The following is a 288358-nucleotide window of genomic DNA, read 5'->3' as shown; positions in this document are numbered from 1 at the left end:
TTACAGCGTAAGTTTTCACAGCACAGCTTTGTGACATTAATGGTTCCTTAATCGTTTGTATAGCACTTTCTAATATGTCAGACACACGCGCCATTGTCCGCGCTGTACTACACACGAACAATCGCAGGGGCACTCTTGACTCTAGCCCGCAACACAGTCTTTACCGAGCGGGTTACTCACCTACACGCCCAATATCTTTCCTATCACCATATGACGGGCGCCATATCCGTCTACCGGTTTGTCCTAACACACGAAATACATACATACTGTTATTAGCTGCAGTCCTCGGGGGCCCGGCTTCGATTCCCGGTACTGTCTGAAATTTAAGAATGGCAGGAGGGCTGGTACGTGGTTAAAATGGCATATGCAACTTACCTCCATTGGGATGTGCCTAAAAGAGCTGCACCACCTCGGATTGAGGACACGAGTTCACTTCACTGACATACCTGTACGTATTCTGGAACGCAAGACAATTACTGACGTAAATATTGCTTATACCTAAACTATTTGTACCGAGCAAGTATCCCTCCGTTGACCTGGGACAAAGGTCCTAAAGAAGGTCGGCGATCCCAGTTGTTGTCTCCTCATCAAGGTCGTCGTGAATCGAATCCCGGAATGCGTGTGGGAAAGTTCTGTCTTTGAGGTCTGTATTCTGCGTAAATTTGGAGTGTCCGTGGCCATGATGACGATACTTGCTGTTTGCCTGGCATTCGAGAGATACTAGGTTCGAATCGCACTGTCGGCAGCCCAACATCTGGTTTCCCATTCTCAAACCAGGCAAATGCTGGGGTTGAAAGTTAAGGCTACGGCGAATCCCTTCCTACTCCTAGCCATTTCTTATCCCATCGTCACCATAAGACCTATCTGCGTCGGAGTGACGTAAAGCAAATTGTAGTAAAAGTTACATATTTCTTCATATTCTATTCGTGTATATTGTACCCGTGCAAAAGTATAAATGAAGATTTGTTTTATTTCACGTAAATTTTTCATGCATGGGTTCGGACAGGCCGTCCCGTTGCGGGCCAAATACGGAAATGGGTCGAGCGGTCTAGGACACCTGAGTTACGTCACAGCGGAGAGCACGTCATGGAACGAAAGGTAGAGAAGGGGGCGAGAGAATACTAGAATAATCTTTATCTTACAAGGAAGGACGAATCACATTAAAGGATCATCTTTAACCAATAGGAATCGTAAACTGTAGATTACTTCACGTTTTTACTTGTACGTTAATCGAGAGAGGACATCCTCCTTCAGTGGGATCATCGAAGAGATAAGTAGAGAACGTCGAAGATATAAGTCGAGACGAACATTATATTAGTCACGCGGAACGTTGAAGGAAAACCTTCAGTTGAATTTGAACAGTGTGAGAACACAGTATTCTTATTAGATCCCTACTGTCGCATATTCTAGTAGAAATGTCAAGATGCAACGTGATCGACGGGATAGGTCTGGAAACTTCGACTACTTTCTACCTCGATTGCGAGATGTTCCCAACGAGTTCGTATTTGGTCTTCGAATTCGAAAATTATTACACGATTTGACGAAAACTATTTCATTGCCGAATATATTCGGAACAGTTAAGCCGTCAACCAAAGAACATTTCTCAGATTGGAAGTGTGAAAACATATGATAGAGATTACAACAGGGTGACAGCTCGATTATTTAACGACGTGTCGAGCCATTGTAAAACACGTAAGCTAAAGATCGACAAGAAGTAGATGCAGTACATTATTTAATACTACGTGAGAAATAGGACAGCGAATCTTGTACATCGTTGCACCAGTTAAGTATTATTGTGCACAAATTAGTGAAATAAAACGGGTGGAATTTCAGCCTGACTTCTAAGCCGAGGTTGTGTAAGCCAGCACAATGAACCTGTACGTCTACGATCCGCCGTAATCGAGAAGGCACCTGTATTTACATCTACGTTCCAGAAGCAGTGGTCTACATCGAAACCATGAGTACCCATCTGGCAATATTCCTCCTTTCTGTAGATTCTTCGTAAGATTTTATTCTTGAGTAATTAATTTCTGCTATCAGTTCTTTCATTATAATGTTGGTAGAGTAGAGCCTGTATTGCATTGATTCATTGACTCATTGATGGTGTATGTGAATTGTTTAAGATCTTCGAATATTTGTCACTGGTATATTGAGGCCATAATGATAATCATGAAAATAATAATAATAATGGAGTATCTTGTTAATAATCAAGATGGAAATAATACAATTTAGTAACCGACCTTAAAACAATGATCTAACTAAAGTATTTATATATATTGAGATGTATTCTGAATGTAAAATCTGACCATACATGGATCTCATTCATTTATCAGCCACACAGTCTATTTCTTCGGAATGTTGTAATTGAGAATAAGAATCATGGAAGTAAGTAATGATTGGGACAGAGGATTTAATAATGTTGCTGAAACATAGACGTTTATGTGAGTGATAGTTGAGAGTATTGACAGCGTAGTGATCGCTAGGGTACACGTTGGTCTTGGTGACAGTCATAGCCATAGTTATTATCTTTCGGAATAATAATAATGTAATAACTCAACAACAGAATTTAATGTGATGCGATGATTTAGAAATGATTCCATGAGTTCGAGTATGTGTATTCTCCAAAGTATTCCTGGTGGTATTACACTGCTATTCATTGCTATGAGTCTTGTATGTTATTACTGTAGGGTCTTCTACAGATTCCGAGAGTTCGAGATAATAATAATAATAATAATAATAATAATAATAATAATAATAATAATAATAATAATAATAATAACAATAATAATAATAATAATAATAACCCATACGGTGATAAATCTATTTCCATAAACTCGAGGGGATTATATGGTCACGTGATATTTTGCACCAGTGTATTTTATGTTCTGAGATTTATTTTTGCGGAATTCTATGTGTACTCTCGTTGTGATGATTCTGATATGGCTGAATTTAGAATGTTTTGTTTTGTTGAATGCGATTGTGCTCTATTTCTCAGTTAATGATTAATTTAGTTAATAGATTGGTGATTAAACGGAGGAATACAATCAAACGAGATCTGAGAAGGAAGAGAATAAGCCAAAGAATTTGAATGGAAACAATAAATTTATAAAGGAAAATCTCATATGTAAGAATTTGAATCCAAAATTATAGGAACCTTATATGAAACAATTTAAGTGGAATCAAAAATTATGGTAAGGTGTTATGTGAGGATTTGACCATTAAAAATAAGAGGAAATGTAACGATCTGTAAATGCAAGAATCGAAGAGCTATTAAGAAACCTAAATGATTAATTATTAATTCATGAGTAAAATATAGAAGGCAAGAGTATATTTTTAGGACCCAACTTTTTAGAAATTGAGCCATGAGAATAATTAATTATAATATCAGTTAATTTATTGGAATGAAAAAATTAAATTGCGTAGGGCCTAAATCACTTAAAGAATACAGAGTAGGATTAAATGGTATCGTAAATATGAGAATAGGGGTAAAACGTTACCAATAATTAACTAGGAACAAGAGAGGCTAAGCTAGGATATAAAATAAGCATAATTAAGGAGCTTATTTAAATCCTAATCATTTAAATCCTTGCTGATTTAACAATTTTGTAAAAATGTACAGTAATAATAATAATCATAGTGTGGGATAGGAATTAAAAGAGAAGTTTCGATTAAATAAATAAACAAATAAAAAGTGATATAAGTTAATTAATCATTAATTAAATTAACAGCAAAATGGTTGAGATTATACCTCAAGAAGTGAACTACGTACTTGGAAAGAGTAGAGTGCTCAATTTCATGAGCAAATGGATATGTTTTGGATACCCTATTATCCTATTGTAATACGCACTTTCACTAATGTCAGTTTTATTTTCGTTGATGTTACAGTCATATTGAATCGACATTGACACCAGAAGAAGCATTTGAGAATAATGAACACGAGAAATATTCAAATTGTAATTTAACGAAACCAAGACGTACATTTTGTAAATAAGATTTTTTATATACATTGGAATGAGTCCAGAGGTGTACTCATATTGTTTTTTCTGCTGATGTCCAGACTGTTGCTATTAATAAATGTTTACTGGTATTTTGTTACGTACCCCATTGTCCCAGTGCTACCTATCCTGTCACCTATTCCCTGCGAAAAAGAAAATTTTAGTAGAACTGTCCTGGTATAGCAAAATCGGCCCTGTGAACTTTCCACCCGTGGGACTCTCGCTCTACTGACTGAACGACCCCAGGAAAGGGGACAATATGTCTACAATTGTCTGTACACCTGTCGGTTTACTCCAAAAATTGTAAAAGTTGTTATTGGTGGTATAAACCTATCCTTTCTTCTGTGCCTCTTTAGCAACTAATATATCTACTTCTTCACAAGTAGTTTTACGTCGCATTACCTGAGAAAGTTTTATGGTGACGTTGGGATAGGGAAGCGGGCGTGGCCTTAACTGAGGTCCACCCCGATAAACCATCTCCATGACGGCGATCGCACCACCTCCGGAATGCAAGCTTACAGCTACGAGGTCTTACCGCGGAGGCAGCACCTTTCTATTCACACATCTACGATATTTGATCAAAAGTATCCGCATACCTCAATCAAACTGAAGACAGAGATTGCTGGTAGCATACTCTCTAATAATCGACATTAATATGACGCTGGACATCCTTTTACCTTTACACAGCCCTGACTAGGTCCACCAGGTGTGCGAACGTTTCCAATGGAATGCCATCCCATTCTTCACGAAGAGCAATATTCAGATTACATGTTGATGTTGGGTGGTGGGGTCTGATACCAGGTCGTCGTTCTAACTAGGTGTTCTGTTGGGTTTAGGTCTGGACCCTCAAGGAGGCCACTGATTTACAGGTCCCGTTTAATGATGGAGCGTTAAAATGTTAGTATAAACAATGATAATCACGGAACTGATTTTCCAAGGTGGGCAGTATGAAAGCATTCAAAATTGTGTTGATATCCTTCTACCTTCTGCATTAACAGTGCCATGAGTCCATGTCATAACGACACTTCACTGTTCGTATAAACATTATCCATACCCAGATCTTCCCATCAAATTTCCATAATTTATAACGTACCCAAATCATCCTGTGAAAAAACAAGTAAGATAAGAAATAGATTATTGAGTGCCGAACATAGGAAACTATTGAGAAAAGGGGATGAGCAGTCTATTCTAAGGTGGATTATCAAGCAGTGGGAAGACGGGGGTGAGTTGAACAGGTATCTATGTGAGGGAAAAAAGTCGTTTGAAAGCAAGATGAAAGAGGGAGCGTAATAGGGTGGATACGGGGGTATGTGTTTGGAATGGGGATGTGAGTTTATGAGAATCTCGTTTAATAATTCGATGATATTCAGTGGAAGGAGATTGTATGATAAATTTAATGGTGAGTGGAGTACTGGTGATGGGTATATAGTTGAGTTGGTGGAGTTGGGTAAATGATGTGTTATTTTGCAACGATAGGGGCCATATTGTTTGTGATATGGCAGGGTGGAACGTAATTGCTGACTATCGTTGTTCTGGAATTGAAAGGCAGCGCGACAGAGAACAATGAATTCGACACAAGTTGGTGAGTGTACAAGGACACATGATGAGTGTGCTGAAACGAGAAGTCGGTGACTCCTGCAGCAAAACGATCTTGTATCTGATATATCTAGTATGTAAGGAAGGGAAGGGCTAGATTAGTCTTATTTATGGTAGTTAATGAGTATTTAGTTCAGGTAGCCAAATAGTATATAGATCTTCAGTTTATTATTGTTAGTAGAATATTATTATTATTATTATTATTATTATTATTATTATTATTATTATTATTATTATTATTATTATTATTATTATTATTATTATTATTATTATTATTATTATTATTATTATTATTCTACTTTAGATTGGACATGTGCAGTTTTGTCACAATTTATGTACAGTAAGTGATAGTAAGGAGTAGTTGATTAGGGCGAGCAGGACATTCCCGGAAGAGTAGGGGGTAGGACGGGCCTACCCCTTAAAAATAAAAGAGAGATATATGCTGAACGAGGAGGAGAGGGGCAGCGTACACTAGGAGAGCACTTACAGCCTCACAAGGTCAACGCTAATGGAATGGTGAGAAAGCTGCGCTGTCATGTGGTAGGGATGGTTGGGAGCGTCTTACGGGCCCCACGGATAGGGACGGATATATGGGAGGGTGGTCTTTTACTCACCAGGGATGATGACATGGCCGGACAGCTGTAGTAGTAGGACGATAGCTTATTTTTAAATTTTTTGGTTATTTGTTTATTTATTTTATTTAGTTTACATCCAGCGGGGTCGATGGCCGTGGCATCTGGGGACTGAGGATGACTGCTGTGGTGATCCTCCGTACAGTGTGTCACGTTTCCGGAGTATCTGATGGACCTCATGACATGCCCTAATAGTCTCGTGTTGTTGTTTTTCTTTGTTCCTATTTCCTGTTTTTGTAAGTTGCTTTATATTGTGAGCATGTATTTGGGGCTGAACGCCTGCTATGTTCAAGAATAAATACAATACCCAAAACATCACTCCACCTGTTTCCACTGTTCTAGTGTTCAGTAGCGCCACTCTTTACACCACGCAAGGCGACGCATTTTAATACGAGGGGAAGTATTCAGTTTAACCCTCAATTGACCTTGTGTGATCCCAGGGACCTGTGACGTTCGGTTATATCTTTGTAACCCCACCGTCGCCATAAGACCTATCTGTGTCTGTGCGACGTTAAACAAATTGTAAAAAGAACCTACAGTCGCACCAGTCAGACTATGATGTACGTGCGATGGGTAAGTGGACCGTGGGACCACACGAGATCAGTTATGTAACTTTTTTATATTTGTACGTATTTTAGTTTTTATTTTTAGTTAAACGTGATATTATGGGGCATTCCAAAGGTGACCGCTGCTGGATAAGTGTACGATCCACGGATTTCGAGAATGTTGTTGCTGACTGACTGCAAGTGGAAGAAGAAATCCAACAAAATGCGCGCAGACTCCAAAGAGCAGCATGCTTCCGAAGAAGAGTTTTCAGACCAAGATGATGAAGATTACATGCCCAGCGATCCCGAAACAGCTACTGAGGTGAGAACATCAGAAAATGAACGCACAGAGCGCGAAGATGGCGAAGAACACAACCAAAGGGAACAGTGTTTTTAATACGGCAAGAATAGATTTGAGTGGGCTCAGGCTGAAGCAACTAGATCCCGACAATATAAATCGGAGGGAAAATTGGATCGCAAGAAATAGAAATTTTGGTCAGCCTGTCCGGCGAAGAATAGATCTAAATCAGCTTACCTCTTAAAAGTGTAAGCTACCAATCTGCTTACTGCACAGCAAGAAAGTTTGCAGTACCTGGGTCAGTGAACAAAATTAAGGCATACTGATCCCTTGCAGGATTCTTTTCTCTGTGTTTGATATCATTTTAGGTTTTACAGTCGTTTATATCATTCATTTTTTTGTCAAAATGCGTTACTTTACGATGCCAAACATGAAAATTCGCATTTTTTCCTAAAGCAAACACTGAAACGTCACAATTTTAGTAGTATTTTGCTGATGTGGTAAATGGAAATGGAGTATGGTTTTTAGCGCCGGGAGTGTCCGAGGACATGTTCGGCTCGTCTGGTGCAGGTCTTTCGATTTGATACCCGTAGGCGACCTGCGCGTCGTGATGAGGATGAAGACAACACACACACCCAGCCCCGTGCCAGCGAAATTAACCAATGATGGTTAAAATTCCCGACCCTGCCGGGAATCGAACCCGGGACCCCTGTGACCAAAGGCCAGCACGCTGGACTGCTCATACTTGACCTACCCATCGCTCTGAGTATTACTGACCTCATACCGGTACGATGATTGTTGTTGGTTACTCGTTACAGGACTCTCCAGCGTTCATCCATCACTTGGACAATTTATCAATTTAATACCTATTTATTGCGTTTGGAAATGAAATGCAAACATAAGATAATAAATTCGACGTTGAGCACCTGGAATTGTCCATAATTTCTCCAGAATTTCGACTAAAGTTGCTATTGTAGTTAATATGTCTGTCTCCTCAGAGTAATTAGAAAATTAATGATGGAAACACAGTGATCAGCTGAATGTTCCAGTGCAAACAGCGAGTGTGATGCTCAAGCAGATCGGTTGCAGACCGCACAATGGAAGTGAACTGGAGCGTACTGCCGCAAGGGAGACAATAACAGGACCACCTGGTCGTACACAGGACACACACTGTGAATACATCGAGCATTATGGAACACTGTTAGCGTTCTGAGACCTAGAAATGTCCTTGGTTATCCTTTTAGGAGTTTAGGGCCTCACTTTTTTGCATTTGTTTCATAATTAGGGCCATAAAATTAATACACGTAGTTCATATTGTGGATGGACGTCTCTGGACTCAAGGACGAACGAGATGGCCACAAGCGTCGCCGGGAGGTAAGTTGTTGTTTGTCCAAGCCTTGTCCCGTTTCTCTACGGTCGCGTATGAGGTGAGATGAATCTGTCGTAGCGGGTTTTTATGGCCGGATGCCCTTCCTGACGTTAATCCCATCCGAGGAGTGTATGAGATGAAATGAACAAACAACTGCAAGTAAGTGTGAGCACCGGGCAATATTAGAGATGAGACGTATTTCACTTCAACTCCTGCTTCCGGTAATGAAGCGACTACGTTGAATAGAGCTGCTATAGATTTAACATTTGTAACTTAGATTAGGTTAGAAGGGGAGACGTCATTACATGACCTTGCACTGCTTCCCCCACTTTAGTCTCCCGCGTTCATTGATAAATGTTGTGAATTTACTAAGGAAGATCACTTAAATAAATAAAGTTAGTGTTAACTTTTCACGTTCACAGAGCTTTTATGTAATATCTAACACAAGAAAGGTTCAGATGTCCGTTTAGTCTGCGATGATGAGTGACCTAATCACTTCTCCATTTCAGTTTTCTTCACCTCATATGATGCATTTATCTGCTTCCAATTGGCTCTCTTATGTCAGCTTTTGTATACTTTCATTCTCCCGTTGATCTCCAGTAGTTTGAATGACTGCATTCTTTGACGTTTTCCTTCCATAGGTTCTGGTTCAGGCCCTGCGAGTCCTCCTTGGCCAACGTGTCAGCCCTTTCATTGGCTTATGTCGCCGCAAGCACGTGTTTCGTCACTCTCGTGAGTGTGTCTAGGACTCCGGAGCCGCTTAACTGCCCCATATACATGGTAGCATGTTAAAATGTACAACTGCTAGTTTCTTCAGTTTGCTGAAACTTATTTTGTAAAATAAAATTATAAACTACATAAAAAGAAAACATATGAGAACAGTATTGTACTTGAAAAGAAACGACTTAATTAAAATAGAATGACATATTTCATTCTTGAAAGAAAATCTTCAAAGTCTATAAAATCACACTCAAAATATTTAGTATTTATGTTTACTTCTGTTCATATCCTTAAAGACCTAGAATTTGGGGGGGGGGCACGGGGGAAATTAAATAATACTAGGCTAAATATCGAATTTGTAGTACAAGGACGAGACAAAGCTAAATTTCAGCTCCTTGTCGCAAAGAACAAAACTTGGTAAGCGCTTCGGGGCCGAAACCATGTCTTAAGGCCCTAAAACAAACCATTATGGATATATTGGCATCATAGTACCCCTGCTCTAGGAATCGGATAAAGAAATGAACTGCTGTAACCATTGCAACATCAGCTCCAGTATGCTTACAGCAGCGAGATTATCTACAATATATCACAAAAACCTAACATGTTACAGACTTGAAAATTTGTATTTGGAATCTCATTTGAAAACAAAAGAACACAAATTTTGTTTTTCAGAAATCCACTTAAGTGGTGAGGGGGGGGGGTGAAAAGAAGTGAGGAAGGAGTTGAATTCTCTTTATGAGAATACTTATATCTTAAAAATTAAGATGTTACAGACGTGAAAATCGGTATTTGGATTATCCTTTAGAAATAAAGAAGCCCTTTGTTTTTCGTCTTAAAACAGGACTGTTTCTCATATGTAGAGTTCCATGTCGCATGTTCCAGTAGTCTGGTCATCTTAGCCCCAAAAGGCAATGTCACAAGCGTGCTTTACAAAGAGGTTCTGCGGTAAATGAAATGCAATTTTTCGGTGAGTTCATATACTTTGTGCAGTACCGAGGAACAATTAATTTTCTTCAACTTACCAAATCCTTGCGAGCGAAGCCGTGGGTAACAGCTAGTAAACTATATAGGGGTTCTTAAAAAGCATTTAATGGGGTGCATATTATACTTGTGATGTTCCATTATGTCATCTTCCACTTATGTCAACTGTTTTTGAGCTGTACTTGCAGTGATGTGGAAATTTAATTTTCCTTGTCCTATATAAGTGCGTTGCAGTCTGTTACTTGACATTTGAGTTCATTCAAATTACGCTCCTATTTTCATTGTTATTATTAATATAACAGTATGAATACACTACAGTGGAGGTGTGCGTAAACACGACACACAAACATTCCTACATTACAGTACGGTGAGGTTACCTTTCCTTTACTCGGACGCAAGAATACAACGAAACCTGTTCTGATGCACTGCGACTGAGAGGTGCGACCAATCTTTAGAGGAATACTGGACAGGAAGAGGTAACGACGATGTTTTGCTGATATATTGACTCACCTCGATTGCAAGGTCGTGACAAAACAGTACTTCTGGATCAAGGAGAACTAAGTCCAACTGAGAGAAAAATTAAAAGTTTGGGCATCAAGAACTGAAAATGGAAACTTTGAAATCCTTCCACTGAATATTTTACTTTTTTTGCCATATGGAAAACTACTCTTTTGATACAACGCCATTTTCAAAGTTGGCGTCGAATCACTTAAAATCAGTTGCAGTCAGATCATTATATTCCTCATGAAGACAATGTTGGTTTGAATTCGGTGTTTAATCCTCTTTGTGAACAAATTGTAGAAAAGGCTGCACTGATTTCTGATCTTCAAGACCAGCTCATTGAGTTATCTTGTAATAGACATTTACAACTGCGCTTTAGCAGTGAATAACTGGACATGTTCTGACGTCAGGACGGATCAGAGTATCCTGGATTGATATCAGCCCCTTCGCCACTTCGTACCTCTGCGACCTTGGGTTTTCTAGAATTTTTAAGTATAAAGCGCAAAGCAAGAAATAGACTGCGTCTTGAAAGATGCTCCCATAATTGGTGTTACAAACTCTGAACCGCACATTACGAAACTACTTCAAGCAAAAGAAGGTCAAGTTTTACAATATTATAGGTATAATGTTGTCTTCTGTTGACTCAGGTGTCCTAGACGTTAGCGTTTATCTCTGCTTAACATTATATTAATTTCTTGGCATTTAAAGTGATGTTTAATATTTTACAATTTAAAATTCTTTATTCCCTGTGTTCAATAGTATGTTCCAGGGAAATAACAACAATAACATATATTAAAATCCACCTGGGCCGGCGACTCACTTGTTGAACAATAATAATGTTATTTGCTTTACGTCCCACTAACTACTTTTACGGTTTTCGGAGACGCCTAGGTGCCGGAATTTAGTCCCGCAGCAGTTCTTTAACGTGCCAGTAAATCTACCGACACGAGGCTGACGTATTTGAGCACCTTCAAATACTACCGGACTGAACCAGGATCGAACCTGCCAAGTTGGGGTCAGAAGGCCAGTGCCTCACTTGTTGAGAATCGCTAATTTACTGCATGGACTTTCTGACCTAACAAAGGTGGTATTTCGGTTGCACCAAACCGATCGCAATGGGACTTTCTAGGATGGTCAATTAAGATAATGGTAGTAGTAACTTGGCTCTCATTTCAATGCTGGATATATTTTCATATCTGGAGTTTTAAAACATTTCTTTGAATTCACAACGTTAACTAAACAATCGATTCACAATGATTGAGAATGTGCACTTATTTACTGCAGAAAATATCGTGAGTTAAGTAAATCAATCTATCGGCAAACACAACAAATCAATTAATATTATTTAACTGTGTTTGATTTATGAAACTGTTAAATGTTTTATTCTTATATGAATACAGAAAATTAAATTTTGTTGAGTATCATTGGATCATTTTTCTTTTTTACATAAACGATCCTAACGACCGTGCGCACCTGCTCGCGTGAAGAAGCACAACGCGCCCTCTTAAGGGTTAATAAAGGAGTAGTTCACAACACTGGTCTAGAATATTACGTCGGAGGAAAATACTGCACGACTAAGAAAATCCAAGACGATCTGTGGAGCAAAATTAACCATTCATGTTTCAGACAATTCTGCTCTTCGCCTTATACAAGTGCTTGGTTTTACGTTTAAGAAGCGTACGCTGGACAAACGTCTAACAGAACATTACCGCTTCAAGGGCCAAGTTTTTGTAAAATGAATTTATTTTATACTGCGAACAACATGTCTAAAGCTTAGTTGGACGAAACTTACAATAATAATTTGTTAAGACAAATATAAGATGAGCAAGGTACACTTCCCCTTCCCTCTCAGTTGAACAGAGTTGTCGCCTACAGCATTCCCTTCACTCCCCTACATGGCAACCACAACCGGAGCAAGTGAACTGGCTTCAGTCCAAAGGTAGTCGCTGGAGACAACGGACGGTTAGCAGCTTAAGTAGAGGAAACTTTCTCATAGTTACCAACGTGACAGTGGAGGACTACTGCAGTGCAATTAGAACTTATGTCAGTTGTTCATAACATCACCACTATTCACAATCTATGACAAGTTCACGCAACGTAAACAATATTGTACATATTTTACGCATTGTTTAAAGTGATTTGGTATAGTCTGAGCGAAACATGTCATTCTTTGTTTATTAACGTGTGTAGTGTACACCGCTGACTCCTGTCTATGCGGTGCTTATATGAGCAAACTTTGACACACAAAAACAGCTACTACAAATATGACTGGGTGTCTAACTTTGGTATGGCTGAAGTCGTTGTACTAAATCTCAATCAGATCGGAGACTTAGAGTTGGAAGGGTTTCCTTCTGCGTCCCGCAGGGAACATACATTAAGCAGAATTATATCAACATCCAGGACTCGAGAGGAAACCCACTGGTCGATGTAGTCGACAATCACCGGTAAAGCAGATGTCATGGAGTGGCTGTTACGTCTTCTCCCGCTGAAGTTACAGAACTGGCCAGCATGAAATCAGACCAGTGAGCAAAGATTTGAAATTCAGCAATATATGTGACAATAGCACTACACGTGCGGAATATGGTGATATAGTTTTTAAAATCAAACATGGATGTGCCTACCGCTAAAAATACAAAAACTAACTGACAGTTAGGATGGCACTAAGTTACTAAGGCCAGAAATCACTTGGCATCTGCCCAGTATTTTCAAAGTTGGGTTATCTTTTAGCAGGCCTCCTTCATCACATATCGTACTAGAATGGTTAAATAAAGAAACAAACAATATTTTCTTTCTCACAGGCAAATCTGAAGGAATAATACACATCTGGTACATAGTCCAGTCTTCATAATGCTTGACATTATTAAACCGTGATTCTGCGGTTTATCCTCATCATTCGCCATACTAGGACACCTCCTTGAAGCCTCTAGAAACAAACAGCCAGCTTTGTAGCGAGAAGTCATTCACTGACAATACTTAATGTACCGGGCGGTACACCTCCACGCTGCGAATTCAAATATTGCGCCAGTTGAAACCTCTCTACAGGAGAAACTCTGAACTTTAAAATCTGTATTAAATCAAAGGTTTCTCGGAAGATGTCTCTACTGTAAATTTTGAAGTGTTCTGAACTATGTCTATTTCGATTTGTATTTGTTTGCTCTGAAGCAAGAAGTGTGGACATTCTCTTCTAGATGGCACTACTTAAGAACTATACTTGTGCACCCTAGTGCGAAGTGAAGGAACTGGTTTTTTTTTTGGTTTTTTTTTTAGAAATTTGGTATTCATAAGTTTTTTCTTTGTTAAATTTATTTCATTCATTTTTGGGGTTGGCAGTATAACCCTTCTCTTTCCACCAGTTTTGAATTTAACCAATCAGTAATTTCTGTAAGTAATTTTCCTCCAGTCATAGCTTTCTTCCTCAGGTTTCTACCAATAAAGTTGAAGAGGTGTGCCTTTTCATTCTTGAAAGGTCTCGAATTTTCCACGAGGGTATAAAAACTGCTGATTTTCTTGTCTCGGGACCACTTCAGTAACATATTTCGCAGTGTGTGAATATATATAGCAGGGGGCGGGAAGCGCCTCTTTCTCCAAGCAGCAGTTCATCTACAAGGTAATGGCCTGTTAACATCTTCATTTCTTGCTAGCTCAGCAGTTTAACTCTCGGGGAAGGTTCGAAACCTTTAGTATGTAAACTACCCTTTTAAAATGCAAATTCCTTTCTGTCTATCTATAAATTACCAATCTGTAAAGCGGGGGTAGAGAGTGCTTCACCCTCTCGAACTCCCCTTCATTTTGATTTTGAGGTGACTATGTTTTCGTAACCATTTTTCTCTTCCTTCTTAAAGTCTTAAACTTATTAGCCGACTAGTCACCTCCCTAGTATGGGATTAGCCCCTGTATAACTGGCCGGGTGCCACCTAGGTTTTAAGATGTTTCATGTAGGAGTGCAAGCTACGCCTCCAGTTAATTTGGTTTTTTGGGTCATTTAATTAACCCAGAGTTTTTTTTCTTCATGTGAAGGCCCTGTAGTTTGGGTACAAGATACCCCTGTTTCACTGTATGTGTGCCTTAAGGGCAGTCAGGAATGAAGGTTGTTGTAGCCTTTGATAGGCTTGTAAAATTGAGAGCGGGTCTACTCTTTTCCTCTTAACATTGTAATTAGGAGCAAGTGCTCCTCGTACTTAGGGGTTTTCTGCCCTTTAGCTATTGTGGTGGTGAGCGGAGAGCTCAGAAATTAATCTTGGGGCTCGAAGCCCAAATCTTGTAACAATTGTAATTTCTTAACTTGTTTTCCTGCTACTTGGTACCTGTTACTCTGTTGTTTTTAAAAAATATATAACCTTTGTTAAAGTTTTAAATTAACTTTAATTTTGTAAGTTGAGACCTATTCCAGCCCGCACCTTCTTTCACCTCTAACTATCACGGATAACTCCGTAACACTTAATACTAAGCTATGTTACATAGGGTGTTAACAATTATAGAATTAACAGAAATTGGCATATTTTGAAGGTTGTCTGAGAACAAACTTATTAGTAAAACTGGCAACTCATAGTACTAGGCCTACGTGACGTGATCATAGCCGCAAGGTGGCCACTTAGACCGGACTTCCAGTTTAAAAAGTAATTGCATTGGTGGGGATTCGATCCGAGGCTATCTTGGTGAGAAGTACCCTAAACGCAACCTGCACATCTGTGAGAATGGGCCTCATCCAAGATGAATTATGGTGAAGACGATGCAAACACGGACACGAATTAACCAATGAAAGTTAAAATCTCCCACCCGACCCCGAATCAATCTCGGGACCCCTTAGGGACAAAACCTAGTATGCTATGGAACCGGATAATTTGCTGATAATTATTGTGATTTAGAAAAAACGATAAGAGACAAATCAAAATAGCACTTGATGAAGGAGATTGGAAGATTGGACAAGGAATAAGAATCAGAAGACAGTGGTGATTATCCTAGTGATCATTGTGTCAAATGAAAATATAACAAGGTGACCTTCTACATCTTCTTGGCCTTTAAACTGTTACTTGGGGTCGGCAAAAATAAACCATGGTGAGTATAGGAAGTAGCCCAGGTTCGATTTCCGGGATCTTTCCTTTGAGCACAGCTCCTGCGCCATGTTATATGGTTGGGAGTTATATGGTATTCCCGGTAGACACGTTGGACAGTCCGTGCAGATACACCGACAAATCGGGAAAATTCATTCACTGTACAGTCATGGGCACGTACATACGCGATAGCCCAATTTTGCTTGGAGCCACCTTAATGCGCTGTTCCCATACACACCACTTCGCTGTCATGGTCATATACGAGTATCAGAGGTAAAGGGTCACATGACAGTACTACACCATCCACATCGCTCCAAAGCAACCAGTCCGCTCGTTCGAGAGAGTATTTTGTCCGGTGTGATTATTAGTAGTAGTAAATGTTAATTTTAGCATAAAATATTAATTCATTACTGTATGAAGTTTTCTAACAGGATAAACAACTAAACAAACATAAACCATGGTGCATATCGTCGTTACATTTTGAAAACCTGCTGTGTGATAATATTTCAGGTTAGAGCTCACGAGAAAGGCTCAGTATTGTATGAACTGTGATACATGTGCTGCGGGTCAATATTTTCCCCTCAACATTGTCGCGTAGCGATACTTCGAGACGCAATGAGGATAGAGGGAGCAGCTGCTTGCGAGTTCTCGCAAGTCCGAGGATTTTAACTCTGACTAAGGAGTGGAGGGCAGGGAAACCAGAACCGGTCAGTAGGATTGAAGCTGGCACCACGCACTCCAATATCTGCAGGACATTTAACTGGGTAGCATCCCTCTGGGCGGATCAAGATGTTTTTTACCACGGGTCCTTTAAAGCAGTCACATATTAAAACTCAGCAGCGTATTCTCTTTTCGTATACAGAGAATGTAACAGTTAAATGTATATATCGTTGAAAGAACTGTGTTGTTCAATGACCACGCGGGAAAACGAGCATGTTCCGTCATTAAGATGAGGAAATGAATCAGGAGTGTAATGAAAACAAATAACAACGGAAATAAAATCAAAAGTTTTGAGTCATTGCGATATGAGTGTTAAACACTAATAAAAATATATCATCAAGTTTAGCTTTGGTTAGCAGAATCCAGTTAGATTCTCAACTCTACGAATGATAATAACACAATTACTCTTCTTCCCCTGGTCACATAAAACACCGTCTTTAACTTAGCTAGAAAAGAACACCTCTCCACTGAGATCGCAACTGATTAGTCAAAAGCCGTTCTTTCAGTGTCAGCTTGTTGAAACAGAAACTGTGAGAAAGAATTTCAGACCATCAAACTGAATTTATGATATAAAGAAATGATAAAACACGAGAATGAAAATGAACTATAAAGGTTTCGACCAGCTGGTACCACACTAGCCGTCAGCAGCTCTTAATTCTCTCTCTCACATTCCGTATAATCACAGAAAGACACTATTATTATTATTATTATTATTATTATTATTATTATTATTATTATTATTATTATTGGTGGTAATGGTTTGACCTGGAACCTCATTGTTTAAGCATCTTCCTCTTTTAAGTCGCATTCTGTTCCTCCCAGTTCGTGCAGCTTTATTTGTTATTATTATTCTCTTCCCGTTATGCCCTTCTTTTGTAGGCCTAAGTTTTTAAAAATATTGATGTTTTCTTATTTTTGTCGTTCTTTCCTTATTTTCCTTTCATTTTTATTTAAGTACCACACACACACACACAGAGCCCTGAGCCAGTGGAAACAGCCAATTAAAGTTAAAATCCCCGACCCGGCCAGGAATCGAACTCGGGGCCCCGTGAACCGAAGGCCAGCACGCTAACAACTGAACCGCGGCTGGAGACCATGTGCCAATTTAATTCCTCAGCGTCTTCCTTTCTTGCCAACACTCCTTTCAATCTTTCGCTGTGTTTTAACTTTCTCTCCCCAGATCACTTTACACCAGTTTTCTTTTCCATTTTGGCTCGGAATCCTCCCATATTTAGCACTTAATTTTTCAAAATACACTTTTCCCTTATTTCTTCTTCTCTTATATTATTACGTGTTAAATATTTCTTGACTTCTTGTATCCAAGTTGTTGTTGACTTTAATCCTAAGGGCATTTGAACATCTCCTTTACTAATCTGTTTTCATCCGTCCTAAAAACAAGCCCAAACCGTATCTTTTTTTCTTATTGTTTCCACCATGTTTTCTATGTTCTGATAATTTCCACAATTCTGTACTTTTCATTAGACTCAGGATTTTTCTCTTCCTAATATTTCAAGCTTACCTAATCTGTAATCAAATACTCGACATTGGCACGTTAATAGAGATTCCAGTGTTATCATTGTTGTAACATGGGTCCGTAGTGGTAGGCAACACCTTAAACGGCTGTGTAAGCTGAAGTCTAGTGAAGAAGTCCTGAACTTCCAGAAGACCACATGATTTTTCAAGTTTGTTAACAGATGTCACTACTTTGGTTTCGGAGTGCCACGTAGAAACTTGGAATGAACTCTCTTTAGAGGAGTATTGCAACTGTTACGGGTTGGCACATTTGATCTGTATTGTGATTTCAAATCAGTCAATCAAACATCGTTCAGCTCTTCTCTATACTTGGATATATCATGTGAACTTACTTGCGGTCGCGACGGGAAGATACAGCATTTCCCTCTAACACGAGGCGCGTTTACCTTATTTTAAGGTAGGTTTTCCTTAATTTAACTTAATTTTGTAAAATGTAGGTTTCCAGGCGTTCTTGCCAGAACGGGTGCTATTTCTTAAGGATGTACGAGTGTTTTTTCATTATTCATTTTCCATTATTGCGACACATAGATTTTTCAAAATTTAATTTTTTCCTCCTTGCTTTCGGTTATGAACGTAACCCCCACCTGTTAGTCCCAGTGTAGTATGTCTTATCCCCTGTGTCATCGGGCTTTCTGCCCTATTAGGTTTTATTGCAAATCATGTCACGGGATTACTTGAGTGGGTTCAGCATCCCAGTCTATTTTTGTTCTCATCGTTTTTTATTGATATTTAAGTCATTCTTAGCCGTCTAGTATGAGCTTCTGCTCATGTTACTTTGGGATCTCTCTCATCCATGTGCTGTGTTGTTGCTTCCCTCTGAATTATGAGCAGCGAGTGTCAAATGGTGTAAAAGCTGATAGGGTATTAAGATTCTTCAATTTCCTTTTTCGAACGTACTAAATGGTACCTTGATATGGATACAAAGACCCTTTCGGTCTTTAAGGTTGGGCGTTCGATTTCCTTTGAGAGTTTAAAAATTAAATCTTGGAAGCTCATACCTCTTAAGCTACAAACGAAAGATGGTCTTACCATGCTAAGGACTAATAGTTCTCCCCGATAATTACGAAGCTCTTATGCTTGACTTGTTAAATCCTTTACAGTTATTTATTCCCAATGTTAAACGCTGTTGTTGTTGAAAAAAGAAAACAACAACAAAATATTTTGGAAATACATTCAAAATATATTTTTTGTGTGTGGTCAATTTGTCCATTCTGTCGTTTCTTGCTCTGCACTGCACTTGTGTCCTTAACAATATTTTATTATTATTACTGTTGTCCGTTTCACCCACTTTGAGGGACGATAGATCAATCGACGATTAGTGAGTCGTGTTTTCCTGTCCTCCCAGTACTTTTTCATCCTTTCAGATCTTGTCTTCCTCTCTTCTTCAGAAATTCTGTATAGTCGTTTGGGATTCACCCTGTCCAGCAACCTCTTTATTTTATCTTTGGTTATTTCCTTCGCGGATCCATCTACAAGCATCTCTTCTGTAATTTGGAACTCTCGTAGGTCCTTCTCAGTTTCCTTAAACCAGTTCGGCTCGGTTTTCTTATTGCGGAAAGATTCTTTTAGTTATCCTTTTCGGGTTCATTCTTAATTTGTGGCAATAGAAATGAATTCTCCTTTTCGTTATTGTGTCAATACTTTCTGTTTTCCTATACACGGTTTCATTGCTCATGTGTGAAAGTTTGTTATGGAATTTGCGGCCTAGAATTTTTCGTAGTATTTTCCTTTCCTTGATCTCCAACTTTTCCATTGGACCATATGTAGTTATAGACAGTATTTCTGAAGCATAAAGGGCTTCAGGCTTGACTACTTTATTGTAATGTAAGACCTTGGAATTCCAGGAGAGGGATGTTTTTGTTATAGGTGTCTTTCGTAAGCTGGAAGGCTGTTTCTAGTTTTGTTCAACAAGATTCTATTGCTTTCTTCTCAAGAAAATTCCAACTGATCCATTCACCAAGGTATTTGAAATCCCTGACGATCTCTATTTTTTGTTCCTCCACTTTCAATATTTTGGAGGATTCTTAATGTTGGTTATTATTTTGGTCGCCTTTGAAAAGAGACAAAGGTGGAGAGCGAACCACACTTAGTGTCGAGATTACAGCGCTATTCCCACTTCACTTCACTGTAGGGCAAATGTTGATGTGATTACATAAATCTCTGACTCTTCTTCGTGGCCCTGGGTTCGGTTCCAGTACAGGTTGAAGTATTTTAATTCTTTGGATCGGGGACTGAGGGTTTGCATTCTCATACACAACACTGAACACTGTCCTTTATCACAGTAACACGCAGATACCACTAGGGTTACCAAATTCCCCGCTTTTGTCGGTTAGCAGCGCGTTTTAAAACTCTACTTGTTTCCAGGGAGCATTTGAAACTGGGAAACTAGAACCGATTATTGTTGGTGGTTTTCAATTAAATTCAGAGCCTGGTTAGAGAGCTTCGCTATTTCAGTCGTCGTTTATTCATAGTTTTGGAATGCAGTGAAGATACCGTTGGACAACTTTAACTACAAATTTCAGGAAGATTGCGAGACTGAATTTCTAACATTGTGGGAAGAGGGTTTGCACAACACTGAACACTGTCCTTTACCACAATAACACGCAGATACCACTAGGGTTACCAAACAGATAGATGTTGTATTTTCATGACCAAACATTCAGGAGATAAATATCACATACTTTCGAAAATTGTGTTGATATGTTCACAACTCAGGCGTGGAAATGGTTCTTTCATTCGTTAAAATATTCATTGGACAGTCACCATCTTCAGAGTGTCTCCTACAATTATAAAGGTGTTACTTACTCTCAATTCTATTAAAGCATCAAATTTGAAACTGAGTTTCTTCGAGTGTGGTGAGAAATTTATTTCCCTCTGAAAGTAGTCCGGCTTCGTGGCTAAATTGTTAGAATGCTGGTCTTTGGTCACAAGGGTCTGGGGTTCGATTCCCGGTAAGATCGGGAAATTTAACCATAGTTGCTTAATTCCGCTGGCACAGCAGCTTGGTGTATGTGACGTCTTGATCATCACGATGTGCAAGTCACCTACGGGAGTCAATTCAAAAGACATGCACCTGGCGTCCCGAAGTTGTCCTCGGAGACTCCCGGCACTAAAAGCCATACGCCATTTCATTTCTCTAAAAGTTCCCACAATATTAGAAATTCAGTCTCGTAATCTTCCTGAAAGTTGTACTTAAAGTTGTCCTACGGTTTCTTTATTTCATTCCAAAATCAATAATAAACAACTACTAAAATATCGAAGCTCTAATGTTTATACTTACATCATTAGAGTAAAGGATGTTTACAAAAACGGGTTTTTTTCTCGAATATGGCAACCCTAGATGCCATCCACTCTCGCATAGAGTTTCCACTGCAAGGGATGAACCAGGCTAGCAAAAGCCACAGCCTTACAGAATGAATCACTTTCTTTCAAGAATTTATATCACATAAGTTGACAACTGAACATTAACGTTAGATGTGCTCATTTCATTGGATTGTGACGGGCAATGTGATTGGAGAGACAAATACACCGCTAGCGAAATTTGATTTAGCAGAGAGAGGGTAAAAATCGAACTGTCGATACGACTCGTCATCTGACGTAATCACCCACGAAAGACGCTCTTACAAACACAATAAGATATAGAATAACAAGTATGGTAACTGGATTCACAAATGTAATAATAATAATAATAATAATAATAATAATAATAATAATAATAATAATAATAACAATCTGTCTATATAAATAATGCTTAACGACCGTGTGTCTGTACATTGATTATTTTGGCGAAATATCCGTACAGTTATATTTTTCAGGTGTAATAATGACCATCTGCATATTTTTAAGCTTTGGCGTCTGTTTGTTTGTTTGTCTGTCTTTCTATAACTTGAAAACTACTGCTTATATTTCCACCAAACTTCATACTTAGAATCCACCTGTCCTTGGGTAGGTTTTAGGGCAAATATTCATTCTAAATCCCTGAACTGACTGGGGGTTTATATGAAACAGAAACCGTGATTTTGCACTCTCTCGGAATATACACAACCAAACTTAATGGAAATCTACCTGCCTTAATGGAAATGAGTTTCTAAACCTTTTTCCTCATGTGCATCATTTCGATAGCAGGATTAATAAGGGAGATATTAACGGGCCGTTTCTCGGTACAAGTCCCACCGGACTAAACGCAAGAGCAGGTGCGTGTAAAGCGTATTTCTTACAACTTGAAAACTACTGAAGATATTTGTATATTTAGCATCCACCTGTCCAAGGGTAGGTTTTAAAGTCAATACCATTTCAAATTCCCGGAATGGCCTGGGGTTTTATAGGGAACCGTAATAGTGACTTTACTCTCCCGCAATATATACAGTACAAGACCAACCTGACTGGAAATCGACCAAACTTGATGGAAATCCAATTCTATTTTTTTTCTCATGTGCATTTTCAAACAGGAGGATTAATAAGGGAGATATCATGAAAGGTCGGTTTCTCAGACTAAGTCCAGCGGACATAGCCCAAAAGGTGTTATACGTGGAGCATATTCCTTATCTATCTGTTGTTTATCCAACCCTTGTCCCGTTTCCCGTCGGGTATGAGGTGAGATGAATCTGTCGTGGCGGGTTTTTATGACCGGATGCCCTTCCTGACGTCAACCTCATCAGAGGAGTTAAAGAGATTAAATGAATGACGTGATATATGATAGTAGAGAGAGTGTGAAACGCAGTGCCGGCACATAGCCTACTCCTATCGAATAGCACCAGGGTCTGCTCAAGGCTTAACTTCTCCATCCGACGGAAGAATCTAAATCAACGGTGTCATATGCCCCCACTCCATATGAGCACTGCGAAGAGGTTTGAAATTTAATCCAGGATGTTGGCACGCAATCTAGTGATTCGAAATTGTATACCACCACCTCCCCTACCCTACCGGCTAACATTCTGATAGTAAAAATGTTTTCGCGCAACAGAACTCGAACCGCCTAACCTCGGTGTCAGACCGTTTACACTTCAGCGCCTTAACGATCATGGCCACCATATCTATATGAATCAAATCGTAACGACCATGTGTCTGTGCATTGACGATTTTGGCGAAAATTTCCTACAGCTTTCCGTTTAAGGGGTAATAATGAACATCTGCATATTTTAAACTATAGTTTCCTGAGAGTCATAAATTTTACCCCCCTCGCCCAGAATCAAAATTGCCTCACAATCTGCCTCACGAGCTGGAAAATTGAAATTAAGCAAAATTATACGTTTTAGCCGGTAACCTATGGAAAACTTCCAAGATCATTAAATTTTTCACTTTTTATGCCGAAGAATATCGAAATATGGAGGCAATTTAATGACGGTGCAGACCTTCGTTTCGAGGTATTTCCCGTTTAAACGGTAAGTGCTATCACAAAACGGATGGTACAATCTTCGTTCAATTTGCACTGATCTACAACTTTGGTCCTGTCATATTTTGTCGTCTCTCTCTCTCCCTTATAGGGTAGATTTGGCTGTATGTTTCGTTTGTTCGTAAATTTTGTGCTGTTTACACAAATATCACATAGTTTGACACACTTACAGGAAAGATAGAGTCATCGAATTTGCACGCACATTCACACGACCAATGTCTATTAGTGAACCAAATTTCATGATTCTAGCTTTCACATAAGTATGTCAAAAATAATGTAAAATGATAAAAATGTACCCAAACTTTACCTCATTCAAATATTGTAACTCAATCTAACCCATAAATATGGGATATACGAGTAAATCTTTAAGACCAAACATGTAGAGGTTCAAATCCCACTGTCTGCAGCACGGAAGCTGGTTTTCCGTGGTTTCCCATTTTCACGCCAGGTAAATGCTGGGGCTGTGCCTTAATTAAAGCCACGGCCACTTCCTTCCCATTCCTAGGCCTTTCCTGTCCCATTGTCGCCATAAGACCTATCTGTGTCGGTGCGACGTTAAGCAAAATAGCAAACATGTAGAGCGATGAAAGGGACGTCTGAGGGTGCAAACTGTTTGTTGGTATGATGTACCATTTAGGAGCAGTAAATCTCGAAATGAAGGTTTGCACTTACAAACGTGCCCAGGCTTATCTGTCATCTATGTAAATATAATCGTAACGACCGTGTGTGTGTACATTGACTATTTTGACGGAATTTCCATACAGTTATCCGTTTCAAGTGTAATAATGACCATCTGCATATTTCTTAGCTTTGGTGTCTGTTTGTTTGATTGTATGAGTTCTTATAACTGGAAAACTATTCAATATATTTCTACCAAACTTGACATTTAGAATCCACCTGTCCTTGAATAGGTTTTAAGGCCAGTACTATTCCTGAATACCTACATTTTGTGGGGGTTTATACGAAACAGAAACCATGATCTTGCACTCCCTCAAAATATGCACATCCGAAATTAATGGAAATCTACAATCCTTGATGGAAATCCATATCTAAAACTTTTTCCTCATGTACATTTTTTCGACAGGAGGATTAATAAGTGAGGTATCATGAACAGTCGGTTTTGCAAGTTAAGTCCAGCGGACATAGCCCAAAAAATATTGTACGTGGAGCAGATTCCTTATCCATCTATATAAATAAAATCGTAACGACTGTGTGTGTCTGTACATTGACTGTTTTGATGAAATTTTCGTACAGCTACCCGTTTGAGGGGTAATAATGACCAAGTGCATATTTTTGGAGTAGTTTCCTGAAAGTCCTGACTCCCCCCCCCCCACCCAAAATCCAGATTGCGGAATAATCTTCCAGACGAGCAAGAGAATTGAAATTTGGCAAAATTATACGTTTTAGCCTGTAACGGACGGAAAACTTCCAAGATCTTTAAATTTTTCACTTTTTATCCCCGAAAAATATCAAAATATGGAGGCAATTTTAATGATGGTGCAGACCTTCGTTTCGAGGTATTTCTTGAAATAAACGGAAGTCCTATCACATAACGGATGACACAATCTCCGTTCAATTTGGAATAATCTTCAACCTTGGTCTTATTACTTTTTTCGTATCTGTATCCCTTATACGTTAGATTCGTCTCTATTTCTCGATTTTAAGTAAATTTGGACTTTTTACATGCATAATTCATACTTTCAATCACTTACAGGAAAGATAGGACCATCGAACTCTACACGAACATTGGCCCACCAAATACGCATATGTGAGCCAAATGCTATGTCACATAATTATCCGACAAGTAATGCAATGTGAGATAATCTTACACAAATTTCACCCTATTCAACGTCTCTAACTCAATCTGACCCATGAATAGATGAGATGCGAGAATATATCATAGTACCAGGCATTTAGGCCGCTAAATACTGCGTCTTATGTTACAATCCTTTGTCGATATGGCGTACCGTTTAGCAGCAGTTAAACTGTAAATGAAGGTCTGCAATATTGTAAACATGCGTATGCTTTCGTTTGTTGATGTATATATATTCATTTATGTCGTTTTGTAGCGATCGAGAAAGGGTGTGTCTGCTATTGTAATCAGTACTCCCCACACCGACTTTGACTGGCAGTAGGAATGGGGTCCTTTTCCAACTCCTGTGTAACTGGGATTAGTAAGGAGGGCCTGCCATTTTCATAAATAATTCACTTCTCGATTTGACTTGCAGAAGACAAGGGAGCGTGCAATTTTGTTCATTACTCCCCTACCCAATTGTGTTTGGCTGTAGGCCAGGGTGCCCGCCATCATAAACAAATGTATCAATCTAAAATGTGAGTAGCATTAGGCATAGTGGCCTGCTGTTTTCATGGAAACTCACCAATTCTGTGTGACTGGCAGTAAGCTGGCTGGCAGCAGGAAAAAGAGCCTGTCATTATAATGATATCTGCACAACTCAATTTTAACTGGTAGTAGGGAAATTTCCTGCCATTATAATAAAAACTCCTCAACTGTAATCCGTCTGGAAGTAGGAAAGGGGGCCTGCCACCCCAAATCGATTGTGACCGCGCAATAGGCAATGGGGCCTGCAATTATATTATAAACTTCCCAACTCGATTGTGAATGGCAGTAGCCAAGTGAGCCTGCCGTTATCATCACAAGTCCGCAACCTACACTTTACATTGGAAACAACGTATGGGGACCTCCCCAAGCTATATCTCGGATAACGCTAAGAGACACGCAATTTTTAAACAATCTTATTTACTGAACGTACAGTATTCACAATGTAGAACACCGTAGCGAAGCACGGGTACATTTGCTAGTAATAACAATCATAATAATGGTGTGTGCAGGTCTCTCGAGTTAACACAGTATAGGCGACCTGTGCGCCTGTGACAATGGGGCCCTTCCTAGGATGTACTGTATTCTAGTGTCGAAAGCGACAGAAACATCCACTCTCTGAACAGAAGAAATTAACTATTGAAAATTAAAATCGTCGCTCCTGCCGGGAATCGAACCTGGAACGCCTTAACCATTTAGTGATGGAGCTGGACATAATTCGCATCGTCACCACAAGAGCTGTATGTGTCGGTGCGACGTAAAGCAAGTGCACTCGTTTATCAAATGATGATCAAAGAGAGTAGCACACAAATCACACATGACGAGTGATAGCACTAAGGTCGTAACGTCACAGCTTTTGGTTGATAGCTGTTTCCCAGTTCATTTTATCAGATAAAGCCGAGTTGTATCACCAGAAATGTTATACATGTCAACATCAAGGTCGTAGGTTACCAAGATTCTTTCTTGTCTCTTTAAAAATCCATCCACCGCACAATCCACCACTGAGTCCCTGGGCACTATGTTTTGGTTTAGGAACACCGTACTCATGTTGTGACACTGTGTGTCTGCTGCAGCTGCACGGATCGATGAGGTCGTGTTCCATGAGGTTCACATCAGACCTAACATGTAGATTATGTAAATTCATAACACCACCTCATGTGAGACCCACTTCACCAGGCCACAAACATGTCATTCAGCAAATCTGGTCCGTTGTTGTTCTTGTAAAACAGAAGTACAATTCCTATAGAGAATGGAAGTAAAATGTTAGATTATTTTTCTGATCGAATATTTTAAGTTTGCCAAATGAAGAGAATAGCTCATAAATGTTGATATAAATATATTTACTAAATATCTCACAAATGTTGATATAAATATATTTACAAAATAGTTATCCCTACAAGTATGAGCGAGATTGAAGAGCAGGTTATGTACACTATAGGAAGTGTTACTACCAAATAATTCATTATGCAGGTGAAAATTTGATCTTGAAGGACCTTTGGCAATCTATATAATAAGTGATGAAAAACGTTTCCGTTTGTCTTGAATGGGGATGCCAATCAGGCAAAATCGCCGTGAGAATTACGGCACTCAATCCACCGATTAAGATGTGCGAGTGTTAAGACAGCGTGAAGAAGTCCATAACCGCCTGCTGCGACAGCAAGCGTCGACACTTCAAGGCGTATTTGAGGGACCGAAAGCGTGATAATCGCATGTGGAGAGATGCCCGCTTGTTGTTGTCCGTAATGGATGAAGCTCTCCTTCCACATCGACCGGCGTCTTGTGTCGAAACGCGACCTGCACGGAACTTGGTGCACCATTCCACAACGGTGGTTTTCGACAGACATGCTGCCCCATACACAGTCTCATTCTCTGATGCATGTCCACTGGTGTCTGTCCTTCGGCAGCCAGGAACAAAATAACAGCACGTTGGTCCTGTTTGGACACATTTGTAATAACGTCCCCGTAGTTCACGTGGCCGCCTCAGCACGACAGGACTGCCTACATGACCGTGCTTGAATCGCGCTACGTCGCATGTCCACGCCCTCACCGCGTCACAAACGAACAGGAAGTAGTCCTCTTATCAATGACATCCATCTTCTGCTTTAGACTATATAATGTAAGGAAGAACCTTTCTTTTAAACAACAACGTCAGTTGGTTGCGAGATCGAAAGGAACATGTGGGTCCCGGGAGCTTGCCCGGCTCCAGTGTCCTGGCCTTTGGTTCAAGGGACTATGGGTTCCATTCTCGGCCGGGTCGAGTATGTTAACCCAATTGGTTATTTCCACTGTCTCGGGGGCTGTGTGTGTGTGCGTGTGTGTCGTCCTTGAATAGGAAATGAAAACAAGGAAAAAATGAGAAAAATACGAAAATATCAGCAAAATTTCTTTAAAAAAGATGCAATTCGTTGTGTAAATGTGTCTCGTGATTGTCTTTCTTTTATTTTATTTATTACTCCAGCAGGCCTCTCTGGCGGCCACACGCTATCCAGCCATGTGCAGGAACATAATTAGTGGCTGGAGAGCTGCCGCACGGATTCCTCAAGTCTGATATCAGAGCTACTAATATCGACTGCAGAAGATGGGTACCAGAGAGGTTAACATCAAAGATAATCAAGTCGCCTGCTTCTATAACTTTGTACCAAATCAGCTCCATAATTGTCTGAATACGAACATCCCCAGGCTGGACTACGAACGTTAAAATCACCACGTATTAAGGAAGGTGAAGCTAACTATTCAAAATGGCATTCCATACTTCCAAGTTTATTTTTACAATTTGTTTTACGTCGCACCGACACAGATAGGTCTTTTGGTGACGATAGGATAGGACAGGGCTAGGAGTGAGAAGGAAGCGACCGTGACCTTCATTAAGGTACAGCACCAGCATTCGCCTGGTGAGAAAATGGAAAACCACTCAGAACGACCTTCAAGGTTGGCGACAGTGGGGCTCGAACACACTATCTCCCGGATGCAAGACCAGAGCTGCACGCCCGTAACCGCACTGCTTTCCATACTTGCGATGGGCATGTGTATGTGGTGCACGATATAGTGAGAGACACATGAATTCTAAATGTGGGTAACATCGTAGAAGGAAGGTTGCAGGACAGAGTTACTCTCAGAACGATCACTTCGAAGCAAACTGTAGTTGATTTACTGGCGGGAACCATGTCTCAGAAATTACTTCTATAGACACATTCCGTTCGAGGAGTGCTAGCTCGACAAGTTCCTTGTTGACCACATTCAAATTCGTAACATTTTAGCACCAAAGAAATTAAAATGGTAAAAAAGTCTCACTTCAGCAACAACCCTTGGCAGATGAAAAGTGTGAAGACAAGACCAAGTATAACAGACGTGTTTTAACAGGTACAGGTCGTGACTGGTGAGCACCAACCTGCAGAGTGCGTGGAGGAGAAGGTCGCAAGTCACAGATCGTTTCAAAAACAAGTGGAATGATTTATTCAAACAGTTTTTCACGTTGTGATGGAGACGACCTTATTCTATGATGGTGGTTATCAGACCTATAGGAAGGTGATGCGGATTGTATGCTCTTAGACGAGGAGATGGGAAGTGTGGATATGAAGTAGGTGGGGGGATAGATGCCAGGCTATTATTATACGAGATTCCCGGAAATGGGGAATGTAGCTCCGATGCCTTGAAGTACTCTGTCATCGTGCACAGTAAAAGGCTATTGGTGCAAACAGAGGGAATTGTGTTAGATCTGTAGAAGGAGGTACTGTCAGAATAACCTCGATTGTGCTCGTAACCTGTGTGAACCGTAAGCTGCTATCTGTAGCGCAGTGAGGCAGCGAACGACATTGCAGACATCCACGTCCGAAACACGAACATTTTTGACAGGCTGCACGTATGGTTGTGCCGAATATCACCACATGAGATGGCAAACGCTGAGATGGAAACGAGATCAAACACACTGGAAATGGTACTTTGCTATGGTGATTGGTGAGACTCACGTTAATTAACTGTTTCCACGGAAACGACTGGAAAATCACTCAGAAGTTCAGCCCGTTTTCCTTCATGTAATATTGTTTCTATTAAAGAATAACACCATACTTATGCCCGGGGACGTACTGTACGCTACGAGATCCGTGTCCTTAACAACAGCTGATGTCATCAGCAAATTAGCCGATTCATCCACTTTAGTTTCAATTCTCGCAGCCTATCCACGTAATATTTAAAACGTAATTCTTGGACGTTGGATTATTGACATAAAACGTTTTGCTTATTGCCTTACGATACATGTTTTCTACTCTACTTGTTAATCTCCGCTCTCCACAAGTACTCTACGTAAGAAGGGCCTACATCACTACGACTACACACCGAGCAGAACGGCCTTCGGCTTAACAGCGGCTAGTTTTACAGCCTTGCAGCTCCGCATTCGGAAGATGGAGGGACTGGTCTCCACCATCCGCTGTCTTGAGAATTGTTTTCCGTGGTTTCTCCTAAATTAAGACGGTTTCTGGGACAGTTCCTTTCATATACCAGGACCGCCACCTTCTCCGCACCTAAATCACCGCTTCAAATCTCCTTGACCTTCTACGAAGCCAGCCGTAAAAGTACGACTATACCTGTCCCGTTTGGTGTCTTGCTGGGGTGGGGTTCAAATGATAGAGACGTGCTTCTTGTTCCCTTTTCCTGTCATAAACCTCGAGTATCGACATGTTATTCTGGAATATTGGAATCTAGTATTGCACTACCTGATGTATCACAAGATCCAGACATATCGACTTCTTCTGTTCGTCACACGCGGCAGATTGGAATGTCTTGTTTCAACGTCAGCGATATGAGAAAGATGTATTAACGGAGGCTCGATATTACCTGCATAGTTCACTTGTTGTTGTTGTTTTTGTTGTTGTTGTTGTTGTTGTTATACATGTACACTGAACTGCAAAATTAATAGATCACTTGAATGTTCAAAGGAAAAAGAATAGTAAATTGTAAAATATTGGTTCATTTATTTTCATTAAAAAATTATCTAAGTAACTAAGGATAGCAATAACAGACTGATAACATTACTTAGATATTTTTTTCATGAAAATAATCAATGTAAATAATAAAACAAATGTTTGACGACTTAAAAGGTTTTTCCTTTGAAAAATTAAGTCATCCATTAATTTTGCCGATCAGTGTAGTTGATGATGATTAATCAGGTCCGATCAAGGTGCTGTAGCAGTTCGATGGTGTTGACTGTTGTGGTAGCAGGATTGAAGAGCCCTATCTGGGGTAAATAACGTGCTTGAACCTCCATGCCAGTGCGTGATTTAAATAAACCTTCCTATAGTGCTACTTTCGAAAGAATGAACGTGACATATTTGGCAGCGGGCTTACTGTCTGAGTATTTGACATCTATCGCTCCGTCCGACTCGTTGGCTAAATGGTTAGCGTGCTGACCTTTATTCCAGAGGGTACCGGGTTCGATTCCCGGCCGGGTCTAGGATTTTCGCCTTCATTGGTTAATTCCAAGGGATCGGGGACTTCGAGTTTTTGCTGTCCCCAACATCCCTGCAACTCACACACCACCCATAACACTATCCTTCACCACAATAACACGCAGTTAGCAACACATGGCAGATGCCGCCCACCCTCATCGGAGGGTCTGCCTTAAAAGGGCTGATCCCCACTACAAATGGCCACACGAATTTTTTAAAAAATCTACCGCCCCACGTTGCTAGTGTATTCAACATGACCGAGGTAAAAAAATCCTCAGTCCTTTAGGCAAGCAACTCAATGTTGAAAACATCCTAGGGACATGAGCTACGAAGTAATGAAGTATGGAATAGGGCACACTGTTTATTTATTCCTAAAAATTACAAACCTTTCCTTAATGATCGTTATCCGGCCGATTAGATTAGCAGCTTGCCGTTTCCTACCACTACGAGCGCTAATGTACATTCTGTGTGGATATTTTTCAAAAATCAAAAACTGCCTGAGAGTACTGAACACATTACAGAAAGAGTTAATTTCCCAAGGATTTGACCAAACAAGAGAAGGAGCCAAGAAACAAGCGAGTGTAGGCTGTTTTGGGATGGGAAGTGATTTTCGAAACTTTTCTTTTTTAAGCTGGATAGAGCGATGCAAGACTCACAATTTGAAATATTTTCGGGCCCGTTGGCCGTTCAACTTTCGGCACAATTGACGAAATTGCTTAATTTCACGTGCTTCGTAATATGGTGAGGGGAAGGCTACTTTGTCGGCAAATAAATGTTTCCGATTGGTTAGGGGAAGTTCCATTGAGGTTCGACCCTAGGATTGGCTGAGTTCTGTGTAAAGAAGGAAATGGATCGAGAGGTAATTTTAGACCTTGCGGCGAATGAAGTGGTCCACTGCAAGCGACGACGACGCTGATGATGCGAAGAACAGAAGTTATATACAAGGAATCAAATGCTTGCCAAGTGATTGAGATTTTACTTCACTGGTGAATAATGAACCTCAAAAATTATGAACGTGTTTCGAAGACCATTTGTTTTTGTCAAAGTATTTATAAATTTATTTCATTTTGGCAAAGCAGAAGGTGATGGACAAAGTATAAGCATGCGAAAACTATTTCTGAAATAGGTTAATGTTATCAAGGACCGTGTTAAAGTAACTACGACTTTGCGAGTTGATATGTGTGAAAGTATGTATAATTCATAAGAACTGAATCACTTATTTCAGAAAGGCCTTATGTCCATTTTTTTTCACTTTTCATAAACGAGTTCTCCAAGGGTGAGACCACCATTGACTGCAGGAACATTCTGTGTTTTAGTATAATGCCGGCAGGTGAGTGTTCCTATGTCCAGGAAAAAAGGCAGTTCTGCACTCAATAAATTGTAGACTCAATAGCGTAGCCAACTAATCACGTGAATTACTTTCCAGTTTCAAGGAAATTAAAACAAACTTCTAGTCTCTTTGGCTTAACAAATTGTTGTTCAACTTGGTCCATATTGTGAAAATGAGACAACAGGAGAGTGAGTTAGTTTTGCAAGAAGGTAGGTATTACGCATCCTTGTACATAAAACGAAATATGATAAATTATTGGAAAGTAAAAGGGTAACAACATCATAACCACCTTGTAACTATCACAATAAGTGTTTTAAGTCAAGATGACCAGCTGTCAAGTATTAGCCTCTTCTTGAATTTCACTACGAAATGTCAGCAAGATCTTTACTTGTAAGGTCCCTCCGTGGGTTGGAGTTGTAGATTAACAGCCACGGTATCCCCTGCCTGTCTTAAGAGGAGAAGGATCAAAGCGACCACGGGGCCCCTCAGCTGAGTCCTGGCATTGCTTCCACTTACTTGTGCCACGCTCCTATCCGACGTCCCTTGGTCAAGTCTTGTTTTTTTCGACCCCGGCGATATTGAGAGTCTTTCATTTAAACGCCGTTCCTGGCCCTTATCTTCCTTTGGTCGATACCTTCATGTTTCGAAGTGTCGTATCCCTTCGATTTTTTCTATCTCATTAGTGTTATAAAATGTTGTGAGCTCGATAAATTCATGAAGCAGGATGCTACCCCACTTAAACATAGTCCAAGCGAAGATGTCTCCTCTAACGTGTTAGCGACCACCGGTGGATTGTATAGTCCTAGCCGTTTGAGCACAAGGAGGACCACAACTCAGAATATGTCCGAGATGCCCACTCCCATTCCATAGCAACTGGTATCCCGACTCTCAGGACCACTTAGTAGGCCACTCAGCCGTTGCCCATGGTTCACGAACTAGGACGTGACTACAGTAACCCATACCATGAAAATAGGTGCAATGAGTATGGTATAAAAATTAGCCTTTCGAAGGCTAAATTGATGTCAGTACGTAAGAAATTCAACAGAATTGAATGTCAGATTGGTGATAAAAAGCTAGAACAGGTAGATAATTACAAGTATTTAGGTTGTGTGTGTTTCTCCCAGGATAGTAATATAGTAAGTGAGATTTAATTCATGTGTAGTAAAGCTAATGCAGTGAGCACGCAGTTGCGATCAGCAGTATTCTGTAAGAAGGAAGTCAGCTCCTGGACGAAACTATCTTTACATTGGTCTGTTTTCAAACAAACTTTGCTTTACAGGAGGGAAAGCTGGGTGGATTGAGGATTATTTTATCCATAAGTTAGAAGTACCCTAACAGACATGAAACTAGCGAGAATGATTGCTGGTACAAACATGTGGTAACAATGGCAGGAGGGTACTCGGAATTAGGAGATAAAGGCTAATTTAGGAATGAACTCGATAGATTCGCATAAACCGGCTTCGGTTGTGGGGTTATGTGACGCGAATGGAGGAGGATAGGTTACCTAGAATAATAATGGACTCTGTTATGGAAGGTAAGAGAAGTAGAGGTAGACCAAGACGACGATGGTTAGATTCAGTTTCTAACGATTTAAAGATAAGAGGTATAGAACTAAATGTGGCCATAGCACTAGTTGCAAATATAGGATTGTAGCGACGTTCAGTAAATTCACGAAGGCTTGCAAAATTAACGCTGAAAGGCATAAGAGTCTATAATGATAATCTATGTATGTATGTATGTATGTATGTATATGTATGTATGTATGTATGTATGTATGTATGTATTGTACCGGTTACGACCTGCACACGCGTATTTTTTGATAATTAATTGTATTCAATCATCACGCAAGATATTCAGAGCGAACTTGGTTTGTTTACGTTCGGAGGAACGAGCAGGCGAGCCGAGGACAGCTGTGTGTGTGACGTAGCTGCAGGGGCAGGATAGACTACCCGCCTGACGCGCCAAGTGTAGCCTGCCTGACCTGGTATGTTCTGGATATGAACGTCACACCTTCACGAACATTCGATTGAAAAATGTTCAAAACATCTCTAATAATTATCGCTGCGACTTGAGCGAAACGTCATTTTGAAGAGAATAACATAAAAGTCTCAAATTGTGAATCTCAAGGAAGTCCTTCGAGGGATTCGTGAGATAACCAGCCTCAAGGAATCACGTTATATGATGACGTGGAAGCCCCCAAACCGAATATAAGGAGAGCTCACTTTAGCCAGATCAGACAGTCATAGCTGAGAGTTCAGCCTGACTCTCAACGCTGCCCTGTTCGTCGAAGTGCTGACAGAGGCTATCTTCGAATATTTAAAGTCTTCATGTGGGACTTAAATTTTCACAGTCGTGTTGAACTTATCAATTGTGCGCGTGTGAACTCTAACGTATAACAAAGTCTTTATAATGGACATTGAGTCTATCAGTCAAGTTGAACTTGTAATTTTTGCGAGTGATGAAGAACAAATTATTCAAAGTCTTTATTTGAACTTATAAATTGTGTGTGTGTGTGGGAACTCTGATTATGACAAGTCATGTATAGGATTTAAGTGACAACAGTTCAATTGAACTTATGTTCCGTGCGCTTGTAGAAACTTCTCGATATAACTTACTTTCGTTCTTGTAGAACTGAGTTCATTACCACGTTGCCTGTGTGAAACTTAATCTCCGAACCAATATTAATTTAAATGTGACACTACTGCAATATTCTAGGAACTGTGATATTTTTCTTTACATTTCAGTCAGCATAATTTCTTTAATAGACACGAGTATTTACGAAAGTGTTCGAACTTTCCCATGAATATTACTGCAAATGATTACCATGATAAAAATATAATCGAGGGTTGCGACACAAGTGTTTCACTGTGAATCCAAAGTGTGTTTTTAACTAATTCAAATAGAACTGTGTATTATTCTTCTGAACAGTGTGGAAATTATTTGTGTGTGACTAACAGCAGTATCTTTGATAAACTCTCGAACAGTCACCTATTTTATTCAATGTCAAGTGCGCCTAAAAACGAACTGTGCTTTTCATTTGAACCTTATTTCTTCGTCAAAGTGTTTAGTACTATTGCATGACTGACAGCAGTGTCTCTCATAAACTCTAGAGCAGTCGTGCATTTCTTTCAATGTCAAGTGCTAATTTATTTAGTGGAAAATCACCACGAACTGTGCCAAGTGCGTGAACAATTTTCAGTTTCATTATTTCTATTCATGAACTGTGCTTTATTTTCTTCCAATTTCGATGCTAATCGCATCTACATCTTTAGTGAACTTTTAAATTCTATCTACAAGATTAAGAGTGAATTCGACGGTATATCCCAACGATATTAAATGAAACAGTGCTGTTAAACCAAGGTGTCGGGGGACTGTGTAAATCTGGACACTCGTATAAGTTATGTGACGAGTGATTACCCCGCAAAATCGTCGGAGAACGTCGTAGAACGTCGGAGATCGTCCAGAACGTCGAATGTTCGAGACTCAAACCCATATCAAACCGACTTGTGTGTTCCGGCCCTATCTCAACAAAGTATTGGCTATTTCCAGAACGTGTTCCACCCCCGTTCAGCCTGGTGAACTGGGAGCACGCATCATTAAAAGGCGATGTTGAAGACAGCGACTGTCAACAGTAAGGTGATGTGCACTTTGATATGCATTTCCTGAATTAAAAACTATTATTCAATCTAATTAAAATTTTTATTGTAGATAGGACCCTGCCTCCTGTGCCAAGCCCTAGCTAATAACCACCCAGTATTGCCCTGCGGACTACTTCATGCTAACTTTCAAGTTAAATCATAAAGTCGGGCTCTTTTACTTGTACAGTATGTATGTATGTATGTATGTATGTATGTATGTATGTATGTATGTATGTATGTATTAGTGTTATATAGAGGACGGTTGTCTAGTTGTGTTTCCTCTTAAAACAATAATCACCACCACCATAGATGCTGGTCGTGTTGAACGTCACAGACCTAGACGAGACAAGAGCCCAAAGAATCACCATGATAAATGGGTCCATACATTTCGATTGTATTTCCCAGGAGCTTCTTGTGAACATGTTTGTGTTTTTCTTTGAAGGAGCTTGTCCCAAGGACCACATTCCATTAAAAACAATTAAACGGTAGATATAAAAAATCGCTTCCTGGATTATGCACGAGGAACACGTTCTAATTTTTAGAATGAGATATTTGCCAGTGGTCAACAGAAAGAAGATTACACTAACGTGTAAGAAAATGCACATTCAGTTCATTTCCGAAAGTCTTATTCGTATTTTTATGTTTTTTGTTTTTTTTTCAGATTGTGTACCGTACCTTGCTCATTACTGCTTACTGTGTGTAACATAAATACCTGTAGTTAAGTTGAATACGTCTTGCCAAGAAATACTGAAGTATTCAGAAAGACCCTAAGTTCAAGGACTTTAATTTAATACTGTAACGTCTTTATGAATTCATATTCGTTAAATTTTTCAACCTATCAATTAATAACGATATCTTCAGGATCCCAACAGTAAACAAAGCGCAAATCATTGCGGTGGCTTAATAAAGTTGCTTTATTTCTTTTTCTCAAAAATAGGTGAGATGGACATACGCAATTAATAAAGTTACGTAGTATGCGGGTAATACGTAGCTACGCAGGGAACAAAATAATGGATATTCAGTGCTGTATATCCTGTCTGATGAGTATAGTTGCACCCTTCAACTCGTAGACTGTTTTCCGCTTTTAAGTTTTGTAATACGTCAATGGCAGTAGAAACGTATACCAATGTAGTTTGCATAGTTCTAATCTTTAAATAATTATTCATGTAAACATTGATGCATTTCTAAATTTACTGATGTACAATGCGAAGATTGCGCCTGAGTTGTTTTCCACGGTATTTACTGTACGCGACATTGTTTACGCTGACGCAGCTCGGCTAATTCCAAGTTCCCGCCAAATGTATCACGTTCATGCTTTCGAAATGAACACTATGGTTGCACAGAAATTACTAGGTTAATCGCCTCTCACTAACACACGGTTCAGAACGGTCAAGCACACAACGCACACGGGACATTGTCTCGGCTCAATTCACACACCGAATCGCGTGCAGCCTCGAAAATTCAAATTCCATTTCCTTGGAATTCCCGCCATGGGTCAGCTCGGTAAAGACACCGTGACAGCGTTAGATGAGCTTTCAGTCCTCTGCAGTTGTCCTGTTAGAAACCTGAGAGGAGTATGAAACCTCGGCACAGACGCTGAGTGATGTTGGTGGTGATTATTGTTTTAAGAGGGCAACCGTCCTCTACATAACACTAATCAGAGAGAATGGAAGGGATCCGACACTTGGAAACGTGAAGGTATCGACCAAAAGAAGACAAGGGCCAGGAAGGGCGTGAAAATTAAAGACTCCCTAGCCCTCGCAAACCTAATAGCGGCGTGGTCGGAAAAGAACAAGAGTTGACCAAGGGTGATCGGATAGTATAGATGAAAGTGAGGAGCCTGGCACAAGTAAGTGGAAGCAATGTTAGGACTCAGCTAAGGGGCCCAGTGATCACCTTGGGCCCCTTTTAGTCGTCTCCTAAGACAGGCAAGGGATACCGTGGCTGTTATGCTACGACAGGGAGTCGATGTACGCTGATCAGAGTTAGTAAGTAATTGAATTACTTGTAACGACAACTTTCTTAGTCATTTTACTAGTAATTTCCTCGTTGAAATAAAATTGTATTCATTACATGTTATTAATCACTACATTCCAGTAAGCGATTCACATCCCATCGAGAGTTTAGTAACTTTGGAGGTCTGGCACGCTCAAGGCATCATGCCAGAAAAGTGCCAAGCAGTGATGTTCACACGAAAAAACAGACGCACACAGAAACCCGGCAATATCAAACCACTGGCACTAGTTAACAAACAAGTAAAATGACAAGAAAAAGATAAATATCTAGGGGTAATCCTGCACCATGTCACAGGTATAAGGCGAAAAGTACAAATAAGACTTGTCAAATTATACCCAATACTGAACAGTAAGGTAGCTGTCAACATGTATAAAGCCTTACTCAGCCCCAGCATAGGACTACACGGCCAAAACCAACCTTAAATGCCTACGGGCAGCGGCGAGGCTCCCTCAGCACCCTAACAAACACTCGCTGTATGAGACACCAACTTAGGAAGCAAATGCTGGGAATGTACAAAAAGGCGCGGGGTAACAGTGTTATTGTTTGATTCATCAGTCCATAGACTGGTTTGATGCAGCGCTCCAAGCCACCCTATCCTGTGCTAACCTTTTAATTTCTACGTAACTACTGCATCCTACATCGGCTCTAATCTGCCTGTCATGTTCATACCTTGGTCGACCCCTACCGTTCTTACCACCTACACTTCCTTCAAAAACCAACTGAACAAGTCCTGGGTGTCTTAAGATGTGTCCTATCATTCTATATCTTCTTCTCGTCAAATTTAGCCAAATTGATCTCCTCTCACCAATTCGATTCAGTATCTCTTCATTCGTGATTCGATCTATCCATCTCACCTACAGCATTCTTCTGTAACACCACATTTCAAAAGCTTCTATTTTCTTTCTTCCTGAGCTAGTTATCGTCCATGTTTCACTTCCATACAACGCCACGCTCCACACGAAAGTCTTCAAAAACATCTTTCTGATTCCGATATCAATGAAATGAGCAAATTTCTTTTCTTAAGTAAGCTCTTCCTTGCTTGTGCTAGTCTGCATTTTATGTCCTCCTTACTTCTGCCATCGTTAGTTATTTTACTATCCAAGTAACAACATTCATCTACTTCCTTTAAGACTTAATTTCCTAATTTAATATTTCCAGCATCAACTGCCTTCGTTCGACTGCACCCCATTACTTTTGTTTTGGACTTATTTATTTTCATCTTGTAGTCCTTACCCAAGACTTCGGCCATACCATTCAGCAGCTTCTCGAGATCTTCTGCAGTCTCAGATAAAATAACAATATCATCGGCAAATCTCAAGGTTTTGATTTCCTCTCCTTGGATTGTGATTCCCTTTCCAAATTCCTCTTTGATTTCCTTTACTGTCTGTTCTATGTAAACATTGAAAAGGAGGGGGGGACAAGCTGCAGCCTTGCCTCACTCCTTTCTGGTTTGCTGCTTCTTTTTCAAAGCCCTCGATTCTTATCACAGATGGTAGATAATTCTTCGTTCTCAGTATGTGATCCCAATCACCTTCAGAATCTTAAATAGCTTGGTCCAATCAACGTTATTTTGATTCGATCCTGTAAGATCAGACGTAAAGTCAGGATTGTTTCACGTGTTCCTACATTTCTTCTGAAGCTAAGTTGATCTTCTCCCAACTCAGTTTCAACTTGATTTTTCATTCTTCTGTAAATAATACGTGTTAAAAGTTTGCAGGCATGAGATACTAAACTAATGGTGCGATAGTTTTCCCACCTGCCAGCACCGGCTTTCTTGGGAATAAGTATAACAACATTCTGCCGAAAATCGGAGGGGACTTCTGCCTCATACATCTTATACACTAAATGGAATAGCCTTGCCATGCTGGTTTCTCCTAAGGCAGTCAGTAATTCAGAGGGAATGTCATCAATTCCAGGTGCCTTGTTCCTATTTAGGTCGCTCACAGCTCTGTCAAACTCTGACCTCAAAATTGGGTCTCCCATTTCATCAGCATCAACAGCCTCTTCTTGTTCCAGAACCAAATTATCTACATCTTCACCTTGATACAACTGTTGGATATGTTCCTGGCATCTTTCTGCTTTGCCTTCTATCCATCTGCCGAATACTGGATACTGGCCGCATTTAAGCGACTGCAGCAATCAAGCTCGGTAAATGCTATCTTACATGTAACTGAAAGCTATAATGGGAAGGTTACATAATATTGGTGAAAATCCATATTTACCTGATTCACTAAGATGCCCCACCGCGGATGAGAAGAAGGAAAACCAAGTGTACACGGTACCAACTTTGGTTGGGCCAACAAGACGGACAGCAAGAAGACGCTACCGGTAGAATGCTGTAATTAGGATAACACTATAATAACACTGCTTAACGTGAGCCGACTGGATCCCTCGCTCCGCTCCTTATTCCGGCCTTGTCAATCGCTTGTGAAGCGCGGCATAGAGCTGTAACTGGAAAGTTTCACCATAATGCCGCTGGTGCGCTGGCCTCCTAGTCACTGACAGAAAGCTGTATACCGCAAATTACCACATTTTCAGTTTTATTTGTATTGTTTTGCAGTCGTAAATGTTGGCAAAGTGTTCGCAATGAGGTGCTTGTTGGCTTAATATTGAGAGCTGATAGTTATGCACTGTGAGTTTATTTTGTTATTGTGTAGGTGAAGATCATATGTTTTAAATTGTGTTTACAAAACTTGAATTTTGTGATATTATTCTCCACCTCTGTGTTCTTCGAGCAGAAATTTTCTGCAAACAAAAAGAAATGTAATGAGTGGCTACATCGACTGGGTTCCCCCTAGTCAGTCCCACTATCGCTTCTCTTCCATACATGCCAGCTAATGTACGTACCTACGCCCAAGCGGCAAGGAATCCTGCCCGCGGAGTGCGATTCTCTCCTCCGCCACATCACCCGAACCGAATTTCTATATCATCAAACTGACCAATATTGATGTTGTTAAATCAAATCCTCGACACATTTTCTAACTGATAGCCAAATTTACCCCGAATCTATCCGAATTTCACTTGGAACTCCAGAGGACCCGTGAAGGGTATAACATCAAAACCATTCGACCATTCTACAATCATTTTATTTCCAACATCGGAGCCCGTTAACTTGGTACGCATTGCAAGGCTACCAACGTTACTCAGCAGCGACCAGCGCATCGCACCGAGCCACATTCTCGACCAGCCCCTATCCTCTCCGTAGTTGCCTACGGGGTGGAACGAGAGTACCCGGATGACGAAATAGCGGCCCAATTACAACTGGAGGGTCACCAAATCTACAGGGTAGTGAGAATTCGCAACGCCGAGAGACCAACGTCGCTCGTCCGGATCCTCTCCAGGGATGTGGCCACACTGGACGCAGATCTCCGTGACGGCGCCATGATTTATGCACGTCGTCAACTCAACTCATCCGGTGTGCAATGACCATCCACCACAAGGTATGTGAGGAACATGTCACCCACAAGTCCAGCCCTAAATGTGCCAATTGCACCCTTCCTCATCCTGCTTTCAGTTATAAGGCCAAACCCACTCCTGACACTTCCAAACCTGAAACCGTCGTGCCCATTACCCCTGCCTCTACCTCTACCTTACCCCCTCCTAGTTCTGAAAATATCATTCGTTTTCTGACGATGGTACTTCAGAATATCCTTCCTGTCCTCACATCCTCGCCCAAGTTCAATACTCAATACCCATGTGGATGTGGCGAACTCAGGGAAAAGGATGCATTTTGCGTTCTTTCCCCTGAGTGCGTCTCACTTCATTCGGTGAAACGTTGCGGATTTACTATACAAAACTCCGCTCTCTTACCGTTAATCGTCCGGTTTTTGACCTTTCCCTTCCTAAATATACCCCAGATATATTTGTTCTTAATGAGACTTTTTTAACCCTCCTTCATCGCCCGCACTTCAAAAACTACAATTTCTATCGAGGTGATCGTTCTTCTGAAACGCGCGGCGGCGTCGCTATTGGCGTCCGCCACTCGTTTAAAGTTCAACAACATGTTTTGCCTTTTCCTTATCATTACACCGAATATCTTTTTCTTGAAATCTTTGCCCCTTCTAAATCTTTCATTGTTGCAAATTTGTATTTAACGTCTCATTCACATATTGCTTTCAACTTTATTATATCTCGATTCTCAATTTCCTGATTACATTCTTGCTGCGTATATCAATATTGATTCCTATTCGCCTCAACAGTCTGCGGAATTTAAGGATCTCTATGGGGTATGTTTATTCCTTTCTCCTTCCACACCTTACCTTCCCATAACGCCACTCCTGATATCCTACTCCTTTCCCCTCCTTGGCAACCTCACATACCATTCAACAATGTCTTCCTGTTGGCAGCGACCATGCTGCAGCTCACATCACTCTTCCCGGTATCCCTATCCATCACCGCCATGCTTTCTCTCGACCTCCACCCACTCGTCGGTTTTCCCATACTAACTGGGATAATTATCGCCAAACTATCACTGAACTTCTTCAAGATGCGTTTGCACCTATGTCTATTCCTTCTCTTCAATCTCCTATCGATAAAATTGAACATGCTATTATTGCTGTTGACAATTTACATATTCCTCGCCATTCCTATCATCCCACCAAACCTCCCATCCCTCCTAAAGCTCTCCATCTACTCCGTTTAGCGCACGACTATTACAATGCATATACGCGGACTAAAGACCCGACCACTTTACTCCAGCACAGACACACTTTATGTCACGCTCGATCATATATCAAAGCAATCAAATGTAAAACATGGACACAACATTGCACTGACTTAGTCGACATGCACGAACCTCGACAATTTTGGACTACCTTTCGCCACCTTACTAAAACGACTAAACCTTTCCCTCAATACCCGATCCTTCACCCTCCTCATCAGCCTGTCACAGACAAAGATAAAGCTGACTTATTTGCGGACTATTACTTCCGATTCTTCTCCCCTCCCGCTAACTCTAATGTCCTCTATCCCGACGAACCCACCATAAATAGGTATGCACGCTCCGACCTTCCGGAACTCCAACCCTCCTTCTTGCATTTCGCTCAAGTTGACCATACCCATCCTCTCAATTACCCCATCACCCCTCAGGAAATAAGTCAGTTTCTTTAAAACCGTAAAAATACCTCAACCGGCTCCGATCGTATCACCTGTCTCCTCATCCAAGGGCTCTATACCAGTGCCTTCCCCGAATATTGGGGTAAGACAAATATCCTCCCTTTTCTCAAACCTCACAAACCCCCTTTCGACCTTCATTCTTACCGTCCTATTTCTCTTATTTCCGTCTTATCGAAAAATTTTGAAATTTTTCACCTCTCTGCCTCCCTTCATACATACCTTTGCCCTCGAAAAACAGCAGCCCTGGTGTACCTGGATGTCAACAGGGCCTTTGACTCTGTTTGGCACCCGGGTTTACTTTATAAACTTCGTCATCTTCCCCTCCCTGTCACTATTCTTCGGTTCATTCATAACTTCCTCAAATGTCATACAGCTCGCATTATTATTCATGGCACTCCCTCCTACACCTTCCATATGACCGCGGGCATCCTACAGGGCTCTCCGCTCTCTCCCCTCCTATGATATCCCTCATCCTGACCCTCCGTTACGTCTTTATCAGTATGCCGACGATTTAGCTATCCTTTCCCTCACTCCCACTATTACTACTCTCACCCGTAAACTTCAACATTATCTGAATACCCTGGCACCTTGCCGTAAACCCAGTTCATCGTTTTCCGTAAGAAATCCCGCCTTTGTCGCCCTCGTAACCGTGTTTTCCTAACCATGTATAATATTCGCCTCACTGAAACCAACTCTCTTAAATACCTTGGTATTAAGTTTCAAAATAATTTGCACTGGAAGTATCATCTTACGGATGTTTATCAACGGTTCCTTCAATGCCTTCGAGCCCACCGTACCCTCATTGGTGGTACGTGGGGTCTCAAAACTTCTCATACCCTTGACCTCTACAAATCCTTTATTCGTCCTGTTGTTACCTATGCTTCCCTGACTTGGCTAACGGCTCTCCCTCAACAGTATACGCGACTTCTGACATTAGACAGACATGCACTGCGCATTGCTTTCCATTTTCCATATGATTCCCATACTCCCGATGTCAATCTCCAATATTCCCTTCCCACCATTCTCCACCACATCTATGACCTCCGTCTCAACTATCTTACCACTACCTTACCTATAACAACCCTATTGTTTCTGAAGCTCTTACCCTCTCCCCGCTTGCCACTGCCATTCTTCATAACACTCGCACTCCTGACACATCATATCTTTTTCCTTCTTCTGATACGTAGCTTCCACGTTTCTACCACTGTCTCTACTCATCCTCCAGTCTCTCTTCCCTCCCTCTCATAACATCTTGGGTGCTATGTTCCTGGAGGCGGTGGTGCCATCCAACAGTTCATAGCGATCAAGGCACTACAAGTGCCATCTACATTTCATTTCTGCTTCTCGCATGCAGTACCTTTTCTCATAATCTTTATCCATGTTAGCTATTTCGATTGTACTTTCATGTTCCTTCTTTATTTCGCTTTTGTAATCTCCTTTGTCTTTACCTTTGTCATATTTTGCTTGAATGTCATTTCCGTCCCTACAAGAAGGTCTCTCCTTTAGTCGTTGTTTCCTCCTCATACTTCCTTTTTCGATTTTCCCCACTGCGACACCCTCTGTATATTGTTCTTGACATTACATGACTTGTTATGTTGTCGCATTCTCATGAATTACAGCGAATGTGGCACTTCTCTTCTCTTGTTCTTACTCTGATTGGTTGTTTTCTTGTTACATTCGTGTTATTCGTATCCCTACTTGTTTGTTTCATGTCTTGTTTTGCTTATTCACTTATGTAATTTACTTTATAAAACAGATTGTTTTCTTTTTCTTACAATTCTACGAACAGTTAATTCTGTGTATTGAAGTGATGTCCCAAGGACTTCTGGACGGATAACCTCAGTGTTTTCTACTACTCAGTGTAAAAGTGTCAAGTGTTTCAGTGTCCTTATAACTTATAGCGACATTCTTGGACTACTAGGCCTATATACACCCACAGAAGCTCGTTAATGTGTCGTTTACTTGTACACTGTTTCATTTTCATTTTCTTGTATCTATGTATCACTATGCTACTGTATCAATTTTTCTGGAAATAAACGGGGATAGCGGGGGCCTAACTATGGCGGGTGCGATGTGGGCACATTCTGCGGCCCGTCATGTTTGTTCTCTGTGACCTCTGCGCCACTTCAAACCTACCTCTCTTACGTATGTACTACACACACTTTTGAGAAATAGTTTTTCTCCTATACTATTTCTTGTTTCAATAGGCCAAAGACCTTCCCGTTTAGCTGGCGGCCCGCCCATACACCATCATGATGTTGGGAATGAAATAACTTTGTGAAGAAGAAGAAGGCTGTACCTTAATTCAGGCCACGGCCGCTTCCTTCCCATTCCTAGGCCTTTCCTATCGCTTCGTCGCCATAAGACCTATCTGTGTCAGTGCGACGTAAAACAAATAGCAAAAAAGAAAAGAAAATAGAACGTTAAAATTACTACCACAAAAGTAACTTATTGATTAAACAATATTTTTGAGATTGCTGAAGAATTCGAGAAATTCTGGGCAGTAAATACAACTCTTCTCTTTTCAGACTCGCCTCACATTTATTTTTCACTTTGAGATAAAGGAATCTTCTTCTTCTCCTTCTTCTTCTCCCTCTTCTTCTTCTTCTTCTTCTTAATCTGTTTAGCCTCCAGGGTCTGTTTTTCCCTCGGACTCAGCGAGGGATCCCACCTCTACCGCCTCAAGGGCAGTGTCCTGGAACTTCAGACTTTGGGTCGGCTATACAACTGGGGAGAATGACCAGTACCTCGCCCAGGCGGCCTCACCTGCTATGCTGAACAGGGGCCTTGTGGATGGATGGGATGGCTGGAAGGGATATGCAAGGAAGAGGGAAAGAAGCGGCCGTGGCCTTAAGTTAGGTACCATCCCGGCATTTGCCTGGAGGAGAAGTGGGAAACCACGGAAAACCACTTTCAGGATGGCTGAGGTGGGAATCGAACCCACCTCTACTCAGTTGACCTCCCGAGGCTGAGTGGACCCCGTTCCAGCCCTCGTACCACTTTTCAAATTTCGTGGCAGAGCCAGAAATCGAACCCGGACCTCCGGGGGTGGCACTACACCACAGAGGCGGACGATAAAGGAATCAACCACGCAGTTACTAATTTTACACCGTCTGTGAAATTAAAATAATCCGGGAAATGATTGTGGGACCCTTTCGGGCTACATATTTCCTAGTGGTTTATACTGCCGTGAGGGCAATTAATTAACTGTCAAAAGTGGTAACGTGTTATTACACTCACGTGTGGAAGCAACAATGACAGATAAATATTATAATTTATGCCTTTGTTTTGATATACTGGCCTATAATTGGTTTTTGTGAAATGTAGTGCGTTATATACACACACACGCACACCATCCAGTTACATGACGCCTCAAATAACCAGTAACGCAACGTCCCTGCACGTCTTCATTAGCGTTGAAACAAGAATTTTTCGTCATCTTTGAAGCTTGCTTAATTTATAGTGTTAAACTGTTAGATCTTGTTCTCATCTTCGTCTCTTTATATTTTCTCTCCTGTTTCTCCTTTAATTTTATGGATCTACTGTATGAAAGAAGTAGGCCTTGAAACTCTGGCGAGATTTCTGCATGAGATAAGTCCGTTCATGCCTCAGATATGAAAGATTATTAGTTTATAGTTCTGAAAATAATTGGGAATTTATTTTGGATGTGTCTGGTTTAGAAGCAAGCTGCACGGATGTATCCCATTTTGAAACAATATAAATACTTCTTAAGAAGTATCATTGTCAAAAGATGAACATTTAGGTATTAATGTAAAATATATGTTTTAGAATAGTCAAGATGAAAGTTTTAAACATTTCTTGGCCAACACAACCAAACAGCAACTTCACACAGAATCTTGCTGAGTAGCATCTTCAGCAGTTTCCGTATCAGTTATTTGGACAAAGTTCTTGTAACACGACAACGACTCCAGTGAGAACCAATCAGGATCAAAATGTTTTTCGAAGAATGCTGAAACATCAGGGACTTTCAGTGGAGAGATACCTTAACACCTGTTGCTATCAGAGTACCTTTTGCAGACAGTCCTGTAGCATCCTAAGTTAACCCTGTAATGGACTTCTCCCTTGTTAAGAACAAGGGCATCATTTCCATTGAAGTTTCTTTTAAAGAAAAATATTTTGCAGGGATTAAATTGAAAGTGCCATTGAGCAGGTGCGCGATCAACACCAGCTGGATGGGAGAAGGTGTATCTGGTATCTGGTATTGCAAGTGAAGTAGTAACTTCGCTGGTTTTGAAACTAACCCCCCCTTGTTGTATCTCAATATGAACTGTTCTGGGCTGTATTTAAGTGATTGAGCCATTTTAATACCCTCGTCATCGTATTATATTTAAATTCCACGTTGGGTTTGTTTAAATATTGTATAGGTTTAGGAGTCATATTCTGTGGATTTATAATTCACATTTTATTTTGCTTAGTCTTAGAATTCACATCTGTTATTCAGTTATTTTTATTCTTTAAAGTATCCCGTTTATAATAACAGACACATGTTTTCAAATATTTCATTTTGAGACTCTTCCCTTCTCCTTCTCAGCTACAAAACCTTCGTCCGACTTCCTGTTACCTATGGCCTCACCACCTGGGCAGCCACAGCCCACTCTCTCCTCTGCATTGAACGCCGTACCGTACGCCATGCCCTCTGGCTTGCCACTTCGTTTCCATACCTCCGACTTGTATGATATTAGAATGTATTGGTATATTGTCTGACGTGCCACAGAAGTCATGTTCGCGAGTCACCTGGTGGCACGCGTGTCATAGGCTCGCCATCCCTGCTCTAAGGTGTGTGCTCAGCCTAATGACGTCAGTTGAGGAGCTGCTTGAAACCTATCGCGGAACTTCTGACTATAACATCACCTTGACCTCACGGCACAAAGAGCCAGGGTGTCATCATCAACAATCTTCTCCACTCTTCTCTATTTTTCAGACGTCCAAACGTTGAACATCCATCGCCTTTTATCAGTCGGGAAACATATTGTTGATAAGGTCTTCTCCTGTATAGTCCTAGTAGTTTTCACCAAGCTTCTGTGCCGCGGTGTGCTTCCCCTTCGTCTCTTTGCTGCTGGAAAAAGGTCTTCGTAACGATTAGAGTATTCCTTTAGATGATAATATCTCTAATAGTCCACATTTACCAACATTCAGCAGCTCACATTCTGCTTACAAGTCTCCGGGATAGTTTGAACCTCATCTTCATCATGTGGCCATGATGGTAAAGACGTCAAGTGTCACAATGGTTAGCCGTAAGGGAAACAATAACAATTAAAAATTACTTACGTCGTCAGCCTGGAGGCAGCTTGGATCCTCGAATAGCATAAACAAAGATTATGCGGCAGCGCCTTTATGAGGAGTGAGGTAGTTTGCCATCGCTTTCCTCACTGCGCCAGAAAGTGCTATTACATCACGCTCAACCCAATGAGTAAATTTCTTGTAGCATCGAGACGCATTACAGTCTGTACCAAATGGGAAGTGTTTTGGCCTTGACCTTCAACTCAGAATTGTCCAACCACCGGGCTACTGTGTGAACCCACCCACGGAATGCCTTGCGTTCTACGGGAAATTTCAGTGCGTTAAATATCATTTCTGTCAGGCTGAAATAGTCTTACCTCATCAAAACGACTCCACTGAAACATTTTCTCATTTGAAACGGACTGTGGTCGAGCTCTGATCTCGGCCTGTGCAGTGTATCATGATAATGACAACGCAGTTGCACAGAGATAACCGAAAGTGTGGTTGTTGTTACTTACTGTTGGCTGAACATTGTAAATGCAACACCATCCAATAGAGACGATCTTCTGTAATAATTTATCGAAATTGATATATAGCTGAATATTCAGAACCACTGCGAATGATAAAGCACCGGAGTAAGGAAAGAAGTCCACACATTTTACCACGGGGCGACCTGAGGTTCAGATAGTGTGGTTTATATCGGTGATGCATCACGTTTGGGATTTTAGTTTGCGCGCCCGAGGTATCGTACTGTCGGCTTTATGGAGTCCGGCGAGTGAGTTTATCGAGTATCTTAGTCCCGCAGGAAGGATATTGGAACACAGATATTTCAGTTCACCAGCGGTCGATATAACCTAGGTGGCCTGCTCCGTGGAGACTTTAAACTACACTCCTTGGCAGTGTTTATCAAATCGCAGTCAGGCTGTCCTCTGCCCTCTTGGGGAAAACTGTCGAACTTATTTCCAAAGCAAGAAACTTTTATCTTCTAGTAGCATTGCAGTCTCACCAAGTTACGTGTTGATTAATGTACTGCCACATCTAATTTTGGTGTTCGGATATCGAAATTGAGTTAAAATAACAAGAAGAAGAACAAGAATGGTGTGTGACCTGGTGCAGGGCTTTCGTTTTGACGCCGTATAGACAATCTGCCCTGCCTATGATTAATTCTAATGCCGAAGACAGCCCCCGAGGTAGAGGAATTAACTAATCAAAGTTAAAATCCACGACCCGATCGGAACCCCTTGGACCAAGTGTGCTCGTAACACGTTTGCTGCTGGTCCTTTAGACCCTTGCACCACCAAGGAGTTATAACAGAGCAAGAGTCAATTACTTGGTTAATACATATACTGTATATATAATTCGCTGGGGCCATCAAGGACCACGTTAAGTCTTGTTGCATTTGACACTGAACTTGGCCTTCTTTAGAGTCCAAATTTCCTTCATTCTTTGTAAGTGGGCCTGCTTACGCTCCTCTGTCCAAGGGGCACCGTGTCTTCTCATCGGTTGCACGTCTTGGTTTAGCCCGTTCGTCAATATTTTCTTGCGGAAGAGATCTCTGTTAAAGGCGTCTTCAGCTGAGATGTGTAGCATTTGCAGGTCTTCTTTGGTATTTCTAAACCAGGGAATTGTGGTTTTGGGGTTTGAAACAAAAAAGTGAAAGATTTCTTTAGTTAACTTTCTTCTGTCCATTCTTTTCAGACGACCGTAAAATCGTGCCCGTCTTTTTCTGATTGTGTCGGTAATTTTCTCTATTTTGCTGTAGACTTCCTTGTTGGATCTCTTTTGATGGATTCCATTTCTGTACTTTGATCCCAAAATTCCTCTCACAATTTTGCGTTCTCTTTTCTCCAGTTCTTCAAGTAGTCCTTTGTTGACATTTAGAGACAGGGTTTCGGCTGCATATAGAACTACTGGCTTCAGAACTGTTTCATAGTGACGTATCTTGGTGTTTTGGGAAAGGCATTTTTGTTGTAGATTGTGCGGGATGTTTGGTAGGCTATTTCCAGTTTGCGTACTCGCTCCTGAAGTGCTTCTTTTTCCAGTCCATTTTTCATGAAGATCTCACCCAGGTATTTGAATTTGTCTACTCAGGTGATGTCCCCGTATTTTGTATGGAGTTTTGGTGGAGCCTCTTTGATGTTAGTAATTACTTCTGTTTTCTCAAACGATATCTGAAAACCAGTTTGTTCGGCAATTTCCTGTAAAATTTCAACTTGAGCTCTAGCGGTTTCTATGTCGGTTGAGAGAACAGCAATATCATCGGCAAATGCTAAGCAGTCTGTTGCGATCCTCTTGGATTTGGTTCCTATTCTCAATGGACTGTAGTTGGTTTTCTGTAATCTCACCCGCCAGGTTCTGATGAACTTTTCAAGAACACAGTTGAAGAGTATCGGGGATAGCCCATCACCTTGTCGGACTCCTGTTTTGATGTCAAAGGAATGCGAGAGACATCCGTGGAACTTCACCTTGGATTTTGTATCGGTCAGGGTGGCTCTAATTAATGCCAGCAGTTTCAAATCAACTCCAAATTCATTTAAGATGTTTAGCAGGACTTCCCGGTCAATGGAGTCGTACGCTTTCTTAAAGTCCACAAAGACAGACACATACTGCTTGGACTTTGGTGTACAATATCTGATGATCATTTTGAGATTTTGGATCTGTTCAGCTGTTGAGCGACCTTTCTGAATCCTCCTTGGTATTCACCTATTTGATGTTCGACTTGTGCTTCCAAACGCTCCAGGATGGCAAGTGATAGAATTTTGTAAGTCACGGGTAGCAAAGATATGCCTCTGTAGTTGTTGATGTTCTTCATGCTGCCTTTTTTGTGTAATGGATGGATCAAAGCTATTTTCCAATCTTCGGGTAGGGTCTCCTTGTTCCAAATTTCTTCTATTTGCTTTTGCAAGATATCAAGTGATTCTTCTGGGGCAAATTTCCATAGTTCTGCTACTACTGAGTCTTCCCCCGGCGCTTTGTTATTTTTGAGACGGGCAATGTGGCGCTTGATTTCATCTCTGTCGGGTGGTCTGGAATCTGGGTACCTGAGTAAGGGTTCCTTGGTCTCAATGGCGCTTTGCGGTTTAGAGCAATTAAGTAAATTCTTGAAGTAATCTGCCAGAATGCTGCAATTTTCTTCATTTGACGTCGCCAGTGTGCCGTCCGTTCGCTCAAAGCATAGAGATGGTGGTTTATAGCCAGTGAGTTTGTGTTCGAAGGCTCTGTAGTACTCTCTGCTTTCATTCTTCCTAAAGTTTTGTTCTATCTTTTCAATGAGAGATTTTTCGTATTTACGTTTCTGAGTTCTGAACACCCTAGCTGCTTGGGCACGTTGGGTTTTGTAGGTTTCCCAATCATTTTCTGATTTCGTAGAGTTGTACTGTTTCCACGCATTGAGTCTTTCTTGGAGGACTGATTCGCAGGTACTATTCCACCAGGCATGCTTTTTGCTTCTCTTGATTTCTGCAACGTCTTTGGCGGCCTCAACAAGGAGACTTTTGGCGTTGTTAAAGTCACAGTCATTGTCGAAGCGTGTGATCTGTTTGGTTGTCTTCCTTGTGTTTGCGGGAATTGGTTTGAATTTGATAAGAGACATATAGTGATCTGAGGCCACATTGATGCCTTTCTTTACCTTGACATTCATAATCTCAGGGCTGTTTCTCCTGGAGATCGCAACATTATCAATTTGGAACTCTCCGAGAGCTTGGACGGGAGAACGCCAAGTCATTTGCTTTCTGGGTAGATGGCGAAAGTGGGTCGATATGACCTGCAGGTTGTGATTTTCGCAAATGGTCACCAGTCTTTTGCCGTTGGGATTGGTTCTTTTGTGAGCAGGGTAATTTCCTATAACTTTCCTGTACTTCTGCTCACGACCTAGTTGGGCATTGAAGTCACCCAAAAGAAGCTTGACATGGTGTTTGGGGATTTTGTTCAATTTTTCATCCAGTAGGTCCCAGAAATTATCAACTTCGTCTGGATCAGACTTGTTCTTATCGTTTGTAGCAGCATGTGCGTTAACTAGGGCGTAGGTTTTGTTCGCGCATTTAATTGTGAGTATAGACAATCTGTCATTCACAGGTTCGAATTTTGCAACCGATTTAAGGATCTTGGTTCTAACAGCAAACGCGGTTCCAAGCATCACAGCTCCATTGAGGATTCCTCTTTGCGCTTTGCTCTTGAAAAATCGGTAGCCTTCAGATTAAAAAAATCTCTTCATCTGGGTACCTTGTTTCCTGTAGGGCCACTATGGATATCGGATTTTCGTGAAGAGCTTTGGTGAGGGTTTTCAGCTTGCCAGTTTGTGTAAGTGAATTTATGTTGAAAGTTGCTAGAAAGGTTTTAGATTTTGGCCTGAGTTTTTGACTCTTCGGAGTACACCGAGACGCTCCGACTCGTCTCTTGCATGATGTCGAGTCTCCCCCAGAATCCGAACGAGACTCGTGCGCCGTGGCGTTCACGACGAGGGATTTATCCGAAGATTTACCCCCTGGGGTATGTTTCTTGAAATGTTGTGCCATCATGCTTTTTGACTTGACTTTGCTTTGGACGGGTACCCATCCTTTTACAACTCGGGTTGTTAGCCCTAGAGGTTGCCTCAAGATGTTTTCTGGCTTCTGGTCATTTACCAATCTTCGCCGTAACCCTGGCAAGGGACCAGTTTTTTTTTCACGGTGGTATTTTATTTCCCTACTACCCTCTGACTCTGCTGGCGGCAGAGCCAGCGAGCTTCCCCAATTCCAATGGGACGCGCCCGATGGAGGTAACCGGTAAATCCCCTATTTTTAAATGTTAAATTAACGTCAGGTACAGGCGCGAGTCACGGCCGGCTCTTATGGGCCTACGAGGAGTGAACACACACATATTCCTCGTGCAACATTATAACGTAATTTATTTTGTATTTTGGAAGAAAAAAAGGATGCGGCTTTTTTTGCCCGTCAGTTATTAAAATAACTCTGTTTCATAAGTACGTGCAATCGCAGAGAGGAAGCGCAGCTATCTCTTTGTTGCCTTCTTCTGAGTTGCTCTGGTCCATGTAACACGCTGCGAATGCCAATCGCCGGCAACTTACCACTGTTAAAGACAAGTCACCTGTTCTCGTACTGTACAGCAGTTGTTCCTGACGATTTTGATGCTGTGGTGTGCTGCGATACATCACGGCATGACTTGTACTGATACAGAAATTCCCTGTTATTGTTATATGTGCTTTGTTCTGTAATACAGCTGTTGTTTCTTTCTTTCTTTCTCTCTTTCTTAATCTCTTTACCCTCCAGGATCGGTTTCTCCGTCGGACTCAGCGAAGGGATCCCACCTATACCGCCTCAAGGGCAGTGTCCTGGAGCTTCAGACTCTGGGTCGGGCATACAACTGAGGAGAAGGACCAGTACCTAGCCCAGGTGGCCTCACCTGCAATGCTGAACAGGGGCCTTGTGGAAGAATGGGAAGATTGGAAAGGACAGGCAAGGAAGAGGGAGGAAGCGGCCGTGGCATTAAGTTCGGTACCATCAAGGCATTTGCCTGGAGGAAAAGTGGGAAAACACGGAAAACCACTTCGAGGATGGCTGAGATGGCAATCGAACCCACCTCTACTCACTGGATCTCCCGAGGCTGAGTGGAACCCGTTCCAGCCCTCATACCACTTTTCAAATTTCGTGGCAGAGCCAGGAATCGAACCCGGGTCTCGGAGGGACAGAGGCGACCCGTTTTATTTTTACCACTTCTTTTTACAAATTTTTTCATAAGCGCATTTAACTTTTGCCATTCTTTTCGTGGGGCGATACGACGGCATAGTAGTGTCCGGCGTTGCCTGCACCCTGCAAAAATAATCTGTTTATTTTTCCCCCAGTTTGCCTTCAGCTTCAATACTGAGATTTTATATGTACACTAGTTTCACCCTCGGTTGTTAGAAACCTAAATAAGTTCCCCCTAATTCACCTGTCTCCTTGGGTTCCTAAAATACTTTCCAGCTTAGTTTATTCCCCCTTTTAACTTGAACTTAAGTACTGACTTCCACAAATTTATGTGCCGCCGTTTTCCCGTGATGCTGTTGAACACAGCCGCTCCCGTAGTATGAATCTGAAATGTTTCTACACCTGTCCCGTTGCGTAGAACTCGTTCGACATTGCTGATAGCATTGCAGTTTGCGCAAGGGGCAGCCTGGGTGCTGGGTTAGAAGTGTGCTCGCTTCGGCCCGAGGACGTTGGTTCGATCCCCCGTCAGGGAGACAAAAATTTTAACAAGCGATATTTGTTCTTCCGGAGGTTCTATGACTCACGGGTTTCTTCAGCTGTCACCAGAAATGAGTAGCTGTTCATTCCTTGAGGCAAAGACGGCCGGACGTAGAGAACCACTGTACCCCAGCAAGCGCTGAGGCTACGGATACCTTCCAAATGCCTTTATGCTACTATTAAAATGTTTTCATTCCTCCCCTGAAGGGGGAGGCGGGTCTCCTAGACGGTAACGCCGTCTCTCAGGCCAGGAGATTTCTTACGGTGAAGGAGATGCCCAGAGAAGGTGAGAGTGTTGGCGGCCGTGGCCTATACTAGGAAATGTCCCGGCATTCGCCTTAGTGTAGGAGAATGGAAAACCACGGAAAATCATAAAATCATTATCAGGACAGCCGACGGTTGAGGCCAGCCGTGAGGTGCTGCCCTGTCCTGTCTCCCAAATCCAGAGGCGTAGAGCTACCTCCTCTGCTCGCTTGGCCGGTCAGAGTGCAAACCGTTTGGACCACGGACCAGCCGTGGCTACGTATAAGCCGAGACCCACTCTGCATCTACCGACCTGGCTTTATGGCCTGTACAGAGATGACTGATGGGTCTGCTCGGCGGATATCTAAAGACCTGGGTGGATTTGCATACCGCATTTAAGTTCCTCAGCGTCTAATAGGAAGGGATGAGCCAGCCCTTCACTTATCAAGACAGATGACCAACCTATTCCCAGATTACATGAGAAGATAACGTCATTGTAGTGTCCTTGCAGCAACATTTGTTCATCAACATTTTTCAATGAACTTCAGAAACGATACGAACAATGTGTGGCACGTGGTGGTACACATACGGTACCAATATTTCAGTGACGTTACTTTTGCCGAATACGGTACATGGGATGAGTTTTGTGAAATTTATTAAGGGAATGAAGTCCTTAGAAAGGTTGTTGCAGTTTGCAAAACTATCTCGATAAGCGTTCATAATCTTTCTAGTGTTTAATTTAAATCTGTGACAAAGCCGTTCAGTTTCAGTTTCTAATAAAATGCAATGCAGGAGCGAACCTCCACTGCCTCACGTATTCTACGTCTCCATGTAATATTAAAGATATCTGGTGGGGCACTTAGTGACATTTGACAAACTTAAATTAACTCAGCCTCAGGACCAGTCCAGTAGAAATCATCTTTCGTTTATAGATAGCAGGACAATCCGAATGTGAAAATTATTATACAGGCCACCAAGATCATCGGTTCTTAACCTTTGCGAAATTAATAACTGGTTTGATAGAAGGCAGTTCGAGTTCAGGAAAGATTATTCCACTGAAGTTCAACATGTAGGATTCCAGGAAGATTTAGCAGATATCTTGGATTCAGGAGGTCAAATGGACTGTATCGCTATTGACCTGTCTAAGGCATTTGATAGGATGAATCAAGGTAGACTACTGGTAAACATGAGTGCATTTGGACTAGACAAAATAGTGACTAAATGGGTTGATATACGTGTTTCTAGAAAATATATCTTAGAGAATTAGAGTAGGCGAAGCTTTATCTGACCCTGTAATAATTAAGAGGGGAATTCCTCAAGGCAGTATTATTGGACCTGTATACGAGGGCAGATCAGAAAATAAGTTGCACTTCCCAGTTATGGCCATTTATTACACCACCTATACAACAGCAACACGACTATAACGACATACACTGTAACGTCACTTTTCCACATAGTTTCTGAGAAACTCCAAACATTTCTTCGAACGCACGACCAACTTGTCGATGCCGGATGCATGGAAATTTCCTCCAGCGTTCTGCAACCACTCGGGGACAGCGGCCTTCACCTCCTCATCGGTCTGGAAACGTCGACCACCGAGCTACATTTTGAGCTTACCGAACAGATGAAAGTCACATGGCGCTAGGTCGGGACTGTAGGGTGGATGTTGCCAGACCTCCCACTTGAAACGCTGCAGCAGTTCTCTCGTTTGGCGGGCCTTGTGAGGTGTTGCGTTATCGTGCAACAAAAACACAGGCGCTCAATTTCCCCCAGCGCTTCTCTTTAATCGCTTTACGTAACCGGAGCAACGTTTGACAATACGACGCCGCGTTGATCGTCGTTCCTTTCGGCATGAATTCCACGTGCAGCAAACCCTCCATGTCAAAGAACACTGTCGCCATAACCTTACCGCCTGAAGGTTGAACCTTGGCCTTCTTTCGTTGTGGTGATGAGGGGCGCACCCATTCCATTGATGTTCGCTTCGTTCCGGGGGTGAAGTGGTGGACCCACGTTTGGTCGCCTGTGACGATTCGCCGCAGAAACCCGTTGCCGTCTGCGGCATAGCGTTGCAAAAATGCCAGGGAGGATTGGAAACGTTGTCCCTTGTGCTCATCGGTGAGAAGACGTGGGACCCATCTTTGACACAGCTTACGATATCCAAGGTCCTCGTGAACAATGGCGAACACACTACCATACGACATGTTCAGCTGCGTCGCGATTTCTCTCAGTTTAATGCGCCGGTTCTGTCTAATGATCGCATTCACACTGTTGACCTTTGCACGGTTCCTGGACGTTGCGGGTCTGCCTTCGCGATGGTTGTCCGTGATATCCGTGAGTCCGGCTTCGAATTGCTGACACCACTTTACGATACCTTGCCGGGAAATGTCCCGCTCCCCATACAGCACTAATTTCACGATGAATGTCCGCGCAATTCTTCCTTTTGGCCCATAGGAATCGGATTGTCGCACGCATCTCATATTTGGATTGAACGTCCAGTTGACGCGCCATTGCATTTGGCCGCTATTCACACAATACTAGACGAGACACCACAGCGACCTGCCTAACAGACGTGTGGGCAGTGTCTGTCCCTTTATCCGCTGTGCCCACGTTTGCGACACACAGCGCGCTGCAGCGGCACGTTAGTGCAACTAACCTTTTGATCCACCTACGTATATAAATGATATGATTGAAGAAGTTGAATGAGAGATAAGGCTTTTTGCGGATGAAGTTATTGTGGATAGAGTAATAAATAAGTTGCATGATTGTCAGCAACTGCAAAATGTCCTCGATAATGTTGTGAGATGGACGATAGTCAACGGTGTGATATTAAACGGGGTTAAAAGACAGGTTGTGCATGTCATAAATAGGAAAAGGCATGTCAGTTTTAATTATTGCGTTGATGGGGTGAAAGTTCCTTATGGGAATCATTGTAAGTACCTAGGTGTTAATATAAGGAAAGATCTTCATTGTGGTAATCACATAAATGGGATTGCACATAGTTATGAGGATATTTACGGGTTGTAGTAAGGATGTAAAGGAGAGGGCATATAAGACCCCAAATAGAGTATGGTTCCACTGTATGGGACGCTCACCAGGATTGCTTGATTCAAGAACTGGAAAAAACCAAAGCTGGATTTGTTCTGGGAGAATTCCAACAAAAGAGTTGCGTTACAAAAATGTTGCAAAGTTTGGGCTGGGAAGACTTGGGAGAAAAGAGACGAGCTGCTCGACTAAGTGGTCTGTTCCGAGTTGTCAGCGGAGAGATGGTGTGGAATGGCATTAGTAGATGATTAAATTTGAGTGGTGTCTTTGAAAGTAGGATGGATCACAATATGAAGATAAAGTTGGAATCAAAGAGGAAAAAATTGGAGCAATTACTCGTTTATAGGAAGGGGAGTTAAGGATTGGAAACGGGAGATGTTCAATAAATTTCCAATTTCTTTGCACTAATTTAAGAAAAGGCTAGGAAAACAACACAGATAGGGAATCTGCCACCTGGGCGACTGCCCTAAATGCACATCAGTAGTGACTGAGTGACTAAGTGATTGAGTTTGATAGACCGCGATCGTATAACTTCTTTTTATATTAAACGAGGGCCCATTTCCAACAATTATTTTCGTAAATACGTCTCCAATATTTCTGGACTTCATTCACTGAAGAAACAAGTAGACAAATTTCTTCATGCTAACATTTAAATCTACACAGCGATCAGGTTTAGAAAATCATGACACTCCAATTTTGGTTTACTTATTTCATCATCTTTATTTATTTAACGTATGGCTTTTAGTCCCGAGGTCACATTCGGATCGCCCGTTCTGTAGCTGCTTTTCCCGATACAACCCATGGTGGTACATGTATCGCTGTGCGAGTTGGTGGTGATTATTGTTTTAAGAGGAAGTACAACTGGGAAACCATCCTCTATATAACACTAATCACAAGGGGGGGTGGGAGGGGTTTGACACTTCGAAAAGAGAAGGTATCGGCCAAAGAATGGCAAAGGCCACGAAGGGCGTGAAAATTAAATACACCCTAGGCCTCGAAAACCTGATGTCGTCGGGGTCGGAAAAGAACAATGGTCGACCAAGGGAGTCTGATAGGATAGATGAAAGCCAGAATCAGCTAGGGGAGCCGTGGACGCCAACCCACGCACCCAAGTTGAGATATTTTGTCTCTGCGTGTAGCTGTGATTCTCCGGGCTAGAAATGAGAAGGAATCACTCACGGCCTTGAGAAAGATACAATCATGGCATTTGCCTGGAGATGAAATGCAAAACATCTACCCATCAATGCTGACTTTCAATTGATCAACAGCCGTTTCTTGGAAGTAGCCAGTTGTTGTCTTCATCAAACGGTACTTATTCCTAGTCACTTAATGTCGCACCGACACAGATAGGTCTTATGGCGACGATGAGATAGGAAAGGCCTAGGAGTTGGAAGGAAGCGGCCGTGGCCTTAATGTACAGCCTCAGCATTTGCCTGGTGTGAAAATTGAAAACCACGGAAAACCATCTTCAGGGCTGCTGACAGTGGAATTCGAACCCACTATCTCCCGGATGCAAGCTAACAGCCCCGTGCCCCTGACCGCACGGCCAACTCGCCCGGTTCGGAACTTATTGAATGTATATTTTGTGTATTTACACATTTTCCACTGTGCCATTCCACTATTACAAAAATAAAACTCAATCGAGTCGGGATGAACGCGATTACTGACAACGAAGTTAAACATAATGAATAAATTATATAAAATGTCAAGGAAGTTCAGAATAACGCGAGGTTGAAATGTATAAGATCGTAATGGCAGTGGTAAAGACAAAATAAGAATCCGAATTGTTAAGACCAACACAGTAAGAAAAAACAAATATGAAAAATCAATCCAAGGGAACGGACGTATTGCGATCTAGGAGCTGATTAACTCATATAAAACTATTGAGAAAGAAGAGAATTTAACAAAGAAAGCTTATTTACAACGTTTAAATAACAATATAACGCAGGAATGCATAAGAAAATTAATGAAATACGCGTTATATATTAAAATACACAACTGGAGAATTGATTTGCAAGGGCATTCAAAACTTCAAAGACAAAGCCTTGACTACAGAAGAAGATATTCAATATTCAACGTTTAATATTTGATAAAGTTATTCTATACGAGATAAAAGTGAAATAATTGCAGACATCAATTCAATTCAAGAACACTATGGATGAATGAATGATGATATCATTCCGGGAGCGAAAGGAAAAGATAAGTTTCATCAATAAAATGTAACAAAGATAACATTTGTAGTTAAAGCCTAGATGTTATATGACCTAAATTGTGTTAGATTCTCGCGAGTGATTATTTATCATGTTGATATAATGGAATAGGTAGTATTCTTAAGAAACGAGACTAACCCCAGTGAGGGAATGCAATGTAGTAATGTGTTGATATTTCAATGAAAGCAAAGAATTCCAGCATGTTATGCCATATCATTTATGAAGTTTTTATGAGTAGAATATTTTTAGCTTCGATAATATGCCAAGTGATATGTTAATAGAGAGGTTATACGTTATCATAAAGAATTAGGGTAATGTAAAATATGGATTTGACGGCAGACAGAAGACATGTTAATGTTATTTAAGAAGATATTGATCCAATTATATGAACATTCGAGAATGATATAATTTGTGCGTCAAATAAATTATATACGCGAAATATTTGGAAGAATAGTAAGCCACCAGCGCAGTAAGACACTACACTAACGGTTAGCAAACATGCACCGGTCGGTACTACCTATAAACCGGTGTTAAATAAACAATGTTTATTAAACAAATCAAGGAAATCAGTCACAAGGATAGGAAAATTACATCCAACAGTTACTTACCCAGGAAGGCCCAAATAAAACTCCCAGAGGAAATGGATAAAAATTCCTTGTTTCGGCGCTGAACCACACAGATAATAAAGGAGACACTGGTTTCAATGAAATAAACTTTTAATTAAAGAATGAAAACTTAACATGAAACCAAAAGAACATCGTCCTATCTGAGGGAATAAAAGTATTTTAAGTAGTTCAAAACAATTAGTGAATAATAGAAAATACACGGATGAAACTGAAAAACGTAGTCCTTTTCAGAAAATGATACTGATGCAAATCATTAACTTAAAAACAGAAGGTTGTACTAATTAAAGACACTAAATCATTACCAGAAACAGTACACCTTGATAACATTACTATAATAACAGAAAATGATTCGAATTAAAACTTAAATTGTTCACAGAAGGTTTAAACGGGCCCCGTTTGTTAGACTACTAAAATTAAATTAAAACTAACGCATTAAACCTAGGGAAAGCCACTCTATTAACGAGTTTCATTGAACTTTCTTAATAAGAGGAGGCTTCGCAGGAGCATGGAACTCTAGCCCAATTAATAAACTACGAGGGGTTAAAAGATTAGCGAACGGAAAACACACACAGTTAAACAGGGGAAAAGGAAGAAAACCGTAAGAGATCAAGTGAGGAACCAAGAAATCTTCCACAAAAATCGAAAATACTTAAGTAAACTCAGGCTCCACAATTAACACGCAAAACCCATAGGCAACAATCACCGTCCTGCCCCCAAAAGCCAAACGTTACCATAGCAACGAAAACATACGCCCGCAAACCAATCATGTTACAAGGCACAACAAAGGCCAGAAACAAAATAAAATCAGGAAACACAAAAGTTTAAAATACCAGGAAAATAGAAGCAAGGGGTTTTTTTTAAACCGAGGAAACCAGAATTATATGCTTCTGCGGAACCTCACGCAGTATAAAGGGCACTAAGTGCCCGACACATTTTGAATTTACATGATCAATGAAGTTCATTAACGGGTGAAAATGATAGTTAATTTAAAAAGGATTTCCTTATTTTCGTAGTCTTTACATGCCAATAATTTTGATATATTATCAGGATTAACCTCACGTTCGTCTACTTAGTAATTTCCAAAATAATTATTTTCACGAAATTCCACCTTGAAAGAGTTAATTTTCAAGACACAAATCACACGAATTTTCTTGCAGTTTCATAATCACAGGATATAACTTGCCAAATGATGAAGCCACTTACTTGGGTGAAGCAGACGCTCAGGCATGATGAGCTAGTTCCTCACATACTTACAGATGCTTACAGTTAGGTTTCCCCGGTCAGAATTCGTTGAAAAGTATCATAATAGGACGATGCAGGAAACAAAGTAATTTGGGTTTAAAACCCACATCTCAAGACCCTTAGCCGGGGTCCATACTCCAACATGACGCCAACATCTTAACAATCCAGTTAACACAACCGCATGCCATGACTTCCCAAAGCGTACTGACTCGGGTCAAAATGGCGAGGCTCGCTTCCTCAGGCAGTAGCCGCGCTCCGATAGGTAGAAGAGCGCGCGGGGAGGGGAACACTATTGTAGGTGATTGACAGAAGGTAGCAGCACATATTAGACGAGGAATGAAACAGTCCACACCATACATATTTGCGAGAATGTTTTGACGTTGTCATTAGTCCACAATAAGAATCATAAGTAAGTTCGATGAGTATCATCAAAGCTCGTGGTAGTACGAGGGAAATCATCCGCTTAGACATATAGAAAGATTAAGATTTTCTACGGCGATATTGCCACTTCAAAATAGGTTCACAGGGTAGGGTAAATTGCGTTACACCGTAACAGCCCTCTCCCCCCGAAGCCTAGTGTATTCACTGATATAGCTTCCAGTTCAGTTTAGTGGTCAAGAAGTAAGCTAAATTTCAAATCAAGTCCACATTAGATAGAGACCACAAATGACGACTTCATGTATGCATAACAATAACACACTGACCTTGAGTCATATTAATATCACAATCCTCACTTCAGTTCAAGTTTGTGGTGGCAAGAGTTTAGTAAAGACATCACGCTTCCCTCAAACAAGGTTCTATTTACCTAACGTTTAAAACAGCTAGGTTTAGCTGAATTTACCCTCTTTAGGCAGTGCGCTTCTAGTAAAGCCAGTTACATATTACAATTCACCCGTTTAAAGAATATTAAGATTAAGTACTTTATTACAGGTTAGGAAATAAATATTCGCTAGGTTTCCAAGAAATGCAATATCTCGCCCATTTCCTTTTGACATAATAGTTAATCATACAAGCAAAAGAAAAGGAAAAATCACAAGGAAGAAACAAGTCCGGTGATACATACAGCAAAGAAAATTTATAAAATCAATAATAAATCACACATAGCTTAACTTAGTAGAAGGCGGACTCAAGACTAAATCGTACCAATTGACCCACCAAACAAAATTACACAGGAACACAAATTAGGTTTAACTAAGTAGGTACGAACCTAATTAATCTACCAGCACCCCAAAAATCACAAGATTACTACACATAATAGATAGACACCAGCAAGGGTAATTTTAACCCACCCTACTCCAAGGGTGGAACATAAATGTCAAGCTTACAGTACTTACCTCAAAGTACCAAATGGTTCAGTACACTAAACTTAAACGTAGGAGGTGAATGAGAACAATGGACGTGACATCCACAAAGGTTTTCTACCTATACAGGGAGCCACAAGGAGAACAATCAATTCACGTGCTCCACCGGAGAAACCTTACCACTATAAGAAAAAAATCCCCAAAACCAGAAATATACCAAGATACAATCCCCAAAACACAGCTTTACTTAAACACCCACAGACGGATAAGATGAGTAAGAACCCCTTCTTTTTTTTTTTTTTAAACAGACTGAGATCTACAGATCAGTGAGCCTCTGGTTCATTAATTTTTAAGAACCCACCATGACTCAACCCAAATAACTAATTAGATCATAAAGGATGGCAGATTTTAAATCATAAGTAATTGACCTCGCATAACCCAGAAGAAGAGATTATTTCAAAGGACACATCAAGCTGAGCAATTACAGACCAGGGCACAAACATTGTGAAGCCATAACTGAGTTAATGGTAACTGCCTTTCCAAGCAAAGGAAACCCTAGGAAGAATGAGTTGGAGACCTCTAGTACTATCAGGTGTAGGGAGCGCAACAGTTTGTCATCGACAATCATTCCCCGGGGGTACACTAAACAAGGAACAAACTAGCACAGATGAAAGTACCATTCAAGAACTGATGGATAAGGCTTCAGGAGGATATAACACGGGGTCACATAACCAACCCACATTGGAAAAGGAAAAACTAGAGCACCTTCCACAATAGCACACCCAATTAAAACAGAAAAGGTAATGAGATACCTCAATTAGATGACTACTGGGGACGTGATGGGCAATAACCCAACATCGCACATAACTGATAGCCCAAACAACCTCGCCACTACGCGGTTATTTAAAAATAGGTTATATCCGTAGATACACACTGCTGCCCATGAGTAAGCAGGACCTCTTCCCCACCAACAGGAGAGTGGAAATATTACATATATAAAGTAGGTAACGATGTTGGTGATAATTTACTAGACAACATACAGAAGAAGGATGAATTCCACTAAGGGATCACCAAATTAATAGGCAGGATGACTCCAAAAAGCAGATAGCACCTAGGTAAGCAATAACACGCTCAACAATCCAGAATGCAGAATGGTAAGCAGACGAATCAACGATAACTACTAATGTTAGCAAATTAACCAAAGGAAAAATAACCATAGAAGGTAGAATTAGCAAAATTGAACTTTACAATATAATAAGTGGAAAAAAGGATGACATCAGGGCAATAGCTTATGCGGGTAATTACAATTTTCACTCACCAAGTCCATAACATACCGTACGAGTTGCAGGCACAAACTGCTTAATTAATTTCCATCTTCACAAAGACACAATGGTTCAATCAAAGGTGCTTAAACACCCACCAGAGTGCAATAACACAACTAATATTGACTCACAGAATCCTCACAGGAGCAATGGTAACCAGCACTAAGAGACAACATACCAGGCTCCCTCTACCACGACATGCCACACAACATCTTAACCAATTCATGGTGCAAAACCACACCACCACCAAATTCAGGACCAGGAAACCAAGCACAAAGGTAAAAGAAGTTAACTTCTCAGGCTTCAAGTCCATGTATTGACTTCTCTACTCAACATAATATCAATAGATGGAAGATGGTACAGATAACACCCCAACATACACTCCACAACTCGCACAGAATGATAAGATCAACAAGAAGATAGTAAATTCAAGAAAATATTTCAGTAGTGTGGCGATAACGGTAATGTGTGGATTAAAATACAACGAGATTCATAGACGTCATAAAGGACAACCTAATACCACCCATAGAGGAAGAGTAGTTTTAAAACAGGACCAAATTTCAAAACGATGGAATAATACATTCAACCAAAGGAAAACCATAAGCCAAATAAGGAATAAATAGAGATTACTATGAATAGAGGTACTACTGTCAGTTCTTAGAATAATTATCAAAGGGCAACGCATCATTTGATATGAAAAGGGACTGAAACCATTAGCTAGAGATGGAAAAACCATAAAGATCCAAGATCCATGCACGAAGCAAACGGTCTACCAACTCCGACACAGGTTAACAGACCACCCCAAAGGATTTCACCAAAACCAAAGGATTGCAGAAACTGATCAGCGGTAAGTAACTGAGTTAATCTTCGAAGCTTAAACAAATGGCACTCAGGCACAGTTATTATTGAAAGTCAATAGTAGCCCACAAATAAGATACAGAATAAGATATTAAACCTAATTTCAAGGAGATAGATTATGATAAGATCACCAACACCAGAAACAAGACAAGGATATGAACAAAACATTCCATGATTAAATCAACCACCAGATAGTTAAAACTCCACCAATTTTTTTTTTAAATATATTTTAGAACGATCACCCAGGTGACAAAATTAAAACAAGTAACCAATAGTTCAGAAGGCTACCAACTACATACCCTGCACAGGAGGTTAAATACATATCAACAGGACACGGTCATAACATTTTTGCAATACCACAGTATGAGTATCAAGGATGACAAAAGGCAGACACGAAGAATTCATGATCAAATCTTACTCACAGTCAAGGCAGAATTGACATGATAAATAAAAATTTAAACCCAGAAAAGGCAAGATATTAGGTGTACACCTCAGGAAACTTATTGGTAACAAACCCCAAGAAACAGACATGTGATAAATTCCACACACCACCAAACCACCATGTTCACACCTGAAACCTCAGCAGTACCAAAACAAATAGAAGCATAACAACCTTAGGTTCCAAAGTCACAGAAACATGTACCTAAATGAAACTGACAAGTACACTTACAATAAACCGTAACGTGTTAATAGTTTAATTAGCTCACTGAAATGCAGTTCTCAGTTGTATGTTGTTTCCAGCACCCCAGGTGCTTGACAAAACAGAAACCCCAAAGGAAGGGAAATAGTAGAACAGTACTGTACATCAACCAGGTTTAATTTGAGACAGATGGACACGCCTAATTCTTTTAGCAACCGGGTCACTCACTAACATAGATACCGGGGACAGAAATTGTAATACGGTGCAAGGACCTTGATACCTAGGCGCCAGTTTGGCAGAAAATTTATTAACAGCTTTACTGATGGGATAACATTTAATGAAGACTGAATCGCCAACCTTCACTCTAGTTGATTTCCTACCCAAATTGTACCTTTTCTTGGCTTTCTCATATGACACGGACAGGTTTTTCTTTGCTTCCTCCCAAACCTTCCGAACATCATGTGGGTTAGAGAGATCAGGCAAAAGATCATCAATGGCAAGCACATTTGACATTGGGGAATATGGAATGTAAGAAAACATAAGGGACATGGGCGTTTTTCCATGAGACTCATGGATTGCAGAGTTGAAAGCATGAGCTAACCAATGCAAACAGGAGTCCCACTTAGATTGATTATGGTGATGATAGGCTATCAACGCAGACTTCAAATTTCTATTTACTCTTTCAGCATAAGATGGGTTTGGATAATAAGGAGTGGTTGTGACATGTGAGATACACAACTCGAAAAGGTATCTTTTAAACAGATGACTAGTGAAAGCACTGGCATTATCAGAAACAAGGAACTTGGGAGGGCCGAAAGAAGCAAAGATATAATTTAGACAGTTAATAGTAGTCCGAGAAGTGGTAGACCTAGTAGGCAAGATCCAAGTGAACCGTGAGAACGCATCGACACACACAAAGATATGAGTGTTCCCCTGAGAAGATCGAACCATTGGTCCCACGTAGTCGATGAATAGTCGCTCCATCGGGCGAGAGGCTTGTGAGGATGATAACAAACCTACACGGTTGTTCAAACTAGGTTTACTGATGGCACAAATTTTACATGACTTAATCATGTTTCTGATGTCACAGTCCATCCTTTTCCAAATGAAAAACTGCCTAATTTTCTGCCTTGTCTTGAACACACCTAAATGACCTCCGACTGGACAGTAGTGATAATACTTAAAGATAATCGGTATTAGCACCTTGGGCACAACAATTTTAAAACTATGGTCTCCTCGACCTTTACAACACAGGACCCCCTTGACAAGAGAGTAAGGCTTCACAAGAGTTCCATTATTAATTTTGTCGATGATCTCACTTAATTCAGGGTCAGATTTCTGATGATCTTCAAATTCATGGTAAAGTAAAGGTAGATTAGTAAGGATGGCACTAACTCCAACGACGTTACTTTCATCAAAATTTACAACATCAGATTTTTCCTTAGGACAAGGTTCCCCATCAAACATTCTGCTTAGACTATCGGCGATGACATTATCTGTACCTCTGATATGCTTAACTTTAAAATTAAAGGCAGAAATTCTAAGTGCCCATCGAGTGATCCTCCCAGTTCTTTTGGGCCGGTTCAAAACCCACGACAAAGCCTGATTATCTGTCTCCAGGTCAAAATTTACATGTTCAACAAATGGCCGAAACTTTTCGAGGGCAAACAGGACTGCAAGACACTCCAGCTCGTAAACAGAGTATTTACTCTCAAGATCAGTTAGGACACGGGAGGCATATGCAACAGGTCTGCGTCCATCCTCGTACTCTTGCAGGAGAACACCAGCAATAGCCTTTCCAGATGCGTCGGTCTGAACAATAAAGCGTTTAGAAAAATCAGGTATGGCCAAAACAGGGGCGTTTGACAGAGCAAGTTTCAATTTCTCAAAAGCTTCTCGTTGAAGAGGACCCCAGAAGAACTTCACATCTTTCCGCCTTAAATGATTGAGAGGAGCAGCTACCTCAGCGAAATTGGGAATAAATTTTCTGAAAAAGTTAACCATTCCCACAAAACGGGCAATGCCTTTGACATCTTTAGGAGGCTGGAACTCACGAATGGCCTGTGTCCTGGATTGATCAATGGAAACTCCATTAGAAGAGACAACGTGTCCAAGAAAGGACATACTCGGTTGGGCAAAGGCTACCTTAGATAGCTTAACGGTGAGGCCAGCTTTCCTCAAGCACTCAAGAACTTCCCGAACATGGGTCACATGTTCCTCAAAGGTTTTAGAATATATAAGGACATCATCAAGATAGTTAAAAACGCATTTAAATTTGATATCAGAAAAGATAGAATCAAGCAAACGAGTGAGAACACCAGCACCAGAATTTAAACCGAACGGGAGCCGGAGAAATTCATACAAATTCCAGTCAGTAATGAAGGCAGTAAGAGGTATCGACCGCTTAGATAAAGGAATCTGATAGTAGGCCTGGTTAAGGTCCAGTACTGTGAAAAACTTTGCCCCAGAAAACCACCCAAAGCAGGTGTGCAGGTCAGGTAACGGAATAGACTGAAGAACCACTTTCTGGTTTAATTTCCTATAGTCCAAAACAGCACGGAAGCCACCAGAGGGCTTGGGTACAAGGAAAACAGGAGAGGCATATGGAGAGGTAGAAGGACGGATAACCCCTTCCGCGAGCATTTTCTCAATAATCTTTTTTAATTCCAACATACGTGGAGGAGAGAGTCTATACGGGGGAGACCTCACAGGTTTGGTATCAGTTAGTTCGATGTCATATTCAAGAACATTAGTTAGCCCTAATTTACTGGTGAATACTTCAGGAAATTCACTACAGAGAACACGGATTACCTCAGCCTTTTCTTTACTTAAATGATCAAGTTTTAAGTTTTCAATACCACTACTTTCATCTGGTACAGACCCAGATACACAAGAGACATTAAGGGTACCCCTAGAACTCTCAATCAATTTAAATTTACAGGTGGGGGAAAATTTAAAAAAAAATATTTTGTCCTGAAGATCAAGAACCAATCCCGTTTTTGACAAGAATCCAGATCCTAAAATTACATTGCAGGGTAGTTGGGATGCCACTAGGAAGGTAATTTTCCAAGTGAAATTTCCTATTCTTAGTTTTACTCTCACAGTTCCTAAAATATCCAATTTGTTACCATTAGCTGCAACACATTTAATGCCAACAGGTTGTAATTCAGAAAATTTACAGGCACTCTTCAGGCAATTATACCAATCAAAATCAATCAAATTCACCATACTACCCGAATCCACCAATGCAAGGACAGCTTCATTATTTACTTCCACCTTAGTGAAAGCACCATGGGAAGAAACGAGCCCATATATTTTATTACATTCGGGGGGACAGAGAACTTCATTCACATTGTTTGAATTCACAGAATTTTGAAATGCAGATAGTTTACCATTACCCTTTTGTCATTTGCTACGTCTATGGAAGGAGTTAGGGCAGGAATTTTTGGAATGTTGCCGAGAACCACACAAATAGCAACAAATATCTAGTTTTCTGTTCTTGGAAGGGCAAGAATTCCTGAGATGCTCGACAGAACCACATACAAAACATGCTTTAAGGTTAGAACCATTACCAGTTTTAGGACCCACAGGATAACTGGGATAAATAGGGGGAGGTAGGTGTACCGATCTGGACGCGTCTCCGTGCTTTACATCTTCTGCAAAGGAACACGCGGCCTCAAGTTCACTGAAATTAGTAGGACACCTCGTGAGGGAAAGATAAGACCGATAGGCAGGAGATATCCCTTTTAGTATGCGAGTCACCATTTCTTCTTCAGGGACTGTAATTCGGAACACCTTACAAAAGAATTTCACATCAACAATGTATGTTAACAAGTTTTCATGAAGGTACTGAGTCCTGAAGCAATGCTGTGGAATGAGACTCTGAAGGGCTAAGGAGGGAATAAATTTATCAAGAATTAATTCATGAAAATTATCAATTTTACACCTCTGAGAAATAGCCTCAGAAATTTCTCTCTTTAAAATACCCTCGCAATGGGAAAATAAGGCTCTATACATACCCAGATCGTCAACAGAGTATACACAAGCGGATTCCTTGATTTCTACAAGGAATCTTAGGAATCTTAAAGTTTCTTCGATCGAATTCACAGTAAAATTCTTAACTCCGTTAAACAGTTCCTTAAGGGAATTATGAGAAGGGTTAACGTTTAACCTAGAGATAAGGCTTTCTAACACAGAAGTAGGAACACAGGTAGACTCTTGTTCATTAGTATTGGAAGCAACTCGGTTAGGATGGTTATTAGGGTTAGGACACAAAGGACCTTGCCTGTCAACCTCAGATAACTTTTCTATCTCTCTACACGCTAACATCAGGTCTAACTCAGTTGAGATACTAGAGGCGAGACATAACAAACGTGTTAACTCACTAACATTTTCTGCAGCAGGTTTAATGGTTAAAAGGTCTTGAATCCGCCCACAATAGTGGAATGATCTAGCCTTGAGCCGATCTACTTGGGCCTTGGTAGGCGTCACCTCAATAAATTCATTTCTGAAGGATTGAATCTCCTCTACGTTACTTTTAATCTCAAGAATGGACTCACCGGAGTTGTTAACTTCTACCTTAGATAGATCAATCGGAACCTGGAGATGGGATGACAAACGAGCTGCACATTCAGTAGCAGTGCCATCAGTTTCCAAGCCACGAACCTGGAGCTCATACAGGAGTTCGGCTTTCCGCAAATGATATGGAAACAACACCGCTCGGGACATGATGAATTAACATGAAACAGAGTTCAAAAGAATTAGGAAAGATACTTGCACTTCTTTTCACAATTATACATATAGTTATCATACATAGCCCTCCCTCATAATCCAGCCATTCAACGCCGTCACAAGTACAATTACCCAGGGAAAAAAGGGAAAGGAGGACAATGGTTAGCAGCGCCCTCAAGAAAAAAAGACAACCAGAGCTTTCTGCTACCACTTTACTAAGCCACCAGCGCAGTAAGACACTACACTAACGGTTAGCAAACATGCACCGGTCGGTACTACCTATAAACCGGTGTTAAATAAACAATGTTTATTAAACAAATCAAGGAAATCAGTCACAAGGATAGGAAAATTACATCCAACAGTTACTTACCCAGGAAGGCCCAAATAAAACTCCCAGAGGAAATGGATAAAAATTCCTTGTTTCGGCGCTGAACCACACAGATAATAAAGGAGACACTGGTTTCAATGAAATAAACTTTTAATTAAAGAATGAAAACTTAACATGAAACCAAAAGAACATCGTCCTATCTGAGGGAATAAAAGTATTTTAAGTAGTTCAAAACAATTAGTGAATAATAGAAAATACACGGATGAAACTGAAAAACGTAGTCCTTTTCAGAAAATGATACTGATGCAAATCATTAACTTAAAAACAGAAGGTTGTACTAATTAAAGACACTAAATCATTACCAGAAACAGTACACCTTGATAACATTACTATAATAACAGAAAATGATTCGAATTAAAACTTAAATTGTTCACAGAAGGTTTAAACGGGCCCCGTTTGTTAGACTACTAAAATTAAATTAAAACTAACGCATTAAACCTAGGGAAAGCCACTCTATTAACGAGTTTCATTGAACTTTCTTAATAAGAGGAGGCTTCGCAGGAGCATGGAACTCTAGCCCAATTAATAAACTACGAGGGGTTAAAAGATTAGCGAACGGAAAACACACACAGTTAAACAGGGGAAAAGGAAGAAAACCGTAAGAGATCAAGTGAGGAACCAAGAAATCTTCCACAAAAATCGAAAATACTTAAGTAAACTCAGGCTCCACAATTAACACGCAAAACCCATAGGCAACAATCACCGTCCTGCCCCCAAAAGCCAAACGTTACCATAGCAACGAAAACATACGCCCGCAAACCAATCATGTTACAAGGCACAACAAAGGCCAGAAACAAAATAAAATCAGGAAACACAAAAGTTTAAAATACCAGGAAAATAGAAGCAAGGGGTTTTTTTTAAACCGAGGAAACCAGAATTATATGCTTCTGCGGAACCTCACGCAGTATAAAGGGCACTAAGTGCCCGACACATTTTGAATTTACATGATCAATGAAGTTCATTAACGGGTGAAAATGATAGTTAATTTAAAAAGGATTTCCTTATTTTCGTAGTCTTTACATGCCAATAATTTTGATATATTATCAGGATTAACCTCACGTTCGTCTACTTAGTAATTTCCAAAATAATTATTTTCACGAAATTCCACCTTGAAAGAGTTAATTTTCAAGACACAAATCACACGAATTTTCTTGCAGTTTCATAATCACAGGATATAACTTGCCAAATGATGAAGCCACTTACTTGGGTGAAGCAGACGCTCAGGCATGATGAGCTAGTTCCTCACATACTTACAGATGCTTACAGTTAGGTTTCCCCGGTCAGAATTCGTTGAAAAGTATCATAATAGGACGATGCAGGAAACAAAGTAATTTGGGTTTAAAACCCACATCTCAAGACCCTTAGCCGGGGTCCATACTCCAACATGACGCCAACATCTTAACAATCCAGTTAACACAACCGCATGCCATGACTTCCCAAAGCGTACTGACTCGGGTCAAAATGGCGAGGCTCGCTTCCTCAGGCAGTAGCCGCGCTCCGATAGGTAGAAGAGCGCGCGGGGAGGGGAACACTATTGTAGGTGATTGACAGAAGGTAGCAGCACATATTAGACGAGGAATGAAACAGTCCACACCATACATATTTGCGAGAATGTTTTGACGTTGTCATTAGTCCACAATAAGAATCATAAGTAAGTTCGATGAGTATCATCAAAGCTCGTGGTAGTACGAGGGAAATCATCCGCTTAGACATATAGAAAGATTAAGATTTTCTACGGCGATATTGCCACTTCAAAATAGGTTCACAGGGTAGGGTAAATTGCGTTACACCGTAACAATAGGAAGCGACATGATAAGAAATGAGTAATGATGAAGAATATTATAATGGTATATGAAAGAAATGAGGAATGTATTGAAGGAATATAGATTGCTACGATGAAATATGAGATGAAAATGGAATATTTGAAAAGAAACGAAATATTATTGACGCAAATTAGGTTCGTATATGTTCATGAAGCAATGATATTGTATTTGTCGAGAATCCGTATCCTATAATATGATGACGTGGTTACATATTTATAAAATATTATGGCATAGTAAGATCAAAAAAAAGGAATTTATATAAGATTGTATATTTGTTCACTTGGACATTTTAACATGGTACTTCTACTTTAAAATCATATTTTTCTAAAATAATAATGGCATACATAGGTTAGCATGGATGATTGTATAATGAACATAATTGATTAAATATCACATAATGTCTTCGAGAATGAAACTCCCTAGATATTAAAATAATTTGTACGAGATCATATATTGATATATTTAGGCATACTTGAGAATCTGATTACCTTGTTATGTTCAATGATTGATTTACATTGAAAAGTGAATGAATGCAAGACATGATATCAGTTAATATAGTAAGTTCAATAGGATTAGAAGCAGATTTAAGCTGTTAAATAAGAAACTTCTCATTTTCGGAAGCTTACCTTGAGGTACTACAAAACAAGATGAATAGAGCTTATCCTAAGTGAAAATGATAAAAACTGATGCGTATAAAGAGAAACATAATTATATTATAGTAACGTAACCAATAATTTCCCATGCAGATATGCATTTTACCATTTTTCTTTGTGAATATTGTATGAAAGTTAACTAATAGCTCATTTCAATTGTGATGTTAAAATGATCGACGCATACAATAATGACGATTGACAATTAATTTAAACCAATAGATCAAACATTAATTAATTTCTGAATTTTAATTTCATAATTTCATTTTTTTATCAACGTTTTTATTTCTTGAATAAATAATAGTTCAAGTTTATATGAAGTGTTATTTAAAATTGTCCGTAGTAATTTAAGTCAACTTAGATTTAAGCTGTTGGATTGTCGATTTTCTTTCGGCCCAGTGATACGTCAGTTGGAGACGTCCGTCAATCCTAATGATAGAACAATATTGCGTATCAGCGTTGTCTTGATCCGATAAAAAATAAATATATTTATGAAGATGAGAAGAATGAACCCTGAGAGACTGGTTGGGATTTATTTTCCGTCGCTCATCCTGGACGCGGGAAGGGCGAATCACTTTTGTCCATTAATAACTAAACCTCGTGTTACATTTCGATATTTCACGGTAACCACACACGCCTATCTTTCTAGTTTCAAATAAATATGGGATAGGGCAAGTGTTTTAGGATGGCAGTTGATATCTTAATTTTTCGGAGTGTCGGATGCCTTCCACGTCTTTCCTCTGATTAATGTCAAGAGAGGATAGTCGCCCAGATGTAAGACAATAATCACCACAATCAAGACTATTCGCTGTACCTCTTTTCTAGTCCCAAGTTGTTATATTAGATCATTTGTATTCAAATCCTGTGTATTATTGTTGTTGTCTGCCTTACGATAAGTAAATGAAGTAACAGTGTATAGAAGGTATGACGTAATTGGGAGCATTCTGTTAGCAAAGTCCACCAAGTGAGCAAGAAGATAGCGTTAACCAATATTTTAACTTTACTCCCTCAAATAGGAAATGCTGATGTAGCTCCTCCTCGAGCAAGCAGACCCAGTATCCGTCCGATGCAGTTCATTCACTAAAGTGAGATATTAATCTAGCGCTCTGGAAATGCCCTGGAGCATACCGATTTTTAATGAGTTACCAAAACTTGGAATATGTGTAAGATAAGCAAAAACTTCAAAACACGATCACCGGAACCTTCCACCTTAGGCAAATGAAGTAGCCAAACAGTATTAATTAAAAATTACTTCCTGCTACTTTTAACGTAGATCCTTTACCTAACATATCACATTTGATAGATTCAAATGAGAAATCGCTTGATGTCGCATATCCATATCAGGTAATTTAATATGTTTTACTTTGATCCGATACAACAACTTATCACGCAGTCAAAATTCTGATACTACCTATGTTATTCTAAAGTCTAAAACTTAGGCTACAGTAAAATACCTAAGTTTCGCTCAATCAAAAATTAAGTCCCAGTGGAAGCCATGACTGTACGATTACTGTAATCAAGGGCAGCCGATCGCTCCGATAGAGCGCGTCAGACTCTAGTTCCGGTTACCAGTGTTGTCGATCTGTTGTCTCAAGATCGACTACAATATATCAGACCCTAATACCGAAACTAAAATGGTGGGCGTCATTGGAGGATCAGCTGTCTACTGTTCAAGGTTAGGGAGATATCTAAATAACTTCATTTCGATGGGAAAGCTTCGCATATTTGATTTCTTTCCTCTAGAAACTCCAAGATTAATGTCAAAACCATGAACCTTATAGACAATAATTGGAATGATGCCCAATAAACAATAAGAAGATTACGAACGAATGTATTAGTTACGTTAACGCATTACGGTACCTTAGCATCGTCTAAAATATGAATAACACAACACTGACGTAACGAAACATGTAAGTAAATATGACATGCAATAGATACATTTTATCTAAAAAACAGCTGGTTCCACCTAACATAGGTAGTAATAAAGGATGATATTGTTCCTTTTATTAAGGTACACAATAGCGATAGACTTGACGATATCAATCAATGCGATCCTAACTAAGCAGTTACAGAAATATTAAGACAGAATTGCTACCGTACGGTTGGAAATTCAAAGTAAGTTATTGTTAGCATATAGGCTGGGCACCAAGGGCGACCATGCCCGGCGGCAAGGGGGGGGGCGGCCCCACTAGCTCTCAGTGAAAGGAAATAATGTAATGTAGTCAGGTGTTTTTCTTTCAAGAAAATGATTTAACAGTCGGTATTACGTAGAAGTGTTAGTACCGCCCCCCCACCAACAGGATGTTATTCTATCGCCGAATACAAGTCATCTTCCAAAATATTAAAAATTCTACATACCCCCAGGTGTAGCCCCCCCCCCCCTACAAACTGTAATATGGGCGTCCATGCTGAGCACAACACTGTTACTCCACTATTTAGGTATTATATTCAGAAATTGGATAGTACCATCAAAAATAATAGTACACTCTTTAAGTGAAATCTTATGATATGTTGTCACATTGTGATAAATGCTAATACTCGTAGCTAGACCAACTTCCTCTCGATAACTGGGATACAAGGAGTTCCTGGTAAAATTTAGAGCAAGCTGTAATAGTATTCGTAAGAATCTATTCTACCAAAGATATACATGATGAGATAGAACCATGATGTTAGTTCTTTGTATCAACTAATAGATTCCTGGATATGTGTGAGAAATATTGTAGGAGCGCATATCAGTTCTGGTGGATACTGTGACTGTGCCCTAAGCTGAAACTAATAACTGCAATAACATTCCTAAGCAAAAGTTATTTTCCTACATCTTACTATATTCATATCACTATCAGGAATGAAGGCATCCTCAAAAACATTCACTAGGATACAAATCCTATTGTAGGTGGAAAGATGTCCGTAAGTGTAAATTGACTCACCAAATTGTACAGCTTATCCCAGCTCGGTTGGCACAGACACACCTAGTTTCTTATAAAACATCTTCACATTAAAGGTACTCAACACTTCGAAACAGACATTCCCTGACAAGATATCGTCAAATCTACCATCATCGTGTAAATATAATTTCGTGTGGCTATTTCTAGCCGAGTGCAGCCCTTGTAAGGCAGACACTCCGATGAGGGTGGGCGGCATCTGCCATGTGTAGGTAACTGCGTGTTATTGTGGTGGAGGATAGTGTTATGTGTGGTGTGTGAGTTGCAGGGATGTTGGGGACAGCACAAACACCCAGCTCCAGGGCCACTGGAATTAACCAATGAAGGTTAAAATCCCCGACCCGGCCGGGAATCGAACCCGGGACCCTCTGAACCGAAGGCCAGTATGCTGACCATTCAGCCAACGAGTCGGACATCGTGTAAAAAGAGCACTATCATCCACGTTAAGTGGAACCAGAAATTTGTTCTGAGGTCATAAAAAGTAGGTAGATCAAATCTTAGCAAAATTCAACTCGTCTCCCTAAAATACTACCGCTTTCTGTTGGTAAGAGACGCTTCCTAACCGCAAATCATGGTTCAATACGTTGAACGGTTTGGCCTTTGACTTAATATTCCTGGTGCATATGCTTTATATATTTCTCTCTTAGAGCTGTATATTCAGGGAATTAAAAAACTGAAGTACGGTATCTACAACCTAGTACGCAGCACGAACGATTCATTTTGGCAAATCAATCAATACTGATCTGCATTTAGGGCAGTGGCCCAGGTGGCAGATTCCCTATCTGTTGTTTTCCTAGCCTTTTCTCAAATGATTTCAATGAAATTGGAAATTTATTGAACATCTCCCTTTGTTCCAATCCGTAACTCCCCTTCCTATAAACGAATATTTGCCTTAATTTGTCCTCTTGAATTCCAACTTCATATTCATATTGTGATCTTTCTTACTTTTAAAGACACCACTCAAACATATTTGTCTACTAATGTCATTCCACGCCATCTCTCCACTGAGAGCTCGAAACATACCACGGAACCTGAATTATTTGTCCCAAATGAGTACATTTATAATACCAATATAATGCGTCCGTTATTGTACATTATAAATTTCCAGGCTAAAACACGCAACTATTGCTCCCTCAGGAGCTAGACACTTGTATTTATACCCCCAATCCCAGGCCGATTCTGATGGTGCCGTTAGCTTCCGTTTCCAAAGGTAGCGCTGCACGCCGTACGGTGATCCATCTGGTGACGAATGAACGAATCCACATACACTTTTATTACTTAACGTCGAAATTCAAACCTTCAAGTCTTCCTCGTGAACAGTCTGAAGACGCGGAGCAAAGGTCTCTGCGAAGCGTTGTTACCTGCGTAACAAATTTTCCCTCTTGGAAAATATTTTCGAAACTGGCCTCATGGCTGTGGAAAGACTGTGTCCTTAGAAGTGGTTCGCCGCTTCTTTATTTCTTCCTTTCAAAACTTATTGCCCGGGTGTCTGTATGCACGTCCTATCGCTGCCTGACTGTATTCTCCTGCACTCTAGTGACGTAGGTATGTACTACCTCGCGAGCTACGTTACCACTCAGGCGCTTGCCCTCTGCGCACATGTGATCGTTTGGGCCGGCACTGCGGAATCTCGGGAAGTCGCTATTGCTGTTTGGTGACAAGGAAGTGATGGACGTGTGTGGCTTCTCTCTCCCTAAGGAGATAATTTCACCGAAAATGTTCGAGCCTGGCTAAGGTTACATACGTGGGGCTTTTGCCCTAGGGATCTCTTCAAGTTGTTCTGCTTAATTATTCCTCGTCTGGAATTTGCATGTTATGTTTTTTTAAGTAAGTAAGTAGCATATTCTACAGAAGCCGTCCTCACAAACTTCAACTGAATGAAACTGTAAGTGTTGTTACAACTAAACCTTTACTGATTTTTGGTGAAAGACCTGAAAATTTTCCTATGTGAAGAAAGTGTGTGCGATACTAGGTAACTGGCGTCATCTAAAGACTAAGTCTTGCCTTGTGGAATTTCATATTTTCGGCTTGTTAATTGGAACTTATAGCATGTGTAATTATGTCTGTTAAATTGGGGCTTGCGTACTGTGTGAAAGAACGTTTTGGATTCTTCGAAAACATAATTGGGTAACCTAGCGTTTATTAATGACTTTTCTAGGCCTAAAAGTTTTGTGCTAAAAAGCTATTATTTAACCTGAATAATTTAACAAGCGAGTCGCTTCAGGGATGTGGGTGTTACGTGTACAGTGTGTCCCAGTACCTTTCTTTCTTGCTTCTCTGGTTATTTTTATTTTAATTTAACTTAATTTTATTCTCCCTTTTGGGTTTTGGGTTATTTTCCGCATCTGTTTTCTTGGTCCTTTGTTTGTTTTCGTCTATTGTTGTTTGCGACCTGTGATTGGCCCATTCCTTCCCTTCACCCATTGTTGGTCGTTGCCATGGGAATGCTAATGTTGTTGATGTTTTTGTGATGGGATTGATGATTTGTATTTGATGTGCCGATGATGAATTCTACCTTCTCCACGGATTTCCTTGGTCCATTTATTTTTTCTTTTAGATTTTAATTTTCCCTTCTGCTCATTTTTCCTTCCGGTGTTTCGGTGCTTATTATTATTATTATTTTAAGTTCTTGAAAAAGTGCACGTAATACCTACCCATCCTTGCAGGGGGTCGTTTGACACATCCTAAAAAGGGATTTTCAGTATCAATATCAAAAACCTTTTCTGTCAAGGTTGTTTCTCACGGTTGAAAGGATGTTTAAAAAAACTTTTGTACTGTACAAAGAAAACCTTTGGTTGTAAAAAAAATTGAGAGTTGAGGAGCGGTTTCATAAATCTACTTTATCTTGCTAAGTCTTTCAAGAACTAAATAATTATTTTCTTTATAAACGGTCGACCGTAGGGTTTTGATTTGAGTTTTGAATATTTTTAAATTTTTAATTTTATTATTTTCCAGCGAGGTTATTCCTTCCTATTTGTTTATCACTTAATTATCCTGATTAAATATCTTGTTCCCCAAGCTGTTGGTGTTTTTCTTTAAAAGGGGTGATAATTTGATATGACCAGGTGTATTTTATCCGGTCCTTTGGGGGCCCAGTTTTATTTTCTCATGGTAAGTACCTTTTTTTCTTTAATTTGTCTTTGTCTAGCACGTTTCCACGTATCTGAACCGTGCCTCTGATACACGGTCAGGCCCTTGGTACTGTCACTTGGGGTAATTATGTCTTTTATTGCCCTAAGTGTTACAGTTCGTGGCAGCAGAGCTTTAGTTAATTGATTTGTGTGCCTCTTACTTGGATCTACCTGTAGGTCTGTTGCATCCTCATTAAATTTATTTTGGCACTGTGTACTATACGCTTTATCTCCCTTTCATTAAGCTTTTCTATTTTGTTTGTGCCAACCACCTGAGATTTTTGCATTGTCACTTTAAAAGACCTGGTCATTGGGGAACTTTAAATTATTTGAGGTTTCAAAGAGTGTAAAAAACTGAAACTTGTAAAGTATCTTACTGTGAAAGGAACGCTTTTATTTGGATTAATTATTTTTGATTTATTGTTTCATGTACATCAACTATGGCGAGGGCTGTGCTGTTCCCATTCCAACTCAGGAAATCAGAGCTAGTTTATGAGCTCACTATCAGGGGTATCAATCCTGCTAACACTGTTGCCGAGTGCGCTGCTTTGCTGACATCGCATGTCCAGGTTCCTATTAATCTTGATTCTGTAAAGATGTGCTGCAACTTTGGTGAGTCCTTAAATTTAATTACTGACTGTCTCACGGAAATTGAGGTTGTCAGACAAGAATTCATTGAAACTTCCCCCACTAAGGGGCAGATTAACAGACTTAAGGCTAGTGTGTGGCATTATTTAGGCCGCATCCAAGATTTGATTACTATGTGTCCCCAACCTAGTCTTGTTTCTGAAAGCACTATGCTGTTAACTATTGCTTCTAGCATTTCTGCTGAACTAGATATTATGCTAGCAAGTAAGGATATGGAGAATTTATGAGTTGTTGAGAGGGAAACCTCATTGCCTTCTAGTCATGCTGATGCCTCACTTAATAATCAAGCTTCATGTTGTGCTGCCTCCCCAGTTCTTGAAAATTTGTTAGCCCGTTTAAATTGTGCTCCCTCACACTCTTCACTGAAGGGTCTTTTCAACGGAGTTAAAAATTTCTCCGTCAATTCTATTGAAGAAAGTACCAGGTTTCTGAGGTTCCTGGTAGAAATGACAGAGTCAGGTAGTGTGTATTCTGTCGATGACTTGGGAATTTTCCGCGCCCTATTCTCTCATTGTGAGGGAATTTTGAAACGTGAAATTTCTGAAGCAATTTCAAATAATTTAACCATTATGGAATTTCATGAACTTGTATTGTCTAAATTTATTCCTTCATTGGCATTGCAGAGTTTGATTCCTCAGTATTGCTTCCGGACTCAATTGCTCCATGAAAACCTTTTGAACTATGTACTAGACTTGCAGTTTTATTGCAAGGTATTTAGAATTTCGGTGCCAGAAGAGGAAATGGTGGCCCGTATTTTGAAAGGTATTTCCCCTGCCTATCGTTCATACCTCTCCCTCACAAAGAGTCCGACTAATTTTCTTGAATTGGAAGCTGCGTGTACCTTTGCTGAAGATGTAAAGCACGGAGATGCTGCAAGACCTATCTGCCACCCTCCTCCTACTGTGAACCCTGTTTTGCCTCAAACTAGGGATAGTGGGTCTTCTAAAAAATGTTATAATTGCGGGTCACGTGATCACCTTAGGAACGCTTGCCCCTCAGTCAAGCGTGGCTCTGGTCCTTGCTGTTATTTGTGTGGCTCGAGGCAGCACCTTAAAAAGAATTGCCCTACTTCGTTCCGAAAACGCAGTCAATGACTAAGGCCTAATGGTAATTCTGGTGAATCGCTTGCGCCAGAAATTTTTGTGGATTCTGAAAAGGTTATTTGCCCGCGGGCATGCAATAAGATTTCTGCTTTGGTTGAGTCTAAAAGTACCTTCGCGAAAGTGGAACTGAATAATGAACCCATTGTTGCTCTTATGGACTCGGGTAGCGTCGTCACCTTAATTGATGCTAATTGGTATGATGAAATGAGGTCCCCTTGTAAACTGCCTGAGTTGAAGAAGGTCAATGTTGCATGTGTCACGGCTAATAAGCATAATATGAAAATTTTAGGGTCCGTTGATGTGAAATTGCGTATTGGTAATTTTACTTGGAAGGTTCTTTGCTTGGTAACTCCAAAGCTAGCGTGTAGCATGATTTTAGGTACGGACTTCTTGTCAAGAACTGGTTTAATTTTGGACCTCCAGGCTAGGAAATTTCACTTTAAATTTTCTCCAAATTGTAAATTCGATATTATTGATGCTCCTTTGGGTACCTTCAGTGTTTCTTGTGTAGGTAGGGCGCTACCTAGGGAGAACAACGAAATAGATCAGTTGGATCTTAGTCATCTGGATTATCAGCAGGCTAATTGTGTGCGTGACTTGTGCCACCAATTTCCCGATGTCTTCACTAGCAAGTTAGGAGTTACTGATGTTCTTGAGTATCAGATTGAGCTATCTGATAACACCCCTGTTAGATCTCCTCCTTACCGTCTTTCACCACCTAAGATGTTAGAACTCAAAAAGATTATTGATCAGATGCTTGCCGATGGGGTCATCAGACCGTCCACTTCTCCCTATGCATCTCCTGTTTTCCTAGTACCTAAACCCTCTGGGGGCTATCGTGCTGTAATTGACTACAGGGCTTTGAACCGCAGGATCATCTTGCAATCTATCCCTTTACCGGATTTGCACTCTTGTTTTGGGTGGTTCTCAGGAGCCAAGTTTTTCACTGTGTTAGATCTCAATCAGGCGTATAACCAAGTCCCGTTGTCTAAGTCATCTATTCCACTGACTGCTTTCATTACTGATTGGAACCTTTTGCGAATTTCTGAGACTTCCGTTCGGGATCTCTTGTGGTGCGGCCGTTCTTACGAGGCTGTTAGATTCGATACTTTCGGGTATTAAATTCAAGTTCGTTTTTCATTACCTGGACGACCTGGTAATTTTCTCAAATTCCTTTGAAGAACGTGTCGAACACGTTAGAGAAGTCCTGCATCGCTTGCGAAAAGCTGGACTAACTGTTAAGTTGTCTAAGGTAGCGTTTGCTAAGCCGAGTATGTCTTTCCTTGGACATGCGGTTTCCTCTGATGGTGTCTCCATCGATCACTCTAGGACTCAGGCTATTAGGGACTTTCAACCCCCTAAAGATGTCAAAGGCATCGCACGTTTCGTGGGCATGGTGAACTTCTTCAGGAAGTACATTCCAAATTTTGCAGAGATAGCAGCTCCTCTAAATCATCTCAGACGTAAGGATGTCAAGTTCATCTGGGGCCCCTCCCAGCAAGAAGCCTTTGAGACCCTGAAGCTTGCCTTGTCAAATGCTCCTGTGTTGGCTATACCCGACTTTAGTAAACGCTTTATTGTACAAACCGATGCCTCTGGAAAAGCAGTTGCTGGTGTACTCTTACAGGAATATGAGGATGGTCGTAGACCGGTTGCCTATGTGTCTAGGATCCTCAATGATCTGGAGAGTAAGTACTCCATCTATGAATTAGAATGTTTGGCCGTGCTGTTTGCTCTTGAAAAATTCAGACCTTTCATTGAACATGTAAATTTTGATCTGGAAACAGATAATCAGGCTCTGTCTTGGGTCTTGAACCGTCCCAAAAGAACGGGCAGAATCACTAGATGGGCGCTTAGGATCTCAGCCTTCAGTTTTCAAGTAAAGCATATTAGGGGGTCGGAAAATGTCATCGCTGACAGCCTTAGTAGAATGTTCGACGGGAGTTTTGGTCTTGATGAAAAATCTAAGGTTGAAGAAAATGATGAAACTAATGTTGCTAGTGTGGGTGCCATTCTTTCGGACCTACCTCTGTTGTACCATGAGTATGCAGATCATCAAAAGGCTGATCCTGATTTGAGAGAAATCATCGACAAAATTAGTGATGGTATTGTGGTTAAACTTTATTCTCCGGTGAAGGGTGTCTTATGCTGTAAAGGTCGAAGGGACACTAATTTCAAAATTGTTGTACCCAAGGTTTTAGTGCCAATCATCTTCAAGTACTATCACTCTTGTCCCATTGGTGGCCATTTAGGCACCTTTAAAAGTAGGCAGAAAATTAGACAGTTTTTCGTTTGGAAAAGAATGGATGGTGATATCCGAAACATGATTAGGTCCTGTAATATTTGTTCTATCAGCAAACCTAGTTTGAACAACCGTGTAGGTCTATTATCTTCTTCACAAGCTTCTCGCCCTATGGAACGGTTATTCATCGATTTCGTTGGTCCGCTCCCTCGCTCTACCTTGGGAAACACTCATATTTTCGTTGCTATTGATGCGTTTTCTAGATTCTCTTGGATTTTTCCCACTAGATCTACGACTGCTCGTACGACTATAAGTTGCCTTAATTCTATCTTCGCATCCTTCGGCCCTCCCAAGTTTCTGGTTTCTGATAATGCCAGTGCTTTCACTGGTCACTTGTTTAAGAAGTACCTTTTTGAGTTAAGCATTTCACATGTCACCACTACCCCATACTATCCTAACCCTTCTTACGCCGAGAGGATGAACAGGAACCTCAAATCTGCTCTAATTGCATATCATCACAATAACCAATCCAAGTGGGACTCTTGCCTGCACTGGTTGGCTCATGCCTTCAATTCTGCCACACACGAAACCCATGGTAAAACCCCCATGTCACTTATGTTCTGCTACACCCCGTACTCTCCTATTTCCAATGTTCTGGGCATTGATGATCTTCTTCCAGACTTGTCTAAACCAAATGACGTTCAGAAAATCTGGGATGAAGCAAAGAAGAAGTTGTCAGTATCCTATGAGAATGGCAGGGTTAAGTATAACAAGGGTAGAAAGTCACCTAGGTTGAAGGTTGGAGATCAAGTTTTCGTCAAGACCTATCCCATTAGCAAGGCTATTAACAAGTTTTCAGCCAAACTTGCTCCTCGGTATCATGGTCCCTGTACTATTTTACAGTTTTTATCTCCGGTGTCGGTACTGGTGAGTGACCCCATCGCCAAGAGGATTAGACGGGTTCATTTGTCCCAGTGAAAAACAGGTTAACGCATGTTTGGACTTGCGGATGAGAGCTACCTTTCAGTGAGCAAATTTGATTGGTCTCCGTGGGTTATTATGTAATTATTCTGGTCTACTGTGAATTTTATCATGTAATATTTTTCTCCCTTTTCTCGTGTGCTGTATTTATTTTGAGGGGTTTTGGTGTTGCTTGTCGTACTTAAACTTCTTTCCCTGTCAACCATGGTTGCTTAGTTGGGTGAGAATTTTTACCACTTGTTTGAGCTTTGGTACCTTATCTGCTGCGTTCACGCCTCCGGTGATTCTTGGCATGACCATGTAGTTCTTTCTAGCGTGTACTTGTTCTAAACATTGTATTTTGAAAAGGTAATTGCGGTTTGCGAGAAATGTGTGTACTTTCTCTTGCTCTATTGGCACCCAATTTCTTAATAGTTAATATCTAACTACTCTCTGGGTCTGGGTGCAGGTCTCTCCGTCTATCATAATTCGATTATATCCTGATCATTTACGTTTGCAAAATTTTGATAATAAATTTATTTATTGGCTCTTGTACTGCTGTTGCCTTGGTTAGGTACTCATTTGGAAAATTCTGGGCAATTTCTGCTCTGTGCGTTGTTGTTAATCCGGTAGGAAATTTGTTAGTCTCCTAACCCCTATTTATCTTGCCCTGTCTTTGTCTTTGGTCCTAGTTCTTGTTATCTGTTTCCTTGCGGGTAATATTTCGGTTATCTATTCCTATTGTGGTTTGTTAGGTGTGCTTTGTTGAAACGAATTAGCTTTTGGTTTCCTTGTTGGTGTAAGTTGACTAGGATCTGGATATACCCGGTGTTATGGTCCTGTTGGTTATGTTTTGGATTGGATGTGGGTAATGGCAATAGCGGAACTCTGTCAATTGGAATTGGTGGTGGTTGGTTGTTTGTCTCTACGGCATGGACTTCACAGTCTTCACTGCCTTCTATCTCCAATTTCTGGTGACACGATTCCCTAGGTTGCGAGTGCTCTGATGTCCTTCTCTGGGGCATTTCTGTTATCTGTTCTGAATTCCCGGTTTACTGAGTTATCCGTTCCTAATCATTCTTGTACCGATGGTTTTCTGGTAAAAGTAAAAAAAATTAACCTGCCCCGGCTAACCTAATTTGGTAAATTTTTCTTTGGGTTTTCCTTCCTGGTTGTGGCAGTTAACTAGGTGGTTTCTTAATGTATTTCTGCTTGCAAGTGGTATTAATTCTAACCTCTTCTGAAGTCTTTACTTCCCTGGTTTTAGTCTCTAATGGGGTGTATTATTCTTGTAGTATGTTATTTAAACGAGTTGTAGCTCCATGTCGTCCTGCCCAGTCTATTTGTTATTGTGGTGTTTTGCATGTGTTGCACTAATGGATCCTGAACCTGAGGAGTGCGGTCTCCTTTCGTGCCTAGTAGGTTTTGGTTTCGGTCCTGTCTTAGTAATGTTGTAAACGGTACCGTGGTTTGGTTTTAGGTTTGCCTTGTGAGGTGGAATGATGGCTTCACGACATGTTGTTGAGGGTAGTTGCTGTTTTCCTCCCTTTTAGCTAACGCATGTCCGTTGTGGTCCATTATTGTTGTATTGTTGTCGTGTAGTATTGGTTACTTATTATGGCGCTTCGGTATGGGCGGTGTTGCCTTTAATTTACCCTGTGTCCCGGTAGATTGGGAAATAGACCCTGGCATGGATTTACTACTCTCTGTAGGTGTGTCTGATCTGCTTGCATATAATGTGTGATTTCTGTATGACCTGGTCTATTCTTTGATTTTAATTCTCTGCATACCCTAGTAATCTGACGTCATCATGCAATTATCCTATACTATTATGTTCTTCTCGAAATATCCTGCCAGCCTATTGGTCCTTTTCCTTCTGGAGTGTTTGAAAACCTTGGCTATCGTTCATCATCTTGTCGTCCTACGGTGCTCCAGTTGAGTATGGGATCAGCTGGTGCTTCATAGGCGGCACTGAAACCTTCCAACTATCTGGTGATGTGTTGGTTTGGTGGTGTTTCTTATTTCTCTGTTATTTGGAGTGTTTTCTAGTTACCTGGTTCGTGACCTACCTTTCATATCTTATTTCCCTCGTACTATTGTTGGAGAGCTACCTGTGACTGAGTGGCCACAACGTGAGTCTCGGATATCACCTTGTTCTAGTCTGGATTTGTCCGAGGTTTCTGGTGGATTGCCGGTAGGGAATCTTGTCAGATCTGTGCTCCCATATTCAAAGGCGTTGGCTTGATTGAGGTGCTTTATTGAACCTTTTAATTGATTGAGTCGCCCTTGGTTAAGGTATATTTTTGTTTGTGCAGTAAAATTGTGAGAAATGTGTTTTTAGATTGGGTAACACTCATATTTCATTTCGGCCAATTTCTGTCCCGTTTCATCATGGTGTTAAAGATTGTGTTTCATAACCTCTGCTACCCTCCTATTACTCTTTGCTTTGTGTTGTTTTGGCTCGTTGCTGATGACCAACTATACGCGTACCCTCCATCTGAAAGATCTTGAAGTCTCCAACCGCAGCTTGTACATTCATCTTGTCTTGAGTAATTATTTACTGTAACCCATGTATTTTGATTCTTACCTAGTATCCTATTTCTGGGAGTTTCTCTTAATGGTAATAAAAAAAATAGGGGTAAACTATATCCAAATCCTGTTTCTTGTTTATTTGGGTTTTGCATGGAATGTATACGTGGTATTAAAATTAATTTATTGCTAAATTTATTTCTTGTCCTTGGGCATGTACTTAAAGGGTTTAAGTCTTGTTAATTGGCTCACTGATTGGTGGTTCTATTCCGTTTTAAATTTAATTTAAGGGAGGTTGTAAGCTGTAGTTCTGTGTAACGTTTTTCAACATCCTTTTCCTTGGTCTGGGTCTTGGTTTCGTAATATTATGTATGGAAGGGAGTTTCTCTTAGCTTTTCTGTTATTGCAATCACTCAGCACCCTTGAGTTGGTGCTTGTCTGTAAGTTTTTGGGCTATGTAACGTTTGCCTCCTGGTTTCTGTTTGTCAATGGTGACGTTATTGTGTAGCCATCCTGGTAGGATTGGTTGTATGCATTGAAAGGTGTTTTGTGGAGATAACCATCTTGGTTTCCTAGGTTATTATTTTCCTTGTGTATTGAAAATTGTATCCTTGCCTATATATTTTTGTTGGCATGATACCTTAAATGTAATGTATTTCGTTTTTGGGTATGGATTGTTTAAATAATTATCGTATTCTGTTCCTGTGCCATACCGTAATCTTAAGTCATGTTAATCTAGTTTAAGGTTAGGTTAAGTATTTTCCGGTTGGACCTTGTGATTGTGTTTTACGCTCACCAATGTTGTTTTCTCTCTTCCCTTCTCTCTCTGGGCGTTTTTCTTTTTTGGGGTTGTCGTTACCATCCAAACCAAAGGGTGGAAACCAAATGAAGGCGTTTCTTATCTAACGCAAGTCCTATAATATTACAAAGTTAACAAACATGTAGTAATTTAAGTCTAGGTATGTGATCTGGTGCAGTTAAGACCTAGAAGGTCTAATGTTCTGAAAGCAAATAGTTATGAACTTTACCTAAAGGTGTGTATGTACCACAAGGTAGCGTAACCTCCGATCAGATGACGCATACGAACTTGCGGAAGATAATAGTTCGCATTAAAGTTTAGCAAGAAATCTAGAGAATAAGTGTTCCCTGTGATCTGGACCATTAATAATTTGCCTGCGACTTGGGTGTTGCACAGTTTGGTGCATGGAACTTCATTATTGTTGAAAGTGGCTAGACATTTGGTGTCGTGTAAGTGAACTGTACTGTTTCTTTAATTTAAATCACATGTGTTTGGGTTCTTAGTGACTGTTGGACTCGTTCTGCTGGTGGTGCATAAACTGAGGCTGGCGATTGGTGGTCATTTTCACATTCGGACTATTCTACCAAAAACTTTGTTTGCTTCAAGACCACCGCCTTAGGATGGTAAACATGTGTGGGACATGTCAAGTTTCGGGGAGGGAGACTGTTACCTGCGTAACAAATTTTCCCTCTTGGAAAATATTTTCGAAACTGGCCTCATGGCTGTGGAAAGACTGTGTCCTTAGAAGTGGTTCGCCGCTTCTTTATTTCTTCCTTTCAAAACTTATTGCCCGGGTGTCTGTATGCACGTCCTATCGCTGCCTGACTGTATTCTCCTGCACTCTAGTGACGTAGGTATGTACTACCTCGCGAGCTACGTTACCACTCAGGCGCTTGCCCTCTGCGCACATGTGATCGTTTGGGCCGGCACTGCGGAATCTCGGGAAGTCGCTATTGCTGTTTGGTGACAAGGAAGTGATGGACGTGTGTGGCTTCTCTCTCCCTAAGGAGATAATTTCACCGAAAATGTTCGAGCCTGGCTAAGGTTACATACGTGGGGCTTTTGCCCTAGGGATCTCTTCAAGTTGTTCTGCTTAATTATTCCTCGTCTGGAATTTGCATGTTATGTTTTTTTAAGTAAGTAAGTAGCATATTCTACAGAAGCCGTCCTCACAAACTTCAACTGAATGAAACTGTAAGTGTTGTTACAACTAAACCTTTACTGATTTTTGGTGAAAGACCTGAAAATTTTCCTATGTGAAGAAAGTGTGTGCGATACTAGGTAACTGGCGTCATCTAAAGACTAAGTCTTGCCTTGTGGAATTTCATATTTTCGGCTTGTTAATTGGAACTTATAGCATGTGTAATTATGTCTGTTAAATTGGGGCTTGCGTACTGTGTGAAAGAACGTTTTGGATTCTTCGAAAACATAATTGGGTAACCTAGCGTTTATTAATGACTTTTCTAGGCCTAAAAGTTTTGTGCTAAAAAGCTATTATTTAACCTGAATAATTTAACAAGCGAGTCGCTTCAGGGATGTGGGTGTTACGTGTACAGTGTGTCCCAGTACCTTTCTTTCTTGCTTCTCTGGTTATTTTTATTTTAATTTAACTTAATTTTATTCTCCCTTTTGGGTTTTGGGTTATTTTCCGCATCTGTTTTCTTGGTCCTTTGTTTGTTTTCGTCTATTGTTGTTTGCGACCTGTGATTGGCCCCTTCCTTCCCTTCACCCATTGTTGGTCGTTGCCATGGGAATGCTAATGTTGTTGATGTTTTTGTGATGGGATTGATGATTTGTATTTGATGTGCCGATGATGAATTCTACCTTCTCCACGGATTTCCTTGGTCCATTTAATTTTTCTTTGAGATTTTAATTTTCCCTTCTGCTCATTTTTCCTTCCGGTGTTTCGGTGCTTATTATTATTATTATTTTAAGTTCTTGAAAAAGTGCACGTAATACCTACCCATCCTTGCAGGGGGTCGTTTGACACATCCTAAAAAGGGATTTTCAGTATCAATATCAAAAACCTTTTCTGTCAAGGTTGTTTCTCACGGTTGAAAGGATGTTTAAAAAAACTTTTGTACTGTACAAAGAAAACCTTTGGTTGTAAAAAAAATTGAGAGTTGAGGAGCGGTTTCATAAATCTACTTTATCTTGCTAAGTCTTTCAAGAACTAAATAATTATTTTCTTTATAAACGGTCGACCGTAGGGTTTTGATTTGAGTTTTGAATATTTTTAAATTTTTAATTTTATTATTTTCCAGCGAGGTTATTCCTTCCTATTTGTTTATCACTTAATTATCCTGATTAAATATCTTGTTCCCCAAGCTGTTGGTGTTTTTCTTTAAAAGGGGTGATAATTTGATATGACCAGGTGTATTTTATCCGGTCCTTTGGGGGCCCAGTTTTATTTTCTCATGGTAAGTGCCTTTTTTTCTTTAATTTGTCTTTGTCTAGCACGTTTCCACGTATATGATCCGTGCCTCTGATACACGGTCAGACCCTTGGTACTGTCACTTGGGGTAATTATGTCTTTTATTGCCCTAAGTGTTACAGCGTAAAGGGCTTCACCTTGACATGGTATCATTGTGAAATAAACTCTCCAAGCATTTTCTGAATGAATGCTCAAGTGGAAATGTCTTTTGCGAATCCTACGATCCACCAAACTGCTTCCTTGCTACTAATGTTTTCCCAATGATTCTGCATCCTTTCATTGTCTGCTTTCTCATTCCTTATACCAAAAACAATTACATCACTACCTTTGTTTACATACTTGCACATGTAATTTACTGATTTCACACTGTTACAGTACTTAACATGAATATGCGGCTGAAGTACTTTAGAAAACAAGAATAAAAATGGCACAACCCCCTGTTGTTACTTTCCATTTCACTGACACCACCTACCTTCAGCTTCATCGTGAACCCTCTTTCTTCTGGAAATCGTCTTTTGTATCGAAGATGACTGTCATCTGTTTCTTTAAGAAATTCTCTTATTTATTTATTTCTGCACCTTACGTCATTCATACAGAGCGAGTTCGGGTTGAGATTTCCGCATGCTCCATGGATCAGATTTTCGGTTACCAATGTGAATAGATCGGAATCATCTGTTCAGGCAGCAACTTCAACAGAAATTCATGTATTCACGCGGGGTGTATTCTGTCTGTCAACCAGATAAAGTTGTGTGTGTGTGTGTGTGTGTGTGTGTGTGTGTGTGTGTGTGTGTGTGTGTGCAATTCGTTCTTCTGATCTTCAAATGTGTACGTCCATTTTATCAGTCTCGCAATTAAATCGTGGAGATTACTGTATGTACTTATCTGTTTGTGAGCATTTCCCTTAACCCTGTCTAAGCTAGATTGCTCGTTTAGGTGGCGATTAAGTTCGGTCTCCCGTACGTGCAAGAAATTGTTCTCATAACATCTTGAATATATTCGTGCATGTATTTGGGACTACCTGTACTAATAGAATGACTAAAACTTTCTTGCTGGTTGTTTCACCTGTTGACCTGCCGTAGGTTAAAATGATAGCTATTTTCACATATACATTATTAGATTGATGTGTTTCCAAAATGCTCTGCAATGAATCAACTCATCATTGGATTATAATACCACGTTGATCAAATTCATCGCCTGATATAACCACTGCGACTCCGTCAACTCGAGAAGTATTAAAGCGTTGTTCATGTTGGTTTCCAATGTTATTTGAACTTTATGATGACATACTGTAATTGCGTTCATGAAACCGCCTTTATAAGTCTAACGCAATATGACACATTTCTCTCGAGATGTAGTCACACCGTTGGTTGGCTTCCAGTTGTCCGTCACCAACAAAATATAGTTGTAGGAATTTGGGCGTTTGATCGGGCAGGAGAAGCAATGATGCCACCTTGCGTAAATCTGACCTTGCACAGTGAAAATCAATGAACTACTGATGCGGTGCCAAAAAATGTCATTTGAAAACATGATTTGAGAAGAAGAAAAGTCTTCTGATGTTACTGAGAAGATACTTTGACCCCAATGTATCTCCTGATGTAAAAGAGAAAACTTCATATGTTGGTGATCCCATTCAGGATAGTTTTACTTTCACATTTCTGCAGCAAATTCAAGGTACCTCTGGTATGAATTTTTTGGCTTGACAGTAAATACAAACTATCTGAATGTTTTTCAATGGTAATGCCTGCATGTTGCGAGTAGTCCTTATCCTAATCATAGTGAAATTCTTGCAAAACGAAGCTAAAATGTTCAGAGCCCTTGACATTCTGACTCATTCCTTCTTATCTATAAGTCCGAGTTTTATGCTGCTGTCCTTTTCCTGTCCAGTATCACACTGTTGTATTGTCCCTGAAGCCCTTGAAGCTTGAGCTCTCTCTTGCAGCATCACAAGTCTTTTATTCCGCTCCTCGGTACTTTGTCATTTATACAGTTCTTTCATTCTTTTAGCTTTGATTGTACTTGGCCAACATACGTACGTTTCCTTGCAGGCACTTTCAGAGTAGCTTCAAAAAAGAAGCACTTAATTAAAATATACAAATTAGTGACAGGTAATAAAGAATACTCCATATAAAGAGAGATGTGGCAGAGACAAGGCCCTACATCGCTGGCTGCGCAGTAGCATGTGACTGGGGAAGAGCTGTCTATGTGCGTATCGCCATGTTGCGGGCACTCCACAGCTCACCAAGGAGACCGTAGGATGGATTTCATGCATTAACTTCCATTACGCACGAATGAAAACACCTGTCAACAGGTTATTTTTATTCCTGTGATACAGGATAACACGGTAAGAAAAGTTGTTCATTAGATACATTCAAAATGAAATGTTAAAAAGGTGCCGCATTAGAAAGCAGAATATCCGTACGGAAATTCCTTACTACTGTACTAATTTTAAATCAAATGCCTCGCAGAAGTTATACAGAGTAATAATTCTGATGTCTGAAGAGTACAAGTGGACCGTGAAGTGTGAAAGTCTGTGTGTTCTTTCACATTAATTTCCGGTAAGCGTCTAATACTGTTGCATTCCAAGCATCAGGAAAATTTAGCCATCCCAGGTCCTAGTTCATTAATAATAAATGGCACAACCTAAACCGACTAACGTGAATACACGCAATACATATACAAGAACCAAGATGGTAATAAAATGAAAATGACACTTATGCATACAAACTGAACACATTTGCATTGTTATTGAACAAATGCCCATAAATCGTTTGGATAGCTAGCCTATAAGTAACAGACATAATGAAACAATATTTTGAAAACTGGATAAGAAGACTTGAAAATACACTACTCATGATAGTAAATATATTCCTAGGTAGGTAGATAAACACATGTCTTAAATTTTGAGAACACTCTCCATAAACAGAAAAACATTGTATACCAGTACCAGTACGTCTACATTAATACAGTAATCTTAAGAAAAGGATATGTAGCTCACATTAGGCCTACTATACTGATCATATTTGTAACTGATTTGTTTGCATATTCAGAATAGACACATTTAATTAAATCCTAGACTCTGCACTTAAGCTTTTATGAAAATACCAAGACATTTTCAAATCACAGCAGTTTATAAATTCACCTATGATTTACAGATCATGAGAAGAAAAAAAAATGGCCTGTGACTTGGCAGACTGGAGAACATCAATAATCCATCAATTCTTTCAATATTTACAGTGTTTACAAACAGTTGTATCAAACGAATCTGTAATATTGGCAAAAAGAAAATCTGTGAATTAGAATGTTTTCTATGAAAGTTACATAGCAGATCTTTCTTTTCCGATGAGTAATTGCAGCAGGTATTATTCAGTACTATGAACAGCTTGTTGAAAAGATACATGACTGCAGAAATCTTTAAAAAAAGAAAAGAAAAGAGCTACGGTATGTCCAGTGTTCACCACAAGTAACTTTACTTATTTTACTGATTCCCATCTGAATGAAATTTTTCCTTTTTATCATTTCCAGGATATGAAATAATATAGGTATCAGAGTGAGTATACCTTCAGTTATGATTTCTATATGATTTGGAAAATAGCTATCTAAAATCTACTGAGATATTCTTCTACGAATATAAGGAGTAGGGATTATCAAACGAAGTTAGCAAGGAAAGGATTCTTACCTACTGGTTCATGAAGTGAATGGATTTAATTAAATGCTGCCTGACAATCTTCTTGTGTAGACTCACACTGTATGTTTCAGCAGCATGGTGGAATGTCACTTTCCTCAAGACATGATTATCTGGGATTTCATTTTCGAGGATGTGATCTTGCAACTCGGGAAATAAGGAAGATACATTGAGCTGCTGCTATACCATCTTCTTTATAATGAGGGCAACAGAGCGTTTCGGAGGTCTTCCCCCTGCTTCTTTCCACACTTGTCGAATTGCTACCTCACAAAGACAACATATCTTCATGATATCTGACGATGGTATTACAAGACCCCCATTACTTTTCCTAAGTAAAAAGGCCAGATGTATCATAGTTTCATTATCATAAAGTGCCTGCTTGCACTTACCGCAATAAACCCTGTCACTGATTTGCCAGACTGTGAAACCAGCAATGTACACAATGACATTCTCTGAATATTCAGGCACAGCTGAGTAGGAAAAGAAGAGGCTATTTCCATAAAATGGCAGTGGAGGGTTTAATTGATCAAATCTTCTTTGATGGTCATAACTCTGGTGACACTGGTCTTCACTGCTGCTCATATCCGGCTCCATGGCTAAATGGTTAGCGTGCTGGCCTTTGGTCACAGGTTTCCCGGGTTCGATTCCCGGCAGGGTCGGGAATTTTAACCATAATTGGTTAATTCCCCTGGCACAGGGACTGAGTGTATGTGTCGTCTTCATCATCACGACTTTACCAACCTCATCACGACGCGCCGGTCGCCTACGGGCGTCAATCAAAAGACCTGCACCTGGTGAGCCGAAGTTTTCGGACACATCCCGGCACTAAAAGCCATACGCCATTTCATTTACTGCCACTCATAACATTAGCCTTCTTCTTTCCATTGTAACTTGTGATGAATACTAATAAATAAAATCATGAATAAAAATATCTAAAAAACTTTATAAAATTAATAAACATAATTAACCGAAATGTCCGTAGTATGGGCGCCAGAGTTCACCAGAATGGATCCCTCGAATTTAGATAGAGCATGATAAACTTTATATCCCAGGGCGTGTACATAATGCTGCGTACTGGTACATCTGCTGCAGGCCTTACCTAACCTCCTGAAAACGACTAAATACGTAGGAACTGCACCTAGGTTCATCAATAACTCCACTGATTCTAAAATAGCTAACTATATTCTTAACAAAATCCGTGCATGAGCACCTCATCAACACACAATTATACATATAATACACACACAAAAGATTGCTGGAAGACTCCATATTTACAACAATAACAATAATGAAAACAGTGGGAAAACGAAAGCGAGAACTAAGCTACCACTTGTAGATAGTCCGATGCACAATGTACATATATGTAGATAAATACCCTTCACTGTCTCTGTATCAATACGACTTGCCAATTCTCATAATCAGCACTTCTAACATCACACAGATACTGTACCTCGTAATACTGTGTTCACAGACTTTAACACTTGTTGTAAAGATATATACATTTGAGCAACACACGCTTATTGATTCTGAACATAAATTATGGAAAATCTGAGATAGCTTTCACCAACATATAATACCAGGCCGCCACAAGTGCCACAATACCTAATGCGTAATCACTCCACAATTTGTCGATCAGCCACTTTCCACGAACATAACAATACTACGTATCACGAACGTTTGAAGTCCAGTCCATTATAGCAGTATCACTCGAATACCGTATATCCAGCACTACTTCCTTCTCGTACAGTGTGTCATTTGTGGTTCTTTCTTGTCCGTACCGAGTGTTTGTTGTAGTTCTAAGTAGTTCTCTTCCGCAATGATGTCGAAGTATATACTTTGGCATTCCCCTTCCTCTCAGATGATACGTCTGGATTGGTCCTTGCCAGCCAATCATGAGTGATCCTATTTCAAGACCATGCCCTGAACTTATACTTGGTCCCAAGACATAAACAAACTCTGGTGTTTTACATGAGTCACAGAACTTTCCTAGTACAACAACAAGCTCAACTCATCAGACTGGGATGTCCGCATGAGTCATTCAAATTACCAGAGTCCAATATAGCAATGTTTTCCCAGTACAAAACAAATTACTCATACCTACATATGTGGATATCTCCCAGCTTACAAATTTAAATGACAAAATATACAAATGAAATACTGATAACAATAATAATAATAATAATAATAATAAATCGAATACTGACAATAATATCTCTCACTTCTACATATAGTGCGAGGGTGTGATATATGTACTATCACATAACGCTCCCTTGGTGAATCGATGATATCACATATTATGATTCACCATAAAACAGAACTTCATAAATAACCCTAGAATGACATAACTGAACATTTAAACAACTGTGATAAAGATATATACATTGCGTCTACTGCATTGTATTCTCACATGCGAAACGCAATTTGTCCAAACAATAATGATAATAATATGGCTATATACACACAACTCCGATTGTTTCACATACCATTGAACACAATCCCTTCTTACTACTGTACACTTAATTCAAAATGGATAATATACACATCCAAGGTGCAGATCCTACCACTTATATCTGCGAAGGCTATACATATGAAATGTCCCAAGGACCTTGTTGTCAGCGGTTAGGAGCCTATAAGCACACTTGCCTATACTACTGTCCACAGTATACGGACCCTGATATAATTGAAAAAACTATATATAAACTTAACATCAGCATCGATAGACGAGGAACGCGTACTGTAATAAAACTACGTCTAGAATCCAATCTATCTCACATACAAACATTCATCCCATCCAGTCACACAAGAATCATACAGGGCTTCATTCAGAACATTCATAACAAAGAAATCCCCATTTCTGAAATGCGCAGGAATCTCACAAGGTTGCCTCTTCCACAAAAACATAATTAATGCAAGTAAACAGATCACATACTTTTTCACACATTCCACATCGATATCATACAGCACGTCATTCAAATCATTCACACAACTCTCAGCATTAAATAAAACATAACACACTCGACTATCACGCATACGCACTTCATTCTCACTCACGCTCACTCTATTACTGAAATCGTTACCATAATTTACTTTGAGATTACCATCATTACTACTCAATGCCTCAATAATTAAACCATCTTCACCACCTTCCATACCGGCTACTACTCGTACCACTTTCATTCCAACAACACTGCTACTCTCGACTCTCTTACCAGAAGTTTCATTCATCTCAAAGTCACCATTTTCACACATAATTGACCTAACTATACTCTCCTCACGTACACTTAAATCAACAAAAACATCCTCATGATGTATACTACGTGAACACTCTTCACTTACTAAACAACCTTCATCAACTTCGCAAAAAACTTCACTTTCAATTTCAGAAACTTCTGTATGATTATCGATCACAACACCACTATTACCATCACCACTAGCACAAAGTAAGACATTCGACACATCTTCCTTAATTTAAAGATATGAACTTCATTAATGTTTCCGTATTGAATTGAGATTAACGACAAGATATCTATTAGGTTCAACCTTTTCAATACTAAATATGTACGTGTTTATGTTACAAATACCTTTTATTCAACTTTGGGACCGGTTTCGACATATATGATGTCATCATCAGCTATAAAAAGATCACAATATATAAGCAAGGACACAATCTGTAACTGACTATTCACACCATGTGTCATAACAGAAGAGTAACGGCTTAATAATTAAATCTGCCGCAGTGACACATTGAAGTAAACATAAAGTCTCTCATTATTCCAGGAATAAAAGAAGGTTCTTCGATATGTAGTCTTTGTGCATCCGTTCAATAGAAGGCTCCGATAGGCTTCCAAAGTAAAGAGTCATTTCAAACACACACACGTGATATGCGTCAACCAGAGTGTCGAGAACTTATTTGAGTCACTTGTAATTTATACCTGATAAAAATTTAATACTGATGAATATGAAATCAGTCAGTGGTAAAAAGTCTTGTGGGAAGGAGATATAAAATGTGGTAGGTCTGGAGGGGAGGAAGATGGGAGAAGAAAACGATCTTGTTAGGGGATTAGTAGGTTTAAGGTGGGTCTTGTGAACAATGTGGTGGGGGTTTGTAACATGATAGGGTACTGTGTATCGCAGTAAATATTGACCTCCTATTCGGAAGACAATTAAATACTTTAATTAAAAAATCAAATAGAATATTAGTTTTTTCTGTGACTTCGTTCAGATTGGAATTGGAGTTGAAGAACTGCTCTAAGTGAATGAAGCAATTTTCTGCGACGTCAAGAATAGGGCCTTTGTCCATATTCATGAGCACCTGTATATCTTGTTGTATGTTGCTGAAGCTATGCTTTGAATCTCGAATGTGCTGGCCAACTGCCGAGTATCTATTATATTTTGTAGCATTCACATGTTCCATGTATCTGATTTTGAAGTTCCTCCCTGCTTGACCAATGTACGAGGATTGACAGTTTTGACATTGGAATCTGTAGACACCTGATTTTTGATAATGTTAGTCTTGTTAATTGAGCTGGTATTATACAAGATATCCATATTTCCATTGTTAGTTCGATATGCAATTTTGGTGTTGTGTTTCTTCAGAATATTTGTAACCACGTAAATATCTTCGTTGAATGTGAAGGTTGAAAAATAATCAGGTTTAATTTTCTCTCTAGTTAGAGTTGAATTTAGGCAAAATTTTCGTTTGTTGATAATGCGCTCTATAAATGCATTGTCATAACCGTTATATTTGGCCATGAAGCGGATTGTATTCAATTCTTTATTTAGATTTACTGTATTAAGTGGTATACTGAATGCCCTGTCTAGCATACTGTTGTAGGTAGCATACTTGTGTGCCTTGGGATGAAGAGAATTTTTCTTGATGGTAGTGGCTGTCTGTGTTGGTTTTCTGTAAATTTCGTATTCTATTGATGAAGGAAGTCTGTTTAATGTGAGATCCAGATAATGTATGCTTCTGTTGGTCTCAGATTCTAGAGTGAAATTTATCTGCGGATCAGATACATGGAACATGTTAATGCTACAAAATATAATAGATACTCAGCAGTTGGCCAGCACATTCAAGATTCAAAGCATAGCTTCAGCAACATACAACAAGATATACAGGTGCTCATGAATATGGACAAAGGCCCTATTCTTGACGTCGCAGAAAATTGCTTCATTCACTTAGAGCAGTTCTTCAACTCCAATTCCAATCTGAACGAAGTCACAGAAAAAACTAATATTCTATTTGATTTTTTAATTAAAGTATTTAATTGTCTTCCGAATAGGAGGTCAATATTTACTGCGATACACAGTACCCTATCATGTTACAAACCCCCACCACATTGTTCACAAGACCCACCTTAAACCTACTAATCCCCTAACAAGATCTTTTTCTTCCCCCATCTTCCTCCCCTCCAGACCTACCACATTTTATATCTCCTTCCCACAAGACTTTTTACCACTGACTGATTTCATATTCATCGGTATTAAATTTTTATCAGGTATAAATTACAAGTGACTCAAATATGTTCTCGACACTCTGGTTGACGCATATCACGTGTGTGTGTTTTAAATGACTTTTACTGTGGAAGCCTATCGGAGCCTTCTATTGAACGGATGCACAAAGACTACATATCGAAGAACCTTCTTTTATTCCTTGAATAATGAGAGACTTTATGTTTACTTCAATGTGTCACTGCGGCAGATTTAATTATTAAGCCGTTACTCTTCTGTTATGGCACATCATGGGGGTGAAGGTGAGATACGACAAAAGTACAACAGGCCGTATTTCAGATCCAGACCACTTGGAAGCGCTGCAGGGTGTGGAGTCGCGTCTTGATTGGCTGGCTTGCCTCCTGCTCGTGGCCTATGCTCGTAAAATGGAAAATGGAGATTCAGTTCTGTACTGTTTATTACTGTTTAATTCTGTATGGTTATGACAAGCAGTTGCGACGAAGAAGGAACCGGTTAAAGTTTTTAGATACGATACGCTTAATGTCCAAGTGTTGCTGTATGTTTGAGTCTTGTAGTTTTGCAATTTCATTGTAAGCTACATGTAATCAGAACATAAACATTGTTACTTTTTGCCCGAAGATGCTAAGTACAGCGAAGGTAAGTTATGGAGATAAAATTATAAATAGTGTATTAAATTATACTTTTTCATTCCTTCCATTTCTTTGTTTTCGGTATTGAAACTTTGTTTATAAACGTCATGTTCTTTATTTCAGAGAGGTAACACCTTGAGGTTAAAGTACTCCTGCAAGTTTTCAGCATGTACAAGTGGCTATTATGTCGATATGACTGGCAATCTCAACATCAAGAATACGCATTTTTTATAAATTAGGATTCTCTGAAGCAGTGGAAGCATGTGTGCCGTGTGAGTGATGGTGTAAATTGTTCTAGTTTTTATGTTTGTGAAGTTCATTTTATTGAGAAGGACCTTATTAACTACCGGCACACTAGGTACCAATTAAATTTTAATGTTGTTCAACCAATCAATCAATGATCTGCATTTAGGGTGGTTGCCCAGGTGGCAGATTACCTATAAATTGTTTACCTAGCTTTCTCTTTAATATTTTCAACAAACTTGGAAATTTATTGAATATTTCCCTTGATAATTTATTCCAATCCCTTACTCCTTGTGCTATAAATTAATATTTGCCCCAATCTGTCCTCTTGAATTCCACCTTTATCTTCATATTAAACATCTGGAAATTATCCCCTATAATCCCTGTAACTTAGACATGCGTTTCAAGTAATAGCATGGCATAAAATAGAAATGTATTCCTGAATTAAATTTCAGTAATTTCACAAACAGGATTTGTAATCTAGATCTTTCAGTATTACGTGATGTTGAAGAGGTTGAGATTGGAGAAAACACACAAACTGGTGAGTATCATTTTTTGTCAGTAAATCATTTATCAGTGCTCAGTTGCAGAATGCTAACAAAGCTCTATATGGTATGTGGTGGAATGAGGATAAGGTTATGGCACTTTCAGTTTATAAATGTGGGTCTCGCTTATATCAATATTTGGTTACTCAATAAGCTTCCCTCTGTCAGGCGTTTGAACTCTTTACCATCTCAAGTACCTTATGACACTGGTCTGAATCTATCCATAGTTGAAGTGCTGAAAGTAGAGGTTCTAAAATGTCTGATATTGACAAATACTGTGCCCTCCTATTTGATGAAATGTCGCTAGGAAAGGGTTTATATTCTGAGGCTAATAAACAAGGTATATGTGGGTATGAAGATCTTGGTCTTTTAGGAAGGTCATCTGTTCTAGCAAATCATGCATTCGTTTTCATGTTAAGAGGTATTCACAGAATTTGGAAACAAATACTGTAATTGCCTATTATTTCACCACAAATTCAGTACCAGCATGTAATGTAGCCTTACAACAGCTGATTGAATTTGTTATAAGTAAGGGTTGAAAGTTGTTTGCACAATTTGTGACCATGGCTTGAGAAATCAGAAAGCATTGTCAAGGTAATTTAGATAGATCCAGTCCATTCCATTTTCTTGTGAATAGTGAACCAATTGTTGTCATGTATCATGTTCCCCTTCTGAAAAATACCAGAAGTGCGTTAATTGAAAATAAGATTCAGGTTAATGATCACAGGGTGGTAAAATTTAAATACATTCAATATTCAATATAGACCAAGAGAAAAGATTTAAATCAATAAATAAATACTGATCTGCATTTAGGGCAGTCGCCCAGGTGGCAGATTCCCTATCTGTTGTTTTCCTAGCCTTTTCAGAAATGATTTCAAAGAAATTGGAAATTTATTGAACATTTCCCTTGGTAAGTTATTCCAATCCCTAACTCCCCTTCCTATAAATGAATATTTGCTCCAGTTTGTCCAGTCTGTCGTCTTTGCCCAAACTGAGAAAAAAACATTTAAACTTCCAGGATGGCTATGTGAATGAAAGTTAAATTTACTGCTGCACAGTTAAGCCATGCTGTGGCAGCTGTAATTGAAACATATATAGCTACTAAAAGTGTTGCCCTCAGAAGCTATATAGGTACATAGTAGAATTTGTAGAAACAAGTGACAACCTTCTGGATTCTTTGAACAGTTGTAACCAGAATGCCCATGAAAGTAAGATGTATAGACGTGCCCTTTCAGGAACTTCTCCACACATTGAGTTTTGGAACACTATTCTAAAAGATATAGGTACCTGGAAAATAAGAGACCTTAAAACTGGTAGAGATAAGACATGCACATTCAGTTTCATTGATGGGTGGCAGATTGCTATAAGATCTATTATGGTTTTTTTTTGGAATAGGTAGAAAAAGTATGATTCAGGTTTCTTAATATGAAAGCTGTCAGTCAGGAGCCCTTAGAGAACACATTATGTTGCATATGACAGCATGGCATTTCCAACACAAATCCTACATGTTTTCAGTTTGTAATACCTTTAAAAACTTGTATTGGAAATAATATGGCTTTGCCCTTCAAAACTATGGGTGTGACAGTGATAATTGTTTTCCCCTTAGCAATTTATATCAGTTTTTAAAAGTGCTGATGATGACAATCCAGGAGTACATGTGGCACTGGCTCTGTTGATCATGAAGGTATAAATTACTGTCTCAAGTCAGACCAGTAAATCCCACTCTGAACTTTTAAGAGGACAATCAAGCTGTGACATATGTAGAAGGATATATTTTGAAAGGTTTAGGTATAAATAATGAGTGTGATGTGTGCAAGGGAAATCTATATTCACCTAACTTGACTGAAGGCCATTTATTTACATATTTCAAAGAAAACAGTTCATCAGCTAACTTGCAGTATGCCAGTGAACAAATGAAAGATTTTCTGCTTCATGTTCATGACCCATTGTATATATTTTTGGACAAATATGGTCATACAGAAGCATTGATAGCCTTAAAGGTGTATTTTCCAGGCCAGCCTACTCCTTTTGTAGGAAACATTGTTTTGAAAATGTAATTTTGCAGGCAGCTCTTTCATTTCTCATTTAAAAGAGTGTAAACATTTGGTTGAGAGAAAGTATTCAGCTGGACATAACAAAAAGGTGTAAAAAAAATTCAAGTCCCAGTTTGTGTTTGTAAGCAGTGTTAATTTTGCTAGAATTTATTATCAGGTTAGCTGTATGCAGGCTTAGGTAGTTTTAAGACTTGTGCAGTTGTATAGACTGTATGATTGCTTGTCCTATTTGCTGGCACCAATATATTTTCTTCATTGGTCGATTAGGTTTGCTATGCCATATGTTGGCCTAGGTAATTTCGTTTTAAAACTTGTGTGGTTGTAAGCATTATATATGTATAGCCTATTGTATACTGCTTGTCTTTCATTGATTAGGTTACACATTGCCATATGCAGGCTGAGGAATTTTAAGACTTGTGTGGTTGTAAATATTATCTGTATATACTATATGGGTTCATGGTGTGGGTTTCTGTAGTCACATCCTAGTTCGTGAACCATGGGCAAAGGTTGAGTGGCCTAGCAAGTGGTCCTGAGAGTCCTGGGATCTGACACTTCGAAAAATGAAGGAACCTGTCAAAGAAAGAAAAGGGCCACAAGGGGCAGGAAAATGAAATACTCCCTAGACCTCCATATGTAAAACCATCAGAGTTAGAAAAGAACAAGAGTTGACCAAGGGAAGTTGGATAGGATAGACTGTGAGGAGCCTGGCCCAAGTAAGTGGAAGCAATGCTAGGACTCAGGTAAGGGCCTCATGGTCGCCAACCCACGATCCCAATTCCAGGGCCCCTTTTAGTCGTCTTTTATGACAGACAGGGGATATTGTGGGTGTTGTTCTATCACCCCACCCACAGGAGGAACTAATGGATGAAGATGATTCCTAGAGGAATAATGGACTTGGTTATGGAGGGTGAGACCAGGGCAATGATTAGACCGAGTTTTCAGGGATTTTAAGGTCAGGTTCACCTTTGGTGGGGGGGGATAGAATAACACCCACAGTATCTCCTGCCTGTCATAAGAGGCGACTAAAAGTCGCCCTAGTGGCTCCAAACTTGGGAGCGTAGGTTGGGGACCATGGGGCCCTAAGCTGAGTACTACATTGCGTCCAATTGCTTGTCAGGCTCCTCGCTTTCATCTTATTTTATCAGACCTCCCTTGGTCAGCTTTTGTTCTTTTCGACCCTGACGGTACTAGGTTGCGAATCCTAGGGAGTCTTTCATTTTCATGGCCCTTGTCTTCCTTTGGCCGATATCTTCACTTTTCGAAGTGTCGGATCCCTTCCATTTTTTCTCTCTGATTAGTATTATAGGCCTATAGAGGATGGTTGATTACGTGTACTTCTTCTCAAATCAATATTCACCAACACCAACACGGAGCTAGTTGCGAGAACTAAACAAAACCACAGAGCTAATTGCGAAATGAGGGCTCTGAAGAGACATAGTTAATTCACAGAGAATTGTAGGGTAAACGGTGAAGGGCATAACCGTCTATAATGAAGATATATGTATTTTATTGATGCTTGTACTTTTGCTGAAACCATGGTACTGTAGTCTTCATTAACTGATGAAGGCCTAGGCAATTTGAAGACTTGTATGGTTGCTTGTATTGTTTGTGAACATTGTAATGAAACTACCGGTACCACCTCTGCGACAACTCTAAACACAGATCGCTGATGATTGATTGATTGACAGACTGATTGTCTTCTTTCATGTACCTATCCTTTCTATGATGGAAAGATCAGTTTCATCTGCTTTCTCTGTTGTTGTTTATAATGTTTGTAGTGTTTTCAATGTATTAAGTTGCAATTCAATAAACTTCAAATGGCATCATGATTTTGTTTTTATTGGTTGATAAGATTATGTTAGTGTTTCTCCCACAGAATACAAACCACTCAAAGCTCCTCATTCCAAACTGAACACACAATGTCATTGTATGCGACGTTGTGGTCCTGTTCCCAATGACAAATTTTATCTTTCAGCTTGTAGGTTTCCGAAATTAGTGAGCTGGCCGCGGTGATAGGTATGAGAATCTTAGCTTGCAGAGTACTTCCTAGCATGAAAACTTTCGTTTTGTTATTTAGAATATCCTGCATCCCCACACGTTTCTCAGTATTTTAACATATTGAATAACATATTGAATTCCGTTTCATTGTGTATACGAAAGTCTGAAAATACAAAGTAATTTATGAACCAGTAGTAAAACATATTGCTCATTCATGCCATATTCATTATGAGAGAAAAAATGTAGACTATTACATATTATTCAACATGTTAAGATAATGAGAAACGCATGGGGAGGCGAGCTATCCTATATAACTAAACGAAAGTTCTCATACCAGGATGTACTTTTCAAGCTCTCATACCTATAACCACGGACAATTTGATGCGTCGCTCTCGCTAGCGCAGGAAGGGATCCATTCGGCCGTGCTATCACTTAGCATCCAGACCACTACGAGCGCTGCGGTCATCTTTGTTTCCAAGTTCTAACATGGACTGTGCACTTCTGTTATATAATGGTGTTCTGTGTGACACATGGTGTGAATAGTCAGTTACAGATTGTGTCCTTGCTTATATATTGTGATCTTTTTATGGCTGATGATGACATTATATATGTCGAAACCTGTCCCAAAGTTGAATAAAAGGTATTTGTAACATAAACACGTACCTAATCAGTATTGAAAAGGTTGAACCTAATAGATATCTTATCGTTAATCTCAATTCAATATGGAAACATTAATGAAGTTCATGCCTTTAAATAACGAAGCTTATCAGGCAAAACTCAAGGCTTAATATTATAGCAACCTTAAAATAAAAATCGCGAAAATAGGCAAAGACATTGGGCCGATTGCAGAAACGGTATTTAGACGATGTTCACGTTTAAACAATGCCTAAGTATGGCTGCCGCATTGCAGAGACGTTATTTATCACTTAGACACTGTCTAAAACCGATTTTCAACCGGTCATGTTTAAACACTGCCGAGAGCACTCTTTAACCTCAAATGAGAGGAGTGAATCACAATAAGAGGTTATGTATCACGAAATATGTGATTTGTATTATCATGTTGAGACGATTCCGGGAAGAAAGGTTAGTCCGACGGCCTCTCTGTGGGTCGCCCGCTGCTAAATCGCAGCAATTCGTTTGACATGCACGGAGAGATAGATCTTAAAATACGGTTTCGCCTTTCGAGATTTGTTTCTTGAGACTGGCAAAGTGACAGTCCGGTAACTGTCAACTTGAATTCAGTTCTTGGCAACCGATATATTTTATTATACACATGGGGTAATTTCGACGGAATTTTGTCATTTCGACTACTCACGGTACATATCAGAATTACGTGTCCCGATCGTCAGAGGGCTGTCACATACATCAACCGGGAGGGATTCACTTATATTTACTGCTAATTAAACACACATAATAGTGAAAACTAACAAGTAGGTTGTGTGGGGTTTATATATATAATCGTATACGTTTTCGGCAACTATCAGTTAGGAAAAGGCAAGTGGTGGTGAATATTGTTTAAAGAATACTGGGTAAGAAGAGCCGTGGCCGTAATAACAGCCCTAGTATTTGCCTGGTGTAAAAATAGAGAAACTACGGAAAACAATTTTCACGGCTGCCGATAATGCGTTTCGAACCTACGATCTCCAGAATACAAGCTACATCTATATGGCCTGTACAATACACTCGGTTACACATTACTGTTGCTTCATCTTACCTTCGTCGAAGCTACCGTATTCATGAGTAGATTACACTCACTGTTACAGCGTTATATCAAAGCTACACTTCCCCGTACAGTGGAGTGTCGCTTGTCGATAATATTGTGAGATTTAATTTCCACCGAAAGCGATACTCTTATCTGTGGGCAAGTCATGCTCAGCCATATTTGAGTAATGTGTAGGAAGACAAACAGCTGATTGGCGTTCGGCGCGCGCACCGACGAATTTCATTGGTTGCGACAAGCAAAGAGTTACATGAAAGATATTTCTGTCTCCATTTTCAAACCAAAATTGAAACTTTAAGCGATGTCTAGTTAAAAATCGACTGAACAATGTTTATCCAATGGAAGATCATGCTTGATTTAGACGTTTTTTAGATAGACGATGTCTAAGGCTTAAAACTAGTCATCGTTTCTGCAACCGGCCCATTCATTTCTTAAAACAGTGCTTAGAACATAACCTGACTCCTAACTTCCTCAAAGCGAACACCAAAAGGCACAAAAACTCGCCTGTACACAAGAGTACACAGAATAAAGTTAATGAGATATGGATTAAAAACGAATTTAAATTCTTATATAAGAAGAAATCTTTTCTGAACAACCCACTATACGCGACACACCTTGAAGCAGCATGCCTCCTTTCTAACATTTTCCTTGACGAGATCGATAGTATAATTTTTGAATAGTTAGCTCAGAAACAACTCATATTAGACAGGAAGCTCAACACACTTAAGGCCAATGCGACGAAAAACCGGAGTACAAAAAGAGAAACAAGAAAGCATATCCATTTAAACAACTCGATTGTAGAATTTCATCCTCCCGTTATAAATTTATCGAAAACAGTACTAACAGAACAAGACAACAAGATTCTAGAAGAAGGTTCGAAACATAATTGGCCGAACACTAACATAATCAATGCCACTACCAAATTAATTATCGAATCAGAAGTAGCTGTTAATAAAATGCCCCTGGAAATACAGGGTGAAATCAGACTTGATATTAGGAGAAAACTGAATAAAATCCATGCGTCAAAAACAAAAACCACCACTTAACATTGGAAAACAAGATTATTCTGTAGAAAGGGAACAGATAATTAACCTCAAAAAGAAAATTAAAAATATGAATCTTATTGTCACTAGAGCAGATAAAGGGAACACGACAGTAATAAAGGATGAAACTGATTACATTGAAAAAACGGCAGAATTTTTCGAGAATAGCTCTTTTTCAGTGATAAAAAAAGATCCGACCCAAAAATTACAACATCTCCTGTAAGCAACCCTAAAAATACGTCATTTTTATTCACAGAACAGGAGAAGACGAAACTAATAACCATGAACCCAACACTACCAATAGTGAAAGCTTTACCCAAAATCCATAAAACAGGCGTCCACATACGCCCCATCATAAATTATAGTCCAAGTCCATTTTATAAGCTAACACAATTCATCCAGAAATTTCTGAAAAATAACTATTATTTTCTATCAAATAAATCAGTGAAAAATACCATTGAGTTAGTAAAAAAACTTGATGACTTTGATATGCAACCTTTCTACTCGATGCATTATTTTGACATAACAAATATGTATCCAAACATCAATACTAAAAAATCTTTCCTATAATCCAAAACAATCTAAATAAACATAGCAACCTCAGTAAACTTGAGGTACAGGATTTCATGGAAATCTTGAAATTAGTGATTAAGAATAAATTCTTCCGTTTCAATAATTGCATATACCAACAAGACGGCTTAGCTATGCGATCGCCTGCTTCAAGAATTTTAGCTGAGATATATATTGACCATTTAGAGCATACAGCAATTAACAACAGCAGTGACTTTGCAGACATAAAATTTTGGTCCAGATTTGTGGATGATACACTCGTTATCCTTGACAAAGGATTTACTGATGCAGCTACCACTCTTAGCAATTTAAATAATATTGATCCGCAGATAAAGTTCATTCTAGAATCTGAGACCAACAGAAGCATACATTTTCTGCATCTCACATTAAACAGACTTCCTTCATTAATAGAATACGTAATTTACAGAAAACCAACACAGACAGCCACTACCATCAAGAAAAATTATTTTCATCCCAAAGCACACAAGTATGCTACCTACAACAGTATGCTAGACAGGGCATTCAGTATACCACTTAATACAGTAAATCTAAATAAAGAATTGAATACAATCCGCTTCATAGCCAAATATAACGGTTATGGCAATGCATTTATAGAGGGCATTATCAACAAACGAAAATTTCGCCTAAATTCAACTCTAACTAGAGAGAAAATTAAACCTGATTATTTTTCAACCTTCACATTCAACTAAGATATTTACGTGGTTACAAATATTCTGAAGAAACACAACACCAAAATTGCATATCGAACTAACAATAGAAATATGGATATATTATATAACACCAGCTCAATTAACAAGACTAACATTTATCAAAAAGCAGGTGTCTACAGATTCCAATGTCAAAACTGTCAATCCTCGTACATTGGTCAAGCAGGGAGGAACTTCAAAATCAGATACATGGAACATGTGAATGCTACAAAATATAATAGATACTCGGCAGTTGGCCAGCACATTCGAGATTCAAAGCATAGCTTCAGCAACATACAACAAGATATAGAGGTGCTCATGAATATGGACAAAGGCCCTATTCTTGACGTCGCAGAAAATTGCTTCATTCACTTAGAGCAGTTCTTCAACTCCAATTCCAATCTGAACGAAGTCACAGAGAAAACTAATATTCTATTTGATTTTTTAATTAAAGTATTTAATTGTCTTCCGAATAGGAGGTCAATATTTACTGCGATACACAGTACCCTATCATGTTACAAACCCCCACCACATTGTTCACAAGACCCACCTTAAACCTACTAATCCCCTAACAAGATCGTTTTCTTCTCCCATCTTCCTCCCCTCCAGACCTACCACATTTTATATCTCCTTCCCACAAGACTTTTTACCACTGACTGATTTCATATTCATCAGTATTAAATTTTTATCAGGTATAAATTACAAGTGACTCAAATATGTTCTCGACACTCTGGTTGACGCATATCACGTGTGTGTGTTTGAAATGACTCTTTACTTTGGAAGCCTATCGGAGCCTTCTATTGAACGGATGCACAAAGACTACATATCGAAGAACCTTCTTTTATTCCTGGAATAATGAGAGACTTTATGTTTACTTCAATGTGTCACTGCGGCAGATTTAATTATTAAGCCGTTACTCTTCTGTTATGACACATGGTGTGAATAGTCAGTTACAGATTGTGTCCTTGCTTATATATTGTGATATTTTTATGGCTGATGATGACATCATATATGTCGAAACCGGTCCCAAAGTTGAATAAAAGGTATTTGTAACATTAAACGTACCTAATTAGTATTGAAAAGGTTGAACCTAATAGATACGTTATCGTTTACATCTTCCTTAACTTCTTCCCGCCCCTATTTTGAAAATCTCTTTGATAAACGATTTCACTCCCTACTTTATCAAATGCCTCCCTTAACACTTTACCCCTCTCATCAATTGCCTTACTTAACATTTTACCCCTCTCATCAATCTTACTGGACAATCCATCAAACATATTATCGATTTTACTGGACCATTCACCCTTAAACTCATTAAGTAGCGATTTAAACATACTAAGCGTTGAAGCTTCGGCTTGATCCCCTACATGCTGCGTCTCGGTTCCTCACCTATTTTTGCCTATTGATCTTTCCTACTATTAGCCATTTCGCTATTCTCACTTAAATTAGATAAACTCAATGTGGTGAAATTCTTTTGGCCTCTCTTATCCTGATTCATAGTACTAGGAACTTTAACAACCTCTCTATTTCTCAACTGTATAATACTCGACTCGCTACAACATTTCTTCATACTCCAACATACATATCACGTACATATAAAACACTTCACTGATATAGTTCGCAGAATTCCAACCACACCTGACAAGTGCACCTACGCTTATAAGCCTAACAGATGTACCAATCATTCAGCCACACGTTGGGAAGCCAATTGTAACCATTGATGAATACTAATAAATAAAATCATGAATAAAAATATATAAAAAATACTTAATAAAATTAATAAACATAATTAACCGAAATGTCCGTAGTATGGGCGCCAGAGTTCACCAGAATGGATCCCTCGAATTTAGATAGAGCATGATAAACTTTAAATCCCAGGGCGTGTACATAATGCTGCGTACTGGTACGTCTGCTGCAGGCCTTACCTAACCTCCTGAAAACGACTAAATACGTAGGAACTGCACCTAGGTTCATCAATAACTCCACTGATTCTAAAATAGCTAACTATATTCTTAACAAAATCCGTGCATGAGCACCTCATCAACACACACAATTATACATATAATACACACACAAAAGATTGCTGGAAGACTCCATATTTACAACAATAACAATAATGAAAACAGTGGGAAAACGAAAGCGAGAACTAAGCTACCATTTGTAGATAGTCCGATGCACAATGTACATATATGTAGATAAATACCCTTCACTGTCTCTGTATCAATACGACTTGCCAATTCTCATAATCAGCACTTCTAACATCACACAGATACTGTACCTCGTAATACTGTGTCCACAGACTTTAACACTTGTTGTAAAGATATATACATTTGAGCAACACACGCTTATCGATTCTGAACATAAATTATGGAAAGTCAGAGATAGCTTTCACCAACATATAATGCCAGACCGCTACAAGTGCTACAATTCCTACTGCGTAATCACTCCACAATTTGTCGATCAGCCACTTTCCACGAACATAACAAGACTACGTTCCACGAACGTTTGAAGTCCAGTTCATTGTAGCCGTGTCACTCGAATACCGTATATCCAGCACTACTTCCTTCTCATACAATGTGTCAGTTGTGGTCCTTTCTTGTCCGTACCGAGTGTCTGTTGTAGTTCTAGTAGTTCTCTTCTGTTGTGATGTCGAAGAATATAAAGACTTTGGCATTCCCCTTCCTCTCAGATGATACGTCTGGACTGGTCCTTGCCAGCCAATCATGAGTGATCCTCTTGTCAAGACCATGCCCTGAACTCATACTTGGGCCCAAGCCATAAACAAACTCTGGTGTTTTACATGAGTCACAGAACTTTCCTAGTACAACAACAAGCTCAACTCATCAGACTGGGATGTCCGCATGAGTCATCCAAATTACCGGAGTCCAATATAGCAATGTTTTCCCAGTCCAAAACAAATTACTCATACCTACATATGTGGATATCTCCCAGCTTACAATATACATGACAAAATATACAAATGAAATACCGTCAACTGGGGATACTTTGTGCCACTGTGTCATCTTGTAAAATTTTCGAATGTATTCACCTAGGCAGTAGTTCCCGAGAATTGTAAGATGCTCGAAATTCTCGATATACTCCTAAGTTTCTTTTACGATAGCAAGGAACGTATATAAATGTAGGATGTACATTCTCTGGAGTGAGAAATTCTGTGGTTCACAAAGGCGCCAAGAAGTGTTTATTTTTGATCACTTATTATAGGCCTAAGAAGACAGCCGTAATCACCTGTAAACTTTGGGTAAGTGTTAACCTAATCATAATTTAGTATGTAATCGCATGGTGATGTTAGTTTGGTTGAATGTATGTACCTTAATTTATTTTTCTGTAGTAAATGAAAGAGGTTAGGTCGGTCTAACTTTGTGCCATCTTGTTTTTTCCGTAGATATTGGTTTAAAATGGCAAGGATCCATAAAAGGAAGATTGGAAGTAGAAAATACAAAGACTATTCAACAGAATTATTACAGAAATACATCAGTTTAGTCCGTGAGGGTGCTATGACACAGCGGCAAGCTGCCAATGCTTTCGGAATTCACCGGAATACCATAATGAACAAGCTGAAGATGAATCATGGCCTGGAACCTGGTAAATATTGCTCTATTTTGTCTTATAAAAGGCGTATTTGTGTATTATTGATAATCATATTTGTAGGTACCAGTACTTACGTGATTAATGATACCTATTACGGTATGTTGCTTTTTAGGTCGTCCTCCAGTTTTCACTAAAGCTGAGGAAGAAGCATTTGCTGATTACTGCATCACCATGGCAGAGTGGGGGTATCCTTTAGATCGCTTTGATTTGAGGTGTATTGTCAAATGTTACCTTGGTCGAGAGGGAAGAACTGTTAGCAGGTTCAAGAATAATCTTCCAGGGGAAGACTGGGCAAAATCGTTCATTTCAAGGCAGTCGGAAATCCTCAAAGAACGACTTGCCGCTAATGTTAAGAGAAACCGTGCTGCGGTCTCAAAAGTCACCATAAGTGAGTGTTTCGACAACTTGGAAGCAGAAGTGGAAGAAGTACCTCCGACTAATATATGGAACCTTGACGAAACCAATTTGTCAGATGATCCTGGAAGAAAGAGTGTGATAATCAGACGCACATGTAAATATCCCGAGAGAGTCATGAACTCGATTAAGTGCAGTGTGTCAGTCATGTTCTGTGGTAGTGCTGCAGGCCAATGTTTACCACCATATGTGGTGTATAAGGCGGAAAGGCTGTTTGACACATGGACAGCTGGTGGCCCACCTAGTGTGCACTACAATGCTACAAAATCTGGCTGGTTTGATGTCAGGATGTTTGAGGACTGGTTCGAAAGTACTTTCCTTCCAGCAGTGAGGAAGTTGGAAGGGAAGAAAATTTTGATAGCAGATAATTTAACCAGCCATGTTTCATTGAAAGTGTTGGTGCTGAGCCGGGAGAATAACATCAATTTCGTGTTTCTGCCACCCAATTCAACCCATATCTTGCAACCTCTGGATGTAGCTGTTTTTGGCCCACTCAAAAAAGCATGGACATAATAATAATAATAATAATAATAATAATAATAATAATAATAATAATAATAATAATAATAATAATAATAATAATAATAATAATAATAATAATAATAATAATAATAATAAAAATCGAATACTGACAATAATATCTCTCACTTCTACATATAGTGCGAGGGTGTGGTATATGTACTATCACACCATCCCAAACCAACAACTTTGTTTTTGCATTTTCTTCAACACAGTTGCCAGTAATTTTGCTGCTTACATCATTGGCAATAAGCCGGCACTTATATGCTGCTTTGTATTGTTGAGTAGAAGGGTTGTTGATATAACCAAGTCTACTCCTCACCATGCAGAAAAAAGTTTCTATATGAGCCTGGCTGAATTTATATTTTGCTAAATAGCTCAGCTAACATGATTTCACTAATGCAACATAAATATTCTTTATTGCCGTACACAACAAAAGAAACCCAATGATGGCAGTCTTTCTTTGTAACTGATACAAGGGTCTTCCTTCTTTATCATTCAGACACAGTAATACAGATCAGCACATACAAGGAAAGCAAAAGTTAACTCCTTAATTTTAGAATTTAAAACACTCTTCTGACCTTTAGCAAGTGTATTTTTTAATAAGAAATAAAAAATGAAGTACTACAATATCTAATCCAAATTACTTGACCTACAAGTATCTTCTTTAGATGATCTGGAAAGTCAAAATTTTGTTTCGATCACATTTCCAAAAGTTGCTTCTCTGAAGTGACTTGAACATAATCTATGGGAATAAGTTGGAACAAACCTGTCTCTTTTAACAGCAACAAGCCACTTCAACAGAAGTTCAGGCTTATTCAATGGAAACCTGTAAGCCCTAACTTTGCCACTTAATAAAGACACAAATAAATAAAAAAAAATAATAGCCATGTATTCAAAACCAAAGAAATGTATATATTTCTATCTCCTCATTTTTTCCTCAACCATTCCTGGTACAATGACCATTCGCATTCGCTCGTTCTTTCCTGCGGTTCCTCCTCTGAGCTTCTAATCTTCTCCTATCTTGTTCTAGATGTTCAACTCCGTTGTATACAATGCTACGCCATTTGGACCTATCCTCGGCTGTAGTTTCCCAGTTGACCGTATCAACATGACACCTTTTGAGATTACATGTCAGCTACTAAGCCCAGCTGAATCCCCGATTACTATGTTATATTAAAGAAAATGCAAAAATATCATAACTACACATGAATAATACTCTTTAACAGACTCCCATTGGAATTCGTTGATTTGGATCCTCAAATAGCACCCCCAAATGATATGTGGTTATAGGTAAACTGCAAAAACTGATTGCAGCACAAAATGAGGCATACTAGGCAAGATGAACAGCGAGGTAGTTTGCCATTGCTTTCCTCACATTATTAATACTGTTATGTTGTTCTTATTATTATAAGAATTGGATTCATATCTGGTAAACATGTAAACCAAATTTTTCTATGCAAAGAAAGAAACAACGCACACACAAAAATGAAGTAACATCTTCTTTCTTTCAAATTTTGGCATCATTCCAGCCCAAAATGTCAGTGGTTTCCCCAAGACTGGCATTTCATGATGTAATTGGAATTGTACTGATTACTTGTTGAAAAAATAATTTATCAGTGTAACTGTAATTCATCTCAATTATTCTCAATTATTATTGTACTTTTCCCTTCACTGGATGGATCACAGGAAATAATGAAGAACATTTATAAAATGAGTGGAATAAACTCTGGTAACAGAAGAAACTGAAAGGACCCACTCTAAAGAGCAACAGACATGTTTCAGTTAAGATTATGTTTCGAAGACTATGATGAAGAGGATGAAGATGAGTTGCTGATCCAGGTTTTTAAACTTTAAATGAACATGAGTCCAGAAATCATCAAATGCCATGCATAATGATAAAAACAGAGCATTTGGTGCCTTGGAAATGACAATAATGTGATTAGGTCAACCTGAATGCTGAATGCTGGTTGAGAACCTTGGGCAGTGCACCCATGCTGAGTAAGTGTACCTGCTAAAACTCAAGAAATGTTTGGCTGACTACTATACATTATAACCAGCAAATCCTATTCTAATAGAAGGGGTGAGGGTGAGCATTTGGCACCTTAAAACTGGGACTACTTGGCTAAGAAAAATCTCTGGCCCCCCAGGTTGGGGGTTGCACATAGGGTTCAATCAATCAGTCAATACTGATCTGCATTTAGGGCAGTCGCCCAGGTGGCAGATTCCCTATCTGTTGCTTTCCTAGCCTTTTCCGAAATGATTTCAAAGAAATTGGAAATTTATTGAACATCTCCCTTGGTAAGTTATTCCAATCCCTAACTCCCCTTCCTATAAATGAATATTTTCCCCAGTTTGTCCTCTTGAATTCCAACTTTATCTTCATATTGTGATCTTTCCTACTTTTATAGACGCCATTCAAACCTATTCGTCTACTAATGTCATTCCACGCCATCTCTCCGCTGACAGCTCGGAACATACCACTTAGATTGAAATAATAACATTAAGTTATTTATTAGACCATCTAATCAATACAAAATCGTCTTGGATGATGTACATAAATTTGTTAGCTAATAGTGGGACATGTTTCGCCTTCCCTGAAGGCATCATCAGCCATAGTCTTAACCTTAAATTAAAAATGAGCGTCTAAATAACATGTATTAATGAAATGAATTTTAAAAATCTTGAAGAGATTTGAAGTAAAATAACATTAAAAATAACAATGATGGTTTGAAAATACAATGTGATGAGATACAATAGTGGAAGTATTAACAAAATTAACATTAGAAGGCTGCTAAAATAAGTATAATGGATAAAACAACAGATTGTTATACAACAAGTAGTAAGATTGCATAAAAGTAAAGTTGATAGTCATGGCGGTTATAATTAGACGATGGCGAAAAATCTTATATAATCAAAGTAAAGAGGAGAGAATAAAAGTCAAAGTTAGTCGAGAGATCCCCACCAATAGCAGCCCCCCTCCAATAGTTACGTCAACGCAAACAGATCCCCCTCCAGCACAAAACTTCAGTTATAACACACGTAGCAAGAAGTCTACGGTTGCAAATTCTTCTAACTCATAATATTACAAGCTATCTTTGTCACCGTCAAATGATTCCACTTTTATATGCTTTTTCAACTAGAATATCTACAAACTCACAATTTACAACATTTGAACATCACTTCAAATTTTGAGATGGTCCATAGTGATCCTATTTGAAACTGTTCTTCAACTTCTATTCACCTACTTCATATCCTCAACGTGTTCTACAACTTCACCATATGCATCTGACTTTCGTCTTTTATCTTCAAGATCATGATGAACTTTGGATCTCTCGACTAACTTTGACTTTTATTCTCTCCTCTTTACTTTGATTATATAAGATTTTTCGCCATCGTCTAATTATAACCGCCATGACTATCAACTTTACTTTTATGCAATCTTACTACTTGTTGTATAACAATCTGTTGTTTTATCCATTGTACTTATTTTAGCAGCCTTCTAATGTTAATTTTGTTAATACTTCCACTATTGTATCTCATCACATTGTATTTTCAAACCATCATTGTTATTTTTAATGTTATTTTACTTCAAATCTCTTCAAGATTTTTAAAATTCATTTCATTAATACATGTTATTTAGACGCTTATTTTTAATTTAAGGTTAAGACTATGGCTGATGATGCCTTCAGGGAAGGCGAAACATGTCCCACTATTAGCTAACAAATTTATGTAAATCATCCAAGACGATTTTGTATTGATTAGGTGGTCTAATAAATAACTTAATGTTATTATTTCAATCTAATATCATCAATACGGACCAAAATGATATTTATTACATGTAACATACCACTTAGTCGAGCAGCTCTTCTTCTTTCTCTCAATTCTTCCCAACCCAAACATTGTAACATTTTTGTAACGCTACTCTTTTGTCGGAAATCACCCAGAACAAATCGAGCTACTTTTCTTTGGATTTTTTCCAGTTCTTGAATCAGGTAATCCTGGTGAGAGTCCCATACACTGGAACCATACTCTAGTTGGGGTCTTACCAGAGACTTATATGCACTCTCCTTTACATCCTTACTACAACCCCTAAACACCCTCATAACCATGTGCAGAGATCGGTACCCTTTATTTACAATCCCATTTATGTGATTACCCCAGTGAAGTTCTTTCCTTACATTAACACCTAGATACTTACAATGATCCCCAAAGGAACTTTCACCCCATCAACGCAGTAATTAAAACTGAGAGGACTTTTCCTATTTGTGAAACTCACAACCTGACTTTTAGCCCCGTTTATCAACATACCATTGCCTGCTGTCCATCTCACAATATTTTCGAGGTCACGTTGCAGTTGCTCACAATCTTGTAACTTATTTATCACTCTATAGAGAATAACATCATCCGCAAAAAGCCTTACCTCCGATTCCACTCCTTTACTCATATCATTTATATATATAAGAAAACATAAAGGTCCGATAACACTGCCCTGAGGAACTCCCCTCTCAACTATTACAGGGTCAGACAAAGCTTCACCTACTCTAACTCTCTGAGATCTATTTTCTAGAAATATAGCAACCCATTCAGTCACTCTTTTGTCTAGTCCAATTGCACTCATTTTTGCCAGTAGTCTCCCATGATCCACCCTATCAAAAACTTTAGACATGTCAATCGCGATACAGTCCATTTGACCTCCAGAATCCAAGATATCTGCTATATCTTGCTGGAATCCTACAAGTTGAGCTTCAGTGGAATAACCTTTCCTAAAACCGAATTGCCTTCTATCGAACCAGTTATTAATTTCACAAACATGTCTAATATAATCAGAAAGAATGCCTTCCCAAAGCTTACATACAATGCATGTCAAACTTACTGGCCTGTAATTTTCAGCTTTATGTCTATCACCCTTTCCTTTATACACAGGGGCTATTATAGTAACTCTCCATTCATCTGGTATAGCTCCTTCGGCCAAACAATAATCAAATAAGTACTTCAGATATGGTACTATATCCCAACCCATTGTCTTTAGTATATCCCCAGAAATCTGATCAATTCCAGCCGCTTTTCTATTTTTCAACTTTTGTATCTTATTGTAAATGTCATTGTTATCATATGTAAATTTTATTACTTCTTTGGCCTTAGTCTCTTCCTCTATCTCGACATTATCCTTGTAACCAACAATCCTGACATACTGCTGACTGAATACTTCTGCCTTTTGAAGATCTTCACATACACACTCCCGTTGTTCATTAATTATTCCTGGAATGTCCTTCTTGGAACCTGTTTCTGCCTTAAAATACCTATACATACCCTTCCATTTTTCACTAAAATTTGTATGACTGCCAATTATGCTTGCCATCATGTTATCCTTAGCTGCCTTCTTTGCTAGATTCAATTTTCTAGTAAGTTCCTTCAATTTCTCCTTGCTTCCACAGCCATTTCTAACTCTTTTTCTTTCCAGTCTGCACCTCCTTCTTAGTCTCGTTATTTCTCTATTATAATAAGGTGGGTCTTTACCATTCCTTACCACCCTTAAAGGTACAAACCTGTTTTCGCATTCCTCAACAATTTCTTTAAACCCATCCCAGAGTCTGTTTACATTTTTATTTACAGTTTTCCACCGATCATAGTTACTTTTTAGAAACTGCCTCATACCTGCTTTATCAGCCATATGGTACTGCCTAACAGTCCTACTTTTAAGACCTTCCTTTCTATCACATTTATTTTTAACTACCACAAAAACAGCTTCATGATCACTAATACCATCTATTACTTCAGTTTCCCTATAGAGCTCATCTGGTTTTATCAGCACCACATCCAAAATATTTTTCCCTCTGGTTGGTTCCATCACTTTCTGAATCAGCTGTCCTTCCCATATTAACTTATTCGCCATTTGTTGGTCATGCTTCCTGTCGTTCGCATTTCCTTCCCAATTGACATCTGGCAAATTCAGATCTCCCGCTACAATCACATTTCTTTCCATCTCGTTTCCCACATAACTGACTATCCTATCAAATAATTCCGAATGCGCATCAGTGCTACCCTTTCCCGATCTGTACACTCCAAATATATCAAGTTGCCTATTATCTTTAGAAATGAGCCTTACACCTAGAATTTCATGTGTCTCATCTTTAACTTTTTCGTAGCTTACAAATTCTTCTTTCACCAGAATGAAAACTTCCCCTCCCACCTTTCCTATCCTATCTCTACGATACACACTCCAGTGCCGTGAGAAAATTTCTGCATCCATTATATCATTTCTCAGCCATGATTCAACTCCTATTACAATATCTGGTAAATATATATCTATTAAATTACTTAATTCTAATCCTTTCTTTACAATACTTCTACAGTTCAACACTAACAATTTTATGTAATCCCTACTTGATTTCCAGTTCCCTGTTCCCTTATCACTGCTCCCTAGACCATCCCGTTTCCCTGAATGTACCTCCCTATTACCCTTCCAAACAAATTTCCTAACTTATACGTACCACTGCGGTTTAAATGAAGGCCATCCGAGCGCAGATCCCTATCTCCTACCCACCCATTAGGATCTAGAAATTTCACTCCCATTTTCCCACATATCCACTCCATAGTCTCATTTAAATCCCCAATCACCCTCCAGTCAGTATCCCTCCTACACAGTATTCCACTAATAACAATCTCCGCTTTCTTAAACTTCACCCGTGCTGCATTTACCAGATCCCACACATCTCTGACTATGTTGGTACTTATATCAGCTTGCCTTACGTTGTTGGTACCAATGTGAAACACTACCACCTTCTCCTTCCCCTCCTCCCTCTCTTCTACTTTCCTCAACATCTGCCTCAACCTAATTCCTGGATAACATTCTACCCTGGTTCCCTTTCCTCCACACACTTTCCCCACGTGTCTAACGATGGAATCCCCCATGACCAGAGCCTCAACCCTCCCCACCTCATCTGATCCCCTCCCCTCCTGGTCAGCCCTATCTTCTCTCACTGCTGCAGAAGCTACTTCCTCTTCCCTTTTCTCCTTCCCATGACCCTGTTCCACCTGTCTTTTCCTATCCTCTACTCTACATTTCCCTTTCCTACCTTTTCCCTTCCTCCTACTTCCACGCATCTCAGCAGCAGTTCCCTGTCCCTCATCTTCCCTCTGTTGTTCTACCTGGAGTGACTCGTACCGATTTCGCACAGACACCTGTCCTGAATTCTGATCCTGAATAGAGTCCTTTGCCTGCAATCTCCTTCCCCTTAGAACATTAGACCACCTGTCTTCCACAACTCCTCCCTTTCCTTCCCCTCCCTCTTGTACACCTACTGTAACCTGTACATTGTTTGAGGGAGTCCTATCTTCCTTCCTGTCTTCTGTGAGATCCTAATTATCTCCCTCAAACTTTCCAACTCCTCCCTCATACCCCTCAATGCCTCACCACACCCACATTAAGTACACTCGCGCTCCTTGGCCATTCTTTAGTGGGAGAAATTTTAAATTAAAAAATAAAATAACTTATTTGCAAAAAAATAAATGAACGGAGGGATATATTGCCTGGGATAGTACACAACAATAAGGTAATTAATATACGACTACACTACAATACTACTTAGTCGTGCTCTATTTTATTTTTATCCTACAACCCCTAACAGGATAAAAGCTGCTGTTAATTACTGAATATCGAAAGTAATACACAAGAACTACACAATTCCAAACTGCAATTAAGCCTATCCTAATTTCAACAATAGTAAGAGTTTCTACGGATACCTCTACTACACCAGTACTACACAAATATTTTACAATAATAAAATAAGCACACTAAATTCTAATACTGCTGTACAGTACACTACAGTAATTTTTAAACTACTTTCAGACGTATCCTAATTACGATACCGGTACCGTACCGTATGTCACTACTAAGCACAACAGAAATGAAATTTGCAAGAACTACTGTACTCAAAGATTACCAACGAAGCTAAATGCTTAGACAAATTATTATTAGTATTACGGTCTAATAGATATACACGAAAGATAACACACGAATATAGCAGGCAGGATACGGCACTATCTAAATGTACTGTATCTATACTACAATATATCTACACTACACTACACTGCGTTTGGTTAAATGCTTAAGTATCAAAAGGATTGCCGTACACGAAGAAAAACACGAATATAACTGGCAAGATACTATCTAATATATTATACCTTATCTTCACTACAATTCTACTGAAATGTGGTTATGTGATTATTACAGCTGGTGGATTACTATTATTTTCCCTACTCCACGGGACGGAGAAAAAAAAGTGTCCGTAATTAGGCCTACTGAAAAATACGAGGTTGTCTACAATAATTTCTCAAATATTTCTATCAAAACTACTACTACTACTACTCCAGGGACTTGAACTGCAATTACTGGGACATATGAACTTTATTACTATTAGCTAACCGCTGATAAATACTGAAAGATCGAGGGAGCGAAATATAAATTACGGATACTAACTACCTACTCAGAAGTACAAATGAATGGAATACAAGGTCAGCTGATTTTTATTTATATTTACTTGACTACACTACACCCTTTGTTCACGACTGTAGCCAACAATGCAATATTTGAATATGAGGAGCGACAATAATCAATAACAATACGACTGTTAACTATTACCGTGTAATCTCTTTAACTTCTTTTTAAATGGAAGTTTACAGGCGTATCGTGTTTTTTAATGTAGTAAATTATTACCTTCGCGATAGTTTGAACGTATATCTATACAAAATACCGGAGAAGTTGCTGCAGAAGTTACGGTACTATTCCTTATGATAATCTGCCTTTGTAAGTACAACCAACGAACCTACAAATATTTACAAATATTTTTAAAGTTAATATTGTTACCGGTACCTAAAGTATTACCTAAATCTAAATTCGAAACAAGGTGCACCTAGCTAGCCTACTTAACCTAGAAAACGTAATTTACTGAAGACCAACTGAATTACTGTACTTGTTACAAAATTTAAATAATTATTACTACTCCCAATTTCTACCAACAAGTACTAAACACCACTATATAAACAGCACTAAATGAATCAGATATACACAAAATTAAGCTATTTCAATAGGTTTTCACTACTTTATCACTACAATAATGCAAGAGCTCTCTCAACAGCCAACCGTTCTCAAGCGCATCCAACAATGCATCTGGGTTAACAGCCCCATTGCATAAAAAAGAGGTTGTTAAGAATATCTCATATTTGCATTGGATGAATAACAATCAATATCAAAATATGATGACCCTGCAATGGAAATCGGCTTTACGAATACAAACTTGGAAGATAAGAACCCTGTATAAACCTGGATCCTTCAAACTCCTCAGTCAACATTTGGAGAAGTATAGAGTGGGAATTGCTGTAATTCAAGAGACTAGATTATTAGGTAATGGTAAACAGGACATGGAAAAGTATACACTTTTTAAGAGTGGTAAAGAAACTGGACCCCATGAATTTGGTACTGGATTTTGTGTCCAAAATTCACTAGTATCGTCAGTGCTGTCCTTTGAACATGTGAATGAAAGACTATGCTATTTGAAGGTACATTCTAAATGGTTTAACATATCACTGGTGAACTGCCATGGCCCCACAAACAACAAGGATGATCATGTTAAAGACTCCTTTTATGAGGATTTGCTAGAACTGTGGAATAAATTACCCAAACATGATGTCTAAATGATTTTGGGTGATTTCAATGCAAAAGTTGGTGAATTTTTACAAGTTATAATGGCATCCACCGATCAGATACTTTCGTGGTTGAGTGAAAGGGAGAAGGAAGTGGACTTGAATAATGAAAGTGATGGTAATGTAACAGATGATGTTTACAAAAGTGATCATAACTCTGAAACAGAAGTGTCTGCATGTTCTGAGGAAGATGAGGCAGTTTCGTTGATTGAAGGCCACATTCCATTCATTCTGGGACGGGGTGGAATTACCAAGTGGGGCCTCCATGCACCCCCCCACAAATATTCGAACACGGAGACATAATTTGGTGTCACATTTACCTGGAGTGAAAAGGAAAGCCCAATGTGTCAAAACACCTACTGAATCTTGGCAATTGTTTTTTCCCTCAGCAGAATATTGTCACATACGAATGCATATTTAGCTAAAATGAGGGTAAATTATGCTAGACCTAGGGATGTTCCGGATACAAATAATGATGAAATTAAGCTTTGATAGGCTTACTGTATATGGCTGGTGTGTTGAAATCGTCACTTCAACCTGAACGATCTCTGGGTAAATGATTCAACTGCTCAATTATTCTTTCGCACTGTGATGTCCAAGAACCAGTTTTGCACACTGCTTCGTGCTTTGCGATTCGACAGTATCTATAGAGAAGAAAGAAAAAAGAACTGACAAACTAGCTCCCATCCAGAAGTTGTTCGATGATTTTGTCTTCCGCTGTTCAGATGTGTACCAATCTGGTAAATATTGCACTGTAGATGAAATGTTGGAGGGCTTTCGAGGGGATGTAGCTTGCGGCAATTTATGCCTAGAAAACCTAATAAATATGGAATTAAGATGTTTGCTTTGATGGATTCTAGGGTATTCTATACCCTGAAAACTGGAAATTTATGCAGGACAGCAAACTGATGGCCCATATAAAATGGATAATAGCGCAAGGAGCGTGGTGAAATGACTAATTGAGCCAATTGCCAACACAGGGCTTAATATTACGACAGACAATTGGTTTACCTCTGTGCCGTTAGCCATCGATCTTTTGGAAAATCACCGTACGACGATTGTCGGCACACTCAGGAAAAATAAACGTTGGGTGTGGAGAAAAGTGTCTCTTGGTGTCGAATGTTTCAAATGAATCAAAAATATTCTCATGCTTTCTACAATGCACGATAATGACAAAATTGATCCAGATACTGGAGATATGGAGAAGTTGGAGGTGATAACTTTTTACAACCTTACTAAATGTGCAGTTGATGTTATCAATGAAATGAAGAGTCTATATTCAGTAGCTTGAGTAAGATGTAGGTGGCCCCTCACTATTTTCTTTTCACTATTGAATATTGCTGCTATAAATAGACAGATCATTTATCGTAGCACCACAGATCATGCCGAGTCACGGTGTATCTGAAATTTTTGAGCAGAGAGATGGTAAAATCACACTTGGTTACACGATCATCAGTTGTAAATCTCGATAAAATTTTGAAAATGCAGATAAGAAGAGAAGCTGGTTTGCCTGAAGTGGAACAAGAGCAACAGCAACAGCAAGTTTAGAACATGAAAAGTGAATGTATTGTCCACGCAAGAACAGAAAAACGACCGCACGATGTGTGCAGTGTGCTGTGGCCATTTGCAAAAACATATTGTAATAATGTGTAGTGTCCCAAAAATGATGCTGAAATCAACGAAAGTGAAGAGTGAGTGTAGTTCGAATGTAAAATGTGAAATGATATCTAACTGTATAAAATATTTGTTTCCTGTTATGTTGGTTTATTTGTTTGAATAATTTATTTTGTACTAGCATAATCCTCCTACCTCAAATTTGTTTAATTTAATTATTAGGGTTCCTAAATAAATAACTGTTTGTTTAAATTTAAGTATTCATGTTCTTAAACAAATAACCTTCTCAATTTGATATATTAATTTTTTTGCTAGGGGCTTTACGTCGCACCGACACAGATAGGTCTTATGGCGACGATGGGATAGGAAAGGCCTAGGAGTTGGAAGGAAGCGGCCATGGCCTTAATTAAGGTACAGCCCCAGCATTTGCCTGGTGTGAAAATGGGAAACCACGGAAAACCATTTTCAGGGCTGCCGATAGTGGGATTCGAACCTACTATCTCCCGGATGCAAGCTCACAGCCGCGTGCCTCTACGCGTACGGCCAACTCGCCCGGTTTGATATATTAAAAATACCTCCATCTTTATATGGGCACATTTTCTTCTTCTTCTTCTTTCGGTGCCTATCCGTTTCGGATGCTGGCGATCATGATGGCTATTTTCGTCTTGTTTGTGGCTGAGCCAAGATATTCTTCTTCTTCCAGGACCTCTTTTGCTGTTGATTTTCCCCTGGAGTATTTTTTGGAGTAGGTTGTATCTATCTGTGTTGCGCATTATATGTCCCAGATACTGCAGCTTTCGGCATTTCACTATCTTGATCAACTGAGGTGTTGTGTTCATCCTTCTCATTACTTCCACGTTTGTAATTCTCTGGGTCCAAGATATTCTCAGGATCCGCCTATAAAGCCATGTTTCAAAGGCCTCCAGCTTCTTCTCTGTGTTTTTATTTAAGGTCCATGTCTCTACACCATATAAAAGAACAGAAAATACATAACAGTGCAGAAGTCTGATTTTAGTCCCTAAAGTTAGATGGTGGCTTCTAAACACATTACTCATTTTCTGGAACACACTTCTTGCTTTTCCAATGCGTACCTTGATTTCTTGTGAGCAATCCCAGTCTTCATTTATTATGGTTCCAAGGTATGTATATTGTTTTACCCTTTCTATACTCTTTTGATTTATAACCAAGTTTATTTTGGCCTTTTAAAATTAAGGTGAGCGCAGCGCTCACTAGCGAGTAATGGCACACAAAAAGACTTAGCGAGTAATGCCGGGTTAACTGACTCTTAGTTTATTCAGGGTCATGCATTATAAGGTGGAACATCAGGGCCAGGATTGTTTGAAGAAAGACACATTTTCTATATTTACAGTTGTTTATTGCTTTTATTACAACAGTTAGCTCTTAAAAGTCACGATCTTCAGGATGGTACAATTCACTCAGCAGCCGGTACACATATGAAGGTGCATGACCTCCGCTGAAGAAAAAAAAAATCACATTACATCACTAAAAAAGCAACACCAGTAAAAGAAGGATAATGCCTTCAACAATGCTCAAGGGGGAAAACAGAATTATTACCCTACATCTAAAGATAAACTAGAACAGCAAGTCTTGAAAGACAATACAACTGATAAAAGATTCAGCAATGGATACAGGATACAATGGTATGGCAGGTTTAATGAAACATGCTACCTGTTAATTATACTCTCTTCATAATCTACCACCAAGCAATCAGAACAAAGTGCTAAAAATCTATCATAATTATACATTCCAACTACAGTCAAAAGTTATTAAAAAACTAGTCAACAAGGTTTTGTATAATACAGCAAAATAATAGACAGACAGTCTATATCAGTGGTGGAAATTAGTGTCTTAAGAACAGCTTCAGGAATTAGGGGACGAGGAAAGAACTTGGAAGTTAAGTTATTCCAAGCAAAATGGTTGGACATACCACTTTCAGGTATGTTGTAACATAAATTGAAGATACCATATGTTATTAATGATGGAGTTTAATTCTGAAAGCCAGTTATAACAAAGTAACATGATTCATGCTCATATACTCTGTGTTTCTATTCTTTTACTGTATTGTGATTCAGCAACGCTGTTTTTTAAATATGACTTTGTCATTTTATGATGGTTAAAGTTTGTATAACAAGTATAAAAATAAACTTTTATATAACAATACACATCCAGGAAACTATCCCTGCCTTATCAACCAAAGGCAAACATCCATGGTGGAGTACAAAGTGTGATGAGGTTACAGAAGGCGTAAAGTCTGGACTAGGTGGAACCCACATAAAACTGAAGCCAATTATGAAGCCTTCCTCATGCAAAGAAAAGCTACAGCGAACACCATCCGCAGAGTCAAGAGAAATTACCTTAGGAGCCTATTCTTTAATTGTGTTCTCTTTTTGCATTGCTTATATTTTTCAGTTTGTATCTTACTTTTTCATTACGACTTTGTCTCTTTCTTTTTATCTTTATGCACTGGATTTATTTTATTTTATTTTATTCAATTTTATTTGTTTACTCTGCTTTCTTTTTTCATTATATGTTGTCCAAATCTGTAATTTTTAGCTTTTAGATTTTATAATAGAATAGTACATTTCTTTTAAATATGTATTATCTGTAAATTATGTGGTTAAGTGTAAGAGGGGCCCCTCGAACACTAACTTCACCACTGCTAAAATAAATAAATAAATAAATAAATAAATAAATAAATAAATAAATAAATAAATAAATAAATAAATAAATAAATAAATAAATAAATAAATAAATAAACAAATAAACAAATAAACAAATAAATAAATAAAGAAAGAAAGGACTTAAGGACTCCAGAGATAAAAATCGATATTTTGGTCATTATGGCAATATTTTTTAATGATTGAATTTGAAAGGATTGAGGTTTTTCCTTCTTATCACAAAGTTATTTCAATGAATTCAAACAATTTATCACTTTGATAATGCTTTGTTTGCCAGTCTGCACAAAGCAGAAATGGGCGTGGCATCTGCTGAACTGTTTTGTTAGGTAATGATATCATTGTCATGTTTCCATTCAATCAAATATGCATGTTCTTTGCAATTATGCATCCATGGGATGGGCCAACAGCCCATATATTTATACAGACTCAAGCTCTAAGATTTACCATATTTCTGAATGAATTTATAAAGCCTGTCACAAACTAATATTTCAGTACTCGACTGTCATTGAGCAAGATTTTATGCTTGTATTGGTATTCCTGATGGTACTACAAAAGTGCTGACAACTATAAATTTCATTATTCTTGTTTGTTTAATCCTTTTTGTGGGTTCTGTGGTGGTAGCCAGTCTGTTTACTTTTGTGAGTACGCGCGCAAGTAACGTCTTGTAGTTGCATATCAAGATACTGTTATTATTGAAAGATAGTGTGCTGTAATAATTGATATCTTGTATTCAAGGGAACAAACAATATGCATAAACATTAATCAGCCTTAGCTAAGTGACGGCTTGCTGAACTTTTGATAGGAAAGATATGGGGATCAGCTACTACCGAACAGGAGTCTCCATTGAAGAAATCCGGGACAAAAGGTCATGAAATGTTATGGGAATCAGACTGTTCTCATCAGGAAAGTGTCACATCAACTTCAAGCCATGCACGTCCTCCACCTATACCCAACAATCATGACATGACAGAAACTACAATACCCATAACTTTGACTCAGGAAAGGTTGCAATGTGAAAAGCAAAATGCAGGTGAATCATTTTCTGTTCTTTGGAGAAGAAGAAGAGACAAGCTTCCAGAGTTACCAGTATTCGTACAGAAGCTGCTAAGATAGGAAGGGAAGGAAAAACATACGGTTCTGTTGACTTTCAGGTAATGAATCAGGAAGAAAACATCACTTGAACTTTGCTTTAATTTTCCTGCCAATTGCAATTTTTACATTTAAATCCCATTTTTCTCCCATAGTATTCAGCCAATTGTAACAAAATTTGTATGGTGTATGTATCGCAGCTATATTAAGAAACCCGCATAGAGAATTTTTTATTGCAGAATTTTTTCAAGTAGTAGAGATTTTTAAGACCAAAATTTTAGAACGTAAAAATTACACATACTTTAGTATGATCTTCTTATATAAATTATGTACAGAAAAATCGATATGTAGTGCTTTTAAAAGAATTATTATCTACATAATTACAAATTTACATTAAAATGACAATTGAATTTCATGAAAAAATGGAATTAAAAATTTCAAAAAATTAAAGAAAATGTTTTTTTGAAAAACTATTAATGGTATATGAATGATATCTCTACTTTTATGTAGGTAACATTCCCACAAAGTTTTGTTTGTGTTTGCTATTGGTTTTACGTCGCACCGACACAGATAGGTCTAATGGCGATGACCCACAAAGTTTTGTTTATGTTTGCTATTGGCTTTACGTCGCACCGACACAGATAGGTCTAATGGCGATGACCCACAAAGTTTTGTTTATGTTTGCTATTGGCTTTACGTCGCACCGACACAGCTAGGTCTAATGGCGACGACCCACAAAGTTTTGTTTATGTTTGCTATTGGCTTTACGTCGCACCGACACAGATAGGTCTAATGGCGACGACCCACAAAGTTTTGTTTATGTTTGCTATTGGCTTTACGTCGCACCGACACAGATAGGTCTAATGGCGACGACCCACAAAGTTTTGTTTCTGTTTGCTATTGGCTTTACGTCGCACCGACACAGGTGGGTCTAATGGCGACGACCCACAAAGTTTTGTTTATGTTTGCTATTGGCTTTACGTCGCACCGACACAGATAGGTCTAATGGCGATGACCCACACAGTTTTGTTAATGTTTGCTGTTGGCTTCACGTCGCACCGACACAGATAGGTCTAATGGCGACGACCCACACAGTTTTGTTTGTGTTTGCTATTAGCTTTACGTCGCACCGACACAGATAGGTCTAATGGCGATGACCCACACAGTTTTATTTATGTTTGCTATTGGCTTTACGTCGCACCGACACAGATAGGTCTAATGGCGATGACCCACACAGTTTTGTGAAAATCCATGCATTAGGTAAAAAATATATTTTTATCTCCGGAGTGTCACATTAAGAAGCAAACGACCCAGCACACAGCTCTTACCCTCATCCTCCATGGGCCAGATGAAAAAAACTTCTAAACAATACACACAGCACCAAAACTCTCGCAGATTATTTCCAGAAGCTACTAAACATGGAGGAACCTAAAGAAAAGCTTATTTTTCATGAGCCTTCAAACAAGAACCCTGATTCTCAACCATCTACGAGAGAAGAAATAATGGACTTTATCAGTGGTCTCAAAAACAACAAGGCTTCAGGTAAAGAGGGCATAGTTGCTGAGATGTGGAAACATACAGATGACCAGTCCTTGCAGAGCATCTATCAAATCATAAAGGACATATGGACAACAGAGTCCCTACCCGAAGGATGGACGTCTGCTGTGATTCATCCCCTCCATAAGAAGGGAAGTAAGACAGACCTCAACATTTATAGAGGTATTTCCTTGTTACAAATTACCTACAAGATCCTCTCTGTAGCCCTGCTCAATAGTGTCACCACACAGCTAGACTCACAATTATGTGAATAACAAGCTAGTTTCCGTAATACTAGATCTTGTCCAGAACAGATACACAATCTTAAGACAGTTCTCAATTACAGAAGCCGAGGTGGACATCCCTGGGTGGCGGTCCTAGTAGATTTTCAGAAAGCATATAACTCTGTGGATGGACACACCCTTTCCTCCATACTATGGGAACTTGGTCTGGATGCGAAGGCTGTACAATTAGTTCAAGCCACTCTGAGGAACACGACATCCAAGGTCAGGTTCAGAGATGAACTATCCGAAAGCTTTCCAATCAGAACAGGAGTTAGACAGGGTGATGGTCTCTCCAGCATTCTCTTCAAGTGTGTTCTGAAAAAGATCATTAGGGAATGGAGAATGATGCTACCACTGGGAGCTGGACTGAAGCTTGGGTACAAGAGAGACAATCTCACTATCCCATGCCTAGCCTTTGCTAATGACCTCATTCTACTGGTGTACAATATAGAGGCTACATACAACTTACAGTTTCTTTATAGTGTAGCAGTTAAGACTGCTTTGAAGATCAGCATCCAGAAGGCTGAATTTATAACCAACATCAAGGAGGCCCCTATTACAATTCCTCTCACAGAACCATACGAAACGTACCTGCAGTTAAGTACTTGGGAGAATAGATCTCTGCGAATCAGAGTGAGAACCTAGCCATAGATGCCAGATGTACCAAGTTTGAAAGGGCTTATCACTCCTGTCATAGTATCTTTACATCTAAGTGCCTCTCCAAGAACCTCAAACTCAGACACTACAACTCGGTCGTCAAACCATCTGTTCTGTATGCTTCTGAATGCCTTGTAATGGCCAGGAAGGGCCTGTTCAGAAAACTGGAGTTAAAAGAGAGAAAGATTCTGAGGAGGATATTAGGACCAATTACAGAGGAAGGAAGCATTTACAGAATCCGTCATAATGATGAACTGTATGAACACCAGGAGGACATCGTCAAGTCTAAAAGGAAAAGGCGTTTGACCTTTTATCGACACTTCGCCCGTCTGGATTCGGAAAGACTCGCCAACAAGATATTCACAGTAACGGGAAGAAGCAAGGCTTCTAAGAACAAATGGGGTCACATCAGTTAAGTCGGATATGGAACAAGTAGATATCCCACTGGAACAAACCCGTGACCGACTACTGTTCCGTCAAGCCATCCGACAGGGAGTTTTCCCAATGTCCCTTACAAGTAAGAAGACTACAGGAACTAAGTGGACAGAGGAGAGAAAGCTGGCTCATAGTCAGTAAATGAACAAGTACTGAAAGAAGAAGTAAGCAACAACTTTACTGAAGAGTAAATACGAACCCCGTGGTCCTCAGTAGGCCTAAACGACAAAGAAGAAAAGAAGAATAATTCACATTCATAACTGTTATAAACAATACACTTCTGTGTCTCAGTCCATTTTGGTTTCTAAACCAATCTGTTCTCCCCCTGAGGTCTGGACACAACTGGAATAATTCTTATACATTGCTTTGACTAGTTCCCTTGATTGCCTTCTGCATTGTTTTCTTTCCAGGATTTCTCACACCTTTTCTCTATTAACACTATTGTATACCTTCTCTAGATCAAGGAATACTATCACCAGATCTTTCCCATATTCCCACTGTCTTTTCATCAGTACACTCATTATATATAGGGTCTATTGTTGACCTGCCCTGTTGAAATCCATATGAAAATACGAATATATGAGAATATTGTTGTTTGCAGATGACATAGTAATCTGGGAGTCAACAATACAGAAGTGCAAATCCAACTAGAGGCTTTAAATGACAGTACTGAGAAATATGGTATGAAAATCAGTATGGAAAAGAGCAAAACAGTGGTGATGACAAGAGGAGAAAGAGAAGGAAAAGGAATCATTAGTATCAGGGGACAAAACTTTGAGATTGTTGAATACTTGAAATATTTGGGAAGTGAAATAATGCAAGATGCAAGCTTGAATAAGGAGATCAGCAGAAGGGTACAAGCAGGAAATAATTCTAACAGAATGTAAGGAACATGGTATGGAAATGTAAAGAGATAATATACAAGATCTGGTCCTACCGGTGCTGAATTAGCTTCAACTTTGGGAAATTAGCAGGCTATGGAAGAACTTGGAAATCAAGTTATTCCAAGCAATACTGCTCATTTCTATCAGTGTGACAAATCTCACAGTACTGAAAGAAGATCCCATCCACCCCAGTATATATGGACATAAATGACCAGCCAAAACGGATTCATAACAAAATCAATTAAGTGTGCCTGTCACATGCAGAGTGGTCTCAGAAAATGCGATGTAAACATCCCCCAGAGAGCCATCAACTTATGTTCTTCCAGCAATGGTAGCACAGCGTTAGTTCTCTGCTGTGAGTGTTCATGCGTCTAATGGGACTCATTGGAGAGACTGCAATCAATCAGCAGACATCCAATTCCAATACCGTAATGCACATAGAGACCTTTTCTGCGAATGCCCCTAAAACTAGCAGAGATGCAATGACAATCTGTTTGCTTCGGAACCCCATACACAGCAGGGATCACTGAACTGCCATGTGAGACCATGCCTAGTCGTACTGACAGTGAGCTGCTCATCCCTGATACACCGTCATAGCTGACATCCACCTCAAACGTGAATGGAATGCAGTGCTTTCCACATCACTTATTTGTCATTTGTCCATTCACAACACACTAGATTCAAATTTACAACCTCCCGTGTGAGGAACTGCTAAACCAAGATGATAATGAGCAGTGGAATAAGTGTGAATACAGTGATAATTTTTTAGGATGTAAAAAGGCAACCATAAATGCATGATATCTATATTATTGTTTGGGTCATCAGTCCATAGACTGCTTTGATGCAGCCCTCGAAGCCACCCTATCCTTTACTAATCATTTCTGCGTAACTACTCTAATCTATGTGTCATGTTAATACTTTGGTCTAAACCTGCCATTTTCAGTGCGTACACTTCCTTCAAAAACCAACTGAACAAGTCCTGGGTTTCTTAAGATGCGTTCTATCAGTCTAGCTCTTCTTCTGGTCAAATTTCACCAAACTGTTCACCTCTCACAAATTCGATTCAGTATCTCTTCATTCGTGATTCGATTTACCCATCTCACCTTCAGCATTCTTCTGTAATACCACATTTTAAAAGCTCCTATTCTCTGCCTTTCTGAGCTAGATATGGTCCATGTTTCACTTCCATACAATTCCACACTCCAGAAGAAAGTCTTTAAAAACATCTTTCTAATTCCTATATCAGTGTTTGCAGTCAGCAAATTTATTTTCTTAAGAAAAGCCTTCCTTGCTTGTGCTGGTCTGCATTTTATGTGTCGTCCTTTCTTCTGCCATCGTTAGTTATCTTACTACCCAAGTGACAATATTCATCTACTTCAATTAAGACTTCATTTCCTAATCTAATATTTCCTGCATCACCTGCCTGCACTCCATTACTTTTGTTTTGGACTTATTTATTTTCATCTTTTACTCTTTCCCCAAGACTCTGTCCATACCATTCCTCCAGATCTTCTGCAGGCAGACTCAGATGAAATAATAATATCATCGGCAAATCTCAGAGTTTTGATTTCCTCCCCTTGAATTGTGATGCCTTTTCAAAATTCCTCTTTGATTTCTTGTACTGCCTGTTCTAAGTAAACAATGAAAAGTATAAGAGGCAAACTGCAGCCTTGCCTCACTCCTTTCTGGATTGTTGTTCTTTTTCATAGCCTTTGATTCTTATCACTGCAGACTGACTTCTGACCAGATTGTAGATAATTCTTCTTTCTCAGTATCTGATGCCTATCACCTTTAACATGGTGCAATAGTTTCTAGACACACTGATACCCGAAAGACATTTTAGAATGTACCTTGAGGTTCCTTAGGGGAAGGTTCTCAGAACAATGAGCTGCCAGTCACGTAGATCCTCATACAAAACGCAGTGACCGGGTGACAATGTTGGGAAGGATTTCCTTACTTCTTTCTACCATAGCGTATCGAAGAGGAAGTGCGACATCTTCTCCGTTCATCCGTAAGAGAGTTCAAGATGTTGGTGGGACACCCGCTTGGTAGCAGCGCAGGTGATTGTGATGTTAACAGAGACCCTTGGCCATTAGCCCACGTTATTTGCCCTCAGCTGTAGTAATTTTTATTGCTCATTATTGTCGCTGTCAGAGATGTTTCGACAGTTTGCATTATTAGTGTATTCACGATTGAGTGGTGTGAGAAGTGTTATGTTTTAAATACCTCGGCCTTTGTCGCTATTGTGCTATAAGGCAACGTATATCAGTGCGGGAGAAAACTAAAACATCATGCCTGTTGAGAATTTAAATTGTTTTGAACTGTGTAGTATTTTTACTCTCTTTTGTTTTTTTTGGTTGTGTATCGTAGCGACTCTTGGACCACTGAAGTGAATTGGTGTTGTTGTCTAAGTCTGTAATCTATCACGATTGTGTTTTGTTATTTAGTTTAAATAGTAAATATATTGAATCTATGGAGTCAGATTGAGTTTATTACAACATAGTGGTGACCCCGACGTGATGGATGCTGTGAGTTTATTCCTGTCCTAGAAGAGAAGGAATTTGAAGTACCGTACAATAGCACGTGGTTCCGAGATACTATTTCTTCCAAGTCGAGAAGGAATAAATATGGAGAAACTGAAGAAAGGTAGGATACCTGTGAGAAAATGCTTCACAAAGAACATAAAAGACATAAAGGGAATCCTCGCAACAGGTACATCTCCCGATTTTAATGATGCACTTACTTCAAATTTCAGTCGTTTAGAGGCATTAATGTCAGAGCTTCGTGAATTAGACAGCAAAATAATGGAGGCACTTTTAGATAGCAATGATGATATGACTGTAATTGTATCAGAAAAAGAAACTTCCGAGAAGTATAACGACGAATTTGAGGTTATACGTGTACAGGTGAATAATGTTTTGGCGCACCGTAGATCAGACAGTTCTTTAAGTGAGGCACATGAAGAGGCCTCATGTCATAGTCAGGATAGGAGGAGAACTTATAAACTTCCTAAGATTGAAATGAAGAAATTTAATGGTGATTTACATGAGTGGTTAAGTTTTTGGTCGCAATTTCAGAAGATTCACGAAGATGATAGTCTGCATGGTAGTGACAAATTTCAGTATTTATTGCAAGTTATGGAAATAGGAACTGAACCTCAGGAAATTGTGCTTACTTATCCACAGACGTCAGAAAATTACCTGAAGGTCATTCAAACTCTACAAGAACGGTTTGGAAGAGCGAATCTTCTATTACAAGTGTATGTCAGGGAATTACTGAAGTTAGCGATTTCAAATGCGACGCAAGAGGACAAGCTTCCATTAGCCACCTTGTTAATCAAGCTAGAGTCTCACCTTCGATCCCTCAGTAATTTGAATCTAGCATCTGCACAGACCCAAGTACATGGCTCTTTCCATTAGTCGAAACTAGCCTCCCAGAAGAGACATTACGAGCCTGGCAATGAAGTCGGTTCTCGAAACAAGAAGGAAGTACAAATGGAGAAATTGGGTCTCGACTTGAGTGCCTCATGAAATTTCTACGTACTGAAGTCCAAAACGAGCAGCAGATTCTCCTAGCACAAGCAGGATTTAGTAATTTGGCTGTGAAAAGTAAGAATGAGAAGAGGTTAGGTTCCACCAGGACGGAGAAGAAACATAATAAAGACCCTGTAGACAGACCCGTTCCTACTGTTGCTGCACTTTACAACAACAGTCCTCCAGTGTCATGCATTTTCTGTAGTAAATCTCATGAAAGTGATAAATGTTCTTTTACTAGGAAAATGAGTATAGAAGACCGTAGATCAAAAATGAAAGAAAAAGGTCGTTGCTATTTGTGTACAAAACCTAACCACTTAGCTAAGAACTGCTTACTTTGTGGAAATAAGCACATTGCTGTTATGTGTCCTGATTTATCACGAGCTGAGAAGAGTGAATCTAAGATTTAAAAGGAAACGCAACCAACTCAAGTCACATCCAACCTAGCTAACCATACTTGTATAAATCAAGTTGTCCTACAAACACGGATGGTCAAATTACAAGGGAATGGTAAACAGAAAACAGTACGAGCATTCTTAGACTGTGGCTAACAACGAAGGTACCTCCTTCAGAGTACAGTTAAAGAGTTGAGGCTAGAATCTTGTGCAGAAGAAATAGTAACCCATGTTTTGTTTGGCAGAGATCAAACTTCTAGCATTAAATACAAAAGATACAAAATCAACATTGGAAGAAATGATGGACAATTCAATTGTGAAATAGAGTTACGGGATCATCCTAGAATTTGTCAGTCAATTCCACGAGTGTCAAGATCTTCGGACTTGTTGCAAGAGTTGAAAATGAAGAGGATATGGATCAGTGACCTTGGTGATGATTTCCCTGAGATTGAGCTCCTCATAGGAATGGAAGTATACACCAAGATTCTCACAGGAAAGACAGTCCAAATGAAGAATGGACTCCTAGCTGTGGAAACAAAACTCGGATGGACTTTGGCTGGTGAGAGGCAAAACCAATCTGTTGATGTTAATTTGAGTAACCTCACCACCTCAATGGCTTGTGACGATATGCGAACCATATCTGAGCTTTGGAACCTGGAGACTATTGGTATCTGTGATCAGGTAGAAGGCAAAATGACTGAAGAGGTCAAACAGAATCCCCTTAGCACTTTGAAATGAGATGGCAATGGTCGCTAAATAATAAACCTCCCATGGAGAAAAGGTCACCCCGAGATCAGTTACAATAATCACATTGCAGAGAAGAGACTTGAATCTACAACTGACAAGCTGATGAAGGCAAACCTATTCACCAGGTACGATCAGATTTTCATCGAGTGGAAGAAAGAAGGATTCATAGAATGATGACCCGGATTGGGGTCGAAACCGGTACCTCTTCCGCTTATAATTAAATAGGAATGTAACACTACATTTCTTACTTATTTGTATTGAATAGGTTGAACTACCTTATTTGTTATTTCAATTTAATTGTGATACAGTTTAATACAGAACATCATGAAATTTTTATCTTTAAATCATTGGGTTTCTCACTCCAGCACTTCTCCCATTCAAGCGCTTGTTGCAGAAGGCATGGTGCGTAGAAAATGAAACCAAGAAGGTCAAACAGAAGTGGGACACACCATTACCTGAGAGTATCACTGATGAATTTTGTAAGCGTTATCAGGAAATAAACTGCTTAAGGAAAGTGTAAGTTCCTTGACTAATCACAGGTGGTGTGAAGGAAAGGAATCGATGGTCGCTTCACACCTTCGTAGACGCTAGCCAACACGCTTATGCTGCTGTGATCTTTTTACAAACTGAAAGTGACCAGGAAGTTTCAGTGCAGCTGCTGTTAGCTAAAGCCAGGGTAGCCCCACTTATAACCATCACTATTCCCAGGCTGGAATTATTAGGCTGCCTAGTTGGAAGTAGACTCGCACCATGAGTTGAGTCTGCTCTACATCTACAAAATGTGAGAGAATATTTCTGGAGTGATTCTTCATCAACAGTTAAGTCTGCTCTACATCTACAAAATGTGAGAGAATATTTCTGGAGTGATTCTTCAACCGCATTAGCCTGGATAAGAAGAGACGAACCATGGGTTACATTTGTTGGCAACAGAGTAAAAGAGATCAGGAGTTTAACAAGTCCAGAGGACTGGAAACATATTCCAGGAATACACAATCCGGCTAATCTCATATCAAGAGGATGTTATCCGACCCAGCTTAAGGAATCGTCGTGGTGGAAAGGTCCAGAATGGTTAAAACGACAAGAAGAAGAGTGGCCATTTAATCAGCTGGAAGACAATGAGGATAAAACCACAATCCTAGCAGAAAGGAAGAAGTTGGACTGCACTATTACAAAGCTAAGTCTAGAAATGACAAGAAATTTGAGTTTTTCTCAACGAGTTACGGTTGTGGCATGGATTCTTAGATTCTGTAGTAATGCAAGGAAGATTAACTGCCATGTAGGTACCCTACACTTTTCAGAAATAAAGGCAGTAGAGCTGATTGTCATCAAAGGTATTCAATCAGATTCATTCCCAGCTGAAGGTGATAACGTCAATGGGATAAATGTTGTCAGAGACGAGGAAGGTCTCATCCTAGTGAAGACCAAGATTGTGATGAGAGAGGATCTAATGAACTTCAGATGCCCATTGTTGCTACCTAAGGAACATAAAATAGTTGAGGCACTGATTATGGAGCAACATCAACTTCATTGTCATGCTGGTTTGCAGTTTTTAATGGCTTATTTGAGGAAAAGGTATTGGATAGTGCAAGCTAGGAGCATTGTAAAGAAAGTGATAGCAAGATGTCTGCAGTGTAAACGTCAAACTAAAGAATGCTGAAACAGAGTCTGTCCCTCTACCTAATGATCGAGTAAAGGATGCCAATGTTTTCGAAGTGGTTGGCATTGACATGGCAGGACCATTAATTCTGAGAGGTAATTCTAAGGTATGGATTGTTCTCTACACCTGTGCCATCTTCTGCGCAGTCCATTTGGAACTAGTTTCGTCATTAAGTACCAAAGCTTTCATTCTTTCACTGAGAAGATTTATCGCTAGAAGGGGCCGCCCATCCATTATCTATTCTGACAATGGTACTAATTTTGTTGGGGCTTCCAATGCATTAAAAGGCCTAGAACTCCAAGAACTTCAGCAACAATGTAGGTTTCAAGAAATAGAGTGGAACTTCAATCCTCCTACTACAAGTTCAAATCAAAATCTCTTTATTTGCAAATGAGGTGTCTACCTCGGTGGCAAATGGTACACTAAAATACATTATTGTCAAGCACTAAATATTAAATTAACAAGAGAAGAAAATTTTTCCTATAATACAATATTATACAATTTACGCTAACAATGTTTTCTATTAAACACACAGCTCATCCTTAATAAATTTATATTGTTTACAAAATTCTACTTATAATATATCCTGTCCTACTTACAAATATAGTCAACTGATATACAGTATGTGGAATTGCTTCAAATGATACTATAAAACTGGTATAACATTAATATTTACATTGCATTTATTTATTTACTTTTTTTTTTTTTTTTTACCCGTTCTGGATCCTAAGTAGCATAACGACCTGCTGCGTCTTAACCAGAGCCCCTTTTGCCACCACTTTTCAGAGTTCCTGAAGGGCCTTCACAGCTACCGTAGCGGTCCCAGGGCCCTCGAAGTCCCCACTGTACTTCACCCCTACAGGCAGTCCCCTACTTTGGCTGTCCAAACTCCTTAGACCAGGGGATGGAATTAATTTATTCACACACATTTTTTTATATACAATAACCTGCACTGGTCGAATGCCCTCTAACATTTCATTTATTTTCTCTGTTGCTGTTTATTCTCTTCTTGAATATCTGTACAGATTTTGGAAAAGGATCAAACACTACCCCTGGTAAACTGTTCCACTCCTTCACACCCTTCCCAATGAATGAAAATTTACCCCAATCGCTTCTGCTAAAATTCCTTCTAATTTTATATTTGTGGTCAGTCCTGCCGATATAATTATTTTCCAACTGAAGCCTCTCACAGATATCTCCCCATGCTTCTTCTCCTGTATAGGCTCTATATAATCCTGTAAGTCTAGTTTTCTCCCTTCTCTTACTTAAAGTTTCCCACCCAAGTTCCTTTAACATTTCTGATACACTACTCTTTCTCCTGAAATCCCCTGTTACAAATCTTGCTGCTTTCCTCTGCACACTATCTATTTCTTTTATTAGGTATTCTTGGTGAGGATCCCAAACACTGTTTGCATATTCCAATAATGGACGAACCATACTCAAGTAACTTTTTTCTTTTAATTCTTTGTTGCATCCTTTAAGTAGCCTCATTATGACATGTAATGATCTGTATGCTTTCCCAACAATGTCATCAATATGACCCTTCCAGTGCAAATTACTTTCAAATCTCACACCTAAGTATTTGCACTTGCCATCTTTTGGGATAACTACCTCATCCAAAGTATATTCAAATTCAGTTTTAAAGCTCCTGTTTGTAAAAGTTGTAACAGTTGATTTGCCTCCATTAACCTTCATATTATTTTCTTCAACCCATTGTTGGATACTTTCAAGGTCCCTTTGTAATTCTGAACAATCCTCAATGTTGTTTATTTCTCTATAAACAATTATGTCATCTGCATACAATCTTATTTTTGATGTTATATTGTTCCCTAAATCATTTGCGTATATTAAGAAAAGTAACGGACCGATTATACTACCCTGTGCAATTCCCTTCCAAACTTTCTCTTCCTGAGATACATTATTTCCTACTTTGACTTTCTGAACCCTTGAATTTAGAAATGCTTTTATCCAACGTGTAACCCTTACGTCCAATCCTATTCCCTCCAATTTCTTTAATAATATTCCATGTTCCACTCTATCAAAGGCTTTGGAAAGATCTATGGCTATGCAATCTAACTGACCTCCTGATTTAGACAACAACACTAATTCACTTCACTGGTCCAAGAGTCGCCATGATACACAACCAAAAAAAACAAAAAAACAAAAGAGAGTAAAAATACTACACAATTCAAAACAATTTAAATTCTCAACATTTCCCCCACCCTGAAATTGTGGGAATAATTTCAGTCACTTCGATATCACAAATAACTTATGCCTGCGAATATCACAGAACTCTTTCTTCAGCACAGTTCCATAGTCTATAACTTAAGAGGAGTATTTTGTTTTGGGGACCACTCTGCGACCACTACGGTTTCTGTACCCATGGCGAATGTTATCAGGTGAAGAGGCTTTGGAAACTAAGGGGTCCTCACGAGTGTCTATCTCCAGAGGGTACAGTCATTCAATAGGTCTTATCAGTGTTCCATCTTTGAGTCCTAACTTGGCTACCCGAGATACAGCGTCCTTACCAGGAAAGAGAGGCACTATTCTTGCTAGTGGCCACTCCACTCTCTTCTGTTGCTCGCAACCAACCAGAACCACATCACCTTCCTTCAAAGTCGATGTTCCTTTTCCTTTGGGGCGCTGGATAAGCTGGGACAGATATTCCGTTCTAAAGCATTGTTTCAGTTCTTGCATCAGGTGTTGTCGGTAGCGTTGTAACGCATTAGTGCAACATAAATTATTATGGCATAGTTTATTTGCATCGGCGCTGTTTGAAAAACAAGATGATTCCAAAGCAAAGACGAGAATATGTCACCAATTCTCCTAATAAGGTTGATGAGGCCAAGATTCTGTGTAAAACAAACAGTAACGAGCAGAGTGATAGGAAGCAACACTGGGAGAGGTTTCCGTGGTAGGTACCAGAAATGAGAAAAGGACCATCATTCGACAATTCAGATAATGAAATATATTAGACAATTGACTTTGTAATTACATACACAGATTATCATGGGATTTGAAAAAAGTCCAAGAGATAACATAGCTGAAGTCCAGTAATGCATTTTCCCACTTTCATTAAAGACCACAGAGTTTGAACAATCAAAACAAAGGAAGAAACTGCTACCCAAAATCTTCTCACAAACTTTAGAATGATTTACAGATAATGTAGACCCATAACATTCCTTTTTAGGATAACAAGGATAAACTTTTCATAAAGCAACATTTTAGCATGGCAACCATAATTATTGGCCACTGTACCAGGCGGTACACCTCCACGCCGCTAATTTAAAATTTGCGCCAGTTGAAACTCCTCTGCTGGAGGAAGTCTGAACTTTATCGACGGTATTAATTTTCAAGTTTCTCAGAAGATGTCACTACTTGGAAATTTTGGAGTTTTTGAACTGTGTCACTTTTGATGTATTTTTGTTTTACCGGTAGTAAGAAGTGTGAACTTTCTCTTCTAGAGGACACTACTGAAAAACTACAATGGTGCACCCTAGTGCGATGTGAAAGAACTGCTTTTTGGAGAAATTTTTATTTCAAAAGTTTGTTTCTTGTTAAATTTCCTTCTGTTATTGTTTAAGTTGGCTGTATACCCCTCTCTTCCCCCTTGTTTTGTATTTAGCCAATCCCGAATTTCTTTAATTAATTTCTGACCAATCTGATGTATCTTCCCCCAACTTGAATATGCTGCTTATCCCTAACCAATAAAGTGATTGTGGGCGGGTGTTTTCTTCCCTGAAACGCCTCGAACTTTCCGCGAGAGTATATAAACTGCTGATTTTTGGGTCTCTGCGCCACTTCTGTTCCATCTTTTAGTGTGTAAAGTACATAGCAGGGGGCGGGAAGCACCTCTTTCTTCGGCAGCGGTCAACAACAAGGTAATGACCGATTAATAACTTCTTCCTTTGCTAGCTCAGCAGTTTAACTCTCGGGGCGGGTCCGAAGTTTTTCCATAATGTGAACCTTCCTTAAAATATAAAGACACTTAGTATCTATTCTATCTTTTAAACTGCATATCGGGATAGAGAGTGCTTAACCCTCTCGAGCTCCCACTCATATTGCTTTGAGGTGAACTTATTTCTCTCAACCGATTCTTCCTTAATGTAAGGTAAATTGTTTCCTTCCATAAGTCACCTCTTTAGTATGGGACTAGCCCTTGCATTAGCGGCCTAGAGCCAGGTTAGGTTTTTAACAAAAGGTATTAGGAGGGCGGATCGCCTCCTCTCAAATTGTTATTTTAGAGGTCATGTAATTAATCCTTTTCTCACTTAATAGACCTCAGTAGGTTGGGTATTTTACCCCTGTGTCTATGTCCTGAGAGGACAACTTGAAGGTGGAGTTTGGTGTGGCCTTTGAGAGGCTTAAAGTTTGAGAGCGTGTGGCTCTTTCTTGAAAATTGAGGGTTGTATGCCTCGAGGAGGCTTTTCTGTGTAATTTGGAGCAAGTGCTCCTGAGCATGAATGGGGTTTTCTGCCCCTCTGTTAAAACTTATTTTGGAGTAAAGTTGGGCTAATTGCCCTAGAAGTGTGAATTCGGGGCTCGAAGCCCAAATACTGTAAATACTGTAATTGCACCTTTTGTTGCCTTGCTACTCTGTACCTGCCGTGCTTGTTATTTCTTAATTTTGAAAAGAAAATATAACCTTGTTAAATTTTACATTAACTTTGATTCCGTAGTTTGAGACCCGTTCAAGCCCGCACCTTCTTTCACCTCTACCTACCGCAAAAACACGGTAACAGCCACGATTAAAAAAAAAACGAACACCTCCAGGGTGTTTCACAAAACTCTAATAATGCAAGCAAAGGAGGGACAGGAGAGAAAGGAGAAAGATGAAAAATAACAAGGATGAAAGAAAAACAGGAATCTAACTGCGCGATATTTAGAGAGAGTTGTTTCACTGGCAACTGTGCTATTTAAAAGGTTTGAACATATCATGTCGACGGTGGTCACTCTTAGTCCAAATTTTAGATTTTCATCTTCATTTTATGTCGTGAAACTTTTAAGTCCAAAGAACATCGAAACAGATTAGGCACAAAATAAGGCCTTATCTGAATTGTCGAATGATGGTCCTTTTCTCATTTCTGGTACCTACCACGGAAACCTCTCCCAGTGTTGCTTCCTATCACTCTGCTCGTTACTGTTTGTTTTACACAGAATCTTGGCCTCATCAACCTTATTAGGAGAATTGGTGACATATTCTCGCCTTTGCTTTCGAATCATCTTGTTTTTCAAACAGCGCTGATGCAAATAAACTATGCCATAATAATTTATGTTGCACTAATGCGTTACAACGCTACCGACAACACCTGATGCAAGAACTGAAACAATGCTTTAGAATGGAATATCTGTCCCAGCTTATCCAGCGCCCCAAAGGAAAAGGAACGTCGACTTTGAAGGAAGGTGATGTGGTTCTGGTTGGTTGCGAGCAACAGAAGAGAGTGGAGTGGCCACTAGCAAGAATAGTGCCTCTCTTTCCTGGTAAGGACGCTGTATCTCGGGTAGCCAAGTTAAGACTCAAAGATGGAACACTGATAAGACCTATTGAACGACTGTACCCTCTGGAGATAGACACTCGTGAGGACCCCTTAGTTTCCAAAGCCTCTTCACCTGATAACATTCGCCATGGGTACAGAAACCGTAGTGGTCGCAGAGTGGTCCCCAAAACAAAATACTCCTCTTAAGTTATAGACTATGGAACTGTGCTGAAGAAAGAGTTTTGTGATATTCGCAGGCATAAGTTATTTGTGATATCGAAGTGACTGAAATTATTCCCACAATTTCAGGGTGGGGGGAAATGTTGAGAATTTAAATTGTTTTGAATTGTGTAGTATTTTTACTCTCTTTTGTTTTGTTTTTTTTGGTTGTGTATCATGGCGACTCTTGGACCAGTGAAGTGAATTAGTGTTGTTGTCTAAATCTGTAATCTATAACAATTGTTATTGAGTTCAAACAGTAAATATACTGAATCTATGGAGTCAGTTCAAGTTTATTACAACAATGCCCTCATGTTTTGTACCCGGCTGCAGATTTGGATATGACCGATTGTCTTCAGATCTCCCTAAAGCGAGTGCTGTTTTACTGAAATGGGAGAAGGCTATCCACAAAAACGACCAAAAATTAACTCATACCTGTTTTGTGTGTGACATTCATTTTTGCGATGACTTTCTAGTAAAAGTAGACTCGTTTCCGGTGAATGGTGAAAGAGTAGAGATACCAAGACAGCGCTGGAAATTAAAACCAGAAGCATTTCCTCACATATTACCTAATCTACCCAAGTATATTTCTTTTTTTTTTTTTTTTTTTTTTGCTAGGGGCTTTATGTCGCACCGACACAGATAGGTCTTACGGCGACGATGGGATAGGAAAGGCCTAGGAGTTGGAAGGAAGCGGCCGTGGCCTTAATTAAGGTACAGCCCCAGCATTTGCCTGGTGTGAAAATGGGAAACCACGGAAAACCATTTTCAGGGCTGCCGATAGTGGGATTTGAACCTACTATCTCCCGGATGCAAGCTCACAGCCGCGCGCCTCTACGCGCACGGCCAACTCGCCCGGTAAGTATATTTCTAAGGCAATTAAGAAACGCAACTCCCCCATGAATAGGCAATCCACACGAAGAGATTTATCTAATAAAAGCATTGAACAGATCATGAATATCAGTGATAGTGATCAACCTGTATGCTCAGCAGTTGAAGATAGCTCTAATGTCGCAGATGCTAGGAAAACAATTGTGCTATTAAAGAGGAGATTGAAGAACCAGAATCATAATTTCATTCAAACGCAGAATCAACTCAATGTCATTAAAGCTAAAATACATTTGCTTGAAAAAAGACATTTCTGATATAAAATCAAAGAGAAATTTCACTCAGTCAAAACAATTCGGTTCTCTCTGCAAAAAACAGAAAATTATAGTCGATACTTTAAAGAAATGTCAAGCAAAAAGTAAAAAAGGAATGAATATAGTGATGAATTTCTTCTTGATGCTCTTCTTTTAAATACAGTCTCCCATGGGTTATTGGCACTATTTAAATCATGACTTGCTTCTGAATCCCACTTGAGAAATTTGGTGAAGGGCCTAAAATTTTCGTATGGCATAAATGAGCATGCTACCACTGCCATAGCAGATATTTTTAATGGAAAGAGGGAACATGAATGCTTAGGGATGTTGATATTTGGCGAGGTAAAGTTACGAGAAGAAATTTGCTTTAACTCGGAATCGTTGCAAGTGAATGGTTTTGTTGATTTGGGGGAAATTTACTGAAGATAGAAGCAAGAGTCAGTTGGCAAATCATGCTCTAGTTTTTATGGTTATTCCTTTTCTATATAACTGGATACAACCCATAGTGATATATCCTAGCCGGAACGCCACCACTGGTGATATAATTGCAAACATTCTCATTCAAGTCATCATACAATTAGAGCAAATAGGTATCCGAATCATTGGTTTCACATCAGATGGTAGCCAGTCGAATAAAAAGTTGTGGAAATACTTAGGAATATCTGGTAACATAAAGAATCTGAAATGTTATATTTCCAATCCAGCTGACTCCAACAGAAAATTATGGGAATTTTCAGACGCGCCACATATTTAAATGTGTAAGAAATCATTTTCATGACAAAGGACAGGTTAATTATAATGGCAATATTGTTGATTATTCATTCTACAGGAAAGTTTATGAATGTGACTCGTCTCGTGAATTTTCCGGATTGAAAGTTTGGTACAAACTGACCTCTGCCCACTTGGATCCTATTTCATTTCAGCGAATGAATGTAAGACTGGCACTTCAACTATTCAATAGATCAGTCGCTAATGGTGTAGCATTCTATCGGAGTATTAAAACACAGGGTTTAGAAGACACTAAACAAATAAAAATTTTCACAAGTGATTTAAACTGTCTGATTGACGCATTAAATTTGGCTATTCCCACTCAAGCACTGTATAAAGGATCACAGGAAAGTACCTTAGAAGTGTCTGAATATTTGTGGGAACACAATTATAGCTACGTTTTGACAGGAAAATTTAATCAAGATCCCCTAGAACGTCATTTCGGTAGCCTGCAATCACTAAGTTGTGATGATCATCCGTCCACTATTGACTTTCTACATTTACACATGTCGCAGTCTATTTACGTACTGACTAAACTTGCCTTATCGTCTGGCGGAAACTGTGAGTACAGAGCTGAATCCCCATTGACGTCTCTTATTAATCAAATGTGTATTCTTGCAAGAGAAATTGAAAGTAAAAATTGTGCAGTGAAGACACAAGCTGCAGATGAAATCAGAGAAAAAAATGTGAACATTGAAAATGACATTCAAATACCAGACTGAGAAAACAGTTTACCTGAGTTAAGTGGGCGGAATTGTAGCAAAGAGGATTTCGTGTATCATTTAGCCGGATACATAGTGCGGAATATTTCAAAAGATGATGATGCTTGTTGTTTAAAGGGGCCTAACATCGAGGTCATCGGCCCCTAATGGTATGAAATGAAATAACAAAAAATTCAAATTCATCCACTGACTAAAATAAAATAAAAAATGTCATGAAGAATGAATGGATGGACATGAACCCTACAAAAAAACAAAAACAAACAAACAAAAATAGTGGATCAGACTCAAAAAGAAAGTAGTTAATTAGAGTATTACTGACCAAGATACCATTTATAAAGCACAATGATGCTTGATGTCTGAAGGGGTGCTAAATTCACGTCTAAGGCCCCACAGAATGGTACATGTCGCGACTAAAGTAGAACATGGTATTTGTTATTTTGGGGTACTGATCAAAAGTAGCGAAGACTCACGGTGGTCCACACAAGATGGTACTACTCACAAGTATTGCAATTCGTACAGGAAACGCAGACCTATGGTGTTTCTCACACAATGGTGCCACTCATAGCCAACACAAACCGGTAAGGTTCCTCACCTAGGTGTACTAGTCACGGGCGCCAGTATTCCCGTGGTGTTCCTCACATAGTGGGTACCGATCACAGGCATCGCTGACCCACGGTGCCGCTCATATAGCGGTACAACTCACAGGCTTCGCCCAGACCCGCGGTGTTGCTCACATGGGTACAATGCACGGGTACTGGAATCCACCAGGTCAGGCTTTTTACTGCAACTAATCACAAACCTATTTCGTACCAATTTAGTGATACTACTTGCAAGTACATGCAACCCATGGTGTTCCCCGCATGATGGTACGAATCAAGAGTAGTTTCATGGTTCTAATTCAATCATCCCTTAGTCACCCCGTGTAGTCGCGTCTTACGACAGGCAGGGGATACCGTGGGTGTATTCTACATGTGCGTCCCCCACCCACAGGGGGTAGTGTGTTTGGTCCACGAGAGGTATTTTATTTCCCTCAAGTCCGCCGGCATGCCGGTTAGGACCCCACTATCCGCCACCTGGGAGTATCACCTCTCCCCCTGCTAAGCCTGCATAGCAGGTTCGTGGATATTTCGAAAGTGATTCAGTGTGATTTATGTCATCCTTTCCTTTTCGGCAAATGGACTGATAATATGCCTGCTTCCCTAACACTAATTAAAGATTACGGCTCAATGCAAAGTGCCACATATCTCACATATACGTCGAAAAGTGTTTATAATGTGCTTTTGCAAGTGGAAAATGCTGTTGCGGAAAAGCTATCGTGTATGGATAGTTTATGGGGTGATACTTTCTTTGAGTGCTTGCATAAATTAGATGTTATTAAAGTGAAGTCATCGCAGTTGGGGTGCTGTGAAGATCATGTGCTGTGTTTGCTACCAAAATTCGTATTTCATTACTTAAAATGTTGATTCTTCTTCCGCACGAAGGAGATAAGAAGGGAGCTGGTTACTTCGAAGGCAGCGAAATCATCCAGGAAATATTCCAAAGTATCCAGCAGATGAAATCATTTTCAAACGTAAGTTGAATGCTTGAGCTTCTTAGTAGATTTTGAAGTAGTAGTCCCGATAATGCCTCTGTTATCCTCACGCTCAGTCATCACTGTAGATGGCAGTGCCATCTGTGCGGCGGTCCATGGTAACTTGTGAAGATGTCGCACTTCCTCTTCGATACACTATGATGTTAGTTTAAAACGAGCTGAGGAGTGGGGAAACCAAAATTAGAGATCAACACATCAGTGATGCATGAGAGTAGCGTAGTTATTTGACACCCCAAGTGAAAATTTTGGAACAGAGATATTTTTTCTTTTTGCTAGTGGCTTTACGTCACACTGACACAGATATATCTTATGGCAATGATGGGATAGGAAAGGCCTACGAGTTGAAAGGAAGCGGTCATGACTCTGTAACAGGTCTCAGTGAAAAGCCCATAGAGTAGAGGAACTTAGCTATTGGGCATTAATACTTCCAGTGGAGAAAAATGAATTCTAAGTTCAGAGACCTGGACAATACCTATTACAGGCGAGGAACAGAAATCGAGTTCAAGCAGACTCTTAGAATATTGTGAGGGAGAATAGTTGTGGAGCTGACAGGAAAAGAGTGGATTTCGTATACATCAGGATTTCCAGAGAAGAACTGAAGTCAAATCCAATGGTCTGAGCTAAGTAATTTGTAATTTATTTTTTCTTACAAGTTGCTTTATGCCATCCTGACACAGAAAGATCTTATGGCAACAATGGGACAGGAAAGGGCTAAGAGAGGAAAGGAAGCATCCGTGGCCTTAATTAAAGTACAGCCCCAGCATTTGCTCGATATGAAAATGGGAAACCACAGAAAACCATATTCAGGGCAGTTGACAGTGGGGTTGGAAACCATCAGCTGCCTGCGACTGTGGGAATGACAATCAGACAATCTACCACATCACTAGAGTTTGTGGTTTTTAGCATTTGTGATAAATGCAAAATATGTGGAAACTTTGTCAGCGTATGTTCCTGTTGCTTTTTTAGTGATTTTGAATTAGCCATAAAATGCGAAATTGGTTCAAAATGCAAAATTCATACGGAAAATGATGCTAAATTCACGGTTTTATGCAAAATAAACATGTACGTATCTTTTAAAAAATGATGCATTTTCTTAAACAACAAGATATATGCTACTGTATTTATTTCAGGGGAAAGAATTATTACGACGCCTTAAATCTTTCAATGCATGGAATATCTTTCAATGGTCAAAGAGCAATGCAAAGAACAACCAATCAAACAGCTTAATACACTTTCAAACACATGCGTTCATTCACTTTGCGTTGACCCTTGATCATAGTCGATTATTCTTGACATAGTCTAGGTGATGAATAGTAGTTCTGTTTTAAAGTACGGTAGCGATTTATTGTCTGGTAGCCATGGGTAGAAACGAAGTGACAATCAAACAGTGTGCCGAGAGTTACAAATCCGAACATTTAAATGTAAGCGACACACATATATTGATGTGTCGACTTTGCAATCACAGACTTGTATGGAAGAAGAAAGATGCTTTGGATAAACACTTCATGAGCAGAAACCATGTGCTACTCAAGGAGCGACGTTTTCCCCAACCAGCATGTGAAGAGCGTGGCGTCAAGGGCTCTTTAATGAAGGACACCATGCAAGTACTTCAATCATCATTGAAATTCCTCTTCCTTGTAGGTCTGTTGTGCTGTGATAAATGATTACGTTCAGGATAGTATTTTCCACTTTGAAATTGTGTTTGTAAATTTGTAAATAGGCCTATGCATATTCGTGTGTATTATGTCTTATGTTGATGTTTGTCTCATTTTCCATAGAGTATTCTAAACTGCATGAAGAGCAATATGTGATTAACTCCGAACTGTTGTGTGGGCAGTTTCACAAATTATGCCTATTTTTAATCAATTTTCTACAAAACACTACATTTGAGAAGTATAGATGCTACAAAAGGCTAAATTTGAAAATCAAAACACTAAATCTCTAATTTTTAAATGCTATAAACCACAAACTCTACACATTGCCTTTGGGAGAGGCAAGATTTTGTTGATGCGACACCTCATGTAGTTGAATGGCTCAAGAACCTGGACTGTAATTTATAAGGGCTGCTGGAAAGTGACCTTGAACTTGTTTCTCTTTTCTATGTTTATTCCCCATTGTTTTGTGCTTTATATATGTTATACACTAAAGAAATAAACCAATAAACAAACTAGATATTGGTATTATAAATTTACTCATTCGGAACAAATATTTCTATATCATCTGATGGCCAAGCAGGCATCAATTTTTGATAATGAGACAAAGTCTCTCATAGTGCATTGGCACTGAGGTGGCTACAATTAGCCTACGCAGTGGCCTCCACGGTATGCACTAGCCAGCGTCTTGGTAGGTGTGCTAGGTACCAACTGATGAGCCCAGCCTAGCACACGAGGGCGAAACCCTGGCAACCAGGAATGAGTTAGCTGGAAAATTTATAATGTCCAATAACGGACCATTTATATTGGTATTATAAACCAGATTTTAGCAACAAAATACAAATATTAAAACAACAGATAATAATAATAATAATAATAATAATAATAATAATAATAATAATAATAATAATAATCATAATAATAATCGTTTGGTCTCAGCTACCGTGTGCAGATACAGTATTTCAATTTGACTCCATCTGGCTGTCTGCTTGTCAGTTTTGATGTTCTGTTTTTCTCTACGCCTACTAGATGGCAGACCAAGTAAACCGAAACTCTCGTGGGCATCTGTGGCTGAGACTGAATTTTGTCGGGTAAACACCAAACGTGTCACCAGAGATCTTTTACATGCTAACATCGTACGACATTGAGTGCCAAATGGACTTTTTTCCGCCCTTCAAAAATCCAACTCCCTCTGCTGGGTTTGAACCCGCTCTCTTGGGATCCGGATGCCAACACTCTACCACTGATCCACAGAGGCAGCTTAAAACAACAGATGAAAACGAGCATGCACCCAACACAGTGGACAATTTACCCCACACAAAAACAATTGTTCTCAACTGTGTGAACAAAAACACGTACAAAATAAATAAGTTATTCAAAAAGAAAAGTTTTAAAATGCATTCAGACAAACAATATATAACAAAACACAAATTAGTAAAAGCAATCTAAATAAAGAAGACAAAAGACAGTGAGAAATATATGAGCTCAAAAACTGTAACACCACACATGTTAGCCAAACAAACACTAGGTACAAATAACAACAAAATGCAGTTAGATACAACACACTGTGAACACGTGTAACAATGCCCGCTCTTCATGGACATCAGCACAGATCTAAAAATATTGCACACAGAAAATTACAGAAAGTCATGTAATATAAAGGAGGCAACAGAAATACACACTGTGAACAAAAGCCAACCAGAAGAAACTCAACAGTCATGTTTACGGGAAAGATTCCTCACTATTCACTCTATTAAATTAAGTCACATATCAGTAAAACACAACAATTCAAAGTCAATTAAATTATATAATTTATTAATTCACTAATGTTCATTAAACATCCCCTAAATATTTTCCAAAACAAGTTAAAATATGATGACGACAACACTAATTATAATAGACTACCGAGCAAGTTGGCTGCGTGGTTAGCGGCATGCAGCTGTGAATGTGCATTTGGGAGATAGTGGATTCATACTCCACTGCCGGCAAACCTGAAGACGGTTTTCTGTGTTTTCCCATTTTCACAACAGGCAAATACCGAGAATGTACCTTAATTAACCCGCGAGCCGTCACACATGGAGTTTTCGATCGGGTTCTAAATAATTACGAATGTGTAATGTCATAGGACTGTATTTATCGACTGACCCTCTCAATACCTTTTCCTATAACTGTTGGCTAGTGGTGGGGGAAATTTTAGCCGGGCAACAAGTCGCCATTGTGAGCGCGCTTTTCGTAAACTCCTGGAGCACCAGAGTTTTCATCCATGTGTGACCTCTTATGTTACATAATTTACGTAAATATTCATGCTCAGTGAGTAAATATTTGAATAGTGTAGTGTGTGTTGACATGGAAATAGAAAATGGAAGAATGCGGAGACTGTTTGACAGTGTCGAACGTGAGGAGCTGCAAGAACTGCTAAATGCAAATAGGGAAGGCTGATTTTGAAGACAGTTATTTGCTGAAGAGACGCTGATGATGCCGATGTGTTGGAAGACAGCGATCATTACGCCCATTCCAAAATTTCTGTTCATGAATTACAGAAAGTAGGTGAACTAGACGAGGAAGTAAATGCAATACCCAAACCTGGGTATACTGGAAGAGATGGGATAACACACTGGAACACTCACGCGCCACCTAAAAATATTACGACTCTTGCTCGCAATATAATATGAACCCATTTACCTCAAGTGCGGAGACAAGCTGTTGAAGCATGCACTCCATTAGATGTGTGGAAACTATTTTACACTGATGATATTGTGAGTGACATATATAAGCAAATTTACAAACGTATGGATAGAGATAAATCAAAGTAATTACTCGCAGGAAAGAGACACTGTGAACACAAAGACTTCAAAAATGAAAGCCATCTTTGGTCTTTTGTACATGTCAGGAAATCTGACAGCTTTCTACCTGAATTTGGAAGATCTTCAGGCATCAGATGGCACTGGTGTGACGTTTCAAGTTCTTGCGAGCCTTTAAATTTGACAATATAATATACCAGAGAGGAATGAAAATTGCTTGATAAACTTGCACCAATCTAAGAAGTGTTCATCAAATTTGTGGAAAACTGCCAGTGTAATTATGTAATTAGCAAGTACTCCACTGTGGACGAAATGATGGAACCATTTTGCGGAAAATGTGGTTTCAGACAGTGTATTGGAGTAAGTCAGCAAAATATGACAAAGATATTCACATTGACCTGTGCAAGAACTTTCTACAATCTAAACATGGAGATCTACGAAAGTAAGCTACCAGCAAGACCCTACTCTGTTTGAAATTCTTCAAAAAGTGTGGTAGAGAGGCTGGTGCAACCAATACCAGGCAGTGGTCGCAATGGGACTGTAGACAATTGGTTCTGTTCATATCCTTTAGTAATGGGCATGTTACAAACTATAATTTAACAGTAATTGGAGCTCGAAGAACAAACAAAAGAGAGGTATCACCTTGGTTCATTCAATATAAAACTCAGCCAGTAACAAGTTCCATCTTTGGATTTACACCTGAATGTACAATAGTCTCCTACATTCCAAGAAAGAACAAACCACACTCCTTACAGGCCTATGTCTTCTACTCTCCATCATCGAGTTCGCTGCAAGCAAGAATTCAGGAGAACACTGGTGAAACACGAGAGCAAAAACATCCTCATCCAGTGGCTCACAGTGCCACAGGAAGATGTTTCAAATGCGACTGGAGGAAGAATGGCCCCTCAAAAACCAGGTGCGCTACTTGTGGTTATTTTATCTGCAGAGAGCACACTGTGTCTACATGTTAAGACTGTGCAGAAAGTGAGCAGGTGACCAAACAAAGTCAAAAGTGAAAAGAAATTCCTTCCATTGTAACAAAACAAAAACAATAAAACTTCAGTGTTGCATCATTGTGCATCAAACCCTAAGGGAATCAACAGCTATATCATCAATTGATGATGATGTCGAGCTGCACAGTGAAACCCAATACAGTCTCCAATCCATGGGCGCCCATAGGATAGTTTGTAGGGGGGCAGGGTCTAGACCTGGGGGTATGTAGTATTTTTAATATTTCGGAAGATGAATGGTTACTTGCATTCCACGGTAAATTTTTTTCTGTTTGAAATTCAGGTGTGCGGATCTTATTTGGTGGCAGGTGGTGTTCAGAATCATACGGTAAGTAACAGAATGAAAAAGAGAAACTGTGCACTCTGCCCTCGGAAATCTGTACGATCACCATTACTTTTTAATAACATTTCCTTCTTCCAGTCATGAATACATGATTCAGCAATAGTGGGTTCGAACCCCACTGTCAAAGCCCTTTTCTCTCCCATCATTGCCATAAGACCTAAGGCCTATCTAAGAAAGAAAAAGAATAATACCAATATAAATGGTCCGTTATTGGACATTATAAATTTTCCAGCTAACTCATTCCTGGTTGGCAGCGTTTCACCCCGTGTGCGAGGCTGGGCTCATCAGTTGGTACCTAGCACACCTACCTCATACTGTGGAGGCATCATCTGATGGCCAAGCAGGCATCAATTTTTGATAATGAGACAAAGTCTCTCATAGTGCATTTGGCACTGCCGGTGGCTACAATTAGCCTACGCAGTGGCCTCCACAGTATGCACTGGCCAGCGTCTTGGTAGGTGTGCTAGGTACCAACTGATGAGCCCAGCCTAGCACACGAGGGCGAAACACTGCCAACCAGGAATGAGTTAGCTGGAAAATTTATAATGTCCAATAACGGACCATTTATATTGGTATTATAAATTTACTCATTCGGAACAAATATTTCAGATTCCCTATGGGAATCAACATCTATATCAAAAGAAAAAGAAAGCAAAAAGATTCATGAGGGAAACGTATCAGGCTACCCAATCCACTGTGGCCTCCTCAAAATACCTCATTCGTATATATTTACATTATGTCTTGCCGAGGAACCTGACAAGCAATAAAATCGAGCTCTTCTTCAGCCACCTAACACACAAACCTGAGGGATAAAGAAAAGATCCACAATGCACAAACCAGTTTACTACAATCAAGAGATTCATAGATGGATAAAAAAGACAGAAAGCATGAAAGCCTTGAGGATGTGCAAATTCCACAGCTTCCTGAGCACACAATTTCTATAATTACAAAACCCTTGCAATGTAAATTACATCAGATCTGTTTGAACAATTCTTTATTGTAAAGCGTTGGCTATTTATAAATATGATTAATTTGTTTCAGGATCAACAGCTACATTGCCTGGTATTTCTGTAGCTATGGTAGCAGGATACGTCATCTCCCTGTTGTCTACGAAGAAAACATGACGGCCTTTCATCTCCACGTTATTCGTTTGTAGAAGCAAAATTCCTATTAGCTTCTTAAAATTGGGAATGCTGATCAGACGCTCGTTTATACGGTTCACTCAAGGGCTCTAAAAGCATTACTATAAGGACAGGTGGTAACGAAAAGCAACAATGTGTGGTAATATTATGCTGTTAGCTGACGGAACCGAACTTCTTCCAGAGTTTTCCCTTTACTTATCAATTAATTTATGGCGTCTGTAGTATACTCGCGATAACTCTTGAGCACAAGCAGCCCTTCTTCTACAATGAAGCTACCGGGCGACATTGTCAAACACACATTAGCTCACTGTCCATCCAGCCAGACTCTTTGGTTCGAATGAAAATACCAGATGGCAAATTTCCTTTCAGAAGTGTTTATTTCTTTTCAGAAGATTAGGTAAACAACACATACAGAATCTGTCACTTGGGCAACAGCCTTAAATGTGGATCAGTGGTAAATGAAATAAATTGAAACTGTACACCAGAGTCCAAATGATGATTGCTGTTTTAGACAGCACAAGTTAATCTTCATTCTGTATTTATCTGTGCACCATGTACTGATGTTTTTGTTCACGTGTGAGAGCTTCATAGTTCTCCTCTCGTCCTCTTTCATTACCTAATGATTTCAAAGAAGGTGGAAATTTATTGAACATCTCCCTTGGTAAGTTATTCCAATCCCTAATTTCTCTTGCTATAAATTATTATTTGCCTCAACTTGTCCTCCTGAAATTCGTCTTCATAATCTGATCACGCCTACTTTTAAAGACTCCACTCAATCTTATTTGCCTACTAATGACATTCAATGCCATCTCTCCACTGACAACCCGGAACATCCGCTTAGTCCAGCAGCTAGTCTCCTTACTCGGAAGTCTTCCCAGCCCAATGATTGTAACATTTCTTAACACTACTCATTTGTCAGAAATCACCCAGAATAAGTCATGTTGCTTTCCTTAGGATCTTTTCCATTATTCAAATCAATTCTGATTCAGTTCTCAAGGTTCTATCCAGATATATACATATATATAAAAAAAATATCACATAAATGCCAACTTGTGCTAATCCATGAAAAATAACCAAAGAAACTGATAAACTGGCAATGGATGAATATGCTCAATTTTTTGGCTAGATTATTTGGGAGAGAGCCAATGAACTACTTGTATACCACTGACACAGAAGACTTTCCCTATCAAGTATACTGGGCAGTGAAGCCCTACATCATATTACAAATTGTTAAATATATGTCTCCTTTCAATATTTACCATATATATTGGAAGAAAAAACTCTGAAATTGTGGAAAGCTACAAGTACCAGAGAAGCAAACTTGTGCAGAATTCAGGATGGACATGGACACTGGTAAAAGGAGACAACAAAGGAATGTATTCTACCACAGTGTGAGGAACTTGATCCAGAAGTGTAAAGAGGTGATGTATTATTGCTCCACACTGACATATTTACTTCATGAAAGAAAAAGATATAGCCATACTTGGACTGTGAGAGACCAAGAAGAGGGGTATGGGAGAGATTCCTGCAAAAAAAGGATACAGGCTGTATTACAGGCCCTGAAGCAAAAAATGGAGTGGCCATCATACTTAGGTGCTATTGATGGGAGATCTAAATGCACAAGTTGGAATGGAAAGACAAGAAAAGGAAGATGTTGTAGGGCCCTTTGGATATGGAAATGTAAATCCAGAAGGTGAGTTGTTGGTGGATTTTTGTATGAGGAAACAAATGATTGTTGGCAACACCTGGTTTAGGAAGATGAACAGTCAGAATATTACAAGGTATGGTTGGGGAGACAGACGAACAAAGACCATGATTGATTATATAATCATCAAGAAAAACACTGGAAGACTTTTTAGATGTTACAGCCATATCTGAAGAAACCTTTGGTGGAGATCATAGAGTGGTGACAGGAAAATTGAAAGTGGGAAAGATTGAAAAAACCCCATTAAGAAGAGAGAAAAGAATTAAAGTATGGAAAATGAAGGAGAAAGCATACAAGAAAAATGTCAAAGGGAAATAATACTCTTGGTATCACGATGGAGATGGGGAATGTTGAAAATGGTTGGATGTGCAGAAAAGGTATGTGTAGAGTTTGTGGTTTTTAGCATTTGCAATAAATGCAAAATATGTTTAAACTTTGTCAGTGTATGTGCCCTCACCTTATATGACCCCTGCGAGTGGTTTTTAGCGATTTTGAATTAGCGATAAAATGCAAAATTGGTTCAAAATGCAAAATTACACAACTTATGCGAAATAGATGCGAAATTCTCGGTTTTATCCAAAATAAACACATATCTTTTTAAAAATGATGCATTTTTCTTAAAAATAAGATATATGTGGTTATTTATTTCAGTGAAAAGAATTATTACGGTGCCGTAAATCTTTCAATGTGTGGACTGTCTTTCAACGGCCAAAGAGCGATGCAAAGAACAAACAATCACAGCTTAATGCAGTACGCGCGGCGATACCTACTCGATTCATAGTTTCTGTTTCAAAGGTTGCCAATACGAATCTCGAAGATAACCGAGGTCTACCGATTCAGCACTAGGGAACCTAGATATCACTTTCAAGCACACGCGTTCACTCACTTTGTGTTGACTCTTGATTATAGTTGGTTATTCTTAACATAGGTGCTGAGCAGTAGTTCTGTTTTAAAGTACGGTAGCGATTTATTGTCTGTTAGCCAAGGGTAGAAACGAAGTGACGATCAAACAGCGTGCCGAGAGTTACAAATCGGAACATTTTTATATGAGCGGTACAGATATATTGATGTGCCAACTTTGCAAACGAAGACTTGAATGGAAGAAGAAAGATGTTTTGGATAAACACTGCAAGAGCAAAAACCATGTTCTACTAAAGGAGCAATTTTTATCTCAACCAGCATATGAACAGTGTGGCGACAAGCGGCAAGCCACAATAGTAGAAATGGATAGAAAGGCAAAACTAGCAAAAACCGAGAAACAAACGTTCATTGAGGATACTGTGAAGATGTGCCTGCAGACTAATATCCCCATCCACAAGCTGGACCATCCTGCTTTCCGAGACTGCCTTGAAAAGTAGGTGTCGATTTCAGACATATTTTTGGGCATTATTTATATTTGAGGCAGTCCGTTCCAAAACTCGTCTTATCCATTTTTTTTTAAAAATGAGTTAGAGGTAGCATTGCCTTCTTGGTGATGTTTGCGGTAGTTCTATCACAAAATTAAGCACCAAAACTCGCCTTTTCCCATAGAAATCTGTCACCAAACTTAGGCTATTGTTCCATAACTCGCCTTATCCACAGCGCTTGTCGTTCCAAAACTCGCCATATACAATCAACCAATAGGAAAGGATAATTTCAGCACGTGACTCACGCTACAATTTACCCGCGTTTTATGCCGGTCTTTCCACTCTTTGAGTTGTTCTTGAACTGTGTTAGTCTTTCATGCAGTTTTGTGCTGTGAATAGAGTGTATTAAGATGACCGAAAATATTGCTCTTGTTGTGGAAGGTATATAAAACTTGCTAATACAGAACAGTTTCACATTCAGGTCTGCCAAAAGACATTCTTGAATTTATTGCATGTCAGCAAAGATCGGGTTCAGAGGATTGCCAGAAATCACTTCACGACAGGGAAACTTCCAACAGAAAAGAGGGGAGGAGCTAGGATCAAACCAGAGTACACTGAAAAGAGGCACTCCGTGAAACGTTTCATTGAAAGTTTGCAGTGTTGTGTTGTGTTTGCACACAGCTCCACCTAATATAGAAAGTGTTGAATTGGTCTTTCTTATGACAGGCCACTCATTTCTGCCCTCTGACAGGGTATTTGCTCAAGTCGAGAGAGAGAGAGAGAGAGAGAGACAGAAATGCCCTATAATCTGTACTCCAGCAGAATATGAAGACATCTTTAGCAAACATGCTGAAATCTTCAAGTTTGGCAGAGACTGCTCGGTGAACAATTGGAAAATGGTTTCTGAAAATATGATGAAAACCCTGCATCTTGGTACTTTGAATTTTCTTCAGTGAAACGATTTGTTATTAGCAAAGACTCACTGGGAAATGTCACCCTTATGGGGAGAACCTCATTACAACTCAGAGATCGGTTTAGGAAAATCCGTAATGAAAAAGGGAAAACGCCTCCGAGATATGCTAATGCCACATGAATTATTGCCAGGAGTAAACTTGAATCCCGCCAAAGTAAAGGACGTAAAAAGTTTGCTTGAAAAGCATTTTGGAATGGATTGGGATAGGAATGAGTTGCTTTCTTTTTATAAGAATCTGTTCACCTCAATTTCTGTAGACGAAAACAATCTTGTTGAAGAAACAGAAGTTCTTTGTGATGGACTTCAAGAGGAGGGAACAGAATTGAGAGTTTGATTAACAACAAAGTGTTGTTTTATTGTTCAAGTTACTTCTATTGTGAGTGCAGTGTAGCCTATAAATGAAGAATTCTCTCCAAATACTGTGGATAGGATGTAAATATGATAAATCACACTCCTGTGTTTAATTTATTTGTGAATATCATTATACTGATAGCAAAAAGGTGCATAAGTGTACTGGTGAGTTTTATTACAACATTATATTCTCAATCCTTTCATTTTTCTTGTTTTAAAATAAGTTGTGTGAGGTAATATATTTTGAAGTTTTTTGGGTGCTCCAAAACTCGTCTTATCCAAACTACAAATGTAATTTATTGACGTTCTACTAATTATATTTATAATTCTTCAGTAAGACGACCCTATGACATTGGAATTGAACGCGTCGTAATACATTTAAACAAGTGAGACTTATATTACAAAAATTACAGGTTTTTAGCTTTTCCTGAAAAATCACTTATGATGGATAAGACGAGTTTTGGAACGGACCGCCTTATTTGTGTTAATACATTTACACCATCTTGAGTGGTATAGCCTACCTGACTGTGCAATATTCATAAACTAGCCTATATTCCTCATCTCTCTCTCCCACCCAAAGAGAACCACGTGGATCGTTGTTTTTAAGTATTACTATTGCTATACGGCCTCGTTGAATTTTAGGTTAGGTAAACTTTGTACCAAAAACCACGCAAATGCACGTTTTCGAATATGACGATTTCACGTGGAATTTTAGGTTAGGTTATTCAAATGTTCAACCAAACAACCAAACAAATGTGGATGGACATTATTTTAAAATGTTGCAATTTAATAGACCATCTAGGATGTAAAATAATAGCTTGTTTTAATGTACATAAATGGAAGTTTATAGGGAAAAGCTTTAAAACTCATTCAGTGATTCGCTAGGCCAGCACTACACCAAATCTTTAAGTATTTCTCCTTACCTCTAAACTTTATTATTATTATTATTATTATTATTATTATTATTATTAGCATGTTAACGAAATGTTATTGGCCCCATAGGTACGTCCCAGGATCAGGAGATCCACCTCAAGTCAGTACCCTTAGCAGAGATTATGTTCCTCATTGCGGAGATTCAGCAAAGGCAGAGGTGAATGCTGCATTGGATGGGAAGCCCACTGTAGTAATCGCGGACGAGACGTCGAGCAGCTGAGGCAGATGTGTCTTTGCTGTTCTATTCAGGACGATCACGCCAACTGCAGAACAACAAGTTTATTTGGCAAGCTGTTCATTTTTGGATACCGCCAACGGGACATCGTGCAGCCGAGCCATCATTGATGCTCTCAAAGACTATAATATTGATTATGAAAACGTGCTAGGTTTAGTGTCAGACTCTAATAGATACATGGGTACATGTTTCCAGGCATTATAGACGATTATTGGGGACCATCTTCTTCACTTCCAGTGCTTTGCTCATAAGTTGCATCTTGTGGGGGACGTTATTCTCAAGGAACTGTCACAGTTGAACAATTTAGTTTCAAAACTTAAGATGGCTTTTCTCCACTGTAGGAAGTTGAAGAACTCCTATCTAAATTTTTTGCAAGATAACTTCCCTGATTTGAATGCACTGTTGTTCCCAGCTCCTGTCATCACCCAGTCCAGTATCTTGACAAGTACCTCACAACCCTGGTAGAGTTCTTTAGCTCTCTTAATGAGAATTCCCTAAATAGCAGTGGCCATTCAGTGTTGGAAATGTTTACAGATCAGGACATGCTTCCGTTGCTGAAAGTTCAGATAAAGTTTGTTTCACTTAAAAATTAATGCAGCACTCACAGTACTGGAGGGATCATCTTACCCGTATGCTCACAAGCTGTGGGATGATCTTACCACTATTTGTGCAGAATCGAAGAGGTGTGCTGACGGATGGTTTCCGTTGAAAACAAGTAACCTGCTGGAGAGTTTCAGAAACAGTACGAAGAAAGAGGAAATTAAGGTGCAGTTTAAGCAGTGTATGCTTAAATGCATAACTAAGCTCTCGAAGCATATGGGCATCGGTGATAATACTAATGTGTTTTTCAAAGAAGTGTGCAATTTATTTAATCCTGCAGTTGCAGGGCAAAACAGTGCTCTGGAACCCAAATCACTTGTGTCTTTGAAGCATAAGTTGCCATTTTTTAGAAGTGTCATTGCTGATCAGTTTGTCGAGGGCTGCGAGGCATATCACCAACAGATGCTCCAGAACATTGGAATGAACAAAACCACTGACACTCTTCAAATGTTGATGGCACTTAAGTTCAAGTTTCCTTCCTTTGCCTCGGCAGCACTGCAATGCATTTGGGCCCCTACAAACAGTGTCGATGTAGAGCGTTTTTTTTTAGCAAGCACAATATGACTGACCGAGCTCGATAGCTGCAGTCGCTTAAGTGCGGCCAGTATCCAGTATTCGGGAGACAGTAGGTTCGAACCCGACTGTCGGCAGCCCTGAAGATGGTTTTCCGTGGTTTCCCATTTTCACACCAAGCAAATGCTGGGGCTGTAACTTAATTAAGGCCACGGCCGCTTCCTTCCACTTCCTAGACCTTCCCTGTCCCATCGTCGCCATAAGACCTATCTGAGTCGGTGCGACGTAAAGCAACTAGCAAAAAAAAAAAAAAAAAAACATGATTGTAACTGAAAGGCAGACTCGAATGAAGGAGGACACCATTCAAACAATTGGCATATTGTACTTCGATCATCACTGAAATTCCTCTTCCTTGTAGGTCTGCTGTACTGTGATAGATGAATACGTTTAGAATAGTATTTTTCACTTTGAAATTGTGTTTGTTAATTTGTAAATATGCATATTCGTGTGTGTGTTAATATTTCTTGTAATTTTATGCTGATGTTTGTCTTATTTTCCATAGTGTATGTTACAAGTGAACGATGTAATGCGAGTGGAATGTATTTTTTTTGAAGACTTTGTTTGTAAAATACGATATGATGTTTTATTTTTATTGACCTAACCTGTACTGTATAATGTTGTAACATAGGCATTTGTAAATAGTAGAATTCTGTCTATAGTTCCTGGAAAGATCCAGAAAGTTACATAACTTTTGTACAGGGTGTGTTACCTTGTTGGTATGTGTTCTAGAAAGTGTGTTCTGTCTATTCTGGAAAAATACGACTTTCGCGATCATGCGTATTCTAGAATGTTAGTCTAAGTTCGCGATCAAAAGTAAGGTTGTGATTGGTGAGTCTAGGTGGCGATAGGAAACTCGTGCACGCTGATTGGCTGCCTCCAAGGCCGGAATTTCCTATATATAGTGAGCGAGGCAGTGTTCGAATTAATTCTGTATCCTGAATTCTGTCGGTCTTGGTCTATCTGTCTGCGAGCAGCTTATCTGGATGACGTCCCCCGGTTTCCGGGATGGCACTCTCCTCGGGTAAGCACTCTTGAATTCCTTTCCTGCTAAAATTTCGGTAATGTTCCGATGTGCTTTTCATACAGGAGTCTGCCCTAACCTCCCCTAGATTCACCAAGTTAGTTACTTATGACACCTTAGTTTTTCAGCTGGACTTACCTGTTTGTTTCCGAGGCATTCCCATTCCTTGTTTCACTAAAATATGTATATTATTTCCCTTGGGGTTTGCCTCTGGTAGTTCTGTATCACTTGAGGTACGCTAGACTTTGGATAACCTGTAAATTGCATTGTACTACTGCATTGGTAACTAGATGTATAGTTGTTTTGAAATTTGAATTTACACTGCTACGAAATAAGCTATGGATACCACTGAACTTATAGCTCGTAACTTGGAATGTATTTGTAAGATTATTTTGTAAATAATATTTTTCAAATCTAAGGATCACGGGGATTTATTTCGGAATCTGTTATCTAAGCCATGTCCATGCCTTGGTAGGTTCCCAGCCCTTCCATCTTCCCGTTTTGTCGTTCACTAGTTGGCCCTACTGATAGTTACGTACTTGTTTTGTTGGAGATCCGCGTAATGCTAGCTACTGTTTTTCCGAGTGTGTAGTGTTTTCTTATATTGTGTATTATACTCTTACCTTCCCTTTTTAACTGTGTTTGTGCCTTGTTTAGTGTTATCACTGTAGTAGAGGTAGCATTTTGGTAGCAGAGGCAAGCGCTAGATTGCGGAAGAAGAAAAGTGAACCGTGATCATACCTAACCTAAAACTCCGTAAAAGTTGTGGTTCGTATATCGCTTGAAATCTTGTTTCTACCTGTCAGGATGGCTCGCGCTGTTCCTAATCCTTTCCATTTAAGAAAGGCAGAACTGATTTACGAGTTAAAAATTCGCAAAATTATTTCGACAGGGAATGTCAGAGATGACACTAGCCTGTTGAAGCAGTCCCTTGACCTACCTATAACCATACCTGAGTTAACTACAGACGAGTTGCGTGAGTCTTTGGCCGTGATTGAAGATAGGTTACCTGAATTTAACGCCATTCTTGTGTCCTTTAGTGCTTCTAAGCCCTCGCATGGCCAATTAGCGCGGGTTAAGGGGCAGTTATTATATTATTTGGACAGGATTAAGGATTTGTTGTCTACTGAATTGCCAGGAGTTGAGCGGCAGAAATGTCAGACCTTATTAGAACAGTTTTCCAAAGTTTTCTACAGAATCAGTGGTTTGCTTGAAGGCAATAAGTTAAATAACACCGTTTCTCAAATTCAAGTATCGATCCCATCTGGAATGAGTGACAGTGTTAATTGTGGCGAGGCATCTGTTGCTGCTCAAGTGTGCGATCTGACACCTAGTGCTGGTGTTAGGCCTATTCAGGAGTCTGAGGTGACTAATGCTGCCCTGGGATCTTCTGTTTCGTTGTCTGGACCTAGGACACCTGTAAGTCATTCTAATGATACATCTCTTTTGCATGTTGGTAACCGTACTAGTTTTCCTATGATTCCTGCTAAATCCGTTGAAGCTCAGTGTTTACCTTCTATTCCTAATCAACCCGGTTCTGATTCAATGGTGCAAAACCACCCACCTGTCCTAGCGCCACCCGTATCGAGTTGCATAACCTCTACACAACCGGTTAATGCCCAAATGGTCTCTCAGATTAGTGAGAACCTTTCTCAAATTAGGTTCTCTGCGCCCGTAACATGCAGGATAACGTTAATCCTAACCTATCCTGTACGCCGTCCTTTTCACAAGGGCACCCGAATCAAAGGCACGAGGCCTTGCTAAACCCTCTGGACTATTCTAAGCCTTCCCAAGCACCCCCTACACCTGTCTTCCCCCAGATTTTCTCCAATCTGCCTCACCCGTTGACCACTGTATTTAGGGGTATCTCTAAATTTTCAGCTAACTCCGCTGATGAAGTTATTTCCTTCCTTCGCTTTCTAACCGAGTTCAAGGATCAGGCAATAGTGCATAACCTCAGTAACGACAACATATTTCAAATTCTATACCCACATGTCTCTGGAGCTCTTTCTGAGCACATTGTCAGGGCCATTACTGAAAGATGGTCAGTAGATCAATTTCATGCCCATGTTCTTGAATATTTCATTCCTGCTCGTGCCTTGTCTGCATTAGTGCAGAAGCACTATTTTAGAGTACAACATTTTAATGAGTCACTATCTGAGTATGTTCAAGACATTAAGCTCCAAGCTAAGATTTTCCGGCTCCACTATTCAGAGGCTCAGATGGTTGCCAACATAGTTGAAGGTCTCGCCCCGAACTATAGATCATATCTGGCTCTTTCACCCCGACCTGCACCATTCGCCCAGTTGGAAGCAATTACAGTGTCCGCTGAAGGCATTCGATATGCTGACCAGCTACGCCTGGCATTAGCCCCACCTCCTATAACCATACCCCCTACTCAGGATTCTAAAACCGCCCCGTCACCTGCTTCCAACTCGCGTAATCCCCGTTCATGTTTCAATTGTGGCTCCACGGCTCATCTCAAGCGGGACTGTCCCAAGGCCGGGACATTAGGCAATAGGAAACCTGCGATGGGTGGAGGCTCTTCCACCAATACTTCTTGCCGTAACTGTGGATCAACTAGGCATTTCTCTAGGCAGTGCCCACGTAACACTTCTGGCTCTGGACCCCCAGACCATAGTAGTGCTAGAAGACTAACCACCGGTTCTGATGACAAATTCCAAAGCATGGCTTCTTGTTTTGTCGATCATGACTGTACCTTGGTTGATTTACTTTATTCTGAGGCTAATGATTGCTCCCAGGCTGACTCGGGTCTTCATTTCTTACAATCTTGTAGGATTTCTGCCATACCTTCTTGTAAATTACCATATTTATGCATAGAGGTCAATAATGAACCTGTCTGTGCGTTGCTAGACTCTGGGAGTAGTGTCACCTTGATGAGTGAGACCTGGTATGATTCTATGAAAACTGTTTGCAAGCTACCTACATTACAACCCGTGTCCTTAACCTGCCATACTGCTAATTCCAATTCATTGAATATTGTAGGGTGCCTAGAGGTCAAGATTAGAGTCCGTGATTTCACCTGGAAAATGCCAGTGCTAGTGGCAAAAGATTTGTCCTGCCAATTCATATCGGGTGCAAATTTTATTGCAAAAACAGGCATGATTTTGGACCTCCAGTTCAACAGATTCCATTTCAAATTTTGTGCAAGAACATTTGAGCTGTGTGATCGCTCCCCTATTCTGCCTTGCCATGTTAACGCTGTTCCCGAAGATTCTGATGAACCCAAGGATTTTGATTTTAATCACTTACCCGAAGAGCAGGCCAATCAACTTAGGAAACTCTGCGATAAGTTCCCTGATGTCTTCACCGACAGGTTAGGCGTCACCAATGTATTAGAATACAAAATTGAGGTTACAGATAACATACCTGTTCGCTCTCCTCCGTACCGGTTGTCACCTCCCAAAATGAAAGCCCTGAAGGCTATCATTGATCAAATGCTCGCTGATGGAGTGATACGGCCTTCCAAGTCAGCCTATTCTTCTCCAATGTTTCTGGTTCCCAAACCACAAGGTGGTTATCGGCCTGTAGTGGACTATCGGATGTTGAACTGTAAGGTAGTCCTCCAATCTGTCCCACTTCCTGATTTGCACTCTTGTTTTTCTTGGTTCGCTAATGCAAAAATTTTCACCACTTTTGATTTAAATCAGGCTTATTACCAGACACCCCTTGCCGAAGAATCCAAGCATCTCACTGCATTTGCAACCGATTGGAACCTATATGAATTCAAACGCGTCCCTTTTGGTCTAGCAACTGGAGCGGCTGTCCTTACACGGTTACTAGATTATGTCTTATTGGACATTAAGTTCAAGTTTGTTTATAATTACCTTGACGATCTCGTAATTTTTAGCGAAACCTTCGAGGAACACCTACTCCATCTCAACGAAGTGCTGGAAAGACTGCGTAAAGCAGGTCTAACCCTCAAGACATCCAAGGTTTCCTTCGCACAACCCCAGATGTCCTTCTTAGGACATATCGTGTCGGGAAGGGGTGTCTCAATCGATCAGTCTCGTACTGCCGCCATCCAGAATTTTCCCCCTCCAAAGGACGTCAAGGCTGTAGCCAGATTCATTGGCATGGTGAATTTCTTTCGCAAATTCATTCCTAATTTTGCTGAACGTGCAGCTCCATTGAACGATTTGAGAAGAAAGGATGCCAAATTTGTGTGGGGTGATGCCCAACGTGAAGCCTTCATGGACTTGAAATCTGCTTTATGTAACGCCCCTGTACTGGCTATGCCAGACTTTTCTAAACGCTTCATCCTTCAGACTGACGCCTCTTCCTCAGGCATATCCGGAGTTCTTCTACAGGAATTTAAAGAAGGGCGTCGTCCTATTTCTTATGCTTCCCATGCCCTGAATCCTGCTGAGCGCAATTATTCCATTTATGAGTTGGAAGCCCTGGCTGTTGTCTTCTCTTTAGAACGCTTCAGAATGTACCTGGAACATCTCCCTTTCGATCTGGAAACTGACAATCAGGCGTTGAGTTGGGTACTGGCCAAGCCGCGAAAGACCGGTCGTCTAGCACGATGGGCAGTGCGCATCTCAGCCTTCCAATTTGAAGCCCGCCACATTCGTGGCATGGAAAACGTTGTGGCTGATGGCCTCAGTAGAATGTTCCATCCAGACAGCTCTGACCCTCAATCCGAGCCAGTAGACTCATCTCCCGAATAAGTATCAGCTTTTGTCAATGTAGTTTTCACTGACTCTCCCTTCCTTTTCAAGGATATTGCCAAACATCAAAAGGATGATCCTGAGTTAAAAGCCATTGTCGACAGGATTAAATCTGGTGAGCATGTTAAGCCCTATATTCTTAAGAATGGTGTCTTGTGTTGTCCTGCTCGTGGTCGCAGAGACCTCAAAATTGTAGTCCCAACTAACCTGGTCCCGGCTCTCTTCAAATACTTTCATGAATCCCCAGTGGGCGGTCATCTGGGCGTTTTCAAAACAAGAGAAAAAATCCGTAACCACTTTATTTGGAAATCCATGGATAGTGAGATCCGTACCCTTGTCAAGTCTTGTAAGATTTGCAACATCAGTAAACCTGCCCCAAATACTCGTCTAGGTCTCTTGTCTTCTGAGCAAGCTTCTCGCCCCATGGAAAGACTGTTCATAGACTATATTGGTCCTTTCCCGAGATCTCGGAATGGTCATCATTTCATACTCGTGTGTGTTGATGCCTTTTCGCGTTTTACGTGGCTGTTCCCCACTCGGATGGCTAACACCAACACCACCATCTCGTGCTTGAAACAGATATTCGCCTCGTTTGGACCCTGTCAATTCTTGGTAAGTGATAACGCAAGACCCTTTACTTCTGCCCAGTTCTGGAATTTCTGTTTTGATCTATCCATTGCTCATGTAACCACTACTCTGTATTACCCGAAGCCCAATTATGCTGAGAGAGTGAATCGTAACCTGCGATCTGCCCTCATCGCTTATCACTCCTCAGACCACTCCAAGTGGGATTCCTCACTGAATTGGTTGTCATTTGCATTTAACACTGCTGTCCATGAAAGCCACAGGCAAACCCCTGCTTCGTTAATGTTGGCTTTTACTCCAAATTCTCCTCTATCTAACCTATGGTCAATTAATGATCTTCTGCGCGACGATGCCAGCCCAGAAAAGATCCGAGCTAACTGGCACCGTGCATGAAAGAACTTGAAGGTTTATTACGCTAAGGTGCAGCATAATTACAACCACGGGCGAAGACCGCACAATCTCTCTGTGGGTGACCAGGTGTTTATTAGAATACATCCCGTCAGTAGTGCTGCGGACCATGTTATCAGTAAGTTGGCCCCCAGATTTCGAGGTCCCTGAACCATCTTAAAGTTCCTCACCGCGGTGACATTATTGGTGAGTGATCCCGAAAGGAAAAGGATCAGCAGAGTACATCTCTCCCAGATCAAGGTACCTTAAGTCTGGTAGGGAAGGGTAAATACCATTGTTGGTGACCTTGTAGATTTAGTTGTAAGTTATTTGTAAGAATTTACTTATAAAATAATTTTATTGTGAGGTTATTTATAAGGTTTTAGTTATAAGATAATAAGTTTCATTGTAAGTTAGTTGTAAGTAATTGTGTAAGTGAATACTTTAGGTATCCTCTAGTGTAATCGATTTAGTATTATAAGTTGGATAAGTTTTAGTTTACGGTCACTACTTGGAATTTTCTTCCTTTTACGATCAGGTTTAGGGCACCCTCCTGTAGTTTCTTTTCACCCCCACCATAATCTTGTCACGTGAATTGTAGATAGCAGTGCTTACCCCGGGGCTAGTGCCCTAATATCCCTGGTGTGCGAGGGAGAGTCCCTACTGCATACTTATTAAACCACCCATCAGGTGACTCTACGCGAGATCTTGAGCCCAGCAGCATACTTTTACCTCAAAGTATTCCCCTGTCTGCTGCGGTTTGTGTGTGTTACAGTGGCTGCAGTGACCAGCTTCTTCGGACAGCAACCTGAAGTGCCAAATTGGGAGGCACACTGTGTGCCTTGGGCGTCACCATCCGGCACCACTATCCTGCGGGGAACATCCTATTGGTGGCAGGTGGACTGGACGGTGTCTCACCCCGGCTTATTTGGTGCAAGAGACCACTGAACTGCATCTCACTTAGGTGTCGGGTTTGGACTGACATTGAATGGAGGCTGGCGGCAAACGGCCGTGTCGGCAGCCGCATCATCAGCAAGAACCTGTGGCCTAGCTGTGCTGTGACTGTTGTGGGAAAGTAGTGCAAAAGGGTTAGCAACAAGTGAGAAGTTTTGGTATTTCTAACATTTGGAAGAAAGTATGGTGTACATGATTTGGTGGACAGACTACAAATTGTCTAATCATCTCTGAAAGAAGGCATTTTGAAGTACAATGTAACAATCCAAGTGGATTTTGTGATATTTATTCAAGAGGTGGATCTCTATTATTTTTGAAAATTATGTGACAGTTTGTGTTGTTGGTTATGACAAAGTTAACTTCAAGAAATCAGGTGTGTTAAAGTAATGTACCTTTACTATCGGTACTGTGTGAAAACGTTCTATTGCTTGCTCCCCAGTGAGGTTGTATTATTGGTCGAGCAGGGCTCGACTTTCGGGGGGAGGAAGATGTTACAAGTGAACTATGTAATGCGAGTGGATGTATTTTTTTTTAAGACTTTGTTTGTAAAATACGATATGATGTTTTATTTTTATTGACCTAACCTGTACTGTATAATGTTGTAACATAGGCATTTGTAAATAGTAGAATTCTATCTATAGTTCCTGGAAAGATCCAGAAAGTTACATAACTTTTGTACAGGGTGTGTTACCTTGTTGGTATGTGTTCTAGAAAGTGTGTTCTGTCTATTCTGGAAAAATACGACTTTCGCGATCATGCGTATTCTAGAATGTTAGTCTAAGTTCGCGATCAAAAGTAAGGTTGTGATTGGTGAATCTAGGTGGCGATAGGGAACTCGTGCACGCTGATTGGCTGCCTCCAAGGCCGGAATTTCCTGTATATAGTGAGCGAGGCAGTGTTCAAATTAATTCTGTATCCTGAATTCTGTCGGTCTTGGTCTATCTGTCTGCGAGCAGCCTATCTGGATGACGTCCCCCGGTTTCCGGGATGGCACTCTCCTCGGGTAAGCACTCTTGAATTCCTTTCCTGCTAAAATTTCGGTAATGTTCCGATGTGCTTTTCATACAGGAGTCTGCCCTAACCTCCCCTAGATTCACCAAATTAGTTACTTATGACACCTTAGTTTTTCAGCTGGACTTACCTGTTTGTTTCCGAGGCATTCCCATTCCTTGTTTCACTAAAATATGTATATTATTTCCCTTGGGGTTTGCCTCTGGTAGTTCTGTATCACTTGAGGTACGCTAGACTTTGGATAACCTGTAAATTGCATTGTACTACTGCATTGGTAACTAGATGTATAGTTGTTTTGAAATTTGAATTTACGCTGCTACGAAATAAGCTATGGATACCACTGAACTTATAGCTCGTAACTTGGAATGTATTTGTAAGATTATTTTGTAAATAATATTTTTCAAATCTAAGGATCATGGGGATTTATTTCGGAATCCGTTATCTAAGCCATGTCCATGACTTGGTAGGTTCCCAGCCCTTCCATCTTCCCGTTTTGTCGTTCACTAGTTGGCCCTACTGATAGTTACGTACTTGTTTTGTTGGATATCCGCGTAATGCTAGCTACTGTTTTTCCGAGTGTGTAGTGTTTTCTTATATTGTGTATTGTACTCTTACCTTCGCTTTTTAACTGTGTTTGTGCCTTGTTTAGTGTTATCACTGTAGTAGAGGTAGCATGACGAACAATTTGTGATTAAACAGCATGATTTTACTCCCAACTGTTGTGTGCAATTTCACAAATTATGCCTACTTTTAACAAATTTGCTATAAAACGCTAAATGTCAGAAGTATAGATGCTACAAAACGCTAAATTTGAAAATCAAAACGCTAAATGTCTGATTTTTAAATGCTATAAACCACGAACTCTAGGTATGTGGTAGAACACCAGGAAATGTCAAAGACAAAGAGACACACTGGTGGAATGAAAGGGTGATTAAAGTGAAGGAAAAGAAAATGGCATGGAAAGCATGGAAAACATCTGACTGAAGAAAGTAGAAGAAAATATGTGGAGGCAAATAATTTGGCCAAGAAAGTAGTGGAGGAAGAAAAGAGAAAAAGCTGGGCCTTATTCACACAGAAATTGAGAGATGACATGAAGGTCAGCAAGAAATTATTGTATGGTATCTTAAGAAACAAAAAGAGAGATCAAGTGAAAACCAGATTTGTGAAGGATAAAGGCGTCATTTTCAGAAGTTGCTGAACAGGAGAACTAATGACAGTCATTCAATGGACTACCAGGAAAGGCAGTTAGTTGATGAAGAAATGGATAAAGAAATTACAATTAATGAAATTGAAATGGCAGAAACAAAGATGAAGAATGGAAAAACTGCTGGAATAGATGAAATTTCAGTGGAGATGATAAAGGCAGCTGGAGCTGTAGGCCTGCAGTGGACATACTGTATCAAGTTCTCAGGATTGTCTGTGAGAATAAGGAGGTCCCTGACATGGGCACCCATATGACAGTTTGTAGGGGGGGGGGGGGCTAGACCTGGGGGTATGTAGTATTTTTAACATTTTGGAAGATGAATGGCGACTTGTATTCTGCAGTAGAATAACATCCACTGTATCCCCTGCCTGTTGGTGGGGGGTGGTACTAAGACTTCTACGTAGTACCGACTTTTAAATCATTTTCTTGAAAGGAAAACAACTGACTACATTCGATATTTGCCTTTCCCTGAGAGCTAGGGGAGGGCCACATCCCCCCCTTGCCCCTGGGCATGGGCGCCCTTGGTCCCCGAGGATTGGCAAAAAGGATTAATCATTCCAATTTTCAAGAAAGGCGATAAGAAAGTATTGAAGAACTACAGGGGAATTACTCTGATATGCCATGTTGCTAAGATAATGGAGAGGATACTGGAAAGTAGGATAAGGTTGGGGTTGAAAATCAGATACAGGAATATCAGTTTGGTTTCAGAAGTGGGGTCAACAATAGAGCCCATTTTCATTATGAGACAACTAACAGAAAAGCAATGGGAGTATGGGAATGATATGATGATGACATTCATTGACATTGAAAAGGCATATGACAGCGTCCCCAGGACTAAAGTTTGGGACAATCTGGTACAAAAAGTAATTGGACAGGGATTAATAAAAATGATCATGGCAATGTACAAGAAATGTTGTTGTTGCATGCAAACACTAGTTGGCAGGACAAGTTGGTTCAAAATAACTAGTGGGCTGAGACAGGGAAGTGTTCTATCGCCAATCCTGTTTACAATAGTAATGGACGACATCATGAGAACAGCAAAAACAGCATATGGAGGAAGAGATATTTGTAGATGATACTGCGATTTGGGGAGAAGAGGACATGAATGTTCAAGGACAGCTGGATGTGGTGGATGGGAAGATCGAAGAATGAAAATAAGTGTAGAAAAGAGTAAAACACTTGTTATGACTCAAGGGGACAAAGAAGAGAAAGGTCAGATTAGACTTGCAGACAAGCCCCTGAGGTAATGGAGACGTTCAAATACCTGGGGAGTGAATTAATGAAGAATGCTCAACTCGATGCTGAAATTAGTAAGAGGATTCAAGCTGGAAGCGGTTCTACCATAGTGTAAGAAACATATTATGGAACAAAGATGTGCCAATGGAAGCAAAGAAAACTACGTACAAGATGTACTACGTACCCACAACAACTTACGGAGCAGAAACTTGGACAATGACAAAGAAGGACGAGAGTCGAATACAGGCAGCTGAAATGAAGTTCTTGAGAAGTATGATACAGAAGAGTAGAAAAGACAAAATAAGGAATGAGAAAATCTGGGAAGAAATTGGAGTGGAAAAAATGAATGATAGAATAGAGAAGAGCCGATTAAGATGGTTTGGGCACATAAAGCGAATGAGTGATGAAAGAATGCCAAAATAAGATGATGGAAATGCAAATGCAAGGAAGGAGAGGCCGTGGACGACCACGAATGAGATGGAAGGACACAATCCAATGCAGTATTAGAGAAAGATACCTGGACTGGGACACAGTGTTGGAGGAGGAGCGGTGGAAAGACCGAAGAAAGTGGAGAGGAACCATATTTGCCCCTACTCGGCTACAGCTGGATAATGGGAAATGATGATGATGACTGACATATGAAGAAGAGACCTGGACACTGACAAGAAGACTGAAGGCAGGCCAGTGAGATGAAACTTTTAAGAAGTAACTTTGGGTAAGAAAGACAAGAAAGGGCAGAGTAAAAGACGAGGATGTCAGGAAAGAAATCAGAGCAGAAAGGCTTTCAGACAGTGGAAGGAAATAAACAGAGGTATTTTGGGCATGTTAAAAGGATAGAAGAGGGAAGGATACCAAAGCAGTTCATGGAGGCTAAGACAAGACAGGAGGACAAGTGGACCCAGAGTAAGGAGGATGAACTTGATCAAGAACAGTACATCAAGAAGAAACCTGGATTGGAACATTTTTAAGAAGCAGCAATGGTGACTGGATAGAGTAAGATGGAAAGGTGCCATTAACTGACTCAGCTGAAGTTGGAAAAGGGTAATTTATGATGATGATGCAGCCCCTTTCTTTCTTTCTTTCTTTCTTTCTTTCTTTCTTTCTTTCTTTCTTTCTTTCTTTCTTTCTTTCATTTCATTTCATTTCAAATGCATTTTCAACATGCAATGGTGGTATATCTTTTCTGAAATATTAATTTACAGTAAAATATACCAAATGTAGAACAGACACTTACGTGTTAGAAATAAAAAGTGTGACGAGTTCAGGAGGTACGTAGTCGAAGACGGGATTGAAGACGTGAACCTTGGAAAGAATGGCACCATCTGAATAGTTGAGCACACCCTCTGGAGAAACGTAGTTATTGAAAGCATCCTGATCATACGAACAGAGGTGGAGAGGACTCAGTTTGTACATGGGTGCCAATACGATCACCTGTAATTCAAACAAGGAAATTCTTTAGATGTGATACTTTGATCACAGGCTTAAAACAAAAATGTTTAAAAGTTGACATCAACTTCATTCCCAAGTTCACATAATTTAATCATTTCCAGGTATTGTACAGGCATAATGAGTGGCACATTCGCTACTAGGCAGGTTTCTGGTAGTAAAGGCCAATAACCTTCATACACAGAGGAGAACATATCATAAATCACCTCAAATATAATACAAACCCAATATATTTCTTTAAAAAAGTGACAGATGAGTTTAAGATCAGATGGATGTCATTTTTTAATATCTCCTTCAATATCTGGGAAGTAACTCCATGAACAGTTTGTAATTTCTCATCAGTTAGCACTGAGTATCAGCACAAACGCATTATTGATATCAGGACAGCAACTTGCTGCAACATCAGTGGTCCCAAAAGGAAATTATGAATTATACACTCCACTTTATAGCTCCTTGCAGCATTTAATCACAGGATTTACTATTACTTTCCCAAAAATGAATGGATTAATTTCAGATAAGTTACATGTTAATGAAGGAAAAAAACATGTAAGTGTGAAAAATGTTTAAATGAAATTCTGTAAATATGAATCCATACTAACTTCAGCAGCTGAATCGTACACTACAACAAAATAAGAAGTGAGTAGAATACAGGCAGAAGAGATGAAATTCCTAAGAGATATCGAGGGCAAGACCAGAAAGGATAGAATTAGAAATGAAGAGATAAGGACAAGGTCAGGAATCTTGAAATTTCAAGACAGGATAGAAACAACAAAGCTAAAGTGGTGGTAAGGGCATATGATGAGAATGGGAAAAGAGAGAATGCCAAAAAAATGTTTTAACGATGATGGATGATGATGCCTGCTGTTTAAAGGGGCCGAACATCTAAGGTCATTGGCCCTATAAAAAATGTTTTCTCAAAGAAGTTAAAGGAAGAGACAGCGAGGAAGACTCCAAAAGAGATGGACAGATACAGTGTGGGAGTGTATAGAGAAGAGGGGAGGAAAACCAGAAGTAGTACTTAAAAAATGAGAAGAGTGGTGGAGAGACGGGCAGCGATGGAGGTCCTTGATTCACAACCCGAACCGGGAAGCTGGAAACAGGAAATTAAGATGATGATGAAGCTGAGTTATAATCCAAAGTATATATGGCAATATGAAACAATATAAACACAAAAGAAATGCACACAGGTTTTAAAAATTTCAAAGAGAGAGAGAAGTGTCACTTTACGGAAGAAAATAGTCCGTTATCTTGTCCGGCCCCATGGTGGAGGGGGCAATGAGTCTGCCTGTCACCAGGCGGTCCCGGGTTCGATTCCCAGCCGGATCAGGGATTTTTAATTGTAAATTATTAATATCCCTGGCCGGGAGACTGGGTGTTTGTGTCATCCTGAACGTTCCTTCACTCACATTCAACACTCTACGCTTCTGCAATTCCACTTACACGCAGGTTCATATCATACGGTAAAAGTAGTGGCTAAAGATCTACAGAGTACGACGCTACGAACTAATATCATTAGAAAAAAAAAGTCTGTTATCGTGATTTTGACCGCACCGGTGGTTCTAGTGTTAAAATGTGATGAATGTAGCAATAGAGTTGAGAAAAAGTTGGTCTCATGACCTCAGTTCAACTGCCTCAAAGTTAATTTAACAGTATTCATGAACCGGTACAATTCGGCCAATTATTTCCTCAGAAATGTTATGGCACATCACAAAATGTTTGATAGTCCATAGAGCATTTACAGCTTCGTTAAAACAAATATGTAGGTGGAGGGTCCGCCTAGTCAATACTAAATATTAATTATTTATATTTATTTACGTAAGTCTAGTACATGTTTCGGGAATCTATATACATTTCCTTCATCAGCTAGTCAAATTAAAATTCCTGTGCACAAAAAGACCTAATAAAAAGGGGGGCCCAAATTAAGAAATCCAAAACTATTGCCTATACAACTTAACATTTTTAAAATCAAAGTGTGGATGCATGGAAATTATATAGGCAATAGTTTTGGATTTCTTAACGGGGCCCCCCCTTTTTTATTAGGTCTTTTTGTGTACAGGAATTTTAATTTTAATTTGACTAGCTGTCTAAGGGAATGTATATAGATTCCCGAAACATGTACTAGACTTATGTAAATACATACATACATACATATATCATCATTATAGACTGTTATGCCTTTCAGCGTTCAGTCTGCAAGCCTCTGAGAATTTACTAAACGTCGCCACAATCCTCGATTTGCAACTAGTGTTGTGGCCTCATTTAGTTCTATAACTCTTATCTTTAAATCGTTAGAAACCGAGTCTAACCATCGTCGTCTTGGTCTCCCTCTACTTCTCTTACCCTCCATAACAGAGTTCATTATTCTCCTAGGTAAACTATCCTCCTCCATTCGCCTCACATGATCCCACCACCAAAGCCGGTTTATGTGTACAGCTTCATCCATCGAGTTCATTCCTAAATTAGCCTTTATCTCCTCATTCCGAGTACCCTCCTGCAATTGTTCCCACCTGTTTGTACCAACAATCATTCTTGCTACTTTCATGTCTGTTACTTCGAACTTATGAATAAAATATCCTGAGTCCACCCAGCTTTCGCTCCCGTAAAGCAAAGTTGGTCTGAAAACAGACCGATGTGAAGATAGTTTCGTCTGGGAGCTGACTTCCTTCTTACAGAATACTGCTGATTGCAACTGCAAGCTCACTGCATTAGCTTTACGACACCTTGATTCAATCTCACTTACTATATTACCATCCTGAGAGAACACACAACCTAAATACTTGAAATTATTGACCTGTTCTAGCTTTGTATCGTCAATCTGACATTCAATTCTGTTGAATTTCTTACCTACTGACATCAATTTAGTCTTCGAGAGGCTAATTTTCATACCATACTCATTGCACCTATTTTCAAGTTCCAAGATATTAGACTGCAAGCTTTCGGCACAGTCTGCCATTAAGACCAAGTCGTCAGCATAGGCCAAACTGCTTACTACATTTCCACCTAACTGAATCCTCACTGCCATTTTATACCTTTCAGCAGATGATCCATGTAAACTACGAACAGCAAAGGTGAAAGATTACAGCTTTGTGTAACCCCTGTAAGTACCCTGAACCAAGAACTCATTCTACCATCAATTCTCACTGAAGCCCAATTGTCAACATAAATGCCTTTGATTGATTTTAATAATCTACCTTCAATTCCATAGTCCCCCAGTATGGCGAACATCTTTTCCCTCAGTAGCATGTCATATGCTTTCTCTAGATCTACGAAACATAAACACAACTGCCTATTCCTCTCGTAGCATTTTTCAATTACCTGGCGCATACTGAAAATCTGATCCTGACAGCCTCTCTGTGGTCTGAAACCACACTGGTTTTCATCCAACTTCTTCTCAACGACTGATCGCACCCTCCCTTCCAAGATGCCAGTGAATACTTTGCCTGGTATACTAATCAATGAGATACCTCGATAGTTGTTGCAATCCTTCCTGTTCCCTTGCTTATAGATAGGAGCAATTACTGCTTTTGTCCAATCTGAAGGTACCTTACCAATACTCCACGCTAATTTTACTACTCTATGAAGCCATTTCATTCCTGCCTTCCCACTATACTTCACCATTTCAGGTTTAATTTCATCTATTCCTGCTGCCTTATAACAATGGAGTTTATTTACTATCCTTTCCATTTCCTCAAGCATAATTTCACCAACATCATTTTCCTCCTCCCCATGAGCTTGGCTGTTTGCGACACCACCATGATGATTTCCTTTTACATTGAGAAGATGTTCCAAATATTCCCTCCACCTCTCCAGTGATTCCCTGGGATCTATTATGAGTTCACCTGAATTACTCAAAACACTGTTCATTTCCTTTTTCCCTCCCTTCCTAAAGATTCTTTATTACTGTCTAGAAAGGTTTCCCTGCTGCTTGACCTAGCCTTTCCTGGTTATTACCAAAATCTTCCCGTGACTTCTTTTTGGATTCAACAACTATTTGTTTCGCTCTGTTTCTTTCATCTACGTACCAATCCCTGTCTGCCTCGGCCCTTGTTTGGAGCAATTTCTGATAAGCCTTCTTTTTACGTTTACAGGCTGCTCTCACTTCAGCATTCCACCAAGATGTTCGCCTTTTCCCATCTTTACACACAGTTGTTCCTAGGCATTCCCTTGCTGTTTCTACTACAGCATCCCTGTATGCCACCCATTCACTTTCTATATCCTGAACCTGCTTACTGTCTACTGTTCGAAACTTCTCACTAATCATATCCATGTACTTCTGTCTAATTTCCTCATCCTGGAGATTTTCTACCCTTATTCATTTGCAGACAGATTTCACTTTCTCTACCCTAGGCCTAGAGATACTTAGTTCAATACAGATCAGATAGTGGTCTGTATCATCGAAAAATCCGCGAAAAACTCGTACATTCCTAACAGATTTCCTGAATTCAAAGTCTGTTAAGATATAGTCTATTATGGATCTGGTACCCCTAGCCTCCCATGTGTAGCGGTGAATAGCCTTATGCTTGAAGAATGTATTTGTAACAGCTAAACCCATACTAGCACAGAAGTCCAGCAAACGCTTCCCATTCTCATTAGCTTCCACATCTTCCCCACATTTACCAATCACCCTTTCGTATCCTTCAGTTCTATTTTCAACTCTCGCATTGAAATCGCCCATTAGCACTATTCTATCCTTGCTGACCACGATGTCACTCAATGCTTCATAAAACTTTTCAACTTCATCCTCATCTGCACCCTCACATGGTGAATACACGGACACAATTCTTGTCCTAATTCCTCCCACTGACAAGTCTACCCACATCATTCGCTCATTTACGTGCCTAACAGAAACTATGTTGCGTGCAATGGTATTCCTGATAAAGAGCCCTACCCCAGACTCTGCCCTTCCCTTTCTAACACCCGTCAAGTACACTTTATAATCTCCTATCTCTTCCTCATTATCTCCCCTTACCCGAATATCACTTACTCCTAGCACATCCAGATGCATCCTCTTTGCTGACTCAGCAAGTTCTACCTTCTTTCTTCCATAAGCCCCATTAATATTGATAGCTCCCCATCGAATTCCATTTCGTTCGCCAAGTTGTTTCCAAGGAGTCCCTCGCCTGTCAAATGGGAGTGGAACTCCATTACTCCCATAGGTCCGAGGCTTGCTTAAAGTGTTCTGAGCTCGGTAAATTCATGAAGCAGGATGCTGCCCTACTTGCACATAGTCCAAGTGAGGATCTCTCCTCTAACGGGTTATGGACCACCGGTGAATTGTATAGTCCTAGCCGCCTGAGCACAAGGAGGGCCATGAGTCAGAATATGTCCGAGATGCCCACTCGCATTCCATAGCAACTGGTATCCCGACTCTCAGGACCACTTACTAGGCCACTCAGCCGTTGCCCATGGTTCACGAACTAGGACGTGACTACAGTAACCCACAAACATGAACCATATGTAAATAGATATAAATAATTAATATTTAGTATTGACTAGGCGGATCAAATACCGGCCACTATGGTCAAGATTATTAATAGCTTCGTTAAAGTTCAGTGACGTATGCTGCGGCTCTTTGGTATCGTCATCAATAATTACAGTCCTGTATGCCTCTTCAGCAATCTCGGAGATAGCCATGGCTTCTACAGTGACGAGGTTAGCGTCAATATTTACATAATCATCGAATGATGCCTCCTCTCCCAATTTCTCCATTTACTGTCATTATCAGGAGCATCGCCATTATCATCGATGATATTACAATTATCATCAGAACTACCTCCAAATCCAGCTTTTCAGAAACAATTTTGAACTGTAAGTTCTGAAACACGGTGCCATCACACTGCGATGTAATGCATTGCCTATCAGAAGAAAAGAAAATTTATTTTTTTAAATTTGTTTGAAGACACAGGATTATTATAACAACACCTCAAAGAATCGTGTCTTTCAGGGCCGCTTCACACTAGGCGACCAGAATCAGCTACAGAGTAGCTCATATGAATTCCATATCTCTGAGTGGTAGCCTGCCACGCTACTTACCCGCCTTCCCTGGCCTACTGCCAGTTTTCATCACCTTTTTGCCTCTTGTTATTGTCGAAAAGAAAGAAGGAAAGAGAGCGTTGTAGGTTTTATTCACATCCTGTGTTGAAAGATCGTTTGGAAAAAAGGACTTTTCTATAAATTATTTGATTATTTATGTGATGAACAAGTTTATTATTTACTTCAGGACGTCCAAGAAACCTTCTGATGAACTCTTCGAAAGTGTGAAAGAAGATATTACGGGAAATATATACGAAGTTGAGAAAAGCAAAACCGGCTAAAGAAAAATTAGCCTTAACTTGAGGCAATTGAACTGAGATCATCAGACCAACTTCTTCTCAACTCTATTGTTACATTCGTCACATTTTAACACTAGAACCGCCGGAGCGGTCAAAATGACCGCTACACATTTTCCAAACTCAATTTTGACTACAGCTTTTATTGTAGGATATCGAGCTGCAGTGTCTTTTCCTGATTAGTGGTCAGGAAAATCAGTATTCAGCCATTCCAGTTGTCACGGATGTTACATTTTTACTCATTCAAAGCCCTTAAAATTAAACTGTAAATGCATTTTGCGAATTTTTTAAACATGAAACACGGGAAATGCTAATGAACTCCCTACAGAAGAAACTATGTCGAGTAAAATGTATTACTATTCCGGAAACTGAAACAAATGTTCCGTCACGGATGTTACAGAATTTGTGAACTCACCTTACAGGCAGTGAACTAAAATTAAAAATTCAGGTTACTGCCTTAGACAGCATTCATTTTACACACATTGTGTTGATCTGAAAGCTTTAAAAATCCTAATTATGATATATTAATTTAAAAAATTGAAAAATGATTGATTTTACAACTGCTTTATTCATGTCATGGATATTACATGGAATTTGTCACGGATGTTACATCTGACATGATACATGATATATTAATAAGATTACATTGTATAATTAACATAGTTATCCAGTAATAAATTATTAGACCTCTAAATAGAAATCAGAGCAAATTATTTTATTTATTGGATGGAAGAAACCATGGACTGAAGAAAACGGTAATGTGTGGTGATTATCCAATTTGTAATTATAACACGAATAAGACTTTAAAGACTTTTCTTAACAAATACCACTCCTACAAGCAGACTTTGCTTCCGAAATCAAAAATTCAGGCACTCCTGCTCTTCACAAATATTGCAGCAAATTTTCTGTAGCAGTGCCCTTGGTGTTAAAACATTTCTTTCATAATCAAGACAGAAACAAGAAATAGCATGAACTAAAAATCTGAAATTTTCATACATTGTGGGGAGTGTCTTTCTGGTCTCACATGTCTGGGATGTGTTTCAAAGGATTTTGAAAGAAATATCCTTACTTCAGGACGTATCTCCAAGAATTGTTGGTAAGCTTCTGCATCATTCATTAAAAGGTAGCATTTCTGTCTTTCCTCCTTCTTCCCTGTGACTTCATCTTTTACTGCAATGCAGTCTCTTGTGCCAGATGTTTGCCAGCTGATTTCATCATTTTCAAAAAACGATTTCACTGTTTCCAAACCTTCTTTTCAGTATGATCGTCCCCTGCGAGACACTGTAATTTTCGTAACGTGGATGTCTGACTTTGGGAAAGCTTCTTTTAAAAGTTGCCTGACAACAGCCTGTTTTTTTGAAGGGCTGAATGTCAAAGCCTTACATGCGTTGTGGACAACTTTTCGATGTGTGCTTGTTGAAGAATATAAGCTTAAAGCTGAAGGATTTAGAGATGTATTGTTCTTTATTGCTTCTGGTTTTTTCCTCCTCCGCTCCTGCACCTTCAGTTTAGTCTTTTCTCTCCTCAAATTCAAAAGGTTTTTGTCTTTTTCACATATGTCTTTAACTTGTTGCCTTTTTAACCTATTCCTTTCCCTATCCTTCTCCAAATATGCAGCCCATCTGTATGGATTTTTAGATTTAATTTTGGCTCTCATTTTTGCCATTCTAGGAGCAGACTTTGCAGGTGGCATTATCTACAAGAAAATACATGAGTCTAGACTAAATTATAGGTTATTTTATATTTCTGTTTACCTACCATTATTTTAAGGACATTTCATCATAACAAAAAATAAATTATAGATGAAATAAAGAAAATTAATTTCATTTTACTCTGTGACTTAATAAAATCAAATTCTACACATCAGCAATATAATGTAAATCTGTTTGAATTTTCCCAGTTATATGTTGTGTAACATGGATTATAGTTCATAAAGAGACAGCCTTAAACTAAAAGTATCAGTGGTGATAGAAATGTAACATCCGTGACGCCTATTAAATTCTTATTTAAACTCAGATATTATCTTTAAGATGGTAGGGTGCAAGTATTTTAATAGAATGTCAACATTTTCTACCTTTGACAAAAACGAATTTAGTTCAATGATATATTTTTAAAAAGTTTCTTCTTTTTTGTCACCATGTACCATGGTACATCTGATTACTGGTTTACATTTAATTAATAAATTTGCTCACCTTGGTCTCCGAAATTCCGTGTGTAGAGTCTCAAAACATAAAATCAGCAGTAAACTTCCTGATAATGGAGTTAACAGTTGAACTGCATGTAAATAAATTCTCCAACTTCAGTGAATAAAACCGGCCATATACTACCAACTACAACCAGCTACTTCCGTTAGCAATAAAACATATCAAATATATTATTTTTCAAAATATCTAAGCAGAATGCTTAAATTAGAAGTTTTATCTACTCACTGCATTTAAACAGAACATATTTATAAACAAATATTTTTTCCATAGAATTTCCGCCCTACCTGGAATGGCTGTATTAAATATAATTAATTTTGCATCAATGGATGGGGCGTAAGTAACGAGTAAACCTACTACCGCCGGAGCAGTCATTTTGACCGCTGAATTAATTATAATAATAAAATGTATTATAACGCACATCTCTCGTTGAGATATAACCATCTACTAATAATGATCCTATCAACAATGGAATGTTCAAAAACACAACAACGGAACTCGGATATATTGCGGATTGTACGAGCATTATTTCCTCTGTGTCTTCGGTAGTATAATCATTCGTCAGCTTGTCACAGTGCAGTAAACATTTCTTGTAAACCATCAGTTGCTGAGTCTACTGAATGACATTCCTGAAGATATGTCTGATGTAGAATGTGGTCCAGATATAAAGGACCTGTATTGTATGTACGTTGGGTATTCAGCCCAAAGGCTGGTTTGATCCTCCACAGTTCCGCCAACAGCTGTCATAGACAGCCTTGGCGTCACTCAAGAGGCATACTAGGGATATGAGGAGTGAGGTAGTTCCCAGTTGCTTTCCTCACAGAGCCAGAAGTTGCTGTTACATATCAGTCTGCCAAGCCCACTGAAAATGCACGCACCAACCAAACCTATGAGTTACATTTTCACACAATTCATAACAGGGACTGGCTGCATAAGGACCGGTATTACTAGTAATCACACATACCTCGGTCATTTTCATATTGTCAAAGCCAAGGATGTAATAGACAAGAAAAGTGTTCCAACGATCAATACTTATTTATTGTGAATGAATTATTGCACCAGTACCGGTTTCGGCCTCTCTTGGCCATCATCAACTAGCACACAATATTTACAGTCATTAGACAAAATTACAAAGATGTTACGTTAGAGCATCCGCATGTCTAATGAAAAATTGAAGTAAAATATGTTGCAGTATGTTGCGTTAAATTATCTCTGATTAAAGGTGGTGATGGTTATAATAAACTAAAACCTATTGAGTGTGCATGGACATGAGTACATAAACACATTAAAATATATCGGCCACATCATAAAACACTAAAAATATAGCACATTAAACACATTAAAACATAGTATATTTTAAAAACGTCTATTAAAATTTGAGTTCATGTTGCGTAGCATTCATTCTTCAATCCTCTTGTATTCTTGTGTTGATTTAGTTGTATTAGGTGATCATTGAGAATGTACTATGGCTGATATACTTTGTATTGGTATGTTATAAGAATGTTATAAGGATCGAAAAACATCATACCCTTACTTCAATTGATATAACAAACATGTACCCTAACAGTCCTATTAAACAAACAATCAAAATAATAGAATCTAACCTAAAAATCCATAGCAACTTGAGCACCTTAGAAATAGAAGAATTCGTGAATCTGCTTAAATTCGCCTTAAACAATAACTACTTCAGATTTCATGATACCATATATCAGCAACAAGGATTACTATGGGATCTCCTGCTTCCGGAATATTAGCAGAAATATATATCGACTACCTAGAACACACGCCAATCAATAAAATAGATAATATATATTTTTGGTGTAGATTTGTCGACAATATCTTCGTAATTATACATAATAGATTCACTGATGCAGATACTGTACTAGACAAACTCAACAATTTAGACCCCCAAATTAAATTCACTAAAGAAACCGAAAATAACTGCACCTTAAATTACCTGGACTTGACAATAACCAGGCACGGCACCCACTTATCTTACAAGATCTATAGGAAACCCACACACACTTTAAATACCATAAAAAATGACTCCGTTCATCCTAACACACATAAAAGAGCAGCCTATTATAGTAAGATATATAGAGCTTTCAATATCCCAATGACAATTGAAGATCAAAATAATGAATTAAAATTAATCCACGATATAGCCAAATACAATGGATACAACAAAGAAATGGTCAACAAAATCATTCGCAAAATAAAATCCCAACCTAAAACTAAATTAATCAAAACAGCCAAACCCAAAAAAGATTATGTCCTATTTACCTTCAACAACACCAATATCTATATATATATATATAAAAGCAAGTCGGGTTGGAGCGATGTATATATAAGTATTTAAAAATGAAAAGAGATGTGAATTAATGAGGCACTTCCAGAAATCTCAGAAATTTGAAACTTGGTACGGGAGAAGCTGATGACTCCAGGATCCCTAGAAAAATCGGAAATTCTCAAAATTCCCTGAAGGGGGCACGCTGGGGGGGGGCTCAAATTTTGGGCTCAGCATAAGAACGCAGTCGTATAATATATCCAAAACGACAACCTATAGGTTTCGTGGGCTTAAAAATGTTTGGGAATTTCTTAATTTTTATTCCCCCGTCCCCCCAAATCAAGATGGCGGCACAACCTGCCAGACGAGGTAGAAAATTGAAATTTGGTGAAGTTACAGCTTTTGGTCCCTAACCGACGGGAAAATTCCAAGATGTTCAAATTTATCACTTTTTACCCCCAGAGATATCGACATATGGGGGCAATTTTAATGACTGTGCAGACATTCCTTTTGAGCTATTTTTGGGCTAAACGGTAACTCGTATCACAAAACGGATGACACAATGTCGCTTCTATTTGGAGTGATCTACAACTTTGGTTCTGTGACATGTTGTCGTATCTCTCTCCCTTATACGTTAAATTTGGCCGTATTTCTGAACTGTTCGTAAATTTGGTGATTTTTACAAGTATATTTCATATTTTTACACACTTATAAGAATGATAGGATCATCACGTTAGGTGCACACATTGGCACGATTAAGGGCCATATGTGGACCAAATTTCATGATTCTAGCTTATACATAAGTAGGCAAAAAGTAATGTAAAATGTTAAAAATGTACCCAAATTTCACCCTATTCAAAATTTGAACTCAATTTACCCCTTAATATGGGAGATACGAGGAAATGGTGCAGAAATAAACATTTAGGGCGATAAATGTGACATCTGATGGCGCAAACCATTTCTTAATATCATGAACCGTTTAGGAGATATGAATCTCGAAGGAGAAGTCTGCACTTTTCAACGTGCTCATGCTTATCCGTCATCTATATACATAAAAGCAAGTCAGGCTGGAGCGATGTATATATAAATATTTAAAAATGAAAAAGACGTGAATTAATGAGGCACTACGAGAAATCTCAGAAATTTGAAACTTGTACGGGAGTAGCTGATGACCCCAAAATATGGCCAGAAAGTGCGTCTTATCATACAATCCGTTTTTCGATTTGATGTACCGTTTAGCAGCAGTTATTCTGTAAATGATGGTTAACATCCTTATACTTCCGTATGACGACTATATTCTTTCATTGACGTCGATTTGTAGCAATCTAGAAAGGGTTTGTCTGCCATTGGAATTAAATACATTGCAAATCGATAGTGACTGTCAGAAGGAGGGCTTCTGCTATTGTTTTCAGTCCTCCCCACATCGACTTTGACAGGCAGTAAGAATGGGGTCGTCCTCCATCTCTTGTGCACTGTTTTAATGCATAATTCCCTTCTCGATTCGACTAGCAGAACTCTAGGGAGGGTGCAATTTTTTTTCAAAACTATTTTTCCCGATCCTGCTTGTCAGTAGGCAAGGGTGTCGTCCATTATAAACAAATTGACCCATCTAAAATGTGACTGACGATAGGCATAGTGGCCTGCTATAATAATGGAATCTCACCAACTCGGTGTGACTGGCAGGAGGCTGACTGGTATTAGAAAATGCGTCTGCATTATAAAGATAAGAACGCAACTCACTTTTGACTGGCAGTAAGGAAGGTCCTTGCAAATATAATAAAAGTTCCTTAACTGTAATATATCTGAAAGTAAAAATTGGGGTCTGCCAGTGTAATAAAACCTCCCCATATCGATTTTGACCGCGCACTAGGCAATGGGATCTGCCATTAAATGAAAATTACCTTCTTTGTTGTGAATTGTAGTAAACAAGTGGGCTTGCCGTTATCATCGCAATTCCGCAAATCACACTTTCATTGGAAACAACGTCTGTGGATTTCACAATACTGATTCTCGGATAAAGCCAAGACAAACCCAATTTAAAAATCTTATTCACTTCATGTGCACTAATTTACTTCGATATCCGTATACAATGTAGAGTACCGTAGCGAAGCACGGGTACATTTGCTAGTATATACTATAACTAATATCTTTAAGAAGCACAACCTGAAAATAGCATTCAAAACCACACACAACAGCACCAACACTATACACAACACCAAAACAGTCAATAATAATAATAATAAATACAACCAATCAGATGTCTACCGTATCAAATGTAACAACTGTGACACAAGCTACATTGGACGTACAGGCAGAAACTTCACCATTCGTTATAATGAACATATAAATGCAGTAAAGCACAACCATTTATCATCAATAGGCCAACATGTAGAAAAATCTAAGCACAATTTCACAGACATTAATAATGACATGATGATATTAAACATAAACTCTAAGGGCCCCCTGCTCAACATAACCGAAGATTTCTATATTTCTCTGGATCAATACGCTAACCCCAATCATAACATTAACGACATTACAGAGAAAACCAGCATCATCTTTGATAAAGCCATTCCTGCAATAAAGAATGACTATCTCAAATTTGTAAACACACGTCATAACAAACCGACGAATCACAAACCTAACCCCGCCCCTACTTCCACAGTAGCCACTCCTTCCCCTCCACCTATATCCCTCCACACAGCTAACATGAGCCCCAGACGTACTCGTAGCAGAACACAACAAGTCTCCAAACATATCGGTACACAACTTCCACAGCAACAATAGTAAGTACTCTTTTCATTTCATACATACACCAGGCATTCCTTCATACGCACGCTATACTCATATTAGCTTTTCTTTACAGATAACAACCATATAACGTGCATAGACGAGAGAGGTGTCACCACCAACTGCTCTAAAATCAAACCCTGTCTCGCTGTATATATAAATCTTACTGGACTACATCAACAGTTGAATTCCACAGTACTCAATTTTCAAATTTTAATGACAAGAGTTCTTATAACATACCAATACAAAGTATATCAGCCATAGTACATTCTCGATGATCACCTAATACAACTAAATCAACACAAGAACTACAAGAGGATTGAAGAATGAATGCTACACAACATGAACTCAAATTTTAACCCTCTTGGAGCCAAGAGCCGATCTGGTCGGCCGCTCCCCATCAGCTGGAAGAGGCCAGAGCTCCGCCTCCACTCTACTACTGTAAAGTGCCAGGCCGTTTTCAGTGGAAATACATGTATTTTAAAATTCGCGTATATCTACCGCTGTATAGCAAATACCGGCATGAAATTTTCTACATATCGACTACATAGAATAAGAAACCGGTTTGGAGTGATATAAAGAGTCAAAGACGTTTTATTGTTGATTTATAGTTGTCGATTACGTTTATTTTTAGGAAGAGAAAAATATTTTCGCACTTTCTCCCTCAATATCTACTTTGAAAAAATAATTTACGATACAAAAGAATATACGTAATTATGTATAATGTATTTTGAAATACAAATCTATAGAAAAACTAATTTGAACGAGAAAAATAAAAACGTAAAAAATAAAAAATCAAACATATGTCACTAGTAAAAACAAGATAATTTTACTCACCGATAAAATTCGCGTACGTGTATCATGTTTGGCAAATACTGACAACAAATTTTCTACGTGCGGACAATACAGTATTACAGAGGTGCCAACCTTTGAAATGGCTTTTCCGTAATCCCCCTCCTCTACCCTCCGAAAAATTTTGGAGTCAAATCTAAAGCACACTCATCCCTTCAGGATAATGACACCCTCTTTGCCCTTCCAGACAACAATCTATTCTAAAATATATCCTATTACACAATAAATTTGCACATTACCAGTTCTGTCATAAAACATTCTTTGTAGCTTGTTTCCCATGCAAAAGGTGCTTTTGTGTGGGGTTTTTCTTGTAGCATCCTTCCCCCTGTGAGGACATTTTCACCTTATGAACAATAAGCGATTCCAGTGTAGATGTGAATATTGTAGGCCTGAAGTCTTTCTGTTTTTTTCCTATTAACACTGAAAACTCTTTCTGTGGGAGAGTTAGTCAGGTATCCTTAATACTGCAATAATATAAGACTACCTTTTATAGTGAAGAATAGCAGAGTACAGTTCCTTCACCGGGCGAGTTGGCCGTGCGGTTAGGCGCGCGCGGCTCTGAACTTGCCACTGTCGGCAGTCCTGAAGATGGTTTTCCGTGGTTTCCCATTTTCACACCAGGCAAATGCTGGGGCTGTACCTTAATTAAGGCCACGGCCGCTTCCTTCCAACTCCTAGGCCTTTCCTATCCCATCGTCGCCATAAGACCTATCTGTGTCGGTGCATCGTAAAGCTGCTAGCGGAAAAAGAAAATAATAATCAAATGAATTTCACAACACTCACGGGTATCAAAAGGAAGTGACCAACGAATAAGTATCGTTGCCAACTCACAAGCACTGAAACGAAGAGTCGAGTAGCCTACTAATCCTCGAAAAGATTCATTTTTCCTTCTTTCCTTACTTTTCCCTAGAAATTATATTTTCGTTATAATGTCGCTTTTCCGTAATAATTTACCCTTTAGCCGTTATGCCGTGATCGTGAGAGGAAATCCGTAACAGTTGGCACCTCTAGTATTAAAGTAATTCTGAAATATTAAATAAGTAAAAAATAGTGGTTGATATTATAGTTTTTTGTTTTCAGAAAAACTAGTTTCTCGTTTTTTCTGTTGCAGTATATATTAGAAAAATAATTTTACAATACAACAGAATTTACGAAATTAAGAAATGTATGGCACTAAAGCCGTGATTTGCTTTGACCTACTAAGCCACCGCTGCTCAGTTCAGTACCTGCAGTTTACGAGGTGAATCATGGTCAGTGAGACGGATCCTCTCAGTAATTATTCTTGGTTTTCCAGGCCGGGATCGCCCTCTCACCCTCAGATATATCCTCAATTGCAATCACTTAAGGTCACTTAGATTGAGTGGACTTTGAACCAACCCTCAGGACCAGGCGTAAATTCTTGGCCTGGGCGGGAACCGAACACATGACCTCCGGGTGAGAGGCAGGCACGCTACACTTGGCCCGCGGAGACCGGCATTTAGGTAATGATAGAGGACTATATGTGACTATAAGGTTTAGCATAGAGTAAGTGAAAAGTAAATTGAAGTATGATATGGGCGGAGAATCAGACGGTAGGGCATGTTTAGGTCCAAGAACTTCCTTGAAGGAGACAGGAGGTTGAGGAATGTTGTCGGGTTCATTGGGACAAATTTCCACAAAATGTTCTCCAGAGACATCATCATCATTTTCGTTATCACTAGTTTCATCTCCCACCATATTCAGAGTAGCTTTAGTGCCGTTAGATACAATTAAACGTCTCTTCTTTAGCTGCGGTGATTCCGCGGATGTGTCCGGTGTAATTTCGTCGCCACTCTCTGAACTAAATTCCCTATCGCTATCCGATAAATCATCCGCGTTAACTTCGCACTGTTCCAAATACTGCATTCATTTATTGTCATCAGTACCTGCTGAAAAAATATCACGTGAACGACATGCCATTTTCCTGTCACAAATCCACTCACTGCAAGGAGCAATCTCTTACTGACCAGTTAGCGGTATTTGTGAACACAGGAAACGACTCTTGTGAAAGGTATAACACCCTCTTAGAACTGCCAAAGTAAGGCCAGGCACACAATAAAATGTAGCCCCTTTACTACAGGTTGTAACAAAAGTATGCACGTCACTATAGGTTGCCTCAAAATTACGTATACCACAGAATTTTAAGCCGGTCGATGTAATCGGCTCCGGCAACTTCCGACTGGATTCTTAACGGCCGACCAGATCGGCTCTGGCAATTTAAAGGCCGGGTGCTCGCACTACCGCCTGGCACCAAGAGAGTTAACAGACTTTTTAAAATATACTATGTTTTAATGTGTTTAATGTGCTATATTTTTTAGTGTTTTATGATGTGGGCTATATATTTTAATGTGTTTATGTACTCATGTCCATGCACACTTAATAGGTTTTAGTTTATTATAACCATCACCACCTTTAATCAGAGATATTTTAACGCAACATACTGCAACATATTTTACTTCCATTTTTCATTAGACATCCGGATGCTCTAACGTAACATCTTTGTAATTTTGTCTAATGACTGTAAATATTGTGTGCTAGCTGATGATGGCCAAGAAAGGCCGAAACCGGTACTAGTGCAATAATTCATTCACAATAAATAAGTATTGATCGGTGGAACACTTTTCTTGTCTATTACATTGAATCCAATCAATACGGAATATGAAACTTATAAATTATAAAAGCCAAGGATGCAACTGATATGGGTCAGTGAAAGTAACAAATTTATTCTAGTCCATACCAGAAGACAAAGTGCACTGTAAACACTACCTTTCACCAGCAAAGCATATAAAGGACCTAAAAAATGCATACGAAGACTACTACCAGTTAAGTGATAACTCAGAAAGCAGTGATTCAGATCACGCTCAAAACCAGATTATTCAGGCTGAAAGTAAGGTGATATTAGTATTATTATAACTATCAGCGTAACAGGTGTGGTGAAATTCCTTGATTTATACCGTACTCAAATTATAATGATGCCTCGCATAGGCTGAGTACTGACGAGTTTCAATTATTCTCTAATAATAATAATCGTATGGCCTCAGCTACCGTTTGCAGACATTTCGATTTGACGCCATCTGGCTGTCTGCTCGTCAATTTCGACATTCCGGTTTACTCTGTCTGCCATCTAGCGGACCTAGAGTAAACCGGATCTCTCTTGGGCGTCTATGGCTGAGATTTAATTAATTTTGTCGGGTAAATACCAAATGTATCACCAGAGATCTTTTACATGCCGACATCGTACGACATGGAGTGTCGAATGGACTTTTTTCCGCCCTTCAAAAATCCGACTACCTCTGCCGGGTTTGAACCCGCTATCTTGGGATCCGGAGGCCGACACTCTACCACGGCTCCACAGAGGCAGCTAATTATTCTCTTACAGCCGTAGACACAGTAACGCGCAAAGCATGGTATCACAGGGGACGCGACAACCACGGTAAAAGCCTCCCGTGGTCAGATAATGCACCATTAGGTACTGATGGCATCAGGGAGCGGACTGTAGCAGACTGGGAAGATGACACCTAGTTGGGTTGCTCGCCATACCCCTTGAAAGAAAATCCAGGACTTAGTCCATATTCATAGCGGTATGTACCTGACGACAGTGTAACGAGTGCGTGACGTCTTTTTGTTGATACATAAATATTGAAACTCATAAAGCAATGTACAGAAACAGAGGCAAAACAATAATAATGAGTAACCGTGCGTATCGAGAACAAAGATATAATAATTTCAATAGCGGTCAAAATGACCGCATCAGCAGTTCCAGGTATATAATATGTTCCGGCGGTTCTAGTGTTAAGTTTCAGATGGTTGTATAATGAAACCTTCCATGTTTATTTGGTCCACTTGTCTAGATATATCATACTGAATATTGTGTTTCCCACAGTGGTGGGGTCACAGGTGCGAACTATGTTGCCCATGTGAATCTGGCCGTGTTTTACGGCTGAATGCCCTTCCTGACACCAACCTTATGTGGAGGGATGCGTGTTTCTGTAGTGGTTGGTAGCGTGATGTGCTGTATGAATGTGAAGAGGAGAGAGTGGGGACAAACAAACCATACCGTACACACTTATCACTTCCAGCCCCACTGAAAATCGAACATGAGGCCCTCTAAATCGAAGGCCAGTAGGTTGACCATTTAGCCAAGGAACCGGACATCATTCATACTGAATATAATTTATTTTATTTAATACAGTTCATAGTATTTTGAAATGGAATCCATAACGTGAAGGAACATGAAATGCACAATGACACTGAAGGGAGTTCTGAATGGAACGCACTGAAGAATGAGAAGACTCCAGAGCACAGTGATGATTTACCTGCTGTTGCCAGTCAGGGTTGTAAAATCTGCCTCGGCTGTCGGTAGCGGGAGTGAACTACTTCGAGGTCGGTTGCCAAGGCAGAGTAGCCCTGTGTGAACAGCTCCAATTAAAATAACGTTTCACAAGCGTGGGTGGCTGGTAGCCAATTCCTGTCACCTAGTGTGAAACGGCCCTTAATGCAAGATACTGCGCAAAGTCCTAGGGCAAATATTTCACATAAACATGAATAAACATACAAAAGGAGGAAAGTGAAAAAAATCTTAACTGTAATATGTTGATCATCATTTCGTCCTTCTTTTCAATGTTTACACACATGATTGCATGTTGTACCAGCATCTTATGATACTGCAATTTGAAGTTGCGTATCATTCCAAGATCAAGCAGCTGCAGTTCGCTCGTGCAATTTGCAGGGGAAAATTTCACAGTCACATTCTTTAGATAAGAAGTAATAGAGGATGTGCTGGGCATCAATCCATGAACAATAAGATCTTATGACCTTTCGCTCCCATTTTGGCGTCCACGCTTTGAAGCCAGTCTTCAAAAACTTTCATATTGACCCAGGATTTCTTATTGTTGGTGTATTTCGTGGGGAGTGCAGCTACGTATTTAAAACAACACGGCCTTTAAAATTTGCCAATTGTCTGTGGAGGCAGTTTTTCACTATCATCACTATTGGCACATAACAGAAATCTTATGCGCTATTTGCTTTGTTTCCTGACATGACATTTTTCCCCTTTGAATGCCAATTAAAAAAGAGACCTGTCACATCCGCATTGAAAATCTCCTTAGGAGCGAATCGAGATGTCTTGCAAATTATTTTCTTTTCAATCTTGCACAGTCTCGGCATCAACACTTCTGCTTTCCCCACACATTATGACTACCCATACCGTGTCTAACCTTAAATTTATGTAGCCAACCCAACAAAGCACTAAAATATTCTGCACAAAGTCTGATCGCTAGTTCACTTGCCTTTTCGCAAAACATTGGTCCGCTAACTGGAATGCCTTTTGCCTTATGTTGCCTGAACCACTGCAATAGCCAATTTTCCAGATGTTCGTACTTTCCGCCCTGAACGCGCGTCCGCTTATTTGTCGTAACACCTAACATGCGCTTTCTTCAATTTCCACAGCCTTAGCTACAATAGTATTTAAAGTAGATGGAGCAATCCCCAATTTCTTAGCAGTATCAACTGATTTCATGTTGCCACTTTCCTTCACCAAACTCAAAATATGTAATTTTTCAGCAATTGTACTGCTCATTCTTCACCCATGTTCACTCCTCCGTGTACATCTAGGGCTGGTACTTGCTGTTACGAAGGGGGGAAGTGGAGGGGCATGAGGGGTATTGATTGGGGTAGGTAAGATAGAAGAGACGGAGAGGGGGAGTGGAGGGGCAATAGGGGTAATGATTGGGGAAGGTGAGGTAGAGCTGAGCGTGTCTTCGAGAGGTTCCTTGATATGTATTGGATTCTGTTTCTTAACTATTTTTATGTAGGAGCAGTGCATGACATGCTCCCTAACTGTAAACATCGACCAGTCAACAGTACTATGTAAGTAAGAACTCATTCCACACATTCAATAGACATTCTGTTGACAAAACTCTTATACTTCATTTTCTTCTCTGTTCTCGCAGATTACTAACACGTCCAGCAACACAACTACAAGGAGGGAGCTTCTGCACCTATTCAATATTTTATAACGAGATTAGTACCAAGAAAACTAATGATACACCACAATATTTCAATGTAAATCATTGAACATTCTCAAGTGTATGAACGCACAAGATAACCAATTCACATCACTGAACATTCTAAAATGCTTGGTACAAACATATCTGTGCACTTACACAATGCTTTACTAACATTGATATAACTCCAAAGTGTACCGCAAGAATACTGTGAACATTTTATGTTATAGAATATCGTATTTTAATGTACTATGTGTTACTAGTTTTTATCACATCCATATCTTGGAATATTCTAGAATGCTTGGTACAAACATATCCATGAACGTATGCAACGATTTACCAACATGAATTAAACTCCAAAGTGTACCTCAAGAGTGCTATAAACATTTTAAGAGTAAAAATTGAATCAGTCATTTAAGAAAGGGCACATGTCCAGAAACGCAACTTTTCAGGAGCAGCAAAAAACTGATTTAAAAGCCAGTCTTGCTAGTTACGTTAAATGTATGTATTTTGTCCGTTAGTGTTAATGATTGTGGGTAGGTTACGTTATAAAATATGGGATAAGGATGAAGGACTTTATGGTAATTGGCAGATAAAAAAATTGGATATATGCCCTTTCTAGAATGATAGCTGAATGAAAATCAGTTTTGGAGCAAAAACGCTTTGTTTATTCAAATAACTTAGACACACTGTGTCGTTGTTCTACAATAATAATCATTTGAATGATGACAGTTAATCATAATCATCGTCAGTCACACGAACAGTTAGTCATGCAAGTATTTCGTTGTAAAATTCTTTGTACTGCCCCTGAATGTACACGTCTAGACGCTTTAGGTCATTCATCTTATTCCTGTCAATAGGAATTGGTTCGTCGTAGGCTTGTTCGTTAGGAAGTTGAACGTTGCTGTCTAGATGCAAACGGAAGATGTGTTCATTAAGGCCATTGATGAACTGTTTTGTCCGTACGGTTCCTGGATCATTGGCAGGGTAAAGAAAGTGCATGGATGACGCTGGCTGGAAACGAATTTTCAAGTTGGTAGGCACTCCTCTTCCTCGAAAATCATCTGACAACCCTCCCCTCTTATAAAATTTCGGTCACCATGCAGTAAAGTTAAGAATATTACTCGTCTCTACCAGAATGATGGTGAACTTGTCATGACGAATAGGTGCCGGTAAGATGATTTCACAATATTGTTTCACATCGTAAATTCGATCAATTTTTTAACAGTTTGTTTAATGATAGCAAAAGCTCTATCACAGGCATTGAATGAGTGCCCTCACATAGGGAAGTAATGGTGAATGGTTTCAAATCACTTCATGTCAACAAGTGCTGCACATAATCTGATCACTGTATGATATTTTTCTGCTCTAATGCGCCATTATGGAACATTCGTAACTATTTTACACTCTTTGGTACACATGTTTGGATATAGTCTAACAAAAACCTATACATTTCATTGGCACCTGTACAAGGTTTACCTTTGTAGTAAACATAAAGCACTGACGAAGTTGTTTGCATATTGAGAATGCCAAACGTGTTCACCCAAAGCTGTCGCATGTACAATATGTCCTGCACTGGTATATTTGGCAGGGGAAGGTTCTGACAATAATCAAAACACAGTCCTAGTATTTCGGGATTACTCTTGCATTCTAATGTAGTTTTCTTCAGGCAGAACAGGCAGATGTTACTTCCGGTAAGCAAAGAAGTCATTCACGAAAGGGCACTTAACCAGGGATATGTGCCCTTTCTTAAATGACTTCCAAACAACACCCAAATGAACCATAAATATCAGCATGTTACTGGCTGGATAAGTGACCTTTCTTTTGTGACAAGGTGCGCAAGGATGAAAAGAACGTAAATCTGCAAAGAAACAAAAAACGACAATTTGGACATGTGCCCTTTCTTAAATGACTGATTCAATTATATTTTAACAAATTATCTGTTACTCACGAACAGTACACCAGAATTTTAAGTAATATATGCATGTCATAAAATATCAATGCTTATTTTTTAAACCAGAGGACACATAATATCATTGTATATTTTAATATTATCACTCATATCAAGTGACTTTCTTCATTAGATTTAGTAATGTTTTTAAATTATATGTTAACTTTGGATCTCATGACCAGCTGAAGATGACCTCTGTAAAGGTCGAAACCAGTACTGCATAGTCTTCTTCTTTAGCGTTTGTCCCTCCTGGTGGTAGGGTCTGCTGTGTGGATTTGTTGTCTCCATTTAATTCGGTCACGGGCCATGTCAGGATGTAGTCTTACAGCTTTCAGGTCATTGTGCACTGTATCGATCCATCGCTGTCTTGGTCGTCCCTTGGGCCTCTTTCCAGCGACTTCCAATGTACACGCTGACTTTGCCAGTGTATTGTCTTCTGCATGCAACACATGTCCAAACCAGCGCAGATGGTTTTCCTGCATTTTCTTCTGGATCGGTGCAACGCCAAAGCGTTTCCTAATATTGTCGTTTGAAATATGATCCAGTCTAGTGATGCCAGCTGTCCACCTAAGCATCTTTGTCTCCATGACACTTAGTCGACGTTCTACCTCCTTCATAGCAGGCCAACACTCCGTGCCGTAGAGAGTGACGAAACGGATAACAGTCTGATAGATCTTAGATTTCAGATGGTCCTTCATCCGACGGTCGCAGGTGACGCCTGTTGTCATTTGCCACTTCAGCCAGGCTGCGTGTATCCTTGTGTTGACTTCATCAGTAAGTCTGCCATCGTCACAGAGTGTGGAGCCAAGATATTTAAATTTCTCTACTCGTGGCAGATCTTCATTATCAACGTGGATAGTTCCAACTTCTCGAGGATCTAACGTCATGTACTCTGTCTTCTTTTTGTTGAGGCGCAGGCCGTATTGCGCTAGTCGGTTGTTCCGCTCTTCTGTTTGGCGCTGGAGATCAGACTTATTCTCAGCAGTCAACATGACATCATCAGCATAGAGAAGTGTCCATGGTATTGGCTTGTGCTGGTCTGATGTAACAGTGTCCATCACAAGAATGAACAGCAGTGGTGATAAGGCAGAGCCTTGATGTACCCCTACAGTGATGCGGAAATCATCAGACGCTCCTGAGGCAGCTTGAACATAACTCCTTGGTTCTACGTAGAGCATCTGTACCCACTTAACAAGGTGCTCTGTAATGCTATGTTCTCGTAGCGCTAACCAGATTAGGTCATGTGGCACCCGATCAAAGGCCTTCTCAAGATCCAGAAAAGTGAGATGAAGAGGCTTATGTTTTTCATGGTGTTTCTCAACTAACAGCCATGCAGCGTAGATTGCATCTGTTGTGCCACAATTTTTCACGAATCCAGCTTGGTTCATTGTAAGTTTGGCTATCTGGCGAATCCTTTTGTCGAGAATACGTTCGAAGATCTTCATCGCGTGGCTCAGAAGTTTGATCGGGCGGTAATTAGAACAATCGGCAGGACTTCCCTTCTTCTTGATGATTGGTACGGTAATGCTCCGTTGCCAATCTGATGGTATTTGACCTTCTTTGATGATTTGATTGAAAAGCTGTGTTAGCCATATTGCCGCATCCCACCATTCAGAGCACCAGAACTCTGCCAGAAGATCATCGGGGCCGGTGGCTTTCCCTGGTTTCATGTCCTTCAGAAATGCATAGTAATAAGACATAATAAAGTATTGATTAGGTGGACGGTACCCATTCTTTGTAATTGTGAATACAAGTATCAATATGGACATGAAACTGATAGATTATAATAATAAAATGAGATGAGAAAATAACACGTACACTCAAAAATTTAAAACAACATGCAGTGTCTTTCTTTTGTCTCAAATATTTCTTCTTAATTGTGAAACACAGCAGCAAGCGGCGTAGATGTGGAAGTAGTCTTGAATGTCGTCAATAAACAAAACAGATACTTTAAAAGTGGATAAATGGGCTGGGGGAACATCTCTTAATCACTGTAGTAATTGGACCTTATTTAATAACACAGTACATCTTTGTTGTAAAAATACATCAAAGCTGGAGGCCCGCCTTCACTGTCTGCATTTTAAGTTGGTTGATTTGCTTTACAGCTGTATCTACGGATCAGAGAATATCACAAGGTTATCTGCAAAAGCTAGGCAATCTATTATCAGGCCAATTCTCTTGTATCCTATTCTAATCCAATCTCAACCTCTTCCTTGAACATCTCTTCGCACCATTCATGAATGGTTTTCTCCAGTACACAGTTGAAGAGTAGAGGTGATAATCCATTTCCCTGCCTTACACCTGTCTTGATTTTGAAGATGTCTGAAATCTCTCTGCTAAATTTTGCTCTGGAGGTTGTGCTGGTTAGAGTCTGTTGGATAATTGCTCTTGTTTTGTCGTCTAAACCTATCTCTCTTAAAATTTGGAGGAGTGTATGATAATCTACAGACATAGGTTTCTTTGAAGTTGACGAAGGTAACCACAAAATTCTTATTTCCAAGGTTCAGTTATGAAAGAACAGACTTATGAATCATGATCTGTTCTGTACATGATCATCTTTTCCTAAAACCTCCCTGATATTTGCCCAATTGTGAATTTAGTTGCTCTTCTGCCCAGGTCTGAGGGGCTTTGGAGAGAATTTTGTATGCTATCAAAAGGAGGGAGATGCCACATTAGTACTTTACATCTGCTTTGTCACCTTTCTTATGAAGGTGATGAATCAGGACTGCTGTTCAGTCCCTCGGAATTTTCACTTTTTCCCAGATCTTGTGAATGATCTCTGTTAGTTTGTCGATCACCTTGTCACCTGTGGACATCCAGAGTTCAGTACTTATCGCATCTTTGCCAGGTGCTTTGTTCTTTAATAACTTGATGATCTGGTTGATTTCCTCTTCTGTGGGTGGAGAAGAGTCTGGGTTAAGAAGCATGGTTTATTCAAAGGTGAATTGTGATTCTGGTTCTTCACAGTTGAGAAGTTATTTTGCCAAGATCTGACAGTTGTCCTATCATTGTAAGCAAGTTTAACTTTGTGGTCCCTGAGATGCAGACTTCAAGGGGTATATTTAGTGAGGTTGCATTTGAACATTCTGTAGAAATCGAAGGTGGTGTTCCTATTGAAATGTTGTTCGATCTGTGTCCGTTGGTTTTTCTCAAACGTCCGGATGACTTTTCTTCTTTTGATTCTCTGTGAGTTCCATCTTTGTTGTTGTTATGCCCTTCAGCGTTCAGTCTGCAAGTCTCTGTGAATTAACTAAACTCAGCCACAATCCTCTACTTGTAACAATCTCTGTGGCCTCGTATAGTTCCATACCTCTTATCCTTAAATCAGTAGATACTGAGTCCAGCCATCATTGTCTTGGTCTCCCTCTACTTCCCTTGCGCTCCATGACAGAGTCCATTATTCTCCTAGGTACCCTATCCACCTTCAATTGCCTTATATGATCCCACCACCGAAGCTAGTTTATGTGTATAGCATCATCCATCGTTCATTCCTAACTTAGCCTTTATCCCCGCATTTGTTCTCACCTGTATGTACCACTAATCATTCTCACTATTTCATGTCTGTTACTTCTAACTTACAAATAAGATATCCTGTGTCCACTCAGCTTTCACTCCTGTAAAGCAAAGTTGGTCTGAAAACAGACCGATGTAAAGATAGCTTTGTCTGGAAGCTTAGAGAATACTGTTGACGGCAACAGCAAGGTCACTGCATTAGCTTTGCTGATCCTTGTTTTACTATACTACCATTCTGGGAGAAGACACAGCCTAAATACAGTAGTCCGTTATAGCGAGAATTCATAACAGCAGAAAATTTACTCGCTATAGCGGATTGTCGTTATATCCGATTTTATATAAAAGTCAGAAAACTCCCCATACTCATTAAAATTGGTATTAAATGGCAATCAGTTTGTTCAAAACTTGCGTTTCCGTGGATGATATCCACACAACGACTTACTTGTTTGTTATTTTTCAAAATGCAAAACTATGTGAAAGTGTATGTTTAATTTCATTCTGAAAAATTAAAGTTCCGTATTTCTCCCAATCCAAGATGATCCCCACTTTTTCCTTCAATTAAATCAGGCTCAAAAAGTGCTTTCTAAAATCATATGAATGCCTTTGTTGTACAGTACGCATTTTTGTATATTTTAGACGCCGAACATTCGCTTCCACTGTGCCGCATTTTTTGCGGCTGCACAATTATTTTTTATATCCACGGGTTTGATGACCATTAACTTAAAATTGGCATCATAATACCGAAGAGAATCCGTTAAAAATTTGCTGACAATACCTATTCCATGCGTCTCTTTAATACGGCGATCCGTCAGGAAAACATTCTTGGTGTCTATAAAACTGTACTTTTACTCCGCGGATGTTGAAGGTCAACGAACGAGTTTATTGCACCACGGTATGTCTTTTCCGCCTTTGCGTTTTTCGTGCACATACCGGTACCTCACAATTTCATTTTCGACTTCTTTATAGCGTCCTTGTTGTGGACCACTGAATGCATTTTTTGTATTTTTGTCTTCACACAGATGCCAAATATTGGCCTTTGCCATATTTTCTTGCGGCTGCACAATTATTCTACATTGCCGAGTGTTTAATAACCAATAACTAAATATTGGCATCATAATATCGATGAGAACCCGTTGAAAATTTGCCGGCAATACCTGTTCCACGTACCTTTACGACTATCCATCACGAAAATATTCTTGCTGTCTATAAAATTTATTTTTACTGAGTAGCCGTGCCTTTTCTAAGAATTCGAAGGCTCACATATTTTGATGTCATTCTGCAGATTTGAGAAACGTTTTTGTAGAGGCTAATAGAATGCAATTCTCTCTTCACTATTTCCCGAGGTCCAGTGAAGGTACACACAGGCACTGTACAATCGGTTGTCACGACTAGCGATGTATAATAAAGAGTCGGTCGTTTATTGTCAACGAATTTTGTGTGTATAGGCAAGAAATGTGTTTTTCCGCCAATCAATGCTTAATTTATTGTAAATAGATTACACTAGTATCGGTTTCAGCCCTTAACGGCCATTATCAGTTAGTGCATGATTAGTTTCCAGCCATTAGACAAAATCACAAGTATTTATTATGTTAGACATCAGGATGTCTAATGCGGGATGGAAATGCAATATACAGTAGCACGAAGTTAAAATATCTGTGGTCAAAGGTAAAAAGTTACAATAAGTTAGAACATGAGTATACAGAACACATTAAAACATATGGACCACAATACAAAACACTTAAAAAGTTTTAACACATTAAAATTTAGTATGTATAGGTTAGACACTTAAAAATTTAAGTTCATGTGGCTTAGATTCCATTCTTCTATATTCTGTGTGGTTCCTTTGCTTCTATGTCATGTTGGTTTAGCTGTGTGAGGTAATCTTCGAGAATGTTCTGAGGCTGATACGTGTCATATTGGTATGGACTTTTGTCATGAAAAACTTTTTGTGTTATACATTTAATTTATTTTCCGGGTTGAACCGTGTTGTACTTGTACGCATATCACATACAGTTTGCCGACGTTTCTAATACATTGCAGTATTCTTTGTCAAGGCGACTGAAATACCCCTACTCGATCCGAGGTAATCAGTCTCCCAGGCAGAAATTACACTACTAGAGTGGCCTTGATCTTGGCCTTTTATATCCTAGCCTATCTGGCTGACGTAAGCCCTGGCTGTCTCGCGAGGCTTCTGGAAAGTTTATGTCACAGCCAGGTAGTGGGGGCTTGCCCGCGCTGTTATGTAATGGGGTTGCGGCCCGTGTGTTTATGTTGTGGTCTGTATGTCTTAAACTATGAATGATGGGCATCCAAGAATTACTGATTTTGTATCCTTCTTCTAAATTTATGTTATTCGGATGTTTCTTGATTTCGATAGCCTCGCGGATTTTCCTTTCCAGGTTCCAAGGGATAGCTGCTAGGATCTTGGTCTTGTCAAATGATATTCCGTGCCTAGTTTCGTAGGAATGCTTGGCTACTGCTGAAATATCTGTGTTTTGGTTCTTGGTGTGACGGATATGTTCTTTTAAGCGGGTGGATATCAGACGTTTTGTCTCACCTACATAACAAGCTCCGCAGCTACATTCAATGTGATACACTCCAGGGGCCTGTAATTCTATTGTGTCTTTTACTGGTGGTAGATAACGGGCTAGCTTACGGTGAGGTTTATAGATAGTTTTTATGTTGTATTTGTCCAGTATCTTGCCGATCCTGTCTGTAGTGTTTTTAATGTATGGCAGTATCGCTGTTTTCTGGCGGGTCAGTTCTTCTTTCCCGTTGTTTTCTCCTGCGGTGGTCTTTTCTTTCTTCTCTTCTGATTTTTTAAGGACTCGTCGGATGTTATTGAGCGAGTAGCCATTTTTCCTAAGGGTTTCCGTGAGGTGTTCTTTTTCTTCCTCGAGGTGCTCTGCGTCAGATATCGCTATGGCCCTGTTCACTAGTGATGTTAGGACAGCCTGCTTTTGTGATGGGTGATGACGAGACGAGGCGTGTAGGTACCTGTCTGTGTGAGTGGGTTTCCTGTATACTGCGCGACTCAGCGTCCCATTGGGGTTACGTATTACTAGCACATCCAGGAACGGTAGTTTTCCGTCTACTTCTATTTCCATGGTGAACTGAATATTTACGTGTATGGAGTTGAAATGGTCGAGAAATAGCTGTAGGTTATTGCTCCCGTGAGGCCAGATTACAAAAGTGTCGTCCACAAAACGCAGAAAACATTTCGGTTTCAGGGCAGATGTAGCTAAGGCTTTCTGTTCGAAGTGTTCCATATACATGTTTGCTATTATTGGAGAGAGTGGCGACCCCATCGCGGCCCCTTCTGTCTGTTCGTAGAACTCCCCGTTGAAATAGAAATAAGTGGCGCTAAGGCATTCTCTAGCTAGTGTTGACAGGTCTTCTGGAAGTTTCTGATCTAATAGCGGAAATACTTCTGTTAGCGGCACCTTGGTGAAAAGTGACGTGACGTCAAAGCTTACTAATAGGTCCGTACTTTCAATTGATTGGTCCTTAAGGAGCTGGATGAAATGTCGGGAGTCCTTCACGTAGGTTTCAGTGTTTCCTGTATGTGGCTGAAGTAGTCCAGCTAGGTAACGGGCGATCTCGTGCGTGGGAGAGCCTATAGCGCTCACGATAGGTCGCAGAGGTATGCCTTCTTTGTGGATTTTAGGCAGGCCATACAATTTTGGAGGTATCGGGTCCGAGGATATCAGTTTCTTCTGTATTTCGGCTGGGATACTGGAATTTTTTACTAGTGTGTGGAGTTTGTTCTTAATGCGGTTGGTAGGGTTCCTAATTTTCCTGTATGTAGAATCGGTGAGTAATTGTTCTATTTTCCGAGTGTAGTCTGTGCGTGTCATTATCACCGTAGTGTTGCCTTTATCTGCGGGTAGGATAATTGTTTCCGTATCTTGACGTAGTGTTTTTAGGGTATGAATTTCTTCTTTAGTCAAATTGGATGGCGGCGGCTTTGCGGATCTAAGTAGACATGATATATCCTGTCTGATCTCCTCTGCAGATTCGGTAGGAAGGTGCCGGATTGCAATTTCTACTTTGCTAATTATTTCTTCTACCGGTATACTATTCGGAGCTACTGCGTAGTTGAGTCCTTTTCTCAAGACCGAGGTAGTGGGTTCACTGAGTGGCTTATCTGTGAGGTTTATTATTACATTCTTCTTCAGTGGAGCAGGTGGTTTCGGTTTCTGTTTTTGTAAGAGGCGGTTGAATTTCTTGTTTTGCTTGGCAGTGGCTAGTTCCAGTGTACGCTGGGATTGTGTGTTGCTAATGCTGTCTAACGTGGTCCAATCATTGAGCGACAGAGTGCTGGCAAGTTGCAGGTGGAGATGAAATAATTTATTGTTGAGGTAGTCCAGAGTCTGTCTTGTGTCACTGATCCGTTCTCTGAGGAGTTTTATGCTGGTTTCGTGAAGAATATGGTCAGTCCGTCGGTTCTTGGTGTGATATTTCAGTCTCACACATGCTGGTATAATACTGTTGTCCCTGCAGCGTTTCAGAAAGGCGAGTCGAGCCAGGTAGTTACTCATTAACTTCCGAAGGTTGTTTTTGTGTTATATAATCCAACTGTGATGTACTCCAGTAAAGTTTTAATTTAATACACTGCAGGTCTTAAGTTTGAATTTAGAAGCTGTTGTTGGCGACACCTCTCTCGTCTATGTTTGTTTGTGGTTGTAGTCTGTAAAGACAAGCTAATATAAGTATTGTGTGTGTATGAAGGAATGCCTGGTGTGTATATGGAAAGAGTACTTACTATTGTTGTTGTGGAGCTCTTGTACCAATTTGTCTGAAGGCTTGCTGTGTTCTACTACGAGTGTGTCTGGGGCTCATATTAGCTGTGGAGGGGGATGTAGGTGGAGGGGAAGAAGGAGTGACTATTGGAGAAATAGGGGCGAGGTCGGGCTTGTGATTCGTTGGTTTGTTAGAGCGTGTGTTTACTATTTTGAGGTAATCATTCTTTAATTCCGGAATGGCTTTATTAAAAATGATGCTGGTTTTCTCTGTAATATCGTTAATGTTATGATTGGAATTAGCGTATTGGTCCAAAGAAATGTAGAAATCTTCGGTTGTGTTGAGGAGGGGGCCCTTAGAGTTTATGTTTAGTATCGTCATATCGTTATTGATGTCTGTGAAACTATGCTTAGATTCTTCTACATGTTGGCCTATTGATGAGAAATGGTTATATTTTACTGCATTTATATGTTCATTATAGCGGATGGTGAAGTTTCTGCCTGTACATCCAACATAACTTGTGTCACAGTTGTTACATTTGATACGGTGGACACCTGATTCGTTGTATTTGTTATTATTATTGACTGTTTTAGTGTTATGTATAGTGTTGGTGCTGTTGTGTGTGGTTTTGAATGCTATTTTCATGTTGTGCTTCTTAAAAATATTAGTTATGGTATATATATATGGGTGTTGTTAAAGGTAAATAGGGCATAATCTTTTTTGGGTTTGGCTGTTTTAGTTAATTTAGTTTTAGGGTGGGATTTTATTTTGTGAATGATTTTGTTGACCATTTCTTTGCTATATCCGTTATGTTTAGCTATTCACAACTAAGTATTTATTTATTTTCCACCTAGTCGATACACTGATTCCGTAAGGCAATTTAATGGTTAAAAGTGGTACATGTTTTGTATATTATCAACATCTTCAGCCACATAACACTGTTTAGATGAAAAATACATAAATTGACAAAGTAATGCTTTAGAGGAAGTGTCCTTAAAATTAACATAAGATTGACTAGGTGGAAAATAAATAAATACTTAGTTGTGAATCAATTAAAGTGCGATACGGACCATGAAACTAATTTTGTGTAATGTTTAGCTATGTCGTGGATTAATTTCAATTCATTAATTTGGTATTCTGTTGTCATTGGGAAGTTAAAAGCTCTATATATCATACTATAATAGGCTGCACTTTTGTGTGTATTGGGATGAATGGATCATTTTTTATGGTATTTAAGGTGTGTGTGGGTTTCCTGTAGATCTTGTAGGATAAGTGGTTACAATATAAAGATAATTGAGAAGTCTCCACCTTATCAATACATTAATTTATTTACTTGAAAGTAGTAAATTCAGTCAGTACCGGTTTCGATCCCTATGGGATCAGCTGAGGATGATAAGGTGGAGACTTCTCAATTATCTTTATATTGTAGTAGCAATCAATACGGAGATGAAGCTAAGAGACTAGGATAAGTGGTTGTCGTGTCTGGTTATCGTCAAGTCTAAGTAATTTAGTGTACGGTTATTTTTGGTTTCTTTAGTGAATTAGTAGGATGATGTATTACCCCAGTTTTGTTTGGGTCCCTTGCTCAACATATCCGTTTCTACGTTGTCAAATGCGGTTAGTGTAAGATTTTTATAGGTGGATGGAATTTATGTTGGGAATCCTTGTTAGGAAGAGAGGGATCTTTATTTTGGATTATGGTTAGTGGCTTTGGTTTATGTTGTTGTTTCAGTGTTTCCAGTTTTTTGTTTAGTGTGTTTTGTTTCTTTATGGCTAAGTCTTCCATTTTATCTCTGGAAATTTGTTGAAAGTAATTCCAATAGCTGTGTGGGAGTTCATGGGATGCTTTCAGATGTGTTGAATAAAGTTCATTATTGTGGTGTTGTTTCTTACGATATAACAATTTTATTTCTCCTTTTAACCAAATTTCATTAGTCCTGTTTTGTGTTTTGTGTGTCTGAGCAGTTCGTTTGTGTTTATTATTGTATTTCTTGAGAAACTTCGGTGTTAAGTTGTTTGAAGGGCATTCCTTCAAAAAAGCAATGCTTTTGGTTGCGTTCATTAGTTTAATTTTCAAGTTTTGATATTTGAATGCGTTACGTTTTGCCTGGTTGGCTTTCCCCAAATCAAATTCACCAAAGAAACCAAAAATAACCGTACACTAAATTACTTAGACTTGACAATAACCAGACACGACAACCACTTATCCTACAAGATCTACAGGAAACCCACACACACCTTAAATACCATAAAAAATGATCCATTCATCCCAATACACACAAAAGTGTAGCCTATTATAGTATGATATATAGAGCTTTTAACATCCCAATGACAAGAGAATACCACAATAATGAATTGAAATTAATCCACGACATAGCTAAACATTACACAAAATTAGTTTCATGGTCCGTATCGCACTTTAATTGATTCACAACTAAGTATTTATTTTCCACCTAGTCAATCTTATGTTAACTTTAAGGACACTTCCTCTAAAGCATTACTTTGTCAATTTATGTATTTTTCATCTAAACAGTGTTATGTGGCTGAAGATGTTGATAACATACAAAACATGTACCACTTTTAACCATTAAATTGCCTTAGGCAATCACTGTATCGACTAGGTGGAAAATAAATAAATACTTAGTTGTGAATAGCTAAACATAACGGATATAGCAAAGAAATGGTCAACAAAATCATTCACAAAATAAAATCCCACCCTAAAACTAAATTAACTAAAACAGCCAAACCCAAAAAAGATTATGCCCTATTTACCTTTAACAACATCCATATATATATGCCATAACTAATATTTTTAAGAAGCACAACATGAAAATAGCATTCAAAACCACACACAACAGCACCAACACTATACATAACACTAAAACAGTCAATAATAATAACAAATACAACGAATCAGGTGTCTACCGTATCAAATGTAACAACTGTGACACAAGTTATGTTGGATGTACAGGCAGAAACTTCACCATCCGCTATAATGAACATATAAATGCAGTAAAATATAACCATTTCTCATCAATAGGCCAACATGTAGAAGAATCTAAGCATAGTTTCACAGACATCAATAACGATATGACGATACTAAACATAAACTCTAAGGGCCCCCTCCTCAACACAACCGAAGATTTCTACATTTCTTTGGACCAATACGCTAATTCCAATCATAACATTAACGATATTACAGAGAAAACCAGCATCATTTTTTATAAAGCCATTCCGGCATTAAAGAATGATTACCTCAAAATAGTAAACACATGCTCTAACAAACCAACGAATCACAAGCCCGACCTCGCCCCTACTTCCCCAATAGTCACTCCTTCTTCCCCTCCACCTACATCCCCCTCCACAGCTAATATGAGCCCCAGACACACTCGTAGTAGAACACAGCAAGCCTTCAGACAAATTGGTACAAGAGCTCCACAACAACAATAGTAAGTACTCTTTCCATATACACACCAGGCATTCCTTCATACACACACTATACTTATATTAGCTTGTCTTTACAGACTACAACCACAAACAAACATAGACGAGAGAGGTGTCGCCAACAACAGCTTCTAAATTCAAACTTAAGACCTGCAGTGTATTAAATTAAAACTTTACTGGAGTACATCACAGTCGGATTATATAACACAAAAAGTTTTCCATGACAAAAGTCCATACCAATATGACACGTATCAGCCTCAGAACATTCTCGAAGATTACCTCACACAGCTAAACCAACATGACATAGAAGCAAAGGAACCACACAGAATATAGAAGAATAGAATCTAAGCCACATGAACTTAAATTTTTAAGTGTCTAACCTATACATACTAAATTTTAATGTGTTAAAACTTTTTAAGTGTTTTGTATTGTGGCCCATATGTTTTAATGTGTTCTGTATACTCATGTTCTAACTTATTGTAACTTTTTACCTTTGACCACAGATATTTTAACTTCGTGCTACTGTATATTGCATTTCCATCCCGCATTAGACATCCGGATGTATAACATAATAAAAACTTGTGATTTTGTCTAATGGCTGGAAACTAATCATGCACTAACTGATAATGGCCGTTAAGGGCTGAAACCGATACTAGTGTAATCTATTTACAATAAATTAAGTATTGATTGGTGGAAAAACACATTTCTTGTCTATACATTGAAAAAATCAATGTAGAAAATGAAATTTATAATTTATAAATAATAAGAATTGTGTGTGTGTGTGTGTGTGTGTGTGTGTGTGTGTGTGTGTGTGTGTGTGTGTGTGTGTGTGTGTGTGTGTGTGTGTGTGTGTGTGTGTGTGTGTGTGTGTGTGTGTGTGTGTGTGTGTGTGTGTGTGTGTGTGTGTGTGTGTGTGTGTGTGTGTGTGTGTGTGTGTGTGTGTGTGTGTGTGTGTGTGTGTGTGTGTGTGTGTGTGTGTGTGTGTGTGTGTGTGTGTGTGTGTGTGTGTGTGTGTGTGTGTGTGTGTGTGTGTGTGTGTGTGTGGGCGCGCGCGCGCAGGCTGTTAGGCCATGAATGCAAGACAACCCTTGATTTTTCGCATGAGATTCTGAGAGAGAAAAACGTCGTCTTGGATTCGGAGAAGTATGGTATCACTCCACAGTTTTCTTCTTCAAATGGCATCACCTAACTTAACCGTATATGTGTCATGAAAACATAATTGAAACGCATGTAGTGAAATGAGTTATCCTCGCTAAAATTTACGTGTGAATAGCCTTTCCAAAATTTAATTAGACGCGAGAAAATATGAACTACCCTCTGAAATCAGTGATGTATTCTGCCATATCTTGAGGTGTATCACATTCTTACTTAATTTCAGTATATAACATTAAAATTAAGAGATCGTTTGCTTCAGCCATTATTTTGAACGAGTCAACAACTGCTATCGCCCATGTTATTTACGCATTAATTACAAAAACTTGTTATCCTCTTTCATTTCGAATTTTCTTTAGAGAATAGCAGTCGTTAGGTATTACTAATTGACTCCAACATCACCTTCGAATGTCAATGAGAGAGCTCGCAAATGCACATAATGAGAAAACTATACCGTACCAAAGATGACAACATACTTCAAGTGCCAGTAGAGAAATGAAAATGTTTTTGCTATAAATTTACATGATAATAACCTTTCCGTAATTTAACCAGACGCGAGAAAATATAAACTAACCTGTGAAATCAATTTTGCACTCTGCCATATCTCAAGGTGTGTTCCATTTTTACTAAATTGCAGTATTTAGCATTAAAACTAAGCGATCGTTTAGTCAGCCTTTATTTTTAACGAGTTAAGAACTGTTATCGGACACATTATTTATGCATTTATTAGGAAAATATGTTCTCTTTCATTTCGAGTTTTCTTTACGGAACAGCGGTCGAGGAGTATTACTAACAGGCTCCAACATCGCCTTTGAATGTCGAAGAGAGAACTCGCTAGTGAACATAGCAAGGAAACGATATCAAAGATAATCGATTGCATGCAACATAATTGCTGGGGTGCATAATTTTCGATAACAGAAAAAATCATGCGCGCTTAATAGCTCGTAATAACGGATGCGTCAGTGATAGGGCTCTCGCTATAACCGAAGGATAATACACAGTTTAATATAGGAATTTTGAAGGGACAGCAAAATATTCTTGGTATAATGGAGTTCTCGTTATATGCAGTACTCACTATAACAGACTTCTACTGTACTTGAAAAGGTATACCTGTTCCAGCTCTGCATTCCCAACCTGACATTCAATTCCCTTAGGTTCCTTACCTACTGAAATCACTTTAGTCTCGGAAATGCTTATTTGCATACCATACTCATTGTACCTGTTTTGTCAAGCTCCAAGATATTAGACTGCAGGGTTTCAGCACAATTTGTCATTAAGACCAAGTCATCAGTAGTTGATCCATGTAAACTATGAACAACAAAGGTGAAAGATTACAGCCATTTCATCATTTCAGGTTTAATTTCATCCATTCCTGCTGCTTTACAACAGTGCAATTTATCTATAATTCTTTCCTCTTTCTTGAGCATAATTTCGTCATCATTGTCCTCCTACCCAAGAGCTCGGTTGTTCGTGACATCATCAGAAAGATTTCCAGTGTTGAGATATATTCTCAAAATATTCCTTTAACATGTCCAGTGATTCCCTGGCATCTATTATGAGTTCAACTGAGTTACCCAAAACACTATTTATTTCCTTTTTCCCTCCCTTCCTAATATTCTTTATTTTTGTCCAGATAGGTTTCCTTGCTGCTTGATCTAGCCTTTCCAAGTTATTACCAAAATCTTCCTATGACTTCTTCTTGGATTCAGAAAGTATTTCTTTTGCTCAGGGTAGTATATGCAGGGGACCTATGCTTTTCCCCTGGCCTTCCATAGACGCTGTAACGGTTTTATGGTTTATAATGAATTAATAAATCTATATACAATTCCCTGCATCAGTCCTAGTTTGGAGCCCTTTCTGATCAGCCTTCCTTTTATGTTTACAAGCTGCCCTCACTTCATCATTCCACAAGATGTTTGCTTTTTCCCATCTTTACACACAGTTGTTTCTAGCTGTTCCTATTTACACATAAAATGCAAAATTACAGACAATTAACAAAATTACAAGTACATCAGTAGCTGTGCTATAACTGGATGTCCAGTTCCTTCAACCAGGCAATTGCCTCTGAGATTAATTCGTTAAGTTTATTAAAAGAGTTAGGAAATGATTACAGGAGGCATTCAGGACATATGATTATTATCTGTTCTTATTATTATTTATTTTATTTCTGCACTGCAGACAGAATATCTCTGTATTACTGTCTTTTACTTAAAGATCATCTTCCTTTGTTAATGTGGGACCAATATGGTGTAATTAGCACTAACGTTAGGTTGTGTATTTTTCTCGTCATTTTATAAACTAAAACTTACCGGCACAGAGTAATGTTTAGCTGCCAAGGCGACGATATGGCTGCCACATACAGATCGCAGCCCTCCATTAGCCATAACAGTGTGAGTCCCAATTATGACCTTGTTCACACGGGACATGATGGCAAAGATAGCAGAGTCCGCAATTAGAGTTGTCTGGATCTTGCTTTTGCCTAGACTCACAGCCAGTTCATGGCCCTGGTAAAGAAAAACAGACATTTAATTTCTAATAATAATGAAACAAAGGAAGCTAAGGACAGAGGGCAGAAGGAACAACAAACAGAAGGACCAACTCCACATCTATCCTCAAGGATGGACTCTTCCCTCATCGATCAGTTTGTTTAGTATCCTCACATCTTGATGAGCTCATTTCTGCTTCTGAACCTCATCAAGAGGACAGACATCTACACTATCACACCTTGATGTGGAGAATGTTTGTTTGGCCAGAGTTAATGGCTACAGGATGGAGTGGATGGTACAACCAGCGACTCATCGCCAAGTGTTGGGCAGCAGTAAATAAACCGACTCTCTGAAGGGGTCATTGGCTTTGGGTGGAAGAACATCTTTAGCTGGGTAGAGGAACTGTTATTGAAATCCAGCAGGCAGCGTCTATTCTCCAGGTTAGGGACGACCTCATTAAAACCTGGCAGTTAGGTATAAAATGCCTTTGGGTGTACCGTGCCCACGGTATGAAGCATTGAAGTGGACGAGAACAAAGATTTATGGAGCACCCCAGAAGTGATGCACATCTCTTGTGTCTCCACAGAGGTGCAAGAAGTTGATAGAAGTCAGTGATCCACAGCTCCAACTTGGAGCTCCGTGGATAAGGGTGTTGGAAGAAGATGATGTGGAGAATGTTGGACAAATACATAAAAAATGTAAAATGAAAAGGCTACAGAAAAGAATGAAACTGTATGATCAGGAATTTGAAACCTGGGAAAGCTTACCCCATTGGGGAAAGAGTGTATTTCTTTTCTCAGCGCTGGAAAAATCTCACAGCCGGATATCCACAAAGAATGGACGAACACCACAAGGATGAATTACAATAATTACAATGTTGTCACAGTTTAGTATTCCTGGCAAAATACAAGATACCCATTGCTGTGATTGCAACAAGATTGAAAACCATCTTCACATTCTTGGTTTCTGGTGCAAAGGGAGCTCTAAGGAAACAACAGGAAAAGAAGGATAGCTGACTGCTTTAGAAAAATAAAACAGTTCAAAGTGTATGAAAAAGTAACCCGTTCATCAACTGGAGTCTGAATTAAACAAGTGAACAGTGCAGTTATCGATTTGAAATTCAACAAAGGTACCATTATCGATCAAAGAGTCAGGTCTGAGTGTGAGAAAATGCAGTGCAAAGAGGCTGAAACAGGAAAGGAAAGGTACTACAAGCCTTGGTTTCATGACTTGGGAAACATGTTATAGAATTATATTGTTAGGTGAACACGAAACAATACAAATTTCCAACCTTGATGCAAATGATAATCACGCCCCAACTTTTTGCAGCAAAGTCCTGAAATATTTATGTGGGGTTTAGATTGTGACATCACAATTATTCTGAATTTATAATTCAAATACCATCATTACTGGTAACAATAGGAATGGTCAACAATTCATGTTTGCAGCCAGCATTAAACCTTTGTAGTCCAATTTTCTGTCACATGCTCCAACAGTCTGGTCCAAATTAATTTTGCACATTTTTCACCTAGTCAGATTAAACTCAGAACTTTTAATAGTAACTATAATTATATTATTATTATTATTATTATTATGATTATTATTATTATTATTATTACTATATTCTATAAACGTGAGTCTAGTGAGTTATTTACAGCTTTACAAAAAAAATCTAACATCTCTAGCAAGTCAGGCCGCATTTGAACTGGATATTACTACACTATGTCGGCAACCTCTCTCTTAGTACTGTCCAGGAAATTGAACCAATGCAGGGACTAATGCCCACCGAATCCCTGAGGATATGCCACTGTCATTTATAGCTTGTAATCTTTGAGGGTATGGTATCTCTCGAAGCACTGGCCAACATGCAGACCCGGTTTCCCATCGCATCTCTCACAGATGAAGGTAGTTTCTCTTCTTCCACCAGGACATTTTGCTTTGAGCACACCTTGCAGTCTTTGTGCTTTCCTTCAGGATGTTCTATTATTATCTGGAGTTTGCCATTCAGTCATTGTTCCTTGTCAGCTGTTGAAGGTCGCCCTCTAGAATTTCTGCTGCCTTCACAATAGTCACCAACCATTTCCATTATGAGCTTTCGTCAGAACTTGATCTACTTCATGAGCTTGATGTTTCTCATCTTGGAACATTCCACATACAGTATGTAGGCACTGATAATGCAGATCTCCACGCCCTAGATAAACAACTTTCTCCACCATTTCAGTGTCTTGCGGAGAAAACAGCAGGTGAACGCTAAATGGTCAACAGTGTCAACACCATGCATGTGTTCTGACTATAACACTGGGCTTTTCCACTACTTCTTCCCTTTGGTTTCCCTTTATTTTCCTCCTGACAGTCTCTGATGATAATGTGCTCCATGTGTTGACAAAGTCACTACACGTTTGTAATCCCAGGCACATTCTCATTATTACGGTAGGCCACTTTCTCACCTCTCTTCAGCTTTGGCTTCTTCATCTGTGAAGAAACATCTTTCCTTTGGGCCAACAGTGTTCCAGTGAGGTAAGAAGTTCAGTGGCTAGTGTAAAAGCAATCTGTGAAAATGTGGTAAACAGTTTCATCAGGCCATGCTTCTCTCAGGTTCTTGTAGAGATGAAGCACAATTCTAGAGGTAAAGAGAAGGTCAGGTTTGATAAGGCTTTCAGTTGTCAATTTTCCGTGGCAAGGAGCAAAGAATACAATTTATCCACAAAACATACATACGGAGCCCACAGTTAATCGGTTTCTTGGAGCTGTAGGTAGTAAAGGATAGTCTTCCCTTAAAACCAACAACAGATTCATCAACAGACAAATTTGGCCCAGGTATGAAATACTGTATTTACTCACATATTAGACCCCTGTTTTCTTACTTTTACAGCCAAATATAGTAAAGGGGGGTGCAATATGCGATAACCTCAAAATTTTGTGCAGCGAACACATGACTTCTAGGTTATAAAGAGCTATACATTGTATGTGTAAACATTGTATACTATTATTTAACAAACATAGAATGTATATAAGTTATACTGGCTATTTTCGTCGGAAGGCAGTATTTCTAAACGTATAAAGACAATAAATGGTGAACACGACTTTTAGGCTTACAGTACATATAAAAGTCCGTTTTAGTTACTCATATCACGTCATTTGTTACATCTCATTAATTCCTCTGGTGAGGTTGCCAGGAAAGGCATACGGCCGTAAAAACTCGCTACGAAGATTCGTCTCACTTCATACTCGATCCCGTAGAAGAAAGGGATAAGGGTATCGTGTTATCATATAATTAAATATTAAATATTGTCAGTTCAGCAGTAGACCTACCACACAGTAAACCTGATCACTGCTTTTATTTGAATTATCGCATGGCGCCGCCAACTTCCCTGCCTTGCTACCGGCATGTTGGCATTCTAAGTGACATCATCTTCACTGCTATCTCTCGTCAGTCGCATCAGCCATGCTTCATTCTCTTTGAGCCATGCACTGCAATCAAGAGCATACGAGGTCCCGTCTTTTTGAAACTTTTAAAAATAATTTTGTTCCCGACTATAGAGTCTAAACAGTGTAAATCTATTCCCAGATGGTCTCTGATATTCCCAGTTGGTGTATATGTAGCAGAAGCCACTCCTTCCGAATAGAGCCATGCTGTAGAATGCATGCCAAACCATCAGCTGATAACTAGCGTATGTTACAAGTTGTACTTCTGAATGTAATACACAGTAACTGGAAAAACTGCGGCTATTGAAACACAGACCCTAATTTTTAATTACATTTCATGCTTGTCCTCTACATTTATCATATCAGGATTTGCGTAAAGAGCTGTCCATGAGATAAGACAGACCATATTGTTTAGGTCAGGTATATTATCACCCTGATAGTGCCAAAAGTTCGACAGAAAAAATAAAAATAAATAACAGGAAAATATACCACATTTATGGATATCTATAGGTGTGGCAGTAATGTGTTTTTTATCATAATGTTTAATATCATATGTTCGCATACCCTAGTATGTTTTGTTTGCGGTCTCCGAAAATCGTTTAAAGTACGTGGGGACATAAAATTATTATTAATTGTTAGGTACGTTGGCGAGTAAAACAATAGTTTTAATTGGATAGCTTTTATCACGTTTTAAACTTATTTCTCTCCAAATATATTGGCCCGAGTTACGAGATATTAAACGACCACTTTGTTAATGATCTCGCCTGATGTATAAATAGCAACAACCGTGAATATTTCTCAACTAAAGAAAACTCGTTTCCTCATCCCGAGGTGGTACAACTCTTTTTAGACAGACTCCCAGTGGAGGGGAGTTACATGTACCGCTTTTACCGTATATCAACCTTCCTGCCATTCGTAAATCTCTGGCAGTACAGTACCGGGAATCGAAGTCAGACCCCCGAAAACAGCAACTAATTGTGCTAACCATTACGCTGGCGGACATTATTAACTACAAAACACAGACACAGACTGATGCATGCTTGCAATGCGCGACGTCATCAGAGCTGCAGTAGACCTACGCTACAGAGGAAGACATTTCTTAACTACGAAACACAGATGTACTGCATGGATTCGACGAGTTTTCATTGCCGTAGGTCGTACGGACGAAACTATTCACAAATTTGTGCGATGTCATCAGAGCTGCAATAAGACTTGTACCCGCTTCGAAGCGGAATCGTCGTCGTTCTCTGACGAATTACGTTGAGGGGTCTTATAGGCGAGATTTATTTGTTTTCATTTTGTTCGTCTCGAAAAGCAAGGGGGGTCTAATACACGAGTAAATACGGTATTCCCCACATTTACTGTCAACATATTTTTTAGAAAATTGCTACCGGACGAGTTGGCCGTGCGCGTTGAGGCACGCGGCTGTGAGCTTGCATCCGGGAGACAGTAGGTTCGAATCCCACTATCGGCAGCCCTGAAGATAGTTTTCCGTGGTTTCCCATTTTCACACCAGGCAAATGCTGCAAATGCTGGGGCTGTACCTTAATTAAGGCCACAGCCGCTTCCTTCCAACTCCTAGGCCTTTCCTATCCCATCATCGCCATAAGACCTATCTGTGTCGGAGCGACGTAAAGCCCCCTAGCAAAAAAAAAAAAAATACTGACTTTCTGAGTTCTGGTTCTAAGACTGGTACCTTGATTTTGAGTGTTTTTTAAATGGAGCATCCAAAATATTTATAAAAATCATTTCCTAGTGAAAATTTCACTGAAGAGAGGAACACGATAAACAAATTCTCTAGACCAATAATCTTTCATATCTGGCAACTGAACAATTTCCATATTGATATTTAGACCTAAGAGTGCCCACATTTCTTATTCAATTACATCCAGCCAGTCATGCCAAATAGTGTATTTAGACGAGTTTTTTTTTTACTAATTTCCTCTCTAGCATAGGAATTAGTTTCCATAATAATTTTCGTCATCAGTGCAGGAGTGAAAAATAACATTAAAAAAACTGAAGAGGAGTGATGCAGCTAGAGGAACCTGCAGTCCTCTAGTTTTCTGACCTGATGAATAACTTAGTCTAGGAGGCTCACTATCATGAAATGTTACATTCCAGTAAACTCTATTGGTGTTTGCATTCCCATTTGTATGTGAGGAGGTATATTCAGCATCACTGTTACTCAAATTATCAACACTGACCTGAGAAGTGTCATCATTGCCGTGTGCCGTAGCCCCTCTTCCACCCCGGCCCATTACCTTCGTCCGTCTTCTTGCCTTTGTTGCAGTATCTGGAACTTCCTCTTCTGAATCTTCAGAAACAGCATATGATGGTCAGGTATCATTCCGTGTTTTTTTACGCACAGGTCCAGTCGCTGAAGTTTCACGTGCAATGTTGGAGTTCACTACACCTTCATCTTCACTTGACAGTTCTCTAAACTCTTTGTCTAATTCAAATATATAATCATCATCACTGCTGTCTACATAAATATGCATGCATACTTCTTCTTTGTTCATATTTGCCACTTTATTTAATATTGCAAATTCAATTGAGACAAATCGCATTCACAGATAAACACGCCTAGTACAACACGTGTGCAGCACTACTCAACGTAAACACAACTGACAGGCCACAGTAACCCTGACAATACATGGCTACATATATCTCGTGTTATTTCCATGGAGATAACAGAACGGCTTCCTTTGTACAAAAAAATTTGCTGTAAAAACTCCACGGATATCGATCAACCTCAATCAGGTCAATAAATAACTTCTTCCGCCCGGCAGAGTGGCTCAAACGGTTGAGGCACTGGCCTTCTGACCCCAACTTGGCAGGTTTGATCCGGGCTCAGTCTGGTAGTATTCGAAGGTGCTCAGATACGTCAGCCTCGTGTTGGTAGACGTACTGGCACGCAAAACATCTCCTGCGGGACAAAATTCTAGCACCTCGGTGTCTCCGAAAACTGTAAAAGTAGTTAGTGGGATGTAAAGCAAATAACATTATTATTATTATTAAATAACTTCTCAAGTAGAACAAAACATAATGTCGAGGTCACCTCGACGTTGGACCGGAAAAGTTTAAGCCGCAATGCTTGTTTTCCTACTTGGGTATAAATGACTTTTCAAGATACAATAAATAGCCACACAAGAACATCCTGAGAGTATTGCCTCTGCTCCTTACAGCGATGTGACTTCTCGCCTGAGCTGGCTCCCAGGACAAAAGAGTCTTGTCACCTCACTCACGTCTAGTGCTGCTCACTAAGAAAAACAAGCAAGAGTAAGACAGGTTGTTCCCGTCTGTGGAAGAAAGAGTCACATTTCAAAGAATAAAGGATTGTGCATATAGGCCTCATAAAACTAATACTGTACTGTTGGTTTCAGAAGAGAACAAGAGTTGACCAAGAGAAGTTAGAGTGGAAGGACGGAAAGCAGGAGCCTCACACAAGTGGAAGTAATGCCCCAGATGCTTTTTTAAATGTTACTCTATATGTATCAATGCTCCCAACAAAACAAAAATATCTGACCAATTTTTTTGTGGAGTCATTTCTAATTGAAGATATAAGATTGAAATTCGAGCGGATGGCTAAATTTTGCTGGACAAGACTATTACAGGAAAGAGAGGAAAAGCGTATAGCACTATTGTTAGAGGTACTATCTTTACAAACCAAAACTGTAATAAAATTTGATGCATTGTTATAAAATGAAGTTTATTAATTTAATATGTGACCAGTTGCACAGAAAGGGGCTTGAAGTCAGCAACTGGAAAATTTACAACAGAGTTGAACAAAAGTATCTGTGGTGTAAAAATTGCACTGTGTTTTGAGTTGTTGCGCTACCTATGGGTCTTCTTAGCAAACTAAGTTATGCAGCAGTTCAAGTCTTCACCACTCAATGTCATTGAAGGTCTTATATTATTGGTGAGAAAATCAGTAAAAGCTGCAACTGTGGTTTTCTCAAAATACAGTTTTCTTAATAGCAACAGTCAATAACTAATAACTTCTTAAGTATTTCACCTATAAGCATGAACACTTTTTTTAAATGATCAGTATTTCATTTCATTCTTTTATGATAATTTTAGAGCCACAAAAATTCCAAAAATGAAAAATCCTACTTTACGTCCCTTTCTGCACAACGGGTTACATATGAACAAAATACAAATTAATTTCTAGATCTACATCATCACAGCTGAATAGTAATAAATTAAAATTTACATTGCAATCTAACTGCAGTGAAGGGTACTTTTTTAAATTCCCAATTTCAGGTCAGATACATCCTATTTTACGGAATCATTCGTCCCAAAATTTAGGCAATTTCTTCCAAATTTAGCCTTCTCTGTCACAATGAGTAAATCACTACAACAAACCTTAAAGTTGGGATAAATCTCTCCACTCCGGTGTTTTGGACAGCTGTATGTAGCTTTCTCAAGAGTATGCAGATCCATAGACACCAAAATAGAACTCCAATCTACAACTACACTTAATATGGTTTGTAAGGAAATAATAATATTAATATAATAATACCTGTTGTGATTCTACTCAAATGCTGTATAAAGTGTAACTTTTATTTTTATATATTAAAAGTCCATTTAACATTTCAATTTATTTCTTAGATAGAAATTTCAACTGTTGAAAACAAGCTTACATTCTTGTATATAAATGTATATCATTCAGTTCATGAAACATAAATACAAGAGTGTTAAAACTTCGAAAAGGGACAAAGACAAAGTAAAGAATGGAAGAAACATTATTTCAGTGGGGAAAAAAAAAAAACTTGAATTGGCTACTCACACGGCAGAAAGGTGCACATTCAGCAACAATAACTTCAAATTTTCGCTCTGAAGCCGCTGCCTTAAGGAACGCTTCCACTGCACTAGATTTACCCACAGTCATTATGATCTCGTTAGAATGGATATGTTCTCTGGCTTGCTGGGCAATGTTCTCGGCACTGAAAGCACAATCAACTTATTACTAGAGTTCCATGACCTAAAACTCTGGAAATATGCCTGCATTTTATACAAAAGCTTGGAAATATGATGCAGAAGAAATTAAATATTGTCTCAAAATTACACAGAGGACATTTCTATTTACCATTCTATAAAACAGCTTTTATGTTAAGCAGTACTGCAACATCATTGGAGTGAAAATCTTTCTGACCCATAACTTTCATGATGATGATGATGATGATTGTTTAAAAAGGCCTAACTCTAGGTCATCGGCCCCCATAACTTTCACTTCATAAATTTTGCAAAAAATTTTGCCATTGGTACTAAAATATTTTTCACAAAACTCTTTAACAAAACCAGTTAATTTTGCATCACAGGAGTACTTTACTTCTGGTATCTTAAAAGTAGACTCATATTTGAACTCGCACTTCCCTGGAGAGAATAAAAGTTTTCTCAGAAGAAGAGAGAAAACTGTCCAACACCTGTCCTCTGTGCAGCTATTTTTTCACAGTTATGATAACGGAGTCACTACTTGGCAACAGCGGAGTTGGAATTACTAACAGAGACTATTTCGAAGGGGCGAAGTGAATGTAGGTGAAGCCAACTAGCAGCAAACAGGCTTCATTCCTAATATTCTTCCTATTCTAACAAGTTATTGCTGTACCTTCCTTTTTTTTTCTTAACAAGTTGCTTTACATCTCACCGACACAAATAGGTGTTATGGCGATGAAATGAAATGGGTAGACCACGGAAAACCATCTTCAGGACTGCCAACACTGGGGTTCAAACCCAAAAAGTGGAAACAATTCTGAAGAACAGTATCAGTTGTCACAAAGCATGTGAGGTTAGCAACACTTCCTCTTCAAAAACATTTATTTATCATATTAATATTTAAAAGTGAATCTCTAAAATAATATGAACAGCTGTGAGACTTTCCTTCCAACACCGTGCCATGTTCAAGTTCAAAAACAGCAGAAGAACAGGTGAACTTAATCTTGGGATCAACCCTAGCAACATAAACATTCCATATTAAAAATGAAGCAAAAAGAGTGCGTAAATCAAAATTAACTCATTAAGTGCGTAAATGAAATCACCATGTGTGTCCTTTACTCTCCACAGCTTTCTTCAGAAGATATACTCCCAGACAATCTTCATCAGTGAAGCTGTTTGTATCCATTACATCTTCCCACGTGACGTCATCCTCCGAGCCATCTTCTTCCGGTCTTCTTGAAGCTCTTCACAACAGTTCGATGCTGGGTCTCTTAATGGTGTCCCTTTTTGTCAATTCTAAGGAACCAGATGCCATCCATTCCCCATAAAACTTGCAGAGATGATCTTTGGATGGTTTATTCAACGAGATGTCTAGCAGCTATAAACTTTATGTTAGCACGCCTGGTATTATGACGGGAACAACGTTGAGATGGGGCATCTCAGTTTTAATGGGCTCCACAAAATGGCCCCGAAAACTGTCCAGAACAGGCATGGATTTTTGATAAAGTACCATACAATCCCGAATACCACCCGCCACCGAATAAGACTCGCACCCTAAATTTGAGACGGCAAAATACGGAAAAAAGTCAAAATCAAATAACTTACATACCTATTTAATTTTCTTCAAATATACCACACATATAAATTTAAAGAGCTTAAAATTAATAAAATCATCACAAAAATCGTAAATAAAATCGGTCCAATACTCAGATCATTCGCAATTCACCGTCATCATCTGAAGTTTCACCATAGGAACTTTCGTCACTGGCATCTTTCCACAAATAGTCGTCCTCAATACCATCCACTGAATTTGAAATTCCACATTTCTTAAAGCTTTTGGACACTGGATCGTTGGGAATGCATGTCCATGTGGTCTTGATCCAGCTGCATATCAGTCCACCTTCAGGCCTCTTCACTCATCCAGTTGGTGTTAACGCGTGATCACCATCAGACATCCATTCGGTGAACAACTGTTTCATTGCAGTTTTGAAAGGCCTGTTCACGCACACATCCAACAGCTGTAGAATAGAAACGAGACCTCCGGGAATTATCGCAAGATCGGTTTTTCCTTTCGTCATCATATCCTTTAGGGTGTCAAGTTGCATGTCCTCGGTAACTGTCCAATATAAGCATGTTTCGTTTTTGTAACATAGCTCCCGGGCAACGATGCCAAACGCACTGCACCCAGTCCTCAACAAACGCACTGTCCATCCAGCCGGACTTATGTGTTCTAACAATAACACAGGACGGCAAGTTTCCTTTCGGAAGTGTTTTTCTTTTCAGAACCACATATGAAGGGAGTTTGCTTTCATCCGCTAATACACTCAGCATTACCGTGCATCATTGCTTTTTGTTACTACCTGTTCTGATGGTTACACTTTTAGAACCTTTCGTATCCACTGTATTTTCCAACGGCATTTCAAAATAGACAGGTGTCTGGTCAGCATTCCCAATTTGTGTCAGCAAATACCTAAGAATTGTGCTTCCACAAAGGAATAATGTGGTGCTGAAAGGCCGTTAATATTTCTTCGTACGCCCCAGGGAGACGATTATTATTTTCGTATCAGAAACATACATGTTGTACACAGTTCTAATTACTATATTACATTTGCCCAAAACTTGGCCACTTCCAATGCATTTTTTGATGCTTGATATAGTTCATCTTCTGTGCAGGAGGCTGGACATAGACGACACTGGAGCATATTGTACCAGGAAAAGTTGTGGGCAAAGGGCATGAGTAGGACCTCAGGGAGTGGAACTTGGTTTTGGAGCTGATACAGAGTAGGATAGACTCGCAGAGCGAATAATAGATGGTTAAAAAATCTTTTTCAAAACAATTTATTAATTCTTCACCCTGCGATATGATTTTTGATTCAAATCTGGCATTGAAATTAAAAGTTTGAAAGTAATCTTCCTGAATTCTGTTCATGAAAATGGCATAAATACTACTGATTTCAAAGTCTTTCATATGTGAGAATATGAGGTATTGAATTTCCACCTAAAGTCTTTCTAAACCTAAGCACACTTATAATTGTAAGTTGATATGAGAAATTAAATTTTGGTTAATAGTTTTCAGTTCTCAGTTCATCAACCTTGATATATAGCACACTTGAAAAGCCTAAAGTCTTTCTACGAGATATGAAACTGAAATTTGAAATTAAATTAATCACTTCTGAGAACTCTGAAATATTTGTTCACACGCGGCACTGAAGTTTCCACTGTTCACAAATTAATAAAAAAAAAAATTTTAGTCAGTTTGTTATTACTCACTTATGGCAAGAAATGTTGCTACAAAACGTCGAAGGATGGACATCTGGAATGTTCCGTGGAGAATCAGGATCGGCGATGTTCCCTTGACACACCATGTTGACGTTCCCGATGAGGTGCTGATGGCTGGAACTGGATCATGTAGAATTGCAGCTTGTTAGGGTGATTTTTCGCACACGAAAAATTCACTTAGTGCGAGTAGTTAACACTGACACTGTCATTGACTGTTGAACACTATTTATGGCGTAATTGAAAGAATCACAGTCCTTCCTGTATGAATTACTATTTACAGTCGTTATTGAAACGTTCATAAATGCACAGTTCACACTTGAAAAGGCAAGTCGATAATCACAGTCTTTGAACACAGTCATTAAGTCACTAAGAATTATTTTCTGCTTATCCTGTTATTATAATGTTATATTACCTCAGAAAAGTTCTTAATTTTCACTCAAATTACTGTAAGTCGTATACTGACGTGGCACGAATAAAGGAATACAGTTCAATACTCGGAAAGAAATGAGTTCTGGTGATTCTACACATTAGTTTCTGCAGAAGTTCAAAATCATAAGTCTACACGTAATGACATATTCTGCGAACGTAAAATAATTAATGTTTGCACTTCAATAAGTTCACTCGTATTACATTCTTAAATGTCTTTAGGATTAGACTGTAGTCGCGACGCGATATACTAAATATAGTGCGACGTCTTTTATAATTCTGTCGGCGATATAATTTCGCGTTCCGGAAATACGACGGAAAGTACTTTCACCGTGACTGCGCGAACATACTGTACGCGGGCCGGTCTCTCCTCTGTCTCACTCACACAGCTGTCTACTCGTCCTTGTACTGCTTTGCTGGCTGGCTGGCCTTGGCATATATAGATACCAGCGCTGGGAGGGGTAGCATCTCTCTCAGCCATGTGACCGTGATTACGTAATTTCGTTGAAACTTTAAATTATTATAACTCAACAACCATGGGATGAATTAATTCGAAATTCACAGGGATTAACTTTTATGACGTCCGCTATAATTCAGCGTGTGTCCCGTTGAAATTGGTTAAGGCGTTAAAAAGCTGGTAAAAGAAAAATTCTTTCGAGAAATATCTCTAGGGGAGGTGAGCTTCAAGCGACAGGTGGCGTCACTTGACTCCGCCTAGTGCACTCGTAGGGTCTGGCACATACTGGAACATTCTTTAGATAGATGTTCGTACGTCGGTCGGATCTTTTATGCTGAAGTAATGTTTCTTTCAATTAATATGGACCAGGACCTAGGCTTTCCTGGTACATCTTCCCCTTGGTTGGACGAAAAGAAAATACGCAGGATTTTCTTTTCCAGGCTTTACTCTTCCTGTGGTACATATTGTTATTTTATGAATTAAGTTACGAACTTCTTCTCGATATTTCTCGGGTACGGGATATGGTTTCTTCTGATAAGGGGACAAGTCACTTACATCAAGATGATATTCATAGCCAGCTATCTCTCCAGGCTTGTCATCGAATACACATGCAAATTTCTGTAGAACGTCATTTTTAGCCTCCTCCAGTTTTAATTTAATTTCCGGGTCTTCAACCACACTGGCTATTGACATTATATAGTCCGGACCTATGATGGAGTTCTCATTGAATAGGGACTCTGCATCATCCTCACTTTGGTCACCCTTTCTACTTTCCGCTACGGCTGGCGCAACCTCACTTACAGCGGGCTTAATAATGTCACCACCGGCTTCTTCGAAACGGGCTCCCTTCTCTTGAACTTCCAGGTCACTTCGTCCTACCAGCTGTAGTCCTACGGAATTATTCTTGAATCTTACGAGGTTGGCATCATAGTCAATGGTTCCTTTGTATTTGATCATAAAATCGGATCCAAGTATTAAGTTGAAGTTAAGACGTGATACTACTAAAAATATGTGTTCGAATGTCTGACTGTTAATTTCAAACTCTAAAAATGCCTGGGATTTACATTTAACAATTTTATCAGGAACTATCCCTCTTACTTTAATCTGAGCTGCAGGCAATAACAAAACATTGTTCTGATCTTTAAGCGAGTCTACAAGCTTATCAGAAATTAAAGAAGCTTGCGCTCCAGAATCGATGAGCGTAATCACCTGTAGGTTGCCTGTGCGTACTGTTATGACAGGTAGTGAACGTGTAATAATTGGCCTTAGTGTTTGTGCGTCTTCGAATAGTAATTCGGAATCGTCAATATGCCAGTAATTGATAACAGCAGTACAATAATTTGAAATTTCGTCCTCATCGTGTTCTGTAGTTAATCTCCCTATTGCGAGATCGGCGTTTTTTTTTTTTATAGCGCCTGTTGATTCAGGATCAGGTGATCTTTGTTCTCTTGGTCCGAATTGACGTTGGTATTCCAGGGATGTAGCTCCAGGCTCATCAGGATTACGATTTCTCTCCCTGATGTATTCCCGTGTATCCTTCCATCTACTTTCAAGTTCTCGTCGTCTGGACTCACGATTTTCTTCAGGAGTGCTTTCGTGCTGTCTCCATAAATTCCTAGGTTGGTAAGGGTGTCTATCCTGATTCCTCTGACGTCTGAAATTCCGGAATCTGGTTGGGTTGGTAGGGCTTAATCTGCCTTCTTCACGTGTCCTGGGTTCCTCTCTCTCCGGCGGTTTTATTTTCGCAGAATTCGTATTTATTTCTCGACTCCTGTTAGTTTTCGGACTAGATTGGGTATTAGCCGTATCTAACCTACGCAAAGTAGCGTCAAAATGCTCCAATGTTTTAATGTTGGCAGCGACTAGTATTTCTTGAACATGAGGCGGATATTGAAGTGTCAGGATCTGAATAAGTTCGATATCTGGCAAAGGTGGATCTAAAAACTGGAGCTTCTTTAATTGCATTAGGCAATAATCGGAATATCGGGAAGTATTGACTGAAGTATTGTATTTACTAGAGTAGAGTTGCATCTTGACAAGGTGCTGTCTTTCTGAATCCCAAAAGCGTTTAAGAAGTGCCTTTTTAAAGTCGTCATAGTTTTTAAAGTTGCTCTTAAAAGCTATGAACCATGATAAGGCTCGTCCTTCTAGAAGTTTGGATACTACTCTAAGTTTCCTATCGTCATCTACCCTATTCTCTTCCAGGTAATCGTCGACATTTAACAAAAATTCTCGAGCAGTATACTCGTCACGTCCTGAAAATTTGACTGGTTTGTCATCTGGTACTTTAATAAGTGTTGTTGTGCTGTGTACTTCCCTCGACGAACCAGGAATTGTGACGTCAGTCGTATGTTCTTTGAGTTTAATTTGATTCATTTCTTCAGACAAACTTTTAATTTTAGAATTAATTGAGGTGTCTAAATTTGTTATTTCATTTCTCAAGTCAGTTTTAATGACTTGTACGTCTTTACAGAAAGCAGCTATCTGGGTATGCGTACTGTCTAGCTGTCCTGTAATACGCTTGTCGAGTTCTCCTTGCGTGCTCTTAATTAATCCTATCTCGCTTCGTAATTTACCCACGTCGCTCTTTAATGCATCTCGCAAGGTTTCCTGTACCTGAGCTAGCTTTACTTGAGTTTGTGAGATGTTACCATGGGATTCTTGAAATTCAGTCCGTAAATCTTTAAGTTCAGTGGAAAATGCTTGAACGGAAGGAAGAACATTTCTAAGATCTTTGTCTAAAGACTTGACGACCTCTGTCTTTATTTCTTCCTTGATAGACTCTAAGTTTTCAACAAACTGATCCCGCATGTTTTTCAATGTGGCTTCAACTTGTGCACTAGAATCAGTAAGTTTCTTTTCGAGGCGAGTTCCAGCTTCACGGAATCGTTGCTCGATAAGGGCACTAGATTCAGTGAGCCTTTTATTAATGACTTTATCCGCTTCAGCAAACTTAGTGTCCAAAGTCCTGTCAATTTTAGAAGTTAAGTCTTCAACCTTACTATTTGACTCAGTTAACTGCGCTTGAAGTTGAGTATTTTGTGCCTGCATTTGTTGTTGAAGTTGAGTATTTTGAGCCTGCAACTGGTTATTAGACTCTGCCATCTGCGCCTGTAGTTGTGACTGCAGTTGAGAATTAGAGTCAACTATCTGTGACTATAGTGCGGTTATTTGTGTGTTCATTTGTTGTTGAAGTTGAGTATTTTGAGCCTGCATTTGTGATTGCAATTGGTTATTAGACTCTACCATTTGCGTATTAATTCGATCTATTTGCGTGTTCATTCGTGTTATGTGGTTATTAGACCTATCAATCTTGGCATTCTGATCGTTAATGCTAAGCCTGAGAGCTTCGATTGCTGCAAGTAAGTTATCCATGTTTCCGATATATTCGAATAAGTCAAATACAACAAGTTCTTCATGTTCGTAATAGTTGCAGTCGGATCCTGTGCGCAAAATACAATGACTTGAATCGAACCCTGAATGTTGCGATTATTACTGGCGCATCATCTATTATTATGGCACGGCTCCAAATCAAGCCCTTGAAGTTGCGACGTCATCTATTATTATAGCACGGCTCCAAAATCGGGCCCCTAAAGTTGCGGCGCCATCTATTATTTTACTATCCTCTCTGTACCAGGAAAAGTTGTGGGAAAAGGGCATGAGTAGGACCTCAGGGAGTGGAACTTGGTTTTGGAGCTGATACAGAGTAGGATAGACTCGCAGAGCGAATAATAGATGGTTAAAAAATCTTTTTCAAAACAATTTATTAATTCTTCACCCTGCGATATGATTTTTGATTCAAATCTGGCATTGAAATTAAAAGTTTGAAAGTAATCTTCCTGAATTCTGTTCATGAAAATGGCATAAATACTACTGATTTCAAAGTCTTTCATATGTGAGAATATGAGGTATTGAATTTCCACCTAAAGTCTTTCTAAACCTAAGCACACTTATAATTGTAAGTTGATATGAGAAATTAAATTTTGGTTAATAGTTTTCAGTTCTCAGTTCGTCAACCTTGATATATAGCACACTTGAAAAGCCTAAAGTCTTTCTACGAGATATGAAACTGAAATTTGAAATTAAATTAATCACTTCTGAGAACTCTGAAATATTTGTTCACACGCGGCACTGAAGTTTCCACTGTTCACAAATTAATGAAAAAAAAAAATTTTAGTCAGTTTGTTATTACTCACTTATGGCAAGAAATGTTGCTACAAAATGTCGAAGGATGGACATCTGGAATGTTCCGTGGAGAATCAGGATCGGCGATGTTCCCTTGACACACCATGTTGACGTTCCCGATGAGGTGCTGATGGCTGGAACTGGATCATGTAGAATTGCAGCTTGTTAGGGTGATTTTTCGCACACGAAAAATTCACTTAGTGCGAGTAGTTAACACTGACACTGTCATTGACTGTTGAACACTATTTATGGCGTAATTGAAAGAATCACAGTCCTTCCTGTATGAATTACTATTTACAGTCGTTATTGAAACGTTCATAAATGCACAGTTCACACTTGAAAAGGCAAGTCGATAATCACAGTCTTTGAACACAGTCATTAAGTCACTAAGAATTATTTTCTGCTTATCCTGTTATTATAATGTTATATTACCTCAGAAAAGTTCTTAATTTTCACTCAAATTACTGTAAGTCGTATACTGACGTGGCATGAATAAAGGAATACAGTTCAATACTCGGAAAGAAACGAGTTCTGGTGATTCTACACATTAGTTTCTGCAGAAGTTCAAAATCATAAGTCTACACGTAATGACATATTCTGCGAACGTAAAATAATTAATGTTTGCACTTCAATAAGTTCACTCGTATTACATTCTTAAATGTCTTTAGGATTAGACTGTAGTCGCGACGCGATATACTAAATATAGTGCGACGTCTTTTATAATTCTGTCGGCGATATAATTTCGCGTTCCGGAAATACGACGGAAAGTACTTTCACCGTGACTGCGCGAACATACTGTACGCGGGCCGGTCTCTCCTCTGTCTCACTCACACAGCTGTCTACTCATCCTTGTACTGCTTTGCTGGCTGGCTGGCCTTGGCATATATAGATACCAGCGCTGGGAGGGGTAGCATCTCTCTCGGCCATGTGACCGTGATTACGTAATTTCGTTGAAACTTTAAATTATTATAACTCAACAACCATGGGATGAATTAATTCGAAATTCACAGGGATTAACTTTTATGACGTCCGCTATAATTCAGCGTTTGTCCCGTTGAAATTGGTTAAGGCGTTAAAAAGCTGGTAAAAGAAAAATTCTTTCGAGAAATATCTCTAGGGGAGGTGAGCTTCAAGCGACAGGTGACGTCACTTGACTCCGCCTAGTGCACTCGTAGGGTCTGGCACATACTGGAACATTCTTTACATAGATGTTCGTACGTCGGTCGGATCTTTTATGCTGAAGTAATGTTTCTTTCAATTAACATGGACCAGGACCTAGGCTTTCCTGGTACATCATGTTGGACGATCTGGTCTTCTCCGCAGTCACATTGGATTTTTTCTGGATCTATGTAGCCCCATCTTGCCAAATTAACCTTGGATCTGCCAACTCCAGATCTCAGTCTATTCAGGGACTTCCAGGTCATCCATTCTTCATCGTAGCCAGGAGGTAGAGTTTCAGAAAATCTTATCCAGCCAGGAGGAAGGTAGGATGTAGCCCTCCATAATTGCAACCTGGCTTTTTCAGTAGTGGTTCTAAGTTCCTTTGAAGTTCTGAGAAAACTCTTCCTTGACTTTAAACGTTGCAGATGCAGTTCATGCCCATATAGAGGATGGGTCCTTTCCTGTTCCATTGTCTTTCTTTACTTGTTCGCAGCTATTTCTCTTCGAACAGAAGGAGGTGCTATTCCTGCAAGGTGGTAGAGCCATTTAACTGGAGTGGATTTCAAACAACCTGTTATAATTCTGCAAGTTTCATTGAGAGCTATATCCACCTGTTTTTCATATGTTGAATTATACCAGACAGGACACGCATACTCTGCCGCAGAATAGCATAGTGCCATTGCAGAAGTTCGGATGGTTTCAGGTTGGCTACCCCACTGTGATCCGGCCAGTTTCCGTAAAAGATTGTTCCTGGTGGAGACTTTCGATTTGCAGTTCATGCAGTGCTTCTTGAAAGTAAGAGATCTATCAAGTGTCACTCCTAGATATTTTGGAGACTCACAGTGTTCCAGTTCGACTCCTGACCATACTATCTTTAACTTGCGAGTAGCTTCCCTGTTTCTCAGATGAAAAGCATACACTTGTGTCTTTGAGGGGTTCGGTTTAAGCTGGTTTGTGCTGTAATATCTAGAAGGATCATTAAGGGCATCCGTGAGGGTGATCTCCACTGTTTCAAAATCTCTTCTCTGAGTGGCTAGAGCGAGGTCATCAGCATACAAGAAGCTACTGCAATTGGGGGCTATGGGTTGGTCGTTTGTGTATATATTGAACAGAATTGGAGCCAGCACACTTCCTTGCGGAAGCCGTTTTTCTGTAGTCTCCATCGACTACGCTGTTCTTGGAAATCAACAAAGAACCTGCGATTCTGCAAAAGAGTGGCGATGAGTCTTGTTAGGTTAAAGTCCTTGGTTAGATTGTAGACCTTCACTAATAGTAGCTGGTGGCTGACAGTGTCGTACGCTGCTGATAAGTCAACAAATACCACTCCTGACACCTTACGAGCCTCAAACCCATCTTCTATAAACTGTGTGAGGTTTAATAACTGTCCAGTACAGCTTTTACCAGGATGAAATCCAGATTGCTGAGGTATAAGTAATGGGTCAATTACAGATAATAGGCGATTTAAGATCAATCTTTCCAGCAGTTTGTAAAGGTGACATAGTAGCGCAATTGGTCTAAAATTCTTTGGATCATTCCCTTCTTTGCCAGGTTTCAGCAAGGCAATCACTCGGCTCTTCCGCCATATCTTTGGAATTTGGTTTCTGCTCAAACAGTTATTGAAGAGGTGGAGAATCCATTTCTTTGTCATTAAGCCAAAGTGTTTAATTTGCTCAGTTCGTATATCATCCAAGCCAGCTGATTTTCCATTTTTACTCTGTTTGATAGCCTTCTCTAATTCTTCCATGCTGAGTGATGATGTTAGGTCGTCGCTCTCCTCATGCTCTTCTCTTTGCAGTTTCGGTTTTTGTGATTTGTGGGTTGCCTTCCCGTTCAGCAGTAACTGATGTGCTATTTGGTTAGCAGTGATATTATGATGTGCAGTGGTCTTGGTTGGATCATTGCTTAGACGTCTCAGAAGTCTCCAAGCTTTATGACTGTCTCTTTTCAGGTTTAAGTTTTCAATAGTTTGTATCCACTGATCCATTTTGATCTCTCTAGTAGAGGAAATAAGCTTGTTCCCTGCTTCCACGGTTGCTTCACTGAAAGGATTGTCTTCAAATAAGTTGCTGTATTCTGCAAGTAGTGTGGCTTGATCTGAAGTAAGCCCGGGGATATAAGATGTTCGACAGCCACGGGGGATAGACATCCTTGAGCATCTCTTTACAGCTGTGGTGAAGGTGTCATAGTAACTGGGTACTGGTTCTATAGCAGATATTTCAGCGTCCAGTAATTCCGCAAATCTTGACCAGTCTGCCTTCTTAAAATTAAACCTCCTCCGAAAGGATACCATATGAGGTCTTATAGCAGCAAATACTTGGCACATTATTGGTCTATGTTGTGTATTGGGTATTGGGGAACAGACAGATTTTACACATTGTTGGTTGATATTGCTGCTGCCAAATATGAGGTCAGGATTGTAAGCTCTTCTCCACCTGCCACTGTTAAAGGATCCAGGTAGTTTTGCATCATGGATTAAAGTCAGCTGGCTTATTTCTGCCTATTCTTGTACTGCTGTCCCGTTCTCATCTTCATGGTCATAGCCGCAGAGAGGACTATGGCTGTTGAAATCACCGGTCACAATTTGCACATGCTTGTTTCCGAAATTGGATGGTAGGTTTACAGTGAATTGAGCACCAGGTGGTTTATAAAGGGATGAAATGGTGCAATTAGCTGTTTCTACAGTAAGGATTTCAATGTTGTTTTCCTCTGTGAATGCTGTGGATGAAATCTGGATATCTGGATGAACAAAAATAGCACTTCCATATTTATCATGAGGTCTTTCAATGGCGAGACGCATTCCATCTATTTTTGGCCTGCGAATATCACAACCTCTATGTGTCTCCTGTATGCACAGTATGTGGCATTGGTGCTTCCTGCATAGTTCTTGTAGCAGTTCTTCTTTGGCTGGTGTAATGCCTTCTATGTTAACAGAGATAATCGTTAACTATGGCCCTGAAAAGGGCTCAGGTGTGGATGTTTCTGTTGTGAAAGGATCAGCCGTCAGGTTATTCATTCTCTGACGTTGCCCAGGGTACGCCCGATTGCTTTTATTATCTTGATCACAAATCATCACAATCTTTGGGGAGGCTCCTTTCGTGTATCCCAGGGAGATGATGTGAAATAGACATACGTCTCCAAATTCACAATCCCTTTCTCCGATAAAAGTTTCGGATCCATCCGCGGCTTGCAGTAAAACCCTGTGTTTTTAGTTCTTTTGAGATCTCTAGTGCTTTCAATTGATACATTTCACTAAAAACACCCTATCCTAACTCATGTTTTTCTATCACAAATTTGTGGAGTCGTTCTTCAATTTTCGGAAACACTGCACTCCGCCCACTGAACGCTCTCCAATCGCCGTTACTTTTTAGAAGTTTTTCTTTCTTCTTCCACCAATCATGAATACACGATTCATCAATATCATACATTCTGCCAACAACACAATTTCTGTATATTTCAGCTTTGCTTACAACTTTAAGTTTCTCCCACACAGTAAATGACCGCAGACGCAATTTTGAATCCATCGCTTACTATCAAGACAGCACTTTCACGGGGTGGATACGGAACTCGAATGTGAGCGAGGCAGACTTCCGCAACCAACAGCCTCGACTTTCGCAAAGTACGATATCCCTCGAGATCAGTTATTCGCGTACCCAGCAACACTTGTGAAACAATGACAATTGAGCATCCGTAGCACCGGCTTTCATCGCATATTTACCCATATTCCTTGATTTATTGTATTTCATTACATTTCGCATTTACATGACACTGTAACCGTATTGAGAAAAAAATCGATCTTGTTTTCTAGAATGCAACTAAAACACAATAAGACCTGAATGCCCATTTACATGTGGTATATTGAGTACGGTAACCGTAATAAAATCTATTTCAATACTCCATGTAAACGTAGTAAATATTTACGAGAATGAACGGCTTGAATACGACCGGCACCCAAGATTTAGAACCAATATTTTGGGGGGGAAAATGCGGGTGGTATTCGGGATTATATGGTAAATCTCCGCGAGGCGTCGATCCCAAACAACTTTCACGTAGTCTTTCATTACATCAGTTGATATTCATGCATGTTCCTGCACTCGAACAACAACGCCAGCTGGAAGACTGCACTACGGCAAAGTTTTTTCTTTTAAAAAAGGACTGAGGGTGGCATCTTAACACCATCTACCATAACTGCCAACATGATGGTATGCCATCATTTCTCTGAGCTTATTGTTTTAATTAAGATGCTGGATGCGCTCATTGCAATGTCGTACTTTGCAGCGTATGAAAATAAACAGGAGTTTGACCCACATTTCCAATTTGAGAAAGAAGAAAATCATTTTCTCATCTAAGTTTGATGACAAACTTATGAAAGTCGATCCCTTTGTCAGTGCAATCACGCAGTACACACCGAGCTAGTGTCGTTCGTCTTCACAGACCAAGTCCATGTCTCTGCATAAAACAAAAAGGCCATCCCATGCTCACCTGAAATTGCGCACCTGTAATGCCACGATTTTTCGCTATGTCCTTCGCTTTCATCTGCATCATTTCATACGATAGAGCAACGCTGTCATTTCTCCATTCCAGTACATAGTCAAGCACATCTTTCTCAGCCTCGAGGAATTTTCCGCACTTTGGGCCACTTCACAAATAAAAGTATTTATAAAATCCTCCTTATCAATACAAATCAACTCACCTGTTAGATGGAACAAAGTCGATACATGTTTCAGCCTGTTTCTCAAGGCCATCTTCAGTAGCAGAACAGTTATTACATAACAAAAATAAATTAAAAATCTTGATGAAGTGAAATGACAGTGATCATGATTAATGAATTAAAAACATATTGAGGTACAAAGTCCTCTCGTCTGATGGGTCGTTCTTGATTGTCAAATAAAACTTGCTGACTGCTGGGCCACGAAACAATCGACACTTTAATTCTTCCTTTTGAGCCTGGCAATAGCAAACTAATTTTGATTTTACAACAAACTCTCTTTCTGTGCACTTTACTCCATAAAGAAAAATATGTAATTAGTGTACCTTGGTTAATACAATAAATGTATCTAGAAACATTGTTAAGTAAAATCACATACTGTAAAGTCAATACGGAACAACCCAAAAATGAGATTCTTAAATTGCACTTGATTTTAATAAACAACTATAAGTTTAAACTATGAGGTATTCTTCATCCCATTCGGTACATCACTTTACAATTCACTTGTCTTGCTGCTATAAGAGACTGAATGCAGCAGCTGTTTCTTTCCTACCAGAAGACAGGCCAGGGTAGCACGTAGGAAGGGATGGTTAATGGAGCTGGACTTACATTTGCAGAGATATTTATAGATGCTTGGAATCCAAGAAACAGGTTTATTAGGTACAACAGGTGTCCAATTTCTTATCAAACATGCTGGTGGAAATTACCCGAGTAAATATGGTATAATAGTACAACTGTATTCAAATGACACCTTTCCTCCACCAGGATGTACCAATGTTTATTAAAAAACATCTGGTTGTTCCTGGAATATTCCAATCCTTAAACAAAATCAGATGCTCTATATGGTATCAGAAAAGGGCCTACTAAAATAACTACAGTTTGACTACAAAGACAACTCATTTTTCTTTTTGGTATTTGAACATCAGATGATGCCCAGCCTCAAAGTACAAAATGTGAATGTGTTACCTTGTCTCCAACTCTGTTTGGAATTCACCGATATGCTCGATAATAGAAGCTTTCAGCTGCGGTACAACTGTATTATAGTCATCAACATCTCCTTCTGAAGTAACGATCTTGTGGAGAGACTCCTGAGGATCCACTTCCTCTTGCTTGTTCTGCAAAATACAAGGTCATTAGAACCTAGCCTACTGCAAACACAAAAACATAAAGAGTTGTATGATTTCCTGATCCTAACAAATGGTACTTCATAAAATACTCTTTCTTTACCATAAACTACGCTTCTTAGATAAAAAAATCAACAGCATATCCTGTCGTGACACAGGTTTTGCCACAACGAATAGTGATGAATAATCAGATTGTTCCCCAAGCGGTAGGGATGTTACTTCAATGGGCCTGGATGATTTACTAAGTATGAAGAGACGAAGTCCTCTGCTTCCCAAAACCTTCTTTAATTGTAGACTGATGAATACATATAAGTATACACAGTATTTACAATCTTCTTCTCAACCTCGAATATTAGAATATAGAAGACTTGGCGTGGTCGAAGTACCGTATTGAATATTCTAAGTCCAAACTCGGACCTTATTATTATTATTATTATTATTATTATTATTATTATTATTATTATTATTATTATTATTATTATTATTATTATTATTATTATTCGAGACCTGACAGACAGAGCTTCCGCTTGCACTCCTAGTAGAATTGTTCCAAAAAGCCTCGACTAGGGTGTGTATCCCAGTTTTATACCCTCTCTACATTACGCCCTTCGAAATTCTCTTCCTATGGTAACTGTCCACAGACACACCTAAACAAAAACGCCTCTTTCCGTTCACTTACTTTTCACCTTTTCTGGAGACATACTACGCACTTTTAGCAGGTGCAGCTTCCTACCTTGTGACTCATCCTACTTCGACCAAGGCATCCTTCTAATTGCACAACTTGTTGCTTATAACATTTGCGTTCCTTCAAACTCTTAAGACCTATCTGGTTCTTAATTTTACTTATTCTCTTTTCCCATTATTGTTATAATGATACTTTGGCCTCACTGCCATTACATAGTTATGAATATTAACTCATAATTTCCCCATAATACCAATGCATGTCTCAGCGAAACCATTCCTCCTACGTTCCCGGTCACAGGTTCGATCCTCGGAAGAGTGAGTCCTGAGCTCGAACTGGGGGCGGACATAACACCTCCCTCCCCCGGGGAAAAATTAACGCAATACCTTTCGCATTCATTTTTACTCTTACATTCTGTTGGAGGCTCTATGCTCCTGATCGTGGGTGCGCTGCGCCAAGTTATCCCTGACAATTTCTCTGCCCGTATCAGGGCGCTCACATAATTCTACTCCCGGTAGCGATCCTGAATGACTGGGGGCCCTTCCAGCCAGTCAAGGATGCTGAAAGTGGACAGTGATGTCCTCATCAGAGACCTTAGCTCTGTGGTCATAAGTGATCACGTTTCGAAAAACACATAAGTTGGGACAGCGCTCCCTGTTGTCTTATATACATCGACTTATAGATTTACATCTTCTACAGCAACCACAACAGTAACAACAATAGCAACAGACTATTATAACCACTGCAAACAAAATACTACCAGTTACAATTTGATATACACTTGTATACTGTTGGGTCATTTGTCCTTTGAATTCCTTTTCTTTCTGTAATACCAGTGTTTCTACATCCTCAATCTTATGACTGGCTAACCTTAGGTCGCTTATATGGTTCAGTAAGCTTCCTACTGTAACCCTATTTAATTCACGTACATCACCTAATTTGATTTCACTGTCTAATTGTTCACAACAATCATATATCAACATCACTTCTGGCACTAAGTCCTTTTTTTGTGGTAGTATTCACTGAACCTGTACTCTGAATTTTACTTGTGGGACTGTAAACTGTACATAAGTCTGTGAACTGTATTATTCCCACACCATTTAAACTTATATCACTAGTAACATCTTGACATACACTGGTTACCTTCATTTCTTGAGGCGATACAAAAATATACATATTATCAGCATTAGGTATCCAAACGAGTTCATAAACTGTCATTACATTTTTCTTGCAGTCTTCTGGGACATAGCTAACACCAGTTAACAACTTGACAATACAACTACCCTTTGACATTACATTATTAATGGGAAAATTTGCTTTGCATAATCTCTGTCCGTTGTCAGTCCGCTTGCACTCTTTCACTTGTTCATCACTTAACTCTACGTATGTCTGTCTTTCTTGATCAATTAATACATATTGTTTCTCATTTGATATATACACATAATGGTTTGGATTACTTTTCATGGGAGAGGGGAAAGGTATACAATGGTACAAATTGTACTTTATTTTGTTAGTGACAGGGGTGCGTAAAATATACACCAAAGTATCTTGATTTATATATACACTCACTGATGATATTTTCAAAATCAAGTACCCATAAGTGACTTGCAAATCATATGGCAGATCATAACCTTTAGGAAAATCTCTTTGGGCTTTCTTATATGCCCTTACTAGATCATCGGGGCTTAATACTTGGACACTCACTGTGCCTGTCTAAGAACTTACAATACTATCTAATAAGATCTGATAATGCTCATGTAATTGCATCAGAAACCCTTGCAATTCGATTAAGTGTTTATTTAATGATATTTGCATCTCTGACTGCCTAAAAGCCTCATTTATGCCCGTTGTTTCATTCTGAATGAAATTTTTAAGTTGCTCAAAATTTTCACTTAGTTTGATTCATTCGCTGTCATACAGAGTACTATTGACAGACTGTAAAGTTGATTTTACAACTAACATTTGACTTTTTGCTACTTGTATCATGGACAATTGTTCCTGTTCTAGTTCCTTAATTTTGCCCTCGTAGTAAATAGCGTCACTCTCATCCATGCTACCGAATAACGTCTTCGCGATGGTACCGATTGCATTAATTAACCCGCGCTTGCTTCGTTTCCCGTTGCCTTCCGGCGTACCGCCCCTAGTAATTTTCCTAATTAAGTCCTTAATCCCTTGAATCCCTTGAAATTGTTGTTCTACCAACATTATCTCATGTTCCTTTTCTCTCTGGATACACAGGGTTTTAGTCTTTTGTAAATTTCTGCAGGCTACATTAAACAGATCTGCCAAACGTGTAAGGTTAACATAAGTGATCAATTTCCATTTTATAGTGTACAATTGTACTTCCCCTTGATAATCAAAATATATTCCAGCTGTATTTTCATACTGGTTCATCTTGAAATCCAATTGACTGGTGGGTATGGACACCCCTAGCAACATAACTGCGACGACCAGCGCTCCCCAGGTCGTGTGGCTTGTCATCCCTTCCATTCGCCTGGTTTGTTCACCTCCCTGTAATGTAGACAACGATTTTCACTTTCTCCTTCTCTCACACACACACACTTTACCGTTAGGTGTAGTGGACTCTACTCTTCACTGTTTGTCTGTACCTGAATACACACTTAACGTGACTCACTGTCTTGCTGTAATGTTTGTCTTCCCGTAATTATGCTCTCTACTACTCTGCTAGCATTCTCTTGAATGCTTTACTAAAACATACGAATTCCCTTTCGTAACTGATATATCTGTGTGACTTCACCTTTGGGCAGCTCTAACGAGAACTTAGAGCTATCATTAGCCCGTACAAAAATTCTCTCTCTCCCTGATTGACGTTCCTGCGTCACTTCTCCTTACCTAACGCCTGGATGGTAAACATCACTGATATTTTAATTCCATGTGTACCGAAGATATCAAGGTTGTAGGTGGATGCTAAGAAATGTTAATAGCATTTGCTAAAGACTGCATATTTGCCTGAGGGAATGGTTACAGAAGTCAATGTTAAATACAGGTATGAATCTACCGAAGTGGCCCTTCTGGGATTGTACCCAGTACCCTTGGAGTCACATCTCACGGGATGGTTCTCGGCCTAGTGAGAACTTTCCTTTCAGTGGATTCTGTTCCCACGAGAATAACACCGTTGGGGATAATCACCGGTCTAATGGTGATATATCCCAGGCAGAACCCGCCTCACTGAGTTCATGCCTCACTCAAGTTAAAATTTCCAGTACTTTCCTGATTTCGACGCGACCTGATGGAGTATTTCAACTAACTCTATCAGCGATACACGATAATCCACAATGCCGTTGGAGTGAGGGAAAGTGTAACTCACTGCGACCTAAAAAGGAACCATTCCTTTATACTTCTTCTCTAATTAATGAAAATCTTTAGCCGGTTTTTGTGGACCACAATTTGTTTACCACGCTTATTTACCTGTAACGTGCAATTCACTCCCGATACCTTAGTGATTTTATAAGGACCTTGATACAGTGGAGAAAGTTTTCCTGTACGTCCCCTTCGTAGGGCATCATTGCGTAACAACACAAGATCTCCAACTTTGAATGAAACTTCATTCTTAGTCTTGTCATAATACTCCTTATCTCGTTCCTTGGTTTTAATTAACGTTTTCCTAGCTATTTCATGGCTCTCTTGCAGTTGTCTGGTTAACTGCTCCAAGACATTCTGACATTCGTTATAATTCGGTTCTGGTTTCCTTTGGAGAACACCAGGAATATTTGCCTTTCGCCCAAATATTAACTCAAATGGTGTATAACCTGTGCTAGTGTGCTTGGTCGTGTTATACACAAACATTGCCATGGGAAGATAGCTATCCCAGTCATCTTGTGAACTACATGCATAATGTCTCAAATATTCTGCCAGCACTCTATGAAAGTGCTCCAGACTACCGTCAGACTGCGGTCGAAATGCCGCTGTATGGACTTTCTTGATTCGCAATATTCTGCATAGTTTCTTAAAAACATCTGACATGAAATTTGCAACCTGATCTGTCAGTATGATATTTGGTATACCGAATACACTAATAACTCTGCTAATCAGAGTTCGTACTATAGTTTCAGCACTTTGATTTGGCATAGCACTCGCAATTAAATACTTGGACAGCTGATCCTGACAGATGAGTATGTATTTGCTCCCTGCTTCCGTTACATTTAAAGGTCCTACTACATCTAGTGCTATCTTTTCAAAGACTGTTTTAGGAGTTTCCGTAACCATCATTGGTGCCCTTACTTCAGGCCCGGTAATCTTATTCCTTTGACACGATGGGCATGAGCGTATGTACTTTTCTACATCCTTCTGCATCCCTTCCCATTGATAGTGGTCTTTCATCTGGGCATACATTCTCGCTATGCCCTGATGGCCTGTTACTAGTGACTCATGACATTCCTTAATAATCTCTCATTTCTCTTGTTCTGTTAGCTCCGGGCTAGTGTCCCTAGCCTCTTCGGTCAAGTCCTCCCTATCACTACCTTCTTCACTTTCACTCTCAGACTCTGTCACCTCTGCCGTGGCGTCCTCGGATTCAGAGCTGAGTCTCCATGGTTGTGCATTATTATCTGTGCTAACAGGTGATCCTAAGGTGTCACTAGCTTCATGCTCCTCATTACTAGTATCTTGGTCATTATTACCAGACTTAACCACTCGCACTTCTTGATCAGGCTCTTTGTTCCTAACTGGAATCCTACTTAAGGCATCAACGTTGCAATTACGCCTGCCTTCCTTGTACACTATCTCAAAGTCGTACTCGGCTAATTTCAACCGGTATTTAATCAACCTAGAAGATGGGTCTCGGACATTAAATACCCATTTCAAAGGCTTATGGTCTGTTACTATCGTAAAATGTCTGCCGAACAGGTACGGCCTGAAATACTTCACGCTCCAAACAATCGCTAGTAATTCTTTCTCTGCCACTGAATAGTTCTTTTCGGCCTTATTTAAAGTTCTACTAGCATAAGGTACTGGTAAGTCCTTATCTATCTGTCCTTGTGACAGCACTGCTCCTAAGGCCTCATTACTAGCGTCCGTAGTCAATATGAAAGGTTTCTCAAAATCCGGGTATTGCAATATCGGTTTTTCTGTTAACTTATTTTTTAAGATCTGGAATGCATGCTCTTGCCTTTCCGTCCACTCATACGGTACTTCTTTCTTAAGCAGCTCGTACAGTGGTTTCGCTATCTTACTGTAGTAATAGCCTGACAAGCCTACAAATCCTTTCAGCTGTTTCGTAGTGGTGGGCTGCGGATATTCTCTTACTGCTTGGACCTTCCGGTCATCAAGTTGAACACCATCCTTGGTAATCACGTGTCCTAAGAAAGCTACCTCCGTTCTTAGAAATTAGCACTTATCTGGACCTAATCTGAGATTTACTTCTCTCAATCTTTGGAAAACATCACGTACTCTCTGGTTGTGATCCTCTACAGAGCTAGCATACACAATCAGATCGTCTAAATACGCCAGGCATTTAATGCCTTCTAACCCTGTTAGTGCCGTTTTCATTAAACGCGTAAAAGTCGCTGGCACGTCTCTGAGCCCCATGGCCATCCTTTTATATTGATAATGCCTTCCTAGGGCAGAAAATGCCGTCTTTTCTCTGTCCTCAGGCTTCAGTAATACCTGATGGTATCCACTGGCCAGATCCGTAGTGGAAAAATACTTTGCTTTCCCTAAAGCATCTAATATCTCAGAGATTAACGGAATAGGATACGTATTTCCTATGGTAACATCAGAGAACTCTAAAGTCCACAACTACCCTCCATTTTTGCTTACCAGAAGTGTCCATTTTCTTTGGAACCAAAAGGATGGGACTGGACCATGGAGAAGTTGAAGGAGTTATAATATCATCCCGTAACATTTGATTTATCTAGCGACCTATCTCTTCCTTCTGAGCCTCAGGTAACCTGTACTGCCTCACATGAATTGGAGGTTGGTCTACAGGTGTTGGAATAGCATGTTGAAGTATATTCGTATGCGTTAATTTACCCCCTTCAAGATGAAAGATATCCTGATAAGCCGTACAAATAGCATAAATTTTCTCCTTGTCTTGGGGAGCTAAGTGATCCACTCTAAGCAGCTCCCGTATCCACTGCATTCGAGACTTGCCTTCCTGAATATGATTATTATTATCATCATCATCCCTCTGCGCGATCGGGCTCTTTGCCTGACTTTTGCTCTCTACAGTTACGGCTTGTTCAACTCTGTGTATTTCTGCTGTGATTTAGTTTTCTACATCCAATAACTTAACAATAAGGCTTCTCAATCACCACTCCTTGTCAGTAGTATTCAACATACTAACAAGTGCGACATAATCTTTGGCTCTCGTTAAACACTCGGCTAGATATACGCCTGGTTTTACTTCCTGTCGCTCTATCAAGCCTTCGGCTGCCTGTTTGTCTACCTCTATGGCCACGATTTTTTCCACTCTTGGTTCAAGCACTACCCACATATCCTCCTTCGCACCCAGTGGGTATCTTTTACCTGCTATGACAGCATAGCCTTCCTTATAATTTAAGACGCTGTCTCTTAACACGTCCTTTCCAATTATACCACCCTGTTTCAAGTTAAAGTCATTGTCCACTACATGAAAGTCCAGGCATCTACCACCAAAGGTGATTCGGACCTTTCCTTTGGTTTCCTTTGAACCTTTCGTTATTCCTCTTAATTTCAAAATTTCCTTGCAGTTAACCCAAGCACCATAAGGAACACTACCTTCCTTGATAAGAGAGACGTCGCTTCCTGTATCGATTAAAAATCTTAGGGCATCTCTACACCCGGTTACCGCTACTAGTACGGTACCTTCCTCATGCTGTCCGACCTTAATGGGACTGATGGTCTTCGGGGAGGTCTCAAGCGTCCCTGACTTGCGTCCCCTATCTAGTTTAAAGCCTCTCTTTCGGTATTGAACCAGCATTCTTTGGCTAAATGCGACCATCTCTTACAAATCCTACACCGCGCCCTTTCACGTGACTTATCACAGGATTTATTATTATTACTGTTACTACTCTGAATATTCCTAGTTCAACTTCTAGGCAAGAACTCTGCCTTGCCTTTGGACTCACTATCTCATCTGGTGTGACACTGCCACTGTAGGTGGCCAACCTTGCTGCAAGCATAACAACGCCTGGACTCTGACTTCAAGTCTCTACGTGGGCACTCTGCTTTCTTGTGCCCTCTTTCATTGCACTTAAAGCACTTCGATCCTATACTATTTGTGCGCTGTTGGTAATTGGAGTGCGCACAATGTTCACCTCGTTACCTGCATCCTTATTTCGGTTCTGGTTAGCTAATTTCTTTTTGCACTGTCGTGCCCAATGACCTGGCTTTCCGCAATAATTACATCTCATCTCTCCCGCGGAGTTTCTTCAAGGAGTAAGGGATTCCTTCGCCTTTGAGCCCTGATTTTTCTGCTTACAATTCTTAGCCATGTGTCCCTCCTTGCTACAATTAAAGCATATTAATAGCACTTTATTATAATGGGGAGATTTACCAGATTTTTGCGTCCGCTGCGCGGCCTTGCCCTGCCACCGACTTCTCATGTGGCTTACCGGCTGGGTATGCGCGCCTTCTCTTCTAGAAGCCGTACTATTCCTGAGGAGTGCCTCTCTCTCCTTCTTCCTGTCTAGCAATGGCTACAGCTGCCTCAAAAGTCTGAGGACTACGATCCTGTAGCTTACCTTGTATTTGCACCGTATGGATCCCCTGAATGAAAGCCGCAATTGCGATTTTCACTAGCATTCTGTGCTGCCCTGTACGATATCATACCGGTTCATTTTCTATGATAGCATTTCAGAACATTAACGCTATTTCCTCAACCCTATGTGCCCATTCGGCAACAGTTTCCTTCGGTCCTTGGCTTTTTGGAACAATTGACACAAATACTAGTCAAACGTGCCTTGTTTGCCATAATACTCCCAAAGAGCGTCCTTAGCTCTTTCCCTGACTATATCACATCGAGATAACAACTTTTCGCGAGCAGAACCCGTAATCTTCGTCAAAATATATTTAAAGAACAACGGTTGGTCCCTATCCTTAATCATACTCTGTGCGGCATCCACATTAGCGATAAACTCACGCAATTGCTCTGGTTTAGCACCACTAAATTCGTGACCTATTAACCGGTATCCCTCAGTAACTGACACGTATAAATGGCCATCTTGCGCGTCCCACGCACTATCTTAATCAGATACATTATCTGGCACATCATTAGGTACATTAGAATCTGCCATATTTACAACACTTGTGGGTACTTACCACTGCCCGAATATCTGCCGTCTTCTCTTGACGTCCCGACATTGAACTCCTCCAGGTGCCTCTGCTTGCTGCTGCTCCTCTATCCTGATGTCCATTGCCTCCTGCGTCGCCTGGAACGGTAGGTCTCTCGTCTGCTACTCTGGACCGGATCTGCGAATCTTCTTGCTTGAGCTAGCCTCCTGTGCGGGGCTCTTAAAAAAATCTGTCTCTTCACTGAGGCGGAACCGAAACCAGTACCCCACAGCTGCACACCAAACAAGTTGGTAGTCTGTCGTGACACAGGTTTTGCCACGACGAATAGTGATGAATAATCAGATTGTTCCCCGAGCGGTAGGGATGTTACTTCAATGGGCCTGGATGATTTGCTAAGTATGAAGAGACGAAGTCCTCTGCTTCCCAAAACCTTCTTCAATTGTAGACTGATGAATATATATATTGCGCCATTCCCGCGTCCAGGCATGGACACAAGAGATCCTGACTAGCTCTAAATTCAATTGGTTCAACGACTAAGTTTTATGGGTATGGGTTCCGTAAGAGAAAAAACGTTCAAGTCGGTTAATGGTAGATTCTAACTAACGTTGAAACGTCTCTTACCCGTTACTAGTTAGATACCATACTCTTATTAGCTCATAGAGAAGTTGACGTCAACTGAAGATACCACTATCTTATAACTACTACTTATTCTAGGAACACATAGAAAGAATGCTGAGGTTATACTATCTCACATTTATTTAAATATTAAGTTAGACATTATAAGAAAAATCATCTTAAATTCGACCAATGAAAACTTCTTGAAGTGAGTAATTCGTTGTTATTCCTACAGTCTGTATTCTTCACCAACATCTCAGAGAAATCATATCCTCCGAACTCATCGTAAATAAGCGCATTCTAGGATTCTACCATTTCATTTCATGAGTCCATTGATCTCTCAAAATTATAGAATATTAGAAGAAATATTACATAACATTTGGGAATTATAAAGGAACATGTGTTTTCATTCATAGGCAATTCACTTACGAAGTTGGGCGATAATGAATTAAACTAATATGAATGAAATTAATTATATTTACATGTGCCGTACTGGCAAGAAAATAAACATTAAAATCAAGAATATTAAGAGTGTTGGATGCATCCTTTAAGAAGAAGAAAAAAAAAAAAAAAATTGTTCCAATTACTATTTACAATATCTCTGATTAAACTTTCTTGAGAAATAAAGAACGCTTATGGAATCATCGAGTTGGTGTTCAGATAAGAATTGGAGTTCAAATTGTCTGAATATCAGTTATTCTTCGGATAAATATGAAATTCAGTTCGTTACTACCTATTCCTTACTCACAGGACTGACACATATTTCAATTTACACTAACTGTCTGTATCGATGCAGGTGTAAAGTTCTCAATTTAAAAAAAAAAAACTATCTCAGAACTTCTCCTGATTTTGAATTGACAAGTACACTCACGTATGTTTCACGGTTTAAATATTCACATTCACATGCTCAATTGCCTCTTAGTTACTCATATTTCCCTGTGTTACTCACCATAAGCTAAGCTATGTCCAGTGTAAGTCGTAATCACCCTCCAAGTAACATTATCATAAGATTTAACTTATAAACTTGAGGTAATGTGACCTTAATTTCAATGATAAGTATTAGTCTACGTGCGTATTTGGTTGTAAGAAACGTCATCATACATACCCTTATGAAATTATCATCACACCTACTACTAACGGAAAATCTACTTGGTCAGAAGACACTATCTTCGACTAAAAATAATCCTTTTTGAATAGCTATGTCACCAGTGATTAGTCTAGTAGGTTGAATATTGTTCAGAATAATGTTATACACAGTGAGAGTTTCAAAAACATCCGAAATAATTCAGTGAAGGCTTAAATATTATCATGACTACATGCATGACTCTCTAGACAATCCTAACATGGATAAAAACATTGCTCTATCAATCTCGAGATCGTATCCTAAGCTATGTGAAAATGCATAGGATTAAGAATTATCATATGGAATTGGCAAGAATTCACTGACACTCTCAGAAACATCACTTGAAAATCACATCGTCTCAACTTAGAACAACTATGACTATCTCTCTCGAAGAAATAATAAATATGACCATCATAAATCACTATCATCCTTAATACCATATCTATAACGCGTCAATTATTACTCACATTTCACGTATAATAAATCTCTCTCTTCATCATATGCAAATCACTTCATTAAACTGCACGTCAACGTGCCGTGACATTCTTAAAATGCCCTCTTTACTTCCTGTCATCATAGTGCCAAATTTAACATCATAACTCTGAGTAATCTACTGCCTTATTCCTCCATAAACACTTCCTATATACGATCTCGCACCGAGTGACTTTTATTAAAATAGTATACACTGGTGTTAATGTCAACTTCACACTTTACTCTTCACTGATAATAGTAATAACACTAACCATTTACTCTCACACATCACTGGAAACATTCCGATCGGAATATCACTTGGTGACCACGCCTACTAATGAAATTGACATTTCATATAGATGAATACCTACTTCCAATCATCTCATCTATACGTTTATCTACACACTGTCTTCGCACAAATACAGATATCAACATATAATTATAAAAGGTAATATTCTCTTACTTACGAAAACGACTCAGATAATGGACTTAGCTTTGCTCAAGGTGATCTCGATGTCTCCTCATCTCCGGTCATCTGAGATTAGGATCTCATCATCTGGTTCCTCCACGAGTGATCGGGTTCATCGTAGCTCTCCACAATTGATTACTGGTCATCTGGGATGATCAACATCGTATCGCCTCCTCAGGATCCAAATAACGTTGCCTTGCTTCTTTACAGGCTCATAGTGGAATCTCGGACGTATGTAACAGAATAATAACAAAATATGTGATTCATTGCTGTCATTCTTCAACTAATATGTCTCTTGTGAAGCTCAAATTGTATGGATTTTGCTAAGGTACAGTTAGTCCAATATGCTAGCTCCAAATCGACTAGGATACTTATTAAGTATTTATTCCAATTTGAAAAGGAACTTCTTTCCTTTATATCTTTATTGGTGCGAACGCACTCAACAGCTGATCATTACGTATCTTTTACTATTAAGCGGTATCGGGCAAATTTATTTAAGCTCTGCGCCACTTTGTGACGTAGCTCTATTGTAATCTGGTTTATCTCCTTTTATAGTATTTTATCTTTCGCGCAGCGATTAAATCTTGATAACAAGTGTTGGGCGTGTAGCCGCGAATTATATTTCCTTCCAAATTACGGTATTTACTCCATATGAATAATCTCTTTCAGTCTAGTCCTACGTCTTCTTACTGCTTCAACGTCTGATTATATAGTGAGTGATGAGCAAATTTTTTTCTTAAATAATAGGTTTAAATAATGTCCATTTGTCATTCCTTTCCTGCGCCTTCTATACATGGTTCTTTCCATAACTGACTGATGAAAATAATTACATTTCGGCCTGTACTGACGTTAAATGCATTTATTTTAACATTTTGATCGCAGAGACTCCATGTTTGTTCCTACCAGCTCGTATAAAGAACTGTGAAACGGCACATTAAATATATATAAGTATACACAGTATTTACAATCTTCTTCTCGACCTCGAATATTAGAATATAGAAGACTTGGCGCGGTCGAAGTACCATATTGAATATTCTAAGTCCAAACTCGGACCTTATTATTATTATTATTATTATTATTATTATTATTATTATTATTATTATTATTATTCGAGACCTGACAGACAGAGCTTCCGCTTGCACTCCTAGTAGAATCGTTCCAAAAAGCCTCGACTAGGGGGTGTATCCCTGTGTTATACCCTCTCTACATTACGCCCTTCGAAATTCTCTTCCTATGGTAACTGTCCACAGACACACCTAAACAAAAACGCCTCTTTCCGTTCACTTACTTTTCACCTTTTCTGGAGAAATACTACGCAATTTTAGCAGGGTGCAGCTTCCTGCTTTGTGACTCATCCTACTTCGACCAAGCCATCCTTCTAATTGCACAACTTGTTGCTTATAACATTTGTGTTCCTTCAAACTCTTAAGACCTATCTGGTTCTTAATTTTACTTATTCTCTTTTCCCATTATTGTTATAATGATACTTTGGCCTCACTGCCATTACATGGTTATGAATATTAACTCATAATTTCCCCATAATACTGTTACAAGTGAACTATGTAGCATGAGTGGAATGTAATTTTTTAAAGACTTTATTGGCGAAGTACTATATAATGTTTTATTTATCATGACCTAGCCTGTACTGTTATTTGTAGAGCATAAGATAATTTAATGACCTAACCTGTACTGTATAATGTTGTAACATAGGCATTTGTAAATAGTAGAATTCTGTCTATAGTTCCTGGAAAGATCCAGAAAGTTACATAACTTTTGTACAGGGTGTGTTACCTTGTTGGTATGTGTTCTAGAAAGTGTGTTCTGTCTATTCTGGAAAAACACGACTTTCGCGATCATGCGTATTCTAGAATGTTAGTCAAAGTTCGCGATCGAAAGTAACGTTGTGATTGGTGAGTCTAGGTGGCGATAGGGAACACGTGCACGCTGATTGGCTGCCTCCAAGGCCAGTAATTCCTATATATAGTGAGCGAGGCAGTGTTCCAATGAATTCTGTATCCTGAATTCTGTCGGTCTTGGTTTATCTGTCTGAGAGCAGCCTATCTGGATGACATCCCTCCGGTTTTCGGGATGGCACACTCCTCGGGTAAGCACTCTTGAATTCCATTCCTGCTAAAAATTCCGTAATGTTCCGATTTGGTTTTCATACAGGAGTCTGCCCTAACCTCGCCTAGATTCACCAAATTAGTTACTTATGACGCCTTAGTTTTTCAGCTAGACTTACCTGTTCGTTTCCGAGGCATTCCCGTTTTGTTTCACTAAAATATGTATATTGTAGTTTAATAGTATTTCCCTTGGGGTTTGCCTCTGATAGTTCTGTATCACTTTAGGTACGCTAGATTTTGGATAACCTGTAAATTGCATTGTACTACTGCATTGGTAACTAGATGTACAGTTGATTTGTAATTTGAATTTACACTGCTACGAATAACCTATGTATATCACTGAACTTATAGCTCATAACTTGGAATGTATATGTATAATTATCTTGTAAATATTATTTTAAAAACTAAGGATCACGGTGATTCATTTCGGAATCCGCTATCTAAGCCATGTCCATGCCTTTGGTAGGTTCCCAGCCCTTCCATCTTCCCGTTTTGTCGTTCACTAGTTGGCCCTACTGATAGTTACGTACTTGTTTTGTTGGAGATCCGCGTAAAGGCTAGTTACTGTTTTTCCGAGTGTGTAGTGTTTTCTTATATTGTGTATTGTACTCTTACCTTCCCCTTTTAACTGTGTTTGTGCCTTGTTTGGTGTTACCACTGTAGTAGAGGTAACAAATACCAATGCATGTCTCAGCGAAACCATTCCTCCTACGATCCCGGTTACGGGTTCGATCCTCGGAAGAGTGAGTCCTGAGCTCGAACTGGGGGCGGACACGACAATCCAAGGATTCATAGATACAGTCAAACCTCGATTAAGACAACTTCTATCAACTGAAAATCACTTTAACTGAATGTGTAACTGAATTTTTATAAAGAAACTTTAAAGTTCTACTATGTAGGCTACTGTGTTTATGAAATAAAAAATTCAGGAATATAAGTATGCTCGTATTATAACTTAATATTTTAATTTCAACACTTTATGGGCTTTACATCACACCAACACAGGTAAGTCTTATGGTGACAATGAGATACAAAAGGGTAGGAGTGGAAAGGAAGGAGCTGTGATCCTAATTAAGGTATAGCCTCAGTATTTGCCTGAAATGAAAATGGGGAAACCACAGAAAACCATCTTCAGGACTGCCGACACTGGGGTCAAAACCCAAAAAGTGGAAAAAATTCTGAAGAACAGTAGCAGTTATCACTAAGCATGCAAGGTTAGCCTCACTTCCTCTTACACATGTGAGCTGGCTAAACTCATCCCTTAACCTCTCACACTAGAAAATGGGCCTACCCAATAAGAAAACTATTAAAGTGCCTCAGAATGAAAAAGAAAATGCAGCAATGTTTCTTTGATACACACAACAGATTTGATCACGCATTGTACCAACAGCTTCTTAAATATAATTAATGCTTTCCTGTAACCATGGCGAATAGAATACTTACCAAGATCACTCACCGAGTTCAAGCGTGCTCCCGCAGAGTGTCACTAGTGGAGCCAATCACCAACGCTACATGGTCAGCCCTTTTGGTGGAGGTTACACTGATATGCAAATAACCAAATACAACACCTAATTGTTTAGACGTATGAATACAGTAATACTGTCAGAAAATTGTAAATAATATTCTCAGTCCTCACGAAGAAATATCTTTGGACTTTAATAAGAAAACACACAAGATAAAATGGAACATTACGAAAAGTGAAAGCTTTACATACTCACAAAAAATGCTTTCTTAACAGGGCATATAAAACATTAAATATTCTGTGTTCTTAATATGCCCCTGTAGGAAATAAATCCTAGCTATGACTGAGGAAAGAGATATTTAGCTCGCATTAAATTACAAGTTGCAATTCTTTAATTGCCTTTTGAGAGACACTATTGGCTTTTGGGGCTTCGGTCAGAGAACTAGAGTGGGCATGAATTTGGCTACAACTAGGCTGACCTTGAACCTTACTGCTCACTGTTACCATCACATCGTGATTCTTGTTCCTTGTCCTCTTGATCCTGTCTTCATTCTGTGGCGGTATTAGTATAATAACTGCCAACTATGACTTTTAGTAGGGATGAAATTTAAAAACGATCATTTAACAATAGGTACGCAATAAACTACAAGACAGCCATTGTCTGTACATTGTTAATTGTAGTGCATTTGAAATCTAGATTGTACCCAAATTGTAATATAACGGCGGGCAATCACTTCGTCGTTGGACCTTTATGGTACATTACTATCTACGAACTTAGTATTGGTTAGCTCCGCCACTTGATTTTCAACTGTTTATGTAGCGCACTCTTGCATCAGCCCCATGAATTGAGTTGTCGTAATGTGACTCGCACAGTCAAGATGCCGGTCGAGTTGGCTCCTGTTACGATTGTCTATAAGGGAACCGTGTGTATCTTCAAACCACCCTAGCATGATTATTCAGTGCTTCTTAATCCTTAAAATTGTTCTGGTGGGTGGTAGTTTCAACTATTTGGGCCAAAATGAGTTTTAATTTATAATCTGTGAGACCGTTGCTTTTTCTGCTGTGTGTGCTTGTTCCCAAGGCATTACTGCTATTTTCAACAGTAAGTTATGTAAAAGATTTACTTTATGCATCACCGCCATCACTTTGGTAAGTCGAATCCTGCATAAACTAACTCTCGTCTGTGGATGTTAGAGTGCATCACTACATTGAAACTTGCTTGTTGGGTTAATCAAAATGTCGAAACAGCATGAAATATTATTTCTGTATTTCACCTGGAAGTGCCATTCGCCTTTGAACTTTGTAATTTTTAATGATGTGAACATTTTTGTGCTGGAAATTATTCACAAGTGTGAAGTTCAACATGTCCATTTAAATTATTTCCAATTCTAGTGGGTGAAATTTGTTAATTAAACCGAGTAATACTTGAATAATTACAAAGGTGTTGTAATTGTTGGTATATTATTTTCTATTATCAGCAACCTAACGGGACTGGTTATAACTTATCTTGAAGAGTTGAATACTGTTATTTAAATTTCTCACCTGTGTAAAGACTGAAAATTTAGTTTTTTGAAATCAAGTGGTCTGTTTATAAGGTTGACCACCCAGGGGTGTCGTGACGTTTAAGCGACATTATTTCCTAATAGTTGCTTTCTAAATGTAATGATTTGTAATTCTACACCAAAGTGAATACCGAAGTGTGCTTTCTATTTAATTTATTCAATTTATCATTTGCCTTGAATTGATTTTCATAAATTATTATTATTATTATTATTATTATTATTATTATTATTATTATTATTATCTCTTTATGGTCATTATTTGGTTTTCATGGCTTCTGCTTTTAAAGCTGTTCACCATTTATTGCATTGTTGTGGGATGCTCCCTTCTTTTGTTGATTAGATAACGGAGTCTGCCTCGTCGTGCATTGTTGTTGCTGTTACTTGGTTGTTGTGATTACTCAATGTAGAGGCCTGTTACTTGCTTATGTGATATGATGGTGATGGTGCAGTTAAAGTATTGGTCACGGAAAAGCATTTATCTTGTTTTAATTGTTTTATTTATTTTATTGCTGTTCTCGAGGTTTAATATTTTTTTTTTAATAAACATGGGGTCTTCTCCTTTCTAGACTGCATTTCCTTATCGTAACTCCTTTTAATGTGAGCGTTCCGGTGGAGTTAAGTTAATTGGTTGTTTCCTTAAAAACAGTTCTGTGTTCACTAAGGTATCTTTTAAAAACCAAGTTATAATTATGTGCGGTCATTTGGCCTGTTAGCTACTTAATTATTTTAAAAATAAATTTGGCAATATCCAAGTAGTGTAATTAAATGCTGATGAGTTAATTGTGTAAATTTAGGGACGGTCATACCCAGAAATTGTGCATATAATGTATAAATTTTGAGAGTACTCTTAATTCTAATTTTTTCCAAACCCGAGCTCGGAAGGTAACATAATTGCCATGTTGGATTTAATTTACTTGTTTTTTTAAATTTTAAACCTTTTAAAAGCCTGATCATTCCATTGTGTCTGAAGACATTTAAGTTTAATGATCATGCACTTGAGTAATTTTGAAAAAAAATGAAACTTGGTATTTAACTTCTTTTGTCATTTTTGAATTCAACTTTGTCTGTCCACCACCCTGTTTTTCTTTTCTTAATTTATACTAAATTTGTTCCTTAAGGGTGATGGTGTGTTGTTATTGTAGTTGTATTGCTCTATCCTTTCTCTTGATCCACCCTCTGTTATGGTCCTACACCCTTGGTTTGCCCAGATTACATCGCTTCCCAGTCTGTGTCTTGTGTTTTGATCGAGGCCTACTCTAAGTAGTTGGGGTGATTACGTGCTGGGTTGGCCTCTAGTCTCCCATGTGGGATCACTCCGGATCAGTAGAACTTGATCTTTTATTTTCTTTTTGCTATGCATTGTTTTTCATGTTTTAATCGGCTGATGATGACCTGAACTAGGGTCGAAACCGGTACCACTTCTACTTATTATTAAATAAGAATGTAATCACTGCATTTCTTATTCTTTAGTATTGAATAGGTTGAACCTCTTTATTTATTATTTCAATTTTAACTGTGACACTTTTCAATACGGAATAATGAAATTTTTATCTTTGAATTCCATTTGATCAGACCACTTAAAGAAGCTCTAGGAGGGCAATGATTTGAAGATGACGAGAGTGTGGGAGACTTACATAAAATCAGCTTTATGGTCCGTATCGCACTTCAATATATTCACAATTAAGTATTTATTTTTCAACTTAGTCGATACAATTACTTTGTCAATTTATATATTTTTCATCTAAACAGTGTTATGTGGCTGAAGATGTTGATAATATACGAAACATGTACCACTTTTAACCATTAAGTTGCATTAAGCAATCATTGTATCGACTAGGTGGAAAATAAATAAATACTTAATTGTGAATCTGGTGTGGAAGACCTCGTGCACAACTGGCTGGTGACACGACCCTGTTCTTTTTATGATGAGGGAATCAAAAAGCTGCCCATATGCTGGGACAAATGCATTTCCAAAGCAGGAAACTATGTGGAAAAATAATTTGTGCAATACCTTGTGTTTTTCAAAAAATGAATTTAAATAAAAAATAAAATCCTGTTTATATTTGATCCCCCCCATCGTATATTGTGGATACTGAAAGACATGAACATGAATAGGATAAATATAAATACAACGGCACGTCAGCCTCAGAAGAAGGAGTAGTAGAAGAGGAAACAAAGACAACTTCCACATCTTCATACACTGCCATTTTCCTTGTTTACATATACTCTGTGGTGAGAGGAGAGAAATACACAGAATAAATGGGCCTAAAACAGTCGATTTCTTCTGCGTGACAATGCACAGACATACCTGTTGTTTGCAATTTTTAAAATCATTATATGGCATACATAATGTGATGACATTTAGGTATACAGCATACTTACGAATCTGAAAGGAGAACAATTCACAACTGCCACAGAAGTCATAGCACATCCGAACAGAACACTAAGTATTGAAAAATGATTTCCAGGAATGCTTCCAACCATTTTACAAATGTTGGCATGTGTGTATCACTGTCAAAGGGAATAACTTTGTAGGAAATATTGTATATATTAGCTGCCTTGGTGGATCAGTGATAGAGTTTGCCAGTTTAACACTGGCTGAGGTAGTTGGTTTTTGAAAGACTGCTATGTATTTCAGCACAAAAGCAATTATGGGAATTTCATTTTTGAACTCGCCTTGTCCTCGCAGTTGTAAAAGTAAATATAGTAAATGCATATGTTAAATACGTCAGCTCCTACTTATAAACTAACATTAACTCACCTTCCGTCCAACAACGTACTCCTCTCGGATTATTTTCAGGATCCTTCTGACCATGTTACCAACTGATGCATGAATAGGAAGACTCTTGATTAACCGCCTTCCTTCAGCCGAAATGAGCTTCAACAATTCCCTGCAATAAATCAATCAGGTCATTAACTGAAAGACAAATAAAAACAATATAAATCAGAATCTTCATTAGAAGAATAGAAAACTTGTTCTCATTAATTATTAAAATTATTCTGTAAATCTTCAGATAAGGACTGACAAATGCTAATTTACGAATAAGCATCATGAATTAGGTAAAAATACTGTCTACTCTTTAACTAACTTTGATAAGATCAATCTCGGGAAGAAGAGCAAAGAAAGGAGATGATAACCAAATTTTACTGAATGACAATCTTTTTTTTTTTGCTAGTTGCTTTACGTCGCACCGACTCAGATAGGTCTTATGGCGACGATGGGACAGGATAGGGCTAGGAGTGGGAAGGAATCGGCCGTGGCCTTAATTAAGGTACAGCCCCAGCATTTGCCTGGTGTGAAAATGGGAAACCACGGAAAACCATTTTCAGGGCTGCCGATAGTGGGGTTCGAACCTACTATCTCCCGAATACTGGATACTGGCCGCAATTAAGCGACTGCAGCTATCGAGCTCGGTGAATGACAATCTCTTCAATGAAATGCAAATATACAATCACAGGACACACAAGTGAAGCATAAGCTTGCTTGTGATGGTTTTTTTTGTTTGTAATCATATTACCCACTCGCGCAACTGAGCAATCCAAATCATGTTCTTGTTGTCTTGTATATGGCAAGGCTGGACTTAAGACAACCAGCTTTCTTCCACCATAGAAAACCCCAGTGAGGTTTGTTGAGGTTCACTATGATGCATCAAGTTTTCATTGACCTATTCTGAGATGAGTAGCAAGGCAGCCAATGGAATTGCTTCTTTGCTTCATGTTTTACTGATCCTACATATCAGTAATATTCTTCCATATTTTGATTTCTGCACTTTATTTAAATTTTTGTACTGATGGCAGAATGAGTTCTTGGTTCAAAGTAGTTACAGGGGTTATACAAAGCTTTAATGTTTCACCTTTGTTGTTGATAGTATACACAGATCATGACAGGGAGGGATTCAGCTGGCAGTCTGTACAGAAAATTTGTAATCTAATACCTCAGAGTATGTAACAAGGAATAGTGAACATAATATGAAACTCAGTATTTCAAGAATTTATGTCAGAACAGAAGAAACCCAGGAAGACTGAATGCAGTCAGAAAGTGTGAAATTGGAACATGTGGATCATTTCAAGCACTCAGGATGTGTATTCCTCCAAGTGAAATGGAAACAAGTTGCAGCAAAGCTAATGCACTGGAACTCGCAATTGTAAGGGAAAAGAGTTCTCAAACTAAGCTATCTTCAGATCGTCGGTTTTCAGACTGACTTTGCTGTATGTAAGTAACAGCTGGGCAGATGTAGGATATAAGTTTATTCACAAGTCGGAAGTAACAGACGTGTAAGTAGAAAGAATAATTGCTGGTACAAACAAGTGGGGAAAACAATAATAGGATGGTGCTCGACAGGAGGAAATAAAGGCTAAGTTAGGAATAAACTCGATGGATGAAGTTGACCAAAGAAAGTGGCTTTGATGGTGGGGTCGTGTGGCACCTGGAGGATATAAGTTACCTATGAGAGTAATGGACTCGGTCATGGATGTTAAGAAAAATAACAACATGACGACTTTCTAATAATTTCATAATTTCATGATTAAAGGTGTGGAAATAAACAACGCCACAGAGCGAGCTGCAAATGGAGGATTGTGTAGGAGTTTAGTTAATACACAGAGACTTGCAGACTGAATACTGATAGACATAACAGTCTATACAGTAATGATAATTGTATGGCCTCAGCTACCATGTGCAGACACTTCAGGTTGACGCCATCTGGCGGTCTGATCATCAATTTCGAGTACTGTTTTTACTCTAGGCCCACTAGATGTCAGACCAAGTAAATCGAAACTCTCTTGGCCGTCTATGGCTGAGAATGAATTAATTTTGTCGAATAAACACCAAATGTGTCACCAGAGATCTTTTAAAAGCTGACATCGTACGACATGGAGTGTCAAATGGACTTTTTTCCGCCCTTCAAAAATCTGACTACCTCTGCCGGGTTTGAACCCGCTATCTTGGGATCCGAAGGCCGGCACTCTACCTCTGATCCAAAGAGGCAGCTAGTCTATACAGTAAAGAAGATGTATGTAACTAAGTTATTATTCTAATGGCTTTGAAGGGGAACAAAAAATGCACCAGATACTCAGATATATACCAAGCGATCACCTAATACTATCACCGGAAATATTTCCAAAAGGATATATGCAATTGATCCATTGTTTTCTTAAAAAAAAAAAAGTACAAATGGGGATTCATGAAGCCCATGCAGAGCTTCCAAGAATGATCAATGAGTAGTTTTCTAGCATAAACTTGATGGTTTTTAACATAAATAGGACAACGCCTTTTGACACTAAAAAACTAAAAGTGCAGTGAGAAATTGAGGTGGCAACCATGGCCTTAATTAAGGAACATTCCCAATGTTAACCGAAATTTCTGATGTGCAGTAGTAACATAATAGGCTACTGATTAACAAAAGTAACCTAAAACAACAGCAAGTCAAGAATAAATATGAAATTAGAAGCACATAAGCATTATTGCAACAAATTACCAATATAAGATGTCACTGAATAGTATACAATTTGATTTGAAGATTCACTAGTTCAACTCACAGAAGGTTGTTCACTTGCTCCAGACTAGACTGAGCAAGTCTGGCAGAATATGCAGGCATGATTGCCATGAACTACAATTATAACCAGTATTTGAGCATTCTTACCTCAATGACAGAAAGTCCTTATTGGTGGCACTTCCATACCATAATCAGATATTATTTATTATTATTATTATTATTATTATTTTCCACAAGTTGTCGATACAATTCAGGGATGGTGAATGGAGGAAGGGCATAGCACCACATACACAAATGTGCCTCCATCCCCACTTAAAATTACAATATTAAAATATACAATTATATCCTACATAGTGTGCTAATATTCAGTTACCATATTTACACAGACATGTATTTACATAATATTCGCAAGACCTGTTCAGCATTCAAATAATTCCACATGCATGCATGCACGCACGCACGCACGCACGCACGCGCGCGCGCACACACACACACACACACACACACACACACACACACACACTCTTCAGCTAAGCCAGCTCACTCATACTTACGTAGTGTCACTCACTCAGGATCACATAAACTTTCATCCGTCCTCCCACACATGCTAAACATTCACACAGTAGGAAATTATGTTATGTCCAGAAGGTTTCGTTATATATACATTTGTTTTGCCTCTTTACAAAACTTTTATGAAGGTAGTTCTTTCATCTGTGGTGAGAGTTCATTCCACAGCCAAGCAGAACGAACAAAGAAGCCACTTTGATGAGAGGCTGTTCTTACAAGTGGAGGGAAAAAGGACACACCTCGACCTCCTTGAGCGGAATGATAGTTCAGCCGTAAGCGGCTGAAAGGGTTTATGTGAATGTTACCTGAGAGGGATTTTCTCAGAAAGGCAATAGCCTATCTATTTGTTTACAGAGAACTGCTATTGGGGGCAGTGACCTGGCTGTATTTAAATTACTGTGTTAGTCTAAGTAATTAGTTGTTCTGCTCGGTGTTGAACTCCCTCTAATTTCGTCATGCACCATAGATACCTGAAGTAGCAGATAGGAGAGATAACGGTACTTCCCCAATGCATGCTAGGAATCTATCCTTCCTCGATGCTTGCCTGGCGCCAACCATTTTGCCCCAAAAAAGTATTCTTACTTATACAGAAGACAACTTCAAACTACTGATCACCACCATTTTCCTTTGTTCCTATTGGCCAGCTATGATCAGCTGTGATGAAAGTAGTGAATGTATTGTCTCCGACAGAGCGTGCATGATTTGTGGCTATAGCATTACTACGTTCAGTGTGAATAAGGAAAGAGCGGCATTTCAAGAAAAAACGCGCTGTTCATTAAAGCATACACCGAATAACCTTACTTTTTGTCACATTTTAGCTGGACTCCATGGATTACTTCGCGGCCGTAACCTGGGGTCTTATGCACCCAGACTCCCTTTGCTTGCCCCCAGCCCAATGGTCGTGTTAATAGCCGGACTTCATCTTCTTCTTCAACCATTACCGGACTTCTTCAAGGAACACTACGTCCAGTTGCTGGTACCCGGACCTAACCTACCCAGAACAATGTTTGGCACCTGTAACCTATGTATAATAACGACGTTGGCTAGCCTATGAGCTCATCGCAGGTGCCGTCATGTTAAATCCATAACCTATAGGCCTACATCACAGAGTGGGTATCGAAGTTTTACCAAAAAATTTTGCACGACGTGAAATAAGTTTACAATGATAGTATTTTAAAATAATGTATTTGCTGACTTACTTGGCAGTTTGCCACTCGGTTTGTGAAATAATCTTCTTCAATAAATCCACGGTATTGATAGTTATGTCATAGGATCCATTAATTTTCCTGCAATCATACAGAAAATCATCTGCTTAGTACTAAACATTGAATACACAAGAGCATTCATGTTGGAAAGTGAGGTTAGTTTTCCGCCATATGGTCAACTGCCATACACATGCACCTAAGTTACTTACCCTCTCTTAACATCAGAGATGAAATTGGTAACATATTCGTTTATTTCACTTTGAGTATCTTTCATTTTTTGTCCCTAAATTTTACGGAGAGTCTAAAATTAAATCAATAGTCAATACTAAGGTTAAATACTGTCACTTGTTTCACGCAAGCTACTCTTTGGTACAAAGAGAAAAAGCATCTATTACAAAGTACGAACCTTTACCTTAACAGCAAAGTGATCGTACACATGTTAATTTAAACATTTATCCATATTCAATCGCTGTTTATTTTCCCGTCAGCCAAATTATTCCAAATTCGAGATTCGGTTTATGTTTATCAAGAAGCCAATAATACCCTGTAATTGAAATTTGAGATATCTTTACTTTTGCTTCACTTTGAAAAACATTTGAGCACTCTCATAATTCGGCATTAATGTTGCCAATAGTACGGTTAAAGAATTTTCAACAGAAAGACAAGGATAATATTTTTTTGTTGCATACGGAGTATATCTTACTGAATAATTATGTACCAAACATCATATTAACATCATTCTAACAATATTTGGAAACTTACAAATATTATATACTAGAATAAGACAGGACAGTGCTATGTTGAGCCGTTGCCTACCCTATCATGTATGTGTATGTTCAGTCTTCAGCCCTAAGGCTGGCTGGATCCTCAACAGCTCCGCCATCAGCTGTCATAGATGGCCTAGGCATCACTGAAGAGGCGTACTAGGGAAATGAGGAGTGAGGTAGTTTCCCGTTGCTTTCCTCACCGAGCCAGAAGTTGCTATTACATATCAGTCTGCCAAGCCCACTGAAATGCATGCAGCAACGCGACCCTATGAGCAACATTTTCACACCATTCATAGCAGGGAGTGGCCGCAGAAGGAATGGCATTACTAGCATCACTCATACCTCAGTCACTTTCATATTGTCAAAGCCAAGTATACGACAGAGACAAATCAATGAAAGTTACAAAATTACTTTAGCTCATACCAGAAGACATAGTGCACTGTAAACACTAGGTCCCGCCAGCAAAGGCAATGCGCTATCAAAGAGGCCTTGAAATGCACTCATGGAAACGGGAGTCGTCCTAGTTCACCATTCTGCAACTAGAATCGCGTTCTTGCTCCCTTGTGTTCGCATGGCAGTATATGTCAATAACTAAATTATACCCTAAATAAAAAGATCTGAATGTTTTTTGTTAGTATTTACAGCACCTTATTTATAGAGTGGCGCTTTTTGTTGGCTTGGATAGGTCACTAAAAACTTTCCTACTGAGGGGCTGGTATCAAGTTTGAAAACTCTCTCGCTCTTCTACTAGAGTGGCTCAAAGCAATGCTGTCTAATAGAGGTCTCAGAAATTCTCGGAGTAAAAAAAAGAGGTAGTTTGTCGTCTTAACATTTTGCACACTTCATTTCAATGATGAACTTAAGCAACCCATCGTGAATATCTATTTACACTGTAAATACGTTCTGAAAACATAAGAGTCTGCAGTCAATTTAGAGACTACATAAATATCCATCTGTAAAACATCGTAAATACGGTATTGTAAAAATTCCACTCAATCTGTATAACACCATTATTTATGTGTATATTGCTGTATATATACTGACAGTATGCTTCTTATGAGAAGGCAATGTTTCTGCCTTTGTCGACCTGACACGTGTGCTTTGAGCATGACAAGCGAGGTTTCATTTGTTTTATTGGTGTAGCTATTTTTATCGCTTGAGAGGAGACAAGGTCGCCCGGTACAAAAGAAAATAATAAAACCACGCACCCCTAACAACTGACTCTTACCTAATAAATGAAAAGGTTAGTGGAATATTATAACCGGAAGAAGTTAACAGCGCTATCTACAATAAATACCTTAAGTGCGGTCAGTATCCAGTATTCGGGAGATAGTAGGTTCGAACCCCACTGTCGGCAGCCCTGAAAATGGTTTTCCGTGGTTTCCCATTTTCACACCAGGCAAATGCTGGGGTTGTACCTTAATTAAGGCCACGGCCGCTTCCTTCCCACTCCTAGCCCTTCCCTGTCACATCGTCGCCGTAAGACCTATCTCTGTCGGTGCGACGTAAAACAACTAGCAAAAAAAAAAACAATAAATACCAATGCACATATCAATGCGAAATTAGGTCATATAAGTGGTAATGAAGTTGTTTCTCACTTACAATATTTAGAAGATAATTTGTGTCTGATTTTATTACAATTTACCAGTGTATTTAGTGTGACAAAACAGATGATAATACAAGAATTCAGTATCCGAATTGAACATGTACTTCTGGAAATAGGTAGAATGTACTCTACTTAACCAAGTGTAGTGCGAGAGCTCACTCTCATTCCGATCCAGACCGTCGCAACGAACTCACATTCTGGTTTTGGCCGTCGGTCGCAGTGGACAGTGAAGCGACATATTCGACGCCCGACTGGAGCTTATGGAAGTGTGCTCGCTTGCTTGATTCAAATATGATGTTACTAAACCAACAGACGTCGAGTGTTATTAGTCACTTGTGAGAAAGTACGTATAATGTCATGGTATTGAAAGAAACTGCGTTCAGGATTACTTCTAATAGTCTTGTACAAGTTTCAGTGCATTTCTGCTGAAATGGTGCCGTGTGAAGAGGACCTCTACCGTAATCGGAGTATGAGGATGGATTTCATCGCAGTATTCAATATTCATACAACTATTATCTGCTAGATCATCAGAGCGACGCCAATGGAGGAGAAATGCATGGATATCCGCCTTAAACATATCAATTAAGGAAGACTTTCATCATTCAACATGAAGTCTGCAGTCTAAGTTAAGTCGATTACGTCTTATACTAGATAACTCTTCTATGTAGTTGTATTTCCCTTACTTTTGTGGCGTGGTCTTGTAGTTAATCATTTGCTTTTATTTCCCTTTATTTTTTTCTATTAATTACTTCTCCATATGAATTGTGTCGAAATGTGGATTTCCAACATTGGATATTTTAGTCTTACAGAAAAGCAGGTTTTACTAACCACGTGTTACACTCTTATAAGAGTGGTGATCACTGATAGTTTATCTGTGTGTTATCTTTGTCATCGTTAAACATTTAAGGAATGTTATGCTATTTGAGAACTGACATGTGTAATCTGAATCTAATATGGTAATATTTTTCATTTTCGAGGAATATTTCGGTAATATTTGGAGCTTACATTCACGCCTCGTGGTAATCGAATTTAGTGTCATCGAGATGTTAATTCAGATATCAGGTAATCATTCAATTTTTGAGTGCTTTAGTAAAAGTGTATGATAACGAATGTTTGATTGAATCTTCGATATCGATTTCAACAAATTAAGGTTTATTATATGTGTGTGTGATACTTTGCGTTATTTCTGACCACGTGTTTTATGTGAGATACTGTAATGGATGACAGTAATTGATATTGTGAGTCCTTCTGAGTGGAATTCTTGGATTAATTGATTATTTAATGGGTGTTATCATTAGTCCTGAGATAACCGAATTCTGACTAGTGTTTCGCGATGTTGTGATGAATATTCGACATTTGAATGCCAGAGGTGATAAATGGCAGTCTCTTGTTGTACAAGTGATCGTGGTCACATTAGCAGAGTCTTTTGATAATAATAATAATAAGCCTTGCAGTTGTACTCCTCAATATAGAATTTGTCACTGTGAGAATGAAATTTACCGGGCGAGTTGGCCGTGCGCGTAGAGGCGCGCGGCTGTGAGCTTGCATCCGGGAGATAGTAGGTTCGAACCCCACTATCGGCAGCCCTGAAAATGGTTTTCCGTGGTTTCCCATTTTCACACCAGGCAAATGCTGGGGCTGTACCTTAATTAAGGCCACGGCCGCTTTCTTCCAACTCCTAGGCCTTTCCTATCCCATCGTCGCCATAAGACCTATCTGTGTCGGTGCGACGTAAAGCCCCTAGCAAAAAAAAAAAAGAATGAAATTTATCCTGATATGAAATTACAGACAGTTGTCAAGTCTACGAGTGTATTTGTTGACTATTTACCGAGAATTATTTGGATTATGGCATAGATTCTTCCATATTAATAACTCAAAATACATGTTAGTTCAATTTAAAGTGAACTCAATTCATAATCATTCGAACTCAGGACCACGTGCTAAATTTCATGTTCATCATCTGAAGTGCCACTACGGAGTAAAGTCGATTGGAGAGTGTGAGTACTAATTTCATGACTTGTAGATATTGCAGTATATTTCTTCTGTATATTATTCTTACTAGTTGAATTGTAGAATTGAGGTATATTTGTAGTTGCTGGCGATGTAATTAGGAAGAGTGATTTACTTCATGTGGTCAGTTTTATTTGTGTTCTAATGTGTAGGGATTATGATTTATGTTGTTGTCCATGGTGCAAGGTTGATGATTAATTTTGGTCATTAGAAGAAATATTTATTTTATTTCAGTTTACTTGAAGTAACCACTTAACGTTAAATGATTAATTCCTTAATTAGTAATTGACAATCTATTCTGAGCAGATTTAATTTTGACTCCTTTGAAAGCATATTCAAATAAAATAAATTGTTATCCAAATTAATTTGTAAATTCCCACGATGTAATTTTAATTCAAATCTCATTACGAGAAAATTTAGTTCTTTGAATGTTTAAATATTTTTCTATAACATTTCTTATATTTCAGATTTTCTAACGATTATTCGATGTATTTTTCAGATGTGTTCGAGAATTTTACCTCGACAGCCTAGTTTCTCAAGAAATAATGAAATAATTTAATTACTTAGAATCTACAAAAACGAAATTATTGTCACAAATCAATTCAATTAGAATGATTAGGATGAAATTTGCCTGTACCATCCCATTTGTTTGAACGATTTTTATGTTACCTCAAGAGCCTAGTAAAATTCAAATTAACGTAGTGATCATCTTCATCATCAGAGTTAGTCAGGATGGCAAATTCTCCTTTTATTTTGAATAGCTCATTTGTAAATTTTCCATTTATATCGACGATTTCATTGCCGAACCTATCGTTATTTTTCCTTGACACTTGCGCTTACTATAGTCATTCATGCCCGTTTTTACTGAGCAGGCCTGGGGTGTCTCTAGTCTCCGCTGAGACCTTGGACAGTCACAACATATCATTAACACCCAGTTTTCTTAATAAAAAGGAACAAACAAATACCTATAACGCACATCGAATCCTAACAAAAGGAAACAGAGTAAATTGCAAAACTGTAAAATAGAAATTTTAAAGCGATATCATTATATTGTTACACCTGTGGAACCATGCAATTCTAAATTGAAAAATGTAACCATAAATACGTAGATTGTAACAAAGCAAAATTGTAAAACCAAAAGCATAACTATATTGTAAAACAAATGGAAGAGTAAACTGTAAACTGAAAAATGTAATCCAGAAAATGCTGCATATATATTGAAAATTCAAAAACGACGTAATAACAAATTGTACAATTTGAAAATTCAATAAAGCACTTAGCCAAGAGACAGAAACCCCCACCCAGCTCCTTCATCGATTCAAACCTCCCCACCCACTTCCTAACTCCTTCAAATCTCCAAACCCGCCGAATCTCCAGGCCAGAGAGAAGGCGTTACCTTCTAATTGGCCCACTACTTGCCTTTGGGGAGGTAAATGAAAGCCTTTCCTAGCTCCTACGTAAGAGCTTTCGCCTGTTGAGTATGCTTAGATGCGGTGAAATGTGAAGGAATGAAATAGTATGTCTGTCAGGTCAACAGCCCAGAGGCAGCACCAAAATGAGGCGTACTAGGCAAGATGAGGAGTGAGGTAGTTTTCCATTGCTTTCCTCACTGGGTCAGAAAGTACTATTGCAGCATGACCGACCCTGTGAGCAGCACCTTCCATAACACTCAGAAGCAGTAGCCGTGCTCTGAATGTCATTACTCAGGACTACCCATACCCCAGCAGCTTCCATATTGTCACAGCCATGATGTAGACTGGGACTTCGGTGGAAGCTACACTTTACTCTGGCCTGTGCCGCGAGATGGATGCAAAAGTGCTGTATCCATCAAAAAATGACAGCAGGCAGAATGAAATAGTATATAGCACAGAATAATATTCTTCCATAATCAAGGGAAGTGCATACTCTCTGGCTTGAAACATGGCTGCATGCAATGACATTATTAAGGATGGAGATCACATATATCAGGTCCGACTCGTTGGCTGAATGGTCAGCGTACTGGCCTTCGGTTCAGAGGGTCCCGGGTTCGATTCCCGGCCGGGTCGGGGATTTTAACCTTAATTGGTTAATTCCAATGGCACGGGGGCTGGGTGTATGTGTTGTCTTCGTCATCATTTCATCCTCATCACGACGTGCAGGTCGCCTACGGGAGTCAAATAGAAAGACCTGTACCTGGCGAGCCGAACCCGTCCTGGGATATCCCGGCACTAAAAGCCATACGACATTTCATTTCACATATATCAGAGTATTAATGAAAGTGTTAGTCGCTTAGCAACCTGCTAGGTACAGAATGTATTGCAGGTTAGGATAAGCCTTCGCCTGTTATTATTGTCGTGATCATAAAATGATGTGATTTTATGATTGCTCAAAGCTGGCTGAACTTCTAATCTCATGATTCACCGGCAGGTAACAAAACAAAAATGAAGTAGAACGAACAGACGGATTTGCCAATTTTTACAATTTGCTTTGCGTCGCACAGACACAGACAGGTCTTATGGCGACGATGGGATACGAGTGGGGAGGAAGCGGCCGTGGCCTTTATTAAGGTACAGCCCCAGCATTTACCTTGTGTGAAAATGGGAAACCACGGAAAACCATATTCAGGGCTGCCGACAGTGGGGTTTGAACCCACTATCTCCCGGATGAAAGCTCACAGTTACGCGCCCCTAAGCCCACGGCCAACTCGCCCAGTAAAAGCTGTTTTTAGTAAACTCTTTTAATATATTGATGTCTAATGTGTCTCTGGGTCATTGCCATGCATTAACGGTTGCGAAGTTCAGATGTCCACCAGACTTAAGACGTAGCCTGCACGGTTGCTAGGTAACATTGTCTGGCCATCCATCAAAATACGTGTTAGTTCAATTTAAAGAGAACTCAATTCATAATAACTCGAACCCAGGACCACGTGCTAAATTTCATGTTCATCATTTGAAGTGCCACTACGGAGTAAAGTCGATTTTAGAGTATGAGTAATCATTTTATAACTTGTAGATGTTGTAGTGTATTTCTTCTGTAGATTATTCTTAGTAGTTGAATTGTAGAACTGAATTATATTTGTAGTTGCTGGAGATGTAATTAGGAAAAGTGATTTACTTCATGCGTCCCCTGGGTGGTGCTAAGCGAGCAACAGCCTTCTGGCGGCCAAACAATCTTAGTGAACTCCTGGCCAATTTACGTATCAATATCATGAGGGAATCTAACACAAATAGTCCTTTTAAGGACTCACACTTCAGAAGAATTGGATCTGGTATCCACATGTTACAGACCAATGTGGAAGGCATAAGCAGAGCAAAGGGAGAGCGCTTGTCTAAAATTGCTCTAGAAAACAACATTGAGGTTATTGCCATTCAGGAAACGCATACAGAAGATATAGGACAACTAAACTCACGAGGAAAAATTCCAGGATATGATCCCATAGGAGCAACATATAAGGCGTATGGTATAGCTACATATGTTCACAGGACTACAGAGAATGCCAGCTGATTTCTACTAACACCAGCGACGACATCCACACCGTTGTCATAGATGTAAGTGGGACTAAAGTCATAATATTTACAAACCACCTGCCGTTCAGTGGCCTCCTTCTGTAGTCCCAATTTACCCACTTGATGATTTCAACAGTCATCACACCGAATGGAAATATAGTGTTAATGACGACAATGGCGAGGGTCTGGTCACCTGGGCCGATGCACATCACATGCACCTTATTTTTGACGCGAAAGACTTGTCTACTTTTAGATCAGCGTTATGGAAACGTGACTATAACCCTGATTTATGCTTTGTATCTACGGATGATAATTGTCTGCCCCTACCGACATCACGCAAAGTCCTGCGTGCCTTTTGTCACAGTCAACACAGACCAGTTACTATTGAAAAAAGTGTGAAAGTACCCATCATCACTTCTACTCCACGACCACGATGGAATTTCCAAAAGGCAAACTGGCCTGTATTTTCTGAGAACCTTGACAAATGTCTGGGTTGGATTCCACCTGTTAGTGAAAATTATAAGAGATTTGTAGGCGCAGTGGCCAGTATAGCAAAGAAGTTTATTCCTAGAGGTCTTAGGAAAGAGTATATTCCAGAATGGAATGAAGTCAGTGAAAAATTATACGAAGAGTTCCTCATAACTGGTGACCATGAAATAACAAATGAACTTCTGCACAGCCTTGATGCCTCAAGAAGACAGAAATGGATTGAAACCGTCGAGAATATCGACTTCAAACACTCAAGCAGGAAAGCTCTGTCCTTTCTTCGAAAAGTGGGTGGTGAAAACAAACTATTACGTGATAACAGTGCCATCTGTACAGATACTATAGCCTCACACTGTCAACATCAAAGGCACCCAAACAAAGAGATCACACCATCAAGATTAAACGAGAGATTAAAGTCTTAAAAGAAAAGTGTCAGGAGGATAATGAAGTATCTTGACCATTCACGTCAGAGGACATTTCAAAGGCACCGAAAAATGTTAAAAAGGTAAAGCTCCAGGCTTTGATGGTATCCACCCGGAATTCCCGCTCCATTGTGGAAAATATGGCTTGCATGCTTCTTCTCTGTCATCCTGCAAACAGGGAACATACCTCCTGCACTTAAAAGAACAAAGGTTATCGCCATGTTGAAAGCAGGAAATCCAAATGATTTACCTCAAAGCTACAGACCTATTGCACTACTCAGCACAATGTATAACCTACTGGAAAGACTTCTGTACAACAGGACAAGCTCTATAATTCTTGAACAAGTACCTATGGAACAAGCTGTATTTCGACCAAATCGCAGTTGCGTCGATCAAGTACTATCACTGACCACCCACATTGAAGCCGGATTCCAGAAAAGACTTAAGACATCAGTTGCATTGATTGACCTGACATCTGGTTACGAAACCGTCTGGAGGCATGGCATGAGCTATAAACTCCTACGCACAATACCTTGTAGAAGAATAGCCAGACATGTGGATAACATGTTAAAGAATCGCAGATTCCAAGTAATTTTGGGAAACACCATCAGTAATTAGAAGAGACTTGACAATGGGCTGCCTCAAGGCTCCGTCTTGGCCCCACTTCTCCCAGACAGACCATACGGCACATAGTGAATGACTGTCCGACACATTCCTACAGTGGCAATTTCAGTGACTTTGTGGAAGCAGGTCCAGCTGTAATAGACTTTATTAACAATTTGAAAGTCAAACCGTAAATAATGTAAATATGTATTTTATTTTTTACTAATGTTGATATGTACAGCCAAACGCTAAATAAATAAATCACAGTCTGCACGGTTGCTAGGTTACACTTCCGTCCCACATTTTGATACATGACACAATATCTTTACCCATATTTTTGATGACTCTAAGATATACCGTACTTAAGACAACAATGTTCATTTCTGCTGTCATGGCCAACTTGCAGTCAGACGGCCAGTGTCATGGTGTCATAAAGAGTGTAATTCCGTTGGCACATTGTAATACAAATTGATGACTAACTTTTACTCTCTAGGAGAAGGTCAAATGGTGGCGGTCTCTGTGCTTATGTTCGATTTGTAATGAAAGACTACTATTGAAACTTGACGGACGTTCATAACTGCGTCGTGTTTAATTACTTTAATTGGCATAAGCAGTCTAGCTTGAAACTGTTTCATCATCCTGATGGGCGACCGTGACAGGAGTGCAGGAAGGAGTACAAGGAGGTATTAAGCAGCTACGGTACATCATTTTCGGCATTAACGACGCGAGTATTTCTTTTTGTTTTAAAGATGAATAAGGTAGTCGTGGAACTTGTAAGAAAAAGAGCGGGTTTCAGATCAGATTTTTGCAACCCCATATTTTAGCTTGTAGTTTGTACACGATAGAAGAAGTTTTGACAAGATTTACTGTAGCCGACAGTCGATCTTCGGAAATAAGTGAAGTAGATGAAGAAATCTGGGATGAACTCTATTTGGAGGAATCAAGGGAAGAGGTGGATGCCAAAACGGGCAAAGAAATGCAGACGATTGATAGTTACCCGATTAAACATCACTTAGTCTACACCAAGTGAGACGAAATTATGAAAACAAGTGTGGAGGGTGAAAATATGAGGTCATGTGCGCTCGTTCGTCCTCTAAGAAGCAGAGATCGATACGGTTTTTTAAACTTGAATTTGTGAAGTTTAGCTCTGATGTGTCTAAGTGGGTCGCGTTTTGGGCAGTTTTTAGGCATCGAGAGTGAATCTGTTCTTTCTAAGGAGGAAAAGTTTATATATTTAATCTAGGTCTAGAGCTGGAGCTGTGGTTGATTGTTCTCCTCCCCCACTTCCTTCCTCCCCCCCCCCCCCCCGTCTCAGCAGATAATTATGATAAGGCCCTCAAGGCGCTCAAAATAGGTTTGCTAAGAAATATATGCTGTACGAATATGATACTAGTTGACTGGCTAACTAGATTCAGGGTACAGAAAAGAAGCTTAGCATTCTCTGTGATAAAACTGATACCCAGTTGAGATCTCGGAATGTCCTGGGATTATATCTGAGAATGCCAGGAGACAAAGATGAAGCTTTAGCTAGTTTGTCGAACCATTGTGGGGTGCTGATGCAAACACTAGTTGTCAAGGTTCGGGACCAAGGAGTTGAGCGGACTGTAAGAGCATTAATTGATTCAGCATCACAACGTTCCTACATTTTGAAGAGTACAGCCACGGAAATGGGATATCAAACTGGCAGACAGGAAAATATTCAACACTCGTTATTTGAAGGTACAACCACTGGAGTATACCATCATTGTGCGTACACTATTTATCTCTCTAGTCTGGATGGTAGCTACAACTGTCACTTTGAAGTATTAGACCAAACAAGAATTTGTGGTGCCATACCTTCAGTACAGCAAGGTCCTTGGATTGAAGAACTAAGTAGTCAGAACATTGTTTTGAGTGACATCGAATCTTATGGACCAATAGAAATAAGATACTAAGTACTGGACTAGGGGCCATGGAAACTCGTTTGGGATGGATTTTAATGGGCAAAGTACCTTCAGAACATAGGAATGAGGAAAGTATGGCTATGGTGGTGACTGCTATGCTAACAAGAGAAGCCACCATCACAGATTTGTGGACTCTAGATACTTTAGGGATTAGCGATCCATCTGAGAAACGCAGCAGATCTGAGATTGAGTCTACTACACAGCAACATTTCCTTGATACAGTATCAGTCAATGAAGAAGAGTGGTTTGAAGTTCACCTCCCATGGGTTGAGAACCATCCTCCACTGCCTGATAATTACCAATTATCACTGAAGAGACTGATGTCTACTGTTAACAGATTGAAGACTGAAGGTTACTATGATGCTTATCAGGAAGTACTAGATGATTGGCTGAGGGAAGGGGTGATAGAAGAAGTGCTTCCTCAGGAAATGGATGTTCATTGCCACTATTTGCCTCATCGTCACGTTGTTAAACCTGGATCAACAACACCAGTGCGCCCCGTGTTCGATGCCTCTTCTAAAGAAAATAAACAGCCCAGCCTCAATCAATGTCTTGAGAAAGGCCCTAATTTAATTGAGAAAATACCTTCCGTGTTGGCTCGTTTCCGACTGAAGAAGGTGGGAGTTGTTGGAGACATAAGAAGAGCTTTTCTCCAGATCAGTATTCGTGAGAGAGACAGAAATTTTTTGAGATTCTTGTGGTTAGACAGAAATGGAAGTCTCAAGACATACAGACATTGTCGTGTTGTATTTGGAGTCTCTCCAAGTCCTTTTCTATTAGAATCATGCATCAAACTTCACCTTGGAAATACATTAGTACTGTGTGAGGAAGGGAAGTCACCATGGCCCAAGTCATTTGTGGAACTTCTTACCCATAGCTTCTATGTTGATAATTGCCTTGCCAGTTTGGACGATGAAGAACAAGCTAAACAGTTTATTGATGTAGCTTCAGGTGTCATGAGGGAACGGCAATTTTGTCTTCGAGGGTGGGAGTTGACCGGAAGTAATGATGTTTCCGGAACTACCAATGTGTTAGGACTCCTATGGAACAAGTCCGACGATTCCCTAGCAATCAACATAGATAACCTTCTTTCGATTAGCTTCGATAAAATAACAAAGAAAGTTATTTTGAGTGCTGCCCATAGAATTTTTGATCCGGTGGGTGTCACATGTAGTGTAGCATTAATACCAAAATTGTTGCTTCAACAGACTTGGAGAGAAGGTTTGACATGAGATGAAGAAGTCAATGAAGAGATCAAAATGAAATTCTTGAGTTGGCTTGAAGAAGTTCCTCTTTTAGCTCAAGTCAAGATTCCTCGTTGGTTGTCTAACTGCAACAGCCCAGACGACTCCTGGACACTTCACATTTTTTCAGATGCCTGTCAGACATCATATGCAGCAGCTGTATTCCTGCGTGTTGAGCAAGGGGGTGAAGTGAGTGTTCACTTGGTGGCTGCCAAGTCAAGAGTTGCACCAACTGGAAAATCAGGCAAGGGATTGACCATTCCCAGGTTAGAACTTTTAGCAGCTTCAATAGCAACGAGATTATATGCATGATGCATCGATTGTAAAGGATTATTGTATTCCCGATATTAAGGCAATTTTTTGGACAGATGCTTCAACTGTTCTCGCTTGGATTCAGCGAAGTGAAGCATGGGATGCTTTTGTCATGAACCGGATTAAAGAGATACGAGAACTGTCAGTTGGTTGCGAATGGCGACATGTTCCTGGAAAAAAACCATCAGATCTTCGATCACGCGGATGTTCTGTGAAGAAGTTGATACAATGGCGTTGGTGGGAAGGCCCTGGTTGGTTGAGAGAAAATCCAGACTGCTGGCCACAGACTGACTTTTCTTATAATGAGGAAGAGATAAATTCGGAGAGAAGGAAGAATGTCGTTTCATTGATATCAAGTAATTCAGAAGACATCGGTAAAGATTGGTATTACCAACACTTTTCTCAGTACAAGAAAATTGTAAGGATGGTAGGCTGGATGTTCCGCTTTCTGACCAACTGTCGCATCAGCAAAGCTCAACGCATACATTGTGACCTGACAAGTGAGGAATTTGTCACGGCAGAAAGGAAGATTTTACGGTGGGTGCAGGAGGAAGTGTTCATAGATGTTTTCAATTCCAAACTAAAGAGCTTACTTCCGTTTGTTGACGAACAGGGATTGATTCGTTTGATGACCAAGATATCAAACCGGGATGATGTCAGGGACTTTTGTCATCCCATTGTGCTCCCAAAGGCTGATCACCCAGTCGTTCAGCGACTGATTATGGACGCCCATCTTAGCAACTGTCATGCTGGTACGCAGATGCTTTTGTTAATTCTGAGGCAACAGTATTGGATTCTAGGAGGTAGACAAACAATTAGAGCTGTTATTAACTCCTGCATGATTTGTAAACGTCATAGTTCAAAGAAGTTGGCAGCTCATCCTTCACCTTTACCTGAGAGTAGAGTGCGTGACGCAAGAATTTTTGAAGTTACTGGAGTTGATTTTGCTGGTCCTCTCTACATCAAAGCCGATGATGGCACCTCGAAGAAGGCATGGGTTTGCTTATTCACTTGTGGAGTTTACCGTGCAGTTCGATTGGAACTGGTATCTTCGTTATCAACAGATAGCTTTCTACAAGCTTTCAGACGTTTCTGCAGCAAACAAGGAAGACCTGTCATTGTCTACAGTGACCAGGGAACAAATTTTGTTGGGTTTAAGAACTCCTGTCACAAACTGGACTGGAATGCAATCTCACAATACAGTTCAGCGCGGAAGATAGATTGGCGTTTTAATCCTCCAGCTTCGCCATGGTTGGGAGGTTGGTGGGAACGACTAGTAGGAATGCTCAAAACTCTTCTCCGTCGAGTGCTTGGTCGATCATCTGTCAACTATGAAGAGATGCAGACAATCCTCTGTGACTGCGAAACCGTCATAAATTCTCGGCCATTAACCTGTTTGTCTGACAACCCATCAGATCTGGCTGCTCTAACTCCAAACATGTTTCTACACGACATAGAAGAAGTAGGAGTACCTGAGTATGACCTGTTCGAAGCAACTGATCTTCGGAAAAGACTGCAGTATCGCCTTCAGTTGAAAAATAATCTTAGAGAAAGATTTCGTACTGAGTATTTAGGTCAGTTGAAGTTATTCGCCAGCAAGGATAAGCCACATGATCTCAAACTGGGAGAAATTGTTTTGGTTGGCAATGATGACACTAGAAGAATGGATTGGCCATTGGGACGAGTTGTCGAGCTTGTTAAGGGAAAGAATGGCAATGTTAGAGTAGTTCGTGTCGTCACTGCTTCAGGCGAGCTTATAAGGCCAGTTCAAAGAATATATCCACTAGAACTCGAGTTTCAACCACCTGAGGATACCCAGGAAATCCGAAACCACCTAAGGAAAGACTTTGTTCCAAGTAAGGAAAATATAAAGGATAATCATGAGGCCGGAGCATGTGACTCTTCTCTTCTACTCCTGCTGAAGATGGTCCTCAAGTTTCAAAGCAGACAGTGAAAATAACTCGTCTAGGACGATTGATTCACAAGCCAGAAAAGTTAAATTTGTGATATGTGTCAATTAACATATTTATTTGTGTTTATATTATTGAATTTTTATCATTTTGTAATTGTTTCAGGACTATTTTATGAAAGTGGCAATTTGTGCATGAAGGGTGTAAGTCAATTCATGTTAACATTCATTTGACTTAGGTGAGAGGATGTTGTGTGAGATCAGTTAGTGTAACCTCTTTGATTCTTCTTTCTCCTGAGATTTGTTTTCGAGAGCTTTGAAATAACCAAAGAAACACACTTCAAGTTTTAGTTTGGGATCTTTTTGTTGTTCGCAAGATGGCTTCCATGTATATATGTGTATTAAAATAAATGTGTTCGATTATTGTGGAATTGTACCCGTGTTTTATCGTTTTCGAAGTGCATTCCCAACAGATAGGATAGTGCTAATGGGCGACTTCAATACGAGTGTTGGAAATAGAACTGAAGAGTAGAAAAGGATGATTGGTAAATGTGGAGAATATATGAAAGCTAATAGGAATGGGAAGCATTTGCTAGACTTCTGTACTATTATAGATTTAGCAGTTACGAATACATTCTTCCAGCATAAGGCTTTTACCGATATGCATAGGAGAGTAGAGCCATAAGATCCATAATAAACTATATCTTAAACAAATTTGATTCAGGAAATCTGTTGATCTCGACTGAACTAATGTCTCGAGGCTTAGGATAGGGAAAATGAAATCTGTCTGCAAATTAATAAGGTTAGAAAATTACACGGAACTACATGGATGCAATACTGAAAAGTTCCAAACAATGGGCAGTAAGCAGGTTCAAGGTATAGAAAGAGAATCGGTGATATACAGGGATGATCTAGTAGAAACAGCAATGGGATGCCTGGGGAGAACTGTGTTTAAAGATGAGAAAAACGGAAACATCTTGGTGGAATAATGAAGCGAAAGCAGCTTATAAATGTAAAAAGAAGGTATATCAGAAAGGACTCCAAACAAGATCTGATGCAGACAGAAATATTGTATGTATATGAAAGAAACAGAGGAAAACAAATAGTTGTTGAATCCAAAAAGAAGTTTTAGAAAGACTTTGGTAATAACCGGGTAAGTTAGGTCAAGCAGCAGGGAAACCTTTCTGGACTGTAATAAAGAATCTCAGAAAGGGAGGGATAAAGGAAATGAATAGTGTTATGGTTAATTCAGGTCAACACATAATAGATCCAGCAAATCACTGAAAAGGTGGAAGGAATATTTTGGAAATCTTTCTGGTGCCGTAGCGAACAACCGATCTCATTTGGAGGAGGAACATGAGGTTGGTGAAATTACACTTGATGAAGTGGAAAGGACGGTAAATTAACTCCATTGTCATAAAGCAGCAGGATTAGATTAAATTAGACATGAAATGGTGAAATATAGTTTGAATGCAGGGATGAAATGGCTGCAGAGGGTACTAAAATTAGCATGGAGTATTAGTAAAATAGCTTCTGATTAGCTTCTGATTGGTCAAATGCAGTATTTGCACCTGTCCATAAGCAAGGGAACAGGAAGGATTACAAAAGATATTGAGGTATCTCATTGATCAGTATCGTATACCAGGCAAAGTGTTTACTGGCATCTTGGAAGGGACGGGCTGATCAGTGATTGAGAGGAAGTTGTATGAATACCAGAGTGGTTTCAGATCACAGAGGGGCTGTCAGGATCAGATTTTAAGTATGTGCCAGGTAATTGAAAAATGCTACAAGAGGAATAGACAGTTATGTTTCATAGATCTAGAGAAAGCATGTGACAGAGTACCGAAGAAAAAGATGTTCGCCATACTAGGGAACTATGGGATTCAAATCAATCAAAGGCATTTATGTTGACAATTGGGTTGCATTGAGAATTGATGGTAGAATGAATTCTTGATTCAAGATAATAAACTGATGTCAGCAGGTAAGAAATAGGAGAGAATTGAATGACAAATTGGGGATAAAAAGCTGGAACAGGTAGATAATTAAAAGTATTTATAATGTGTGTTCTCCCAGGATGGCAGTATAATAAGTGAGATTGAAACAAGGTGCACTGCGATCAACAATATTTTGTAAGAAATGAGTCAGCTCCCAGATGAAACTATCTTTACATTAGTCTGTTTCAGGCCAACTTTGCTCTACGGGAGTTAAAGCTGGGTGGATTGAGGATATCTTATTCATAAGTTAGGAGTAACAAATATAAGTAGCGACAATGATTACTGGTACTAACTAGTGGGAACAATGGCAGGAGGGTACACAGTATGAGAAGATAAAAGGCTAAGGTAGGAATGAAGATGGATGAAGCTGTGTGCATAAACACTGAACAGTACTTCACACCCCTCCACCTACCTCCGGTGTAACACGCTGCTGCAATGGTTGCCCCACACCTCCCCTAAACCAGTCAAAATTAATAGCACCCATACAAACTATTGACACATCAACAATGCCCACCTCGTACAGTCGAGGGTCTGATTAGATTTGTAACTATATCTATGCTAAAAAAAACATCCCTTAGTTCACTCCCACTTACAGGCTGCAGCAAATCAGACACTCTATATTCACTTTTCAACCACACACTCAGGATCAATTACCCACTTCTTACTTATTGAAATTCTTGTCTAAATACCCCCAGTGTCTTGTTAGTTCGACAGATATGGACAATAGTATCATATCTTCAATGACTCACTGCATCTTCAAGACAGATATCAACATAAACGTAGGCATGTGTATTGGGAGCAAATAATTTGTCAAATAGTAAAATATATACTGAGTGGTCAAAAGCTACGGGAAGGGGTGTACCATTAGAAAATGTGCCGTGTATGACCCCTGAGAATTGTGGCTAGCTGCAGAGTAGCTAAGCAGTCTGTCACGGACATCAGTGTTGTGAAGATGGCAACACGTCACGAGTTAACCGACTTTGAACGTGGGATGATCATCGGCGCACGGGTCATAGCATTGCGGAGATTACACGAGAATTCGGGTTTCCGAGGTCAACAATGTTGAGGGTGGATCCTGAATATCGCGGGGAGAATGTTACCATCCGCGTAAACTGTTGCACGAGAGACCACAGGTGTTTAAGGAACGGACATCATACAAGGTGTTTGACCGTCTACTGTGAGTCAGACCACCGCCCAGTTGAGTGTTGGGAGTCAGAAATCCATTTTTATCTGTACTGTAAGGAGCAACTGCACTGCATAGGCTTCACCAGCCGATGACCAACTCCTGTCCCATTGCTCGACCCAGAGCTCAACGACATGCATAGGCCTGAGAACGTCGGCAGTGGACCATGGAACAGTTGAATCGCGGTTCCTGTTGTAGCGAGCTGATGGGCGCGTGAGAGTGTGGCGCGTGCCCCATGAAGCTGTGGATACTGCGTGTCAACGAGATTGTGTACAGGCAGGAGGTGGCTCAGTTCGGTCTGGGCAGCATTCTCATGATCGCAATTAGGCCCCATTGTCCGGCTGCAGGGAGCACTGACAGGTGCACGTTATGTGGACATTCTTTCAGATCATCTGCATTCCTTTCTGGTCCTAGAGTACCCTGATGGAGATGCCATGTTTCAGCCGGACACCACTCTGTGATGGCACGCAGATGATTGGAGGAGCACTTCAGTGAAGTTACGACCATGGATTGGCCCTCCTGACCCCCGGTCGAGCATTCATGGGATGCTGTCGGTACTGATGTACGCACCAACCAATGTGTGGGTCCAGATCCCACCTGAACGATTCCAACACCTTGTAAATTCCATGTCATGCCGATTTGCTACCGTTTTGAGGGCTCGCGGAGGAGCAACTTGTTATTAACATTACATTCAGTGTTTTACCATGATTTTTGGCCACTCAGTGAATATTTTTATATGTATCTACTATCTGGGCACTTTTTAGCGATAGATTTGCACCCTAGTGCTGGACCGGTCGACCTCGGCAATCTTCGAGATTCGTACTGGCAACCTTTGAAACACAAACTATGAATCGCTTATGCATCGCTGTGCGACGTCTGGCGTACACTTTATGTACTAGTACTGTTGTTATTTACACAGCAAAGCCAAACTATAGAATTCACTCTAGTAATAAGATTCGCATCGAGAAATGTAATATAATGTTATATAATGTGTGTGTGAAACAGTTGTTGGCTTAAAATAACAAAGATTTAGAAAATTCATATCCATCGATCATATTATCGATTAATTCCAGATTTCATTTCAATTCAGTTGGCAGTACTAACGGAACCGGAAGCGCTGCCTCCTTACACCTCGAACCCGTACACAAATCAATCGCTAAAAAGTGCGCAGATAGTATATGTATATAGAAAATACATTAAATGTATAAGTAGGCGTAGATAATAATGAAGTGACAAAATGTTTCTAGACATTTGCAACGAAAAAATTGAAATACCAGTAAAAAAATTAAAAAATAAATACATGACACAGAAATGAAATAAAATAAACGAGGTTATTAGAAATATACTGTAAAATAAAAAAATATTAATATGAATAAAGAGAATATGAATAATAATAAATATTCTCATGAACATCGAACTAGCTGCCCAATTCCGCCAGCCCCATCTGTGCAGCCTGTGCAGTTGAATACGTCCCAGCATACAGCTAGCCAGCTTGCTCCAAGTCAACAGGTACGAAGCAGCGCTCAGCATGAGTCATACCTCTTTAAGTTAGATGATGAAGGTCCGTTCATAGTGTATGCTGAACATAAACCCGATGAGGCAGGTGCGGTAACTAAACATATCGGCCGGTTACATCCAATGTCCGTGGGAAAGTGTATTAGGGCCTTAATTCCAGACATGCGTACTTCTATAATGAACATTACTACAAAGGGACGTAATAGGGTTCAAATAGAACTTTCTTCCGCTACCTGTGCAAACAGGCTTGCTCAGTTACAATCCCCCTCACTCAGTCTTTACATACCAAGGCATCTAACGGTGAAGACAGGTCTTATTCGTGCAGTAGATACGTCCTTCTCGGAGGAAGAATTACTTTCAGAAATTCAGTCAGATAAGAAAATATTAGAAGTACATCGCTTTCACCGTAAACTTGTACGAGACGGACAGTCTGTACTAGTGCCTCGGCAACTGTTGCGTGTTGTATTTGAAGGTCGCACTTTACCTCCTTACGTGTATATATTTAACACTCGGTGTGGTGTAGAACCTTACGTCCAGAATGTAACCCTTTGCTACCAATGTCTTAAATACGGCCACGTAAATAAACAGTGTCGTAGCAAAGCAAGCTGTGCATGCTGCGGCGACAGTCACATCACTGCAGATTGCCTTACTCCAGATCCGCCTACATGTATTTACTGCTCTGGCCCTCATCGTGCAGATGATCGATCCTGTCCAGAATACGAACGACAGCGTAGGATTAAATATAATATGGCCCATTTAAATAACACCATTGAGCAAGCACTCGAAATGGAATCTACAAGCACATATGCTAATACTGTGATGCAAAATAACACTCCTCCAGCAAGTACATCTTATCACAAGGAATTTCCATCCCTTCCTTTCCCTGCACGTGGGCCACTTCCCACCAAAAACCTTTCCAACTCTTCTTTCCCTAGTACCTCTAAGGTGTCCTCTCGTTTTACACCCAAACGTCCTTCCACCCCAAAGTCTAGAGTTCCAGTTCACAACCAGTGGAAAACATACTACAATGGACAGCGTTCTCCTGCCAACTCCACTGGACCTATATACCCTACACAACAAGTTCAACCAAGTCAACAGCCTCAGACAACACCACAGGCTCTACCTACAACTCCACTGCTTGAAAACATTGTCCAGTTCATTTTGACGCTTAAAAACACGGCCTCCTCGGAAATTGATCCCTCTCATATACGTGACGTTATTTCATCACTTTTGAATCAGAATAACCATGGATACCGCACATCAACTGAATAAAATAATACAGTGGAACTGTCACTCAATACGAGCGCATAAACTTAGCCTTCAGACTCTACTGCGAGATTACTCCGTTTCAATGTGTGTAGTTAGTGAGACCTGGCTGAAGGATACTACCCCCTTTCAGCTTCCAGGCTACAATTTTATAAGAAGTGATCGTGGTGATGGTTATGGAGGGGTTGGAATTCTCCTCCAGAAGAACATCATTTATGATCAAGTAACTCTTAATCTTCGAGGATCGAAATTGGAAACATGTGCCATCAAGGTTAACTACAGGGGTTCACCGTTAACTATTGTTTCCGTATACCGATCACCTAACCAACTGGTATCTGTACAGGAACTGCGTCGACTCTTTTCCCAACTTTCACAGCCTGTACTTATCTTCGGAGACTTCAACTCACACCACTTGAATTGGGGAAGTTATTCTACTGACTCACATGGAATACAACTCATGGGTGTAGCTGAAGAAGAAAACTTAGTGCTACTGAATGATAGGTCCCCTACCCGAATTTCCCGACCTAATCAAGCTCCTTCGGCAGTAGATGTTACTTTTGCATCTCCTTCAATAGCACTGGACTTCTCCTGGCAGGTTCTACAGGACACTCTAGGATCTGACCACTTTCCAATATTATTAATATCGACTAATACATCAACCATTCCTCATACCATCTACCCAACATATCGTTGAAAAATTCGACAAGCTGACTGGGCAAGTTACAAGGAGGCAATAGATCTCATCCTGGAAGAATACCACGAAACGAATGACATTGTCAGAGACTACGAAACATTCTGCGATTCCATTAATCGAGCAGCCTGCCTTACAATTCCACAAAACAGACCATATGCATACAGCAAACGACCTCCAACTCCCTGGTGGGATAACGAATGTCAAGCTGCGTTGCATGACAGGCGTGTGGCACTCCATCATTATAAACAGGATGCTTCTGAAGCTAATTTCCTCACCGTACAACAAACTCAAGCGAAAGCAAAACGCTTATTCAAGCTTAAAAAGCGTCAGGGTTGGCGCCAATATTGTACTTCTCTCAACTCATCGATCTCTCTTGCTACGATATGGCGGAATATTCGTCGTTTCCGAAACTCACAGAACTGCCCTCAGTTTACATCTTCATGTACGATACCAATAAAAGAGGACATCCTGAGAAAAATGGCCCCTCCTTCAGCTCATATAGGTTATTTACCACGCAATGGCCATGAAGATAATTTCCATCCACTACTTCGTCCATTTGAATTTCAAGAACTTATTAAAGCCTTGAAAACGAGTAATAATACTTCCCCAGGCCCAGATAACATCCATTACCCAATGTTACTCAACATGTCTAGTGATGGACATAAGAAACTACTTAAGCTGATGAACAGGATGTGGTTTCAAAGAGTGCATCCTCCGTCATTTAAACTTATTCGTCTGGTACCATTATTGAAGAATGGGAAAAATCCACGACTGTCTTCATCCTATCGCTCACTGTCCTTGATATCCTGCTTGTACAAGACTATGGAAAGGATGATTAAGCATCGATTAGAATGGTGGGTAGAACATCACAAGCTGCTACCACCTCAACAAATGGGTTTTCGACGTGGGAAAGGTACAATAGATACACTTGTACATCTAATTACAGACATCCAACTTGGTCTGAGCAATAACAATTACGTTGTGGCATTGTACACTGATCTGTCTTCTGCGTATGACAGCGTGCTTATTCCCGTCTTAGAAGACAAATTACGCTTCCTACATCTCCCATAGGACTTTATTGGGAACCTCAGTTGCCTTCTACAAGATAGACATCTCATCATGTTTCACAATGGCACTACAATTGGTCCTCGAATGACATCCCAAGGTCTTCCACAAGGCTCTATCTTGTCTCCGTTGCTTTTTAACATATACACAGCAGACCTCACATCTATATTTTCTCCTGAGATTCAAGTTCTTCAGTATGCTGATGATATTTGCATTTATACAGAAGCTGAATCCTTGGACAAGTGTCAAGAACAGATGACGGTTGCCATGAGGACTTTCACTCCTTGGCTTCATAACCATGGATTAACGATATCTGCGGGAAAATCAGCAGTCTCTATCTACACTCGACATTCGAGACCCCCACTGGACACGATTCATCTGGGTTCCTACTTATTTCCCTACAAGGTGGTGGTGCCTTATCTAGGACTTCTCATCGATCACAAATTCACATGGTCTCCACATATTCATCATGTGCTCCGTAAGTGTGATATTTCAGTCAATATCTTACGAGCCATTAGCGGCTCTTGGTGGGGCTGTAACCCGAAAATTGCGCTTCAACTGTACAGAAGTTTGATTCGACCTCTCCTGGATTATGGAAGTGGATGCTTTGCTACGGCTTCCAAAACATTGTTAACTAAACTAGACAAATGTCAGTATAAGGCCCTTAGACTCTGCATAGGAGCAATGCAGACTACACCTACAAATGCTCTGCTACTTGAAACACTCGAACCTCCTCTCCATCTACGAAGGCAATATCTAGCGGGGAAATATATTTTCAAACTTTTTCAATACAGGGAGTCTCCAATACTTCACAAGATATCCAAGCTGACTACCCTAGTACTGACTTCACGATACTGGAGAAAGAAACGTCAACCGATCCTAGTGGATGAATTTACCAATCTCAGTGGTTGCAGGCGTATTATAAGCACTACAGATACCCATCCCAGTTTTAACTGTTCTTTTGAAACTACTATTAAGAAACTGGATATTCGACTAGAAACATCATTTGAGATCACTGTGAACTGTAAAGATGTCAGCCTGAAACGTTATCTGGCAGAATGGCCACACGCCCGACACATCTACACAGATGGATCAAAGGACTGTAATACAGTGGGTAGCGCCAATATCGATATTCAATCCGGCAGTTGTGGTAAGTTCAAGCTACCTCCGACAGCATCTATATTTACGGCTGAGCTTACAGCCATTTTGGGGGCCCTCGAATACGCTGCAAATCTTCCTGAGCGGTTGATTGTGGTGTTGTCTGATTCTAGATCAGCACTGCAGAGTCTACAAACCATTAACTCACGGACATCATCCTTGATTCTCGTACACGAGATTATTGCACAGGTACATCGACTTGAGACACAGGGGAAGAAAGTTTCGTATGTGTGGGTAAAAGCCCATGTAGGAATCCCAGGCAATGAGCTAGCAGACAAAGCAGCACGATCTGCTGCCACTGAAGGCCAACAGACTTACACGACAGTTCCAGCATCGGATTACACCTCCTTGCTTCGTCGACGGCAATTGACGGCGTGGAACAACGAGTGGCATGATACCTCCCAACAACTCGGAAAACACTATGCCACTATCCATGCAGATATTCCAAACGTTCTTTGGCACCATCAGCGTCCCTATTCGCGTCAATTTATCAGAGCAATCGCAAGAATGAAGTTTCATCATGGTTGTTTCCCTCAGCACCTCCACAAAATCCAAGTACTACGATCTCCCTTCTGTTCATGTTCAGCTGATACAGTTGCCGATCTTAATCATATATTCTTTGGATGTCCACACCACTTTGTACGCACTACTTGCCTACTTCAAAATTTATTGGCATTAGGATACCAATTACCCCCTATTCTTTCGTCAATTCTCCACAAAAGTGATCAATCTGCTTACTTTGAGTTATATGCATTTCTTTCTGACATTGGACTGCGAATCTAAGTCCTTCACCTAGCATCGAACTTACCCTATAGTACTACAACACTCCTACCTTCTTCTGATCCACGGCCTAGTCACGCGTACCACTGGATGTCCTCATAGGCATTATGATGAGAAGACGAATCCATCTCTCCTGTCTCTGAGCAACAAATAAATTAAAACATAAGTTCCTATAAAACTCCCTTCCATTCATAATTCACTGGCTGAGTGGGCTTCGACCGGAATGCCAAAAAAATAAAATAAATAAATAAATAAATAAATAAATAAATAAATAAATAAATAAATAAATAAATAAATAAATAAATAAATGATATGTGTATGTAAATAGATATATAACATATATAAAACATAAAATAAATAAAATATAACATACATACATTATCATTATAGACTGTTATGCCTTTCAGGGTTCAGTCTGCAAGCCTCTGTGAATTTACTAAACGTCGCCACAATAATCGATCTGCAACTAGTGATATGGCCTCATTTAGTTCTATACCTCTTATCTTTAAATCATTAGAAATTGAATCTAATCATCGTCGTCTTGGTCTACCTCTACTTCTCTTACCCTCCATAGCAGAGTCCATTATTCTCCTAGGTAACCTATCCTCCTCCATTCGCCTCATAATTATGACCTCACCACCGAAGCCGGTTTATGCGTACAGTTCCATCCATCGAGTTCATTCCTAAATTAGTATTTATCTCCTCATTCCGAGTGCCCTCCTGCCATTGTTCCCACCTGTTTGTACCAGCAATCATTCTTGCTACTTTCATGTCTTTTATTTCTAACTTATGAATAAGATACACCGAGTCCATGACTTTGCTGGCGAGATTTAGTGTTTACAGTGCACTATGTTCTCTGGTATGGGCTATATCAAATTTGTTACTTTCATTGACCTGTCTCAGTCTCATCCTTGGGCTTGACAATATGAAAGTGACTGAGGTATGAGTGAAGCTAGTAATACCATTCCTTATGCAGCCAGTCCCTCTTATGAATGGTGTGAAAATATTGCTCATAGGGTCGGTTGCTGCATGCATTTCAGTGGGCTTGGCAGACTGATATGCAATAGCAACGGCTGGCTCGGTGAGAAAAGCAACGAGAAACTACCTCACACCTCATTTCCCTAGTACACCTCTTCAGTGACGCCTAGGCTATTTATGACAGCTGTTGGCGGAGCCGCAGAGGATCAAACCAGCCTTCGGACTGAATACCAAATATACATACTTCCTGAGTCCACCCATCTTTCGCTCCCGTAAAGCAAAAATGGTCTGAAAACAGACCGATATAAAGATAGTTTCGTCTGGGAGCCGACTTCTTTCTTACAGAATACTGCTGATCCCAACTGCGAGCTCACTACACCTTTACTACACCTTGATTCAATCTCACTTACTATATTAACATCCTGGAAAAACACACAACCTAAATACTTGAAATTATCGACCTGTTCTAGCTTTGTATCACCAATATGACATTCAGTTCTGTTGAATTTCTTACCTACTGACATCAATTTAGTCTTCGAGAGGCTAATTTTCATACCATACTCATTGAACCTATTTTCAAGTTCCAATATATTAGACTGCAGGCTTTCGGCACAATCTGCCATTAAGACCAAGTCGTCAGCATAGGCCAGACTGCTTACTACATTTCCACCCAACCGAATCCCTCCATGCTAATTTACACCCTTCAGCAGATTATCCATGAAAACTACGAAAAGCGAAGGTGAAAGATTACAGCTTTGTCTAACCCCTGTAGGTACCCTGAACCAAGAACTCATTCTACCATCAATTCCCACTGAAGCCCAATTGTCAACATAAATGCCTTTGATTGATTTTAGTAATCTACCCCATATCCCATAGTCCCCCACAAATTCTCCCTCGGTACCCTGTCATACGCTTTCTCTAGATCTACAAAACATAAACACAACTGTCTGTTCCTCTCGTAACATTTTTCAGTTACCTGGCGCATACTGAAAATCTAATCCTGACAGCCTGTCTGTGGTCTGAAACCACACTGGTTTTCATCCAACTTCCTCTCAACTACTGATCGCACCCTCCCTTCCAAGATGCCTGTGAATACTTTGCCTGGTATACTAATCAATGAGATACCTCGATAGTTGTTGCAATCCTTCATGTTCCCTTGCTTACAGATAGGTGCAATTACTGCTTTTGTCCAATCTGAAGGTACCTTACCGACACTCCATGCTAATCTTACTACTCTACGAAGCCATTTCAACCCCGCCTTCCCACTATACTTCACCATTTTAGGTCTAATTTCATCTATTCCTGCTGCTTTATGACAATGAAGTTTACTTACCATCCTTTCCACTTCCTCAAGCGTTATTTCACCAACATCATTTTCCTCCTCCCCATGAGCTTGGCTGTTCCCAACACCACCAGAGTGATATCCTTTTACATTGAGGAGATGTTCAAAATATTCCCTCCACCTCTCCAGTGATTCCCTGGGATCTATTATGAGTTCACCTGAATTACTCAAAACACTGTACATTTCCTTCTTTCCTCCCTTCCTAAGATTCTTTATTATTGTCCAGAAAGGTTTTCCTGCTGCTTGACCTAGACTTTCCAGGTTATAACCAAAATCTTCCCAAGACTTCTTTTTGGACTCAACAACTATTTCTTTCGCACTGTTTCTTTCATCTACGTACAAATCCCAGTCTGCCTCTGCCCTTGTTCGGAGCCATTTCCGATAAGCCTTCTTTTTACGTTTACAAGCTGCTCTCACTTCAACATTCCACCTAGATGTTCGCCTTTTCCCATCTTTACACACAGTTGTTCCTAGGCATTCCCTTACTGTTTCCACTACTGCATCCCTGTATGCCACCCATTCACTTTCTATATCCTGAACCTGCTTACTGTCTACTGTTCGAAACTTCTCACTAATCATATCCATGTACTTATGTCTAATTTCCTTGTCCTGGAGGTTTTCTACCCTTATTTGTTTGCAGACAGATTTCACTTTCTCTACCCTAGGTCTAGAGATACTTAGTTCACTACAGATCAGATAGTGGTTTGTATCATCAAAAAATCCCCGTAAAACTCGTACATTCCTAACAGATTTCCTGAATTCGAAGTCAGTTAAGATATAGTCTATTATGGATCTGGTACCCCTAGCCTCCCATGTGTTGCGCTGAATAGGCTTATGCTAAACCCATACTAGCACAGAAGTCCAGCAAACGGTTCCCATTCCCATTAGCTTCCATATCTTCCCCACATTTACCAATCACCCTTTCGTATCTTTCAGTTCTATTCCCAACTCTCGCATTGAAATCGCCCATTAGCACTATTCTATCCTTGCTGTTGACCCTGACCACGATGTCACTCAATGCTT

The 288358-nt window shown here is 39.5% G+C and overlaps 1 protein-coding gene across 1 annotated transcript; it reads right to left on the bottom strand.

Annotated features, from left to right (window-relative positions):
* Positions 1-126414: 126414 nt before the first annotated feature.
* On the bottom strand, positions 126415-260996 carry eIF2Bbeta (eukaryotic translation initiation factor 2B subunit beta). The gene is made up of 8 exons (XM_067152646.2): positions 260783-260996; positions 260568-260654; positions 256068-256197; positions 236410-236558; positions 221085-221241; positions 212693-212887; positions 174887-175083; positions 126415-126535 (listed from the first exon to the last, which is right to left on the bottom strand). The coding sequence occupies exons 1-8, from the start codon at positions 260845-260847 to the stop codon at positions 126463-126465; spliced, it is 1053 nt and encodes a 350-aa protein (XP_067008747.1). The 5' UTR covers positions 260848-260996; the 3' UTR covers positions 126415-126462.
* Positions 260997-288358: the final 27362 nt, after the last annotated feature.

Source organism: Anabrus simplex, chromosome 8 (genome assembly GCF_040414725.1).
Source record: "Anabrus simplex isolate iqAnaSimp1 chromosome 8, ASM4041472v1, whole genome shotgun sequence".
Lineage (NCBI taxonomy): Eukaryota > Metazoa > Arthropoda > Insecta > Orthoptera > Tettigoniidae > Anabrus > Anabrus simplex.
This window is presented reverse-complemented; position numbering and strand designations above follow the sequence as displayed.

Excerpts from the sequence above, each read along its gene's own strand:
- eIF2Bbeta (XM_067152646.2), bottom strand. The coding sequence starts at position 260,847 with ATGAAAGATACTCAAAGTGAAATAAACGAATATGTTACCAATTTCATC. Across the intron at positions 256,198-260,567 it reads ACCGAGTGGCAAACTGCCAA|GGAATTGTTGAAGCTCATTT; the intron begins GTAAGTCAGCAA and ends GATTTATTGCAG. Across the intron at positions 175,084-212,692 it reads CTAAACATTACTCTGTGCCG|GTGATCGTATTGGCACCCAT; the intron begins GTAAGTTTTAGT and ends TTTGAATTACAG.